This window comes from Oryzias latipes, chromosome 23 (genome assembly GCF_053564925.1).
Source record: "Oryzias latipes strain Hd-rR chromosome 23, Olatipes_Hd-rR_3.1".
NCBI lineage: Eukaryota > Metazoa > Chordata > Actinopteri > Beloniformes > Adrianichthyidae > Oryzias > Oryzias latipes.
This window is the reverse complement of record NC_136259.1, coordinates 6353360-6589547: the sequence shown is the minus strand read 5'-3', so window position 1 is coordinate 6589547 and position 236188 is coordinate 6353360. Positions and strand designations below refer to the sequence as shown.

The 236188-nt window shown below is 40.7% G+C and overlaps 4 protein-coding genes and 3 long non-coding RNA genes across 13 annotated transcripts; 5 read left to right on the top strand and 2 right to left on the bottom strand.

The window, feature by feature from the left end:
- Positions 1-18827: 18827 nt before the first annotated feature.
- Positions 18828-186447, bottom strand: gpr85 (G protein-coupled receptor 85). 5 transcript variants are annotated; one of them, XR_013653444.1, is made up of 6 exons: positions 186276-186432; positions 183183-185264; positions 148464-148558; positions 113287-113362; positions 20689-21674; positions 18828-19317 (listed from the first exon to the last, which is right to left on the bottom strand). XR_013653444.1 is itself a non-coding variant. In XM_004082893.5 (2 exons), the coding sequence occupies exon 2, from the start codon at positions 185101-185103 to the stop codon at positions 183970-183972; it is 1134 nt and encodes a 377-aa protein (XP_004082941.1). In that variant the 5' UTR covers positions 185104-185264; positions 186276-186447; the 3' UTR covers positions 182116-183969. The 5 variants fall into 5 exon arrangements, 2 of the variants coding, with proteins under 2 accessions (XP_004082941.1, XP_011489216.1); XR_013653445.1 differs by lacking the exon at positions 148464-148558; XR_013653443.1 differs by lacking the exons at positions 18828-19317; positions 20689-21674; positions 113287-113362 and having other exon boundaries at positions 146582-148558.
- On the top strand, positions 36521-43099 carry ifrd1 (interferon-related developmental regulator 1). 2 transcript variants are annotated; one of them, XM_023952416.1, is made up of 12 exons: positions 36521-36772; positions 38688-38792; positions 38877-38958; positions 39832-39956; positions 40028-40185; positions 40260-40310; positions 40390-40568; positions 40657-40765; positions 41358-41492; positions 42172-42300; positions 42399-42494; positions 42579-43099. In XM_023952416.1, the coding sequence occupies exons 1-12, from the start codon at positions 36742-36744 to the stop codon at positions 42663-42665; spliced, it is 1287 nt and encodes a 428-aa protein (XP_023808184.1). In that variant the 5' UTR covers positions 36521-36741; the 3' UTR covers positions 42666-43099. The 2 variants fall into 2 exon arrangements, with proteins under 2 accessions (XP_023808184.1, XP_078797634.1); XM_078941508.1 differs by lacking the exon at positions 36521-36772 and adding an exon at positions 37168-37547.
- On the bottom strand, positions 63293-75090 carry LOC144989306 (uncharacterized). The gene is made up of 2 exons (XM_078941509.1): positions 73212-75090; positions 63293-70504 (listed from the first exon to the last, which is right to left on the bottom strand). Exon 2 carries the CDS (start codon positions 65076-65078, stop codon positions 64074-64076), a length of 1005 nt encoding a protein of 334 aa, XP_078797635.1. The 5' UTR covers positions 65079-70504; positions 73212-75090; the 3' UTR covers positions 63293-64073.
- Positions 83277-105850, top strand: tmem168a (transmembrane protein 168a). 2 transcript variants are annotated; one of them, XM_023952443.2, is made up of 6 exons: positions 83277-83415; positions 84165-85113; positions 85892-86167; positions 92885-93027; positions 97430-97707; positions 104287-105850. In XM_023952443.2, the coding sequence occupies exons 2-6, from the start codon at positions 84277-84279 to the stop codon at positions 104835-104837; spliced, it is 2085 nt and encodes a 694-aa protein (XP_023808211.1). In that variant the 5' UTR covers positions 83277-83415; positions 84165-84276; the 3' UTR covers positions 104838-105850. The 2 variants fall into 2 exon arrangements, with proteins under 2 accessions (XP_023808211.1, XP_078797633.1); XM_078941507.1 differs by having other exon boundaries at positions 83401-83753.
- LOC144989308 (uncharacterized) lies at positions 161314-163805 on the top strand. The gene is made up of 2 exons (XR_013653446.1): positions 161314-161580; positions 161860-163805. It is a non-coding gene; the product is annotated as an uncharacterized LOC144989308 (long non-coding RNA).
- Positions 186448-186495: 48 nt separating the features above from the next.
- Positions 186496-189499, top strand: LOC144989310 (uncharacterized). The gene is made up of 2 exons (XR_013653448.1): positions 186496-186618; positions 186726-189499. It is a non-coding gene; the product is annotated as an uncharacterized LOC144989310 (long non-coding RNA).
- A 12296-nt stretch (positions 189500-201795) lies between these two features.
- On the top strand, positions 201796-205307 carry LOC144989311 (uncharacterized). The gene is made up of 2 exons (XR_013653449.1): positions 201796-203374; positions 203489-205307. It is a non-coding gene; the product is annotated as an uncharacterized LOC144989311 (long non-coding RNA).
- Positions 205308-236188: the final 30881 nt, after the last annotated feature.

Below are 236188 nucleotides of genomic sequence, written 5' to 3'. Positions count from 1 at the left end.
TTTGTGTCATTTCGGCACATCTCAGATTTATTTCCTGTCCTCACCGCCTGTCATATTGAGTCAGATAGTAAGACTGCATAGAGTAGGGCTGATTTACTTTGGCTCGGCGAATGGGGCAAAAACGACACCAGCTTATCTCAAGAGGCCTCTGCCTATCGGCTCTTCTCAGCACTCTTCAGCTTTGATTTAATTCACACCAGGAAGTGTGGGTCAGATGGGGGGAAAAAACATATGCTTCCCTCAGCTCATACGCAGCAGGCTGTCTCCTCACCTCCAGCAGAAAAAAAGACCTCTAAAAATAGTGTTGAAATCAGGCTGTGACTTTCTTGAAGAAACATGTGCGCGAAGTGCTGTTTATAGGAAGCAAAATGCCTGACTGTAGGTTTTAATTTTGAAATAGCACCTTTAGTTTTTATTATGGCGTTTGTTAATGATATGAGTCCTACAGTACCTTCTATTACTGTTCAAATAATTAAGGAAATCTGGCGATGGATACATCACCTTGGACTTTAGGTTGGTTTTTCCTTTTGATGGACTAAAATGAAAAACATAAAATGCATATCAGAAGTTATATTGTCTGTTATTTTTCCAAGATTTTGTCCTCAACAAGTAGGCTTGAAAGGGAGCGCCACAGGGGCTGACCAACTTTTTACAATTTGTACTAAAGTAGCAAGGCTTTTGAGGGGAGTATTGGAGAAATCAATGAATGAAGTTTTGCCACCTCTGAAGCATATACAAACAAAAACCTTACCAAAGCTAGGTAATAGTTTTGGTAAGATCAATAGCGTTTCCCAACCCTGGTCGTAGAGGAAAATTGCCCCGCATTTTGAAACACACCTATCTTTGATGTCTGTCATCATCAGGCTTCTGCAGACCTTGATGATGAATAGAACCAGGTGTGGTCAAGCAGGGCAACATGGAAAACGTGTAGGACGGTGTTCCCAGAGTACCAAGGTTGGGAAACACTGACCCAGAGTTTAGAGAAGTGGTCAACAGAGCCAAAGCCACCACTTTGCATGCCAATAGACCTGGGCTGGGCTGTATTCAAATTGTATTCAAACACACGCTGCTCTGCCATGACCTTAATGCTTGGACACACCTTATCCAGGCAATCAGCCATAAGTAGGGTACGGATATCGGGAAAACATGCAGACATACCGCCTTTCAGGCCTGGATTTGCCCACCTCTTCCACAAATGTTTCTACTTTCTTATTGACCTGTGTCTCGGTTAGTTGGATTCTCAAGTCCTGAGCATCAAACAAAAATACAGATCATTTAACGGTCGATGTTATCACAGATATAAATACACAAATGAATACTTACCTTGCCATACTGGAACATTTAGCATTCAGGACATAGATTTCTGATTTGTTGATTATAACCCATTCCTCATACACAGCGAACTTATGTACTTGTCTATAATTTGGAAAGTTGTAGGATTTTAGGACACTCAATTTTTATTTTTATAACTATTATTCTGGGGTATTTCACAGTACAGTACACATGCTTACAGGTCATACAGTTGCAACCATTGGGCTATTTGCATGCTTGCTGTTTTTTCTTTGTGTACACGCTTGTTTTCTTAATAACAGCCTATGTCATCACAGATACAGACACTAATGAATACTTGTGCTGCCATACTGGTACAATTAGTGGTAAGGATGTAGTTTTCCAGTTTTTGAATGGTAACCCAGGCATCATACATTGCGATCGTCTTCAACTTGGAGGAATATGTCATATCAGGACACTCAAAGTTGTGGTATCTTGACAAAATTCCTCTAAGGATGAAACAAATTGTGTTTGTTCTGTTTCTCTTTTGTGCACTCACTAGTTTCTTGGTCAAATGGACGTAGATATCAAGTGACGGAATACTGGGAAACTTACTGACGTTTACTACCCATTTCCCAATTGCATATGGATCTGGAAGCTGTTTCCCATTGTTAGAGTTAGTTTGTAAAAGTAAAATTCTCTGTCTTTGTTGGCTGACGCCCTAACATAGCTTGACCCACTGTAGCCATCCGCCATAGTTCCATTGCCAAGCGGGATCCGCAACCCTTTTTTGTTTCCAAAGAAATGGTCTCTACTGAGGAGTCTTTGGTTGATGCTCCTATTTGTCTTTGGACAAATCAAACTCCATCTTTATTTTTTTCTTTGTTTAAAACAAAGATGTAGGACTGAAACCATGTATCAACTACAGAAGTTTAAATCAAATGCCTGTCAAAGATTGGAACCCAACCCACACTCATCTCTTTAGGATTCAAACTGTTATGAGCAGTGTAGAGCAGGGGGGGCGTGGCTGACCTTTTCCCTGATACCTCTTTACATTGCACACCTGATCCTCATCTCATCACTGTCTTTAAAAGCCCGAGCCTTTAACTTTCCCTCCCTCACTCCCTGCCAGATGATTGCAATTCAGTTATTCCATGTATCTGTCCAGTGGCTCCCTGATTCAGCTGCCTGTCTGATTTTGTTTTTTTGTCTTGTGAGGAAAAAACTTTTAACCTGTCCTCGACATCAGACTCTCCTTTGGGATCCTACCACACACCATAACACACAACAACGCTTCATTGGTCCCTTCCACATTTAAAGGTGGTTAACCTGGTGGCAGTGTGACTCCGTCTCTACACTTAACCTGCTTTTAGATTCCAGAGTCAACCCTGTTATGAAGCCAGCCCTGGGGTGAATTCAGACTGGACACATTTTGGTTTACTTAAAGTGAAGAGTTTGTTTCCTGCAATAATCCAGAACAAATTTTCAGTCTGAATGCACCCAAGTGGAACCTGGACACTCATTAAATGGGGTTGGATGAATGCAGGTTCATTAACAACTTTTAACGTGATACACATTGCTTCGCAAACTGTTTTCCTGATAATCTATATGTCATAAACCCCTATCAGCATAACTTCATAGCCATTGCCTTCTTAGTAACCGCCTTGCAGCATAACTGCTGTACCAAAGTAAAGTGTTGTACCTGACATTGATACAGACGTTCAAAATTGTCATCAGCGAAATCTAAAGTTTGAATAAGTCAACTATCCTGACAAAGATCACAACGCATAGGACTTCCATTGTTCTGTCTCTTGTTGCTTTGCCCCGCCCTCATAATCCCTGACCAATGAGAGATGAGATCTTTAGTCACGCGGTTTTGTTTGCAAGCTTTGGTTTGAAACAGAAATGTTGAAAAGCAGTCTGAATACGGACCAAATGCAAGGTTCAGTACTCGATCCAGACCAAATTAAGCGGACTCGGTCCGTACCAAAGGACTTTTGCCCACCTAAGTACACCTATAGTGCTTGGATCATTTTTTTGCTTCATTGAGAAATGTTTTATTTCACTGGAAACATTTTAATAGGATTACTGTTTGGTGCTGCACATCTGTGATCTGCTCAGGCAGACATGCTGTCACCTGCAGGAACTCAGAGTAAATGACTTAAAACGACAGTTGTTCTTCCTTCAACTTCTTTTATTGAGTTTAATTGCTTCTCTGATAAACACAAAACAGTTACTACATAATAATAAAAGCTCCTGTGACATGTTGGAAAAGAAAAATAAATAAATGAAAATAAATCCTATTTGAGTGGTGGTGCTTTTTAACTTTAAAAGAAAAAAGGAGACTTTTTTATGGATCAACACAAAACTTTGCAAATACTTTTGGGATTGGATAAAAGATAAATTGAAAAAATGGAGAGCAACTTTGTTTTAAGATGGAAATGTCTAGAGATTTGGGTTTCAAAAATCTTAATCCATTAATGGCCAGGAGTGAACATTTTCTCCACAATGATTCAGGCTTTTAAATAATGTAAAGTCCCACTTGACATAGTTTTGTTTTTTATCAATATGCATGTGTCTCTATATATGTGTTTTTTTGTATTTTATTTGCACTTTAACTGACATTTCAAGCATTTGCTACCTTTTTATTTTCCGTTCTAGTTAGATTAGTGTTATAATTCTTCATTCTATCAGTCAATACTCTGTGTTTTCCCCCTCTATTTTCTTTTGATTATGAGCTAAGAATATATTTCTCAAAACCCTATTTTGCTAAAGAAACATAAAAAAAGATGGATTTTAATTTGTGGAATGCAGGAATATATGCGCGGTACAGACAATGCTAATCATTGCGTTTTATCAATTTTAATTATTTAAAGCGCAAATAAATGGTGTTAAATAAGCACCAACTAAAGTTTTATGACCTTGAAATTTTCAATATGTTTTATCTAAATGTAAGAAAGGCCGAAAAAAGAGGTTTTGTAATCTTTTTAGTAGAGAAATTGGAGAAAGATTTCACAATGAAGGGGAAACCAGCAAATGAACTGGTTCCAGGACAGTTTGTGGTACTGCCCTGGTGATTTGGGCACTGTTCCTGCGTGACTGAAGATAATGCATCTAATAATGCCATCTGAGGGACCTGCCATTACCCTGCAAAGAGGGTGGGGTAAATTTAATAGTCATTCAATTTGTTGTGAGTGACAGTCGAGGCACCTGTAGTTTGCAGAGGACTGTGTCTGAGGTTTATATGTGGTTTCTCTTTTTAGTTGGGTTGTACACTGCTTACTCTTTACAGGCGGCTTTGGTGAGAGGTGAAGCGGTCAAGATTAGCAGATGGCAGCTTCTTTCCCGCATTGCTCACCCATGTGTCGATGTGTCCTTGGGCAAGACACTGAACCCCATATTGCTCCTGGTGGTCATAGGTTGGCGCCGCTGTTCAGGCATTTACCCAGGCTTCTGCAAGCTTGGAGCCAACATCGCATCTTTAGATGTTTACTCTGTGTTCACTGTTCACTTCTGTGTTTTTTACCTGACAAAACTTAAAAAGACACTGCCCTTCATCACGGTTGCTGTTGGGTCAGGTCAGGGACTGAGGAGGGGTTGGACTTGTGGACAGCCCAGACTGTGCATGGAGGTGAGCCTGACTACATCTAGCCGGGATCTCTTAACCTACTGCACAAGCTCAGGCCCCTTGCCTGAGCTTGTGCAGTAGGTTAAGAGGTGAGGTGAGGTTCCAAGCCCAAAAAGCCAAGTTGGTTGGACCAGTTAGGCACCTGCTTTTATCTGCCACCCAAACCACTTTTTTTTTTTTTGCATTCCTGCAGTGGTGTGCCCACGTGGGAGTGATCCCATGTCATCTCTTCAAGGCTGGACCCAAATTCGGGTGACATGACGGAATCATGACAGTTCACAATATATCCACTAGGGTGACTCATGCTCACAACTAAAGTCAGGCCCATGTAACTCTGACATAACTCCTACCCGAACAACATATTATGACTACTGGTTAATTTTATAACTACAAAACAATTAAATGGTCATCATAAATTGATATTTTTTAAATATATTCAGTGTAGTTGACTTGTTCTTAGTCAAACAGAATCAGTTATAACAAAGTGCATCAAGTTATTATTATTATTACAGGTTTGTCACCCAAAGAAGGATGGCATTTGAAAGGTATGCAGGAAAATTGCAGCTAAAATGACTACAGTCCACATGCAAAGACTGTGAAATATTATATTCATTTCCAAAAGTTCTGTTTCATAGACTCTAAACTAAGGAACGATAAAACTCCAAGCAGGTCAATTTTCGGTTTACAGTGACAGGAGGCCGTCAGACCTCGTCATAAAAGACGAGGGCACTGACCCCCCCCAACAGTGTTGCACACTCAGAGTACGGTATTACACTATACAACCACCTGGACCCCAAACACCCACGGGCAAAAACATGACACACAAACACATTTATGGTGGACACATGGCTGTCTTAAACATCTCTTATTGCATGTTTGATAAATGCTGTTGGTTTCTTACAACAATGAAACTTTAAAAAAAAAATCTGTTGAATATTTTTATTCCAATTTAAATTTATTATAAATAAATTCATATTTATATTGCCTTATGTGTTTACAAAGAAATGATTAAACCAAAACAGCATAATTCCTCTGGTCACCACCAGTTTAAACTGAAAACCAATTCAAGAAACCAAATATGGTCTTGTGGGTTTTTAGCTGACAATTTTAAACAATCTTGTCTGATGTTAGTTTGCCTCATTTTGAGAGGATTTTGTGTTAGAAAGGAGCTCAGAGTTAATCGTGAACCTTTTACGTTGGTATTGTGTTCCTTAGAGGTTCAAAGCCAAAATGAAAAGCCAATTTCTCCTAGTCAGAATCAGTGTGACTCAAACTGATTCAAAGTGTTTCGATACATCAAAGAGCGGTGACGTTCCCAGTGTTAAAGATGCACTCAGATTTAATTTGTAGTTTTTGGTGTTTTTAACAATTTTCTGATAATGGAGGACAAATATTAAGAAAATTAAGCCTAAACTTGCATTTCTTAGTATGTCTTAATACAAATCATTGTAATGCAGGGGCAGACACACAAAAAAAGCAATTTGAAAAAGATCATAGTTGTGATGTAGAAAATAGGCTGGGTGAGCCTCCACCTCTCTGCTCCACCTCATTCTGATGCATCCACTTGTACATGACTAGATCCATGTACTTCTTTGTTTTCCTCGTCTGAGCTGGCATCTGGCTCAGAACTGTACGTCTGGATAGCTCCAATATTGAGTTGGTGTTGAAAGGGGCTGTAAGCTAGCGGGATAGCATGTGAACAGGTGGATCATGGGAAGTGGGGGTAGGCCTAACCTGCGCCACAACTAAGGGGGAGTTCCTAATGAACTACTGCCACTCTGCAAAAACTATGACCTAGATAAAAACACGTGTTTGGGATTTTGCCTAAAAACAGCATAATCATAGTTAAAAGACTACCAACGCTTTGAAAATAGACTAGAAGATGACCGGAGTTGGTATTTAAAGAGTTAAAATCGATCCAAAAAATTCTACTTCTGACTAACAGTGACTTTTTTACAGTAACTAGTCACTTTTGCAGTAGAGTACCGTAATTTCTCTGACTATAAGGCGCTCTGAAATATAAGTGGCACTTGTTTTGTTGTTGTTTTTTTCTTGCCCTGTCCAACAGCTGGGCAAACAGATGAGAGCTGAAGGCCTCTTGTGTTGGACATATTTTACTTTAACAACAGCGGTTTTGTATCTTCTGACAAACCAGAGGTATGTCTGAATAAACCCCTTTTGTAATTGAGGCCAAACTTTATTCATTTTAATCATGTTTGAAAATCTTTGGTGTTGGACCGGACGGAAATGGAAAGGAGGAAAGAAGAGAAAGGGATATTAGAGAGGGGGGGGATAGGAGGGTGATTATGGGAAGGGGGGGAATAAAACCATGAAGCAGCGAAAAGCAAAAAGTTTCTGGATGGTTATACTCATTACAGTGAGGTTTAGATGTAATACAAGTCTATGAGAGCGGGGCCTGTCCACACACTCACTCAAATGTTATAAACATACCTGTTGGCTTAAAAAATGTTCACATGTCAACATGTACACAATACAAATATTGTTCACACACGCATACTTATGCCTTCAAACCAACTAGTGTGAAATATTTCATTCAGTCACGCAAATTCTTAGGTGAGCTAACACCTGTGCTCGAGTGAGTGTTCATGTTCTTTTAAAATGGATGATGGAATGTGAAAAGAAGGAGGGAGGGTGCCCAGCCATCCCCACAACCGCCCCCCCCCTGGGTGATCACATCCGCCACCCAGGCCAGGGCCAGCAGGACCGCCACGGGGGCCCCCAGAGCCAGAGAGCAGGGAGGCATGGGGGGACAGAGAGTGCTGCTCCGACTCAACCAGGAAAGCAGCACTTTTGAGAGAAGTTTATTTTGTAAACTACGGAAACAAGAATGGACATTTCATCTTGAAAAGGCAAATCGTGTCATCCTATATCAGAAAAAGGAGTGCATGGTACTCATGGTACTTATTTAAAGATGGAAAGAGAAGCTCTTAGCTATATGTTCTGTTCTGGCTCATGTTAAATGGTCCCTACATTCGTTTTGGTCTGTGGGTGATGGTGTGAGGAGCCGTCTGTGCCGTGTTCATCGCAACACCTAACGCCCTCTAATCCGCATAAGGAGGGGGTGCGTCGTGTTCGGGGTCTGAGGTGAGCTGATAATTTATGCTTTTCTGTTCCCATCGGATCCACGGCTGCCAAAAGAAAGGTGTGATTATCCTGACTAAATGTTTACACGGTCTAATAAGGCAGGGAGCGGGTCATGACACATGCGAGAATATTTACTGCGATCAGCAGGACGAGCTGGAGATTATATAAACTACCTGCTGCAGCTTAAGTCAAAAATAAGCGTCTGGGTTCGCTCTGGTAAAAGGGAAAAACACAAGCTTGTATCAACACACAAATATAGCTCTGCTTGCATTAGTTAGGTAACTATTCTGGGTGTGATCACAGCGAATGTGTGGCGGGTCTGGTGTGAAGAAGCAGAGGTGAGAACATGTTTTTTGGCATCAGTTGTTCAAATGAATGCAAGATTGCAAGCAATCTGGGATCTGAAATCATGAAAATGCATGACTAGTGTGTAAAATTACCTTTGACCTGCAGCTTTAGGATCAGATTTGAGGATCGCGCTTGGATTTTATGTATATCTGAATTAGTTTTGCTTTGTGGATATCCTTAGATTCTGATTGTAGTCTCAAAAATTGGAAAAACTTTATTGGAGAGTTTGTGTTGTTCATGAGTCAAGTTTCTCCCAGGAGAACTAGAGGAAGTGGTCGGAGAGAGAATGCCTGGACATCTTTTCTTAAACTGCTGACCCCAGATAAGTGGAAGAATATCATATAAGGACTGGATAGAGTGACCCCCTTCCCTTCATGATCCAAACAGGGAGTATCTGCTGGTTCCAAGACACCAAAATCCCATAGACTTCTATAGAGAAATTAACAGCTATTACTCAGTCACTCTATTTGTCAGAATAACTATTCTTGCTCTGATACAATTTTTTTAACATCTTCTTGCTATTCCAAAATTTTTCCCCATGATGTTTTTACTTTATTGCAAGTTATTTGTGTTATACACTGACCAATCATATGCCTTAATAAAAGCATTTGGTGCCTTCTGGTCCCCACCTTAAGCATTCAAAATGTTTGATTGACAGATCCTTTTAAGCCTGCTTTCAGTGGTAAGAGTGGGGCCTTCCAACAACCTCACACCTGATTGGGGTTGCCATAGAAACGACTCAGACCAATCACTGCTTACTGACTCCAACATCTGAATCTCAAAGAAAATGGCAACTGAACTGACTTAATTTGGTTCGAGCCGGAAATTAGACATTTTTTTCGGGTGACGTCACACTCGCTTGGTCCAGTTCTCGTATACAGTCAATGGTTGAAGCATAGCCAGGATCCTGACTACAGCACCCATAATGCTCCAACAATCCATCGAGCTGTGCATTTTTGCAGTTTACCAAACTTTGTTTCACGTCAGTGACCACAATTCACAAATGTAAGGCATCAGTATCCCTTGTACTATTCTATGGGGTCCAGATGACCCGATCCTTACATTGACGCGTTCTCCCTACAATGACAAAGGTGGATAAAGGTGAAGAGGATTTCATGTAATCCATGGACACCAGTGAAGATCACAAATCATTGAAGAAAGAAGGTTTAGCGCAATGTCTTGTGGGGTCCAGATGACCCAACTCCCAACGTTAAAGTGCCTAGGATAGCACAAGGGCTACAAGGTAAATATAAAATATAAGGCAAATATAAGCCAGATATAAGGCGCAATGTTGATTTTTTGAGAAAATTACTTTACGTTTGCCTTGTGGTTGGCTGGATGGCTCAGTTGGCTGCATGTAGAATTGGCACATGGGAAACAATGGGGTTTATTCAGTGGAGTCCAAGACCCTTCACACTACTGCCTAATTATGTAGCCCAAGTCTGGGTCACCCTTTGCCAGTCCCTAGCCCGGGTAAAATACAGGGTTGTATCAGGAAGGGCAACGAGAATCTCTGCCAAACCACCTGTGGAGATCAGTGAAAGCTGAAGAGAAGGGAGATGCCAAAGGCTGAACAATGTTTCCAAATGGTCCAAAAAATAAGGTATTTGTTGTGAGCGAATACCGTTTCAGGTGGTTTGGTCTGCTCAGTGAGAGAAGAAATCCAAACAATAAATGACAACATCTCGTTGCTAGCCTGGGAACACTTCAAGATTCCCGCAGAAGACCCCTGTGATCTAACCTCAGAGGGGTAGAAGAAGATGGATGGATGGACTGATAACATTTTTTCCTTTTTTTTTGTCAATTATATATTAATTTATTTCCTAATATTAACATTTTTAGTTTAATATTTTACTAAATGTCTTCATTTCATTAACAGTGTTTATTTTCAATGTTCTAACCTACAACCAAATGTAGCATGAATATCACACACTTTATTTTCTAATAAAAAAGTGTTTTTCTTTATCATTATTAGCATTTTTGTCTTGTCTGGATGGGCCAGTTATAAACAGAATTAGCTCCTCTTTTACTGTAATTTGTCAAGGAGCTAACCTCAGGTCAACAAAGGAGTTAATTTAATTCAAGTCGTGATCAAAATCTTGCATTTCCTTCATTATCCTGATATTATTATGGTGAGCTCATATCGCAGCAGAGACTATATGATAGATTACGAGAAGAAGATATGAATTATGGAGAAAACTGGTATGAATTGGTTCATCGCAGGTTATTTTGGACAGTTGTTGTGTGTGTTTGAGCCACAAAAAGTGGTCTTTGGCTCATCGGCGAAACCAGAAACAGGAAGGGGTGATCAGAGGAGATAAGACAACCGAATTAGAAATCGCTGCAGGACATGAAAGAACAATTTACTGATGTGGAACCACAGGGAAGCCTGGCTAAATGTTGGTGCGAGTAAATCCTAATGCTGCTGATGAGTAAAATATTACACACAATAATAACTTGACTTCTTTTATTGTATGTCACTACTTTAAAGTTCCCCTTTGTGTTCCACCAAGTCATTGTTTCAGACGGAATTCTTTATTTTTATGACCTCATATCAACACACCCAAAAATTTGCCGCCAAGCAGGCCCACAAAACAGTCCTTAGTACATTTTGTTAGAATAAACTGCACTGATTTCAAAGGTGAAAGTAAAAGCAAATTTAAAAAATGCCTTTCAACCCTTTAACACCACAGATGTCGCCGGTGACAGCAAAATGCAAAGCTCTGTGAACTTATTTATTCAAGTTTTGAAGTTCCTACCATTATCTTGCATTTCTGTGTCCTACATCCTCCAGTTCCTGACACATTAGAGCAGGGGTCCCCAAATCCAGACCTCGAGGGGCCGGTGTCCAGCTGGTTTTCCAGAAACCCTGCCTTATTTGCTGCTGATCACCTTGATCAGGTGTGTTTAGCCAATAAGGAGCTTCAATGGCAGGTTGGTTGGAAAACATGTGGAACACCGGCCCTCAAGGCCTGGATTTGGGGACCCCTGCATTAGAGTGCAAAGAAACCTGATTTACTTCTTCACCTAGTGGTTACATGTTGAATTGACCTGACTGTTGTTGTTAAACCAGCTTCAAACAGGAAGTATTAGCCCATACCATAGGTCCTGTGGCCATCCCATAATAATTTGAAAACTTCCTTTGGATGTCCCTGATTGTGTGTTTTGGTTTCGTTAGTGGATTTTGACTTTTTTTTTTTAGCCCCATGTTAGGAGTGATTAGAAACAGAATAGTTAGAAACGCCCTTTACATTTTATTATACTAACTTTTACCTTTTATCACATTAATGGCTTAACCTCGATTCACTATGTATTATCATCTCAAAATTATATTAAACTCCAAACAGAGCACAACCAAGACTATTGTCTCGCAAACATTCCTTTAACATCCTCCTTTTTCATCTTTGTGTGTTCTGGTGTATGCGTTCTGGCAAATGTCTGTGATAACCTCAGAGAGATCTGACACTTTAGGTGCTCTGACCTTCGAGCATCTAGCCTGCAACAGTCTGTGGGTGGGTTTTTCACACCATGATCCATCGAATCAGGTTCTGAATATGAAAATGCAAGGTATATATGCCAGGCCTTTTTCTGAACCCTTTAGTTCAGACTTTGAATGCACCTTGTTCATCCGTCTGTAACCCTGCATACAAATCTGCGGTCTTTGTGCGGAGTAAATCTACAAAAGCTAAGTTTTGTCTCTGAGTCATTATTCATTATTTCTGTGTGTAAGAAACTGACGGGGTTACGAACTAATACAATACAGTCCTTTCTAGAAAATCCAGTTTCTTCACACCCCATAAGAAATTTTGTCCCCATTTAGTTTTTAATGGTTGCCCCCATAGTGATGTCATCATTTTTGGGGGCGGTCGTTCACGATGTCAAATTTAGCAAATTTTGGTGACTTTTTGAGTTTGTTGCTCGGTCAGATTTTGAATCACACATTAAGAAAGAAGAATTGCTAAGATAAAATGATCCTAGCCATCTTTGACAGTTGTAGGTTGGAATAAAACACATCTACTGACTTTTATGTGGTGGTAGATTAAGTTGTGTGAATTTGTGTTCAGTTTATTTATTTATTTTTTTTGAACGAATGATCACAAACATGAAAAGACTCTTTTCTTGTGTTTAATCCTAGGTAACAGCACACAGGAATCTTCTTACAGCACAGGTTTCTGTAGGCCAGGGTTGAAAGCCTAAATTATCGGTGTGAGTGTGTCAGAACGCACAGATGAAAGCCAGTGGATGGAAGGTCTGCGGCTCCCGTCACAGCAGGAGTCGCACGCTGCTTTACCCTGATAATGGCCCTAAAAGTGAGTTGCACGGTTTCGTGAACTGCAGCTCAATTTAGAGATATCAGCCTTAGAAAAAAAAATAGAAAGAAAAGAGAAAGGCAGCATGGTGAGAGACCTTCTCAGAAATGCAGAAACTAAAGAATCTAAGCTTTTGTTTTCATTTGAGGTCTTGTTAAAACCAAAGCAAGCCTGCTTTTTGACGTAACAATAATCAGGTGCATGTCAGTAAATGGTGTCGGGGAGCTGGTGAATGACAGTTTTAGAGAAAAGAAACAGCAGGATTAAGCGAGTTTATTATTGATCACCTCCTGAAGTGAGCTTTAAATCCAGAATAATTCACCACGCTGCCAATCTCATCGTCACAAAGTGCAAACACAGTAAGAAAAAGCACACTTTTGTGTATTTCGTCATGTTACCAAGGAGATTCGGCACAATCAGCGCCTTCATGGGTGCCTCACATGTCACAAAAAACGCAGTTGCCTCTCCCCTTATCTCCTCCTGTCATGACTGGTGTGACAGACAGAGAAGAGTCCCAGAGGAGACGCCTTTCTCCTTCAGCCGTCACAAACGATGGCATAACCTTTTAAAGGCTTCGCTTTCTGCCTTTTTTTGCACTGTGACTTCAGGGATTGTGCTGCCTCTATTGTGAACAAAAACTGATATGCAGAAATCTAATAGGAACTTCAGATGCTGTTCATTTCCAGAGAAACTGCTTTGATTATTACTATCATCTATTTAATAATAGTTGGACTCATACATGTATATTTAAAGGGGTTTTCTTTTATATTTTATGAATGAAAGGGCATAATAGTTCAGCGATATCACCTGAAAAGGAGTTAGATGTTAGGATTTTGGCACTACTTCTTGTTTTAGCTTTTATTTTGACCTCAGAACTTTGTTTACGCACTCCTTATATGTCTAGTTTTACCTCAACAATGAACTGCATTGCTTTTACCTGTGTGTTCCATATTTAAGCCGCAGTGTCTTTCTGCTATGCTGCCTGATTAGAGGATTACGGCTCTCTACCTGCTCTCTGGCAGCTCTCGGCAGCTGTCCTGCGACTCTCCCTCTGGAGACTCTCTGGCAACTTTCTGCCGAGTCTCCAAAGACTCTCTAGCAACTCTCTGACAGCTTTCTGGTGGCTCTTCAGTGACTCTTCAGTAACTCTCGGTGACTCTCCAGTAACTTCCTGGCGACACTTTACCGGGTCTCCAGTAACTTCCTGGCAACTCGACCAACTCTCCAGCTTCTCTAGGTGACTCTCTGATGGCTTTATGACGGCTCTCAAGCAACTCTTTGACGGCTGTCTGGCGGATCTTCTGCAACTCTCCAGTGGCTCTCTGGCGACTCTCCGACAGCTTTCTGATGGCTCTCTAACGCTCTGGTGAGTCTGTAGCGACTCTCCAGTAACTTCCTGGCAATTTTGGCGGATCCCCGGCAACTCTCCAGTGGCTCTCTGGTGACTCTGTGGCGACTCCCTTGCATGTTTTCAGCGGTTCTCTTGCAACTCTGTGGCGGCTCGGTGATGCCACACTTGATTTACCTACTGGATTCTCCTTGTCAGCCTCTGATGCTTTTGAACCTGTCTGTCATTAACCTGTCTTCTCTTGTTTTCCCAGAGCACCCTGATAACCATTTCATCCAGACTTCCTGTCTGGTCTCCCACTTTTTGTTCGTCACACTTGAGTACGAAGTTTAACTTTACATGAAGACTCAGGATTTGCTGATTTGTGAAATTCTTCTACAGAAATAATTTATTTTATTCTTGTAGCTTCTTCTGCATTGGTTAAAATGAAATACAATCTACTATTTCTTCATTTATTTATTTGTTTGGCCAACAGGAGAAACAAAGAAATTGTTTTTTTCTTAAAATACACCCAACAGTTGTAAACCCTTTTATAGTCCAAAAATAAATAAATCTAACTAGAAGTAAAAAGTTTCTAAAATCAGACAATGGTTTTCTGTTAGACACAGAAGTCTTAAAGGAGGATCACTTTAAGCTGTAGATTTCCTCATCAACCAGGCTAAAGAAGGTGGTGTAATCACATGCAATGCAGAATAAATCTCAGTGGTAACTAAACTGGGAATAGTTAAAACTGCTTGTGTTGAACCGAGTGAAGGAATAGTGAGTCCAGAATCTTGGCTAATCCTGGTTTATTAGCTTTGTGTCAAATTGTCTGGTCAAATTCACGAAAACATGAACATGCAGTAAAATTAATTTGGAAATTCTCCGTGGATCCTCCTCTAAATTTGTAGCTGAATTTCATGTCACATAAATATACCAACGCTGAAGGACTGTCTTTCTTTATATTTGTCGTAAATTTGTGACCGATAGAATCAAATAAGATTCCTTATCAGCTGATTCTCCTGTTCCATCTGTTTTCGATAAAAAAAAATGTCAAAATTGTTTGTTTGTAGCAAAGTGGAAAATAGGGGTGTGTATCTTTTCCTATCACATGATTCGATACACATCTCCATACACAGATGGTCCATGAATCAATTCGTTAAAGATTCAACTAGCTTTGTGACGATGCGATACCGTCCTATTTTTTTAACTAAATGGATTTAATCTAGATTTTTGTTATTCACTTGGAATTTAAAGTTACAAACAGAGGCGGAGCTACGGGGGGCAAGGGGGGCAGCTGCCCCTAGCAAAAAATCCTAACCCCCCAATTTACACAACCAAATTTTCAGTCAAGTTTAGTATAATACAAAATTCTTTAAGCATTGCAATAATAACAAAAGCAGTCAATCTTGAGCCCCTCAAACTATTTGCGTCAATAATGAATCCCTTCGAAATACGTAGTTTGGATCCTTTCATGTATAATGGCCTTCCAATCTGCTGTTCTCATCTGAAACCCCGTCCAAAGCCCTCTGCCCTCCTCCCGCCCCCCCATGTAAAATGTTCTAGCTCCGCCTCTGACTATAAATGAAAACATTTTTTAACAGTGAAACTATTTTTATTTTTAAAAAAAAGTCTTTGAGATAACAGCTTCAAACATCTGGACCTAGCATTTTGGGACTTTTAGGTGTATTTTTCTTTATGGTTAATAAAGTGTGTCTCATGTTGATTTAGTCAGCTACTGTTTGCAGTGCTGTGAAAAAAGAGTGTTATTATATGTTTAGTGAACAATTTCACACATCCCTCATAGTGTGGTTCGCCTCCAGCTAATTGTAACTGACCCGACTTGGCGGAAGCTAGCTTGTGATTGGACGTTTTTTTGGTTACATCAATTGTACATAAAAAGGAAAAGACAGTAGAGACACAACAGGAAGAGAAACGGACAGTATGTAAACCAATTATTTACTTCCCAGTCTGTCATGGTTTGGGTTTCTTTCTATTGGTTTTTGCTTTCCGTCTTGTTTTAGTCATGCTTGAGTTCTGTTTCCTGTTTTTATTTTGACAGGTTTCCTGTTTTGTCATGTTCTTGAGTTTTACTTCCTTGGTCCCGATCTGCCCTGATCATGTTCACCTGTGTCTTGTCAGTCCTGTCTGTATATAAGTCTTGTCTCTGCCTTCCTCTTGTGCTGGTCCATTAATGTCTTTATCGTCTCATCCCTCCTACCATGTCTTCATGTTTTGCCCACAGTGAGTTTAGTTTTGTTTTCCTGCTCTGCAGCGCTTTTTGTTAGTTTAAATCCCTTGCCATGGAACCGTGTGCCTCCCATCGCTGGGTTTTGGGTCCTTCATGCTCCCCAGCCCTTCCTACCTGACAGTCTTTTTTATACAATTTTATCAACATAATCTTGTTTGTATGTGTCGATTTTATTTTTTTATACCTAACTGTATCCTTCATTTCTAGTGGGAAACAATGGAATTATTTGTTACACATCAGAGAAACAGTTTTTTTTTCATCATGTACTTAAAGGATTCTACAGGAGATACTAGCAACATGAGGCAAACCTTCCATGAATTGAAATTCGACTAGCGACCATCGCAGACTTTTTGCTTAACTTCTATTAGCACTCCAATGATTTTTTATCTATTTTTAAAGCATTCCCAGTGGTCTTTTAATTATGATTTTTCAATTTTTAGGAAAAATCCAAAAACGTGCCGTTTTCCAGAACATAGTTTCTGTGGAGTGCCAGGAGTTTTTTAGAAATTTGCCTCTTGGTTGTGGGCACAGTAAGGCCGCTCACACTTCCCGTCATCCTTCTGTTTACACTCTCCCACTAGCTTACAGCTCCTCACAACCTCAGGCTATCATTAGCGGTGCAACAATAAATGCGAACAATACTGGAGCTATCCAGTTTGGAGTCCAGCTCAGACGAGGAAAACAAAGACGTACATGGATCTAGGCATCTACAAGTGGATGCATCAGAATGGAACAGAGCAGGGAGCACGTAGCCTGCCTAGCGTGTGTATTCTTTACATCACAAGAACCTTTCAAACTGTATTTTCTTTCTAAATCCCCAGTATTTGAATAAAAGAATACTCTAAAATGCAATTTTTTAAGCCTGATTGTCTTTAAAAATGTCATCCATCTTGAAATAAATGCCACTGAACACGGTAAAAATACCAAAAACCACAATTTCCATCGGAGCGGGTCTTAAACGCCTTCATGCCGTGTGTCACAAATTTGCAAAGTATAGTTTAATCCAGGAATCCATTAAATTTAGCATAACTTTTAACAGAAAAAAATATTTGAAAAACAATTCTAATCCTCCTCAATCCCACTGACATGCCTTCTTTTGAAGAAGCAGAGAATGAGGACTTTGGGGTGAGGCTGTCTATCACCCAAGCTGAAGTCACTGAGGTGGTCAACGAACTCCTCTGTGGCAAGGCTCTGGAAGTGGATGAAGTCTGCCCTGAGTTCCTCAAGTCTCTGGATGCTGTGGGAGTGTCCTGGCTGACACGTCTCTGCAGCATCGTGCGGCAGTCGGGAACTGTACCACTGAACTGGCAGACAAGGGTGGTGGTTGCCCCCTTTAAGAAGGGGGACCGGAGGGTGTGTTCCAACCACTGGGGAATTACACTCCTCAGCCTCCCTGGGAAAGTCTATGCCAGGGTACTGGAGAGGAGAGTCCGTTCGATAGTCGAACCTCAGATCCAGGAACAACAGTGTGGTTTCCGTCCTGGTCGTGGAACAGTTGACCAGCTCTACACCCTCTTTAGGGTGCTGGAGGGTTTGTGGGAGTTCGCTCATCCAGTCCATATGTGTTTTGTGGATTTGGAGAAGGCGTTCGACTGCGTCCCCCGTGGTATCCTGTGGAGGATGCTCTGGGAGCACGGGGTCCGGGGAGCCTTACTGAGGGCTGTCCGGTTTCTGTATGACCGGAGTAGGAGCTTGGTTTGCATAGCTGGCAGTAAGTCAGACCTGTTCCCAGTGCACGTTGGACTCCTGCAGGGCTGCCCCTTATCACCAGTTCTGTTAATAGTTTTTATGAACAGAATTTGCTAGGTGCAGCCAGGGGCCCGAGGGGGTCTGGTTTGGGGACCACAGGATTTCCTCTCTGCTCTTTGCAGATGATGATGTCCTGTTGACGTCATCGAGCCCGAACCTCCAGCGTGCATTGGGGCGGTTTGCGGCAGAGTGTGAAGTGGCTGGGATGAGGGTCAGCAGTCCCGGGGAAGACCCAGGACACGTTGGAGAGACTGTCTGTTGGCTGGCCTGGGAATGTCTCGGGGTCCCCCCAGAGGAGCTGGAGGAAGTGGGTGGGGTGAGGGAAGTCTGGGCATCTCTTCTGAGACCGCTGCCCCCGCAACCCCGTCCTGGATAAGCGGAGAAAGATGGATGGATGGACAATTCTAATCAAATCCCCGGCATGCCAGTAATTAAAGAAATAAACATTTTTAGGAAACGTAACACTTAAAATATAGAGGGGAGTTTTGTTAGAAGTATCAAGTAACATTAATTTCTTTCAAAACACCCTTCTTTACCCCAGATAAACAGGGTATTTTTAGCCCTCAGCTTGTAATGGTAATTCTCCTTTACACTGCAGCTGCATAATGTGAAGAGATTTGACATCCAGACACACGTTCTCCTGCCCCGGAGCGTTGTCATGACGCTTTTGAAGATCCACGGCTGTTAGTTCACATGCATGCGCCAAGACACACACAAAAAAAAAAAAAAACTGATCCGTGTATCTTTGATCTCTACACTCGCTGCATACATTACTGTGGTGGAGCTGCTGCACCTCAGAGGTGAAGAAGGGTTGGAAAATGAGGAATTCTCACCCCAAGACACAATTTAAGACATTTTATTTAAAAAAATAAGTAATTTAATCTCTTTCATTTTACATTATTCACATTATTTTTTTAAACTTTAGTTTTAGATTTTCATATTTACTTACAGACTAAAATAAAGTTTGTTTTGTTTAGTTAGACTGAAATCATCACAAAAATAGAAGCAAAATTACCCAGAAATAAACATTATTCAAGTTTTTAAAGATCTGTAAACAACACGTTTTTCCAAATTAAATTAAGAGGCTCAGACAGAGACAAGGGGGCCAGACGTAGAGAGCTTCTGGAGACTAAGCACCATCAGGGTTAACGGACTGGCGAAGAATGATGAAGCTGGATCTCCTTTTGTAGCAGGTGGCTTGATGAGAAGAGTAGTCACAGCTGAGGTGAAAGAGCAGCAGAGCTGGAGGGGGAGGAGTCTGACAGGCCACCATGACACAAACGTCATCATCCAATCAGCAATATCCCAGAATACCTACCTTTTCCAGATTCTGTAAAATAAGATAAAAAGGTTTCAGAAACAAATGTAATTTCCAGAAATCCGAACAAAATGTTAAAAACGTCAACACAAGAAGAAAAGTCCTACACCCTCACTGTGGTCACTGTCCATTGTGTTTAGTTTTTGTGATCATTATAGCCCGTCGCCTGCAGCATGCCTGTAAAAGTTGCATGAACATTTTCGCTCTACAACCTCACTGAGCGATCTATGACCTTGATAATTTGTGCGGGTCACCGGCGTGACCATTTTTTTGCCCTCAAAAGACAGTGAGAACTAAGGCATTTGATCAATTCAGGACAGGAAAAAAAAAGCAGAAACCATATTTTAACACAAAAAAAACTCGACATGTTAAATGTAAGACATTAAACTCCTTGTTTTTATGGTGTTCCACTAGAGTGTCCTGCTTTTCCTTTTTTCCCGTCTCTCTGGGACACACACAGCCCCACTAGCCTTGCAGCTAAAGTGAGCACAGTAGTAATAATTCACAGTCCCAGTATGAGCACTGGCTGAACCGCCGTCTGTGCTCATTTGAATACAGCCCACAGTCGTTACACCTCCTCTTTGTCTCCATCATTATCCCCACTAGATTCACTTGACCTCACCATCCCCTCTTCCGTGACCGTCTCTACTTTTTCCAGACTCTTATTTAGACGTGTTCTCCACATGACTCTTTAACGTTTTAAAGCACAAATCGATCTCCCTCCTTCCCTGCTCCCCCACCATTTTTGTTTTTTTTAACCACACTGTTTACAGGTTTAGAGCTCTGAGCTTAGCAAGCTCTTATTTACTTATCTTTGTTTGTCGCCCCACGGCAGCGACGTGAGAGCGCAGATTGAGAGCAGAACAAGGGCCGTGTCAGTGTAAATCAGCGGCCATCCTGTCAAGATTCCTGGATAGACACTGTCTGAATGCCAGATGAATAGGAATAGACTAACATATAGAAGACATGCAGCCTCCCTGCTTTTGTTCTCTGCCATTTTCTGTCAGCCTGGCAGTTTGTACTGGGCAGGATATCATGGAAATTTACATCCATCACATTTCCTCTCACATTTACACTATTTTCCACACTATGAAGCCTTCTTTTTTAATTGATTTTAAACTACAGTATGCCTTATAATCCAGAGCGTCTTATACATGGGTTAAATCTGGTTGTGTTTACTGATGTCAAAGCGGTTTAGAGAGGTTCATGGGTAACGTGTAGCACTGTCGAATTGTGTTTTTTTTTAAGTGGTATTAACAAGGTTAGGGGTTAGCGTAGCCACGGTAACATTTGTTTTAGTGGTATCAGTCTGTTTTTTTTAACCCTTGTGCTATCCAATAGGGTTAAAATGACCCCACCCTTACATGGATGTGTTATTCTTACCATGACAAAGGTGGATAAAGGTGGAAAGATTTCATGTAATCCATGGACACCAGTGAAGATCACAAATCATCGAAGAAAATAGTTTCAGCGCATTGTCTTGTGGGGTCTAGATGACCCAACTCCCAATGTGCCTAGGATAGCACAATGGTTAAACGTTACAAACAAGGTATGATGTCATTGAAAACACAAAATGAAAGTAACAGAAAAGTATCAAACTCACTTATTAGGGAATTCAAAGTTAACAGCAAATTCTTTCTCATTTTGTCTTTGTTTGGGTTGTCCAGGCCTGAGTCGATAGTGATTTAGAGACATGCACTGCCTAATGGGGGGTTGACCAGTAATGGTGCTGCAGGTTTTTGGGTCGTACAGGCCCATGAAGGGTCGTTGAGGCCACATCTTACAAGGAGTGCATAGGTGTGTCTTTCAGTTCCCTTGGGGCTTGTGTGGCCACCTTAAGGGGCATCATAGGAATGGAATACCATTGTTGTGTATTTATAAGGCTAATGTGAGTTGCTTGCCCTCATGACACACATGTGATGCTGTTGTACAGGTTCCTTACGCCACACTCCAGTTGTTAGTATGGTGTATGTACTCTGTACTGACCAAATGTTGTGCACATGGGGTGTGCAGGTGATACGTAAGTGCCCATAGGACGCCCGTAGGAATGCACACACAAAATACACTCATTTATAACAGTCAGGTTGTGGGCAAAGTCCACAGGATTTGGGGGGTTAAAGAAAAATTGAAAAATCTGACGTGCCTGCCTCTCTTCACCCTTGCATGCTTTCGCTATTTGCTGTCGCCTGCCTGTAGAAAAGAATGTGCACGAACGTTTTCACTCTGCAGGTTCACGGAGTGGTCTGCAACCTTGATATTTAGTGTGGGTCACCTGTACAGGTTTGCCCATTTTTCCCCTGCAGACAGCCCATATCCACGCCAACGGGCAGTTGTGATCAAGGCTGATGAGGTCATCCAGGTTGCAGCACCTGAGAAGGAAAGAAACTGAATCAAAGCTAACATCTAATATCTGATGGTAAAGACTTCAAAAATGATTGAAATAGAAAAAAAGAGTGTCCGAGTGCTCCAGGAAGTTAGCTGGGAAACTCCAAGCTGTTGTAATCTGTCTAGAGAGGCCCCAGTTCTCTTTTCAGACTTCTCCTTTCAGTGCTGAGGGTAAATGCAGCAAACGGCTGAGCTGAGCAGTCTCCACCTTTCAGCCAGAGACACTTACAGGAGAGATTCAAAGGACCGGCATGTGTGAATGGGTTTGTAAGCAGCGAAAGGTTGCAGAGATGCAGGCAGACATTCTTCAGCGTTGCCTAGCAACCACCCAGACACGGAGAGATGGTGGGGGAGTGCAGTGCTGCTTTTGACATCTAATGTACTCGGAGAGGAGTTTGCAAAGAAGGCCCAGTCCTACAACATTTCTTGTCTTTATATTTTCTTATTACATGAAAACAGAATTTCAGAATTTCAAACCCACAATTTTCATCAGAGACCCTTGGTGTTTCTACCAAGTTTTTGTAGCACCTTTCTGATGATGGAGGACTTATAAAAAGAAAATTAAGCTTAGGGTTAGTATTTTTTTCATTCAAATAATTGTGAATCTGGAGCAGACGAAAAAATCCTGTTAATAAAAAATCGTATTTGTGACGTAGAAACTACAATGGACAAGCTCCCTTCCCCCCTCACCTTTTTCTCATTTGATCTGGTATCTGGTTCTTTGTTGCACCGGTAATGTTAGGTTGCAGGTGTTTCTAATGAACTCCTGTCGCTCTGTAGAAACTATGTCCTAGAAAACGATTTTATTGATTTTTTTCGCTCAGAACGAAAGATTAAAAAAAAAAAAAATATGATTGGTATTTTTGACTTCTGCTTGCCTTTCTCAATAGCTCAAAACAGATTTTCTCGATATACAGTATAATACCTCATTTTTTCTCGATTGTGCACAGGCTAACTCGTCTTTCATCCTTGCTAATGTTTTCTTTTCTGTAGGTCATCACCCTCTGAGCGCTGCAGGACAGCAATCAGGAAGAATCTTTTTCTCTCCGCGTGTCTGAAAGCCTTGGATAAACACTTCCCTCCGGGCGCCCTGATACACTTTTGCCTGCAGCTAGATCACTACATTGGTGGCAAATAGAAGATAAAATACGTGGAAATAGGAATTTGCAGAGTAGGAACTCAGGAGGAAGCATCCTAGAGGAGAGGGGAGTGATGGTGGGCAGCAGCTGGAGATGATGACAGCTCCCAGGTTGGGTCTGTGCTCCAATTCCCCTGAATACTCCCTCTTATGTTCAGTTGCTTCTTTACCAAAGCAGATGGACATTTATTACTTCTGATATCTAGATATCCAGTCAGAGAACCATATCAACAGCTGTCACTGATGTTTGCACTCTGGGCTTTTAATTTTATGGTAATGTTTCTTTGAGCAAAACTGCAGAGTAAATGGTGCTGATGAAGGGTCTATATCAAATATTATCCATGTCAATTATTGTTTTGAAGTTAGGTCATGACAACTAGACTTAAAATCTTCATGAGCCATCCAACTGCAGGTATGTGGATGGATTTCGCATTGGACTGAACCCTGGTTGGTGGATGAGTGGCGAAATGTTTCAATTTTAGGTCCAGTTGCGATGCCTCAACTTAAAGACATCGTAACCTGGATGAATGAGAACCTTCATCAACATATCAGTTATTGTTGCCTTGGAAAGTTTATTTATTTCAACAAGTCAAACAAACAAACCCTGGTCTGCCTAAAAAACTAGGGTGATATTGGCTTGCAACTGAACCCTGGTATCCTTTGAAGACAGTGTGAATCTAAACTGTGCAGCAAACCCAAATGCAACCAAAAATCTATTAGGAGTTTGAAGAAAAATCAAGATACAGGAAACTCCTGTAAGAGTGATGTAGGTTTTTGGGTTGTCCGGGCCTGTCCATCGTAACCCTTCTGCTATCCTAGGCACTTTACCATTGGGAGTTGGGTCATCTAGACCCACTGGACAGTGCGTTAAACCATTTTTCTTCAATGATTTGTGATCATCACTGGTGTCCATGGATTACATGAAATCCTCTCCACCTTTATCCACCTTTGACATGGTAAGAATAACACGTCAATGTAAGGGTGGGGTCATCTAAGATACCACAAGGGTTAAGGGAAGTCCATGAGCCTCAAGGGAACTTGAAGCTCATGCCACCTCATTAATGCCCTAATGCCGCACTATAGACGTTTGGAAGGCGTGGTAGATTCAACCTCAGCAAAACTTGACGACAGGCTCATAATGGAATTGGCCATAAGCCAATTGTGCACGTCTTGGGGCAGCGTGGAGGAAATATCACCATTAGACACTTCAAATATCGCCTTCGAAGGCTTCTCCATCATCATGCAGGTCTGTACACCCGGCAACATAGATGTTCTCCATAATATACATGTAGTTGTACAGAACAGACCAGATCAGCCCAGGTTTCTGGCCGTATGGGATAATATCAGTTATCCATTGGATTGCTCTAGTCCAGGCCTGGTTTACCAACCACAATCCATTAGAAGCTGTATTTGCCTCCTCATCCACCACTTTAAAACCCTTGAAAGGAGTTTTTTGCAGCAAAATTCAGGTAACAGCAATCCATGGTGCAGGTGTGTGTCAATTTGTCATTAGGGATCCATTTTGACAAAGGATTGTTGGGTTTTGATTGTTTCAGTTGGACCCAGATGTGAATGGCATATTTCACATTGTTGTATCAGGTTTACTTGTGTATCCCTTGTGCCATCTTAGATGACCCCACCCTTGCATTGACGTGTTCTTCCTACCATGACAAAGGTGGATAAAGGTGGAAAGATTTCATGTAATCCATGGACACCAGTGAAGATCACAAATCATTGAAGAAAAAGGTCCAGCGGACTGTCTAGTGGGTCTGGATGACCCAACTCCCAATGTTACAGTGCCTAGGATAGCACAAGGGTTTTAAAGTTTCATCACAAATGGGCAAAGTTTGGAAAAATGTAATCAAGCAAGGGGCAAATTTCTGATTATAGCTCCACAATGATTGAATGGCTTTTTTGGACATTTTGGTCTACCTTTAAAATCCAATATAGAACTTTATAGTTACTCGGCTTACTCCACATTTATTTTCCTTTTTTTTCTTCCAGGCAAGACGTAATTTTTATTGTTTTTTAATTTTTTGAATGTATTGTCTAGTGTAGAGTTTAATATTTACAAAAAAATCAAAAATACTAAAAATGAGCTAAGCTAAAATAAAAGCAACAAACTCCTGAAGGATCTGAACACCATTACAAAATAGTTGATATACCTGAACAATTTTTTGGCTTTCTCAACATTTTATTCCAAGCTCCAAGTGGTGTTTTTCTGAGGTTAAAATTATACCTTTACTTAAACATAATTGAGCTTCAAAGTCACTGCTTTCCTCTGTGTTTGTTTACACGCCAATGCCGAATAAGACCTGCTTCAGCTCTTGTGTTCCCACATGGGACTCGTGTCAAAAATAAGTGGAACAATCCAAATATGTAGGCTGCTGTTGTTTGTTTTGAGAGGGTTCTTTTTATACCTTAACCGTGCTGAGAAAAGAATATAAATCTTAGCGGGAGAGGAGTGAAAATAGAAAAGAATGCTTGTATTTCTACCCAATTGTTAACTTTGTTTATATCGATTTTTTTTTTTTTTTTTTATGTTATTTTCTTTGGGCTACAAAAAGGAAGACCCTGTGAAGGAAAGGAAGAGGTGGTGTCAAAGATACGGCGGCCCTGAAGTGCTGATCACATCAACAAATCACTCAACACAAAGTCATATTAAAGATCACAACGACAATTAAAAGGCAAAATAAATACTAAAAAAAACAACAACCATATTTTAGAAATCAATACAAGAGTCCAGAAAACAAAAAAATGCAATTCCCAAAGAAATGAAACAAAATAAAAAGGAAACAAAAGTAATATCAAGATTTTAAAATGAAATGTTGAAAAATAGTCTATTATAAGTATCCAGAAACTAGGTATTACGGGACATCGCTGACTAGATTATGAGGTCTGTTCACCTTTTCAACCACAACTTGTTTGGGACGAAGTGCCTTAAAACAATAATGTAGACATTACTGTTGACTTGAACATAGCTGCTCCAAGAGCAACTAATGTGACGCTATCTTCGCATCGCCCTCGGCAACACGACTTTGTGCAACAACTTACAATGAAAAGTCTCTGTGAACATGTGGAAATGTGCATTTTGGGCTTTAGCCTTCACAATTCTCTCCTTCACGCGTAGCTATGAACATTTTTAAGACCATTTTTAGGCTCCATGTACGCGGCCATTGAGTGCACATTGAAAGTTACGCAAGGTTGAACTTTGACCAAGCAGGGACTCCTGCGTCCTTTTCAAAAAACATTAAAATGATCATCAAAGAGATATTAATAATTGCGGTTTGTGTCTGGCTGGAGTTATATGAAACAGAGTCTGCCATATATCGGAATAGAGATGTGAAAAAAAGCCTGGAGAAAGATTCACAAGATTTCCACAGTTATGACATTTCGCACCAAGCATCTTCCAATTCCAGTTGGCTGAAATGCTAGTAAACGGTTGCAGAAGAAAAAGCCGAAGTAGCCCCTCCCTGCTTGTCTAGTGTGAACACCATATCCTAAACGTGTAGGTGAACGCGGTTTCAGCACGTTCTCCACATGCTTGGTATGAACGTAGCACAACCCAGCCATTGTGAACATTTAGTGATTGCTCAATCAACTCTTTACCACAGTTCAGGCAAAACATCCTTCTGCTTTCCTTATTCTTTAAGACTCAATCATCATCATCCAATCAGTGACATCCCACAATTCCTTCCTTTTTCAGTTTCTTATTTTGTTTTATTACATTTTGATTGAAGACTAAATCCATTGTGCCATTCCCGAGAGGATGGCACAATGGTGGGATGGTGAGAGGTTTGTCTGCTTTAATTTTCTTTTTGGCGTCCCAAAGATTAGATTTTATTGTCTAGAACATTTGCTGTTAAACCAAACACCTAAAATGCAACGTTATGCATGACCTCATCCAAAGTTTCAGGCCTATGCTGTGTCAGAGAGTTTATAATAGATTGGCTGAACTTATTTGTAGCAACAACCAGTGGACCTTTTCCGTTCCCCCTCACACAACTTAAGAAAAAAGGAATGTAGAGGAAATTCCAATAATAAAGGAGGGACTTTTCTGAGGAAACAGAAGTGCAGCGGATGACTCACAACTGGCTGCTTTTTGTGAGTGAGGATCTTTTGGTCTACGGTACATCTTCTGCCAAAACTTCTAGATCATGTGTGCATAAAACCAGCCAAAATCTTTAATAGCAGTTCTTTGGCTGTTTTTCTTTTTTTTCCATAATTGAAAAACTATTTTTTCCAAGTTCCAAACAGGAAGTACCTGCTTGCTCCAAGAAGCCAAAATCCCATAGATGTCTATAGAAAAATAATCAGCTATTATTCATTCTATTTGTCCAAATAACCATTCTTGTTCTGCGACATTTCTTGCTAATCCTTATTTTAATGATTTTTTTTTTTTTTCTGTAGTGGAAGTTATTTAAGTTATAAACTGACCAATCATATGCCTAAGTAAAAGTATGTGGTCTCACATTGAACGCTTGAAGTGTTTGATTGACAGATTCTTCGGAGACCAACCTTTCTATGGCAACCAAAACGTTAACTCAGACCAATCGCTACTTATTATTTTTTCCTGATGATTTTTTTCGTCGTATCACAAAAAAATGGCGACTGAATTGACTATATTGTATTGGAGCCTGAAGCCAGTCATTTATTTTCGATCATGTCACATTCACTCCCTCATACAGTCAACGGGACCCAAAGACTTTCTTCATGTCAATTCATCCTCAGATAAAGAGATACAAAATAGAATCAATTAAAATATGTTTAACTTAACACAAAATAAGTATAAAGAGAGAAAAAAACATTAACATCAAAACAACATGTGTTCTTTTTGATAAATACATACATGAAATCCCTTTTATGGTCACAATTAAAAAGAAGAAGCAATCCTTCATTGGGGTTTCAATTCATGCATCTAATCAAATATGTCCAGTTTCAAAACTGATTCCTGTGACAGTAAATGACTGACTTCCAAGCTAATTGGAAAATTGCTACAAAAAATAGTCTGTGAGTGAGAGGCTGTCTGCTTGAGGAGTGATAAGGTTTGAAATTAAGATGAAAAGATGCAGCAGAGTACAGGTTTAGTTGTTTTTCCCTGACCTTCCAGCCAACCCCATTATCTATTCTCTTTTGTTGCATCTGATCAATCAAGATCCATATTTCTGAATCTAGCGAGGGGGCAGCTCATCCCTGTAAAAACCCAGAACAAAGGTGTTTTCCCAATTCTCTCTGGAGCTTTTTTCTTTAAGGTTAATGGATTGAAATGAAATCACTCCATTGGGGCTTCTTAAACAAACACGATAATGGATAAAATGGGTACAAAGCTGTCAAAGCAAATCGTCTGATGAAATTCTGATTGTTTCCAAAAGAAGGAAGATGAAATATTATGGGCTTGAGTGACAAAACTGTCATTGTTTGGTAGGTCAGATATTCCCAGAGCAGTACAGCGGCAGCTTATAGCTTAGTCACATGCACGAATCGACCTGTACGGGTGTGGTGGGTTCTTGGGCTGTCTGGACCCATAGAGGGTCGTAGACAGGTGCGGCGGCATCGTAAGGGGAATGCAGGTGTGTCTAAAGGCCCGTACACACCGGGACGAATATTCGCCAGGCGTTATTCGCCAGCGTTTTTCGCCACGTCTTTTGTGTTCACACCCAGGCGATTTTCGCTGACGGTGAGCCGAGCGAACATGCAATTTCATTCCCTGACATTAGATGGCGCTTAATGTAAACAGAAATACTCCTGTACACAAGGTGGCGCTGCGCAACTTTACGATTCTTAAAGTCGCTTTTCACTCAGAAGAAGAGAGCAAGTATTTACGCGCTTGTCAGAATCAAACAAAGAAAACACGAATATTTCAAGCATTAGTAGCTCCAACTGGTACTTGGTAAGGGGATATTTAAGAATGTCCATCATTATTTCTTCGCGGCAGTGTAGACGCTACTTGGCGTCTAACTTCTTCGCTGGTATGTGTGCTCAGCAAGGCAGTTTTGTGTTTGAGCGCCCCCAAGTTGTGTTTTACTGTAACTTCAGAAGCTCCAGACACGTGTGCAAAAGCGCCATTCTCATTGGTCGAAAAAACGAACCCGAGGCGTTTTTTTTTTTGACGCTTTGGCGCTTGGCGTTTTTTCGCCTCGGTGTGCACACTCACATTGGTGCCCTTTGTTTAGTCACGAGGCGTTAAACGTCGGCGAAAATCGCCGGCGAAATTCGTCCCGGTGTGAACAGGCCTTTAAGGCTCCTACGGCCACCTTACGAAACGTGGTAAAAATGGAACATACAAATGTTGTGCGTGTGGTAAATGTATCATAAAATATTTGTTGTGATGATGTAAGTTGTACGCACTTATCTTCTTCAGGTGATGCTGTCGTACAGTGCCTTCTATGTTACGGCCACAAATACAACTGCCACCGCACGCTCTGCAACATCTTCATAATTTCGTGGCCGTCAATCATTACAAAATTGGGCGACAGCCAGGTGGCAATAGAGTAATACCAGCCGGACTGCAGGCTGCAGCTCTGATTAAACGATGTGTAAATGTCTCCAGATGGTGGCCGTCCGTGTCATCTGCCACCGGCTACCTGATAGCCCGGGAGTACATTAAAAATGTGAAAAATGCAGCCTCTGACTGGTGTGAACTTTGAGAGAAAAATCCTCCAGTCACGGTAAAATTTGAAATTTTCCTTAACACCTTCCCGCCTACCTGCCTACGGGGGGGGGGGGGGGGGGGGGGGGGGGTTGCTATACCTGTATATGTATAAAACATTTGTCTGACATAGTGGCCAACACTAAAGAGGAACTAATTATAATCGATAAAAACAAAAAAAGTTTGTTTGTTTCGTCAGTTACGTCAGTGGAACATGTCACCACTTCACCATGACGATCCAGTAATGTTGGAATGCAGTGTTGTTTACCTACCGGCATATCCCTTCAGGGCTGTCCACAGTGGATGCCCTTCCTGACACAACCCTGTATTTTGTCCAAGCTTGCGACCAGCACAGACAGACCCAGAATTGGGCACCTTTATGGCTACATGGTTAGCCAGTCTCACAAAGGTCTTGCTCAAGGACCTCGACTTAGCTCACGGCGCCTCCTCGGAAACAAACCCTAGTTTCCCATATGCCAGTCCTACACGCAGCCAATTGAGCCATCCAGACACAAATGTTGGAATGCATTAAACAGGGCACACTTATATAGTGTATTACTACCTTAATAGAAGGCTCAAAGTGCTTTACAACCACAGTCCAAGTTACCCTTCCTATAACAACCAAACCGATCAGAGGTCCACCCCTCTACCTCTGAACCTTGGCTGCAGAGGTGATTGAAATGTCATCACAGCAAAATTTACGGTTCTGCACACTTTAACTAAACATGCTTTGGACTGTTTTTAAAAGTTGACTTGATGCAAAATGTGACGCAGTAATAAGGTATTTGTTGCATGAGAGGACAGATGGCCCTCTTATTCCTATATGTTAAATAAAAACTTTCTCCAAAGCTTTAGTCCGTTTGCCTAATTTTATTTGTCATTTGTTTCAGACTAAAGTCATAAACTGACAAAATGACGGTTAGTATAGACAAAACTGCTGCACAATCATATCTGCTCAGCTCCTTAAATTGCGTTTTCATCAGGTACTGACCTGATATCATTTCTGAACTCACCTTCTTTTGCTCCGGGCTTTACCCAGTCTGCCTCACCACATAGCTCCAGGCGATGTCATTTATGAATTATTTAGATACAGCAGCGTTGCCCGTAAAAATGAATATTTAGGCATTTTCTATTATCCGCTGTCATCCCTCTATCAGTCCAACGGTTGTGAAATCATTTGTATTCCTGTGACTGGTTAGGGCTTGTGCCCACTGATCCATCAGGCCAAGCCTGCTGTCTCAGTTTGGCTATTTCACCTCTCACTTTACTGGTATTCCTCCCTTCTCAAACATTTGTAGCCTAAACAGTTTCCCAGTTTCTCCAAAATAACATCTGCTTGTTTCACTATTTAACATCCCTAAAGAAGACAGAGAGTCACTTTTTTCACACAAATGCTTCATTGCTATTTGATTTGCACACTCCAACACATTAAGGGTTTAAGCAGCTCAGCAGTGAGCATCCACTCAATAAATTATGTATCAAAAAAGAAAAAGAAAAACATGTTCCAGCCAAATACTGCAGTGAAAGCAGTCTGTTCTTTGAATTTTAAACAGTATGGCTCCCCCTTGTGCCAAAACTTGTTAAAAGAAGAAGCACAGTTTTTTCAATGTTTCAACCTATCTGATCAGAACTGGATTAAAAAAACTATGTAAAACTATAAAATGAATTAACTGAGTAGGGGTGGGATTATATAAACTCGCTTCTTCCCGCTCTTTTTCAAGCAATAAATCAAGCTCTACTTGACTTTAGTTAATGATCACTGTATTTAATTAAAGATATGTGATTGAAGTGTCTTTTTTTTTTGTTTTACTTTAACTTTTCTTTAATCCATGCATTTTATCATTTCTGTAATGAGTTTGATAAATCTGTGTAAATTCTTTCTTGCTTTGACTACAATGCTTGAAATCAGAAAGAAAATCGAGTTTTAAACAGCAGGGCCCCTTTTTCTCTAAAGACCGTGTCACACAGCTACTTTGCGTGTTTTGCGTATATTGCACAGATGAAAATTGATCATAGGTAAATTATACGTGGAAAAAGTGAGAAACGTTTACGTAAAATTGTAACAGGTGTATCATGAGTGAACCCCGTTAAACCATGGAAGAAGTAAAGGTTAATGGCCGACGAAGTGTGCGCTATTACTTTTTAACGCACGCCGTGGAAGCCTTTGCGTCGGACGGTTGCTTCCGCGAAGTGCGTTAAAACGTAATAATGCAGACTTCGAAGGCCATTAACTCGCTTATACAATGGTCACTTACAAAAGCAATACATATTAACCAGTCTTTAGTCCTTAATTCTTGTTTTTTTCCGATTTGGATCGCTTTTCTCACAAAAAGCGGACTATCGCATCACGTAACAAATAGTCCACATCGCGCCACACCACCGCTGCAGTCAAAATTCTGCGATATATACTGTATATGCTGATCTTTCCGATGGGTTGAATAAAGCATCAGTTCAGAGAGAAAGTTCACCTCTTACCGCTTGTTTTTGTCCAAATGATGAAGCAAAAGGTTGGTTTAACCCTTGTGCTATCCTAGGCACTTTAACATTGGGAGTTGGGTCATCTAGACCCACTAGACAGTGCGCTGAACCATTTTTCTTCAATGATTTGTGATCTTCACTGGTGTCCATGGATTACATGAAATCTTTCCACCTTAATCCACCTTTGTCATGGTAGGGAGAACACGTCAATGTAAGGGTGGGGTCATCTAAGATAGCACAAGGGTTAAGGAAGCCGGCGCAGTGATACAAAACATTTAAGCTAGGTGACCGGAACTTCTTTTTTCACCGTGCAGTTATCATGTTTTAACGCACACCCAGCAGCCAATCAGAATTGAGTATACACCCGGACCATGGTATAAATACTAATAAACCATGCAAATACCACATAGAAAAACGTAGAACATGAACTGTGCGGGATTATTATTAATAACTGTTTATATGCAATTCCTGAATTGTGCGTCAATTACGTAATTTTAACGTGATATGTGCGGTGCGTAGGTGATGTAAACCTTATACATTACTGCACATGCGTGAAAAGTCTGTTGGACATATTTGGAACGGTCGTGGAAAGCCACGAATTTGCGCACACATCTCGCAAAAATCACGCTCAATTGCACAAGATTTATGTAATAATTGCGTACAAAGCTACGTAAAATCTGTGTAAACTGCGTAATTCTCAACCGACCGAAATTTTTGAACAGCTGAAAACCGAATTTACATAAAAACTCGTCGACCGAAACCCTCGACGGACATCTGCGCACATTAATGAATGACGAACACAAGAAACACGACATAAATTAACCCTTGTGCTATCCTAGGCACTTTACCATTGGGAGTTGGGTCATCTAGACCCACTAGACAGTGCGCTGAACCTTTTTTCTTCAATGATTTGTGATCTTCACTGGTGTCCATGGATTACATGAAATCTTTCCACCTTTATCCACCTTTGTCATGATAGGGAGAACACGTCAATGTAAGGGTGGGGTCATCTAAGATAGCACAAGGGTTAAGCATCTATCACTAAAGACAGAAAATTATTACGAGGAAAATGCACAAAATGGATGTAGTGGCTGTGTTACCTACAAATACTTTAATCCTACCGCATTAGACTGTAGCTTCATCTCAATCATTACAAACACCTCTAAGCAGTTTTGCTTAAATGTTTCGAAGCTAGGCTATTCATCAGTGTGGCACCATTTTGCTGTCATGTATGAAATGTGAGCATTCCTATATTGGAGGATATAAATAAAGAAAATTAAGTTCAAAATTACATTTCTGAGTATTTCTATAATCAAATTGTTGTGAATAAGAAGCAGACAAATAAATGCAGTCTGAAAAAGATCGTATTTGTGATGTAGAAAATGCGCGAGGCGGGCCACAAGCTCCCTGCTCCTCTCCATTCTGATGCTTCCACTTGTAAACGACTAGATCCGTATACATCTTTGTTTTCCTCTTCCAAGCTGACAACTGGCTGATGTTGTATTTGCCTGCACTGCAGTAGTCCTTTAGAGGTTAGGGAAGGATTTTGTACATTTCCTTAGTGTGCCTTGCTCTCTAAAGGGCAGGCAGACTGAAGAAAAACACAGTAAAATACAAATGTCAAGGCAGTAAAAAACAAATCCACTCGAGGTGATTCCAAACATCCCGCTCAGTTTCAAGAAACACCTACGTTTCATTTAACCATAGCACTGGAAGAGTTGGTTTTACAAATGCTGAGTCTTTCCTGAAGGTGTTTTTTTATTATTTTTCTGCTGTATGGTCCTGTGTACCGCAGTTATAATGATACAGTGTGTGTATTTTGAATGCAAAGGACAATTAAAATGTCTTATGTCTTGAGTTGGGTCATCTAGACCCACTAGACAGTGCGCTGAACCTTTTTTCTTTAATGATTTGTGATCTTCACTGGTGTCCATGGATTACATGAAATGTAACTTGTGTATTATTTTGTGTTGGATTTTTTTGGGTAATTTTTACCTTTGAATTGTATAAAGAACCTGTGCCCATTTTGAACTTCACAGTTGTTTTTTGGACCAGATTGCTGCCTGTATGTTAAAAAAATTGCACCTTTTTAAGCAATTTAAAAGGGTTCTGTTAGCAATTTGTCGAGGGAATTCCTTCTATAAACAAGTGACCTATTTGAGGTGACCAAATAAACACAATTTTAAAAGTTCCCATTCATTTATTTGATCTCTCTGTGCCGTTTTGTTTCGTTGCGCTCATCACCCCCAGCGCAGAATTTGACGTTTTTAGGTCTGAGCTGGGAAAAACATTGCTGACAGCCGGACCGTGGGAATTACAAAGGGAAAGCTGCAGCTGTTAAATGTTCAGCTTGTGTACCAAAAAGCTACTTTTGCCATAAAAAAAAGAAAAAGACTTCAACAACAATGCTGCCACAGGCAAAGATTTTCAAAAGTACATTACTGCAAAACTCCTTTCTAATGGGGTAAATGAAATTTAAAAAATAAATTCAAAGCACATGGAGAGAAAAATGTACTGCTGTAGGGGTATCAGTGTGGCACAACATAGGCATGCTGTTTGCATAATATGGGCAGGAATGAAATTACTCGGCCTTTATATTTTCTCCACAAGTCAATATAACCCTTAGGTGTTTGGCGCTAATGGGGATTTAACAAGAGGAACAAGAAAATCTAGAAATTAAAGCATTTTTCTGATCATTGAGGACATATATAAAGAAAAGTAAGCTCAAAATTGGATTATTTCTTTATTTAAAGTGTAGTGAATCAGGAGCAGACGACATAAGATGTTGAAAAAAGATCGTATTGTGACGTAAAATCAAATACGATCTTTTTCAAACGTATTTGTTACGTAACAAAAGATCGTATTTCTTACACAGAAAATACGCTGAGTGGGCAACAAGCTTGCCAGATTGCTTTCCATTTTTGTTGCACGGTTGATGTTCGGTTAGGAGTTTGAGGGGTCGTACGCTAGCGGGGGAGAGTGTAAACAGAGAACTCTCAGATATGGGTAACGGGAGGGGGTCAGGTGTGTGTGGGCCAACAGTTCCACCTACAACTCAGAGGAGAATTTCTAATGAACTACTGCCACATTGCAGAAACTATGTCCTAAAAAAGACAGTTTGGGGGGATTTATGCTGATTATGGCATAATTATAATTAAAAGACCATTGGCAATGCTTTAAAAATCTCATTGGAGTGCAAAACAGTAACTGAAAAATGTGAGGATTGCATTTCCAGAACATTTTTCCATGGGTTCATAAAGTTGGTGCAGGTTGGTGGCCCTTCATCACCCCCTTGTTTGCAACCAGCGCCCAGTAGAGCCTAATGTATATCATAAAAATAAAAAATACAAGGTTTCGAATCGGCTTCTATTTTCATTTTTGCTTAAAAAAAAAAAAAGAATCAGCCGAAACTCTACAAACACGTTGAAAAGAAATTCTCGAAAATGTTTAAAAGTCTGCATTATAGTGGCATTAACTTAGAACAAAACTTTAGTGAATAATGACTTCATGTAACTTGACATTTCAAATTAGTTCCCCCCTATTGTATTTACTGCTCTCCATCTCAAAACACTAAAGGAACCCGTCATAACAGTGGATTATATAAAAGCATGTGAAATGATCATGAAATGATCTCTGCAGTGTAACACGATCTTACGATGACAATGTATGTAAAGTTTATCTGAGGAACCTCAGGAACGCATCACGTTTGGACTCTTTATCGCAGATTAAATAATCTCAAAACATTCCCAAGCACTTATTATGGTTAAAAACAAAAATCCAATCAAATCATTACTTTCATTTCTCTTGCATTACTCAAACCAGCATGTTTGAGTAATCCAAGTTGTAGGCATGTCCTGATCTTCTCTCTTAAATAATCCTAAAAAATCAAATCAAAGCAAAAAACAACACAAAGAAATTACATAATTATGATAAAATGTAAAAAGAATATATTTATATAAATATATATATTTATATATGTGTGTGTGTGTGTGTGTGTGTGGGTGTGTTTGTGTGTGTGGGTGTGTGCGTGTGTGTGTGTATATATATATAAATAAACTAAAATTTGGCAAAAAGCAGTCGGCAAAAAGAAAAAATGACTATAAAAAAACAATTATTCCAAGCAATGAAAAAATGAAAATAAAAATAACATTCATGCTAAAAAAAGACAACAAAAAAAAGATTTCAATAGAACCTATATAAGTATACACCATTTAGTTATTATAAGTTATTTTCTTGGTTTGAAAACCACCGCAATGAAAAAAATAACTCTAATGGAAATGACAGATATATTTTAAATGAGGATTTGTATAAGTTAAAAAAGATGTCTGCCGGTTTTACAGCAGTTAAGTTAATTTCCTATGAAATCTTCTATATTGTGCAATTGTTTTAGAAAACAGGGTTTAAATATTGCCAAGATCAAGCGAAGTAGATAACACGCAGTTTACTTTAAGCATTTCTGGTCCTTTATCACCACAACCATGAACGGGCTGAACTCTGCTACTACGTCACCTGTTCTTCCTGTTCTAGGATTGGTCAAAGATGCCGGGAAACCGCCTCCTCATCCATGGTGCCGGTATAAAAGCCGGGAGCCGTTCTCTCGCCACGGAGCGCTGGTGTATGAGAGGAAAATGTATCGTCTCGGCCAACTGTTTATTTCCAAGATCGCTTTCGATTGCTTTTTATCTACCGTGCCGCGGGAACATTTTCACTTTACTAGACAATACAATAAAAGCTGGTCGTGTATTGGCTGATTTTTGATCACATTTAATTTAAATCTGCACAGAAAATGCCAAGGACCAAGAAGAAGAAAAGCAAGGGTAAGTTGCCGCTTGGCCGCAAGCTTCGGCCTGGATGCTAAGGGGTTAGCTTGCTTGTGGTTATTGTAGTCCGTTTATAATAGTCAACCTATTGAGTTCGGGTAGAAGTGTCTATATGAGAACTACAAATGTTGGGTATTGGCCTACGTGACTACGCCAACAGTTAACAAAGAATAACTAATAATATTACCGCCCAAATATAGAAACGTTTGACATTTTATGTTTTAAGGCCAAATTTTTTTGTTTAATGATCGTATCTTTATTTAAAAGAAACTGTTGGCTAATAGCATTAGCCACTCCCCACCGAACATGTGGTTGCTAGGTTAGAATGTTATGTAAAGATGCACATACAAATATAAATATTTATACGTAGCAGCGTTTTTAAATGCCCAGTTGCCAAATGTGACCTATTTAAGAAGTCTGTCGTAGTCCGTTTGTGGTCGACTAGTTAGCTTGACGTCAATTTGAGGCTTGGCACACTTTGTTCTCACCGGCGTTCGTCGTGTCGACCGGTATTTTCCGACTTCCAACGACTATGTGAAGCGGATTTTTCTAAACTGCTCACCTCTTTGGGGATTGTACTATTACGGGTAGCAACAGTAAGCGGACATTTTGGACCCGTGTGATGATGAGCGGGAAGCCAGAGAGGCGGCGCCCGCTTCAGAATTCAGCTGTCGTGCAGGAAGGACGGTCCACGTCAACACTCGTCGAACACTCTGTACACACCGACACGCAGCGCTTTCACTCGATGAAATGACTTCGTGTAAAATGAATTGTGGGTAGAAGCTTTTGTCCTTGTGTCAGAATGCCAAAATAAGTTAATTTTAGTTACAGCGTTGTAAAAACAGGGTTATACCGGTGTCTTCTGCGGGGGGAACTTAGGTTAGCTAAGTGAAGTCACACGCTTTAGCTCACTTTTGCTTAGTTAAATAAAGTTGCTTCTTTTAAAGTTACTCAACTTTAAACACAGTAACGTCACCGTCATCCTGCGGCTTAAATAAAACCATTATTTTAATTTTCGCCCCTTTGAAGCCAGGGGTCTGTCGGAATGCACCATTTAGGAGCCTGGTGGGGTAAATGACCCGGAAGTTACCAAAAAGTAAATGATTGTGGAATTCGGGAAACTTAATAAATAAATAAAGAACTGACGTTACTACTTAGATTTTCTCTTCTAGGTTATGTCACCCCAGAATGTCTAAATCAGAAGGAGGAAAAAAAATTATATCCCAAAATTCTTTATATTCACAACACTGATAACGCAGTAATAGCTTACTATCATAGTACTAGTTCACTTATAAAGTCAAATTTGTCATTTTGCTGCTGTGGTCAAGAAAAAACAGAAGAGGAAAGTAGAATGGAAATGTTTTGTTTCTTTTTGAGAAGTTGCCTCCCCCTATTTGTTTGGCTCTGTGGTTGCTCCCACAAACAAAAAAAGCTGCTCTTACTTCATCATTTTAAAGGTTAATCATGCTTCAGGTGGTTTTTTAACGTCAATTATTTAATAATAGTAACACCAATAAATTCAAGTTTTAAAACTTTTACAACCAAGTGGTTTTTTGTTGTTGTTGTGACGTTGACCTGACTTGTTTGTGTCACAAACCACTTAATGGTGCTGACCTGAGGAAAAAAAAATAAAAACACAAGCAAACCCTGCTTTTGGTGACACGTGTCGTGTCGGGCAGTTCCTGTTAGCACAGCTGACGTGACATGAGATCAAGCTGACAGCGTTCTCATGCCCTCCTGATGATAAAAGTTGTCTGCAGGCTAAGCCGTGTAAAGGGCGCCCAGCTGATTAGATAAGTGCGGGATTCTCTGCTGTACCTGCGTGGTGTTGGGGGTTACGTAATGCTAACAACATTCTAAAGAACTGGGTTTCTTGCTAACCGTGTGTTGTTGTTTTTTACGTTGTGTTTAGGGGGACAGCATGGAGCTGTACAGCCTTTCAGTGATGAGGACGCCTCCATTGAAACTCTGAGTCACTGCAGCAGCTTCAGTGATTCCACCAGTGTAGCAGATGAAGGTCCGTTTGTTTGCGTTTCTTAATGTGGTGTATCTCATGGCACTGTCAACAAACTGCTTTAATTTAATTTTTTTTTTTTCTTAGGTGGAGATGGAAGTGAAGACACAGCCCAGGAGGATTTTCAGTATAAACTGAAGGGCTTTATCGACAGCACTGTGGACAAAAGGTTCTAGCTTGTTCTGACCAGTTTGGTTTTTTTAAAGCATCATCTTTTAGATACATTATTAGGCCGCAGCGTCAATGAATGGTCTAGTTTCAAACTTGTGTCACACATAAGGCGCTTTACGAGACCAAACGGCCAAAGATGAGTCCGTCACAGTAATTCTAGAACACGCTACACATTTGCAACGTTGTAAGCGTTAATATTTTCACCATAGCTGTAACTCATAACCTTGTTTGAATCGCATCAAAAAACAGACGGACTGCTAAAACAAAGGTTACTGTGGCTACGCTACCTCCCTACATTGTTAGTGACGCGTAAAAAAAAAACAGTCCACTGAGCCACGTCAGCATATTTGTTTGGAACTCGTAAAATTAACAGACAGAGCGCGGTGTACTTCTGAAAAATACTTCTAAATCTGTAAACGCAATCGGAATTATATCCATAAGGCTATATATCTATATACATACGGAGCTTTGGATCATAAGACGCGCTGTGGTTGTTATTTTTTTTAAATTGAGGCTTTTAAGGGCGCCTTATAACACAGAAAATATGGAATTTTTGCTGTTTTTAATTAAAGGAAAACGTGTCGTATTCTAGTTTCTGCAGTTTCGGCAGTAATTAATCCGACATTTTACTCTGAATTGTTGACGGGAGACTTGAACATTTTCGTCAAACTGTATTTTTTGTTGTCTGCTCCTGATTCACGATGATTTAAGTAGTAATGAAATACTCTGAAATTCCATCTTAAGTAATTTTTTTAAGTCCTTCAATATGAAAAAAAAACAACAAAATCATATTGAAAACCTAATTTTCATCAGAGTGGCTCTATATAATATCTTCTACATGTTTTAAAAACAAAACTGTCCCTGCTTTCAGTGCAAAGACCAGACAGGGCGCTCTGGACGGGCTGAAGACCGCCATGGCCACGCGGATCCTCTACGAGTTCATCTCGGAGAGAAGGATGACCATCACAGACAGCATCGAGCGCTGCCTCAAAAAAGGTACATCGTCCCAACTTCCTCTTCCTAAAAGCTGCGTGGCGTTTACCCCCCTGGATTTGGATCCGTTTTAGGCAAAGGGGAGGAGCAAAGAGCGGCGGCCTCTCTGGCTTGTCTGCTCTGCATCCAGCTGGGTTCAGGAATAGAGAGCGAGGAGGTGTTCAAGACCCTGAAGCCCATCTTCAAGAACATCCTGGTAGACGGATCAGCTAACATTCAAGCCAGACAAGCGGTGAGTCCATCTTAGAACCAAATAATGAATTTTTGTAGGGTTGTTTCAGCCTCTAAGGAGCTTTTATTTTGTAGGTGGCGACGAGTCTGGGTCTTTGTACGCTGGTTGCAGAGGACGATGTGTTGGTGAGCCATCTCTCGTTGTCTCTTCACGAGCGACAAGTTGTCGGTCAAACCCTTTGCGATCCTCCTGCTCTGGTTTCAGGACGTGCAGGCCACCATGGAGTGTTTTGAGAACCTGTTCACCCGATCCTACGCCAGAGCAGATGGTACCTGTCCTTCGATCAACCCACAGACGAGCCAGCTCCACACCAACGCTCTGCTGTCCTGGGCTCTGCTGCTCACCATCTGCTCTGCTAACCAGCTCAAGGAGATCTTGCGCAAGTAAGAGGCCGACTGTCTGCTCACAACTTTGCTTCTGCTAAACCATTTTTCACAATAGATGTTTGTTTTTTTTCGTCTTTTCACACAGACACCTCCCCAAACTGCCCAAGCTGCTTGAGAGTGAAGATGTCAACATGAGGATTGTTGCCGGGGAGACCATTGCTCTGCTCTTCGAGTTAGCTCGAGACACGGAGCCTGTAAGCCTCGTTCACTGTTTTCATTTTTGCAAATCTGTTTTTTTTTTCTTACTGTAAACTTTCGCCCTTGCTACAAAAACTCACCAAGACGTGTCAAAGAATTGAGAGAAACCGTAAAAAAATAAATGTCGCCAACCTTTGGGGCTCAAGAGTAGTTCAACATCCACCGAGAAAGCCAAAGGAAGTTTTGGAAATATTTTGGGATGGCCACAGGGCCTACATACAGGCCATCTGGGTATTTGGTTATTAGGAAGTGAATGCATGAATTCATGCATGAACAGTATACGATACTCTATGACTACACTAAGAATGTGGGCGTGTTTCACAAAAAACCTCAGTTGCCAAGAAAATCCCAAAAATGGCTTTTGTCAATTCTTCTAAAAATGACATGGACCTGTTTGACCTCCAGGCGAGAAAAACAGAACATGGTTGCCATGGAGATGGAGTGTTTTTATGAATTTGTCACGTGCAGCTGTGATCAGGGTGGCAGAGAGGGGGGGGTCAAAAGGGGGCGGGGAGTGCAGTGTTGGAATTTCAACTGTCCTCTCATGTTAGCTATTTAATTTTTGTTTTTTTAAATTTCTTCTTGTAGGAGTTTGAGTTTGAAGAATGGGATCAGCTGTGCATCAAGCTGAGCGCCTTGGCCACGGACTGCAACAAGCACCGAGCCAAGAACGACAAGAGGAAGCAGCGCTCGGTGTTCCGGGACGTCCTCAAAGCCGTGGAGGCGAGTGTCCCGTTCAGCACAGAGGGGTAACCCCTAAACACCAGAGTCACGTGGACCTGTACAGGCGCTGCCGGGGTTTGGGTGGAGGGCAGCCCATCCTAAGGCGAGCGCAGCGGTGTCTGGCAGTTCTTCCAGGCTTGAACGTAAGGGGTGTCATAAAAATGGGACGTACCATTGTAGTGCGTGTGGGGGGAAATCGACGTCATAACAGTAAGTTATGACAGGTGTGACAACTGGCTCCTTACTGACTGCAGGCACATGCTGCACACATGAGCGCGTGTTATTTAGATAAGATATGCCTTTATTGACACTGTCCACTTGGACAATTAAATTGAAGCAGTTGCCATTTACAGTGCAAATACAAAATTGAACAAAGTATAATATAAAAATATCAGTATGTACAATAATTACAAGGTATGCAAATATGAAATGTGCAAATATAAAAATGCCCGTAATTATGTGCAGAGTGATATGCACAGGTATAAACATGTCAGAGGTGCAATAAACTGCACTGAGGGAGGGAAGCGATTGACAGTTAACACGGGATAAGTACTTAGGAGAAATATTGAGGAATCACCGCTTACATCTCTGGTGTGTTTTTTTTTTTTTTTAGAAGGTTATCCTCCATTTTCCAACTTAAAGCTGCGCGGAACTGGAATCTGATCAGATGTCGTTTCAGGACGGAGACTTTCAGTCCGAAACGATTCGCTTTGGGACGGAACGCATGAGCATCGACAGCTGGGTCAGGAAGAGGACGTACGACGCTTTCCGAGAGTTCGTAGGGTCTGGAATGAACTATCACCTACAGGTACTTCTGCCCCGACTACAGCTTGTTTTGGTTTTAAACCCACAACTAGATCTGAGCTGAAAGTTTCACAAATCTTTTTTTTTTTTTTCTCCATTTAGGCAAATGAATTCATCAGGGACGTGTTTGAACTGGGACCTCCGATACTGGTTGACTCGGCAACAATGAAGGCGATGAAAATTTCCCGCTTTGAGAGAGTAAGCGTGCGTCAAAACTTCTAAACTCTAAATTTAGAAAGGACAAAAAAATCTTCATGTTTTTTTTGTTTTTATCGTGTGCAGCATCTTCACAACTCGGCTGCGTTCAAGGCTCGGACAAAGGCCAGGAGCAAGTTCAGGGACAAGAGGGTGGACGTGGGAGAATTCTGAGCTTTCATTTGTTGTGCTTTTTGTTTCCTCCTCTGTTTTCTAGATAAGTAGTCATATTTGGAGTTTTTTAAAATTCTAAATGAAACAGCTCTGGTGTTTTAAAGTAGCCACAAAAATAACGTTTGTATTGAAACAGCAGCAAATGTTGAATAATCCCAACAGGTTGTAGTCAGAGAAAAGAATACTGTGTATCTACAGAAATTGTAAATATTTGTAAAGTCGTCTTTTGACCATTTTGTGGCTTCTTTTTTTTTGTGTCGTAATTTATGAAATATTTCTATCAAAACGTATAAAGTTAGTTTTTTTTTTTTTTTCCCCCTCCCTTGTTTTTGGTGTCGACGGCCAAACCGTCCTTATAATTTGCATTAACTGTGGGAATTAGGCCTATGTAGTTAAATGTCTGTCTGTTAAAATAAAAACAGAAGAAAAACTAAGTTTGTATTTTTTCAATGTTTGTTTTAGTTTATTTTAAGCAATGGAATAGGAAGCTATTTTTAGTTTTCTGTGTTTGTTGAAAGGTTTTTCTGGGAAATGTTTCTTAACTCCGTACCTCTGTTCATTAAAAAAAAAAAAACGGTTGAAGTTGTGCTAAAAGCGACCTATTTTTTTTCTTCTTTTGCAATTAAGAGCAATTTCAGAAACCGTTTCCTGTTTTTGCGAACAACTGAGCAACTTTGCACAATTTTTCCTCAGTGTTAAATCTTTAAATGCATCTATTACCTACAGATATGCATCTACATATATTTATACAGAAAAATGCTGATTTAGCAGTTTAATTTCACACATTTATAAATTAGATTCAGACAGAATTTCACAGAACCAATATGATTGTGATTCACACACATATATAGATATATAAATTACTGTTTCCACATCAGCTATTGTTTACAAAAATCAATATTTACAAAAGTTTAAAGCCTAATATATAATAGTTTACTCTAAAAGCTTAAGAAAAGCACAATATAGGACCTTTAATATTACATTTTCTGTAAGAAAATTAAAAAAATAAACTTACAATTATTTATGAATTGACCTTTTATAGAAGCAGGTTTTCTGAGCAAAACAACACAATTACTTTATTTACAGATTTTTTTATGCATTTGTAATATAGATGCATATTTTAAACCCTTGTGCTATCTTAGATGACCCCACCCTTACTTTGACGTGTTCTCCCTACCATGACAAAGGTGGAAAGATTTCATGTAATCCATGGACACCAATGAAGATCAAAAATCATTGAAGAAAAAAAGTTCAGCACACTGTCTAGTGGGTCTAGATGACCCAACTCCCAACGTTAAAGTGCCTTGGATAGCACAAAGGTTACGAGACTTTTTTTTATGTAACTTGGTGATTATCGTTTCCTGTTGAATCCAGTGAATTCTTGTTTTGGTGTTTGATTGTGGTTTTCAGATTGTCGATCCCTCAGTTGGCTGCTTTAGATGAGGCTTGTCATTTGATTAGTTTCGAAATTTAAGGCAGAAATGCAGAGAATGTTAATAGTTTTGCATGTGTACAGAAGATAATGATCAAATGAGTGGATTTCAGTGCATTCAGTAATTAGCTTCCTTTAGCTACACGCTTCCACTAACATGGGCAATTCAGTTTGTGTTTTGTTGTTAGTTGATTGAATCAAACTGATGAATTAGCCTTTGGGTTAATTCTGGCGCATTGCAGTGATGATTTTAATGTGCACTGTCCCTGTTAAATAAACGAATAAATAAATAAAAAAAGTAGATCCTACGGTGGCCCAAAAGTACAAGACACATCAACAAATTTTTTTATCAACCCAAAAACAAATGGAAAATCATAGTGACAAGTAGAAAAGCAAAACAAATAATGATTGAAAATGACTTTGTAATTGTTAGATTTTAACCCCAACCACAATCAAGTCACTAGAATGCAGGGCTCTCTTAATTTGGAATTTTTTAATGCATATGTTTTATACCATCATACTTCTAACACTGTTTGTGGTGGAAATAACTTTCATAACAGCTCATGAAAAGAAATACTCAAAAATGAAATTTTAAGCATAATTTTCTTTATATGTGTTCTCCATCAGAAAAATGCCACAAGAACATTTTAAAAATAAATAAGTTGACTTTAAAACTTCTCTTATCAGGGTTTGAGATTTTAAGCAGCTTTTATTAGTTTAGAATCCACAATGACTTAAACTGCTTAAACTGGTTGACGTGACGATATAATTGGATGTGCAGATTCAGTGTCATTTTGTTCTGCCTCTCACCAAGGTGATGCTCTGTCCCCACTGCTGTTCTGCATAGGTCTCAACCCCCTCAGTCAAATAATCACCAAGACTGGCTATGGATACCGACTCAGAAATGGGGCCAACATCAGTCACCTCCTCTAGATGGATGACATCAGGCTATATGTTAAGAACGAGCGTGATATTGACTCCCTGATCCACACCACCAGGATCTACAGTACTGACATTGGGATGTCATTCGGGCTCGAGAAATGTAGCCGGATGGTGACAAAGAGAGGCAAGGTAGTCCACACAGGAGGGGTCTCACTCCCAGAAGGAACAATAGCAGACATTTAGGACAGTTACAAGTACATTAGAATTCCACAGGCAAATGGCAACCTGGAGCAGGCAACAAGGAAAGCTGCAACAGCTAAATACCTCCAACGAGTAAGGCAAGTCCTGAGAAGCCAGCTCAATGGCAAAAATAAGACCCGGGCAATAAACAGCTACGCACTGCCAGTTATCAGATACACTGCAGGAATAATAAGATGGCCAAAGGAAGAGATACAGACCACGGATGTTAAGACATGAAAGCTCCTCACCATGCATGGAGGGTTCCATCCCAAATCCAGCACCCTGAGACTGTATGCTAGCCGCAAGGAAAGAGGCCGAGGACTAGTGAGCGTAGAAGCCACTATCCAGGATGAAACATCCAAGATGCATGAGTACATCAAGCTCAAAGCCCCAACTCACAGTGTCTTCAGTGAATGTCTCAGACAATGGAGAGCAAAGGATACAGTGATGGAGGACAGATCCTCATGGGAAGACAAACCACTGCATGGGATGTACCATCGGACCATAACTGAAGTGGCTGATATCAAGAAGTCCTACCAATGGCTAGAAAGGGCTGGCCTACAGGACAGCACTGAAGCACTCATCCTGGCAGCTCAGGAACAAGCCCTGAGCACCAGAGCGATAGAGGCTCAGATCTACCACACCAGACAAGACCCAAGGTGTAGGCTGTGTAAAGAGGCGCCTGAAACAATCCAGCACATAACTGCAGGGAAGATGCTGGCAGGTAAAGCTTACATGGAGCGCCACAGTCAAGTGGCTGCTATAATATAGAGCAACATGTGTGCAGAATATGAACTGGAAACCCCAAGGTCAAAATGGGAAACACCTCCGAAGGTGGTAGAGAATGAGAGGGCAAAGATCCTGTGGGACTTCCAGATCCAGACTGATAGGATGGTAATGGCGAACCAACCAGACATTGTAGTGGTGGATAAAGAACAGAGGAAAGCCGTTGTGGTGGATGTGGCAGTGCCAAGCGATGGGAACATCAGGAAGAAGGAACATGAGAAACTGGAGAAATACCAGGGACTCAGAGAAGAACTGGAGAAAGCCTGGAAAGTGAAGGTGACAGTGGTGCCTGTGGTAATTGGAGCACTCGGGGTGTACCATAACCGTCCGGCCTGGAACTTCCGCTCGGGGTCCTTCGGGGTCCTGGAACTAATGCTGACGTCACATTATGTGATTGGTTGTACATTGATCCGATGATGTGTCAGATAGTGATTGGTCTGGACAAATTACGATACTACCATAGAAGAAAATATTATGAAGTCTGTTGTAAACAAACGTGCCTTTATTATTGTTATAATTATTATTAAATGCATGTTCGCCTATAGTTTTTAAAACGCTTGTGCTATCTTAGATGACCCCACCCTTAAATTGACGTGTTCTCCCTACCATGACAAAGGTGGATAAAGGTGGAAAGATTTCATGTAATCCATGGACACCAGTGAAGATCAAAAATCATTGAAGAAGAAAGGTTCAGCGCACTGTTTAGTGGGTCTAGATGACCCAACTCCCAAAGTTAAAGTGCCTAGGATAGCACAAAGGTTACTCCGTGCACCCAGTGCTTTATTATTGGCAGAACGGACCCGGAAGAACAACATTTAGCCGTGCTGACAACATTTTCAGCCACGGCTGAACTTAAACTGGAATAACAAGCGGACTGTGGCAAAATCTCTTTATAAAAATTATAAAGAATATTGTCAGACACAATTTATTGATTGAAAATGACTTTAAGGTACAAAAGGGAACGTGAAATGAAAATTTGTAGAGCCTGAGCAGATCTCGATGCTACGTAGTTTGTCCAAGTGGGGTTGCCGTAGTGTGACGTTCCCCTCAGTCGAAAAGACCCTGAACGGAAGTTCTAGGCTGAACGGTTATGGTACCTACAGGGGCAGGAACCACAAGCTGGAGGAGTGGCTACAACAGATACCTGGAAAGACCTCAGACCTCTCAGTCCAGAAAAGCGCAGTGCTAGGAACAGCTCAGTTACTGCAGGATCCTCAAGCTCCCAGGCCTCTGGTAGAGGACCCGAGCTTGGAGGAGAAACCTTGGAAGCGTGAGAGGAGCGTTTTTATATCTTTATGTATACACACACGCACACCCAAGCATACACACACACACACACACAGGTTTTAATTTCTTTTTATTTACGGTAAATGCCAAAATAGTTAGATTTTCTTGAATTGTTTCATAAATTTGGCACTATAAGATGATTTATAAGATAATTCTTATAGAATAACACACATTATTTAGGGTGCCATGAGTGGATTTTGTGGTAAAAGTATGAACAAAGTAGCAATTCAGTTAATAAAAAAAATAAAAATAAACTATCTATCTATCTATCTATCTATCTATCTATCTATCTATCTATCTATCTATCTATCACATACATTATAAGGACTTCAATTTAGAAAGAAGCAAAATTATGAAGGTTTTAAGAGTTTTTGAAAAAATGCTCTGATAAATCTCAGACTTAAGTTTTAGAAGTAAAAAAACAAACCACCCATTTGTTCGTGCATGTTTGCACACCATTCTTTGTTAAAGAATAAAAGTCCTGGTTTTTTTGGCTATCCGGGTGAATGTTTTACAATTCGCCAGCAGGGGGCAGTCGTTCCCCATTATTTTTGCCTGCACTGCATCAGTCCTGGACGTGACTCCTCTGAGGAGTTTGCCTCCACTGGTGCTACACTCAACAACAAATGTAAAAAAAAACATCCTTTACATAATATAAATGATAAAATTAGCTGAAAATGTTTCTTAATATCCCCATTTTGCACATTATTTTTGCTCTTTTTGACCTGATTTATTTAGATAACCCTGCATTTTTTTCTCTTCCAGAAGGATGTAGATGTTCCAAAGTGAGGGTTTACGGCTGACTGCACTGATTTGTGACTTAATTCTTTGCATCTCATTCATCTCGCAGCAAAACGAGATCCCGCCTAGTGCCACAGTGCAAAGCTGACACCATATGGAAAGTGGTTGTAGATTTGAAACAGAGTCAAGCGGTACACATTAGTCGTGCTGGGAGCAGATGCATTGTTGCTCCCACACTGTGTGACTCATAGCTATTGTATACTTACACATAAATGGGAATGGAGCACCGGTGCACATGCACACACTCAAAAAACAACAACACATTGTTCTGCTTTAAATGTCCTCCTCCTCTCCTAGCAACTCACACACACATACATAGTCATCCTCCACTGTGGCTCACCAACCCTCCTTTTCCCCCCGTGTGGCAGTGACAAGCGCAGACCCCCATCAGGGATGACAACTGTTTGCCGGATGATGCCACAGTGGATGCCGTCCAGTTGTAATTCACAGAAGTGCCAACCGTTTGAAAATTGATCATTAAGAAGAAATTCATAATTGCGGTTCATGCTCAGATGGGATTATATGACAAGTCAGTCATATATTGGAGTAGAAATGAAAAGAAAAAACCTGGAGCAAGATTTGTGAGATTTGCACCAGTTCCACATTTCACACCAATCCTCTTCCAAGTGTGGGTGGCAAACCTATGCTAGTAAACAGTAAACAAAGAAAAATGAAGAAAAAAAGAAGCCCCTCCCTGTTTTTTAGTGGGAACACCATTGGCTAAACATGCCTGATGTGTACATAGCTTCAGGCACGGCGAGAAGGTCCAGCAGCAGTGCGTTTTGGGAGTCAAGGAGCAATGTTCCCAGAGTTCAAATATAGTGTGTCATGAAGTGTAAATGGAAAAACCTGAAATCAACTGATAGGTACTTTACGCAGTCCTCAGGATTTGGGGGGAGTTAAACAAAATACATCTGTGTCTCGCCTACTTCACCCATACTTACCCTTGCTTACGTTCTCAGGACAACCTGTTGCCCTCATTATGCCCGAAGAAAAAAGTGCGTTCACATTTTTTGCTGTATGAGTTTACCGAGCGATCTATGTCCTTGATATTTTGTAAAGGCCTCCTGGCTGCACCACACACTGTATGTTTGCCTGTTTTTCACCTGCAGACAGCCCACATCCTCCCATAACCCTTGTGCTATCCTAGGCACTTTACCATTGGGAGTTGGGTCATCTAGACCCACTAGACAGTGCGCTAAACCTTTTTTCTTCAATGATTTGTGATCTTCACTGGTGTCCATGGATTACATGAAATCTTTCCACCTTTATCCACCTTTGTCATGGTAGGGAGAACACGTCAATGTAAGGGTGGGGTCATCTAAAATAGCACAAGGGTTAAACCAGACATCTAAGGCCTTAGACGGATTTGACATACAGATTGATGCACATAGTTATTTTACATTGATCCACACGTCTTAGAAGAGAGAAGAAAGAATGACAGTTGTACGCCCATACCTATTCTAAGTCTGATGCTCATTTAAGATTTTGGTTTGGTCCAGCATGCTGGCGGTGAGGCCTTAGTCACAATCGTATATGAGAACTGGACTAGTGTGATGTCACCCAATGAAATAAAGTCAAGGCATTGCAGTCACCGTTTCTTTCAAGATACGGTCGTCGCTAAGTGATTTGTCCCTGTCGGTCAGAGTTCACATTTCTATGGCAACCGCTCTTGCTAGTCAGGAGTAAGCATATTACAAGGCCACACCCCTAAAAGAGGCTTGGGGGAATCTGTCAATCAAACATTTCAAACGTTCGAAGCGAGATTACATACTTTTATTGAGGGATCTGATTGGTCAACTTGGACTACAGAAAAGCATATCAATGTTAAAAAAAAGGTATCTGAGCAAGAATGGTTATTCTGACAGGTATAATAACTGAGTAAAATCTGTTTATTTCTCAATAAAAGCTTATGGGATTTTGGCTTCTTGGGACTAGCGGATACTTCCTGTTTGGAACGCCAGGGGGTGGGTCAGTCAAACTCTCCTATACAGTCACAATTACCCTTACGGGTGAATATGGGTTGTCTCAGGCAAAACATAGGAAAATCTGCACGGCTCACCCAGGTAGCCTGCAGGAAATATTAAAGTCGTAGACAAAGATGTTCTTTTTTGTCTCCGGACATGCTTCTGAACATAGCGAACACCAAAATGCACCGTGAGGGCACCGTACCACAGCAATTTACATTATCCTTATAAATTTACGATACACCTACCACATGCATGACAATACTAACCCATTTTTATCCATTGAGGTGGGCGCAAGCCTCAACAAAACTGCGAGACACACCTGCGGTCAACTTAAGGAATGAAGTACATTTTTGCATTAAATCCTTCAGTAAAAACATTGTTTATCTTATAGCTTGTTTTGATTTTGTTAAACTCAATCCTCTTCCGAATGAAGTACTCAAACGTAACGACAAGCTTTTTGCGCGTCTGTGCTAAGTCATCGAAGAAGTGATATTTAAAGAAGAAAAGGAAAGAAAAAGACTGTAATTGACATTGATTTTACTCTACCCTGAAAAGCAGCTCTTTCCTGTCCCTATATATACTTTTTCATTTCGCCAGGTGAGGGGGGGGGCTCAGTCTGTGAGTCAGTTGCTTGATAATGAAACCCTGCTTGATTCAAGTCGGTTGAGTTTTTCTCTTTATGTTTGAATGGGGACCTCCAACATGCAGAGACGACTGCAAAAGCGAATCCACGAAGTCATCGATTGATGCGTCCCTTCAGCGGTCGAGTCTTCGTTCTCGCAGCTCACAGTAGATCAGAGACGACCTCGCAGTCTATGGGAGATTTCATGAACGCACTCGACAAAAATGCATATTTCTCACCCCTCACAGATGTTAAGACAGCCCCCTCCCCGACACACATCCACAGACACTCTCACATCACACTAGTGTTTCACTTTGTGGAGGCTGTTGCCAAGGCTCAGAATGAGCGAGTTGATTGGTCGCCTGTGCTCATCACTGCAGGAGCTCACCAGTTGGATTGGCTGGCTCCATAAAGGAAGATTTTTCAAGATGTTTTTTCTAATGTGCTCTTTTCTAACCACAGGATCACTCTCTTTTTCCCCCCTCACTGCTTCCTCTCTTTAATTTGCTGTAGGGTTTTTCTGCTTTCTTTCCAGCAGGGAAGACACTCAAAAAGGTAAATAGAAAGCATAGGTGGGGGAGGTTTTTACCAGAACAGATTTGTCTGCATCATAATGCAGAATTATATCCGATTAAATGTTTTTTTAAATTGCCATGCAGCACACAAACATCCGACAGTCGCAACACATAATTATTCCCACACAGATATTTTCGGGGGCTTTATATCTGTTGATGAGCGGTGAGGACGAGATACGTCCTCAGCCCTGGGGGTTGATAAATGTGTGTTTGTGCGCCTCGCCCTGTGGCTGCACGCGGCCGTGCTCGTGTGTCAGCGCCTGGACGTATGTGCTGAATTAAATAAGGTCGCTCAGAGCGAGCCTGCCTGCTCTCACATCCAGGCAATATGGATGTTTATTTCCCTGCCACACGTGTTGACAAAAAGACATTTATATAGGTTTATTTTTACTCATGAAGATGATACACTACAATTTTGACCCTACATATCAGGACAGATGGTCAATTGATTTCTTTTTTATCATTTAAAGTTTTTCTCAGTCGCTTTAGTACAATTCTCAGATCAGAATAAAATTCCCAAAACTATTTGTTATTATCTTCACATCATGATGTCACTTGTGCACATAATATGAGAAGTTTCTCACTTCTTTGAACAAGTTGCAATTTCTTTTGGTACATCCATGCAAATGATTATGTACAATTCTCTGCTCTTTGCTACATTATCAATTGTTTATGTCATGTTGATCAAAATGTATTATACAGTTCACTGTGCAATAGTCTTACTCCTCAGAACACCCAGTCATTAGTTCATCGTTTAAGTCATTACAGTTTGTCTCAGTCGCTCTCAGATCAGAATTGAAGTTTGCAAATACGTGTGTGCATTTCTCAAAACAATTTGTACAAACAGCAAAACACTATGGATTTCTTGCAAAAGCCTGTAACTTGCTCAAAATCTTTAATTCATCTCTCAAAACTAAGTCTTTATGTCATTGAACATCAGTGCCATCAGAATGTCAAGTCCTTGTGTCATTGTCTACGAACAAGACAGTCAAATTACTTAGTCATATTGTCAGTATAACTGTATACTTTAAAGGCAGGTTCTGATGGAAACTATGGCTAAAGTTTTGATGACAGTTATTGTAAAATGTAAGTTACACCTTTTTTGTTTGATTGCAAGACACTGGACAAGATTCACATTTACACTTTTATTGTTCATATTGTAATTTGTTGACAGATCATGTCACACCAACATAGAAAAAACCCACTGCAAACAGTAACACAAAGGGAAAAAAAAGATAGGACAATATTCTGTCCAACAGTACAGGCAGTGCAGTAGGAATTGGTGTGGTCTTCCTACACCTCTTGTCGTTCCTGTATGTTAGGCCACAAATTCTCATCCACATCACAGCGAATATCCTCTCTTGCAATGCAGCGAAATATGTTTGTCACATTATGACAACGTGGTCAACCATTTTGCAGTTAATGACTTATACGATGAACTAATGACTAGGTTGACCAAGTTGACATTATGTGACAAACATATTTCGCTGCATTGCAAGAGAGGATTTCTTTTTTTCCCTTTGTTACTTGATTGACATGACAACTACAAACACATGGGTCTAGTTCAACAATGTAATAATAAAGTAATTGTCAAATTCACTTTAAAACCTGCTTTTCATAATAATCTGTGTACTTCAGTACATAAATATGAACATTTCTGAGCATGATTTTATACTTTGTTGTGTATACAAAAAGCTAGACATTTTTGTTTCAAAAGGAGCTCACATGCTGAAAAAGCGTGGGCACCCCTGGCTTAGACCATCGGCATTGTGAACCACACGAAGGTGAACTATATTTAGTGGGTGGACCCTCAGAATTGCCAGAACACATTGGGATTAACGCTGCTCATGGAATGACCATATGTGGCTCGGAAACCTGTGAATGTGGAGTGTAGGTGAGTCATGTGAGTCCTTGCTGTGCAGTCAGATGTGGGTGAATTTCCAGCTCCCCTGTGATGTTTCCTTCAGTGAATCATGGTGCTCTTTGGCCGGAGGACTCCCACAAATAGAACAGTAGTAACACTTGAATGGATTTCACCCCCACCTTCTGCCACCAAAACTGGTCGCCATCCAGGAAATTACTTCATGCTTGTGTATTTAATAGACTATTAGAGGCAGGTTGCAAAACGGAGCAAATTTACCTTTGACTCATATGTTAATAAGTCAAAATATACACTTAATATTACATAGTTTCAATCATCGTGACATCACCCATTGAAAATGACTTGTTTCCGGTTCAAAGCAAATTAAGTCAATTCAGTTGCTATTTTTTCACTATAGGTATGTTGCCATGTTGGGACCAGAAATCGCTGGTAATCAGTGATTGGTCTGAGTCAACATTTCTATGGTAACTACTACTATGGTAACCCTACCACTGTAAGCAGGCTACACGAAATCTGTTAACCCTTGTGCTATCCTACCCCACCCTTACATTGACGCGTTCTCCCTACCATGACAAAGGTGGATAAAGGTGGAAAGATTTCATGTAATCCATGGACACCAGTGAAGATCACAAATCATTGTGTGATGATTGTGTGATGGTAGGGATAACACATCAATGTAAGGGTGGGGTCAAAGGGTTAAAGACCCCTTCCAATGAAAAATAGCATTTTAAAAATGTTCTTGTGGCATTTTTGTGATGATGGAGGACATTTTTAAAGAAACTTTAGCTTAAAATTGCATTCCTGAGTATTGTTTTGTTTAAATCACCGTGAGTCAGGAGCAGGCAAAAACATGCAGCGGGACAAAAGCTTGTAAGTGTTATGTAGACGTTAACACGGAAAAGCACAAGCTCCGTGCTCTGCTTCATTCTGATGCATTCACTTGTAGTTGAATAGATCCATGTATATCTTTGTTTTCTGTCTGAGCTAGAATCTGGCTCAAAACTATACATCTGGTAGGCTCTGATGTTGCTTGCTGTTTTTGCTGCGCCGGTAATGGAGCATCCCTTTGAAGACAAAAGGATGATGGGAAATGAAAGCAGGAGTACTACGCACCAACAGTCCCGCCTACAACTCATAGGTGAATTTCTAATAAACTACTGCCGCTCTGCAGAAACTATGTCCTAGAAAATGACACAGGTTTCTTTTTATTTTGGCTAAAAACAGCATCATCATGATTAAAAGACCACTAGGAAGGCTTTGAAAATATGTCAAAATTAATTTAGCATCACCGGGAACAGAAAAAACCCACCGAAGAACATCTTTTTTTCTAATAGTTGGGAATAAATTCAGGCATGAAGCGGTTAAACATCATTATTCCAAGCACTAACCATTGATTCACTCTAGTAAAGTGACCTTGTGTGACTGAATAACCTGTTGGTTGTTACAAAACACCCACTCACCGTGGAGAGGAATACCAAACTTTGTTTTTTTCCTTCTTTCCGTACTAAAATATCATAATTACAGTCATAAATCTGAGAAATTTCAATAAAACAGACATTGCTCTTCACCGCCTTTCAGCCGGCTGCCTCTTTAATCGTCTAATCTAGTAATAGGTGAGCAGCAAAGCACAAAGCAGGCAAGAACCAATTATTTTCGGTTAGCTGCACAGCATATATCTGTCACTCCTTTAACTTGACATTCAGGGCAAAAAATGTATTTTTTTCTTCTTTACAAGAAGCTGTGCATGCATTGCGCTTTATTTATAGGCGGCTGTGTTCTTTTTTCCGTCTGAGCTGTCAGCCGTCGCATGTTTACGGTGCCTCCTTGTTTAACGCTCCGGTGACAGGAAGCAGGGTTTAATAACAGTAAACATTTTACGTCTCCTTTTTAAGCGCCATTGTCAGGTAGGGGGTGTGTGTGCAGTGGTGGGGGAGAGGGTAATAAAGCTCTTGAATGTTCAAATTGCACATTTTAATGTATGTTGGGGGGGAAAAAAGGGAACATTTCAACGCCCTGGGTTTATGCATGCAAAGCGACAATAAATCCACCCGTGGTTATGAATAAGGCGGCACAATAGGTTAGAAACACATTCCTACAATCAAAGTTTGAACAGGCTTCGTTATAGTTTGTTTCCTATGGGCTCATGAATATTTTTCTGCACAAACATCTAGGTTTTAAAGCTGTTTGTGAAAATATCATGGCTGTGTAAAAGATTTAAAGTCCCACTCCGATCATCTACTGATCTATTTTCAAAGTTTTAATTGTGATTATACCGTCAGTCGAAAAACCTTTGTAATTTTAAGAACATAGTTTCTGCTGAGCGGCAGTGTTTCATTAGAAATTCACCTCTGAGTTGTGGGCGGGACTGTAGGCGGGGATCATCTCTGTCCCCCCTTCTCGTCCCCATTGCTGTGTAGCTATGCAAACTTCCACGTCCCTTTTCCACACTTCTTACCAGAGGAGTGACTATTGAGCACGCATTGAATGTTATACCAGGTTGAACTTTGACCAATAAGGGACTAAACATTTGGTAGTGACGTATGGATGGCGTTCCTGTAACCCTTGTGCTATCCTAGGCACTTTATAAGATGAAGTTGGGTCATCTAGACCCACTAGACAGTACGCTGAACCTTTTTTCTTCAATGATTTGTGATCTTCACTGGTGTCCATGGATTACATGAAATCTTTCCACCTTTATCCACCTTTGTCATGGTAGGGAGAACACGTCAATGTAAGGATGGGGTCATACGATAGCACAAGGGTTACAGTAAATTCATGGACGTGCCAACCATTTGAAAATCGATCACAAAGAAAAAATAGATAATTTCGCAAATATATCCAAATACATTTGTGAAAGATTTGCACCGCTTCAGCATTTCGCACCAAGCATCTTGTGGACATGCGCTAGCATTGATTAGCGACATTTCTGTATGAACACCATAGGGCTAAATGCGATTCACATCAGGAATTCGCCTCTAAGTTATGGGGGGACTGTTAGTGCAGAGCAACCCCGCCCCCTTTCTCCTTCCTGTTGCTGAGAGCTCTCTGTTTCCAGCCTCTCCTGCTAGCGTCCCCAACTTAACATTACCAGTGCAACAGTTTTGAGCCGGATGGCATCTCAGACGAGGAAAGACGTACATGATTCTAGTCGTCTACAAGTAGATGCATTGGAATTGAGTGGAGGAGGGACCTTGCAGCCCCGCCCACTGTAGTTTCTATGTCACATATAGGATATTTTTCAAATGGCAGTTTTTCATTTTAGTAATGCGATTTAAGCTTAATTTTCTGCATATATGTCCTCCATCATCAGAAAAATGTCACAAAAGCATGTTAAAAACACCAAAAACATCATTTTTTTATTTTTTCAATATGTCATTGTTTACTAGACTTAACAGAGAAAACAAAAGATTGTCTTTGACTAACACCTGCCCAAACTAAACTGAGCTCTTGGGGAAAAAATGTATTTAGAAGAAAGAGAGTTTTTAATAACACTGATGTGCCATCACATATTTATGTTGCCGAAGAAGGAAAATATCAAAGAAAATTGGATTAAATAATCCTCTTGAGCCTAGAAAGACTTTGCTAGATGCTGTGTAGAGACTCTCTGAGCTGCACAGCATCACATTTGTCACTATAAGCTTCCATGGCACCAATCAATACCTAATAGAAATACACATCTCCCTCTGTGTTTCACTGTACATCTGACAAGAATCCAGTCTGTTCGATGGCAACAATCAATGAAAAACCATCTACCAGCATGACAACGACATCTTCTTGTGTCAAACTTTAAATTTAAGATTAGGAGGAGGAGAAATACGTTTGTAATTGCTTGACGGTAGAGGATCATGTTCATCCTCAAAGGACGAATGAAAGCCATCACACAGTTTAAGGAAAGCTTTGGTCAATAAGTCTTCAGGTTTAAATGTTATCCTGGGTGAAGGTCGATGACTTCGATCGGAACAGTATATGTGCTTGTTCTGACAATTTGGATGCTTTTCAATTTCTCTTCTTTCTTTTTGGTTTTTCTTTTGTTTTTGTTTGTTGTTTTTTTTTACTTTTTTCTTTAGTGTTTCACACTCAAATGCCAATTCTGAATTGCTTCCCTACCACAATTGCTCCAACTGTAGGGGTATTTGAAGCCTTTTTTTTAACCCTTGTGCTATCCTAGGCACTTTAACGTTGGGAGTTGGGTCATCTAGACCCACTAGACAGTGCTCTGAACCTTTTTTCTTCAATGATTTGTAATCTTCACTGGTGTCCATGGATTACATGAAATCTTTCCACCTTTACCCACCTTTGTCATGGTAGGAAGAACACGTCAATGTAAGGGTGGGTTCATCTAAGACAGCACAAGGGTTAAGGAGGAGCCGTAGCGACTCTGGGCTTCTATCCCTCCGCTGGTACGTTGACACGCATCATGCTTGTTACACGGAGCAGAAACGCATTTCTTCAGGTGGGTCTGCTCTGAAGCAGAGGTTTATACTTAAAAGTATGTATTGAGATTTGTTTTTGCATGAATTTTCAAAGTAAAAAAAACTGATGTTATGTAATTTCCGAGCATTGGCAGCTACGTGCTAACGTAAAAGACCGGTGACTATTGATGATGTCATCAAACGGTTGTGACTTCCAGATTTGAAGATACTTTTTTTCCATATCTCTTTGCTTGGACGGATACATGTAGGGATAGGGAAAAGTTGAAGAGGTAGGGAAGCAATTTGGATTCGGCCAAAGTTTCTTTACCCCATTTCGTGGGAATTCTCTTGTAGCAGTGCCACATAAAATTAGGATTGTCATTTTCTGTTGGGATAATAGACGGTAAACGCCTTCCATTCCAAAGCCACCAACATTAATGGTCCAGAATTTCATTTTCTTTATCATGTGAGCACACTATGGTTTCATTATTATGCATTTGTGTTTTGACTGTTTGTGTTGTAAATGATTGTTTTTTTAACTACAAATATGGCGGCCAATAGACTTCCTGCGGTGACTTCCTGTCTCTCAGGTGTGTGGCGGATTACAGGTAAATTAGAGCGCAAGGAGGGAATGGAAGCCAAGAGAGGAGGAAAGAGCGAAACAAACTTTCTGTGTGACGCTATCACTGCCACTTGAGGAATGGATTGAAAAACAACGGATGTTTCTCTCGATACAAGTTGAAGGATATACTGGAACTTTCTGCCACTCTTCAAAATGTCTTTCCTTTTTTTGGAAAGTGTTACGATATCAGAATCAACGAATCTGGTAAGAAGCCGTTGTCCATCAGGACGCGGACGGTGCGCCACAGGCCCTACAAAATCTTTGAGACTGCTTTGTCTTGAGAGACTAAAGACGCCAAAGAAGCTTTAAAGAACTGAGTGTAAATAATATAAAGACTAGGTGTATTTGGATGGTGGTTTATACTAAGGGTGATGTTGTTTATACATGTGTGTATTTTAAAAATAACAAAGTGACTGGGAAACATCATTGTGTCGTGTGGGAGGTTTTTTTTTGTATAATAAGAGAAAAAGAAATTTTCTTTGTAAGTACTGTTATTTAATGCTGAGTGTTACACTCCGACTAATTTATCATCTTCAAAGATTGTTAGTGCAACAACTTCGGTAGGTTTCTTTTAACATGTCCTTCTCCATAGGACTGTTTTACCTCTTTACACCGGAGCTTTAGCTCTAGTGTTGATATTCTTTTCAGAAGCATAACTTTTCAACTGTTAACGCAAATAATGTCATTTGAGCGGATTCTGAAGCAGAGAAAAAGTAGTCAATGCAAGACTTCACCATAGTAAAGTGATTATGCAGTAAACGTAAATTAACTGATAGGGCAAGCACAGTTGCTTTTCTGAATTACATTATTGCGTAATGTTGTTCAAAGAAATACCAAAAGAATGTAGGGTCAAGTGCATTTCGTAAGCTTTGCAGTTGGATGCATCATTAAAAAGTCATGTTTTAAAGTAGCAACAAAATTAAATGGTAGCAATTGTTTTGTAGTAATTACACTCTCGTGTACACACTGAAATTCCTCAATCATTTTCAAAGAGTCAAGATTAGGACTTTGGATCAAATCGTTGCATTTGAAAATGTGCCAACTTGGCTAAAACTTTCACAGTCTCACTGTTTCATGGCTTTTTTTCAGTATAATTTTGCATGCTTTTTTTGTTGTTCTGCACCCCGATTGGCTGTTGAACTTGTCAATCAATCTCATCTGTGTTGCATCTCCTGTACATGATGCCTTCAGTTTGTCAGATCTACCTAAATCTTTGATCGCGTTAAGATCTTTTTATTTATCCAGTATCCAGCTATGTATTCTGCCAGTTTCAACTCCAAACAAAGAGGGGTTGCAGTTTTGATTAATAAAAATGTTACATTTACTCATAAGGATACAGTTACTGACCCAGAAGGCAGATTTGTAATCATTAATATATCCATTCAGAACAAGGACTTTTGTATAGCGAGTGTATACGGTCCTAATTTTGACGACTCTTCCTTCTTTCACAGATTCTTCACCTCACTCTCAGTTCACTCTGACTCCACAATCATTATAGGAGGAGACGTCAACCTTGTTTTGGACCCTGAACTTGACAGACTCAGCACAGCAGCAAACCAGCGTACATGGCAGTCTGCAAGTATTCTAAAGCAGTACATGAATGATCTGGGTCTCTGCGACGCTTGGCGCTCATGTCATCCAAGCACTAAGGGGTTCACATTTTTTTCTCCAGTTCACCATTCACAATCTCGTTTAGATTATTTATTAGTCAGTAACTCCCTTTTGAAAGAAATTAAAAGTTCCAACATTCATCCAATTATTATCAGTGACCATGCACCAGTTTCTGTTACTATTTCAAGGGAAGTACCCAGACCCTCGGGTTCAACCTGGAGGTTTAATACGTCTCTGTTAAAAGACCAGGAATTTATTGAATTCTTTAAAAAAGAGTGGGCAACCTTCTTAGAATTCAACGATACTTCTGAAATATCACCAAGTATTCTTTGGGAAGCAGCAAAAGCAGTCATGAGAGGGAAAATCATCTCTTATTCAACGCATAAAAAACGCAAGGAGAAAGCAGATTTATTAGAATTAGGAAATAAAATAAAAACTCTGGAGACTACTTATGCTGCTTCTGCACAGGAACACATACTGGGGGACCTGAAAAATTTAAAGCTGCAGTTAAATGACATCATCAATAAACAAACACAATTCCAGATACAAAGGCTTCGACTGGAAAGATATGAAAACTCAAATAAATCTGGCAAATTTCTAGCTAATCAGCTTAAAATTAATAAAGAAAAATCAACAATCACTTCTATTATGGACCAAACAGGGAATGTCACCCATGACCCGGTAAAAATTAATAATGCGTTTAAAGACTTTTATCAAAACTTATACACTCCACAGATCAATCCATCAGAACAAAGCATCAACTCATTTCTCAACAATATAAACCTGCCCAAGTTAAACGAAGATCAAATCACAAATTTAGACTCTCCGCTCTCGTTGTCTGAGCTTCATGAAGCTCTGTTACTTATGCCTAATGGTAAAGCACCAGGGCCTGACGGCTTTCCTGCAGAGTTTTATAAGGAATTCTGGGAACAACTGGCACCAACGTTTTATAAAACGGTAAAATTTATCAATGAAAGCCAATCTCTACCACCTAACATGAACTCTGCCAACATTATCCTTCTTCTAAAACCAGACAAAGACCCCACGAGTCCTTCAAGCTATCGCCCCATTTCTTTAATTAATGCAGATGTAAAAATTATCTGCAAAGCACTAGCACAGAGAATAGATAAAGTCACTCCTCACATAATTGACTTTGATCAAACTGGATTCATCAAAGGCAGACACTCGGATGACAATGTCCGCAGACTCGTTAACATAATAGACTTTGCCACCATCAAAAACCAGGAAATGACTATACTATCACTGGATGCTGAAAAAGCCTTTGATAGAGTAAATTGGAAGTTCCTCATTGCTGCCCTCCATAAGTTTGGGTTTGGAGAATCATTCATCAATTGGATCAAAATATTATATCACAACCCCAATGCATCAGTTAGAACTAATAAACAGACTTCCAACAGGTTTTTTCTTGGAAGAGGAACTAGACAGGGTTGCCCACTCTCCCCCTCTCTTTTTGCAATATTTATCGAGCCTCTAGCTGCAGCAATAAGACAGAATGAGAGTATTAAAGGAATTAAAACCAAACACAGCCATCATAAAATTAGTCTCTATGCAGATGACATATTACTGTTTTTAAGTAATATACATTCTGTAAATGAAACGGCAACAATCATTAATGAATTCTCTTCTATATCAGACTATTCCATTAATTGGAATAAATCTGTTTTATTACCACTGAACAGTAATGCGGAGCAAGGACTCACAATACCAGTTAAATCAGGCAATATAAAATATCTAGGTATTTATTTTTCCCCCAAAATATCAGAACTGGTGCTGCTAAACTACACCCCATTACTGAAAAACATACAGGACGATCTAACACGCTGGACCAACCTGCCTTTGTCCCTTATGGGCAAGGTAGCCACGGTTAAAATGAAAATCTTACCCAAAGTTAATTATCTCTTCTCAATGATTCCCACACAACCGCCATTAAAATGGTTCAAAACATTAGACTCATCCATATCAAGCTTTCTATGGAACAATAAACCTGCAAGAATTAGTCTAAAAACTTTAAAATCTGCAAAAAGCTGTGGAGGATTAGAATTACCTAACTTCCACAAATACTTTCTTGCAAATAGATTACAATACATCTTAAAATGGTTAAAAAATAATCCAGAAACCAACTCATGGTTAGACTTGGAACAGGCGTTATGTGGAAAGATTAACCTGTCAGATCTTCCATTTATTAGTCAAATAGTTAAAAAACAGGATTGTTTCAAAAGTATTAATATAAATGCCACTTTAACAGCCTGGTGGGAATTTCTCAAAATATCAAAATCATCAATTCAACCGTGCAAAATGACACCCATCTGGAACAACCCAGACATCCTCATAAACAAAAAAATTATCCACTTCCCAGCTTGGCAAGCAGGGGGCATAAAACAACTAGAGCACATAATTATTGATAGAAGATTCATAACTCCCCAGGAACTTCAAGACAAACATGGAATATATAACTTCTTGGAATATCAGCAACTTAAATCAATTATTACTAAAAAGTTTAAATACAGAGACAACGATTTAAAGCTACCAGATGTAGTTACCACTCTGATCAATTTCTCAATGAATAAAACTCTCTCCAAAATATACAAACTTTTATGTAATTTAGATAACAATATTTCACTTCCGACAACAAAATGGGATGCGGATTTGAGCATCAGCACAGATGAAAGTTTTTGGTCAGAACTTTGTCTAAACACCTTTAAAATGACAAAAAATCCAAATCTGCAGCTAATCCATTTCAAAACTCTTCACAGAATTTACTACACTGGACAGAGGATGTTCAAGATGGGTCTCAGTAACTCAGACATTTGTCAGCACTGTGACAGTAATCTACCCGACAATTACATGCATGCACAATGGTTCTGCACGCCTGTCCAGGCTCTCTGGCAGCAGGTATGTGCCGATCTATCAGTCTGGCTTAAGGTTTCAATCACAGCTTCACCGTCACTTTGTGTGCTTGGTGACATGAGTGCCATCGATGTAGAAGGAGGATTAGGCTCTATAATTTTCATAACTCTTTGCATTGCTAAAAAAAACTATTTTAATAAATTGGAAAAGCAAAAAAAATATAAATATAAGTCAACACAGAAATCTGCTGCTTGATCATATCAGCTTGGAAAAAATGTCAGCCCAAAGTTCAAGTAACTTTGAAAGAATTCGGTCTCTCTGGTCTCCCATAGCTGACTCCGTGACTTAGGGGGTGGGGGGGGCATGGTCGTCGCTGCTCCTTGCCCTTCTGCCGTGGGCCGGGGTGGGGGTCGGGGCCTCCGGTGCCTGGCCGGGGGTGGTGGGGGCTCCGTTGGTCGGGGGGTCGGGTCCGGCGCCTGGGTGGGGCGGCCTGGGGCGCTGCGTGGTCCTCTGGGCTTGGGTGTGGGGGTGCGTGGTGGGGGGGTGGGGTGGTGGTCTGGCTTGGCTTGGGGGGGTGGTCCCTTTGCCTGTGCTGGGGGGGGTTGGCGGGGGGCGCTGCTCGGGGGGGGGGGGGGGGGGGGGCCCAGCGGCGCTGGATGGGCTTCCCGTCTACACCTGGGGCTGGGATCGGCCCTTCCCTGGCTCTGGGGCGGGACGGGACAACCCTCTTGGGGCCCCCGGTCGCTCTGGGTGTCATCCGCTTCGGCTGCGGGGTCTGGGGGTGGGGTGGGGGTCTTGTCGGCCCTGTCCTGTGGGGGGGCATTCTGGGGGAGGGGGGGGGCCACTATTGGTACGGGGCAGGGGGGGTTGACGGGTCGGGGTCTCCGCTGAGGCCATCGGCGGTTTCCCCGGCCGGTTGGCTGCCTCGGTCCCGTCGAGGCCTGACCAGAGCTCTTCTAGGGCCGGCGTTTGGGGGTGGGGGCCTGGGCTTGCTCCGGGGGGGGCCGGCGCTTTCTGGCTCCCCTCTCTCTGTGTGGGGGTGGTGGTGCTGGGCCTGGGGTGTCTGCGCCTCCGGGGGTGGGGCCCCGGGGCTGGGTGGGCCTGGCCCCCTTGCTGGGGGGGGGGGCGGGGGACGGCTGTTTGACCACCGGGGGACAGTCTATCATCTGTCCCCAACTTACCCCCTTCCTCATATAACCTCATAATAGGGTGAGGGGGTGGGGGGCTTAGCCTGCGATGAGCCTTGGGGGGGGGGTTTACTAGGCAGTGACCCCCCTCCTGTGGTTGCCGTATGGAGTGCCCCCCCCCTCTTTCGGTTTTATTTGCACCTTAGACATGTAGGGCCCTTGGTAGGGGGGGTGCTTGGACATCACTGCCAGTAAGCAGCGGATGTCCTCCTAGCACCCTACCCGCCAATTTTAACCGCACCTTAGACATTTAGGGCCCCTTGGTGGGGAGGGTGAGGGGACGTCACTGTGAGTAATCAGGAGACGTCCCCTTAGTGCCCTACCAGCCAATTTTAACCGCACCCCCCTTAGTACACACACCCCTCCCCCCTCAATATATACATCCCAACATAAACACACACACATGCACACACACACTCTCTCAAACACACATACACGCACACACATTTTGCAAGGAAGGTGGGACCTAGGACCATCTGTCCCCTGCCTCTTCCCTGGTTGGGGGTACGGGCCCCTTTGCAACGGCGGCTGTGTCCCCGGGGTGCCGGCTTCCTGGGCCCGGCGGTGCTCTCTCCGCGCGGTGGGGGGGTTCACATTACATCTGAGCCGGGGGTGTTCGTGTCCCTGGGGGGTGGGTTCTGGTCCTTGCTCCTGAGTGCTGGGCCCCGCCAAATTTCCAACTGTGGCAGAGCCTGGTCGGGCCATATTTACAACACCCCTTGTGGGCCCTCTTTTTTCCCCGGGGTTCCCCCCTTCTGGGCGGGGGCGGCGGGCCCCTGCCTCGCTCCTCCCTGGACCAACCGTGGGCCGGGCGGATGGCTGCCTGGAGTGCGGAGTGGGTCTCCCTTGGGGGGTCCTGGCTCGTACCTGGGGTTGGGGCGGGGGGATGCCCGGAACTCCTGGGTGGTGGTGGGGTGCTCGTCTGGGGCTGTGGGCGTCCTTCTCCGGTGGGGCCCTGCGTTGGGTTCTCCCGGCGCGGCGGGGGGGCTGCTCTCCTGGTTGGGCTGGGGCGGCGCCCTCTTTCCCTCCGTGCCTCCCTGCTCTCTGGCTCTGGGGGCCTTGCGGCGGCCCTGCTGGCCCTGGCCTGGGTGGCGGGTTTGGTCGCCCGGGCGGCGGTTGTTCCCTGCCGGTTCCCGTGTGGCGTTGGGGGGATTCCGGCTGCCGCTGCTGGTGCGGTGGGGGTCTTGGGGTGGGGATGGCTGGGCACTCTCCCTCCTTCTTTTTACGTTCCACCATCCATTTTAGAAGAACACAAACACTCACCTGAGCACAGGTGTTAGCTCAACAGACTGAATGACTGAAATATTTCACACTAGTTGGTTTTAAGGCATAAGTATGCGTGTGAACACTATCTGTTTTGTGTACATGTCGACAGGTGGACATTTTTGCAACTAACAGGTGTGTTTATAACATTTGAGTGTGTGTGTGGACAGGCTCCGCCTTTTTTTTTGTTTTTTTTTACATTTGAACCTTACCATAATGATTAACAACCAGTAAACTTGTTGCTTTATGCTGCTTCATGGTCTTATCCCCCTTCCCCTCCTATTATCACCCCCTACCCCCCCTCTCTCTAACGTCCCTCTCTCTTCTTCCCCTCTTTCCTTTTCCGTCCGGTCCAACACCAAAGATTTTCAGACATGTTTGAAATTAATAAAGTTTGGCCTCAATTACAAAAGGGGTTTATTCAGACATACCTTTGGTTTGTCTGAAGATTAATAACCCCTCTTGTTAAAGTAAAGTATGTCCAACCCAAGAGGCCCTCAGCTCTCATCTGTCTGCCTAGCTGTTGGACAGGACAAGTTGAAGAAAAAATAAAAAAAATAAAAAAAATAAAAAATAAAAAGATCTTTTTATTTATTTTCTATTTTTTTAGTGCTGGACTTATTTTTCTATGAAGGTTTGAACTTTGAGAGTTGAGGAGAGAAAAGTGTGAAAATCTTCATGTCTGTCGGAGATAAGTGTGCAGCCTTAAAACCTCTATAATCCTACATTGCTGATTTTATCTATTGCAGGTTATTTTTGTAACCTAACTGCCGCAATAAATGGGGAAACACTGTGATGAAAGTGTTAAAAAGTTTTTTTCTTCCTTATCACAGTCTTACTTGTTTAAACTCATATTCATTTGGGTGTCAATCCTGTGTCGTCCTCTGATGTGCCTTTTAATGATCTCCTCTCTGGAAATCCTCCTGCCTCATAACTCTGTCTGTTTCAATTTGAAATATTTCTAGTTTTAATTGGACGGGAAAATTTGTTTCTGCCCGGTTAAGAACTGATGACGAGCTTTTCTCAAAGGAGGGTTTGATCTTCTTCTCTGCCTTTTGGCTGCTTCCTTTAGGGGTCGCGACTCATCCGCCTCTGCCCTCTGCACCTTCAAATTCACGCCAACCAGCCTCCTTCCTGTTTTACAAACATAATCACTGTTCCTTCTCTCAAACCCTCTTCATCTGGTTCCTTGCATTCATCTCCTAAACATCTAACACGACGTCTCCCTCTCATGGATTCTTTCCCGATCTCATCCATAGTCATCATTCCCAAAGAGAACCTCAACAACTTCATCTCTGCCTCCTGTCTCTGTGGCCGAATCTGAATTCTTCACCCATGGCTCCTCCCTACCCCGACATTTAGCCCTCCTAAAGGAGAGTTATGCAAAAAAAGTGTCTTCAAATTCTGATGAGACTTCCGCTGGATGACGTAAAAAGTTATTTTCATTTTCATGTCTAGTTATGTGCTCGAGAGCACACCCACATGAAGAAATGCCTTTCTTCACCCTCGCCTAGAGGGATACAGAGCCCTCCGCTGCTTAGGTTTCCCCTTCAAATCGGGAATTCCGATTCAGCCTTTTTTTTTTTTAGTCTCTAAACCAGGCATTTTCAAAGTCCGGCCTGTATGTAAATTTCTATTGGCCCGGAGGCGCTTGTCATAAAATCCATAACACTTTCACAAACTGTGTGTATGGTTTCTTGAATATGTAACATTCATTCATCATTCATTCATCTTCTTTACTGTTTTTTCCCTTTCGGGGTCATGGGGTTGCCGGAGCCTATCCTGGCCACTTGGGTGTAGGCAAGGGATGCCCTGGACTGGTCGCCAGTCTGTCGCAGGGTAGAATATCTTCAATCACACATCCATTCACTCTCACACTCACAGCTATGGACAATTTAGAGTTGCCAATCAACCTATGAAGCATGTTTTTGGGATGGTGGGAGGAAGCCGGAGACCCCGGAGAAAACCCACGCATGCACGGAGAGAACATGCAAACTCCCCACAGAAAGGTCCCACGTTGATGTGTTTTTATGTCCCCTAGCCGGGACTTGAACTGGGGGCCTTCTTGCTGTGAGGCAAGAGCGCTAACCACTGCGCCACCATGCAGCCCAATATGTAGACCAATATGTAACATTTTATATGAATATGTCAACGGAAGTTTTTTTTTTTTTTTCAGACAGACGTTTCAATATTTATTCAACCTGCATTTAAAAAAACTGTTTCGGTTGATCTAAGGCTTTCTGTAAGTCTGTTCCAGACCTGTGAAGCATATAAGCTAAATGTAGCTTGTTCCTGTCTGGTTTTGACTCTAGGAAGTGACAAAACGCCAAATCCAGAGGACCTGGTTTAACGTTCAAAATGCGTTTCATGGCCGTGCGTTTGTACATAGAGCCAGAAAAGTCTTGGACCTTGTGTGAACACGAAGGTTTGGACACGGAACCCCAAAATACATGTTTACATAGACTTTTCATTGGAAGTGGCTGCTTGAATGTGCGTTGCAACATATCAGGTTTGTGGTTCTTTTATGTATTTCGCCCTCGAGAGAAAGACATGTCCAGGAAACTTACAAAAGCAAGTAAAAGTCATCTTTTAATCAAGTCATGATAGAAGAACAATGGAAAGCACAGCTTAAAAATTCTTTGTTTGTGGTAAAAATTTGATTTTTTTGTTTTCAAAGTAAATCTTTTTCCCCCCATTTTTTTGTTGTGTTGGTCTTGCCTCACTGTTTCATCAGTCCATCTACATTAGTTATGGAACTTCCTGGACAGATCTGTGGTATCAGTCGGTGCCCAGCTTGATGTCGGAGATATCATCTTCAGCTCTTCTCATGCAAGGAAGATGATGAAATCCCTGATATCGCTTTCAAGTTCCTCTTCATTAATCTGCCATTCTTCCACTGGAGCGAAGAGCAGATGAGCTACAAAAAAAGAAAAGATTTCTAGGAAGCCTTCCGGACCACTTCAGTCATTTTCCTGAAGGACAGAGTGTCGGGCATTGAGGCAGAAATCTGCCCACACTGTCTACTGATTTTGACTCTTTTGAACCAAAAAACAGTGGAAAATGTTATATATTTTAAAATGAGATGTCTTTTATTTTCAGAAAATCTGCTTGTGAGTAGATATACTGTACAGTACTCACAAGAAGTTGTTGAGAATTGTAAATAAGGATATTATTTACAAGAATTATTTTCCTATCTGTTTTGAATTTTAATGAAATATGTAAAAGTTCAAATTGACATAACTTTTAATAAATGATCATCAATATTAGGTTTAGTAGTTTGATAATTATTACTCCAAAAATTAAGACAATAATAAAGACAGCCCTTAATAACGAAATTGACCATGTCGATAACGGGCATTTCCACCATTTGCTGGAATGACATGTTGACAGTGACGTCTTACACTCCTCACTAACCTCATGATGCTGTTCTGAGGCAATCTACAAGTGCTACATGCAGGTCACTTTGGGGTGGGGTACGATCCTGCAGTCTCTCCTTCAGGTGGTCTCAGATGTGCTCTATGGGGTTCAGGGTCAATGCTGGTCAAACCATAAGAGGCACTCCACTTCCTGAAGTCACTTCTGAAACCATGTGGTGGAGCTTTATCATCCACAAAAGGAAAGTTGAGGGTTTGTTGGTGGAATTGGGGGACGATGATGGTTCTATGATGTCTTTGAGGTAAGAACCAAATGGGTTTTCCACTGACTGGTGATGCCTGTCCAGAATGTTGCACCTCCTCAACCAAACCAAACCCTGAGGACCATGTTTACCAGGGTGTGTCGCTCACCTTGGCTCCTCCAGCAATGCTGACGATCATATCTGTGCAAGGTGACCCGACATTCATCAGTGAATAGGATGGTGAACCATTGCTGCCTTGTCCAGGTCACATGGTCTTGTGTCCACTGCAAACGTTCACAACAGTGTCTTGGTGTCAGTGGATCTACCTGTAACGGTCGTCTGGCATTTAAGTCAAAGTGGTGGAGATGGAGATTTCATTCTGAGTGCATCTGTCCTTAGTTACTGATAACGGTTGTGGTCAGTCACAAACCCTGCCAGTAGTTCTGTTTCGATGCAAGTTTGCGGATGATACTTTGAGACAAGTTCATCTGACTACCTACTGCCAACCGGAAGGTGCGCTATGTCTACGTAGTGTCCATTAATCAACATTGTGTGTTCATGGCTGTTTGAATGATGAACTTGGAATGATTTATTGTCAAAATCCGCTTTTTGATTTTATTGATTTATTTCAAGCAGTGTAGTCAAAGATTTGATTTGATTTTATTGATTTATTTCAAGCATTGTAGTCAAAGATTTGATTTGATTTTCATATCCAAATTATGTTAAAAATTGATGCCACATGGAAAAGGTTTTTCTTTTGGGTAATTTTGGTTTTGCCCCCAATTAATGATCACATTACACAGTGCAAAATGACACCACTAGGGAGAAAACACTAAATGATGTGTGTCTCTTACCTCATTAGAATTGGCTCCCTATTCTGGAAATCTGTGTAGTGAAGCAAACAGTGTTTCCACTGAATTTTTCAAAATACAACTGACGTATTGTAAAAATACAAATAAATGTAAGAGTAGAAAAGAAGAACTATTTCATCAGGATGATTTTGTAAAGAAAAAATGACAAATAAACCCTCAAAAATAGAATTCTTGTCTTGTCTTAGACTTCTTCCTGGTTTAACTTTCTCATCCTCACGCAAAAAAACAATCTCCCAAAAATAATTAATCAGGCCGCCAAACCAACACAACAGTCCCCTCTCAGTGAACCTGTACAGCCGATCAGTGATCAGGATGTGGGTGGTGCAGTCTACAATTTTTAGAATTTTTTTTTACTTTAATTTTGAATCTTTTGAGCTATTTTAGTAATTTATTTTTAATTTAATTTTAATGTGTTCTGCCGTGTTGAAAGAGGAATTTCTGTTCATTGAACTGACAGAGTTTATCAAACAGTCCAAGGAGACGATTTACATTTAATTTGTTTTATAAAATAATTCTGAAAACAATGAATTTCTTATTTTCTTTTTCCAATAAACTTTTTTTAATCGTTTTTACAGTGGTACCAACAATTTGTTTGTGTGCAAACATTATTTATATTCTTTGCCATTTTTCTCCTGTAACCAGATAAATCTTTTTTTTTCTGTGAATAAACTGGATCTTTCTGTGTATCAGATCTCCTCTGAATTCATTCAACTTTCAGCATCTTCTGCAAATATGCTTTCAGTTGATAATAGATGAGGATGACATAAAGACGAGGTGAAACACGTTCAAATGAGAGGTTTGTCGATGCGCAAAAATGCAAGCTTTTCTCCATAAACAGGTGCAGTGTTTCCATGGCGATGAGGCTAGTCAGTGCAGAGGTAGATTTTTTTTAATGCCAATCCATGTCTGAGCTGTTGAATAAAAGAAAAACACAATTAAAAATGTGTTAAAAAAAACATGGAGGTTGAGGTCAACTCGGCTCTTTTCAATTTAATTTCAGACTAACTGAAATTTTGTCAAAGAAAAAGATTTTCAAGACTGTTTCAGAATTTCCTTTGAAAGCCTGTTCCGTTATCTCCCATGTTTTTTTTTTAACTTCCTAACCCAGCTCTAGGAAACAAAGTTCTATGAAGAACACCTGAAAATGAAGCTGTTTCAAATAAAGTTTAGTTTTGTGCAACTGACTGTGTTTCCCTTGCAATGCGTGTCGAGCCAGTTTTCATTGTCTCTGTTGGGTCTCTAGTTTGCCCCCCTCCTCCCCCTGGCTTCTGGAGGAGTGGTTTTTTTCACCCCCGTGTCGAGTAGTTCATCCAAAACTTTGGCAATGAGGTCCCATGCCCTCTCCTTCTCATGGAGCCCTTGTAAAATGCATGTGTCATTTTGTGTCATATGTTATGTTTTTGTGTTTCCAAAGTTTAACTTTTGTTGTCCAAAGCAAGAATGTTATCCGTGGTGTTAAAGAGCGTTATTGCATTGACACATAACCTTAAATAGAAAATACATTTCATAAAGGTTTTTTTTGAAAGTACAACACAAGTTTTTCTATTTTGAACCAGAACCTGCTTTCAATTTGTCCGTCAGTCGCAACATAGTGACTCGTAAACAAACTGAAAATGGAACTCCTGCATGAAGCTTATGTTGCACAGCGGAGAGACGGACATCAGATGCAGAAATGGAGGCAATGTAAGCATTCTGATAAAATAATCAGTGTTCTGTAATTTGTGTCAACATAACAGAGACACAAAAAAAGGCGCAGCACAACTCAATGGAGACGCACCTCAGATGGACCGGTGTAATTCAGCCTTAAAGGTTGGTCCATCTCCGTTGCGTCTCCGTTGCACCTCTATTGCGGTGTGTCTGTTGCATTGCACTGATGCAAAAAATAGACCATGACTCTATGACAGTTTTTGTAAAAGAATCAGTTGATTGTGACACCAAAAAGGTGGCTTTTTGTTTCAGCGTTGCAGCAATAAGGAACATTACTGTATTCGTTATGGTGCAAAGTTGCTGTTCTTTGCAACAGATTCAGTTGAATTAGATCGATTGCATAAGCATGTCGCTGCTGCAGAGTGTTGCTTATCAGCACAAGGCTGCTTTTCACTGTTACAGAATTTGCTGGAATGAGGGTAATTGCGTCAACAGTGTAACACTTGTGCTATCCTGGGCACTTTGGCATTGGGAGTTGGGTCAAATAGACCCCACAATGATTTGTGATCTTCACTAGTTTCCATGGATTACATGAAATCCTCTCCACCTTTATCCACCTTTGTCATGGTAGGGAGAACACGTCAATGGTCATCTTAACTCCATAGGATAGAACAAGGGGTTAAGAGTAAGAATGTAAACACTGGCGCTAAAGCCAGAGGTCTTCCTAGACTGAGTCTATTGAGTTCAATAATATGCCTCAGACTAACAAAAAAGTGTCAACCTGATCCTAATTACAAGCAGAAGTTTAGGCCGAATAATTTTTAATGATGCTTTTAATTAGAACTGTTAAAACAAACTCGGTTTTCAGCAACTCAATGGATCAGCTTGTAATTTATTGGCAAATTCCAGAGTTGTTTACAAATGGTGGCAACTAATTAAATGAAGTGGATGGCAGCACTTTTTACTGGCTCCATCTGTGATTGGGATGGACCTCGTATTCGGTGGCCAAAGATGAGAGGACTCTTTGTTACAACAGTTTATGCAGACTCGGTGCATAAAGGCTTTTGTCAACAAATAATTATTTCATCCTTGGCATGTTTGTTCTCTCTTTGGCTATGGGAGTCTGTTCTTTTTATGCAAATATTTGATTCTTATTGAAAAACTTCTGACTTTTAATTAAATGTATCTGTCAATTTTTCAGTTAGGATTTTAAAAGAGGTTAAGTAAGGACACAAAAACATATTTTATCATTTCAACTGTTACTGACTCCTTTATGTATTAATATTACACTCTTCGCACCAGAGCTTTAGCACTAGTGTTTGCATTCTTTTGACTAGAATAAGCCTTTAACCATTTTCACAAATTACTTAATTAAAGCGGATTCTGAAGCATAGAAAAGCAGCTTTTGGGCTGATATGCGACATGAACTGTTTATGCAATCGACGTAAATTCGCTCTGATCTGGTTTGCGCTGCCATAAGACACTTCAAAATAGTGGCGTTTTTACGAAAGTAATACAAATCAGCTCACCCTGATGTTGAGAAATGGGGTTTTGCGCCAGTTTGCAACACTTGACAGTAGTGAAGTATCAATCAGCTGACTTTGAAGCAGAAAAAAGCAGCCGTTATGCAACACTTCCCGTTAGTAATGTGTTGCATATCAGTGCAAAGCAGATATGAAGAGTCACTTTCCTCTGCTTTGGAATCAGCTGATTCACGTTGATCAAAGAGTTACGGAAGGCCAAAGGGGGATTTTTATTTTACTAGCTTTTAAACTGACTTACTTACTGTTTCTCATATTCAAGATGGTTGCAGTGTGCTCATATAAACATGTGACATTTAACCCCGAATAAACCCTTAATGTAAGTATATTTTGAAGGTAATTGTCATGTCAATCAGGCGTCTCCATAGACAGGCGGTCCTGAGCTGTTATTGCTGCTTTAATGATGCATGAAAGTGTTTGACTTACTCACCTTGACTTTGCGTGAGGATGTGGGTATGATAGAGCTGCGGCGAAGACGGCGTGAGAGATAGAGCAAATCATTTGAAATGCAAGTGAGAAGAAGTGACACAGAAATGTCAAGAGTGGCACCATGAAGGGGAGAGAGGCTGATTGAAAAAGGCAGAGGGATGATGCGTGATGCAAGTCGATTCTGTGAAGCCGCAGCTGAGAAGTGAATCACCCGCTCCGGCACAGACGGCGTCTTAAGCCTCGCACTTTTACGAGTTCTGGAAAACAAGTGGGCGCGCACAAAATCAACAATGTGCTCCGTCTCAGGCAGTAAGCGCTCGATGTTTGGCTGTTTGTTTTGGAGATCCCGTTTTATGTTTGTGCGATTTGGTCAGACAAGTAGTAGTCGTGTTCACCAGCCGGCCTGAACGCCACATCAGACTCTGTTTGAGCTGGTGGATTCAAACTTGAGTCAATCATTGCTCAGTTATCAGACTTCAATCAGGCAAAAATGGCATTTGCTGTGAAGCTCTGTCTATTGGTGAGGAGATAGAGAGCAAAACTCAGTCACGTGTATTTCATATTCCACTACAGGTGGAAAAACCCATTTATTAAGATGTTCTACAACAATAGAAGCGCTTTAAAAATAAATAAATGTTATTCTAGCTATATTAGAGCTTTTAGTTTTAGAAGGAAAAGCCTTCTACATAACCATTCTAATGTTACCATCTTCTTCTTCCACTTTCGGCTTCTCCCATCAGGGGTCGCCACAGCGAACAAGTCGCATGGTAAATTTGGCAATGTTTTACGCCGGATGCCCTTCCTGACGCAACCTTCTCTAACCGGGCTTGGAACCGGCAGAGGTAGAGAAGGGAACAGGGAGCAGCCTGGAGTCGAACCCGGGTTTCACGGACGGAGGGCGCCGCAAACCAGCACGAGCTAAACTGGCTCATTCTAATGTTACCATCTACTTTAAGAAATCATGTGCGACATTTTGGTAAAGCTTCCCTATTTTGTCAGTAATGTGTACATTTTTTAACAGGAATCCTTAATTGTATAAGAGAACTGAACTGAAGTCAATTGAGTCGCCTTTTTTCACGACACGGATGTTGCCATGTTGGAGGCAGATGACATACTTTTTTGAAATGTTGAATAACTTTTCCGGTTTCTAGTGGAGAAACTGTGGACAATGCGTGATTGAAATATTTTACCTATCCCAAGTACCAGCATTGACTGTATACGAGAACTGGACTGGGTTAGTGTGATGTCACCCAAAAACGGCTCACTCCAACGAAATGAAGAAAATTCAGTCACCATTTATTTAAGATATGGATACAGATGTTGGAACCAGAAATCGTCAGTAAACGGTGTGGTCTGAGTCCACATTTCCATGACAACCACTAATCCACCAATTAGGAGTGATCTTGTTGGAGGGCCACACCCTTCCCACTTGAAAGCCAGCTACACGAAATATGTGGATCAAATGCTTTGAACGTTTGACGTGAGATCCCATACTTTTATTGAGGCATCTGATTGGTCAGTTTATCACTTGAATAACTTCACTACAGCAAAAAATGTTTTAGAAAAAAGAGGATTATCAAGAACAAGTTATAAAAAGGGATCAGAGCAAGAATGGCCAGTCTGACCAACATAATTACTGAGTAAAAGCTGTTTATTTCTCTATAGAACTCTTTGGGATTTTGGCCTCTTGGAACTAGCAGCTACTTCCTGAGAGGGTCACTCAGTCCAGTTCTTTTATGCAGTTAATGCTTAGCAACAGAGGCACCAATTGACCCCTCCCACATCTTACACTACTTGAACGCTCTAAGATACATGAAGATTTTTCATTTTTTCACGTGGCTTTAACCGTTGTGTCCCTAATACTTGCAGGTAACCAAGATGGCGCCGAGGATGGTCGCCCTGGTGCTAGTGTGCTCTGCGTTATTGTTATTGTTCGTAAATCGTGTGTCAGCGTGCTCTTACACCCGTGAAGAGCTTCTTACCATCAGAACTTCAACTCCGTCAGATTTACTACCGGTTTTTTTGGCAGCTGCGGCAGATTTAGTCCACTTTTTAAGAGCAAAAGTGAGACGCCGGAGGAGAGGGAAGCGCGCGGGAGTGCTCGTGCGTCTCCGGAGAAGGGGCGCACGTTCGCCCTTACCTGGAATCTTCCTCTCCAACGTTCGCTCACTCAGCAACAAAATGGATGAACTGGCACTGCTGATGCGTCGGAACAGGGACTTTTCTTCCTCTTGTGCCCTGTGCTTCACGGAGACGTGGCTCAATGAGCAGATCCCGGACTGCGCGCTTCATTTGGAGGGATTCCAGCTTCTCCGCGCGGACAGACATCGGGACTTCTCGGGAGGAAAGTCCAGAGGTGGAGGTGTCTGCTTTTACATCAACAACGCCTGGTGTTCGGATGTGACTGTAATCTCCACGCACTGTTCTCCTTCGGTGGAATACATCTTCACTAACTGCAAACCATTCTACTCCCCACGCGAGTTTGCTTCATTCATTCTGGCCGCTGTTTACATCCCGCCGAGCGCGGACGTGCATGAGGCCCAGCGCGCGCTCGCGGAGCAGATTCTCTGTGTGGAACGAACTTTTCCGGACTCTTTAATCATTATCCTCGGGGATTTTAATAAAGGGAATCTGAGCAAGGAGCTCCCTAGATACAGACAGTTTGTCAAATGCCCAACAAGAGAGCAGAACACGCTGGATCACTGCTACACAACAGTCAGCGGGGCTTACAGAGCCGTGGCCCGCGCGGCTCTGGGCTTCTCGGACCACGGCCTGATTCACCTCATCCCCGCATACAGACAAAAGCTGAAGCTCTCCAAACCAACAGTGAGGACTTCCAAGATGTGGACCAGCGAGGCTGTGGAGGAGCTTCGCACGTGTCTGGACACAACGGACTGGGATGTGTTTAGAGCTGCCACAGACAGTTTGGATGATTACACAGACACTGTGACGTCATACATCCAGTTTTGTGAGGACAGCATCATCCCAACAAAAACCAGGGTTACTTATAACAATGATAAACCCTGGTTCACACCCAGACTGAGACAGCTGAGGAAGGAGAAAGAAGCAGCCTACAGAGCAAAAGATAAAGAGAGCTATAAGGCTGCTAAGTACCAGTTCTCAAAGGAGGTGGAACAGGCGAGAGCTCGGTACAATAAACGCCTGGAAGACCAATTCTCTGTCAACGACGTCACCTCTGTTTGGAGAGGGCTTAGGCAAATCACGAACTACAAGCCCAGAGCCCAACATGCTGCTGACGACCTACAACTGGCTGAGAGGCTTAACACCTTTTATGCCAGGTTTGAGGTCCCACAACCCTCCTCCTCCCCCCTCACTGAACAGGTTTCCTCAACAACTCTGGTGCCACTTTCCTCCCCCACCACTATCACTGAGGACAGTATGACCCCCCCAGACCACCTCTCCCCCACCACTGTCCTCTCAGTGACAGAAGAGGAGGTGCTTAAGCTTTTCCGGAAGCAAAACCCACGGAAGGCTCCGGGTCCGGACGGCATCTCGCCTGCCACCCTGAAACACTGCGCAGGCGAACTGGCAGCGGTCTTCACAGACATTTTCAACACCTCCCTGGAGGCCTGCCACGTCCCAGCCTGCTTCAAACTGTCCACCATCATCCCTGTCCCCAAGAAGCCCCGCATAACTGGCCTCAATGACTACAGGCCTGTGGCACTTACGTCTGTAGTCATGAAGTCATTCGAGCGTCTGGTCCTCCCCCACCTCAAATCCTTCACCTCCCCCCTCCTGGACCCTCTGCAGTTCGCCTACAGAGCCAACAGGTCTGTAGACGACGCTATCAACCTGGCCCTCCACTTCATCCTGCAGCATCTGGACTCCCCGGGAACCTATGCTAGGATCCTGTTTGTGGACTTCAGCTCTGCGTTCAATACCATCCTCCCCTCTCTGCTCCAGGAAAAGCTCCTCCAGCTCAACGTGCCTGACTCCACCTGTAGGTGGATTACTGACTTCCTCATGGACCGGAGGCAGTGTGTGCGGCTGGAGAAGAATGTCTCCACCACCCAATCTATCAGCACAGGAACTCCACAGGGCTGTGTACTTTCCCCTCTACTCTTCTCCCTGTACACTAACTGCTGCACCTCCAGCCATGACTCTGTCAAACTGATCAAGTTTGCAGATGACACCACCCTCATCGGACTCATCTCTAATGATGATGAGTCTGCCTATAGGAGGGAGGTGGACCGGCTGGTGTCGTGGTGCAGCATCAACAACCTGGAGCTGAACACCCAGAAGACAGTGGAGATGATAGTGGACTTCAGGAAAGTCACAGCCCCCTCACCCCCTCTCACCCTGTCAGACTCTCCCATCACCCTAGTGGACTCTGTGCGTTTCCTCGGCACCACCATCACGCAGGACCTCAAGTGGGAGCCATCCATTTGCTCTCTCCTCAAAAAGGCCCAGCAGAGGATGTATTTCCTGCGGCAATTGAAGAAAGCCAGGCTGCCGGCCCAGATGATGGTGCAGTTCTACACGGCCATCATTGAGTCCATCCTCACCTCCTCCATCACCGTGTGGTACACTAGTGCCACAACCAGGGACATTAACAGACTACAGCGTATTGTGCGCTCAGCAGAGAAGGTGATCGGCTGCAGCCTCCCATCTGTCCAGGAACTATATGTCTCCAGAACCCGGGGACGTGCAGGCCGGATAGCTGCCGACCCTTCCCACCCTGGACATTCCCTACTGAAACTACTCCCTTCAGGCAGGAGGCTAAGGTCCATCAGGACCAGAACCTCCAGACACAAGAACAGTTTCTTTCCCTCTGCAGTCAGACTCTTAAACGCCCTGTAACCCCCCCCCTAAATTTCACGTCAATGTCCAACCAGTCACCAGCCCACTACCTGCACCTTGAACATTCTCAGTTGCACTGTTTTGACACTCCTTGCACTACTGACTCTATTTATATTTTTTGTTATGTCCATTGTGTAAAAATTTTGTTGCTTACTGTTCTTCTGTTTTATGTTGCACATTTGCACCGAAACAAATTCCTATTCTGTGTAGCTACACAGAATATGGCAATAAAAACCTCTTGAATCTTGAACTGTACCACACAGATTTTGCCTAAATCAATATTTACTTGCTAAAGGAATATATTTGTGTTACAGGCATCTAACGATGATCAATAAATGACAGCACACTGACAGGTCTAAAGATTTCTTCTCATTTCTCTTCCAAAACTAAAGATAATTGAGTGAGGATCAACATTTTTGTTGCTGTGTCCCATATTTTCTGCAAATGAATCGTGTTGTGTTGTGCTGATTCCTGATTAATGGACTCTCACAATCCTCTTTCAGGTTGAAACGGGTGAGTTTTGGCACGCAGACTGGAAAAAACAGATGCCGATTTGTTAAACCTGAGAAAACACAGCAGGACTCCTGAATTCCCTTCCTCTTCTCTGGCTAACTTTCCTCGACTAACCTGCTTCATTGTGATGTAGGAGCAGGGAAAACCTGGTGACAGCATTTCGGTCCAGTTTTCCAAAGGGGACAGCGAATGGACCAATCCAGGCCAATTACGTCGAGACAAGCAAATTAAAGTTAATCAGACAGAGATAGAAGTCAAATCCCTCATTTGCAAAACTGTGTTTAATGAACAAAGCCTTTATCGTTCCGCTGTCGAGATCATGAAAATCCCTTCTGTGGAGGTGTAGGCTAAAAAGAGTGCGCCGTTTTTATTTATTTATTTATTTTTTCAAAGTGGCAAAACACATTCATTATGTGAAACGTAATTTTTTCTCCCTGTTGGCACAATTAATGAATCAGACTTTTCATCGTCACAGCTCAGTGGGACTGAGCAGGTTGGGTTATTAAAAAGCCATTGCCGCTTCACTTGGTGATCTCAGGCAAAGGGCTAAATTAGGTTGGTAATGTTTGACTGCGCTCAACTGGTAGTTATATTATAAGTGTATGTTCTCCCCGATGAAAAATACCTCAACGGTTTTCAGGTTAAAGTCACTATCAAACAGAATATTGGAGAACCTGGCCCCATTGGATCGTCTTCTTTTTTTTTATTTTAATAATTTGTTCCAAAGGTTGTATTATAACCCTTGTGCTATCTTAGATGACCCCACCCTCACACTGACGTGTTCTGCCTACCATGACAAAGGTGGATAAAGGTGGAAAGATTTCATGTAATCCATGGACACCAGTGAAAGATCACAAATCATTGAAGAAAAAAGGTTCAGCGCACTGTCTAGTGGGTCTAGATGACCCAACTCCCAATGGTAAAGTGCCTAGGATAGCACAAGGGTTAAACCATCCTTTACCTTTGACTGGAGCATGAAATGCCGTCTTCCATCTCCGCCTCCCTTCTGGTGCTTCGTGTCTGTGCTGTCGACGAGCAATGAAGCAGTGTTAGCAGGTTGAATTGAACCCAGAGAACTGACAGTGGATGAGCCCTAGTGCCCGTCTGATAAAGATGTTTTTTTCCTTTCACCTGAACGAGATATTGAACACGCTATTAGCATTCTGCATTCACGCTGGACTGTCGCTACCCGAGACTAGGGCACGTACCTACAGTTAGAAGAGGCTGGGTGCGAAATGTTGCAAATCCTGTGAATCTTCCCTTTTCTTTTTCTTTCACAGCCCTATTCCAATAAATAAAAGAACTTGTTGTATCATTCAGTCCAGGCACAAACCGCAATCATTAATTTCTCTGCCATGATTAATTTTCAAAAAGTTGGGACTTCCTTGAATTACAGGGGGCGCCATCCATCAGCACTACCAAATCCGAGTCCCTGATTGCTGCAAAGTTTAACCAGCTTAACTGTCGATGTGCGATCAATGGCTGCTTGTTTTGTACGTAGATCCCGACAACGGACTTGAGAATTTGTGTCATGACACGTGAACGTGCGAGTTTTGAACGCGAAACCCCGAAACATAAACTTTTCATCGGAAGTGGCTGAGAGTATGTGCCGGTGAAAACAAAAATACCAGGTGATAAGTCAAGGATAACTGTTGTAATGTGAAGCACTTTGTGTTTTCTAGGAAAAGTGCTGTAGGATTGAAGTTTGATGTGATTGACGACCACTGATGTAGCACAATAATGGCATCAGCAAAATCATTTAATGACAGAGAGAAATTAAAACTGCACAAGGAAATAAGTATTACAAAAATAAGAATATTTGTGCAGATTTAGAGTACTCCACTACATGGTCTTTTTAAGTATTGACATTTTTTTTCCTTTTTCATATTTCTTCTCAAATATCAGATGGTACAGGAAGTTCCTTCAAGCTCCTTTAAGACATTTCATCTTGAATCCCTCTGACCTTCGTGTGCTCAGTCATGGTTGTTGATTCAGGGTGAAAATGCTTGTTAAACCAGCTGAGAGAAATGTCAAATTTGCTGTGAATGTTGGTTAGATGAGGCAATCACTTCTATTTAAAATATGTTTTTCCAGTTTAGCATGCATTCCTATATTTAGTTTTCCTTTGCGTTCTTGACAGAGAGAGCACAGTTATGACGATCCAGGAGTAAATTTCCTGATCAGAACATTTCAGCTTAAAGTAAACCTTTTAGCATTTCAGAACATTAAAGTTTTAGAGAACAAATGTTTTTTTTTGTTTTGTTTAAATAGCTTTCAGAAACAGGAGACTGGACTTGTTATGAAGATGCTTATAATATAATTGATCATTTTCCCATATCATTTATAAATTATGACAGTAGGTTTTTGTACTAACTCCTTGGGGAGACATGAATCTTGTATTGTAATGGTAAACTGCTCCAGTTTTAAACTTTATTAATCCCTATGAAGGATTTTTTTTAATCTAGCAAAAGTAGTCCCTTTCTAAGAAAAAAAAAAGGACAAACAAAGCATATCGTCACAGTGTATCAGGATGACCCAGATGCAAGACTAGGCTACAAGGTTGAGGGAAGATCAGAGTTCTTATAATAACAGAAAAACACCACACTAGGTGGGGAAGAACTTCACAAATGTAACAGGATTCAAAAACACCATGACTCAGGTAAGAAACCCAGGACGAACAGACTGAACACAAGCAACACTCTGACACTGAGAGAAGAAATGGACACGCGTAACCCTTGTGCTATCCTATGACCCCACCCTTACACTGACGTGTTCTGCCTACCATGACAAAGGTGGATAAAGGTGGAAAGATTTCATGTAATCCATGGACATCAGTGAAGATCACAAATCAGTGAAGAAAAAAAGTTCAGAGCACTGTCTAGTGGGTCTAGATGACCCAACTCCCAATGTTAAAGTGCCTTGGATAGCACAAGGGTTTAATAGAGCTCAAACAAATAAGTGCGGCACTCATGGAGAGCCACAGGTAAGGGGGCGGAGCCTTCCAGGAGAACTTACAGCTGACCTGCACACAAGACACAACCGGTAAAACAAAACAGAGCGGAAGATTGCGACCCATAAAATACAAGAAACAAGCGACATGTTACTGTAAAATATCATGTTTCCTATCAGCTAGTGACTTTTTAGTTTATGACAAATTTTCAAAATAAAAGTATGGCAAAACTCCATGTCACAAATCAGCAAATTATTTCAATTATTTACTTCAATTGAATTAATTGTGTTTTATTATTCACTATCAACATCATATAAAGTGGTTAATTTAAGCTAATTTATATATTATTATTCCTGTTTAAAACGTAGTATTTGAGTATAAATATAAATTTTCTACTGTAGACCACATGTCTAAAGAAGTTTATCTGAAGTATACTTCAGATAAACTGGAACATTTCTAGTTTGCAATAGACTATATCACATGTGTCAAACTCAAGGCCCGCGGGTCATTCCCAACCCGCCATGTCATTTTATCCGGCCTGCGAGATCATTTTATATCATTTTTAGTTTCCGGCCGGCGAAATCTAGCTCTTGTAACATATTCACTACAAATCCCATAATGCAGCAGAACACGTACGCTAGCCCTGAAGATGCCTGAAGAAGACGAACTTTAACATCAGACAGGTGTCGTGTCGCTGATGAGCTCTTGCAGTCCTTACTGAGAATCTCCACAACACAGGACCTCACAGCAAACACAAACCAACAAAAAATGATGCCAGGCGTCCAGCTCTGACAAAATGACACAAGGACAAAGAAAACAGAAGGAGATTTATTGATGAAAAGCACAGATTTTATTCATATTTCAAGGTTTTGTTTATGTTTTGCAACATTTTCCTCGTTTGAATGTGTCTAATTTTGACAGGATATATTTCTATGGAAAGAAATATTTTGGTATATTTAAATTTAAGTTCATTTTCTTTACATATAAAATGACATAAGAGTAAAGTGATGACAAAAAATGTTTTTCTTAATGTGTACTTTTCTTCTAACTTGTATAATCTTGACAAGACATATTTTTATGGAAAGATAAATATAAGTTATTTAAGGTTAAGGTTAAATTGTTCTGGAATACTATTTCATGTCTATATTTATATGTATATTTGTGTAAAAAAAGTTATTTATTGAAATGTTTAGTTTTAGTGTGTTCAATAAAAGTTTATCCTGTTCGGTTTTGGATTTTTTTTATTTGAAATGGTTTATTTCAAGCAATTAAGTAGAAATAATACACAACAGCAATATAATCATCAGTTATACATTCATACAGTAACTAATCAAACTTAGGATAATTAGACATATTAATAAATATTGCTTGAAAGGGAGTGGAAGGAAGCCCTTTGGCCCTTTGAGCAATCGAGTTTGACACCCCTAGGTTATATAGATGGTATATAAAAGTAAATTTAAAGTATACAGCTTTTCTTTTAGCATAAACTAAATATACTTGTTGTATACTTGTTGTATGTTTATTTGTTTTATTTTCAAGCTCATTGTTGTGCTACTATTTTGACTTATAATCAAAATTGCCAAGATTAAATAAAGCCTTATATCATTTTTTTTATCAAAAAAGAATATATATATATATATATATATATATATATATATATATATATATATATATATATATATATATATATATATATATATATATATATATATATATATATATATATATATATATATATATAGTGTCTCGTGTTCCTTAACTAACAATTCACATTTACGTACATAGTGATCTTTAAAAACCAATTTAACTGCTTTACATTTTCTTTTGCATTGAACACGCAAAAGCGAGAGCAGGACTGTTTTGACCCTCACGGGATGCTATAAATCGAATGCGGAAGTGTACTAGAGGACTTCAACAACATGTAAGCAATATTTAATAGATATATCGTGTTTAAGGTTGTATTGCGACTGTTTCTACTCTAAAAACTGCTATAATTTTATTCTTTTTTTACTCTTACTTCATAAAAACTGTTTTTTAAACTTGATAGTTCGGGGGTAAGTTAGCAAACTTGGTTGGTTAGAATGCCACATCGGCGCTTTGACAGTTAACGTCACTCCAACCGGAGAAAAATCAGCCTTTTGTGCTGAACTTTTGGTTTTAAAAAAAAGTGCAGAAATCCGATTTTTATCTGTGATTCTTTCCGGCTTTAAATAAATCGGACAAACGACAAATAACACGAAGAAATCATACAAAAAAAAGGTAGATTTGCGACAAAAAACTTTTCCCCTCTCTACTTTACTACAAAAGCCTTAAGTAACTCTACCTATGTCAGTCTCATGATTCTGCAGCAAACGTAGTGTCAATAAGTGTTTGGCAGAAACAAAACAAAAAAGAGAACACTAAGTTTTTAACCCTTGTGCTATCCTAGGCACTTTAACATTGGGAGGTGGGTCATCTAGACCCACTAGACAGTGCTCTGAACCTTTTTCTTCAATGATTTGTGATCTTCACTGATGTCCATGAAATCTTTCCACCTTTATCCACCTTTGTCATGGTAGGGAGAACACGTCAATGTAAGGGTGGGGTCATCTAAGATAGCACAAGGGTTATCCTGACTAAACGCTGTTTTTATTTTTGAAAACCTATGTTTTCAACCCCATTTCCCCACAGGGGTTGACTATGAAGAAATCCTGTCCTCCAGCTGATTGACAGGATGACAGGAAGTTGGTGAGCGCTCCCAAGGCTTAATCTGTGTTTGGAAAAGGTGGATTTCAAGTCAGCCATGGATCGGGAGGAGGAGGAAGAAGATCTGACGGTAAAAAGGAGCCAGAGGGAGACGGATGTGTTTACATCCGTGTGTTGCCTGGGCTGCCTGTCCCGCGTCAACCTCCTGGTGGCGGTGTGCGTGGGCATGTACGTCCGCTGGGAGGTGACCGACGAGCCCACGATCCTGGTCATCTTCATCCTCGGCCTGTTTGTGCTGGGCATCGCCAGCATCCTCCACTACTACTTTGCCATGGAGAAGGCCAGCCTCAGCTTGTTCCACTTGTGGTTCGGCTTCCTGCTGGGACTCCTGTGCTTCCTCAACAGCCCCACATTGAGCTCCAACGTCAAGGAACTGGTGGCCAACTATCTCCTCGTAGCCAGTGCCGCCATGAAGGCGGTGTGGGCCGTAACCGAGCGCATCTGCGGCACTTTCTACCACAAACCCACCTTGCTGACGACAGTGGAGTGGCTGGAGCTCCTGGGGTTTGCCATCGCCAGTACCACCCTGCTTCTTCACAAGTCGGTGGCCATAATAGGCCTGGTTGTGGCTCTGGGGGCTCTAATAGTAGACTTGAGGATGAAATCCCTCCTATCTTTGCTCAATTTGATTGCCTTTACCTTGATGACCTCGCTTGTGTTTTTTCCCGCTTTGGGCATTCCGGCGAACCCGTTTGCCTTAAGCTGCTTCTTGAGCCGGCTGCTGTGTGAGCCCGTGTTGGATCTGTACTTCAACGGGCTGGGGCCGGCCGATCGCTGGATGCCGGTGTTTTCGCTGGGGAGAGTGTGGAGGAGGCTGTCCCTGCTCCCTCTGTGCCTGACCGAGCTGGCCTTCTTCGTCTTTGCTGCCTTGAAGGTACCAAATGTTCTCTGAAAACGAGGGGCCTGCAACTTTCAACACATAAAGAGCAACTCTGATGAAAATGGTGTTTTTAACATCTTCTTGCTGCATTTTTCTGATGATGGAGGACATAAATCACTGTCATATATCATTGCAACTACAGCATTTTTTTGTTAATTAAGTGTATAATAAAACACCGGACAGAGACTTTTGGCAAATACAAATGTTTAAGTCATTACAACAATCTGAATTGCACATACATTAAATATAGAACACGTATATTAGTGACGGCATAATAAAATAATAATACAAAGTAAACAGTAACTAGTGCAACATTTAAAAAAAAGCTACAATAACATAACAAAAATGGAACAAAAAAATAGCATCACAAACATATATATTTTAAAATAAAGGCAGTAATAAAATAACAACATCACTAGCCAAAAAAAAAAACAAAAGTTAACAAAAGCAACACTGTAATAAAGTTAAGTTTAAGGTTTTAAGTCCCATTCGTTGTTACGCACTTAGGTATGTGAACCATTTCGTGGTTTAAATACAAAAATTTAAAGAACACAAGAAAAAATCCTGGTGTTGTGTGCAAATATTTGGCTCTGTAAGGAATCTCTCCGCTGCCCAATGAAGCAGGGAAGGGAGGGGCAAAAGGTGCGAGCAGCAGCTGGTGGTGCAGCTTCAGGTTGCAGACCCCCCCCCCTTCCGTCTTAAAAGATGAAAAGTCGTCGATGGGTATTTTAAAAATAAAAGCCTCTGTTGTTTTCCCATTTCCACTTCACAGCTCGGGCGCTTGGAGCTGTGGTATCTGGTCATTCCGGGCTTCTGCATCTTTGGCCTTTTCTGGGCCATCTGCCACGTCATTTTGCTGATAACCGTTTGGGGCTTCCACACCAAGCTGAGCGAGTGCCAGAAGGCTTGGCGGGCCCACCGCGCCAGGAGCCAAAGTCTGGAGCAAGTCATGGCGTCCCGAGGCATCCGGCACTTCTGCCTGATCTCTGAGCGCCTGGTGTTCTTCAGCCTCCTGTCTACGGTCATCCTGGGGGGCGTGTCCTGGCAGGTAAGAGTCTGCGTTCCTGCTTTTCTTTTTCTTTTATTTGCGGTGACACTTTTTGAAAAAAAAAAAACTTTATTAATATTTCACAGAAAAAGCAAAACGAGAGAAAAAAAGTCACAATGTAGCTGCTACGCCTCCACTGAGCACTATTGTGCAGGCGACAAAAAATGTAAAGAACAAAAAATCAAAGCTGCGAGCTTCATTGTACTTCACCCTCGCCCCACCCCACCCCACCCCCACCCACCCACCACCTTCAGCGAAATAAAGTCAACATTTTACACTTCACCGTCATTCTGCTTCTGAATCGACACGGGCGGCGGCGCGCAGTCCGGAGCTCGCCACTAAAGCGGATGCACTCCCACTCTCGTCAAATGAATGTAATTACCTTAATATCCCCCCTCCCCATCTACTCGCATGAAGAGCAGCAATAACTCACTTAAGATTATTAGAGGCTTGCCTCGCGAGAGTCGGGCCGGAGTCTTCATTTATTTCTCACGCTTTCTAGAGTCAGGATGCAAACTGGGCTGAGAAGGAAGGCAGCATGTTTTTGGGTATCTGATGAATAAACCCACAAATGTTTCAGGAAGTCTTATTTTTGGGCTAATATTATTATTGAGGGTTATTGGTTGGTCCCAGCCAAGCCCTAAAAATATATACCTTTAGAACACCTATTGAAATTTAAGTTACAATGTTTAAGCTAATTTACAAAAGCAATGCAAATTTTCGGGTATGTTTCTAGCATTGACTGACCCCTCCCCCTTTGCCTCCGAGAGCCTCCATCGACTGTCCAAGTGCTTTGGGATGTGGGAGGGGTCAACAGGTGCCCCTGGTGCTAGTCATTAACGCCCACTGGTTCCATGAAGTTCCATAGACGTCTTTAGAGAAATGATTTAATTATTACTCATTAATTTTTAGGTGTGTGCGGAAAAATCGATTCGGCGATATATCCCGATATTTCATTTGGCGATACTTGTATCGATTTTAAAATGCTGTCAGGACGATCTTTCTTTAACTATTTATGAGCGACTCTTGTTTTCCACTTAAACCCCAGACCACTAGTTGGCAGCAGCACCCACTGAGCAGCTCTACGCCACACAAAACTACAAGATTTCAGCGAGAAGCAGCTTGTTTTATTGTTATTTTATTGTTTTATTGTTATGCACTACTCAGTTTTTACTTGGGATGGGAACCGAACTGAAACTCTGTGCAACGCTGCTGCCAGTATCATATAAAAAAGCAGATTGTGGTGCTTTGTAGCGGCTCGGATAAGAACGATGTGAAGCGCTGCAGTATCGTATCGTGAAACCTGTATCAGGGTACATATCGTTTTGCCAGACTCTTGCCAATACACTCCCCTAGTAGTTATATTTGTCAGAACAACAAATTTAGCTCTACTTCATGTTTTTAACTTGTTCTTGCTCCTTTTTTCCTAGTTTTTTCCTTAGCGCCAGTTTTTAAAGTTGTAAACTGACCGATCAGATGCCTCTGTAAAACTATTTGGTCCTTTGATTCTCATATAGTTGGTAGTTCTTAAGATTACTATTAGTCGGGTGAAGGTAGTTTCTTTTGTTCGAATATTTTGAAGGAAGGAATGAAACCAAACAAACAAACTAGCATAAATGAAGTTTTGGGGGTTTGGGTTCCATTCCAGTAAAGTTTGCTAACCTTATATAAGGTCTTCCATCAATTAATTATACTTCCTATCACCAGTTCTTAAGACCTACAAAAAAAATCCGATTTCATTAATATTTTATCTTGAAAGTGAGGCTTCAGACTTCAAGACTCTTTTGTACCTGTTTAAAAAAAATCCTTGAAGTGATGAAGGAGCAGAGCATTGATTTCATAAGACCGACAAAAGTGTTCCCTCTAATTTTTGGAAGTCAGCTTTTGATTGCATTACCATTTAGTGAAGAGACCCCCCTGAAAAAAAGACACGGCTTAACGTTTCAGTTTATTGTAAAGGAAATGTTACCTTTATTGTCAGAAGTTGATGGTAAATCTAGATTTTTTTTCTCCTTTTTTTGTGTGGTTTTCTGTAGAAACTAATATAGTGACGCATGATAGTGCTCTTTTCAGGTCATGTGTTTAAAGGCAGTGTCCCAAAGCTACTAAGTACATTTTGTTCATATTGTGCGGATGAAAATTATTCATACGTAAATCTAAGTGGAAATAAAAGGGAGAAGTTGTGATCTTTATGTGAAATTTTCACAGATGCATCACGAATAAACCATGTTAAACCTCAAAAGTAAGAATAAACCACATAAAGAACACGTAAATCAATGTAGAACATGTAATGTGTGTTTTAGTGCGGTTTATATGCAATTCATTAGTGATTCGTGGGTCAATTTCACAATTTAACGTGATATGTGCGCCGTAAACGCAGAATAAAAGTTATATATAAGTGGTACATACGTGAAGCGGCGTGGAAAGCCACAAATTCCAGCACATGTGTGAGATTTACTTGGTAGTAAGCTACCTCAAATACACGTAAACTGCATGATTCTCAAGCGACCTGAAAACTTTGAACAGCTCAAAACCAAATTCACATAAAGACCCGTCGGCCAAAAACCTCGACGGACATCTGCGGACATTGGCGAATGACGGAGCGCAAGAAACGCAGAATTATCACTGTGAAGAATAGTTAGAAACTGCCTTTAACTTTTATTACACTAATGGTTAAACTTAATTCACTGAGCATGTATTGTCATCTCAAAATTATATTACATTTGAAGAAAGCACAGCCAAACTATTGTTCTAACAGTTTCTTCCCATACTCCCTCTTTTCTGTGCATGTTTTCTGCTGAGCAGGCCTCAGACTTATCTTCACTTTAGCCTTGGAGCTTCTCTCCAGCAGTAACCTGTGGGCGTGATTTTCACACGAGGTCCATCGGACGATCTTCTGAATATGCAAATGCAGGGTTTTTATACCAAAGCCCATCCCTGAGCTCGTTGGTTCGGACTTTGAATGTACCATGTTCATCTGTCTGTCCCCTTCGTGTTTGTGCGAAGTAAAACCTCCACAAAAGCTAAGTAACTGTCTCTGAGTCCTTATTCATTATTTCTGTGTGTAAGAAACTGACGGGGTAACGAACCTAAAAATATTCCTATTTTACAGTCCTTTCTAGAAAATCCAGTTTCTTCACAATCACGAAAGACCGAAAGTTCGTACGTGGAAAATACGCAAATGTACGTAGTGGCTCTGTGACTTAGCTTTAAGATCTAGTGTGTCATATTGTTCAAAAAACTTAGAAAATGGCTTCAAAATATAGCAACTCGTGAAAATTATAGCAGGATAAATTCTATTACGTTCAATTGTTTTCGTTACCACCACTGTACTGTTTATCTATGTTGTATACATGTCCTTTTTGTGTCCATTGGATGGGTGATTATCTGCACACGAGTAAAGCTGCTCTCAAGGACATGCTTTAGTATTTATTTATTTATCAGGTCACTGTGACATTGGAAGCACCATGACAATCATCAAGGGATCAGCCAGTTGTGCCTCTGTTCTACGTTTATTGAAGGCGATCTCTTCACTGTTTGTTTTGATAAAGAATTAGACCAAAATACAATATAAAATGCATAAAATGAAACATCACTTTTTCACTTCAAATGTGTCAGGTTGGGAGGGCTGGTAGGCATGAAGGACCCAAAATGCAGAGACGGGAGGCACACGGTTCCAGGGCAAGGGGTTTATTAAACTAACAAAAAGTGCTGCAGAGCAGGGAAACGAAACTAAACGTACTGTGGCCCAAACATGAAAAGATGCCAGAAGACGGTCAGGGAAGAGACGGTAATGGACCAGCACAAGAGGACGGCAGAGACAAGACGTAAATACAAAACAGGACTGACAAGACACAGGTGAACATGATCAGGAGAGATTGGGACCGGGGAAGTAAAACTCGAAAGCATGACAAAACAGGAAACTTTCCAAAATAAGACAGGAAACAGAACTCAAACATGAGAGAAACAAATGGGAGAGCAACAACCAATACAAAGAAACCCAAACCATGACGAACGCATCTGTTTCAATTAACAAAAACTGGTTTTAGAAGTTGAAATAGCTTTTCTTTTTAAAGAGATTTTTCAAATTTTGCAAAAGCTCTTTTAAAAAAAAAGGCCATGAAGTGATTTATTTATGACTATACTTACAAAATACACCATAAAAAAGGATTTTTGGTTTCAGAGTGAAGGTGTAAAAATTATACGCGCATTTTAACTAAACTAAAAAAATAAATTGAACAAATAAAATTATTGCTAAAGAGTTATTAAATATGTTGCATTGTTAGAACATCATTATTACTCGTACCCAAACAGAGATATTGGTCTATTAAAGAGATAATAACATTTTAGTTTGAAAAGAGGGTGGGTCTGTTGTTTCTTTTTCCCGTTTTGCTGGATTTGTTACCAAATTGTTTCGATTCATTGTTTTTTTCTTTTTTACACACATTTAAAAGACTTCAATTTTTTCCAAAGAAGTTGTAAAATCCCCCCCAAAATGTCTCTTATTTGACACAGAATTTAAAACAATTTTGTTTTTCTGCATTTCTTGCCAAATTGTTTTCGATTAAGTTTTGTTTTATCAGTTTTGCATCATATGCTAAAGACTTAATACTTTCCAAATCAGTTGTAAAATCTAAAAAAAAAAAGTCTCGTATTTCATACGAAAAATAAAGTAAAAACAAAATCCAAACGGTTCAAAACAAAAATCGTTTTAGAATTCTTTATAGAATTTAAAAAGAACTACCGGTACAACAATCTATTCATCCATCCATCTTCTTTAAAAAGTTAAGACGAACGTGTTACTAGTTTTTACTTTGTAAAGAAGCTTTAGACGTAAAAATTAGGGCTGGATGTCACCAATAATTTCGAGAATCGATTCAATCCGATTCAATTCACCAGAGCTTGGATTGATTTGATACATGAGTCTTTCTATCCACTCAATTCAATTCAATTTTGAATTTACACAGTTTACACAGTTAGACATATTTGTATAGAAATACATTAATAATCTCTTTATGTTTGGAAGATATTCATATTAATCGTATACAGGTCACATACTGTTAATATTATGAGTAAAATAATAAACCAATAAAATGTAACTGTATAAGTTACTGTAACTGTATAGTATACAGCTCCAAGAACAGGGAATCAAACCAAGAATCTCTTTAAGTGAATCTTAACCCACATTCATAAAAAGAAAAAAATCTCTACAGTTCATCTGAAGGAGAAGTTCATTACGTTCTTCAGGCCTTTCCCACTGGGGAGAAATTTTCATCCATCATCCGTTAATACATTTTTTAATAACTCCCTCCCACACATCTGCAGATGCGATGATTGTCGGCTCTGCAACTTTCATATACAAATCTACAAATCCACCGAGATTAATCACCTACAACCGAGAAAATCCCTCCGTATTAAAGCAGCTGCTACGTTTCACTCAAGCCCTTCTGGTCCGGCCTTAAAAAATAAAAAAAAATCTCCACAAATCTGTTGTGTCATTTAATCCTGACAGTAGAAATCCAATAATTACATGATGTTACTTCATCTTGATTTGGGGCATAAGTAATGAACTGTGACTACCCTATTTAGGGAGAACTAACTGGTGCTTAGTGAAGAGGGAAACACTTTGGAATAAACTCAGCACCAGTTCCTATAACAGGGATTTTGACCAGGGCTTGTGTGATTTTTAGTTACTGCATTGATTTTCTGTAGTGCATGTTACCCTCTGGTTAATCTCTTACGACATGGCCTGCATGGTTAGCATGGCATGTTTTATTTTGCGGTTCATGAACAGGGTGGTGAGATGAACCCTCCCGTCTGAGGGCGTCTGATGAAGAAGAAGTTCAACTCCGAGCCATGCAGAAAGATGAAGGATCTCTAGAAGATTTGAGACTTTAAAAGCCTTAGTCTCATGCACCTGCATGGGGGTTGATCTGTGTAGGTGTTGCCAGTTTTTGGGTTGTCCGGCCGTTTGAGGGTCATAGAGAGGAGTAGCTGCATCTCAGGAGGAACGGAGGTGTGTTTTGCCAAGTCACAGCCATATTTTGTGCGTTGCACATGTAAAAAAATTGGTCATATGTGAATATACTTGGAAAAAGTGTGAAAAGTTGTGGTCTTGTGTGAAATTATCACAGATGTATCACAAATGAACCACGTTAAAACCACAGAAGGAGAAATAAACCAAGCAAAGAACACGTAAATCAACGTAGAACATGAACCGTGCGTGATTACTGTGCTGTTTATTTTCAATTCATTAGTTATTCGTGCATCAATTACGTAATTTGAACATATGTGCAACGTATACGAGATATAAAAGTTATAGATCGGTGGTACTTGTTTGAAAAGTCCATTATACATAAGTGGAACGATCATGGCTAGACACAAAATCTTTTATGCATCTTGCAAAAATCAGTCGCAATTGTGCAAGATTTATGCAATACTTGCGTAGAAACTACGTAAAATATGCGTAAACTGCGTAATATTTAACCGACTAAAATATTTTTTAACAGCTCAAATCTGATTTTATGTGAAGACCCATCAGCTGAACACCTCAACGGACATCGGCGCACATCGACAAATGTCTAACGCAAGAAACACTTATGAGTTAATTAAATCATAAAAGACCAAAATTGTATTTGTGGAAAATGCGCAAAATGTACGTAGTGGCTGTGCGACACAGCCTTAAGGACTTTTAGACATGTTTTTCTTTTTTTGCAGGCTTCCAACGGTCTCTTCCTCAGTGCTCTGCTTATTGTGCTGCCGCTGGAGTCTCTGGCTCACAGTTTGTTCCACGAACTGGGCCGCTGCCTCGGAGGAACTTGTGTCGGCTACGCTCTGGTCATACCTACCTCTTACTCCAGGTACAGGTGGTGCTATTTCTTTTTTTGTTTTTTTTTAGTATGTTCTACCTTTTTGACTGGTACTTCTTTATGTACAACAGTAGGCCTGCACAATATACCGCAAATTTATCGTTATCGCAATATCCAGCTCTGCAATATGCATATCGCAAAAGACGGCGAATATCGCAATAAATCGCAAACCCAAAATGTGTTAAAACAATCTTCTAGCAGCTTGAAGCATTTAACGAATCAAATAAATCCCTTTATGCTTTGACCAATCAGATGGACGCCTTCCCATTGTTGACCAATCAGATGGAGGCCTATTATGTTAGATGTTTGTCCCCCATGTCGATGAGGGTCAATTGGAGTATAATTTTTAAACTGTTGCAATGAAATGGGAATGATGTTTTTGTTTATTTTTCTATTTGTTTATTTGCCGCAAATTTATCGTTATCGCAATATTGATCACTAATATCGCATATCGCAAGTTTTCCTCATATCGTGCAGCCTTATACAACAGTATTATGTAGACTTTGTTGTTCTAACATCATGGCCCAAAAAAACACTATTTATATTATTTAATGAACAGCATGTGTGTGATTTTACCTGTTAATTTGTATTGGGATTATCTGAAAGTTCTGTAGTTGCGGTCGTGTTAGTCAGTGGACCTCTTCAGAGTGAGTTTTTACCCAAATAAGGAGGGTGGGTGGGACAAATAAGTGGTTGTAGACATCAGTAGACTGGTTCTATAATGTTTTAGGTCATTGAAAAGACTCTGTTCAACAACAAAGGAAAGTTAAAGGGGGTCTCGCGCGTTGACTATGGACAGCGGGGCACGGTGGGATCAAAGTGATGCAAAGGTTCTGATAAAACGTAGTTGTTTTCGGGTTGAAATCCATACTCTAGTGGTAATCTTAGGAACTGCAACTTGTGGTACTTGCCGGTTTGTTTCAAACCTGAAAATAGAAGGTTGGAACGTGACCAGTTAGGTTGCTCTTCAGCAGGGAAATTAAGCAAGTCATTGAAAAGGCCAACCCTGGTTGGAGTGTACTTTTTCTTAAAAAACAATCTAAAAATCTAGCCAGAATACATTTTTCATAAATATAAAACCCATCTTCACAGGTATAAAGTTATTGTAACCAGACTTTGTGTTTTTTTTAGGGGAATTGAAGGATTCACTTAATTTTGCGTAGCTAGCCATAAAGTGGTGGGTTGGTCACTTGAGTTACTTTTGCTTTCAAAGTAGCTTCAAACAGGAAGTCAAAATGTTTCCAGTCGGGCTTGATTGTCGTGCCTCTGATCATGTTGGAAGAGATGGTGTCATTATATTGTCTGAATGGTGATGGTCTCTTTTTATTACAGTCGATTATAACACGTTTTTATTTCTTATCGCAGGTCACTTTTAAAGAAATCTGACATTTTTTGTTGTTTGGGAATGGTCAAGAATTGAAATGATTTTCCTCCTCACTGTTCTGTGTTGAGCCTTCCAGCTGGTTGCTGGTTCAGCTTTCAGAAGGCATGACATTCCTACTAGTGTTTAACTCTCCAGGTGGTTTTGGATTCAAGTCCACGTCCCGCTGAAGTTGCGGACACTCTGTATGCAAGACTGTGTCTGCAGGTTCCTTTGGGAGGACTTGAGTGCATGATGGGAATGCAGTAATGTATAATCAGCTGATGATGGCCAAAGATCATGTTTTCACAATCAAGACATCCCTTCTGGGAGATGAGAGAAACTGGGGACTCTGTTGAGACTAAAAGTAGAGCCAGAAAGAATAATAAAAAAAAACAGCCAATACAGAGTGAGAGATGAACTTGTTAATATTGAGAAAAGATGGAGTTGGAGGTAAGTAGGGACAGACGGGGGTGTTTTAGAAAAAAATGAGGGAGTGGTGGAGCTCTGTGAGAGCTGTGGTAAAGGACTGAATTTTTTCTTTCTTTCTTTTTGAGATGAAAGGGAGTGTGTCACAGAGAGAGATGTGGGGAGAATCTCAAGCTGCAAGCAGTGGCTCCCATCGGCACCATGCGATCTGAGAAGATTAAACGGCTTTAGGGGAATAGTAAGACTGTCAGGTCCAGCATCGTTTTTTTCTGACCAAGTGCATCTCACAGCGCAGACTCTGCAGATTTTGTTGATGCCACTTCATGGGAAGAATTTTGTGTTAATAAGGCAGCTGTGGGGCAGAGGTAGAGCGGCCCCCCTTTGAATAAAACATCACAGGTTTGATTCCCGCCTCACTTGCTGTATGTTATCTCAGCTGCCCAGTCAGGGGGGAGTTTATTTAACTACATGCTGTCTGGCATGTCTTTTTTCTTTAGGGAGAAATAAAAATAGGTGTAAAGGAGAATAAAAAGAGGTATCTGCATTTTAGCATTCAAGAATTTGACTTTTTGACATATTGTAAATCTTCGATAGTTTACGGGAGCAACATGAAGCACCAATGTGTTACGCTGTATAAATATTAACTGTTGCATAATAGTGCAAACTCGATTTTCTCTGTGAAAAAATTCAGCTGATTTACTTGAACATTTTAGTGCTTTAAAGTGTAATAAATAATAACGCGCTCTTTGAACAACCGTAACTTTTGGACACTATTTTAAAAATAATTCCAGTAGGGACCGACGTTTGCAACTTAGCTTTATGTCAATATGCAACACATTACTAGCTTAATAACGGCACACAGCCGCTTTTCATCTCATCAGAATACAGTGTTCCCCCGCATATTCGGGTTTCACGATTCACGGTTTCACGTACCCACACATTTTTTTTTTCAGTCACATGACTCCTCCGGTTCATCACAAAAGCTCAGACAACCCAAGACGGTCGTATGAAACTTTTTCCAAGGAGGGGAGCGGAGATAAAGATCACGCCGGCCCGTCTGCTTCTCCGCCGGCTGCTAAAGAATATTTCACAGCGAGCAACATCTGGCTCCAACACCTCCCGAACTTTGTGCCCCTGCATAAAGAAAAGGCATCAGCTAACTCAGAAGTGCCCATGATACGCTTAGGAAGATTAATGCAGAATTATCATTCGGATGAACAAATGATGGATGAAACCGGCCACTTCTGGAAGAAGATGCGCTCTCCCACCTAAGTGGTGAAGGAGGAAGTACGGGCTCCTGGCTTTGAGGCACAGAGTGACTCTCCTAATGTGCCTTATAAAGTACACTACTGTAATTGCTCAATAATCTCCGTATTCACGGGTGTCTCTGGTCCTTAACCCCTGCAAATACGGGGGGAATGCTGTTCGCACTTTTATACACTTCACTGCTACTCAGAATCTGCTGGAATCATGTTAATTGCATAAACAATTGAGGAGTTATGGTAGTCGAAAGAATGTCAACACTGGAGCTAAAGCTTTGGTGTTTTAAGGGCTAAAGTTAATTTAGGCACTATGGTTATAGGAGAGGAGGAACAAATTACTTATGCACAAGATCTGAATCAAAGGTACTTGAACCTTTGATCGTGTATTTCTTTACTAATAAGAACTGACTTTCATCTATCTTAACCACAGACCTTTTTCAGTTGAAATCTTCATCGTCTCAATAGGTAGTTTTAAAACATTTCCTGCATAATAAGTCTTTGTGTGAATTCACATTCTTGAATTTGTCACATTTGAATGAAGAAACAGCCTCGGCTGTATCCCTAAACTAAAGCAAATGTGACCAAAAAAAATTCTGTACAGTAAATAATATTTTTTCATCGTCTTGGAAACTCTGCAAAGTTAATTATTGGTGCTTATAAAGATGTTTGTGTTGCAAAAAATGTAGATTTTTAACATCATGATATAGCCTTCTGAGACATAAAAAACACAACAGGATATAATTCAAGGTTATCTCTTATCCAAATAACTCGGTTAACAATAGTGCATCTAAACCAGAACAAAAAATCAATATGGCTGCATGGAACTGTGAATGGTCTTGACTTATATTTGTACCTCATCATCTGTTTATTTAGATGCTGAAGCCAAAAATCCCATTTTTCCTACATGTTTTTTTCTCTCTCTCTAATAAATAACATCAGGATTCCTGCCTCAGTTCTTGTTATTCTCTGATCCTTTACACCTTTTTTTTTGTCACCGCCTTTCATTTAGATTCTGCTGTCACTCCTGACGTTGATATCCTTTTTCTTTTTTTTTTAGAATATCATTCTCCCCTTTCTTCCTCCTTCTGTCTCCTCATCTTTTATCTTCTCGTACCCTTCTTTTTCTTTTCTTTTTTTCTATCTTTATCGTGTGGGTGACGGCTCCTCCACCCTTCAATCTATCATCGTCCCTCAAACCAAAAGCGGAATAACATAAAAGAACCTCCAAGCCATTCATCTTTCACTTGTTTTCCGGTCCTAATATCTCTTCTATCCCTGCCTACAACAAGCCAACTAATCTATATTATTATATTGACTGTTTATTATCTGTCTTTTTGACCAGTTCTGGGGGCCAGCCATCGCCTTTACCCCCCCAATACGTGCAGGAAATGAATCTCCGCTCTACGGGAATGCTCAACAACGTCCAGCGACTCTTCTCGCACCACATGATCCAGACTTTTGGCTGCGACTACTCGACCAGTGGCGTTACTCTGGAGTCGGTGCAAAACAAGCTGCGCACTTTCCTAGAGCTTCGGACAGCGGACGGACCGCGGCACGACACCTATCTGATTTTCTACAGCGGACACACAAACAAAAACTCTGGAGCCTGGGCTCTAGCAGGTGAGAGTGAAACACCACAACCCCTTTGTGTTAAAAGTCAGCCTACACCGTGTAATCTATTGTTTTTTCACTCAAAAGATTTGCTAATTTTCTAAAGTATGGCGTTTTTTGGAATATGAATTGATATCATAAGTTGCAGTGGCTAAAAAAATACACAATAAAGACGAAAAAATTATATGTAAGTTGCACTTTAAGAAGACATTAAACAAAATTCGGGAACAAGATTGAACATTTCATTTTGAAACGTGTATCATAATAACAAAATAGATGACAATAGACTGAATATTTGCCCACTTTGCTAACATAACTGTATTTACATTAATAAAAACTAAGAGGATTCTATGTATGTACATACTATGTATAAATGTTAAGATAACCATAGTATAAAGTACATGCTAACAAGTATACTACGCTTTTTATATTACTTTATATCACTAAATGCATCAAATTCTTCATCCTTTGTGTCACTTTTGAATAATTCTGCCAGACTGAGCGACTGTTCTTCTTCTGCGTTGCTCTCAGTATGAAATACTGCTTTTTATTTTAAACAAATATCACGTTTAAGTCTCAATCCCAGCCAAACTATGCAAAAAACTGCGACTTATACTCAGAAGAATAGACAAAAACCACAATATTTTGTGACTGCCAGTTTCTCTTTTAATTAAACCTTTTTGCTAACTGATCGTCTATGAAGTAATAGTCGGCAGTGGGGTAAATAATTACTTTTTAGATACAGGTGTACCTTCAAGCCATCCTAATATCAAGAGGGCCCACAAATGTGTGTAATTGTATCTAAAACAATTTTTAAAAAATCAAACGGGGGTCTCAGTTATCATGGGATTCAGTTAATGGAATAAAACTGCGAATTAAAGTAAAAAAAAAAATGAATGAGAACAGTAAAAATGAAGTAATTTAACACTTCAGACGAGATGCGACCCCCAAGACTTACAGTATAATGGTAGCTTCCAGTAGAAAATAGTGACTGTTTTTAGTCTTAACCCCAAAAACAAACTGTCAAGGACGGAGTGGATGAGTGATGATTTAAGGTTGTTTTGATGTTACGGGTCAAAGGTTGGTGCAGTCATGGTGTCAATCATGAGCTCCTCTAAAGAAGTCAGATTTGAGGTCGTTTCTCTCACTGCAATAAGATGACACATGAAACCAGAGTTTTTCTGAAGGATATAAACTGCTATTTTTTTATATTTTTATATGTATATATACATATTTTAACCTGTGAAGAACCTTGTGTCATTGTGCAGAACAAAACTTAAAAACAAAAAAACAACAACCAGTGAAGAATGCTTCATTTCACGATCAACAAAACGCAAATGTACACAGAACTGAAAAAAGTCTCTGTTGGAGTTTAGATCTAAGTTATCCAAATGTTGATCTTACTTTGTCGGCATCAGATATTAGTTGTTTAAATATATTTGCAGTCATCACATCGAACGCGAGCGAGTTGTGCGTTAAATTTGCTTCTGCCGCTTCCTTTTTGGCTGTTTGCCGATAGTATCAGAAAGTTGCGTCCAGCAAAGTTAACCTTTTTGTCGGGGGCTCATTGCTACGTTACTGAAGGCATGGTGCATGAATAGCTTGGGTGAGGGATAGCATGTCTGGGTTTACGCGATCATTCAGAGAGGCTTCTGAGTTCTGATGAGATCGATAACCCTTTCAGGGGGAATTCCATCTCTCTGTGGTCCAGTTAACATCTTCCCGTCCGACATAATTCCATATACCAAAATATTTAGAATAAAGGTTGTCTTCCTTTTGTTTCAAAACAAATTTAAACAAAGGTCGTAAAGCTTGCGACAAGCACAAAATATAGCAATAAGCTTTTTTTTTCCATGTTAATCATAGTTTTTATGCATTGTTAACGTCAACTTGTCACCACCAAAACCAAGTTCCTGATTGGCTGATGGAAATAATTGCCAAAGTTCAGTTGTTTAGTCTTCCAACGTATGACATTTTGGTCTTTTGTGACGCATGCGTGTTACACGTTCGTCGATGTGCGCAAATGTCCTTCGAGGGTTTCGGCCGATAGGTCTTTACATGAATTCAGTTTTGAGCTGTTCAGAATTTTTGGTCTGTTGAGAAATTACGCAGTTTTTACATAGAACATACACAATTATTACATAAATCTTACGCAGTTGTGCATTATTTTTGCGAGATGCATCCGCAAATTTGTAGCTTTCCATGACCGTTCCACGTATGTCTAATAGACTTTTCCCCCCTATATGCCACCGATGTATAACTTTTATATCGCGTTAAACATATCACACATCACGTTAAAATTCCGCAACTGATGCACGAATGTTGTGCCAGGTTCGGCTTCTACTTTGATTTACGTGTCTTTTGAGTTGTTTATTCTTACTTCTTCTGTGGTTTTAACGTGGTTCATTTGTGATACATGTGTGTAGATTTCACGTAAAGACCTCAACTTTTCTGACTTTTTCCACGTATATTCGCATATGACCAATTTTTATCCGTGCAATATGTGCAAAACGTACGCAGTGGCTGTGTGACAAAGCCTTTAAATTGACAAAACATTAAAACCGGCTACCCCTGACACGCAAATTGTATTTGGTGTGAACTCAGTATTAGGACATTCTTTGAGGCTTTGCACACCAAGGCACTTAGATCGCTAATATTGACATTTGAAAACAAGCCATTAAGTCAATGTTAAACAGCCTTTTCTTCTGTGGCATCTCTTGTAAAGCATAAAGTCTTTAGCAGTTTCCTTTTCATTGTGGCTCATGCCAAGCTCTTTTCAGGAGGTGATACAGGAGAAGAAGGTATCAAATGTCAAACATGTCTAGCAATTGCACTACACCAAACCAATCCAGTTCAAGCCAAGCAAGGCAGTTATAATGCTCAAGGCGCTACAAACAATACATTTAAAGGATTGAGGGCGGGTAGGACCTCTGATAAGTCTGCAACGATGCTTTCCACTTAAGAAAAGACAATCACAGTAGGTTATAACCATGTCAGCTTCAGTTTCTCTGCATGGAGATTGCTTTCTGTAACACAGAAGAAGAAAAAAAATCCCTCCTGAAACATAATTACCTTCCTGAGAAAGCGGGTAGCTTTCAGGCTTTGGATAATTGTGCATGTTTTGGAGAAAGTGAGATTGTTTTGGCAGAAATCCAGATTGGACGTGATTTCAGGTTAGGTATTTAGACCATTGACTGTGAAAGCAATGGACAGCTCAAGCCCTCCCTTCTCGTTTTCCCACGAGAAGTCACTTTGACTATGACTCAGAGTGACTCAGACCAATGACCGTCATTTCTTGGATATAAATGACCGGCATCGCTTCTCATTTTTCGTATAATTTTACGAAGCAGTAGTTTATTTTCATTAACAGACATTCAGTCCAAAGCTTTAGTTTGTTTCTTTTTTGTGAGGGTTGCTTTGGGAGCAAAGAAGGTGGATTGGCTACAGAACTCCTTAACCCGTGTGCTATCTTAGATGACCTCACCCTTACATTGACGTGTTCTCCCTACCATGACAAAGGTGGATAAAGGTGGAAAGATTTCATGGAATCCATGGACACCAGTGAGGTTCACAAATCATTGAAGAAAAAAGGTTCAGAGCACTGTCTAGTGGGTCTAGATGACCCAACTCCCAATGTTAAAGTGCCTAGCAGGGCTCCAGACTGCGAGCAATTGGTCGCATTTTGCGACCAAAATTTGAGAGTGTGCGACTGACTTTTACATCCAGTCGCACATGTGCGACCAGTAAATTTGCCTCCCCCACCCTTCGTATTTTTTTATACATTAAACGTGGAAGGGGCACGTCAATGATCAATGAAGTAATCAATGAGACGCGAGCGCACACGCACGCAGGCAGACACACACACTCGCGGACATACTCATGAAACGCGAGCACGTACACTCTCGCGTGATACCTGTCTGTGAGGCGGCCACTGCGTGTGAGAAGAATAGGGAAAGCCACTGAGTGGCTAAAATGCGTGTAGGGGGAGGGGCCTAGAGATAATCGAGTGCACGTAAACATCTGTGGGAAGGAAACGGAGATGATATTTTGCGGCCCCCGCCTTAATATGAAGGTTTAATGTTACTGCAGCCCGCCAGTTTGTATGAATGACACTTTTTCATTGTCGTGCGCGGAGCTGACCAACCAATCACAGTGGGGTAAATGACTCTTGGGGGGCGTGACAATGACAGGGTTTGAAAGCAGGACACCTGACAGCCCCCTCCCTCCCCGGACCACATTAAGGAGTTCCTTACTTTCCTTTAGAACGTATTTATTCGCTCGTAATACATGCAGTCCGTGCTGAACTTTTCTCTGGGCCGCACAGAACCGGAGGAAGGTTTAGGTTTTGGTTACGGTTACGGCGGAGCATCAAACGGTTATGCACGGCCGTTACGGCAGCACACCGCTCCCGTCCCGCGGGAGTCTGGTCAGCTGAGGAGAATAAATGTCCCACACGTACATGCGTGACAGCTAACGGGGCTTGAACTTTAAACCCGCTCGAGCAAAAACAACATTAGTTTTAGACTCACTGAAAATACGTGGGGAAAATGCAACGATAGACGTGTTTGAGATGAACCGGCACCTCGCCTGGATCGTTGGGGAGGCCAGGCCGGGGGGGGCTGTGAGATGAAAGCGAATCTGCAGCAAGACTGAAGGAGAACAGGAAGTTGGAGTTGTCCTTAACATTCAATTTAGTTTTAATATTCTTCTCCCCCTTAGTATGATCTGTGTTATTATATATGTTATGATTATTTTAATTTTTTGTGATGTATGTAGCCTTTTTTAATGAATTGGTACTTTAAATTATTTTAATTAATCCCTCCACTACAAAAACCATCAGGACACATGTCCCATAATGCATTGTTTTGTAGTCTGTAGGGCAGCTTTCAGTCAGTTCAGTTTCCAGCTGTGTTCGGGTAGGTTTGCCCCTTGCTCCCACCCCTTTCTCGCGATATTTTTGTGATGATTGACAGTTGATGTTGGAGCAAAAACAAAAATATATGTCACACACCAGGTGATCTGCACAGCGTTGAGTTCACCTGGGTGATCTCAAACACGGTTATTGTGCATCTTGGTTGCACCTATTTGGTGTCACAAAGATAAATTTCCATCCGTTTTCTTTACTTTTTGTACTGTCATGACAGCGATGCTTTTGTCAGTTTACCTTCTTGTTGCATCTTCAAAAGTGCAGAATAAAATGTGACACTGAATTTGAAACAGCACATTGTAATTTCTGCATCTATTATTAAAGTATTTATTAGTAATACAGTGGAAATTAGTAGATTTGGTTAGCATGTTGATTTACGGTATGCGCCCCTAAATATTCTGGTTGTGCCCCTAAAATTTTCAGTTAGGGGCCACTGTGCTCCTAGTGAAAAAAGTTAGTCTGGAGCCCTGCCTAGGATAGCACAAGGGTTACATGAGGAAGTATTTTCATTGGCCAAGAGTCTGCTGAGAAAACATCTAGGTTGAGAATGGCATTTGTGTGTTTTCCAACTTCTAAAATAAAAGTACAGGATGAAGAACAAGTTCAATCTGTTGGAAGGATCATGGTGATGTATGGTAGCCTTAGTGATTAAACTGTGATTTTTCCCAGAAAATAACATTTGTATCAATTAAGCGAATCGTCTATCATGAATAAACTCATGTGCAGTGGGATTGGTGCAGACGATTACCATGGCTTTTCTCAAGATTTGTCTCCAAAAGTAAAGAAATGCATCGACAGAAGGCAAAAGCTCCGTATTCTGTTGTATCGCAATGTCAGTGTTGCTTAACAATACAATGACAACAATTAACAAAATTACCAAAATTGCATAAAACGATAAATAATTTGATAAGGGGGAAATTACATGAAAACATTACAGAAATCAGAGTTGTTTATAAGCCAGGGAAAAGAAAGCTCTATATATCCAATAGTAGACTATTCCATGACTTTAGCATAGTAATATAATAAACTCCTTTAATGGAAGTTTTTTTGAGTCATAATTCACAGTAACATGCAATTCTCAATTTACAATTTAAAATGCAATTCAGGCCTGGAATACAAAAATATATTTTGCAATTTAGCATTCAATATAAAAATTTACAATTCAATATGACAATGAAACAAAAATTTAAATAAAAACAAATCAATTGCATTGTAAATTGAAAAAATTGTTTCTGATGTCATAATTTAAATGACAATGCATTTTACAATTTCACAATTCAATGACCTTTCGTTTTAAAAATGTTTTGCAATGTACTATAAAATATTAACAAATGAGATTTTAACACATGATTTGCCTTAAATTAATGTTAAAGTAACTTAAAATCTATTGCATTGTAATAAACCATATTGTTTTTGAGTCAAAATGCAAATGAATTTGCAGAGCAGCGTAATGAATTACATAAATCACGCATGTAACACGAAAGATAGAAATTTCAAATGTGGGAAATGGGCAACATGTATGTAGTGACTGTGTGACACAGCCGTTAGATGTCATCGGCCAAAAAGGTTAAAGCTTGATTGGACGGAGATTAAATTGTTTTTGTTTTTTTTAAATGAAACTTTGACCTTTTCTTCCTTCCCGTCTTCCCGTCCCTCTCCAGAAGGTCAGGCTTTCCACCTGGCCCAGTTAATCGAAATCTGGAAGGAGAAGAACGCCGACCATTGCTCCCGACTCATCATCGTCTTGGACACGGAAAACTCCCTTCCGTGGGTTAAGGAAGTCCGCAGGATGGAGGGCGTCTACGTGGCGGTGCAGGGGGCTGAGTTTCCCCACTCCAGGGTCGACCCGGAGGCCGGAGACGCCCCCTTGCTTGGCGACTTCACTGCCGAATGGGTGGAGTTCAACTGCAACTCGACCGGCGACACCCAGTGGTCGGAGAAGGGAAGAACAGTGGTGGCCTCGTACGGCGTGTCCAAACGATGGAGCGATTACTCCCTTCACCTTCCGACCGGAAGTGACGTCGCCAAGCATTGGAAGACCCATTTCCCGAAGGCCACATACCCTTTGGTGCACCTGTCAAACTGGTGCTGCGGCCTCAACCTGTTCTTGGTGTGCAGTGTGTGCCTGCGCTGCTTCAGGAGGTGTAAGCTCGCCTGGTTTCCTCCAGCGGTATTGGATATCGGGCAGGGCATTAAGCTGGTGCAGTCATAGACGATGAAACCAAAATGTTACGTGTTTGTTACCGGGTACAAGAAGATTCTGAGAAAAAGGTCCTATTTTTTTGTTTTTGTTTCTTTTACTTTTATTTTCACAGATTTTACATTGTTTTTACATTAATAAGTCATCATAATTTAAAATAATTGTTTTGTTTTGTTTATAAAGGGATCTAGGACGTGGAAAGAGGGTCGCACAACTCTTAAGTTACTGAGAAAAAGCAATAAATAATCAAAACCTAAGATATAACATATTTTAGTATTGAGTTTCAAAATTCCTTGGTATTTGCACTTTTTTTTTTAGCCTTTAATAAAACTAGTTGATGAAAAAATGTGTGTTTCGACTGATTACAAAAGTCTAACTTTTCAGCTAAAACATGCAGAAATGTCGCATCTTAGAGGTGGGCGCTTCCATTTTCTCCACTTTTTGGTGTAGACTGTGAAGATGCTTCAGACGTTTTTGGGCTTCAGGACTTTGTTTAGTACAACTGAAGCACAATCAAGCCTAAAAAAAAATCTATTTTACAGAGTAAAGAAAACAAAGGCATTCCTGGGAACAACATGTGAGTAGATTCAGTTTTAATGTTTTCCAAGAAAAGGTAAATATTACAAATGTTTTTGCCTTTTGTACTGCTCATATAAGGCATTTGACCTTTGAACCATAATGCCTTTATTTCTATGTTTTCTTGCTCCTTGCCTCTTGGCGCCATCACCTTTAGTTCTTTCTTGTCTTCTTTCTGCAACATGAATTCAGATTTGGAAAGGTCTTCATCGCAGCTAACCTTTTATTTTATTTTTTAGAAAAACTGATATTACTGACCAAATCCACATTCTGTGTCATCTTGTTCATTTAAGCTAAGAAAGTCATTTTGGTTTGCAGAAAAGTCAGTTCTTCTTAGCTGCATTTTGATGCTGCATTGTAAGAAGCCTTTTCACCAAAGTATTTTTATAGGTATATACATTTGTATGTGCCCAAATAATCCTTTAATTAATAAAGTTACAAAACAACAATGTGTTTTGCATTCCAGAATATTCTTTTAAAGCAGGCGTGTCCAAAGTCCGGCCAGTGGGCTCCGGAAATAAAATTGATCATAGGCGGCCTCCAGCACTTTCTAAGAACTGTGTGTACAATTTCTTGATTATAATTGGGTAAATGATGTTAAAAACTGTGCCTACTTGACCTTTAGAGCCTTAAGGGCCGAACGAAACGAAAACTTTTTTTTGGTTCTATGATCAAATCTACAATTCCTTTAAATAAAATACCTATTTGTGTTATTTTCTGTTCACAAAATTTAATCTAATAGTAAATGATATATATTTTATATGAACAAAGATTAAAAGTTGACGGGGGAAAAAATCCAGAATTTTTAATTCTGGTCCTCAATATGAAAATCATAGTTATTTTGGTTCAAATGTCTTTAAATGTATTTTTGCCCTAGATAAAAAAAAAAAAAAAAGTATCCAATTGCAAAGAAAAATGTCATCACAAACTTCATTTGCAGCTTATTATTATTGAAGCATGTAGACCCAAAGGTTGAGTCTTGGATATTATCCCCTCACTAATGCTACAGTCCAAAATACAACTGCCACCGCGTGATGGCGAGGCATCAGACACCCCCGATTCTTTGTAAATCCTTATAGGCGTGGTCATGAATGTAGACGTCAGCCAGGAGTGGGTGACGCCGGTGAGAAATCGGGCTTTGATTGGGCGATTTTTGTCTCAGAACGGCGGCCGTCCGTATCAAGTGTACCAAGCATATGTAAAAAGCAGGCCACGCTGCACCACTGGCCATTGCCAACTCAGATTGTGAGCTCGCATTATATTAGTGTTAATTTACAGAATTTTAGACAATATGCCTCCCAAAAAAAAGGCAAAGCCCTAGAAAGCCTAGGTCCAAGCGGTCCAGCCACAGCAGGAGTCTTCATCGGATGAAGGGCATCAATGGGGCATCAATGCCGTCTCCCCATTAATATGCAGGACCCACGGTGGACGGGATCGAAGGCAGCCTGAAATCAGCCGATCATCAGATGATTTACTCACTGGACATCTATCGCACGCCTCCAAAAGTGTCGGGATGGCCACTGACCCATGTCAAAAAATTGTCCGGTTGTTGTAAAATTCGAACTTTTTCTTAAAACTATAGCGGCCGCCGTGCTGCGTCGTAAAATGTGACTGCCGCCTCCCGAAAACAAATGCCAGCGGTAGCCACCTGTTGATACTTGACTGTAGTCTGAATTTGGCCCCCTTTGCAAAAAGCTTAGACACCCTTGGGTTAAAGCTTCACTGTAAAAGAAGAAGCCAGTTTTATGGAGTCTCTAGCGTTTTAATTTCAAAGTTTCAATTTTAACTTATTGTTTTTAAAGTTAACCCTAATTTTATATAGGGGTGGGGCTTTGAGCCGGAAAATGGTGACAGAATTCCCGCTACACAACAGTGAGTGTTGTTGCCACCGTCCATCTCATCCCTCCTCTGATGTGGCAAAATCTTTTTTTTTTCCACTCAAGTTTGTAGTGTTTTCTATCATTTAAAATTTTTATTTCAAATATTCCTTTTTAAAAATTTTTTACATTTCTTTTAAGTTTACAATCTGTTACTTTTCAGTTTAAACTGTTTTCACTTTTTTGGGGGGTTTTCCATTCACTTTAAATTCCCACTCCGATCATCTTTTGATCTGTTGTGAAATCATTACCAATGGTCTTTTGATTAGGATGATACAGTTTTTAGCCAAAATCCAAAGACCTGTGTTGTTTTCTTGGACATTATTTCTGCAGAGCAACAGTAGTTCCAATATAAAATCGCCTCTGAGTTGCGGAGGGGACCGATGACACGGAGCAACCCCGACCCGCCTTTTCCCTCAAAGTTGCTGAAAGCTCAAAGCAAGGAACTCGTGGCCCTCCCATCATGTTTTCTATGGAACAAATACGGTCTTTGTCAAATGGCATTTCTTCATCTGCTCCTGATTCCCAACGATTTGAATAAGGAAATACTCAGAAATGCAATCTGAAGTTACATTTTCTTTCTATATGTCCTCCATCAACAGAAAATACCACAAAAACATGTTAAAACACCATTTATATCAGAGTGGGACTTAAAGTTGATCCTGATTTGATCCCATGCAGTTCTGTAAAAACCGCATTTCTGCCACCTTTTGGCTGCACGGTGGCGCAGTGGTTAGCGCTCTTGCCTCACAGCAAGAAGGCCCCTGGTTCAAGTCCCGGCTGGGGGACATGAAAAACAGAACATCAATGGGGGACCTTTCTGTGTGGACTTTGCATGGTCTCCCCGTGTATGCGTGGGTTCTCTCCGGGGTCTCCGGCTTCCTCCCACCATCCAAAAACATGCTTCATAGGTTAATTGGCAACTCTAAATTGACCCTTGGTGTGAGTGCGGGAGCGAATGGGTGTGTGAGTGAGGACATTCTACCCTGCAACAAACTGGCGACTTGTTCAGGGTGTCCCCCCTGCCTTCGCCCACAAGTGGCTGGGATAGGCTCCGGCAGCCCGTGACCCCGAAAGGGATAAAACGGTATAGAAAATGAATGAATGCCATCTTTTTAGTTGCTATCAACATTGAAGAAGCTGTTCTAGTAAATAAAAGCAGACAATTTATGAGAACTGTGATCTCTGGGCTTTCGCCTCTGTTAGCCTCAGTGAACGGTTGGATGACTTCAAGACTTTGTTGGATTCTTAATTTGTCTTTTAAAGCTGTGCTTTGGCCAGCGTCATGCTTCAGGGCTGCTTGCACAGCGCAAGCTTTGGGGACTCTCTTAAAAGAGAATTTATTAGCATTCACATTATGAGAGGAGCTTGGGGGCAGGGTGCCGTAAACTGCAGCCCCCCCCCCAAGAACAACCTCTCGGAGACCTGAATCTTCAGGCATTTTCTTTTTTTTTTCTATTCAATGACAACAAATGTTGCACAAATGATTATGTTTGATAAATGTGGGTGCATATGCTTGTCTCAAAGATTAAGCCATGCAAGTACGTAAGTACACACGGCCGGTACAGTGAAACTGCGAATGGCTCATTAATATTCTACTAAGACAGAAGATTATTGTTCAGTGGTTAACTCAAGCGAGGCCTTCTTGTTTGTGCTGTAACTCCTGGTGGGTTTGTTTGTCCCCCCATCAGGGAAACCTCACAGGTTTTTTTGCAAGTCCAATTATCCCCAAAAACGTGAAATTATATGCAAAGTCAGTTCTTTAGTCTCCTAACATAGTAGTAAAAATTAATTTTCATTCTTATTAATTGTTGTTAAACTACTTTTAAACAACGTATTTGGACACAACAACAGTCTCAAGTTTCGTTTCAAGTCTTTGAGGTCAAGTCTCAAGTCAAGTTTCAAGTCCTTGAGGTTGAGTCTCAAGTCTTTGAGGTCAAGTTTCAAGTCTTTGAGGTCAAGTTTCAAGTCTTTGAGGTCAAGTCTCAAGTCAAGTTTCAAGTCTTTGAGGTCAAGTTTCAAGTCTTTGAGGTCAAGTCTCAAGTCTTGATCCCATAGGATAGCACAAGGGTTACCACCGTCAGTTCATGGAACAAAATAGGTGGCTGGTTACTCATACAGGTCAGTTCTTAATTCGAAACACTTACTGTATAAACACTTACCGTTTGTTTCAAAAACCTACATTGATCTAAGTTTTTGTATGAGATAAAACTAATATACTAAAGTGTGGATGTTTTTTTAAGTGCATTATCCTATGTAAAACAGCTTTAAATTGCAAAGTTTTGAAATAAAGCTAACAACAAATTTCTGCTTCTTACTTCCCAGTATGTCATTTTAATTTTAATTTATCTTTTACAATTATAGCAACATACAACAGCAACAAAAAGACACTTCTGTCATGGTGCCTCTGTCAGACTCCTCCCCCCTCCCTCCTCTGCTCCTTCCGGACGTGACCAGCTGACTCCACTCAATCTAATCAGCAGCTGCTTCTTAAGGAGATCTATCGCCAGTATTCAACGCCAGTTCGTTGTTCCTACACGGTGCATAGTCTGGTCTAGTTTTTCGATCTAGTTTCATGTCTTTTGCTTTCACTAATCTCGCTACGCCTCGCCCACAGGGTCACTCGTCCTCGGGTACCCACCTGGTCTCCACGGTCAGCTCTCATTCCATGTCTAGCCGCCTGCAACTGCCTCGCCGCTCTGGAAATCTTCCTCCCGAATCCCTTAAACCACGCCGAACCTTCAAGCCAAGGATTCAAGCTCATTCCCTCGGATTCATTCATTCAAGCCCACAAACATTACCAACCTTCAATTAAATCTTTCACATATAGCCCATGCTGTATTTGTAAGCGTCACATATACTTGAAAAAAAGCATTTAAATGGTGGCTTTTGGTGCACTTTGATTCATTCCTTTGGCCTACAAGCTACAGTTAAAAGCTAAGGTCAGGGCTTCATGTATGGAGGATGAATCATTTAGAAGAACATTAGATTACGAGCCGGATTCATCTCTTAAACTGGATTAGGTAATAAATCAGTCAGCCGCCTCTGAGGCCCATGTGGATTAGCTGAGTCAGACACCACAGCTCGCGCTCACTAACACACACACACACACACACACACACACACACACACACACACACACACACACTGGCATAGATACATGCAGAAACATCAATTCCCTGCTTCTCTGCTCTGTTCGTTTTTCGCCATAGCTGGGTTTTGGGATGGAAATAGTGCTGTTATTTTGGAGCCACCTTGTAATAATTCTGTGTGGGGTGTTTTTTATTTCTTCAATTAATTACAGAAAATTAATCAACTGAAGAAGCACATAAATAAAAACGCAACATTTAAAACAGGGTGTCAACTTAAGGACTTTCAAATTTCTGACCTTGCATACAAAGAAAATACACCTCTTGTCCAGTTGAAGTTGCGTGTGTTCATAGATACTGGAACAGCTTCTGTGGTCAGAGACATGGGTAGGCTTGGGTGAAGCAAAACTTGACTATACTAACTACGGGGGTGCTAGTAACCATCACCTGAAACTAACTGTCTCATACATGAGACGTACAGGCGTCCTGGACGTCTCCCTGGGGAGGTGTTCCGGAAAAGTCCCAATTGGCAAAGTAGGTGTGGGGGACTTCACAGCATTGAGTGCACTCCTTCCTAAAACTTCCACTTTACCTAAAACAATAAAAAAAAGAAGTGTCTTTGCAAGACAAAAGACCTGTTTGATCATATTGTAGAAGCGTTAATGTCTCCTAAGGCAGTCGTCCCCAACCTTTTTAACACTACGGAACACTATGATGTCAGACAAGGCACTTTAACATTGGGAGTTGGGTCATCTAGACCCACTAGACAGTGCGTTATACCTTTTTTCTTCAATGATTTGTGAACCTCACTGGTGTCCATGCATCACATGAAATCGTTCCACCTTTGTCATGGTAGGGAGAACACGTCAATATAAGGGTGGGGTCATCTAAGATAGCACAAGGGTTAATATGATGGGGGATAACAGACACTGGAGAAGCTGCCCTGCCGCTGGGGTGTGTTCATCTTATCACATGTAGCTCATCTTATCTGACCGAACACACAACTTTTTATTGTTTTGTTATTGTAGCATTTTCAGCATGTCTGGTTCTCGCTGCCCCACGAAGTAAAAGTTTTGTTAGCAGAAAAATGTTATCTTACAACAAAAGTAGATTATGAAATTCAAGCAGAAATGGGAAAAGATTATGAATTGAAGTTACTCTAGGCAAGGATTTATGAGCAGAGGCAGGAGTGGGGTCAGGCCATGAAGACCTCGAAGCATCGGTTATTACACACATGGCGCTTTGTGAAGTGAAGGTCAAGATTACAAGCGTATAAAGGATTTAAGTGTATTTTCTGTGGGCCGCTTTGTTCCATTGTTGTCTTGGCCCCATTTTCACCTAAACCCTGCGATGCTGTTTTACGAAACCAGCTTGGATTACCACGCTCAGCAATCCGGATTTGTATTTTTCACATCTGAATTATTCTTAAACTCTTTGGAAATCTATCTGAGCAGCTGGTTATTAACAGCAGTCAGATATATTTAGTATGAGGGAGATGATTCAGAGGTGCCGGATTTAATTAAAAGCGTAAATGGGGGGCTAACAAGACTGTCAGCGGTCTGCGTGGGATCGGCGATTCGGTAATTAAGTGTGTTGTCACAGTCGGGTTGAGGCGGGACGGGACGGGACTTTGCAGAGCTGTTGAAACTGATGAGCCTCTCTGTTCTCACCGCACATCTGGAGGACCAGATGTCTTCTCGAGTCAGCCAAGGTTAAACCCTGTAGGATCGTTGCACTGACATACCTCTGCAAAACACAAACTCTTTTTAGCCTCGTGAAAACATCTATGAGGACTTTCTTGCCTCGTTTTTCCTTTCTTTTTTTATAAATAGCAGTTTAATTCATTTTCTATGTTTCTTAGTGAGAAGTACACATTTTTTAATAAATAAATCCTCCTTTATGAAAGCATAAAACTGTTTCAGATACCAAATACAAAACAATATACTGCAAATGTACAACAAACAGACATATTTGGAAAGTTTCCAAATGTTTTTTGCATTATCTGTGTGGTTACATTTTCTATGTAAAAAAGAAAATCAATTTTAAAGAAATGTATATTTAAAAGAAAGATATCACAAATGTCATTATTTTATTTTTCATTGGTCTATTAGATCTTATGACTTCCAGGTAACCATCAAATCCACAGTTTTAGAACTGAGTATGTTCCAAAAAACTGCATGTCTCCTATTTGACCAGTTTAGTCCAGCTGTATGGTTTGGACATATTACAGGATGTAGACCTTTGATGGATCTCAAAAGTGGAAACAGCCAGGGAGCTGGGTCACATGACCAAACACTCAGATCATCTCAATATTTAATGTACATTCAGAATGCCATTAATGAATAGACGACCCAGAAACAACTTCAGTACGGGTAAGTAAGAATTCAATTATTTATTGAAGGATGATGGTGGTAAACTGGACAGAGCGATGGATGAAACAACAACCCCATCTCTCTGCTGGAAGAACTGGAGACTGAAATATGAGAGTTTACTGAGAGTAAACGTAGAAGGACTAAGTTGGGTGAATCCAGTTCTTACTTGGTGATCCTGAATAAAACATGTGAACAGGATACTGGCAGACTGAGGACAGCGTCTCTCCCAAAGAAGGTGGCAGGAGGAGAAGAACGGCGTGTAGGTGCAAAATGTTGAAGTGGTGCAAATCTCGCAATTCTTTCTCCAGGACTTTTTTTTTCACAGTTCTATTCCGATATATGGAAGACTCTGTGTCAAATATTCTGGCTGGATACAAATCGCAGTTATTAATTTCTCCTGCATGATCAATTTTGAAACAGTTGGAACTCTTGTGTTATGAAAAAGATGCTAACAAATTATAGTCCCTGGTTGGTCCTATCCACTGTCAGGAGACAAGTCACCAGACTGTTGCAGAGTCCAAAAGGAAGGAATAAAATTAGGCTTTACCTGGAGAACAATCGTAAATGTATTCTTGGCCGCAGGCTTGGGTTGAGGTGTGGTTGAAGACAAGTTGGTAATGGGGCTGAAATGGGAAAGATAATAGAAATGTCAACATAGTGGACTTGACTTAAACTTACAGGCTGGAACAAACAAACAAAAAACAACAAAAAAACACTACAAACTGGCTCTGAAAGGAAGATACCAAGGGCATCATATACAGGCGGAACTGTGTCCGTAGCCCAAGATGACCTGATGGTGGAGCCCCACCTCCAAAGGTTTATATAAACTTGAGCTGAGAAAAAATATCAAAATCCAAAATACAGTTTATAAGAGCAGAAACAAAGTTGTATATCAGTACACTTTGATATCAGTGTTCCCTTGTTTATCGTGGGTGTTATGCTCTAAAAAATAACCTGCGATAGGTGAAATTGAAACTCTTGTTTAAACTCTCAAAGTCCGAATCTTCACAGAAAAATAAGTCCAGTTTGATCGTGATTGAATATTTATGTAAATTTTGCAAACTAAATCTCTTTTGTGCAGGAGACCCAGGACCAATCAGATTGATTGACATTCCTCTGCAGCCAATCAGGATCCTCTGCAGCCAAACAGGATGCAGAAAAAGGCCATTTAAATTGCACTAGAGAAAATCAGTGAAAATGTGAGACAGCGAAAGGTAAACCGCGATACAGACAAACTTCTGCTACGAATTTATGAAGCAAGCTAATTCATTTTAGAGGCTATAAAATCAAGTTAATAACTGATACAATTTTGTGTGATCCAGATGTTCATCTATAACCGAATCCCAATAACAATTACTATAAAAATTTATTTCCATAAAAATCACATTTTTCAATATGTGCAACCAATTAATTTGCATTATAATTGTTTTATTTTAAAAATGCAATTTAAAGAAAATAAATAATAATAATAAAATAACAGTATTATCTCCATATTTAGGTCTAGCACTAGCACCATATAATGTAGAAATACCCATTTCATGGCATGCCACCTCTACCAGTCATAAAATAAATGTACCTGTATTTTCAGGGAGGATGCTTTGTAACCACACAAGAACTTCAATAAAGGACACTCCTGCATAGAGTTTAAAACTACACAAACCAAACTGAAGTACAGAAGCAGCTTCTCTGCAGATTTGGGTGGATTTGGGGAACAGATGAAGACAGAGCCGTTGTGTGCGGCACCTGAACAAAAAAATCTATTAAACAGAATAAGTCATAGAGAATTCATTCAAGACGAGCGCCCTGCGGCGTTTCTCTGTAGACTCCCATGGTGCCTCCAAATTGTCTGTAGATGATGCAGTGCTGGTGCTAGGTGGGCTACTGGATGACAGAGCTGGAACTAGAATATTTTTCATGGGGGCGGGACAGGGGGTGTAAAACTTTTGAAGGGTGGTAAGGGCTGACGGCTATTCTTCTGTGCAAAGGTTTACGTTGTGTTGTTTTTTCTGCCAAGCTCTGATTTAATGTCCGTAGAGGTGGCCGCATGACCCTCAAGAGAACTGGAAGACACACCTGCGCTTCCCTTGAGGTATGGCCGCTTCTTCTCAACGACCCATGCACCAGTAGGGGCCAACCTCTTCATGACGGCTGTATGTCACTAAGGATGTATCCAGACTGTACAAATTTGGTACACTTAACCCTTGTGCTATCTTAGGCACTTTAACATTGGGAGTTGGGTCATCTAGACCCACTAGACAGTGCGCTGAACCTTTTTTCTTCAATGATTTGTGATCTTCACTGGTGTCCATGGATTACATGAACTCCTTCCACCTTTATCCACCTTCGTCATGGTAGGGAGAACACGTCAATGTAAGGGTGGGGTCATCTAAGATAGCACAAAGGGTTAAAGTGAACCAGAGTTCATTTCCCCTGATGAACAAATTTACAGTCTGAAAACTGGTCCAAGCCACACTGCATGCAGTTCATTCTGAATTCATGCCACGACTTTACTCCAGAGGCAAAGAGAAAAACCAGTAGAAAAATCAGACGTTTTTATATATATATATAATAGTGGGATCCTTTAGTGAAAAGAGCCAAACCAGAATCATACCCTAAGCTAGACAAGATATCTTGGCATTTATCAGTGACTTTGCATTTGTCCATGAAATCCTGGTCTTCAGAATTTCCATACTGAAGTGCAAGCAAGGCCATGCACTCATTTTCTCCTCTTTTCTGTGTGTGTGTGTGTGTGTGTGTTTGTGTGTGTAGCCAGAGGAACTCCAGGAGGGGTTGGCGGGAGCCTCTTTGATTGCAGCCCCTCTGCTGGCTCTTGCTGTCAGCCAGCCAGGCTGCAAAAGAAAAGAGAAGACACAAAAACTCGAGGAATGGGGGTGGGGGGGTGGGTTGACCATGAACGGATAAGCATACGAAAGAACAGCTTGCATGCCTTTAGCTTTTATGTCAAAATGAATATGAAAATACTGCATTGCTGTGTGTGAATAAGTGGAAACTAGTAGTCATAAAATATAGTAAGAACCTTACGATCTGCAGATTGAGACACCAAAAAAAAATGTAATGATCACATCATTGAATGTTGTTGGTTTGTCAACAACAGCAAATGCCAAAAACACATAAACAGGACAAAAAGAATGAAAATAGTACAAAATTCAGTAAGAAATTTGAACTCTGAGCGCCACATTGCCCAAATCGCGGCATGATGCCCAAATGAGTGTGTCTGCACATTGACTAACCATTGAAACTGGAAAGCACTGATGCACGAATCGTCTTTGGTGTGCACACAGCTTAAGATGGTCTGAATGAAGCCGATAGCTCGGGTTTTTTTGGCAAAAGTGAACCCTGAAGCAGTTCAGCAACAGCAAGAATGCAGACAGAGAACTGAGCCATTATAGATAGCAAAGCAAAAAAAATTACCAGGATGCATAAATCCCCCAAAAAGGTGAAGCCACTCATTATATACATAAGAAGCCTTTTTTTTATGGTCGATCCTCATTTTAGCCACTTTTAGCTGCTAATCAGACATTTACATCAAAAATGGCTGAAAAGTTTTGTTTAAAAGAAGCCATTTTAGATCTTTTCTAGTCATTTAGGATGAATTTAAGTGAAATTTCTTCAAATTGGTGAAGCAGCACAGGTTCACAAGTCTGTCATTCTCTACAAATTAAGATACTCTTCAACAACTATGACCCACATTAAAGCCTCCAAAATAAAATGTGTCAGTTCCCAAATGCTTAAGGAATGTTGCAACATGCAGTGATGCAAGGCAGCTGCAATGTAAAACATGTCACTTGCAGCACTGCTTTTTTTAATTTCTAAAGCAAAACAATTAATTCGTAGCTTTTATCATTTTAATGTATTCTCTTTGCGCTTTTTTCTAATGCCAAAGGTATCCCAGCATTCCTAAAAACCAGGCCACAGGAGGGAAGCTGATACAGAGGAGGGCTTTTTGTAATGGGGGAAGTCTCACATCAAAATCAAAACAAAGAAACCTGGACATATTTTCTGCAGAGAGGCAGTGGTTCAATAGAAATTCTCCTATGAGTTGTGGATGGGACTGATGACACGGAGTAACCCCAACCCCCCTTCCCCTCTAAGTTGCTGAGAGCTCAAAGCAAGGAGCTTTTTGGCCCTCCCATCATATTTTCTATGTAACAAATACGATCTTATTCAAAAAGCATTTTCTAGTCTGACCCTGGTTCACCATGATTCGAATAATAAAACACACAGGAATGGGATTTTACACCGAATTTTCTTTATAAATGGCAACAATCATCAGAGAAATGCTACAAGAACATGTTAAATCACCAAAAAACACCATTTTCATTGGAGTGGGTTTTTAACGTAGAAGGAAACCAATTTTTCCCAATGGTTATATTCCTCCAAATTCTTGTTTCTACCACACAAGGAAGTGTTTAGGAATTTAAATTTGTTCATTTTTACTCAGATTTGAATAGAAACAATAGACACGTCATGAGGGAAATTAGCAAAAGCAGCTTTTTATTTTAATTAAGCTGCCAATCGTTCCATGCAGGAAAGGCTTGTTTCTTGTTAAAGAATCGACCGGGTTGTTGGAAGGAAAATTGTCTCAATATTTACAACTTTTCTTAATCAAAACAAAGAGCTTATATTAAATCTTCCAAAAGCAGCATTTGTTAGATAGCTAAGAATGTGCTGATAGCCTCTAGTGTTATCTGTTTTTTGCATTCGTACATATTTTTTTTAACTGTTTTTGTTTTGTTTATTAATCTACATCCAGACTCTTTCTTTTTTTTACTATTGATTCTCCTCTAGCTAGATGTTCTATGACCTCTCAGATGATCAAGTTTGGGTTAAACAAATGGACCAAAGTGGGATTTCAAAATAAAACAAACTGTATTTTCAAAAATGGCCTCTTTTTTTGTCTGTGATTCCTTCGAAAGTGTCCTTCAGCTTTTATGTTTTTGAGAAAAAGTCGACAGAAATCCTCTTTAGGTTTGGTTTGCAGGGAGGATAATGCTCTGCAGGTTGTTTACTAGCTTTGTTGGATTAGAAATAATAATAACAGGCCAAGATATTTACCTTGAATTATTAAATTTGAACATTTTTATAGCACTTGAGTATTTCTTCCACCTGCTGGGATCCTTCAGGTATCCTATCCTACATGTTTCATGTGGTCATAGATTGAAAACTTATGCCATGTCCTCATATTTACCAGCTCATGAATGTAAAATATGCACGTCCACAATGATTTGTTGTCAGAAAGTAAACAAACAAAATAACAAAGACTTAAAGGTTTGTTTCAAAAGGTTTTCTTTGCCCACATGAATATATTTTGGTATTGATAACATCTGTTCTGGAAACATTGTATGTCTCACAAAATAAGAGATTCTTGCAACCATTTAATTCTAAATGTTGTCCCAAAAAGAGTAATGTTGTTGTTCGCCTTCTGGCTTATCCCTTTGGGGGTCACCACAGGGTGCTGGATGCCCTTTCTGATACAACCCTGTATTTTATTCAGGCTGGGGACCAGCACAGGGAGACCCTGACTTGGCCCCCCTTGTGGCTAATTAATCAGGCAGTTATCATTATTTTGTAAGTTTGTAGGTTACTTCAGACAACCTATGAATATATACATATATATAGATATTAAAAAGTAAAAGAGATACACATATGTATATAAATCTCATCCAGATACAAATGTGAATTATGCCATTAAAATTACACTATATCATAAATGGACATATGTATGCTCATACATACATTAACTGACACATTGAATCCATTAAATGTGAAGTTTAAAAAAAAACAAACGGTATAATTAGGTGCTTGAAAATGAGTGTATTGTTTACACCTCAGGGCAAATAAAATTGCCTAAACATAGACAAAGTTCTATTTTTTCAAACGTGTAAATTTTTGTTATTTCATGTCAAATTTGAGCCTGAAATGGGTTGAGTTCAAAAATGGGGGCGCGGTTGTTCAATTAGCAGCAGGTGAGAGTGGAATATTCCACTTCAATACCCGGCCTGTTCCATTTCGGAAATGGATTTTCTATTCCCTTGAAGTGGCTCAAGATAAACCAGTGAGTCTCTTTTTCCTTTTTAACTCCTTAACCCTTGTGCTATCTTAGGCCCTTTAACATTGGGAGTTGGGTCATCTAGACCCACTACACTGCGCTGAACCTTTTTTCTTCAATGATTTGTGATCTTCACTGGTGTCCATGGATTACATGAAATCTATCCACCTTTGTCATGGTAGGGAGAACACGTCAAAGTGAGGGTGGGGTCATATAAGATAGCACAAGGGTTAATGCAGGACTTATTGCCAGCTGTAAAAAAAGAATCACTTGTGTTTTTGCTTACAAGTATCTTCTTAATTAAAGTAATTTTGGAGCCAAAGTTGTTTGATGCATATTTGAGTCAATAGTTGTCAAGAGGTTAATTTGTTTAATTCCCTCCCCACTGAAAGACCATTAAGTCTCCCAAGGGTACACGTGCCCCATTTTAAGAAAACTATCACTGAACCCAGGTAAAACGTTCCTCTTTCTGAGGAAATTTCCTAGATTAGTAACCAAATATTTTTGTATCCTTATTTGTGTTTTTTGTGTTTTTTTTTTTTTAAGCTTTCAGGCAGTTATAAAGACACTCCAACAAGAATGAGGACCCCAAAAATAATCTTTTGGATCTCAACTGACAATTCAGAGAAGAATCAGAACTGACGGAATCCTGCAGAGACTTCTGAGGAGAGCCTGGAGAGACACAGGTAGGCTGATAGCAACATACATCATTTGGCATCCACTAAATCTGACTTTTAGTGTCATCTGAAGACCCTACCTTTATCCAGCAGTAGCTGGGATAGGCTCCAGCAACTTTGTGACCCCCAAAAGGGATTAAACGGGTTTGGACGATAGATGAATGAACTGGATCATTCTATTGCCTCTGTCTTATAGCAGCAATTATCTGATAAAGAGAAATCAGATTATCATTTGATGATTTTTATACTGGCATCTATCCGATTTATTTTGTCATATTTTTATATTTTGTACATTGGTTAACATATTACTTTTATAAAGAACTTTTTAAAGCAGAGCCGGTTAGGTTCGGACAGATTCTCCATTTTATGGTACAAGCACCAAATTTGGAATGGATGTACCCAAGCATCCCGTCTTTTAGAAAAGCATGTTAGCCACAAGAAAAATCCAACATGGTGACCATTTGCAGATATTGCGGCCATACACTAAATATTTATTAAAGTTTTTGATTTCTATTTGCCCCAGGCTCAAAGATATGAGCTATTCATGCACAAAATGCAATCCTTAAATGTAAGGGGTACCTACAGAATCCTATCTATATATTTAATGTATATTACGGTAAAATTTGGTTCTTGTACCAAAGCTCTATTATATACCAAATCACTATATATATATATATATATATATATATATATATATATATATATATATATACACACACACACACATACATACATACCCCCCCCCCACACACACACACACACACACACATTAAAACAAACGCTGTCGTCATGGAAGCATATGATCCAAAACAGAGAAGCTGTTCTCAGTAGAAAAGAGTTAAAGCTGGAGCTGGAGGATTTGACTGTGCAGTCCTGGACTGGTGAGCATAAAGCTGGTGAGCAGAGCAGGAGATGGATGATACAGTGAAAGCAAATTCAAAAAGTTAATAACCATAACTCAGCACTTTATCTGTTATGGTTAGCCTTACGAGGCTTAAATGCATGCTCCTCAGTACAGAAAAACCTGTGTGTGTACTTTAATCCACTAATAAAATCATTTATTCTTGACTAAAATTTCAACTTCATGAGGCATTTTCTGGCAGAAACCTCCTCCTACAGTGAGCTCCTCGCTATCACACTTACCAATTCTCTCGTTGTGGCAATGAATCATCTGGAGAGACTTGCTGATTAATGGCGTCCTAATAACATTATTATGTTAGCATGCATGCAGTTACACAGTCTGTCAACAACAAACAAAGAAATCACTGATCAGGAGCTCTAGCAAAAAGTAGACAGTACTATCAAACAGTCAGAATGAGAACCAGGAATTGCTCGTGATGTGGTTGTGTTTTTTGATAGGAGCCTCAATGGATTTGTATATGTCTTAAGCCTTAGTCCAAAGCACCTATATGAGGTTTGACTCGTATGGATGCTGCAGGTTTTTGGATAGTCAAGGCCTATAGGGGGTCGTAAAGAGGAGTGGCGGCACCTTAACCCTTGTGCTATCTTAGATGACCCCACCCTTACATTGACGTGTTTTCCCTACCATGACAAAGGTGGATAAAGGTGGAAAGATTTCATGTAATCCATGGACACCAGTGATGATCAAATCATTGAAGAAAAAAAGGTTCAGAGCACTGTCTAGTGGGTCTAGATGACCCAACTCCCAATGTTAAAGTGCCTAGGATAGCACAAGGGTTAAAGGGAGCACAGGTGGGTCGTGCGCCACCACCTTGATGCCCAGTTCTACTTTAGAGCGATTAACCATCGAATTGCACTGATTGTATCGCAATCGTGCAGTCTAGTTCATACCAAAGGCTGGTTTCACTGGTCTGTCTGTGTTGCGTCTTGTTGCGAATGTTCATTAATCAATCAGAATGTTTACATCGCCTCCGTCACGTCTGCATCTCACATCTGTCCCTGCTTTACGCAGGAGTTCTATCTCCAGTCCGTTGACGTGTCCATGCTGCAGCAAAAAGCTGGAGAAACGAGAAACACGGGTTTCACTTTCAAAATTGATTAGTATTTTTAGAGTAATACTTTATCAAATGTTATTTTACACTCAATGTGACATGTCCACGCGATAAATCAAGTTAACACTGCAAAGAAGTCAGCCGATGGGTCTGTCCTTTTCGTGCATCTACCCCTGGTGTATATAACTTGTGTTGCGTAGACGGCGCACATCATTTTAAACACTTAAAAATTATGTAATTGACACGTGAATTTTGGACCAGATTTGGATTTTAAACTGATTTGTGTTCTTTGTGTGGTTTATCCACACTTCTTTTATGGTTTTAAACATGGTTCATTTGTTATACATCTGTGAAAGTCTTACAGGTTTGCCCATTTTTCGCCAACAGAGAGCCCATGTCCAGTTTTGACTAAGGTTTTATTTTGAAATCTGTTTTAGAATTGTCATTACAAAAACACCTGTAACTTTGATTACATTTCAATGTAAAAAGCTGCATATATATTTGTTGTTTGTAAAAATGTCACATCATATTTTCAAAGTTACACTATGCGTTTTTATTTAAAGTTTAAAAAAAGGCTCTTAAAACATTTCTTGGATTTTCACAATACAATATATTACTATTTTCTTCTCAGATTTGTTTTGTTGTGTAAATTTAGAATGACAAAAAAAAGTTGTAGTCCAAAAAGTGCTATCAAACATACATAAGGGTTTGTAAAGAAGCTTTTATTTTTACGGCATTTTTTATTAGAAAGCAGAAAGGGGTGTAAGAAATCAAACAGGACTCATCTTGAAATTGTTTTCCAGCACCTTGGGCGTCAGTACAGATAAATGGAAAACAAAGATCTTTAGATTCATGACAGAAACGATGCCTTTGAGCGTCTTTAAGAATAGAGGAGACTGCACTTTTATTGTGAAGGCTAGAGAGTTCTGTAGAAAACCTTACATGACAAATCTAGAGTGGATGCTTCTAACATTCAGGCTTTTTGCACATATTTGTTCCACGCGGATCTAGTTTTTCTACAGGCAATCACATTTGTTGACTGTTTTTTGTTTTAAAAAAAGAAAGAATGAAATTAATGAAAGTCAGCCCCTTGACCTGCACAAAGAGGATTGGCGTCTTTATATATTTATCAACAGCATTTATTAGCAGCTGAGAGACTGGAGTTGCAACATCAGGGAAAGAGTTTTATTACCCGTGAGTCTTTTGTGTGTCTGGGTGTCCGCTGCAAAGCAAAGAGAAAGCTTTCTATTGATTGTCTCCAGGAGGGGAAAGTGATTTGGAGGGTCGCAAACAAAGACTACTTTCTCCAAGCCGGGCGCTAATGGCGTGAAGGAAACCGCTTGGAAGCTAACATCAGTTGGTCTGTTTTGTTTGTCCTTTTTGGTCAAACCATGGTCTGTGCATCCATCCGCGCACACTGACAGAATAAACACCTATTCTGTGCACGTTTGCTCAGGTGAACTGTGTACGAATTTCTTGCCTTGTAGCACATCACACAGAATTATCTGACTGAATAACTTAAGCTCTCGCTGCGTTAATTAAAACACCCTGCAGTGATGGGGCAGCCACGGCGAGACTGTATTTAATTTCCGTGCAGACGCTTTGTCGCCGCAAATGATGTTCTGAGAACTACACATGTCAAAATATCTAGAGTGGATTGGATGCAGAGCTTTTTTCTAAAATTTGTGAATTAGCTTTAAATGTCAGAAATAATAATAATAGATTTTAGCCCTGGAGGTAGCACTGCAGACTCAATTTTTAATGACAGTCTGCCCAAAAGTATTTCAGTGCTATTTCTTTAAAAATAATAAAACTTAAAGTAAAAATTAAAATCCGGATATGATTTTACTGAAAAATAAAGAAAGGATGAGAGGTTCTGCCGGTTTGGCATCCTTCCCAGCAGTGCCTGCATCAGTGAATAAGGTGCTAAGTTGGCCTGCAAGCATCACTATGTGTTGGATGCCGTTGCAGGTTTCACGCCGTTGCACCTGAAACCTACAGCGATTGGTGGCGCTGAACGTGGGGAAACACCAAATTGGTCCATTACCCCGACTGGGGACTGTGATTGAAAATTACATTCCGCCATTTGGGATCAGTTCAGCTGGAGCCCCGGTTGGGAAACCTGGTCGTTTCTATAGAGGCGATTGTTTGCTGTGATCAGGCCCCACGCCGCCATCATGTTCGCAAAGTCATTTATTCGTATGGAATAGGCGGGTTGTCCTCGAAATCCATGTTCATGACAGAGTGATAGAAGGCTGTGGAAGGACCTTTTCCACCTTTAGCGATCCACAAAACCGCTAATTTATTAGCTATCAATGACTGACCGCCATTTTTCTTTTCTCATGTAGTCTCTTCAAAGAGCTAGTCTAAGGAAAATCGTCTTTGTCTTTGTATCATGTTTTTGTGGCATTTTTCCGATTATGGGGGACAAATGTAAAGAAAATGAAACTTAAAAAGGATATTTCTGAGTATTTCTTTATTCAAGTCATTGCAAATCCGTAGCAGACGCAAAAATGCAGTTAAAAAAAGACTGTATTTGTAAAACATAGGCTGGGTGAGGAAAAGGTCCCTGCTCCACTTTGCAATAGAGAGGGGAAGAGGGGCGGGGTTGCTCCATGCCAACAACTCAAAGATGAACTTCTAGTAAACTACTGCCACTCTGCAGAAACCATGTCCCAGGAAACTACAAGATTTTGGCTAAAACCAGCATAATCATAATTAAAAGACCATTTAACGAAAAATAAATTAGATCTGAGTGGGTCTTCAACAGCAATGGCTAAATAGTTGGCGCAATGTGTGTCTGGATATCATATTCGTGCAGGTTTGAACGAGATGCATGAAACTTTTTTGCATCCCGAGGATGAAGGAACCCGAGGATGAAGGAAACCATGCCGATTCGTGAAAGCCTCCACGCAAACCCTGTAATATGCCCCATGAGGATGTTTTTCTGTCCAAACTCTCATTGACATTTCCTCTGAGGTGGCTCATTCTCCTAATTCTGTTTGAGAAATCACAACCTGTCGGGCCGTCTTACATAAAGGGCTTTTAAAATAGTGAAATGCATCCTCTCATTAAAACCCTGACACCCTTCTTTCTGCGTCCAAACTTGAAGTACGGCCACATTGATTTTCTAAAAGAGCTTGCTTATGGGGCGAGTACACTTCCTCGCGGCCGCATAGTGCTTTTTGATGGAGGTGTACATTAAAATGGGTGATTAAGCAGAAACTGACTGTCCTCCCATCTGAAATATATGTTGAGGAGCTACAGTATATGCTGCGTAAGCACCTATCGCAGCATTGTCATCACCATCCATTCCACCGTTCCAACAAAACGGTGCCTTACACTGCACTTCACTGTGTGTCTTCGCACTGAAGACAATTTAAGGACAATTTGAAGACAATTTAAAGAGGAAAAGTGTAAAAATATACCCGCATTTTCCAAAAGCTAAACACGAGATAAACACATAGATGTACATTATTTGCATTTCTTTTAAATAGATTTATAAATTAGGGATTACTTTTTATATTCGGGACCAAATTTTGCTAATAAAATAAAAACACAAAGAACACCTATTTGAATTAAAACTGTCTTGTAAAATAACAACTAATGTTTGAATGACGACTTGTCGTATTTCAGGCAGATACTCGCTGCAGTGTTTTACAGGTAACTACCCTAGGGCGGTTCAGTCAATTAACTCACCTGCTCAGCATCCTATTTAAGCCCAGGTGCGCAGCTGTTCATTCTCTTTCTTACCTTCAGCGCTCATTCTTCGCCCCTCCCTCCTCCCCAGCTTCCACCTGTGGGCTCCGTAAAAGGGTTTTTTTTTAACCCGAAAGTTTTATGGAAATTTCTCATGGAATTGAACGGAGCCTTAGGCCAAACGAAAAGATGTGAATGCCAACTTAAAGAATGTGGAAAATTAAGTATGTCAAATAAATATTTCCTACTGCAAGAGTTGTCTGACTGAAATAATTTTAATCAAGTTTTAAGCAGACTAAAAGGTTATTTTTCATATGACAATAAAGTCATATTGACTATTGGTGTCTTAGCTTTACCTAAAAGAGAAAAATATTTATTTATTAAGCTAAAACATTTCCACAAAAAAAATCATCTAACAGGCAAATAATTAGTTGTTTATTTTTTTTTTTTTTGTCATGTCTTTTCATTGAGAGACCTGAGGATTTACAATATTTTCTAACAATTTGGCACTCCACATTAGTCCACACTGTTGAGGTTTGATAAAATTAAAAGTTTGAATCACACTTTTTTGTATCAAAATAAGGTTAGTTTTTTAGTTGGAGTGTCTAGTTTTGTTTAGACCCTAATACACACTTTAAAATTTATTTTTTAAATCAATTCACAGCCAACTGCAGAGGTTGTAGACCGACACATAAGCAACAGTATCATCAACAAACGTTTAACCTTGAAGCCATTCCTGCTCCTAAAAAGTCTTTTGGATTGGACTATACTTTATACTGTATCTATGTCGTTAAAAAAATTACTCATAAGGACAAACCATGTTTTTCAAACTATGGTAAACTACAGAGTCTCCGCTTGATGGAATGTTGGAGCATTATGGGGATTGTAGTCAGCAGCCTGGTGGAGTTGGTGGAGATGTAGTGAGCTAAAATCATGAGAATGTTGTTTTTTGTATTTTATGTGTTCCAACTGAACAACATGGAGTGTTATTGTCAATAAAGTTTGACTTCTCAGTTTTGTTGAACTTTCTGCAAATTGAAAAGTGGGAAACATGAAGAACAACAAAGTTTAATAGAGAAACCTCTCATCAGCTCTGCCTCTTGACAACCTCTAGGCATTCTGGGTAGTGTATTCATACCACATTATCTGACGATTTTGTTTAATTTAATGCACCTTTTCATCTGGTGTGCCAAAAAATAAGGTATTCTTTACAGTATTTCCAGTGTGTACATTTCCCACTTTGTCTAAATAGTACGCGTCATTCATTTGGCACAACCTCCAACATGCAAAACAACAAAGTTTTTTTATATCTTGCCTCAAAACAATGAACATTGTAGACACTTCCTGGGCGTTATATTGAACACTTCTAGAGTTTATATCCCCCCAACAGTCACACTCTGGATTCATCTACACATCGCTACTGACCTGCGTTTGTGTTACATGAAACTTGATTTCAGTTTGAAAGTGCAATCTCCCACTCGATCCTGGAGAGAGGCGCAATCAGGCAAACGTGACGACGCTGGCGTGGGCGCTACACAATCAGCTTGGTCATGCTTTTGATCTGATTCATCTTCCTCTGTGGGTTACTCACACTCCCTTCCATTCTGGGGGTTGCTGTTCCTCACCTACTCGCTCACTGTCTCGTGATTCCTATTCGTTACCCATCTGTTTCAGGAAAAAAAAATAAAGGCTTCTATCACTATTTTTAAGGATATTTCTCACACCAGAAGCTGGTGATACTTTTTTTTTTTTTTTTAACTCAATCCTATTTCAGGTCACATGGTTGCTGGGGCCTATCCTAGCTACTCTTGGGCAAAAGTAGGTTACAGCTTGGACAAGCCACCAGTCCATTGCAGGTCGACTCACTTACACACATGCACACCTAGTGACAATTTTAGAGTCACCATGATGCATGTTTTTGGAGTATGGAGTGAACCGTAGCGCCCAGAGAAAATCCAAACAGGAAGAACCCAGCTGGGACTCGAACTATGGCCTTTTCTGTTGTGAGACGAGAGCGCCAACCACTGTCCCACCATGTGCATCCTGAGCAGCAACTAACTCAACAAAATTGGGAATATATTTCATGGCAGACTGTGTTTGTAAGCGCCAGAAATTGCATTGGCAGAATTAGCAAAACCTAAAAAATAAATGACAAAACTGTAATTACATTGAGTCAATGCTGACGGTGTGCGTGTGTGTGTGTGTGTATGATTGAGGCTGTCCTGGGCCATAGAGAAAGGGATTGCCTATTTGCTGCATCACTGGTTTAGCAGTCGCAGATGTGGGTTGGGGGCTCAGCGTCCAAACTTTTTCGGGAACAATGAATGGATTTTTGACAAAGTGCTTGGACAAACTAGGAGCAAATAGACATCCTGATGGAGAGCTTGTTTACAAATGGGACGAAGGAATGTTACCTTTTTTTAACGGTAAAAGAAAAACTTTAAGGGTCACGAGTCCTTCAAGCTATCGCCCCATTTCTTTAATTAATGCAGATGTAAAAATTATCTGCAAAGCACTAGCACAGAGAATAGAAAAAGTCACTCCTCACATAATTGACTTTGATCAAACTGGATTCATCAAAGGCAGACACTCGGATGACAATGTCCGCAGACTCGTTAACATAATAGACTTTGCCACCATCAAAAACCAGGAAATGACTATACTATCACTGGATGCTGAAAAAGCCTTTGATAGAGTAAACTGGAAGTTCCTCATTGCTGCCCTCCATAAGTTTGGGTTTGGAGAATCATTCATCAATTGGATCAAAATATTATATCACAACCCCAATGCATCAGTTAGAACTAATAAACAGACTTCCAACAGGTTTTTTCTTGGAAGAGGAACTAGACAGGGTTGCCCACTCTCCCCCTCTCTTTTTGCAATATTTATCGAGCCTCTAGCTGCAGCAATAAGACAGAATGAGAGTATTAAAGGAATTAAAACCAAACACAGCCATCATAAAATTAGTCTCTATGCAGATGACATATTACTGTTTTTAAGTAATATACATTCTGTAAATGAAACAGCAACAATCATTAATGAATTCTCTTCTATATCAGACTATTCCATTAATTGGAATAAATCTGTTTTATTACCACTGAACAGTAATGCGGAGCAAGGACTCACAATACCAGTTAAAACAGGAAATATCAAATATCTAGGTATTTATTTTTCCCCCAAAATATCAGAACTGGTGCAGCTAAACTACACCCCATTACTGAAAAACATACAGGACGATCTAACACGCTGGACCAACCTGCCTTTGTCCCTTATGGGCAAGGTAGCCACGGTAAAAATGAAAATCTTACCCAAAGTTAATTATCTCTTCTCAATGATTCCCACACAACCGCCATTAAAATGGTTCAAAACATTAGACTCATCCATATCAAGCTTTCTATGGAACAATAAACCTGCAAGAATTAGTCTAAAAACTTTAAAATCTGCAAAAAGCTGTGGAGGATTAGAATTACCTAACTTCCACAATTACTTTCTTGCAAATAGATTACAATATATCTTAAAATGGTTAAAAAATAATCCAGAAACTAACTCATGGTTAGACTTGGAACAGGCGTTATGTGGAAAGATCAACCTGTCAGATCTTCCATTTATTAGCCAAATAGTTAAAAAACAGGATTGTTTCAAAAGTATTAATATAAATGCCACTTTAACAGCCTGGTGGGAATTTCTCAAAATATCAAAATCATCAATTCAACCGTGCAAAATGACACCCATCTGGAACAACCCAGACATCCTCATAAACAAAAAAATTATCCACTTCCCAGCTTGGCAAGCAGGGGGCATAAAACAACTAGAGCACATAATTATTGATAGAAGATTCATAACTCCCCAGGAACTTCAAGACAAACATGGAATATATAACTTCTTGGAATATCAGCAACTTAAATCAATTATTACTAAAAAGTTTAAATACAGAGACAACGATTTAAAGCTACCAGATGTAGTTACCACTCTGATCAATTTCTCAATGAATAAAACTCTCTCCAAAATATACAAACTTTTATGCAATTTAGATAACAATATTTCACTTCCGACAACAAAATGGGATGCGGATTTAAGCATCAGCACAGATGAAAGTTTTTGGTCAGAACTTTGTCTAAACACCTTTAAAATGACAAAAAGTCCAAATCTGCAGCTAATCCATTTCAAAACTCTTCACAGAATTTACTACACTGGACAGAGGATGTTCAAGATGGGTCTCTCAGCACTGTGACAGTAATCTACCCGACAATTACATGCATGCACTATGGTTCTGCACGCCTGTCCAGGCTCTCTGGCGGCAGGTATGTGCCGATCTATCAGTCTGGCTTAAGGTTTCAATCACAGCTTCACCGTCACTTTGTGTGCTTGGTGACATGAGTGCCATCGATGTAGAAGGAGGATTAGCATCTATCATTTACATAACTCTTTGCATTGCTAAAAAAACTATTTTAATAAATTGGAAAAGCAAAAAAAATATAAATATAAGTCAACACAGAAATCTGCTGCTTGATCATATCAGCTTGGAAAAAATGTCAGCCCAAAGTTCAAGTAACTTCGAAAGAATTCGGTCTCTCTGGTCTCCCATAGCTAACTCCGTGACTTAGGGGGTGGGGGGGGCCTGGTCGTCGCTGCTCCTTGCCCTTCTGCCGTGGGCCGGGTTGGGGGTCGGGGCCTCCGGTGCCTGGCGGGGGTTGTTGGGGGCTCCGTTGGTCGGGGGATCGGGTCCGGCGCCTGGGTGGGGCGGGCTGGGGCGCTGCGTGGTCCTTTGGGCTTGGGTGTGGGGGTGCGTGGTGGGGGGGTGGGGTGGTGGTCTGGCCTGGCTTGGGGGGGTGGTCCCTTTGCCTGTACTGGGGGGGGTCGGCGGGGGGCGCTGCTCAGGGGGGGGGGCCCAGCGGCACTGGATGGGCTTCCCATCTACGCCTGGGGCTGGGATCGGCCCTTCCCTGGCTCTGGGGCGGGACGGGACAACCCTCTTGGGGCCCCCGGTCGCTCTGGGTGCCCTCCGCTTCGGCTGCGGGGTCTGGGGGGGGGGGGGGGGTCTTGTCGGCCCTGACCTGTGGGGGGGCATTCTGGGGGAGGGGGGGGGGGGGTCCACTATTGGTACGGGGCAGGGGGGGTTGACGGGTCGGGGTCTCCGCTGAGGCCATCGGCGGTTTCCCCGGCCGGTTGGCTGCCTCGGTCCCGTCGAGGCCTGACCAGAGCTCTTCTAGGGCCGGCGTTTGGGGGTGGGGGCCTGGGCTTTCTCCGGGGGGGGCCGGCGCTTTCTGGCTCCTCTCTCTCTGTGTGGGGGGGGGGTGGTGCTGGGCCTGGGGTGTCGGCGCCTCCGGGGGTGGGGCCCCTGGGCTGGGTGGGCCTGGCCCCCTTGCTGGGGGGGGGGGGGGGCGGGGGACAGCTGTTTGACCACCGGGGGACAGTTTATCAGCTGTCCCCAACTTACCCCCTTCCTCATATAACCTCATAATAGGGTGAGGGGGTGGGGGGCTTAGCCTGCGATGAGCCTTGGGGGGGGGTTTACTAGGCAGTGGCCCCCCTCCTATGGTTGCCGTATGGAGTGGGCCCCCCCTCTTTCGGTTTTATTTGCACCTTAGACATGTAGGGCCCTTGGTAGGGGGGGTGCTTGGACATCACTGCCAGCAAGCAGCGGATGTCCTCCTAGCACCCTACCCGCCAATTTTAACCGCACCTTAGACATTTAGGGCCCCTTGGTGGGGAGGGTGAGGGGACGTCAATCAGGAGATGTCCCCTTAGTGCCCTACCCGCCAATTTTAACTGCACCCCCCTTAGTACACACACCCCTCCCCCCTCAATATATACATCCCAACATAAACACACACACATGCACACACACACCATCTCAAACACACATACACTCACACACAATTTGCAAGGAAGGTGGGACCTGGGTCCATCTGTCCCCTGCCTCTTCCCTGGTGGGGGGTGCGGGCCCCCCTTTGCAACGGCGGCCGTGTCCCCGGGGTGCCGGCTTCCTGGGCCCGGCAGTGCTCTCTCCGCGCGGTGGGGGAGTTCACATTACATCTGAGCCGGGGGTGTCTGGTCCCTGGGGGGTGGGTTCTGGTCCTTGCTACTGAGTGCTGGGCCCCGCCAAATTTCCAACTGTGGCCGAGCCTGGTCGGGCCATATTTATAACACCCCTTGTGGGCCCTCTTTTTTTCCCCGGGGTTCCCCCCTCCTGGGCGGGGGCGGCGGGCCCCCTGCCTCGCTCCTCCCTGGACCAACCGTGGGCCGGGCGGATGGTTGCCTGGAGTGCGGAGCGGGTCTCCCTTGGGGGGTCCTGGCTCGTACCTGGGGTTGGGGCGGGGGGATGCCCGGAACTCCTGGGTGGTGGTGGGGTGCTCGTTTGGGGCTGTGGGCGTCCTTCTCCGGTGGGGCTCTGCGTTGGGTTCTCCCGGCGCGGCGGGGGGGCTGCTCTCCTGGTTGGGCTGGGGCGGCGCTCTCTTTCCCTCCGTGCTTCCCTGGCCTCTGGCTCTGGGGGCCTTGCGGCGGCCCTGCTGGCCCTGGCCTGGGTGGCGGGCTTGGTCGCCCGGGCGGCGGTTGTTCCCTGCCGGTTCCCGTGTGGCGTTGGGGGGATTCCGGCTGCCGCTGCTGCTGCAGTGGGGGTCTTGGGGTGGGGATGGCTGGGCACTCTCCCTCCTTCTTTTCACGTTCCACCATCCATTTTAGAAGAACATAAAACCTCACCTGAGCACTGGTGTTAGCTCACCTTTGCACTAATAGCTTGCATGACTGAATGACTGAAATATTTCACACTAGTTGGTTTTAAGGCATAAGTATGCGTGTGAACACTATCTGTTTTGTGTACATGTCGACAGGTGGACATTTTTGCAGCTAGCAGATGTGTTGATAACATTTGAGTGTGTGTGTGGACAGGCCCCGCCCTTTTTGTACTGCATTTGAACCTTACCATAATGATTAACAACCAGTAAACTTGTTGCTGTATGCTGCTTCATGGTCTTATCCCCCTTCCCCTCCTATTATCACCCCCTACCCCCCCCTCTCTCTAGCGTCCCTCTCTCTTCTTCCCCTCTTTCCTTTTCCGTCCGGTCCAACACCAAAGTTTTTCAGACATGATTGAAATTAATAAAGTTTGGCCTCAATTACAAAAGGGGTTTATTCAGACATACCTTTGGTTTGTCAGAAGATTAATAACCCCTCTTGTTAAAGCAAAATATGTCCAACACAAGAGGCCCTCAGCTCTCGTCTGTCTGCCCAGCTGTTGGACAGGACAAGTAAAAAAAAAAAAAAAACTTTAATTGACGAATGAGAAATACGGGCTGAACGGCCTGAGGAGGAGTGCGGGTACAAGTTTATCTCTCTGGAAAGCAGCCAGCCTTCATCCAGGCTACAGCTGCAGAAAATCTCATACAGACGACTTTATCATTTCTGCCCAGTGACCTTTCTGGCATCTTTTTTTTTGTTTTTGTTCTCCTGCTCCTGGAAGCACACACTCCCAACTATACATCCTTTTCTAGAGTGTCTGCCAGCCCCACCAAGCTCCATTTCTTTTTTTTATCCCTTATTACGTAGCCTCTCCTCCTCATCCACCCGCCCATCCTCCAGCCAATAGAACTTTTTGGGAGCAGGAATGGCTTCAAGGTTAAACTGTGAGTTGAGGCGGCTGACGCCCCTGCCGCCAGGCTCTTTTGGCCGCAGCGCTAATCACCTTTCATCCCTGAACACCAGGCTGCAGGTGTTAAATGGAACTCAACACATCCCTGCAATGAATGAAACTCTGTTTTATTTATTTCCTTTCTCTTTGATCCTACATTAGGTAACAGGATATTGGTAGCCGCACTGGCAGATCTAGTACACTTTGCAAAAGCCTTCATTAAAATCAAAATGCTGCAATACTGAGAGATTCTTCTAGCAAGATCTAGACTTTATTCTGCTGGTTGGCAGCAGCAACGTTTCTCTGTTGGTCGTTTCTTATACCGACTCTTTTGTTGAAATTGGACGTCCTACTCTTATTCTACTCTTTAAAACCTGCCCCCCCCCCCCCCCCATCTCTGTTTCTGTACCCCCAGTTAATCTTTTTCACCACACAACTGATTTTTTCTGCCACTTTTGCAGAAAGTTCTTCCTCTTCCTCCCAATTATTGGACATATTCAACACAAGATCATTTCGTATCTTTTTCCTTATGTTGCGCATTCCTGTAGTTTTTACTTCCTGGACTTGTCTCAAATTGGATTTTTTTTTTTTGTTCAGCTTCCAAGACGAATTGAAATGCGTCAAACAGGGCAGGGATATAACCTTCAACATTTATTACAATGTAAATATTTAGTTCAAAATAAAAGTAAACATTTAAATAACATGAATCAACTCAAAACATCTATATTTATTCTCTGGATGTTGCCAAAATGATCTCGATACATGAACATTCTGAACTCTGACCTCAATGATTTTAAAGTAGTTCTTCTATCTCAACATGGGAAATGTGACACTTACGTCTTTCTGTGACCCAGTTTGATGGCTTGTTGTGCATATTGGAAAAATATCATAACGTTCAGGAAGGGAGCAATCAGATTTCCCTTGTATTGGTTTTGGATTCCACCTGTTGATCACATCCCTGATTGGCGACGCGTCCTCTTTGCCAAAGTTCAGGTATTTGAATTCTGATAACATCCCAACGCCCATAATGCACTGCTGCCAGGCTGCGTCACCCAACACTCAAAGCGCACCGCAGGACCTCTGACCAGTCCTGTTCGTAGACTTAATATTAAACACTGGATGCCCAGCTCGCCAATTGCATCTAGTTTCACCGTAGTGAGGGATTTTAGTTTCATAAAGTCCTTTTATAGGTTTTTATACATTTTATATAAACTTATATTTTTATTTAAAAAATTCTATAGTGGTTTATGGCTTTTGAATTACTTGCTTTTCATTCACCTTTTACTTTTTAATTATTTGTTAAATGTTTTGGAGCTGGGCTGAGAGCTTGGAGCTGGGGAGACAGACAGGCAAACATAGGTTTGTACGGCCAAAACATCCAAAGAGCTGAGGGTCAACTCAGATCAGCTTTGCAGAAACTGGTCTCCAAAGCCTTGTATAGGCCTTCTCCATCTTCAAATAAACCTCTTTAATTTAACCTCTTGGATTGTGCTTCTCCTGTGACTTACAAAGAACTCGGAGAGACATTCTAGGACACCGTTGTACCTTCTTTGCACCCTCTAGGGAGGCTCCGAGGAGTTCCACGTAGTTTCTCCTGTAATCTCCACCCAGTGAGACATTCTTGGAGCTCCTCCCCACAAAGACATCCTAGAGTCATGTGGACCAGATGCCTGAGCCCTTTGACTGGCTCCTCTTAATGTGGAAGAGCAGGGGCTCTACTCTGAGCTCCGAGCTCCTCACCTTATCGCCCTGGTAGCTCCCAGCAACTCTGTGAAAGGAGCTCGTTTTGGCCAATTGGACCTCGTTCTTTCAGTCATAAGTGAGTTTTGGAATAAACTGCGCGACCGGTAAATTGAGAACTTCACTTTCAGACTCGGCTCCCTCTCCATCACGATGGACCACGATCTTCTCTCACTCACAAACAAATTCCCCCCAAACAGTTCTCAGCATAACCCTTGTGCTATCTTAGATGAGCCCACCCTCACTTTGACGTGTTCTCCCTACCATGACAAAGGTGGATAAAGGTGGAAAGATTTCTTGTAATCCATGGACACCAGTGAAGATCACAAATCATTGAAGAAAAAAGGTTCAGCGCACTGTCTAGTGGGTCTAGATGACCCAACTCCCAATAGTAAAGTGCCTAGGGTAGCACAAGGGTTAAACTGTAATTTAATTCCTCTATCACAGGAGAAGTCACCGTAAATAATAAACAGTCTTTGACATACCATAACTCCTCAACCGTTCACGCAATCAATGCGAATCTGCTGATTCTGACGTGGAGAAAAGCTTCGACTTATGCAACCAATTACGAACATAGTGTTGGATAACCCTGCAAAGCTGTTTTTTTCTACAGCTGGTTTACGTTGATTGCATGAATACTTCCCTACTGTAAAGTCTTGCACATCAGCACAAAGCTGCTTTCCTCCGCTTCAGAATCCTCTAGAATTGCATTATTTGCGTTAACATTTGAAGAGTTACAGTAGTTGAAAGACTGTAAACACTGGAGCTAAAACGCTGACGTTGAAGGTTAGCATTCAAACAAAAACAGAAGTCTCCCGTATTTGTCAGTAGTCTACGAGGTGCTTGGTTTCATGAGTGATCAGACCAGCAGCTCTTTTCCGTTCACCTTTGCCATCACACAGATGGCGCCGGAAAATCCCACCTGGAACACGTGAGTCTGTGACTGTTGATGTTTACCCAGTGCTGCCCCCTACTGGACCCTGTGTGTTTTTGACACCTCTGTCTCCCATCTCTGTTTTTAAAAATCCTTCCTGCTTTAATTCCAAGGATAATGTTTTTCTCTAAGGGGATCGGCAATTAGTCATAGATGTTCAAATGGGCCAGAATGAGGGCTCTTGACTTCAGGACAGCAGGTTTAGTGGGATCCTCACAGGACTAAGCAGTGAGGATGGGGGAAACTTTCTAAAACTTTTCAGAGATATACACATCTCCATTATGTCTAATCCTCCTTTCACGTTCTTCATCGGAGGCAGCCATCAACCATCTTTGTCAGAGGTGGGAGTAGATCAATCTACTCGACGTGGGGGGGGCGTGGGATAACCTTGAGACCGACACACACAGTTATGCTCGGCGAGAAGGCCACGCAGTCGGCCGAGGACACGGAGGCTTGAGTTATGGCCCCGGTAGGGAGGAAGCGGATGAGACAGGGTGGAAATGAGTTACACGCTTCCACTCCGCCGACCACCCCTCTTTCCCATGCATGCTCGTTTTCATCTCTAAATGACTGTTTTGGCTCTCAGCACTAAATCAGAATGTGAGCGTGGAGGATTTTTGAAATCCAAGATTTTTTTCCTGTGCTTTTAAAGTCCCACTCCGATCATCTTTGGATCTATTTTCAAAGCGTTCTCGGTGGTCTTTTGACTATGATAATGCTGTTTTTAGCTAATATAAAAAACTGTAGTTTTCTAGGACATAGTTTCTGCAGAGCGGCAGTAGTTCATTAGAAATTTGCCTCTGAGTTGTGGGTGATATTGATGCCACTGGGCAAACCCTACCCCCCTTCCCCTCCCCGTATGTGAGATACGGGAGCTTGTGGCCCACCCAGTGTTTTAACTGTGTCACTAATATGATCTTTTTAAAACTGAAAATTTTCCTCTCAAATATGCAATTTTAAGCTTAATGTTCTTTGTATATGTCCTCCATCATCAGATAAATGCAACATGTTAAATGGCGTATACCACTGTTGGAATAATATATGTAAGTTATCTCATATATCATACCTAGCTATATGGGAGATATAATCATGTTTGCAGAAGTGTGTGTGTCCAACTCTGTTTCACAGGAAGGGGGAGGTAAAACTCTTGGGGGGGGGGGGGGGGGGGGACGCCCTATCTATGCATCTTCCCAGTTTTCTGCATGAGAACTACATGTTATCTGTGTCTAGACCTGAATCGAAGGACGCTCTGTGTTAGTTATCCGTGAGAAAAGGCTTTGCAGGTCCAAAGATGATGTGGGAAGACAAAGAAAAGACAGATATGTTGCAATTAATGTTTTCTGATCGCGCTGCAGCTGTGCTTTTTCTGTTTCCCCCTCCCTTTAGAGTTCAGTGCATGTGTAATTTAGGGAAGATCCAACAAACTTAATAAAAGAGGAGGCGACAGAATATGCGCCAGAGCGGAGTTGTTGCTGGGTATCATCTGTCTGTTCTCCTCATAGAAAGGTACCTTTGGTCTGTTGTCTTTCTTTCCTTATTTTGTTATTCTGATGTTGCAGGTTGTTTTAACCCAACAACCATGCTATCCTTAAGCCTTTCAGAGTAAACTCTTTCCATGGATATGATAATACATTACCTTTGGCACACCAAAAAACAATTTTATTATGAAATATGGTATTTTCGCAGCTCATTTTCCCACCTCGATCTTTGAGGCGCCACCTTTCTGTTCCTTGTGGGTGCCGCCCATTTAATAAGTCAAGATCTCAACTTCAGATCTCAATCTAGAGCCGATGCCAGCCCACAAAAACAAACAACATCCAAACTTTTGCAAAGATGGATGTGCATGTGTGCGCATAAAAGGAAACCGTTTAGCCGACACTACTAGCGCTGTGGAGAAAGTGGGTGTGAGCGTAGCGCAGACTCCTCCTGGAAGGGGCTGTTCTTCACTTCATACGTCACAATGTGAGAACCCACTCGTTCTTGTGGATTGTGAGGGGCTGGTGCTCAGAGCGCAGATTTTTAGAGGAACACCCAGAAATGCTTGAATGGATCAAAATACCGCTATGGGGTTGTTTTTTGTAAGGTATAAACATTATAATACACTTGAAAGCTTAAAGAGTTGATTTTGCATCATATATACCCTTTAAAAACAGCAAAAACAACATTTTTAACACAGTGGGTCTTTAAAGTTAGTTTGACTTTCATTTTTACAAGTTTACTTTTGGCAACAGTATTAAACAGTGGTCAAAAAGCTACAAAAATAAAAGAATAAAAAATAAAACCAAAAAATACAACACATAAAAAAACAGCGGCCAAATATGATCTCAAGGGTCCTCCTGGGGTTAAATAAGCTGAGGTGGTGACTTAACATTGAAAAGAATTGATGGTGTGTGGCGCTGGTGTAAAAGTTAACTGATAAAGAGGAACTCTTTAACCCTTTAACACAGGGGTCGGGAACCTTTTTGGCCAAGAGAGCCATAAATGCCACATATTTTGAAATGTAATTTCGAAAGAGCCATACAATAATGTAGTGTCCCTTCCCCACACTGAGGCACGGAGACTTAACCTCTTTTAAAGTTCTTTATTCCGATTACTGCAGACCGCAACAAACGCCCTTCAATTAATTCAGCAACTCCTGAATCTCTCCCGCCGTGATGAGAGCGCTTCTCCCAACTTTATATTCCCCTGCTCCCGCTGCAGCCCTCCCATTTCCCTTATTCGGCCCATAGCTGAACTCCATTGGTCCAAACTACCTAACAACAGGCTGAGCGACAGAACTGAGAGCCAATCAGATCTCTGCTTGACGCGTTCAATGAACTCCAGAACTTTTAACGCGACCCAACAGCCACCCAGTCCAACTCAGTCCGCGACAATTTGTTTAAAACTAAATATACAAGTGAATGTGTGCATTTGATTTAATTTCAACATTTTTTAAGTACAATAAGTCTGTGGATTCTTTTTAATAACATTGTTATTCTGTTGCTAATAAATGATGAGTATTTCTCGTGGTAGTTTTGCTGATGGTCTAGTCTGGTTGATACGTGGTGAGTTTCTGCTTCGTTCAGGCGTTGAGACTTTAAACGTCATCGTAGGTCTGAATGTTCTGTAATTGTGACAAAGACTGCTCACATGCAGACGGGGAGCCAAACACACACTCACACGCTGCAGGAGTGACGGGCAGCGGGTTTTACGTTTTTACAATCCCTGCGCGATTCACCTGCTGCCTGTCCCCACAACACCTCAGCCCCACCCTCTGCTTTCTCCCTCACACATCCCATCCCCGCATCTGCGCGCTCTTTCTCAGAGACGGGAGCGCGCAGTTTTAGGCACGGCAATTCACAGGTTTCTGGCTGCTACAAACTCTGTGAAATAATAGATAATAGTAACTGATAGCGCTGGCGCAGATTTCTCTCTCTAAGCACTGCTACTACTGCGCGCCTCTGGCATCGCATCGCGCCCGAGAAGGACTGGTCTAATGAAAAAAAAAAACTATAATTAAAGATTTGTCTGCGAGCCACATGTGACCATCAAAAGAGCCATATATGGCTCGCGAGCCATAGGTTCCCGACCCCTGCTTTAACAGAAGAGATGTTGTCGGCGACACTTAAGTAATATGGCTTTTCACCGATATGCATATCAGTGCAAAACACACAGAAACTTTCTGAATAAATCAAGTTAAACCTTAAATAGGATATACAATTTTACTCTACATAAAAAATATTCTGTCAAAATTATACAAATATGAACATGCTGCAGACCAAAACAAACAAAGCCTGGAAAAATTAATAATTAAAGACAACAAATCAATATCAATGATAACATAAATATAATTTTTAGGTCTTATCAAACATTAAAAACCAAATTGTATAACTCATCACTGGGATTACTCCAAAAATATTTGGCATTTTCCTAATTTTGTGCAACACCGGGAGTAAAAATCCTCTACAAACCTCAATAAATTCATAAAGAAATTATATATTGTTTAATCATTATGTCAAAAACCACCAGAGTTCCTCGTGTCATACAAAATGAAGTAATAAAGGATTTGGATCAAAGGTGGCTCTACATTTGACAGCCAATCTTCTTTTGACAATTTTTCCTTTTTTGTTTTTTTCAGATTTTGTCTGCTCTACTGAGTCTAAGTATTCCATCTCAAGTTTATGGTGCAGAATTTCTGACTTTTTATGAAAGCTCATTAGAAACATGAATATGAACGTGCTTATAGGCTGCCCTCACATCGTGAAGATTCAGAGGGAATGCTAAATAAGGTAATTAGGCTTGGCAAAGGGCTGCTGAGTGCAATCATTTCACAAGAGAGCTCATATTTTAAAATAGCTAAATTAGCAGATAATGAGTCTCACACACTTGGCAGCTGTCATTTGCAAAAATATGCAACTGGTTTGTAAATAAATAACATTTCTGCCTCTTTTTTCTGCTTTATTTTTTTTTCCTCCACTGGACTGAAATGAATGTTTGCTAGTGGCTCGACATTAACGGGCTTGCAGGATTCGCGGGTGCCTTGCGTCATCAGATTTGAGCGGCCTCCTTTCACTCAACTTTTATGAGTCACGGACAAAAACGGACAGATGCACCTTCAGAGGCGATGTGGGGTGACGGAGGAGAAACTGTCCTGAGTCATTCTCCCTCGCCAAAGAGTTGATGGGCGTTTAAAAAAAAAACTTTGTTGAAAAGAGAGCGTCAATCACCGGACAAAAAGTGACATGCAGACTGGTCGCCACGGCAACTCTCCATCAGAAATTCCTCCTGGAGCAGCAGTTGTGATCCTGTGTGATTAAGCATGTGTTTTAGTCATCGTGAGCTCTCTGCTTAACATGAGGAGGAGGGAAATGGGGAAAAAAAATAAATAAGGCGAGGTGTGGAGTGAAAACAGTGTGCATGAACTCCAAGATATTCCTTTTTTTTTTTTTTTGGACTTGATTAGGAAAAAATGTGAAGAAGAAGCAGAATATTTTACTTCAGTCCAATAGAAATGGAGGTACGTGGGAAAAATGAAAAGCAAAGTAATGAAAGAAAAACACGACAAGCCCTGCAGCTGCACAACGATTTAATAGACAGTCTGACCCTTGCAAGCAAATAGGAAAGTGCAGTTCAAACAGAAAGCTTTGTGTATTACCTCATATACTCAAGGTACTTTGAATATTATGTTCTGCTGAATTGCTGAGTTGTTGCATTCAGGCAAGCAAAAAAAAAGAAATAAAGAAAATATGTGTCCATAAAAATGGCTAGAAAGCTTTTAGCAAAAGAAGTGGCATTAATAGCCCATTGTGAAAAGTCTTTTCTGCAGAGGTTAGAGGTCAAAAAAGGAGTAAATCATGCCTGCATTTTCATTCAAACCGCTCTCTCAGTTTTTATTTCCCTTCCTCTTTGGCTGAGCTACAAGTCTTATAGTCTCACTAATAAAATGTGTTTATTCAGACCATGATTTTTCTCTTTTTTTAATACTGTGCGGTAAAAAAAACACAGCCACAACACGGCGTGCAACTTCGCCCACATCTACTATAAATGAAGCGTACTGAGACGTTGCAGTGTGCTGCTTCCCAGGCGGGATGCAGCAGCGGCTACCTTCATGTTTAAGCATCTGTAAAGTAGCCCATGGTGTTCACATTGCACAAGCAGGGAGAGGCTTCTTCGTCTTTTATTTTTTTACTGTTCACTAGCGCATGTCTGCCACCTGGCTAGGTGCGAAATATCACAGTGGTACAAATCTTGTAAATCTTGCTCCCGGCCTTTTGTCGGGCACAAACAGCAATTCTTAATTTCTCCTCCATGGTCAGTTTTCAAATGCTATGCACTTCTGAGAATCCATACGTCCACTATGAAATCAGAGTCCCTGATTGGTCAAAGCTCGACCAGGTTTAACTTTCAATGGCCATGCGATTTCTACGTAGGGCTCGAAAACGGTCGTAAAAGCTAGTGTAGCTACATGTGAATGGCAGAGTTTTTAACGCAAAAACCCGAAATGCGCAGTTACCCGTTTGTTCGTAGACTTTTCATTGGAAGTGGACGCTTGAACGTGTGTTGCCGTGGGCGATGTGAACGTACCATTAGAAACACTGAGCAAAAGAGTTAGCTGGGGGCTTAGCAGCAGATTCTGGGCATTGCTGTGCAATATTTTAAGAGTTCAAATATCTAAACTAATCAGGAACTCAGCTTTGGTTCATGATGTGTTGATGACATTATTAATGGGTGATGGGTGGAATCCAAATCCAACAAGGAGGGGAATCCGAGCACTCTGCCGCTAAACTTTATGACATTTTTGTTATTTCTATTGAGACAATAATAAAAACTCCCTCTGTTTGTATTCTTGTATTCTTATTTTCATGTTTTTCCTCCTTGGACTAATGCAGGACAGCAAGTTGTCCAATTGGTTCACAGAGAGACAGAAGTACAGTTATTCAGACGCAGCTATTGCTGTAGATGGTAACCCTAACATATGTATGTTGGTATAATATCTATCTATCTATATATACATATAAAAAAACCTGAGACATTACTTTCCTCTGCCAAACACACTTTCATCTCCTGGCAGGTCTTGCCTCCTCCTCTATCATTCATCCTAGTTTGTTCTCTCCGTCCCTGGCACCCATCAGTCCCTCTCTCCCGCTTCTTCACAGCCAGAAGGCCTGTGTTCGATAATAACATATCAATCTCTAATGTACTCCAGTCATGACTCATCCACAGATGGCTTGGAAAAGTCCACTTTTTCTCCACCTCCTGTGACCCAGTTACCGATGAAGAAAGGTCCGAGGCGGTTTGACTGTCGTTTTCTTGGAGCGCGGCGGTGAAGTGAAGTGATTTAGATTCTGGGGACCATCGCGCCAGCGTTGCAGGCAATTTTTCAACTCTAATTTAAACTTGTAACAGCAGATATGATCAAATGTAATGCCCTGAATAACTAACAAGATATTCCCAAGGACTTATTTTTTTGTTATAGTCGCCAATTTCCATTTGCATCCATGACTAAATGTATACATTCATTAGAACTAAAATTATTAGTTTCTTTTAGGGGAAAAAATAATTTTTCTTGTTTTCATACTTCCCTTTTCTAGTCCTTCGTATCTACCCTCAGTCTTGTTCATTTGCACATTTTGAATTTTAAAGCCTTTGCTGCCCTGTGCCAGTCTTATCTTACATCTCTCAGACAAGAAGTGAAAGTTTCTGTCATTGCTCTCTAGACATTACTTTCATCTATAGCCCTCAAACCTGCTTTGAGTTGGAAAAAAAGATTTTTAGAAAAAGGGTTCTAAAAAAGAAAGTAAGGCATTTTAGGGTTCAGTCTGGGGAACTCTGATCCAACATACAAGGGACACTAAAAATGTTCCCGAAAAAAAAAAAAATAGGCGAACATCTTAAGTTACTTTTGACCTACTTTGAAGTTTCCGTACCTGGCTGTCACAGGGACTGTTGGCAGTTTGTCTTGACATCTTGCAGAGAATCCCAAGATCTGCAGCAATTAGCGATGACATTGTTTAGAATCATTGTGTTTTTTTTAGGTGTCAGAAGACTCTACACACATACGAAAGCAGATCTAGCGGAGCCACAGTCAAACAGACCTATTCACACAATGATGTAATACCTGAAGGAGAGTTTGGGAGAGGAGGCAAAAGTTGTCCTTTTGGCCTCAAAGTGGAAGCAGCATCACGTTGCAATCCAACCTTAAAGGAGAAAGACGTGAAGCAGATTGACAGTCCCATGCAGGAGGGATCTGGTTCAAAACAGACGCTCGCCTCTACGCGGGCGGGAAATATAGGTCAAGATCACATTTACGCTGTTGTGTTTCTTCTCCAAGCGTTCCAAATAATGACTCCCACTCTCCCATCACGACTGCTTTGTAGCCAAGGGGATGAATCAGGCAGGGAAAAAAAAAGAAAAACAAATTATTTTTTTAACTCAAAATAAGACAAAAAAAGTTTAGACGATGAAGTATCGGAAAAAGGCTTGATGGGTGGTGTTTAAATCATAAAAAAACTGCTTTGCTCGATTTAACCCTACACATCAAAGAATTAAAAGAAAAGTAAAATGTTTTTCCAATTAAAATGTTTTTAAAACCCTTTGATTAAATCCTTACAAAAAGTTGCAGTATTTTGTAAGATATAAATAGTATCAATTACGACGATGATTTAGATGATTTAGTACGTTTTTGTTTAAAACGATGTTAGTTTAAAGGCCGTGTCACACAGCCACTGCCTACATTTTGCGCATGTTGCTCAGATGAAAATTGGTCACACATGGAAAAAGTGAGAAAAGTTGTGGTCCTTACATGACATTTTGATAGATGTATCATGAATGAACCCTGTTTAAACCACGGAAAAAGTACACGTAAATGGACACGTAAATCAACGTAGAGCATGAACCGCGCATGATTATTGCACTGTTTCTATGCAATTCATTGGGAATTAGTTTGTAAATGGTGTAATTTTAACGAGATATGTGAGCAGTGTACGCAATATAAAAGTGATGCATCAATTGTACATGCGTGAAAGGTCCATTAAGCTACGTTCACATTGAACGCGATTCGCAAGACATAGGCGGCCACTTTCAATGTAAAGTGATTTGGGCGGCGTGACCAGAATTCAAATATTTAAACTTTGAAGAGGTTCCTGCAGCTTGACCAATCAGGGATTCGACTTTGGGCATGTGACGTTTTCAGTGTTTCGATCAGCGGGTAGAATACACATCCAATATGGATTTTAATTTATTGTTGCTTTTGAACGTTTCAAGTCATTTCAGTAAGCATTGTGGACTTTCTTTCTTTAACTGAGGGGTAACAACAATTTTGTCCACCACCGTATATGGACTTATGTGGAACAGTAGTGGAAAGCCACAAATTTTCTGTATGCAGCTCGCAAAAATCCTGCATTCATCCCTTCATTTTCTATTCCGTTTTTTCCCTTTCGGGGTCACGGGGCTGCTGGAGCCTATCCCGGCCACTTGTGGGCGAAGGCAGGGGACACCCTGGGCAGGTCGCCAGTCTGTCGCAGGGTAGAATGTCCACAATCACACACCCATTCACACTCACACCTAGGGACAATTCAGAGTTGCCAATTAACCTATGAAGTGCAAAATGTACACGATAATTGCGTAAACTGATAAAATATGCGTTTTATCAGCATAATTTTCAACCAACCAAAAATTTGAACAGTTAGAAACCATATTTTAAGTTAAGACCCGTTGACAGACATCTGTGCACAACGATGAATGATGAGCATATATGATGCATGTATCTCAAAACACTAAAATTTCATACTTGAAAAATGCCACTTGAAAATTAGTGGCTGTCTGACAGGGCTTGAAAAAATTAACATTAATGTTTAAGAAAAAAAGCACCTTATGTACCCACCGTACTAAATTTGATTCACATATTTTTAACTCAGTGTAAATGCTTTTTAAAGCATTACCTATTAAAAAATGTTGTTTCCTTTGAGCAAGTAGTCATTTAAAAAAATGACAAACGATAGATAATAGATGAGTTATTCTCACCATAAAGTTTTAAAAATTTGCTAAACACAAAAGTGTCATGGAGGTAGCCATTTTGAAATGAGCAGGAAAGGCCCTTCTACTGCCCCTAGTGGACTGAAAATCCACTGCAAGGAAGAAAACATATGACAATGGGTTTTTAAGGAGATATTTGATCATGCTAATGAGATAGTCTCTTAAATATGATACAAATAATATTTCTATAAAATTGCATATTTTTTCTAAAATTTTCAAACAGATTTATCTTTCCACTCAGCTTGCTTGCAAGCAGCCCAGTACCAGATGCAGAATGGAAGAAGGGAGCAAATGAGGAGGTGTGAGGAGAAAGATAGATGGAGGCAGGGGAGGTCATGCTGCAGTCTGCTGGCTCCTTTCCGAGGGCAGCGTAGCTTCCAGGGAACAAACAAAACTCTGATCTCTGATAAATCCAATGCAGTTTTCTGTCTGTGCAAGGCTTCAAAAGAGGTGACAGACAGAGAGGAGGGAGCAAAAAAGAAGCAGGGATGGGGGTTTCTGTTGCTGTGCAGAAGCCCCTGACCTGCAGGAAGCCATGTGAAGCCACGTGTGACGTTCATAACACGGAGGGCAGGATCACCTCCAGGTTTTCTCACATCGTCAGGTCTTTTTTTACTTCTTGTTTTCCTTTGTCCTACCTCAATCCGTTTGTCTGTCTGGGCTCCTTTTCTTTTTTTACGCTTAAATGAACACCTCTCTTGTCCCTGTATTAGTTTAACATGCATGAGCAGCCACACGGTCACGGCTCCACGTTCGACCACTTTTCCACTAAACGTGTTCGCCCGCTCTCTGGCTCCTTTCTCCCCTTTTATGCACCGTCTTGTTAAAAATTTGTTGTTTTTCCTATTCCAAGACACTAATAAAGAAAGAACCACCACTGCCACCAGCGGACATTAATAATTTACAGAACTGCCAATGCGGCAAGAGAATGGAAATTAAACAGTTTTTTTTTTGTTGCTTGTTCTGGAGCTATATAGCAGGAAGCTTAAAGCGTGTGCTGTGCGGAGGGGGAGGTTAAAATATTTACACTACAGTCACATGGGTTTGTGAACCACACTTTTTTGGCAATATAGTTAAAGTCCCATTTCGATAAACTATTTTAAAGGCCTTCCCAGTGGTCTTTTAATTATGTTGTTTTAAAATTAAAATAAGAAACAGCTGTTTTCTAGGACATAGTTTCTGCAGAGCGGCAGGAGTTTATTAGAAATTTGCCTCTGAGTTGTGAGCGGAAACGTTGGTGCAAAGAAACTGCGCCCCCCACTTCCTGCTGCTGAAAGCTCTTTGTTTACACTCTCTTCAAGTAGCCTACACCCCCAACCCAACATTATCGGTGCAACAAAAATGGCGAACAAACACGTACATGGATCTAGTCGGCTACAAGCTGAATGGAGCAGAGCAGGGAGCTTGTGACCCCGCCCAGTTTATTTTCTGCAGGATAACAATTGAAAAATTATTCTCATCTCAATTTTAGTCTGTGCGATGCACGTATGGCACAAGTCATTATAAACGGCTATTAATAGTCACCTTAAATGTTCACGCACATGCTAAAAATAGTATTATAGCAGCTTGAAGTATTTAACAAATCAAATACAGCCTTTTACACATTATGTTAGATTCAAACTAGATTTATTTCAAACAGGGATAGCAACACATGTTAAACAATACAAAAGTATCATTACATTCATCATCTTTAATGCTTAGAAGAAAAAAAAAGTCTACCTTGGACTGAACTCCAAAAAATACATGCTTGAATAAGGGATAGGCAGAAGCCAATGCTTATTTAAGCCTATGCCTTTATCTACTTATCCACAATATCCCACATATTAATATGTTCTCTGATTCCACAATCAACATTTCACAGTCAATAATTGAATATTTTATAGTTTTTAATCATCCATCTTATAATTTAAGAACAGTTTTTCTTTGAGTTTGACAGTAAATTGTTTAACGTCCGTGCATTGTTTGACCAATCAGACGGAGCCTTCTATGTAGATATGGGTCATTTTTAATTTAACCCCCTAAGTACTCAGATTCATTTTACCTTAAAATGAAATGTAAAACTTTCCTGATGTTTTTCTGTTGAGATACGTTTACACCATCTTCAGCAACGCGGTGATCCAGGGACCATTTTTAATGAAAAGTCTATGGTAAATTGGAGTTTCGGGTTTCTGTATTGAAAACTCTTGTGTTGAAGTGAAGAAATTGACGTTTTTACGACCGATTTTGGGCTCCATGGCAATGCATATAAAATGCATTGGGGATGGCGTCCCTTTCAATTCACGGAACTGACAACCGTTTGAAAATTGATCATGGAGGAGAAATAAATATTTGCGGTTTGTGCCCGGCTAGAAGTATACAATCTAAATATCGGCTTAAAGCTGTGAAAGATTTGCAACGTTTGTGCAACTTTGAGGAAACCCCTCCCTGCTTGTCCAGTATGAACACCATGGGCTAAATGTGCGTTCAAGAATGCAAGTTTTGTGTCACATGCCCGATGTTTCTATAGCTTTATACTGATGTGGTAAAGCTAATGTAAGCTAGCCGGTGACATTCATATTTTGGACAAATCATACATTTTGTGGTATGAGCACCAAATTTGGCATGGATGTACCTTAACATCTCATCGTTAGCCACAAGAAAAATCCAAAAATGGTCGCCTTTGTAAAGACTGCGCCCATTCATTCAATTGTTGCAAAAATATTCAATGTCTGTTATCCTCAGTCTCATCACTATGGGCTGTCAATGAACAAAACACAGCCTTTAAACTTGAAGGGGAACTACAAAATACTATGATATATTTTATGTATATTATATATATTTTTAAATCTTGGATTTTCTCATGGCTAACATTCTTTTCTGAAAGAAGGGATCCCAGAGTACATCCTTGCCAAAATTGGTACTTGCACCAAAAAATGCATGATAACTTTAATAACTAGCTTAACAAAAAATTCGTTGTTTTATGTTTTGCAATTGTGATCTCTTATATGACATATAGCAAGTTTTCCTCTTACCAAGCAGCCCTAACAACACAATCTTTTTCAAACAGCAGTTTTTTCATCTGCTCCTGATTCACAAAGATTTGAATAAAGAAATACTAAAAAATGCAATTTTGAACCTGATTTTTTTTAATATATGTCCTCCATCAGCAGAAAAATCCCACAAGAATGTGTCAAATAATATTACGAACAATACTGGAAGATCAAATGAGCTTGTGAATGGAAGAAGTGCAGATGAGTGGCGTGTTTCCTCTAAGCTGTTTTCCTGTGAAGCTTTAAAAGACCTTTTGAAGCTTCAAAAGGCCTTGTGTTCACCCCTTTCCCTTTACAATGGGGTGGCACATGCCCGCAGGCAGAGTCACCGTGCTTCCAGCATAAGAAGGGATGGAGGATCGAGTTTGACGGCTTGGAGAAAAGGGGTCCTGCTCGCAACAAGCAGAGGAAGACAGCACCACGACAGGGTGGAGGTAGGGGTAGAATCCAGGTATCCCTCACCTTTTCTCTTTCGTCCAGTCTACTGAGGGAAAAATCTTCTGCTGAGAAGCAATGCAGCTCCAGCACCGTCAGCAAAACCAGTCAAGAGCAAATCCCTGCAGGGAGAAAAAAAAAACAGGGACTTCTTGGGTTGTTGCTGTATATCTGGTTTCACCTCACCATCATCTCCCATCAAACCCCCACCCCTCGCTTAAACAATGAAAATAAACACAGCAGTTTCGATGCATTACAAAGCACAAAACGCGGGGTAATTTGTCAGAATCGAGTTGACCAGATGGCATTTACTGTGAACGTGTTGATCAGAGTTAATTTGAGCCCGGTAAGTGTTCATGGCAGATTGCCTCCACAGGAAGAGCTGAATTAATCACATGCGGGGAATTCACACCTCCCGACTGTGTCAACCACTTCCTGTCTTTAGACAAATCTGAATGGAAGCAAGACAGACACCCCACCTCCCTCCAGCCAGGCGTGGCATGCTATACAAATTGACACGTCCACGTATTTGAAAGAGTCGATGATGGAACACTGATGGTATTTTGAGCCAACCTGGCACTTTTGATTTACGCTGACAAGACAGTGCAAACCTGTGACCTCCAGGTGTGAATTTGATGTTCAAAGGTTGATTTTGTCACTTGCGGTTGTGGTAGACTAATAAGGAGCAAATCAATCTATTTACATGAACTCAAACATGTTAGCCAAGAGACGTAGTCTTCCCCAGGGCCTCTGCCCAGTGGGACATGCCCAGAACATCTCCCCAGGGAGGCATCCTGGAGGCATCCAGACCAGATGCCCACACGACCTTAACTGGATCCTCTTGATGTGGAGGAGCAGAGGCTCTACTCCAAGGTCTCTGCGAGTGATTGGGCTTCTTCTCCTATCTCTAAGGGCCCGTCCAACCCCCCTATGGTGGAAGCTCATTTCAGTAGCTTGTATTAAATAATAACCTTGTTATTTTGGTCCTGGCCCAGACCTCATGACCATTGGGGAATACTGGAACGAAGATTGACCGGTAAAACGCACTGGAACAGCGACCGCATGACGGTGGACCCCTTGCCAATCCATCTGTCAATCTACCACTCCAATCTTCCCTTAGTTGTAAACAAGAACTCAAGATACTTAAACTCCTCCACCTGGGGCAGGAGTACTCCACCCACCCAGAGAGGAGAAACTACCAAGAACCATGGCCTCAGACTTTGCAGTGCTGACCCTCAACCCAGCCGCTTCTCGAAGCCAACAGGACAACATCATCTGCAAAGAACAGAGAAGAAATCTTGTGGTCCCCAAACCAGACCTCCTAAAAATTCTGTCCATAAAGATTAGAAACAGAACCGGTGATAAAGGCTAGCCCTGCCAGAGTCCAACATGCACTGGAAACAGGTCCGTACTAGTTTATATTTACTACAATTACCCACTTGGCTCAAATATAAAAAAACTTAGGAATGTCCACAACTTTGTGATATGTTTTATATTTTAGGCATTGGTTTCATGATAATGTTTGTTTATTGAGTGTGTATGCTCCGTGACAGATGGGGGAACTGTTCAGGGTATACTCCGCCTTTGCCAAACAATAGCTAGGATAGGCTCCAGCACAACTCCTAAAGGGATTAAGCGGGTTTGGAAGATAAATGAATGATTTAAAGATTACTCAGCTAGTACTATAAAAAAAGAGTCAAATTTACAGTTTTAGGATTTTCTGGGGAGGTTTATATCTCTTATCTGGCTTGGCTATGAAGACTCGCATTCATCCAGGTTGGTTCCATTGTAGTAGGTTTAGGGGATGTCATCTGGACTCGTTTGAGGACAGTGAAGTACGAATTCTAGCCAGAGAAAAAGGATGGTTTGAGCGAGGGAGTGAAAGAAGCCATCTTTGTCAAGAAGGACAAACCTTCTCTTAATAAGAAGGTTTATTCTTCCATCCATCTACGGCAGTGTTTTGAAACCTAAACAAACAAAACCAGTTCCACCTGGGTCGTTAATAGCTTAAAGGAATGACCAGTTTGGGGAGGGAGTCACTGGCTCCCCAACCCCCAGCTGAGGACAAAGGACTCTTAACGACCCGAAACCATGTAGGCTAAGTTGACAATACCATCCAGTTTCAGGTCTGACTCCTCCACCATGAGCGCATATATACCAGCTCTTTGAACAGCTAATTCAGAATTGACAAAGCCTCTTGATGAGAGGTGAAACGTCTTCTAACTTTAAAACCTTATCTGGCTTGCCAATATGAAAAAAATAATGATATTTTTCATAACTATGTGTTTGACAGGTGTAAAGCATTAACCAAAAGCTTAGAAAAAGTCAACATATTCTCAATTTTCTTTCATAACTGTTGTTTTTGCAGCCTGATGCCACAAAGTAGGCGTTTTACAATTCATTTTAACAATTTTGAAACGATTTTATAATGGTATAGGCCAATTTAATTACCAACTTGCCTCAGACAGATCGATCTGGTTGGATCATAGGTGATCAAAATAGATTAATTGATTAAGTAGATTAATCATTAAACCCCTAACAATCACCAGAGAGGGACATTTTGGTAAATGTCTATGTTAGAAATTTCCAGTAAATGTTATTGTGTAAAGTTTAGTTTGGTTGCTTTCCAGTGCCACGCATGGGAACACATTAGTGCAGACAACCTCTCCCCATTTCTTTCTTGTTCCTTTCAGCTGAGGTAGTTTCATTCAACATCCTGAGACTCATCTATAAAAATTTGCTCTTAAGAAATATATGTTTCAAATCACAACAGCAAAACAATGGAAGACAAACCCCATGTTGTGTGATGTGGAGCTGCTGAGACACGAGATGAAGATGTCTGCTAAAGGGAAGCGGAAAAGACAGGGTTAAAGCAGATAATGTGGCACAAGCACAGTCATTATGTTTTAAAAAGACAGCTCAGTATTCAGTGTGTTCACCGAGTAAGCTGTTTGTAGGCTGACTTCAAACACTTAATATTTCATCTGATTTAAATGGCTCTCTCCAGTTATTTTAATTGAGCCGTGTCAGCCAAAAAGAAAAAACCTTCTGTATAATTACGTTTTTTTGTGCTCTATTAAAGCCAAACTGTTAACTTTTCTGCTCTCTTTCACTTTGCGTAGCATTCTGGGTGATGCCTGCTTCTTTTTCTCCCTTCCCTCAGGTTTTTTGGCCTTGCCCTCTGTTGTCAGTTGTGCAGACAAAAATACAGACTTGGCTTCATTTCATAATTCATTTTGAGGAAAGCAGGTATCTGGCCTTTTGTTCACCCCCTTCCCTTTACAATGGGGTGGCAGCTGCCCACAGGCAGAGTCACAGTGCCTCTATCATCTCACTCTCGCACACCAACACACGCCGCACCGCATGCCTTCTCATAAAAATGCCGGCGTGGACTCCTATGTTTGAATATGAGAGGAGGCACGATTCTACAGAGGTAGCTCTTTTTCTTCCAGTGGAGGTCATAACGATTGAAAAACATGTTTACATAAGACGTGCGCCTACAGTCTGGAGGAATATTGTGTGCAGCGAGACTGTGATTAGCATTGTGAACATGTCCAAGAATTAAATCATGAGTTTGAGGAAATTCTGTATCTATTCAGGTGGGTCTCCCTAAGTTCGAACATCAACAGGAAGTTGAATCATTACAAGAAGTCTTAAGCCTCAGTCACATGCACCTGTTTGGGGTCGGCAGGTTTTCGGGTTGCCCGGACACCATGGAGGGTCCTTAAAATCACCGGCCACATCTTAGCGTCAGAAGTCAGAGCTTCTACACCTCTGGTCATCAGCGGAAACTGTCTCCCCTGTTCTAAACACACTACATCTCCCAGAAACCCCAGCACACAGTTTCTGGATGCCACAGACCTGACTCTCATGTGCAATCACTCACAGTATTAACCACATCACTGAGCCTCACTCAGCGCGAAGTATTGTTTGTACCACTCTGCCTGCATTATCAAGCGTTATATCTGGCCCTGATCTTCTGACCCTGTTTTGTCTGCCGCCTGCCCCGAATCTCGCCTGGATCCTGACTACTGCAGTCTCTTCTCTGATGCTCCCATTCTCGTTATTGACCCCCGGCTGACCCTGATTTAGTTTTGTAGACTTTTAGCTGAGCTAAGAAACCTGCTGCAGTTGGAACCAGCCATCTGCCTGCTTTGTGACACTTAGACTACAGTCACAGTCTCTCAGCAGGGGGCCGCGGAGGTTTTAATAAAAAGTTACAATTTTACAGAAAATGGCCGATTTTTTTTTTTTTTTTTTCACATCGGTCAGTGGCCGTCCTGGCCCATTTGGAGGTCGGGTGGTGGCAGTACAGCAGTTACAGGTGGGTCTCCAAGGTCCCCCAAAATCATCTGATGATCGGCTGATTTCAGACTGCTACCCTCCTGCCCTTTGTCCCACTCCCACCGTCCAATGTTTAGAAATCGTGCAACAGAGGATTTTATTGGTTGGGTTCTGGAAAATTGTCATGTTTGTTGTCTTGCCCACTGCCCCAGACTGGTCAAAGCCTAGGAATCTAATCAAACAAATCTTTATATTTCATTTTACATACTTCATAACACAAAGTACTAGAAAACATTTAGTGTATTGAATTCTATTAGTGATACCATGATGTCAACTGTGAAATCTTCACAATATTCAAATTTTAGGACTTTTGGGCTGAATCCGAATTGCTTCCCTACTCCTCTGGCTCCTCCCTATTGCTACAGCTGTAGGGGCATTTGAAGCCATAGGGCTGTCAAATTGTTTTGACTTAGGGCTTGCTATCTCTCCGCCAGTGGATAGAAACGATTGATTGACGCGGGTGTGCTCTGAGGCATTGACTTTACATTTCAATGTATGCATTGAGTTTTTGTTTTCGCATGACTTTTTAAAGCTAGAAAACTGATGTTACGTATTTTCTGAGTGCTGGCAGCTACGCGGTAAAGTGGATGACCGGCGACTATTGATAATATCATTGAACGGTAGTAAAGACCGAATTTGAAGACAATATTTTTTCCATGTCTCCCCACTTAGAGGGATAAATGGAGGGAAACGGAGAAGCCAGAGGGAAGCAATTCCGATTTAGAATTTCAATAAGCCAGATATAAAAGAAAAATAAGACAAATAAAACATTAAAATAAAACAATTTTTTTTTGGCCAAAAAGTCTTTTAGTTGTGCAACATGGCAGACTTAAAGCCAGCAAAAAGTGTAATTGGAACATTTTCATTTTCCTTTTCTCCTATCAAATGACAGTGGCTCTTCCATGCAGAGCTGCACATTTTCCATCGCTGGTGGGATTAAAGACTCCAATATCACATCAAAATGTCCCTAAACCAGCCTGACAGTGAGATCTTAGCACCCTGCTGGGATGTTTTTGTCTTTGAAGGAAGAAATGAGGCTGGGTAGAGGCTTGGCGCTGACAACAAACCTAACAACCTGAAAAAAAACAAAAAACAGTGTGATATTCTAGGCGAGCTTCTCCAAATCTATTTGAACACCCACTCACACACCTTCAGGCTAGCTCATCCATAGCCAGATCAGGTCCTGAGCTCAATCCATTACCTGCTGCTTGGAATGGATGGTGGCAGATTCCCTGTGTTGATGATGCCAACACTGAAGAGAAAGTGAGGGTGGTGGGGACACGGAGAGTTGGAGGCATAAACAAAAGATGAACCTAGGTGTAGCAAATCGCAGCAAGAAGACCCTTGCGGAGCGAAAAAGGCTGGAAGTGAGACAGCAACAAAACGGATAAATCAATTGTGCAACCCTGGAAGACAACAGGTACATTAGAGAAACAACAGAAGTGATTGGAATCTGATTTTTTTTTTTTACATGTACAATGTCGAATAAGGTGCAAATGTGTTTTATACAGATACATTGCGTTTAGAATCTTTGATAACTTAAAATGAAAGAATTTTACCAAAAAAATCCTTTGACATTTGAGATGTCGCCAGTGATGCTTAAAAAAAAGACGCTCTTTGACATACTATAACTCTTCCACTGTTTACTTGATCAACATAATGTGTGACATATTACTAACGTAAAGTATTGCATAACAGCATGAAGCTGTCTCTGCTTCAGAATCCATTGGAATTGTGTTAATTGCATTAACGGTTGAGGAATGACGCTACAGAACACCAGGCATGTGACGCAGCGTGTTTCTTTCACAACTCTAATCCATTATGGGAAAGACTTGATGTCGTAGAATTCCATGATTCATTTTCATTCAGTTGGCACTTCCGTGAACTAAAAAGGACGCCGTCTATACATCACTACCTAATCCAAGTTCCTCATTGGTCGAAATTCAACTGCTTTAACTTTCAATGTGCGTTTAATGGACGCATATTTTTTACGTTGAGCGTACGAGAACCGAGAACGTCTTAAAGGGCCTATATCAGTGGTCCCCAAATCCAGGCCTTGAGGACCCCTGACCTCTAGCCGCTCCCAATCAAAGAAAACGAGTGGGTCCTCACATTGTGACGTTTGAAAGTGAGGAAACCCCCCTCCAGGAGTGGACTAAACACAGACACGCTGCTGTGGCCGGCTCTCGGTTGACGTCATGAAAACCTGTGCCTCTAATCAAGTCATCGAATTACTTGCGAAAACTCATAATTCACTAAAAGTTGTCTATGGATATCCTTTACTCTATAGGGCTTCAGGAAAGCATGATGTAGGCCCCTTTAAAAAATGTGCGTAAAAAATTAATAGGAGAGTTTTGAGCGTACGTTTAAGCACTGTTACATTGGAAGTGGACACGTGTTGCCAAGGGTGGTGTGAACTGAGCTTTAGGGCAATAGCAAGAATGTCAAGATTGGTGTAAAAGTGTTACACAGTGACATATCCTCTGACCATCTGAAATTATTCTTTGTTGAGCAAAATCAGTCACATACCGAGTGGCGATAGCTCCCACACAGCTGCACAGGCGCTCCGGCGTTCCCCACCTTTCATCCATTTGGCCATGTGTCTGCTTATTATAGGAAGAAGTGACTCGCCGCTGAGCAAAGTAGATGGATTTCAAATGTAAACCAAAATAAAGGGGAAACCACAGCTGCAATTGACTTGATAGAGGCTTCCCCTGTCCACCTTCCTGAGGGGGAACTTCTTAAGAACAAGACAAATGCCAGCATTAGCTCGAAGTGACACAAAAGTCTTACAGCGAGGCAAGAGGAAGATGGGAATTCTTTCTTTTTTGGTCCTTCTCTCACTCTTTTCCCTCTCTTCGAGCTGCCATCCTCTGCCTCTTTTTCCTCTCTGAGCTCACAGATCCCTTCCCCTCGACTGCCCATGTCACATGGAATTATGGCCACACTCACCAGTGGATGTTTTTGTCGCAGAAAGACGCCGGGGAAAAACCCTCATTGACAGAGCACAGAAGCTCTGATTATTTTCATGGCATATTTTTGGATATATTCTTAGTGAAACTAAAAGAAACAGATTTTGTGTAAAAAGCTACAGTTTTAACCATATTTAAAAAAAAAAAATCTTTTATACCTTAATTTTACAAAAAAATGCCCAACTCAATGGTAAAACACTACAAACAAACAAAATCAGTATAAAGAGTTATTACATAAGGCAATTGCATTATATAACATTTCATTGCATAAGCATCTTTATAACTTATTTTTTTCTTTCAGTGGCTGAGAAAATTGAGGTTGCCTTTGTTGTACATTTCCCCTGATATGTTCTGGTCGGCCTGTGAAGGGCGTAGAGGATTTTCCTAAAGACCCATTGTTTAACACACTCCGGTGGGACATCATATTTTTTAAAGCATGGTGCTTGCTGAAAAAGATAGAGTCCAATTCTCCTTTTTTGTTGCATTTTCTCTGTGGGTGCCTTGAATGGAATCACAGGTGTGGCGTCCAGCTCAATGTCGGGATTTGTTTGGCTTCAGAAGTCGTTAGTTGCAGTTGTTTAAATTGCTCTGCTTTTGTCATTTGTATTTTTGTGCCTTTGAAGCTCTGATTGTGTTCTTTCAGTTAATTGCTTGCACCTGGTCCTCGTTAACTCCTGCACCTGACCCCCGTTTGATCCTTTCCTCAGTCAGTAAAAGGTGACTTGATCATGTTTTTAGTTAAGTTTAGTCCTGTGGGGTATTAAAAAAAGAAAGTTATGTGAGTTACCACGGGAAGTTTATGGCTAAGGAAGCGGATAACCTAAGCTTTTGGTTCCAAAAACAGAGGTATGTTTCAGGGTATGCTTAGTTCCCATAGCAACTCATGCTCTGAACATAACCTGGTCTGGAGCAGATTAAGTTGAGGTTAGTTAGTTTTCAGAAATGTGAAGGAGCATGACGTGTCAATTTGAAGATGATTTAGTGGATGAAGAAGCTCAGATAATACTTTTTCCACCGTGAGAGGGTGATAAGACTACATATTGATGTTGTAAAGGTAAACTTTTTTACATTGATGTAATTTAATCATTTGCTTCAGTTAAGATAAATCTTTTTTATGAGTTCAGTCAACTTAAAAATAACACGTAGTTATCAGTTATTTTACTTTAATTCAAATTAACTCCATTAAGTAGGTGTAACTTTGGTGCTACTGTTAGAAGTTTGAAGTTAGTCATGATAACTACATGCATGTCACGCATCCTCCCACATGGGATCATAACGTGATGTAGACACTGTTAACAATAATCAAAGAACATATGCCCGTAAAAGAAGCATTTAAACATGGCGAGGATAAGTAGAAATCATTCTAATGTGCCAAGAACCAAAACGAAACACAAATAAGTGCACAGAACACAAATGGCGAGCTGAAGAGTCAGCCGCCCTGGTGCTTGGGCCACGTCAGCTTATGTGTCCGTGCCTCCAGCGCAGAGGGGCGGGGCCGACGCTGTAGATGGAGTGACAGGCCAACCAGGACGACGAGGCAATGACGTCCAACCTAGAAGAAAGGAGATGGGCCGATCGCCTCCCAGATACAACCGCGTTCAATTAACATAGCTAATAATCCAAAGCAAGAAGAAAGCTCATCCACCCCCGAAAGACTCGGCACGTAACAGCATCATTCATTTTCATGTTATAAAAATGAAAATATCTGCGGCCTCAAATTTATACGTATGAAAGTTCAAAAAATACAATAAATTAAGATGGAAAAAATTGGAGTAAAATGACATGAATGACATTTAACTTAATGACATTTAGTTAAATAAATATGTAAGTTTGAGTTGTATAAACAATTATTGAGTTGGATAGACAAGAAATTAGGTTGAATAAATTTAACTCAATTACTTGCGACCAATTAAATTAATTAATTTAAATTGGATAAGTTGGATGTGTGTGTATGTATGTGTGTGTGTATATATATATATATATATATATATATATATATATATATATATATGGCTATACCACACTTCTACCCTGAGCTTGGGTACACAGCTCCAACAAACACAGATACGCTGCTGCGAGGCAGCAACTTACCTGAAAGAAAATCATGACTAGAATGAACACTAGGCAACCCCGACACCAATCACAGAAACCAATGAACCTGTTTACACCTCAACAAGAGTGATCTTTCAGATGCTTGAATATCAGAGCAACCATGGGAGAAAACAATACCCACCACGGAAGTAACGGTTAAAGGCCAAAATTAAGGCAACTCGGAGGGATGTGAGTAAGCTGACAGAGGCTCAAAGAGGTACAATGAGAAAGCAAGTACCTAAGAAATACAGCCAGATGCCCATACCTGAAGCAATGGAAACTGCCAAACAAAGGCTCCTAGCATTGAGCAATCGCCTTAAAAGGTACACGAGACCATGAAGCCAGACGAATAAACAGGCTTTTCACAACTCAGCCTGCAAAAGTGTATGCTCAGTGGCAGGGTCAAAACAACCGATCAGACCAACCAAGGCTAGAAACTGAACAGTACTGGAAAAATATTTGGGGGAAAGAGACATAACAGCAAAGCCCATTGGCTTATCTCTTTGAGTAAGGAACATAGGAACCTCCCTGAACAGAATCCAGAAATCATAACAGTGGGAGACATCCAATAAAGAGTCTCAGGTATGAAGAACTGGACAGCACCGGGCTCTGACATGATACATGCCTACTGGCTAAAGAAGCTTACCGCACTCCACAAGCGCCTGGCAGCACAAATGAACCAGCTGCTAAGAGAAAGGCTAGCCGGTGACAACCTCCAAAGGGTAAGGCAAGTCCTGAAAAGCCAGCTCAAGTGGCAAGAATGAGACCCGGGCAATAAACAGCTACCCACTGCCAGTTATCAGATACCCTGCAGGAATAATAAGATGGCCAAAGGAAGAGATACAGACCACGGATGTTAAGACATGAAAGCTCCTCACCATGCATGGAGGGTTCCATCCCAAATCCAGCACCCTGAGACTGTATGCTAGCCGCAAGGAAGGAGGCCGAGGACTAGAGAGCGTAGAAGCCACTATCCTGGATGAAACATCCAAGATGCATGAGTACATCAAGCTCAAGGCCCCAACTGACAGTGTGCTCAGTGAATATCTCAGGCAATGGAGAGAAGAGAATGCAGTGCTGGAGGACAGATCCTCATGGGAGGACAAACCACTGCATGGGCTGTACCACCGGACCATAACTGAAGTAGCTGATATCAAGAAGTCCTACCAATGGCTAGAAAGGGCTGGCCTACAGGACAGCACTGAAGCACTCATCCTGGCAGCTCAGGAACAAGCCCTGAGCACCAGAGCCATAGAGACTCAGATCTATCTCACCAGACAAGACCCAAGGTGTAGGCTGTGCAAAGAGGCACCTGAAAAAATCCAGCACATAACTGCAGGGTGTAAGATGCTGGCAGGTAAAGCATACATGGAGCGCCACAGTCAAGTGGCTGCTATAATATAGAGCAACATGTGTGCAGAATATGAACTGGAAACCCCAAGGTCAAAATGGGAAACACCTCCGAAGGTGGTAGAGAATGAGAGGGCAAAGATCCTGTGGGACTTCCAGATCCAGACTGATAGGATGGTAATGGCGAACCAACCAGACATTGTAGTGGTGGATAAAGAACAGAGGAAAACCGTTGTGGTGGATGGGGCAGTGCCAAGCGATGGGAACATGAGGAAGAAGGAACATGACAAACTGGAGAAATACCAGGCACTCAGAGAAGAACTGGAGAAAGCATGGAAAGTGAAGGTGATAGTGGTGCCAGTGGTAATTGGAGCACTTGGGGCAGTAACCCCCAAACTGGAGGAGTGGCTACAGCAGATCCCTGGAAAGACCTCAGTCCTCTCAGTCCAGAAGAGCGCAGTTCTAGGAACTGCTCAAGCTCCCAGGCTTCTGCTAGAGGACCCGACCTTGGAGGAGAAACCACCCGCGGAAGGGTGAGAGGGGCATTTTTTATATATGTGTGGTTACAATCTATTTATCTTTTGTACCATGACATCAGATGTGCTCTGTAGTATACAGCTTCAAAATATCACATATATTTTTAATTTACCTTTTTTTTCTTTGGACAAATGTAAAAACAACACATAGTACACGTATTCTGGTATAACGCTTATATTGTGTTGGGGTCAAAATTGACCCATTTACAAGGGTGAAAATGGGTTAATTTTGACCCGTACACAACATAAGGGTTAAGCTATGTATCTGCTAGATTAAATCCGATTTCAGTGTCTCTTTGCTGATGGGAAGCTGCAGAAATATATGCGAACAAAACCATTTTCACTGGAGAGAAAATCTCTCTCTTCTGCACAGGACGTTACAAATGTGCCATGAAAGCCAGCCAAGGTGGTCAGAAATTATTCCAATCAGCTCGTAGACTGGATCAGGCTTGTGCGCGATTTCTGACTAATTAGCATCAACTTCCATCATCCAGACCTGGGAAGATGAGAAGCCCACATGCACCCGGACGGGTCATTGGAACTTGGGTTGGCGAAACTGGTTTTATTAAACTTTCTTCAAGTTTGCTGAGTTTTGTTGTTTTTAGGTTTGTAACGTTTGGTTTTACGAATTGACAGTTTTTTTGCTTTTTTTTACCTATAAGTATTTGTTTGTTTGTTTTTTTTGTTTATCAATTTTAAATCCATTGAACTTAATTGTTTCAACTTAATAAAGTTCATTTTTTAAGCCTTACTTTCTTGTCCTAATGGCAAAAGTAATTTTTCTGTTTTCTTTCCCAAGTCATCAACGAAAATGTATCTTTCTGTTTTATTAACTATATAGAAATGTTCATCCCACCTACAAAATTCAAAACATCCTAAATGTTTTTGTAAGATGACAGATATATAACTTTACATGATTACTGTCTCCAGTGTAAAGCTACAGTAACAAGTCTGAATATTTAAAAAAAATAAAACATATAGGGCAAGCCTGTAGCGTGTACAAGCCAATTCAATTACTACAAGCCATTGTGTAATAGAAAAAGAATCAACCATGCAAGGGGGATACTTTAGGATGACTCTGCTGCTTCTTGTCTACATCATCTAATTTAGAAAGACACACACAGCTATTGATTGGTGTATTTATTTATTTATTTTTTGAATGCCAGTAGGGCAAAACCTGTTTGGGTGCACTTCTGCAGTTTGCATTCTGGCAGAGGCCAAATATAATGCTGTGGGAGGCCATGCATAAGCATTCACGGATATGCACAGTTACGTTCGCTCACAGATGTGCACATGGTGCAGATTGGTCCCCTTTTTTTTCCTTCTGGCATTTCAGCTAAATAGGCTAATAGGCTAAATCCTTTAGCTTAGCCATAAGAATGCAGGCGGGAAAATTGATTTATGCGTTTTCACAGTTCCATCTCTTTTTAGTGTGTGTGTTGAATAACCGGGTCAAAGAACCAACACTGATAGCAAAGATGGTGAAAAACAGTATTAGCAGGGTTGTGTTTTGCCTCTTCTCGCCTGCCTTCAGTACGACTGCAAACGCTGTGGACACAAGAGTCTTATCTAACGCTGCCTTGCTGTCAGGGAGAGTGGTTTATTTCAGGCTTTATCTTGAGCAGAGGCTGGGCCCGAGCCGTGGGTTTGAAGGCAAGCTGGTGCTCTAGGAGATAAGGCTGACAGGGATACTGTAACCTGCGTGTCTGTGGTCAGGGTGGGAATGGATGGAGCTCGCTCGGCAATCGAACAGCTTCCTGCTCACTCTCAAGGGGATGGAGTCCGGATCACACAGCTTTGAAGGATTGCTTTAAAGTCTGCGTGAAGGCACAGCTTGATGGAAAAGGCAAAGTAAAGGTCTTTGTTTTGGTTACCTGGAAATGGGCTGCAAAATCTATTTTTTGAATGCTGTTGGGAAGCGATTTATAGACCTCCTATTTGCACACAAACTTTTAGCGAAAATGATTTCTCAAAGGCTGAATTTCACGACTAAGTATTAGAGGCACCTCAAAAGAAAAAATAAATAAACGAATATATGACAATAAAGTCGTAAAGAAGTCCCACCTTCTTTGCAGCCAATCATAATGTTGCCTTTTAATTAATTAATGGTTGTCTATCTCTGCATTTTAGTGGCTTCGCCGTCTCTCCTCCACTGCCATCTCCACCTGGAGGCTTCTAATCACCATAAGCGTCTAGGCTCTAAAGCCTATACATGTATCATACAGGTTCATCTCAAACACGCAAGACGTCATCAGCACAGAGCCTAACCCCTAAGAACTATGGACTTATTTCATGCACATTTTGCTGTAAGACCATTGAATCTTTTCTGACTATTTTTCTGAAATATATGTTTATACATAATTCTAACCTGATTAGTCTTAATTTGGTGTTTTTATGGACAAGAAACAAAACTGCAAAAACAGAAAATGATTCAGGTGAGGATAATATAGAAAACAAGTTGTTTAGGTAATGTGAAATCCTTTTGGGTAACTATAATGAAATGTATCCCCAGCAAAAGAGATAAACCAAAACTACTTTTGATGCTATTGAAGTAGGTTTGCGTGGAGCTGCGTCTTTCCCAGCTTTTCAAATCAGTGTCACCTGTCTTTATGTCTTTATGGCTAAATTACCTTTTCAAAAATGGGTTTTTCCTACCCTCCCTGCCCCCAACCTACAAACAGGATGGAAAATTTGCTTTTCAACATGTGATAAATATGATTTTTCTAAGAACCTTTGTTCGAAAGGTTGTTACTTCTGATTTCATGTCAAGCACGATGGCCCGAAGGTGATGATTTGTGTTTGATGTGCAGCCATAAGTGCTGCACACCTGGCAGTCTTGAGTGTGGCAAACATGTGAATCTGTCGGAAATGGGTTATGCAACGGATTGACGGCTGAAAGTGCAGCAGCGGATGAAAAAAAAATGCTAAGGATCAAGGATCTCACAAACTCTCAGTCAAAGCCTACACTTGTGTTTTTTATTTAAAAAATCTTGCAGAAAAATGGACCGAATTTCCTTCCAACCATGCCAACAAAAAACGACATGACACAGCTTAAATATTTCACAATAAAGCAGTTCCTGGTGGCTGTGCAACCTTTTAAATAAAGTTAAAATGTAAAGATTGCAAATATACAGTATATTCATCAAACAACCAACGAACAGAAGTCTAACATTGAAATTAATTAAAGCCGCAAGCATCGCTGTATGGCACGCAGGTGCTGCTGCCCACTGTGTCTCATAGCCACTACGGACATTTTGCACATTTTACATGTATGAAATTTTGGTCTTTCTTGATAAATGCGTGAAATACGTAATTGATCATTGTTTCTTGCGTTCGTCATTCACCGATGTGTGCGCATGTCCATTGAGAGTTTTGGCTGTCGGGTTTTTAGGGGAATTCTGTTTTGAGCCACTCAGAATTTTTGATCGGTTGAGAACTATGCAAATTAACGCAGTTCCTACTCCATTACGCAATTGTGCGTGAGTTTTGTTGAGACCAATTTACAAATTTGTGAATTTTCACGCATCCATCACTGATGTATAACTTTTTATATTACATATACGGCGCACATTTCACATTAATTGGCACAGACATTTTGGGCCTGAAGTGGCTTTTATGTTGATTTATGTGTTCTCTGTGTGGTTCATTTGTACTTCTTCCGTGGTTTTAACGTGGTTCAGTGGTGATGCATCTGTGAAAATTTCACCCAAAGACTATTCACATATGTCCCCTTTTCATCTGTGCAATAGGTGTCATGGTTTGAGTTTCTTTGCCGTAGTTTGTGGCTTCCATTTTGTTTCTGTCAAGTTTGAGTTCTGTTTCCTGTTTTATTTTGAAGGTTTCCTACTTGTCTTTGGTTTTGAGTTTTACTTCCCTGGTCCCAATCTCTCCTGATTGTTTTCACCTGTGTCTTGTTAGTCCTGTTTGTATTTAAGTCTTGTCTCTGCCTTCCTCTGTGCTGGTCTATCCCTGACTGTCTTCTCCCATGTCTGCCTGCCTGGTTACCCCAATGTTTTTGTTTGGTTTCCCTGCTCAGTGGGGCTTTTTGTTTGGAAATAAACCCCTTTGCCTTGGAACCTTGTGCCAGCCCGTCCCTGCATTTTGGGTCCTTCATCAACCCTTGTACCTGACAATAAGTGCAAAATGTACACGTGGCTGTATGACATCATGGCCTTCAGTTGAGGAGAGATTCGCTCAAAGGGATTTTCAAAGCTAGAGAAAACTAACAACTGGATCCAGATCATCAGCCTTCAAGGGTTCTGCTCATCAAATAACAGGAAATATCAATCCAATAATTATTTTAAATGTTGGATTTATTTTAAAATAGTTCTGCGTCCTTAAAGTGCCCTGCCCTGGAACTAAATAGTCGCTCACACAATTCAGCCTGAGTCCTGGCCAGGGTAACCACTTGGGAAGTCGACATCTCCCATTGTTCACACTCTGCGATTGCTTTCGTCGTACCTCGGAGAACATTTGTGTATTTCTTTTTTGCGCTGACGTGGTGGTGTTATTTTGGTTCAGAGGACTCAATTATGCATGGGCTTTATTTTCAGCGGTTGCTCGACGAGTTCAAGCAAGGACAGGGCCGGAAAGCACGCTATGAAACGACAGTAATGATGCATCAATGAACCACTTTGGAGACACGATGCCTGAAAAACCAGTCCAGCAGTCGACAATGTGTGCAGCGCTTCTTTAATTAATCTTGAATGATCTAGAGTGCAATCGTCTGCCTTATTGAAGCCCTGCATCTACGAGCTTCATTCCACACTTGAGGGGCTTTATTGTCCTTTCAACCACACAGTGAAATGAAATGACGTGTCTCCAGGACGTACACAAATACAATAAAGACTAAAAAAGGGGATTACACAGAGCTGAGACGGTAGTTTGTTTCATGCTACATTCACAAAAACAACTGCATATCGGCTGAATCTTCAAGATTTTATGGCGCCGCCCGATTTCTTGACAATTGAGACAGGGCGGTGGCCGAGCAGCTCTGATTGGACGATGTCTGTTTGAGAGCGGGCCATTCTGCTCGTCACTGGACTGACCTCGAAATGTGACCGGGCGACCGCTGACTGATGTCTCCTTATAGAGAAAAATAATTCTGTTGCTAAAAATTTTAACTTTTTCTTAAGTCCTCCAAGTCCTCCACACAGCATGTGAAAATGCGCCTCCCTATTACAAAGGAGGCTGCATGGCCAATTTGCTGAAAAACTTGGATTTAGGTCACTGGGGCGGGGACATTTTGGGATATGTGACCAAAGCATTAGCCACATAAATGCGCACAATGTTGTATAGACAAAAGACAGAGAGGAATTTAAAGACACATTCCTACGAAAACAGGGTTTTTAACAATTTCTTGTGGCATTTGTCTGATGATGCAGGACATATATAAAGAAAAATAAACTCAAAATTGCATGTATTAAGTATTTCTTTATTCAAATCAATGTGAATCAGAAGCAGATGAAAAAATGCGGTTTTAAAAAGATTGTATTTAAAAAAAACAATTTTTTGTTAAAATGTTTTCGTTTTCTAATTTTTTAGTTCCTGTGAGGCTCATGATGAAAATAACAGACCACTGGGTTTGACAGTAGATCAAATCATGTCTTTGGGACTGGGACTTTAGGACAAGACAAAACCAATTATCAAAGAATACTCTGCTATATTGTTCAATTTTTAGGATTTAGTGTAGAGGTTGGCATTCTCGCCTTCCAAACCAGAGGGCCCTGGTTTCAATCCCAACTTTAAACCTTTCTGTGAGGACTTTCCATGTTCTCCCTGTGAATGTGTGGGTTTCCTCTGGTTTCTCCCCACAGTCCAAACACATGCTTCATAGGTCAATTGGTCATTCTAAACTGCACTCATGTGATTTTATGGCCCTGCAACAGACTGGCAACCTGTCCAGGGTGAACCCCACTTTCGCCCACCAGTAGCTGGGATAGCCTTAAGCAACCCAGTGACCTCAAAATGGGTAAAAAGGATGGAAATTATTACAAAAATGTCCCAATTAAAAAGTATAGTATGTGGCACAATTCAACAACAACCACGGCTAAAGAATACTTTTGGATTCCTGAACTGATTCAGCCACAAATGGATCTGTTTGTTTAAAATCTTCGACTATGTTCTAGCTTCTTTTCATCACCTGTCATACGAGTACTTGAGGTGATGCGGTTTTGTGCTCCTTTGACATCAGATTACAGAGGATTGCTACAATTTCAGTGATGCCACAGGCTACTCTTGAGTACTTTATTTATTTTTTTTACATTTGAGAGTTCCCCAGTTAAATTATGTCATTGGAAATTAATGTCTTTCTCCCAAAATCTGACTTCTTTATCTTATGTTCCCAAAGAAAATGACAAGCTGATCTGCAGTTTCAATAATGCGTGGTGCTTTGAAGATAAAAATATTTTAGATTTCAGGGGAAGAAGAAAAAAAGATGATATGCCCACAACTGATTTTTCAATTGTTGCTTAGCAACAACAAGAGCTAAGACTAATGTGTCCTTTTTCTGCAGCTCAACAACAAAGGTGGATGTTTTGCTCAAGTAAAAAGTCACTAATCATATCTTCACCTTCAGACTCCAACTAATTATTTTTCTTATTAAAGATGACGCATAATTTTTCTATAGGTTTATTTAATTCAAATTGGGGGTTAAAAAAAAAAGCTTTTATTTTTGTAATTCAGTTTCCAGGGATGGGCAACTCCAGGCCTCGAGGGCCGGTGTGTCTGCGTGATTTCCAGATATCACAGCCGCATTAATGACTGATTACCTAGTTCAGGTGTGTCCAGCCAATTAGAACATGCCAGAGCAGGATATGTTGGACAAACATACAGTAGTGCGGCCCTCGAGGCCTGGAGTTGCCCATCCCGTAATTCCCAAGCTCTCCCTTTATTGACCAATCATTTGGGAGGGTATTTGCAAAGAGAAAGACTGCGTCTGTCATTTGTTCCTCAACATTTTTTCATTTCTATTTTTTCAGCAGACTCCTGGCCATTGACTTTAAAAGCAGCTCTGTGGTAAATTCAGCCTCGTAACATGATGTATAAGCAAAGCCGTCCTCTGTGAAGCAGCATTGACTAACATTCCCACAGCTATGTCTCTAATTGGGAAACATAAACTGCATCCACTGCTATGCTGTATTTATTGGAAACAAGAAGCAACTTGGCATTTTCACAAACACACTTCATGAGCAACTCCATAAATTAAAAAGTTCTGATGTTGCCCTTTATCATAAAAGCAGTAGCGTGTTACAAACAAACAAGTTCCTGGGGTAGTGTGAACGCACATAATACAGACTCATCTTTGACTCTTGTCTCGCTCAATGCACTTATGAATGATGTTTTTGATAATCCAGGTACACCATATTGGGTGTAAAATATGGTGTATTTTACTTGCTTCTATTGCCTAATGAAAAATAAATTATCAGAAAAATAAAATTTTTGACACACTGAATAATTTAGTTTTTTTACATTGAGGCAAATGTTTTTTTGTTTTGTTTCTGGTAAGTACTTACTTTTACTATCCAGTAATTTAGTTACTAAATCACTAGCTTTTAGGATAAAGTAATAAATATGACTTTTTAAAAAGTGAGGTTCCACCATAGCTTTTCCTGCAGGACCCTCCAGTATTATAATGCATTTGTAATCCTCCATGTCAGCAAACAATGAGAACAGAGCAATGGATGTGAGTCGGTAATCATATCAGTGACACATTACAGCCCTCAACTGAAGAGCAAACGGCTGGAACTGATTATGTTAACTCTAATTTTCCCTGCAGTATTTTATGTGATGTTTCCTTACTTTACCAGTATGAACTTATTTGATTTGTCTTTGAAATTGTAATAATCACATCTCTCTTTTATTTTTTATTTTTTTATTTATTTTTTTCTGCGCTAAATTCTAGTAATTGATAGTCGTGTCGCTTCTGACTTAACAAACCAAATGAAATTTTTAAAATGTGTTGTTTAGATATAGCTATTATTTAGATTGTATTGCTTTGACATAAAAAAGAACCGTATTTTGCGAGTCAGCTGCTCCCCTCTGTTGTCACCCACTCATGGCCTTTCTGCCTGCTGCTCACGCTGGTATTACCCAATCCTAATTGAAATAAATTGCAGCGACTTATCAAAACTTCTGATCTAATTATGTCAGGAGAATCTCCTGAGGCTTGGGAACTGTTGAGGGGCGCCCATAGAGAAAGCTCAGTCAACTGCCATGAGAGAGCTGATTAGAATCGAATAAACAAAATGTTAAAATTGGGCTTAATTTATGAAAAGAAAGTGTATCTGATGACTGACATTCATTAAAAATAGTGTTAAATTAAAATATTGTGAAATTCTGTCTTGTATTAGCTTTATTCACCAATCTTTGAAAGATCTAAAAGGAGCAAAAAAAACCAACAACCAAAAACTGGCTTTTATGTATTTTGAAGTAAATAACCGGCTTTGATCTGAGTCAAAAGGCTTTTGCTGCTTGGCATTGAAAACATTTCCTGTGATCTGTGGTACCAAATGAAATAAAAAAGCTGTTAATGCAGCGTTTGAAAGTAGGAGGGGCTTTTAAAAGGTTAGGAGACTTGAGCCTTCTTAACGTTTAAACACAATAGTTTATTTGTAAGATTCATAAATTTGGCCTTAGATGTTAAAGACATCTACTAGTCCTTGAACATATTTTTTCCTTCTTCTTTAGAAAACTAGGAAGCTGTAATTGAGGTTCAAAGTGTTCTTTTGATACATTTTAAAACTGGAAGTCCTGCTAATAAATTAGACAAATTAAACTAAAATCAAAAACAGCAAAAACATGTATGAGTTCACTCCCTTTGTTAATAATAATTAAAAAAACTTCTGCAGGAAAACATTTTAAACATTGCAGTTATAATACTTTTAACTTGACGGGTAAACATCTCTTCCTGCTTCTTATGAGGCATTTGGGGCAATGAGGCAACAGCAAACACCTCTCTCTGACCTTCTTCTGCTTCTCCGGGGTAAACAAAAGTGTTCCCAGGGTGAGATTTTTGCCAAATAGCCAAACCACCTCAACCTCTGTGTGTCAAAGAGTAGATTTGTGGGATTTCTCATTGATGGCCAAAGGACTGTACCAAACTTTTAGGGTGAAACCTGGTACAGGATTCAGATTTTGGTCGCTTGTACCAGTGATCTTAACTGTTCCTTCACAACATGTTGACTAAGGGCCTTAAGGCTGTGTCACATAGCCACTACGCACATTTTGCACGGATGAAATTCGTCATACGTGAATATACATGGAAAAAGTGAGAAAAGTTGTGGTCTACACGAGAACATTTCACAGATGTATCACGAATGAACCACGTTAAAACCAAAAATTTACAAATGAATCACTCAGAGTGTAGAACATGAACCGTGGGTGATTATTGCAATGTTAATATGCAATTCGTTAGCGATTTGTGCATCGATTTTATAATTTGAACGTGATATGTGCGTTGGACATGTGATATAAAAGTTATACATTGGTGGTGCATGCGTGAAAAGTCTGTTATACATACGTGGAACGGTCACAAAATTGCTTTTTGCAGAAATCATGCACAATTGCATAAGATTTACGTAATAGTTGCATATAAACTACAGTAAATACGCACAAACTGCGTATTTCTCCACCAAACCAAATTCAAGGAAAGACCCGTCAGCTGACACCATCGATGGACATCAGCGCACGTTGACGATTGATGAACGAAGCAAACACTTATTGAATTATCACGCATGTATCACAATAGTAGAAAAGTCCAAAATGTACATAGTGGCTGTGTGACATGGCCTTTAGGTGAGATGATCGGATCATTTCAAAGTATCGCCGTTGACTAATCACAATGGCCTGCAACTGATGCCTTGGTCACAACTGCCCTTACGGGTGGATACGAGCTGTCTGAAGGTGATAAATGGAAAAACTTTGCACAGGGATGGCCCGCAAACATGTTTTAAGATCATAGCTGATACAAATAGCAAAGACAGCTCGTACAGGGTGAAAATGTTCATGCAAATTTTTTCTATGAACATTTCCCCATGCCTGCAGCATTTGCATGCGGTCACCAAGGAAACAGTCCGTGCCCTTACAAACAACTAGTGTGTCGTAAGGGCACATAACTGCGTGTAACTTACATTACACTCACAAATACTTCATGATACACTTACCACACACACAACAGCAGTACATTCCATTTCATGATGTCCCTTTAAGGTGGCCACGCAAGCCTCAAAAAAAAACTGCAAGACACACCTGCGTTCACCTTAACCCTTGTGCTATCTTGTGGGGTCCAAATGACCCCACCCTTACACTGACGTGAATAAAGGTGAAGAGGATTTCATGCAATCCATGGTCACCAGTGAATATTATCGAAGAAAATAAGGTCAGCGTACTGGCACGTGAACGTTGGGAGATGCAGTCTGGACAACCCAAAAACCCACAGCACCCGCATGGGTTCACCCCTACAGAAGGCTTGAGTCTACATTACTGCACTACTTAGGATGCTCTCAAACTGTCAGCTTTGATTCACACCAGAGTTCGTTTGCTCGGATAGTGTGAAAGCTCAACTGAACTATGGCGCAGATCAATGAAGCGAACCCCGGTACGCTTGAGAGCAAGAATCCTGTTTCACTTGACGATGAACAAAAATGTGGAAGTGTCCTAAAGGGAGTAAAAAGCACAAGAGCGATGTGCAATTAGCAATTAAAAAGCTAAAAATATTGGGAGAATATTTAAGAGGCAGAAGCTTTAAATGCTGTGGGATTATCAAAGAATGAATTGGCCTTGCAGTTTTCATCTTTGTGGGTTTTTTTCCTCATCTTTTGCAGGAAAAAGTGCCTCCAAGTCAGCAGTATTTACAAGTATGTTAATTCCTTCCACTTAGGTCTTCATAAGCAAACAAGGTAGGGGTGTACGAACTATGAGTCTTCTTCCCCCGTTTAAACAAAATCCACTGATAAACTGGACTATTCCAGAGGGAAAGAGCGGTTTTTGACGCGCTGTAATTCTTAAGACATTAGCACAATCAAGGGGAATTAGCTGATTCTGAAGCAAAAAAAAAATTAGCTTTTTAGTACATTGGCTTTGCACGTTGCTAGCGTGAAGTGTTGCATAACGGCACAAAGCCGCTTTTCTCAGCAACAGATTTCGCTGATTTACATTGACTAAGCATATCGCTACTATAAAGTGTTGCATATCAGCTCAAAGTCTGCTTTTCTCCGCTGCAGAATTACGTTGATTACATCAACGCTTGAAGATTTACGGTAGAAAGCAAGCTTTGATGTTAGAGGGTTGAACCTTTTGTTCTGGATTCCAAAATACATTGCAATTTACCTACTTATATTATTCTTTACATAAAGTATCCTATTTTTATCTTCCACAAATGACTCAAATTGCTTTATTTTTATGCCAGATACATCCTTTGTTTTGGTCACATGTTACCCTGTAGAGAAAATATGTTTTTATAGCATTTCTTAGTTCATGGCGGTACAAAGCTGTAAGACTGTAAAACCAATGGACATCCTGAAAGCAGCTGCTATGGCCAAAGTCTCAAAGATCAACAACTAGAACAGAGAACCTTAGGCAAAATTTCCTACCAAAAACTTCCAATTTGAATGCTACATGTAAGAAATTTGCATGTTTGCTTACCAACATCGTGGCCCAGTCAATAACAGTGGGATGCCTACCTACACTAACTCGCCTCTGCATGTGTCATGTAAGCCAGCATACCACAAGTACTCGCTGCATTTTTATTGAAGTTGCGGCCTTCCTGGTGTTTCATAATAGATGAAGTGTCCGGGATTGTTTTGTTGTCTGAGCAGCCGAGGAGAGAGCTGCTGTGATTACAAACAGAAGCTTCAACTGCGCTGGGCTTTGAGGAGCGTTATGCATCATGCTCAAGAGGAACATCGATGAGCTCTCTGCATCTTTGCTCAAGGGTTCTTTTGTTTTGTTTTTCCTGTGTGTGTATGTGTGTATCAAGGCCATTTCTTTGCATTCTAAATAAAACAACTATAACAAGCTCGGAGAAATGCACTAGAGATTAATGAGTAACAGCAACTAATCATGATGACACTACCGCAAATCGTGGGTTTACGGATGCAAAATATGTACATATGACATAAAAAATAAATCAGACATTGTGCTAGAAAACACTCTGATCGTCTTTTGATCTTTCATAAAAGTGCTCCCAGTGGCGTTTTATTAATATTGTGCCGTTTTTAGCCTAAATTTAAAAAAAAAAATCATTTTCTAGGGCACAGGTTCTGCCAGGGGTGGAGCTAGAACATTTTATATGGTGGGAGTGGCGCAGAAGACTTTGGAAGGGTAGCAACCCATTACAATAAAAGGATCAAAAATACATACTTCTAACAGTTTTATTAGTATTATTAATAATTTGTAAGTATTATTTTTGTATTTCATTTAAAAATGTTACTTCTGTTATTTTTGCAATGTTTAAAAAGCTTGTTTTGATTACTTTTTAATCTTTGACAGTAAAAAATCAAATAAATAAAAATCAAATAATTAAATAAAAGTCAAATTAAATAAAAATAAAAATTGGGGGGCAAGTGTTTTGCCCCCTGTAGCTCCGCCCCTGGTCTCTGCAAATTACTTTATTAAAAATTCGTCATGACTTGTGGGCGGGACCACTGGTGCAGAGCAATCTCACTCAACTTCCCTCCCTGCTACTGAGAGCTCTCTGTTTACACTGTCTCCCGCTAGCTTGCAGCCCCTCACACCCCCAACCTAGTGCAATTTCTACGTGACAAATACGATTTTTTTCAAATGAAATTTTTTTTCCCTCACAATTTGAGTAAAGAAATGCTCAGAAATGCAATTTTGCACTTCATTTTTTCTTTACACAGTGCTGCACGCTGGTGCAGTGATTAACGCTCTCACCTTACAGTGAGAAGGCTCTGGTTCGAATCCTGGTAGGGACCTTTCTGTGTGGAGGTTGCATGGTCTCCCTATGCTTGCATGGGTTTTCTCCAGGCACTCTGGGTTCCTACCATAGTCCAAAAAACATGCTTGATAGGTTATTTGTTTACTCTGAAGTGTCCCTGGGTGTGCATATGTTTGTGTGAGTGATGTGTGCATTATGAGAGACTGGCAACTTGTCCAGGGTGTGCCCCACCTTTATCCATCAGTAGCCGGGACGGGCTCCGGCAACCCTGTGACCCCAAAATAGAAAAAGTGGGTTAAGAAAATGGATGGATGGATTTTCTTTATATATTTCCTCCATCACCAGAAATATACCACCAAAGCATGTTAAAAACACCCAAAACACTGCTGTCATTGGAGTGGTTCTTATTATTTATTTATTTTTGTCACCTGTTTTAACGTGGAAGCTGCACAGGAAACCGAATAAGCCACATTATCCAGCAGAAGCTTTCAGAACAAGGTCCTGCAGAAGCTGACGTTTCCACAGCAACCTAAATAGCCACTGGCCTTATTTACAAGAAAACGCCTGGAAGAAATGCCACTGCAAAATAAACACTGCAATTAGCCAATTCCTCCAGAGCCGCAGTGGTTAAAAATAAATAAATCTTAAATTATAAATAGTCATAAATAGTCGGGTATCATCAATCAAGACTGCCATCAGCTCTGTCGACAAATGAAGATGGATGTCACAAATGTGTTGGTATCATCACACTGGCGTTTTCTCCACAACTGCACACAGTCTTAAATTTGCAATCCCAGGTTAGAAATTACCCCTCGTCACCCAGCCCAGTTTCAACCAATCAGAGCACAGATGGATGCAGACACATCCATCCATTACCTGTCGGTTATGGAAATAATGGTGAATCAGCTACATTCATTTTCCTCCTCTCCTCGTTTGCCTCTAGATGGAAGAACGACTTCTTCTCTCTCTTGTTTGATTCTCTTGATGTTTCAGTATCATAAACGGCACAGACAGGGCCAGAGGAGGAGGAGGAGGAGGAGGAGGAGGAGGAGGAAGAAGAAGAAGAGTAGGCAACAGGGCTTTTTTTTTTTAACTGAGTCTTAGCAAGCACGTTGGGCCTGACTCACGAGAATGAGATGTTTCCAAAAATAAATTAAGGAGTTGGGGGTGGGGTGGGGGGGACAGAATGTGCTGAACACGCTGGAACACAAGAAAACGAGTGGATTAACTTCCTCCCTACACCCTCCCCATTTTTCCAAAAGCCCTCAGATTCATCACAAAGCATGCCAAACTAGTGGGAACAAATCGTCTGGATAATCAGCCCATAAACACTCTTCCTTTTTTGCCACGATGCAGAAATGAGGAAAAAAAAATAATTAACCCCCCCCCCCCCCCCCATGAGGAAGAGTTAAAGCACAAACGGCTAAACTAAAAAAACGTTAGCATCCACACTTTGCCAGTCAGAGCCATAAAGTTTTTGTTTCTTTAGAAAACCTGTAAAAATAAAGTGCTTTGAAAATGTGTTAGCTTCCACTTCCTGCTAGCAACACATAATACTCAGAAAGCTTTTATAATCTAGAAAGCAGATGTTTGCCATTTTGTAGTGCTGTACAAATCTACAATTCAAAAATTAAGTGCCCTAGAAATTTCCCAGACGTCTTTGCAAAAACCCTGTGTGCATCGATGCTCACCGCATTGTCAAATATAGACTATAATGCATTGCATTTATAAAAAAGATTGCATAAAATGTATGTTGTTGTTTTTTTAGTAAACCTGTAAAATAAAGTGCTGTAAAAATGTGTTAGCTTCCACTTCCGGCCAGCAACACGTAATACTCTTTCTATAATCCAGAAAGCAGATTCTAAATATTTTAGCATTCTAGCACAGAAAATGTTTTTTTATAGATAGAACAAAGATAACACTAAAACTGCAGAAAAAAATTAATAAAAACTGCATTTATTCTTTGACTGTGACCCAAATTTTTCCTTAGTTGCCTAAAAACAGGTCAACCATTCACATTTTGTCATATATCTGTGAGTTGCGCCTTGGCATGAGGCTTCTCTTAGCAGATTGGCAGTGAGAAAAGAATGCTGTTTGTCGTGTGATAACATCACCAAATCTAAAGTACTGGATAAAAACACACACACTCACGGGTCAAATTCATTACCCCACAGGTAATGAGCACAAAAGATGACGATGATAACGCTGACGGTTTGACATCGATCTTCCATCAGCAGCCAAACAGCACAGCAGGCTATCATGGGACCCTTTAATCTAGCATGAAAGACACGGGTAATCCTTGTTGGAGGGGGGATTACTACCAACCAGTACTCTCTCTTTGCATATTCTGGTGTGCAAGCGCTTAAGTGCTAACCCACCAATCATGTTCTGTCTTGGCTCCATCGCTCATGCTATGTCTTAGCAACAACAGGAGCGTGTTTACTCTTGACTTCCACCAAAACCAAGAGGATTTAGCCGCACAGAAGCGAAACCTTTCTCGTCCTACATCTTGATTTGCTCTCCTCACAATACTCAGCTGCTGTTTCCCTCTTGAAGCGGGCATTTGTGCTGAAAGCACCGCGCTAACACAGCTGCATTGCATTGTGCGGCGCATACCCATCAAAGCGGAAAGCATTTGTGGACATTTTTCTCCCATCTGTGTGCAGTCATGATTATCACTCTGGCAGGAAAAACATGAAACATAAAACATCCTTGTCTGGAGCTTGTTTTTTCCCCCAGCATCTGCTTTTAAGATGAAACAGCAGAGCAGCATTAACGATATGTTATATGGCAGATTTTAAAAGTTTCCCGATGTTTTTGAGTGTTTTATTTTGGTATCTAAAGATGAACCTCAAAGATGCTGTTACTTTTCATATATATCTTCTTTCTCTTTCGGCTTGTCCCATCAGGGGTCGCCACAGCGAAACAACCTCCCTGTCGAGGAGGAGTCGCATGGTTAACTTGCCAATGTTTTACGCCGGATGCCCTTCCTGACGCAACCCTCTCAATGTATCCGGGCTTGGGACCGGCACAGAAGCAGAGAAGGGAAATTTATATATATATATATATATATATATATATATATATATATATATATATATAAAATTTTGTCCCTGACCCACCCAACATACAAAAAAGACAGTCAGCTTTAATAAAATAAAATATGCTGTTATTTTGATGAGATTCCATCCACAAAGACTTTTGAGGTTAAACTGTTGAGCTTAATTTAAGAGTGTAAAAATGATTAAATATCTGAATGATGCTACATCCAAGCACCACCTTCCCTCAACACACACACACACACACACACACACACACACACACAGACACACACACATATATAATGTAGTTTTCATACTACATAAAAAATCTTGAGATGCCGTCATTCCCTATACGGTCACACTCTAAAAATATTTAAATTTGTGACTGAAAAAATTCTTTATGTTAGCTGTTATCCAGGTTCGAGGGCAAAGCTCGAGGGCAAATTTGAACTAAGTATAAAAAAAATAAATAAAAAACTTTTAAGATTGCAGCTATTTTTTCAACTACTCTGATCATTTTGATGGAACAGAACATTAACAAGCGTTAACCACACAAATAAAGACCCACGCTAATAAAAATCATGTTTTGGGAGTTTTTAACATGTTCTTGTAGCATTTTTTCTGATGGTGGAGGAGATATATTAATAAAATTCAGCTTAAAATTGCATTTTTGAGTATTTTTTTATTCAAAAAACGATTTCATTGAAAAAGATCTGGTTTTGTGACATAGAAAAGCTCAATGTACGTCTTCGTTTTTTCGCGTCCAAGCTGACATCTGTCTCTAAACCGTACGGCTGAACAGCTCTAATATTGCTAGTCATTTTTTTTTTAACGGGGTATATAGAGGGCTGTAGGCTAGCCGGTGAGCATGTAAACAGATCGCTCAGTTGTGGGTGACGGGAAGGGGGCTGGGATTGCTCTGCACCAACGGTCCCAACCACAACTCAGAGATGAATTACGAATAACTAATGCCGCTCTGCAGAAACTATGTCCTAGAAAACGTCACTGTTTTGTCTGTTTTGGCAAAAAGGGCCTAATGAAATCTAAAAACACATTTACAATAGATCATAAAATGTTTGGAGTGAAACTTTAAAGTAACTAGTCGACAAATTGTTCTGCGTTTGTCATAAATGATAAATTGAAGTAGTTGAGGTAAAAGAAACATATAATTTATATTAGCATTGTAAAAATGGTCACAATTGATTTCTTTTTCAATTTGGTCAAGCTAACCACACAGTTTGATTCAGTTTCAATCAATACCTTCTCAAAACCCCATCCTTAAAATGCCCATGCCGCTGAATGGCTGCCTCTATTTCCCTTAAAAATGCATAGATCGTAAAGAGGAATTTATTGAAGGGTCTGTTGTTTTTGATAGCTCCTTAACGCCCGACAAGGACGGGTATCAATCTTTTTATTGGAGCATTTTTACAAGCACGCGTTGCAACGCATTAAAAACACGTAAGGCATTTAGAGCTCATTGAACAGCTAAGATTGAGGCAAAAACCCATCAATCTGAATCCATATCACTTCCTGGTTAAAAAATATTGGAAAGAAGCTACAAAAATTTAAAATACTATGAATATTTTCTAGATTTTATTTGTACACATGCCGTTAATGAATGACTAATTCCTTGACATTAAGTTAAACCTTTTTAAAGACTCGCTCTAAGCAGACTTTCCCATTTGAATCTTTCCTTCAATGATAAAAGAATAGAAAAAAAAAATGTGCTTCAATTATGCAGAACGAAACCTTTGAAGCTTTGCAGTTCAATCATTTAAATATTTAAAGCTAGGAATTCTGTACATTTGCATTAGGGACTGCAGAGGTTTGAAAGAAAGACATGAAAACTGGGTTGTAAAGTGGAGACTTATAAATCTACATGGAAAAAAAAGGGAGGGGGGGGGGAGTTTAGCATTTGTATTCAGGGGCCTGCGCTGTCTGGAATAACTTGTCAGACAATTATTGTCTCAACATTTGCAACCGTTAGTCTCCGTCGCCCACTTACACAACATACACACCTTCCCCTACTTTTTGTTTAAAGGTCATGTCGTACAGCCACTGCGTACATTTTGCTCATTCTCCACGTACGAAACGTTGGACTTTAGTGATACATGCATGATATACGGAATTCGTATTTCTTGCGTAAATGTCAGTCGAGGGTTTCAGCCGACTAATGGGAATTATGCAGGTAATGTGTATTGTATGTAGTTTATACGCAGTTATCACATTAATCTTACGCAATTGTGGGTGATTTTTTTTACAAGATTCGTACGCAAATTCGTGGTTTTTCACAACCGCTACACTTGTGCCCACGTGTGTCTAACAAACTTTTCACACATGTACCACCAATATATAACTTTTATATCGCTTATACGGCGCACATACTGTATCACGTTAAAAATCCCTGGTGAATTGAATATAAACAGGACAATATTGAAGCACGGTTCACGTATTGTAAGGCTTATACGTAGATTCACGTGTTCTTTGCATGGTTTATTCGTACTTCTTCTGTGGTTTTTACGTGGTTCAGCCGTGAAACATCAGTGAAAATTTCACAGAAAGACCACAACTTTTCTCAATTTTTTAACATATGAACAATTTTCATCCGTGCAATATGCGCAAAATGTAACACGGCCTTAAGGACCTGCCAGCAGTTGAAGATTTATATAAAATTTGCAATATAGAATGTAGCCAACCAGGACCCAGCAAGCTGTAAAAAAAAAAATTGGAGATGTGTCGCACTTCATGAGGCAAATGGTGGTCACACCAGATACTGACTGGTTGTCTGAGTCCTCTGACCCCCTCAATAAAATAAAACTGAAGATTTCAGAGTGGCCTTTTCTTGTGGCCAGTCTAAGGCACACCTGTGCAATAATCATGCTGTCTAATCAGCATCTTGATATGGCACACCTGTGAGGTGGGATGGATTGTCTTGAGAAGGAGAAGTGCTCACTATCACAGATTTAGACAGATTTGTGAACACAATTTCAGAGAACTGGCTATTTTGTGTATGTGAAAATGTTTCACATTTTTGAGTTCATACCATAAAAAATGGGAGCAATAACAAAAGTGTTGCGTTTATATTTTTGGTCAGTGTATATATATACAGCGAGCAACCACTGTTTGATGATAGAGGACATTCAGAACCAAACACACAGAAGTGTTCTTGTTAGCTTTAAGAACAAAAAAAGTGAATTTGCAGACAAATTTGCTTGGCCATAACAACATGACGACCCAAATCAAGATCAAATTGCTGGTAAAGTCTTATATTAAAAATATTTTCAAACTACTGATGCTGTTTAAAAGAATGCAGATACATCATGTTTTTGGGTAAATGATGTGAAAAATAGATGCTGCCGAAACAACTGTCATCTATTAAAAAAAATATGTTAATATTTATCTGGACTGTCAACAACACACCAGCAAAGTCACAAAAACAGAACATGTTGAAGATTTCTGACCATCGCCGGGTAAAAAAAAGATGATACCTCTTTGCTCCTCTGTTTCCACTTTAATTGATCCTCATGATGGAGCAACAGAAAACCAACCAACTGCCCACAACCATCATCAGCTTAAATCCTGCACCACAAACGTCTGTCTCCCAAAACCAAAACGAAGTGACGAGAGAATTAATCCAGCAAAACCATCCTTCCTTCTAAGCAGCAAAACACACAGCAATGTGATGAAAGTAAGATTGTTCCAAACTCACTCCACTTCATTTCGCCAAAATCTTTTCATATTAAAGAACTCCTCCGCTTATTTATGGTTTTGCCTTTGGTGCACCACAAGAATATTTATAAGGGGGAGGCAGAAGATTTTGGAAAGGTGGCTAATAATATTGGATGGTCATTACAAATGAAAAGCATTTCAATTTTATTATTGTTACTGTTATCAATATTAAAACAGACGTTCTTTTAGCTGAGGTGGTATTATTAATGCTTAAAGAAGCTTGTAATGACGATTTCTTCATCTTTGTCAACAATGATACTATAATTTTGCACTTAAAAAATCGGGAGGGGGCACCTAACCTCCTCTGGCTTCCCCCCACAGAGCCACCCTGTTGCACCACCAGAAAAACTCAGTTGAAGAGGGGATTCTTCCCCTCTTTTTGCAAAAGAAATGTCAGTCAGTGGATGGAGCTTCCTGAAATTGCAGAGAACAATCAACACATTGATGATTTTGTTGTTTTTTCAAATCTAATTGTATCTCAAATCAAAAGCACATCACCATAAAGTTATGAACACATTAAATATTTAATTGTAAGCTGCTATTAAAAGCATGCTCAAAAATGATATATTTTTGCTGAGATCAAAGGGTAAGTAGCATATTTTCTAAACCGCCCGCTTTCCACTGACATCTTCCCCCACAAGCAGACTGATTTTTTTTCTTCTTTTTTTTTATTTTTTGCGAGAGGGGGAGGCAATCAAACCAGCACACGAGAAAATGGGCCAAAGCACCAAAGTGACACCATTTGCATATGATGTATGGGGATAAAATATACAGCAGGAAGATGCTCAGACACGTCAAGGGCTTAAGCACCACGATTTCAATAGCAGTTCACAGAAAACAAACAAAAACAAGAGAGATGTTGCTCAATATTTTTCTCCTTTATGATTCACAGAATACAAATTTACTCCAAAATCTATTATCGCAAGTCTTTGTGGAATGATCAGTGTTTCCAATTTGAAGCTAAATTGTAATAATCGGAGCGCTAACAAATGCTTCTCTCTCTTCAAAAGAAAAACTGTATGCAGTCTACGAACCCTCAAAGATGTCATGCTTGGTGTATTTTGAGGGAAAAGAGCCTCACTTTTACAGATTTTACACAAAATGTAGCACACAAAAATATTTTAGCTCAACCTTTTCAGTAAATTTGAAACTCCTTACAACTAACACCATTCAATAAAACAGACAACACATAAAAAATTGGAAGATTATAAACCGGAAGGAAAAAAATAGTAAAATAAGATTCTCCTATGGGCATCTGATGAGGCAAAAATAAATAAATAAAAGCTCATTTGCTATTATTTTGGAGTTTCTCAATTAAATGTTTTTCAGCGTGACTTTAAAAAAATGCAAACTATGCCATCTGTGGCTCACAGACTTTTTATTAGTTTAGATTTTTTTTTCTTTTCAATTTGTGGGATTCCTCTCTGAGAAAACCAGCAAATGTATGGGCAAAAGTCACCAAAATAAGATGATTAAACCAAAGGTAATCGAAGTGTGGAAAAAGTAGCGCAAAGATCAAACAAATGTATCAAGGAATCATGCAAAGGAAAATTTGAAGGTTTTGTCTTTAAGCATTAAATTTTTATGTCAATGTAAAGAATATTTCAGCTATTTTCCTGCACTAAATAGGAAGAGTTTTTTTTAATGACTTCCAGTATGGCTTTGAAAATACTTCTCTAAGAGATATTTTGTACTTTCACCCATTTCACCTCTTTTCTTGAAAGATTTATTTTGAAAACCAACTTATTTTTTCTCAGTTGTATACTAAAAGTTTCATTTTTACAATATATTATTATTTTTCTCCTGGACCCCTTCTACAGAATATCGAAGATGCCTCTTTCTGCATGAAATGCTTCTCCAAACGCTGGATTGAATGGAAATATTGTAGTATTGTTTTTTTTCTAATGTGATAACTTAAGTAAAGCACCATGTAGCGGACAACCTGTAAAAATCACTGTATTTTCAGCTTTATTCGGCGCACATAAAAGCCCTAATTTCCTTTAAAAAATACAGACAGTTTGCCTTATAATCCAGAGTGCCATATATATATATATATATATATATATATATATATATATATATATATATATATATATATATATATATATAAATTAATTCTTGTTGACAAGGCTAAACGTTAAAGGTATCGTGAAATATGCTAACATGGCTAACGTGTAGCAGCATTGGAATGTTTTTTTTTTTACGAGTTGCTAACAAAGTTGGAAGGTAAAGGTATTAAAAATATGCTATTGCAGCTAACATAGCTGTGTCACACGTTTTAGTGTGTTACTAACAAGGTTGGAAGTTAGCGTAGTCACAGAATGCTTTTTAGCAGTATCAGTTAGCTTGTTTACGTGTTGAAAACAAGGTTGAGAGTTAAAGGTATTGAAAATACGCTAACGAAGCTAACATGTAATGGGTTAAAAACAAGTTTTAGTGTTACTGTGACCGCAGTTAATAAAGTTTGACTAACTGATGAACTTATCTCTGACTCTTTTTTTCTCACCTAATGCCATTTATATACGATATACGTTCGAAAATAGACCATTTATTGAAGTTGCGCCATATAGTGCCAAAAATGCAATATATTGAAAATGGTTTAAAATCATACATCATATATTTTTTTTCACTTTATCCCTTCAAGTGAAACAAATTTTGCAACCATTTCCATTGATGTAGCCATACTCTTCGCCCAGTAACATGGATAAAAGAATCATATTTTTCCTTCTTTTTTTTGTTTCAAAATTGGAACTTTTTATTTTCAAAAAAAGCAACAGATTACACAGTTAACTTTCAGCAAATGCAATCCTAACTGAAACTGTACTCACATTCGGGACTTCAAAAATAAAATGAAAAGACTCACATACTTGCACACAATCTATCTAAAATATACAAAAATGAATGCATAATAAATATTAAAATGGCCACAAGAGAAAAAGGTCATTGAAAAGAATCGGTAGAGAGCTAATGTGGGGAAATTAGAAACAAGAGGTGTGCCTTACATGTCTTTTTTCCTCATTTTCCTGTTTTTTTTTTACTTGTTTTTTTTTTGTTGGTTTTTTTACAAATTGTGCAAGATTCCATACTAAGGCTCTGGTCTTGAAGTGACTGTTGTCTGGTCCACACATACACACATTCTCACCGCAATACACACATTTGTGCACACACAATCACGCTCCCTGTGCTCTGCGCACTCTGTGGGTTGTAGCAAACCATTGCAGAATAAAAATGGGGCTTCTCAGTGTATGGCCTGTGATGCTCATGGGAGCTGACCAGCTTTTTACAAAAAAAAAAAAAAAAAAATTGAACATGCACTTCACGCTGATGTAAAAAAAAAAACTTTTAGGAGTGACTGAGGAGTTAAAAAACAACAACCAAGAAACGTGACAATTTCATAACCATTAAGGCAAGAACACCCGGAGTGGCATCAGAAAATACTGTCATAAGATGAAAGTGTTTAGGTACATGGATCTAATGAAACAGTTAACTACTTCTTCAATGTCTTTTTTTGTTGTTTTTTTCCAGCACAAATTTGTTATAAAAACCTTTTTTTTTCCTAAGCCACACATAACTTCCATGTTTTTCTTCGCCTTCTTTTTTTTCTGTAAAACGTGTTAAGAAAGTAACAGATAATAGGGACATATGGATAGTAAAACTACAAGAAATCATTTCTAGTTTTAACCCCCCCCCCATACACACACATTTGCAAAGCCCCGCCCCGGGTTTTCAAGCCCCGCCCCATCGCCCCTCCCCCACCCCAGATAAATGAAAAAGATATCACTTACATTAAAACAATTATATCCTCTTGTGATGGTGTATCCCAACAGTCAAGTTTTTGCTCTACTTACAAGCGATTGTGTAGTCCATTGCAAATTAAAGCATTCATTGTTTCGGAGTTTTTTTGTTGTTGTTGTTTTCCTTGGGAGGGAATAAGAAAAACGTCGTCCTTTGCAATGCAGCTGGCAACAAACAAAAGCATCTTTACATCTTCACTTTTAGTGCAACTATTAAAATGTAAAATATCTCCAGTGATTCCTTGAGAGGTATCGTTTCTTTGTTCTTGTATTTTTTCAAATATTTTTTCTCCTTTTCATGTTTTTTTTTTGCATCAAACACATCACAGAGTAAACGCATCTTCAAAGAAAAACAGACAAAACAAAAAAGAAGGAAAAAATTCCAGATCAAAGAGGTTTTCTTCTTCTTCGTTCCGTTGTTGTTTTTTCTCTCCATTTTTTCGCTTGTTTACGTTGGCTTCCACAGGTATGTTTACTAGAACATAAACACAGTAGGGGAGTGGGGCAAGATGAGGAAAAAAATGTTTTCAAAAAAAAATTCCGAATTCTCAGCTTAGCCTCCACTTTTGGCAGACTTTTCACATCCGATCCCCTCCGGCAGAGCCACGTGATTGGCTGGCCACGCAATCGGAGAAGAAAGGGACAGGAGAAGGAGGAGGAGCAGAGAGAGAAATGGAGGAGACAGAAAGAAAGAGTGCCTGTACAACGGGAGCGAGCCCCTATCAAGATCAATCAGCGTAATAAAGACAAAGAGGGAATGACGGGGTGGGAAAAACTATCATATAACGCAGTAGGGTTCCCGTGGTAACCTGGATTTTCTGCAGTAAAGGAGCGTGGTGCTGAAACAGCGCCGGAGCTCCCTATTGGAGAAGATGCAGATGAAAGGGTTGACCCCCGCCTGGGCAAAGCTCATCCACACGGCTGCTGTTAGGTAACCCCCGGGGACCACGGGCCCCCTGGCAAACACCCGCCAGTAGCAGGCCACCAAGTAGGGCCCCCAAAGCGCCAAGAAAAAAAAGGTCATGATGTAGAACATCCTACTAATCCTCTTCTCTGTTTTGAACTCATCCAGTACGAGTAGACGGCGGCGGCCCGCTGCGTTGCTGTTCTGCCGAATGCCCAGCAAGGTTGGCGGGGTAGGGCCCCGACCGAATCCAGCCAGCCAGTTGGCCGCTGCCTGCCCACTAGCGCCCGGACCGTGGAAGGTCCAGTTCTGGCTGACGGCGGGCACAAACTGGACGGGCTTCATCTTTCGCCGGTCGTGGACGAAGAAGATGAGTTTGAGGTAAACCAGCTGTGTGGCTAGGAGGATGAGCGCCAGCAAGAGCATGAAGCCCAAAGAATCGTTGGCCCGGAAGGAGCGGTGCTGAAACGTGCACTGGTCCTCCTCCCGGATGAAGGAGTACGTCCCCACGTCCAGGACCGGCGGGAACGCCATCGCCACCGACAGCGTCCACACCATGCAGATGACAGCCAAGCACGTCCAGAAGGTGAGCCTTTTGGTGTAGAAGCGGTGATGCGCGATGGCCAGGTAGCGGGTGACGCTGACGCAGAACAGCATGAAGGCGGTGTGGAAACAGGAGAGCACGCCCAGAAAAGCGATCACCTTGCAGGTCAGCGTGCCGTACGTCCACGCCGATCCATTTTTCACCGAGGTAAAGACGAACGGGAAGCAGATAGCCGAGCGCAGGATGTCGGAGGCGCACAGGTCCAGCAGGAAATAGTAGGGCGCTCGGTGCAAGCTCTTGTCTTTGACCAGCAGGATGGAGATCAGTAGGTTTCCTACCACGCCGACGCCGATGATGAAACCCAGAGAGGTCAGTTTGAGGAACGTGGCGAGAGGAGAGACATTCTGCAAGATGGTGTGGTCCCCTGCATGGCTATAGTTCGCCATAGATGGAGGAGGGATCATAAAGATAGCGGATTAGTTTCAGCCGAGTATCATGATCTGGAGATGGCAGGGGGGAGGCGTTAGATCCATTTGGCGGTGTGCTTTGAAGAGGTTTCCGGGCTCAACCTCTCCTTTCTAAGGCATCCTTTGTTCCTTTGTCTCATCGCCCCTAAAAGAAATCCCTGCAAAAAGAAAAGACAAAAAGAAGGAAAGAGAGAGAAAAAAGCAATCATCCTTCTATCAGCATTCAAACCCGGCAAAAACAACAAACAATCTTGGATAAAAATGAAAACATAGAGAGTGGATCCACACATGATCCGTGCATGAAAATGCTGCGAGACATTGATCCGGTCAATTTTTTTTCCTTTTATGGTGCCTGGGAATCTCTTAACAAAAGAGATGGCAACCCATACAAAAAAAAAAAAAGCTTTTTACCGACTTCCAGAAGCTGGAATGAACCATTTTCATCTTTTTTGTAATTATTTTGTAAGAAGAAATGCAGGCTGAATTATGTTGATCACACCCTGCAGAACAGAGGAATGCAGGCAGAATAGGAGTTGCCTACCTCAAAATCGTGAAAAATCCAGCTAAAATCATACATTTGTATTTATTTTTGTTATTTATTATTTAAAGATAATTGGATTACTAACAAGCAGTGCTCTCATTACAGCCTCTACTAATCCAGCCTCCATTTTCCACATCATCTTTCCTAATTACGCACAGTTAAGGCAACACTGGTACATTTGGTGACACTTGCTTATAATATAAGATGAATCAATCGAATTAGATAAGCAATCAAAACAAATCGGATGCCGAAATATGATTGTTTTTTTTTATGACTATAAATGTTGGGATTTCTCTTGACAAAGGCGAGCGTCTACTTACTCTTTAAAAAACGCCTCCTCTGCGTGTTTTACGCGCGTCTGAATCCCGCAGACTCCGGGAGGGGGGGCAACAACAAAAGGGAAAAATAGAGGCCAATATGATAAAAAGAAAAAAAAGACAATATGAAGACTAATAAAAATAATGATGATAACATTGATGCCCATCCTCGGCATCCATGTCAGCTTGGAGCGGATAAAAACATCCAAGTCTCCGCGAGGAAATCGCTGCCAGTGCCACCACATAAGACAAGGCCAAAAAATAAAAAAAGATAGAAAAAAGGAGGAATAAAAGATCAATCCAACCCCTACCTGTTGATAATCCCTTTCCGTGTCCCTCCCGGTAGTTATTTACATGGCACGAATTGGGTTTTTGCTGTTTTAAAAAAGCTCGATTTGGTGTCTGCCCCCCCCCTCCTCTGCTTTTTTTTTTCCTCCTCTACGGTGAATATCCTACAGTAAACGGAGCGCAGTGCGCATGCGCACTGCATCATCCCCCCCCCCCCCTCTCTCTTTCTCCTCCCGTTTCTATTTGGGATCCAAGACGCGTCTTGTCTCTTGTTGCAGCAGCAGCAGCAGTGATGTCTCTCCAACGGTAACATCTGCTCGACAGGGCCGCGTGCTGGCCGGTAACGCGTTACTTTAGACCGCGCATGTAAGGCAACTGGCTTGTGACGCGCCGCCTGTGGGACTAGAAAACTGTGACCACTTTTTTTTTTTTTAAACGTCAATAAATTATGGCTGCATTGTTTTTACATCTAGGTTCTCGGGAAAAAAAAGAAGAAGAAAAAACAGGGCGCCTTGTCCGCATCCGCGCGACGTGGAGAGACTCCCCCCTATGGTGCAGATACATGATTGACAGGCACTTTGCGCTCTGCTGTTGATTCTGCGCGGTCAGCAGGTTCGATTCATAGGAGCTCATTCTCCAACGTGCACAAGGAGCTGCCGTGATGTCACGATCAGCATGTGCCACTTCTGAACAGCTACACACACATGGCTCTGGATGAAGGAAGGGATCCATAATATTAATAATAATTGATACTTTATTTATCCCACAATGGGGAAGTTCTTCTCCGCATTTTGACCCATCCCCCTGGGAGAGTGGTGAGCTGCAGGCTAGCCTGCGACAGCTGGCTGAGTTGAGCGGGAATTGATCCACCAACCCTTTGGTTGTTGGACGACCTGCTCTACCGCCTCAGCTAAACATCCATCCACCCATCTATCCTTCCATACACCCACCCACTTATCTGTCCACCCATCTATCAATCATTCATCCATCTATCAATCCACATATTCATACATTCATTCAACCCAACAACTTACTCACCCATCCATCCTATATTTATACATCCATCGATAAATCCATCCACCCACCAATTTTAACAAAATGTCTAAAATATTATCCATCTGTTCTCAAATAAATATAATTAATCTCAAAGTTACATGTTTCTTTTTGCAAATTTAGGTATGGAACTCTCTTAATTTGGTTAATTTTGTGTGTGTGGGTATAAAGTTCCACGTTACTTAAAATGCCATTATTTAGAAATCACCCCAGGATAGTTTCCTAAACATGAGTTTATTCTAAAATGAATCTGATTTATGCAACGTTGGAGTTCCACAAATTTACCAAGTTAAAAAAGGGGGCAGAGAGTAAATAATCTGCTTTTGAGAGGGTGTTCATGTCAATTAAAAGTCAATTATTCCATTTATATTACATTAAATTGCTGATGATTTAACAAATTAAATTACTTTTGAGTACTGTGTTAACAAGTATCCTGAATAATAAATATATATATATTTTTTTCAACTTTACGACACAGCCTTTAAGTTAAAAATAGATGGTTTATATGTAGCTGATGTTCGTGATGCTACAATTGTGGTGTTTTCTTGTCTATCAGGTACCCTGATTTCTCCATTGTTTTGGACAAATATGACAATGATAAGTCTAATATTATGAACGTGTTCGCTTTCTTGCAAGATTCCACAACCTTTTTAACACAGCAAGGCACTTTTCCTTCTTATAATCAAAGAAAATAGTCAAACAGTTCAACCCCCCCCCCCCCCCCCCATAAATTCCAACCCAAAAAGCTTTTAGTTTGACACATTTTTTAAAATATCATTTTTGTAAACTCTAGCTTATCACATTTGGCCTGTTTTATTTTTGTAATATAAAAAAAAATGAAGAAATTATCTAGCTAAAGTGGCTAAGTGCGCACGCAGAGGAAATTACAGAAAATAGCACGTGCTGTTTTGAGGGTAAGAATGTTTATTTTTCATAAAGCCTAGGTCGTTTTTGCAGTAGTTCCTTTTAACTTGTTGACAACACAGATAAAGCAGTCACAGTGTTCACTTAAAGCGTGTAAGTATTCAACATGTCTTGCTTATTTGAAGGAAAGACTCCAAAACAACAGCGTTTTGGTCAGCAGTTTGAACGTTCATCAACTTCCGGGTTCGTCGTCTCCCCTCCGGCAGCATGTGCTTGTTCCCAGCATATCCCTGCGCTTTAGGTCTGGTAAGGCACATTTTCTTCTCATCTAACGCAGCGCGAGCTCTTCACCGGGAGGTCCGCCATACACTGAGGGGGGGTTTAAAACGTGACACAGCCCTTCTCATCGCGTCACAGAAGCCCGTTCCTCCTCCGGGAGTACCAGCCCAGGCACGCGCAGAAGCCCACCACGGTCAGGACCGTGCCCAGCAACAGGGCTAAGCCGTCGCCCGCGTCGTATGCCTCCGCTGGAGGGATGAGGAAGAGAAGCACGAGCCAGAAAATCCCAACTCCGTTCAGGGGTCCGGTTTTGGTCGCCATGTTGGGTTGTTTTCCGTGCTTCTGCTGTCAACTTTAAGAGAGCTAAGCGCATGCGTCAAAAAGTCACATGATAGAAGCCGAGGCTGGACTTCCTCTGATTGGTTGAATCAATTGCAGCGCAGTTTTTTTTAAATTCTTTATTGAACTTTAAACAAACATATACACATAGTTACAACAGAAAGAAATAAAAAAGAATAAAATAAAAAATTGTAGTTTACAATAACAGGGATTGTCATACAACATGTAATCTTCAATGAAAATAGACAGTTTTATTGCATTTTTGTTTTTTATAAATTTCTGAGATTTAAAATATAAACCGATATCTTTATGAAATGTATTGAATAATGGTTTGTTTTTTTGAAAATCTGCTCTTATGAATAAAAAATTTCCTAGATATTAATAAAGTATTTAATGTCAAATCAAAAAGATTATCACCAGAAACTACTACAAATAATATGATGTGCTTTTGTAATTGAATAGAAATAGGAAAGGGAAACTTTGAGGAGCACCAAGAAAAAAAATCCCCCCAAAAACTGTTAACATATATACATTCAAAAAACATGATCAAGTGTATCTATATTTATGTCACAGAAAGAACAGTTATTTTCTGGAAAACCAAAACGTATGTGTAATAGTTCCTTGCATGGATAGACCGCATTCATTATTTTAAAATGGATTTCTTTGTATTTTGAAAAAATTGGATATTTAATAAACTGAGATCTTAACTTGCTTATTTCTTCTTTTGTGTAATGCTGTGACATAGAATGATTTTTGTAAGATGTTGGAAACAGTTCTCTAACAAACAAATATTATATAATTGAGTTTGGAAGTTTTGAGTTAACCGGTCGACCATCAAACAACAGAGATGGAAGCTGAACTTGAACATTTTGAAGCAGACTGGTGGACATTTGGATCAAAGTCTGAGGGATTGCTTTCATCACATTGTTGTATTGTTTTCTATCAGTCAATTTAAACTTACTGGAAAAAGTTTCAAATGAGACAGTGTTTCCATTATCATTAATAATGACCAAATACCGTTATCAATCCAATTTTTGTAAACTGTGGATTTGTTCCTACATAAAATATACCCACAGTTCCATATGGGAGTGTTGTGTGGACTAAAGTTGTGTTTGAATATGAGTTTCCAATACAGTCACACCTGCTGATGGTAAGTAGAAAGTTCAATAGGACGTTTTCTGTGGTCAAAATCCCATTTTAGAAGGAATTCAAACCCCCTAGATGAGAGAAAATGTTTGAAGGAACATGAAATCAAATATTTCTTTCATTTTGCAGAAAAGATCTAAGCCAATTAATTGTAATCATACCATCCAAACTTTCAAAGTCTATGGCTTTAAGTCCACCTTCACTGTAATCCTGAGTTATTGTTCCTTTTTTTATGTAATGAGTTTTGTTTTTCCAGATGAAGTTCAAATTGGCCTGGTTTATTGCTTTCCTTGCAGATTTAAGAATTGGGAGTGAATATGCTGGATAAATGAATCTGGATAAACATTCTAATTTAGTGAGAAACACTCTGTGAATAGAAATAGAATAGAAATGTCACGCTGTGACCACATGTTTAAATTGACTTGACACTTTTCCAAGGTTTTCCATAAGTTCATTTGCTCCATCTTTGGAAATATGAACGCCAAGATATTTCACAACACTCATAACAGGTATGTTATTAATAACTGACTGATCAAAATGGTGAACTGGCAACAATTCACACTTGCTGAGATTTAGTTTTAAACCAGATGCTTTAGAGAAAAAAATCCACGGTCTGGATGATCTCCGGTATTTTAAGACTGTCCTTCATGAATATGGCCGTGTCGTCTGCCAGTTGAGTAATGGCTAACTGTTCTCCCAGGACATTGAGTTTACAGAGACCAGAGGTTTTGATTTCTGTTGCTGTTATAAAAAGGAACAGTGAAATTGGACAGCCTTGTTTAATTCCTTTGTTAATTTAGAATCTGGGGGAAATGCCATTTGGTAAAATAACTACACTGTTTGTATCGTTATAGATTGTTTTAACAAAACGTATGATATAGGTCCAAATCCAAATAATTCTAAAGTATGAAACATGAATTTGGGTTCAACCGTGTCAAAGGCTTTAAAGAAATCTAAAAATAACATGAAGCCATCATCTTCAATTAACTGATTATAGTCAATGAAATCAAGAACTAACCGGATATTATTGTGAATTGATCGTTCTTTTAAAAACCCTGATTGTGTGTGTGAGATGATCTGATTCAGTCCTGTTTTTAATCTAGATGCATAAATGTTGGTTAGAATTTTAGAATCACTATTGAGGAGGGATATTGGTCTCAAATGATCAATTAGTCCGGCGTCTTTCCCAGGTTTAGGAATCTGCTTCATGGTGGTTGGAAGGATCTTCAACTCAGAAATTTCTGCAGCGCAGTTTGAGGAGACAACAATCGCTTCTCGACATATCGACAATTATTTTAATGAGAGGATAACTAAATCTGTCATGTGTTTAATTAATAAATTGGTTTATTTACTGTATTTCTTGTAGTCATATTAAAATAGATACTTTATTTCTAATGTTATTTATGTAAAAAATTGGTACTAATGATATATTGGCAAACTAATATTGTGTTAAACTTAAAAACATAAAATTGTACAAAACTGCTCCTGCTTTTTAATTGGACTAGATTTAAGATCCACTCTGAAAATTGTGTTTTTAACAGGTTTTTGTGGCATTTTTCTGATGATGGAGGTCATATATCAAGAAAATGAATCTTAAACTGGCATTAGTAAGTATTTCTTTATCCAAATTGTTGTAAATTAGGAGCAGACAAAAAAATGCACTTTGAAAAACATTGGATATGTGACGTAGAAAATACAATGGGCGGGGCCAGAAGCTCCCTGCTTCGCTCCATTCTGATGCATCCACTTGTAGACTACTAGATCCATGAACGTATTTGTTTTCCTCGTCTGAGCTGGAATCTGGTTCAAATGAACAGCCGCTCTGCAGAGACTATGTCCAAGAAAACAGCAGGTTTCTTTCTGATAAAAAAAAACATAACTTGCATAAAATAAATGTCATAAAAGACCCCTGGGAACGCTCTGAAAGTACATCAAAAGATGATCGGAGTGGCTCTTTAAATAGACAATCAACATCTATAACTATAAATATGGAAAAAGACTGACAGTGTAAAAAGCAGGAGAACAAATCACACAACATTGCACAAAGCATACACGAAAAAATCCATCGACTTAAGCTATGTTCACACCGCCCTCGGCAACGCATGTTTAAACAACCCCTTTCAATAAAAAACCCATGTCCACTCATGGAAATGCGTATATTGGGCTTCCACGCTTAAAGCTCGTGTTCATGCATAGCTATGCAAGTTGCTATGGCTGTTTTCAGGCATGTGTTGAAAGTTGAACCAATCAGGGACTCAGATTTGGTAGTGACGCATGGATGGCGTCCTGCTGGAATTATATGGAACCAATGTATTCATATATCAGAATAGAGCTGTGAAGCAAAAAAAAAAAATAGCCTGGAGCAAGATTCACCAGATTTACACCGCTTTGAAATTTTCTTCCAGCTGTAGGTGGCAGACAGGCACTATTATGTCTGCCAGTTCAGTGTGAACAAGGGCTAAATGTGCGTTTAGCGTGTTCTTGAACGGGTGTCACATACCCGGTTTGAACATAGCTTGAGTTTGCACAATTATTAGAAGACGTAGTCCCCTGATTCCTTCAACTTGGAATACCATAAAAGATTTCAAGGACAAATGGAGCAGAATTGTTTTATTCTTTGTATATTATCCACAATGACGGATTTAACCATAGCTGCTTGATAAAAGAAAACAAAAACAATACACTGGGATAGTTCTGGGTTTTGTGAAAGAAAAAAAATGAAAAAAGCTGTGAATCCTGGGCCTTGCCATGACCAAACACAGCAGCATCTTGCTGCAGGATACAAACTGTTTGCCTTGTAAAGCTGTGGGGAGGAGTGCAGTGTCTGGATCTCTCTGCATGCTTTCCCGGGCCGCACTGCCTGTAATTAAATTAGCTATCACAAGCCGAAGTAGAATATTGACCTTGTGAGGCTGACATACCTCTGTACCTGGTTGATCAGAGGCAGCAGATGAATGGGCACACAGCGTCTTTGCACGCTGTCCTGGCTCACACACTCCCCAGCTCTCTCCTGCTGTCTATCTGGCATGTTGTCTCAAACAAACATAAAAGCTTTTGATGTGAGTCCTAAGCGATCTTTTCTTTTGTGCCAAACTCAAGAGCTTTTTTTTAAGCCCTTCAAAGACTTTGACTCTCAGAACATGTAGGTTGTAATTCTGATATTTACCTTTTGATTTGGGATAAACATGTGACAAAAGTCTATTTCAAAAAAGGTTTACTTAGTGGACCTGTGAGAATTGGGACCTTGGGACCACCAACATTTATTTTTTTTTCACATTAAAAGAAAAAGAGGCCCTCTACCCCACAGAAAAGTGGGATTTGTAGTTCTGCTAGCAGTTCATGCTAACTCGCAAAAAAAAAGTTTGTGCTTAAAAAAAAAGTAATGATAAAAATCAGCATTTTCAAAGCACGCCTATAGATAAAATTCAACTACAGTAATTGAGTGGAAATCACACCTTAAAAAATAAAAAATGCATTTGTACCCCTGCTAGCAGTGAATGCTAACAATCGGAAATATTTGCGCTATTTTTACAAATGTACAAATCTGCGTTTTCAAAGCATAGATAAAATGCTGGCTGTAGTATGTGAGTGGACATCACTGCTTAAATATAAATTAAAAATGAAAAAGCGTATTTTTACTTTTGCTAGCAAGGAATGCTATCTAGCAAAAATGTTTGCACTCTACCAACGTATTCATATGCATTTTTAAAGCATAGCAGGACGTCCTTGGATAAAATCCTAAGAATACTATGTGAATGATAAAAAACAAAAATTTAAGCTAACAAACAAAAGTATTTGCGCTAAAGATAAACCTGCGTTTTTTACTATGCGAGTGAGTCTTATTAAAAAAAAGAAAATGGATTTTAATTACTGCAGCAGTAAAAATATACATGTAAAAATGTGTACGTCGACCATAATACATATTTTTTCTATGGCTTGATTTAAGCATTAACGTTTAGGATTTTTGTATGCTTTATTATGTGGTTACAATTTTTTATTTAGACGTTAATTACATGTTACTGGAACTTTTAATGCAATTTTTTTGAAATATATTTTCTTTATCATGACTGACGTCCTTTGTTTCTTATTTGTGATGACTGTTGTGCTGTTAACCACCTCCAAATGTTCACAACTGAAAGGCCATTCCAACATTTTTACTTCTCTAGTTTTCTAACTTATCCTCGATTGCTTTGCGCCACAATGGACGCGAACACTTCTCTCTTCTCAAAACAACACAATACTTCTGTCTTACAAGATTAATTATGTTCAGGAATCGGTTTCTCTGAAAACACAGAAAAAAATGACCTTTTAAATCAATTGCTGCTTTTGTGGTGGCTCAGCACGCCATCCATAATGAATTGTACTGTGAAGAAAATGACAAATGGATTATCTCGTGGCTTTTGTGCTAGCATTTGAGACGTGAAAATGTTTGGGGGTTTTTAAAAGAAAAAAAGAAAAAAAAAGCTTTAATCGACACTGGAAAGAGATGAGGACACAGCTTTGGACCAAATTGACTCTCACGCTTGTTAAGAGACGTGGGATGAACTGAAATACGCCAGAAACCTGCAGGAAAATGAACGACCCCGGTAATTATCCATTCATGTTGGAAGTTGAGAGGGAGTGTGAGGGCGGATGCTTGACAATCACGCTTCTGTGTTTTACACTGACAGTTGTGTGATGCCTCAAAGGGCAATGAATCCAGACTCACAATGTCTTTTGTCTTTTGCAGACAATGAAAACTTGCTGGAAGACTTTCACAGCTGAATATGAAATTGTTTGAACTGTAAAACTGAAGGAATATCCCCTTTATTCAATACAACTTTGTAATGCTTAGCCAAAGGTCATGGTACTGATAGATATGCTAATGATAATTCTCTAGATATTGTAAATACGTTTGACCCACTTAGATGAAAATGGTGTTTTAACATGTTCTTGTGGCTATTTTCTGATGATGGAGGATAAAATTAAGCTCAAAGAGCATTTCTGAGTATTTCTTTATTCAAATCGTTGTGAATCAAGAGCCACCCCCCACCTCCTTGCTGTCGTCCCATTGCCACCGTGCGATTGTACAATCAGGGCTGTTGACATTGGCTGGGGGCCTGGTGGTGAGCCCACGTCAATCTGGCGATCCCGTCCACCGTGGAATTAATGCTACACAAAACTCATCATGGCGTTGATGGCACCAGAGCGACTGCGAGACCTTCGTCTTGATGAATTGCTGTTGATGTTGAGAAAATGAAAATATGTGCCGTTTTTTATTGGTACTTATAGCAGCTGGTGGCACCTGATATGGACGGCCTCTGTCCTGAGACGTTTACACATCGTCCAACCAGAGCTACTGCCGTTCGGTGATCCGGCTGCCACGACCTTGTGGCCACCAAGCTGTCACCCGGTTTGGCGTCATCCCCGCTTGACAGACTAACGCCTGACAGCCGTCATCTGCATTCATTGAGCGCTTAAAGATTCTGCTGATGCCGATGTATTTGTGGTCGAAACGGAAAATGACGTTCATAAAAAGCGTACAATTGTCAACGATTTAACCTGTAGTGCCATTGGTGGCAATGACAGTTCTTGATGTAAGGACAAATGAAATATCAACTCTTTAATTGATTAAAGAAGCTATTATGTGATCGGAAAGGTCACCGGCGACGCCTAAATCAGTATTTTTCAATCTTTTTTGAGCCAAGGCCCACTTTATCCTTGACAAATATCCCACGGCACACCAGCATCCAAAAATTAAAAAAGGAGAACTCTATAGTCTGTATTGATGTACAGTCAATGTACAATGTTTTTTCTAAAAAATGTAATAGTATGCAATTTAGTTATTGGTCCTGAAGCTAAAAGAGAGAAACAAGTCAAGTCAAGTCAAGTAACTTTATTTGTCAAGATCTACAATGTTGACACATACATAGAAATTGAAATTGCGTTTTCTCTTCATCTTCAGTTAAACGGGGAGACACCTTCAAATTGCACAATAAACAAACTATAAATAGAACAGGCCTAAATATAAATAGTATAAAAAAATAAAGTAAAAAAAAAAAATGAGGAGAGAATAAAGTGACTAGAGAATAAAGTGACTGAAGTACATTTGCTTAAATTTTTAATGGCACTAGAGGACTGGTGGAAGGTGCACAGTGCTGATGAGGTAGGTGACGTATGTGTGTCAGGGATCAGCAGAGCAGGAGGGCAACAGGGCAGCAGGAGGGGAGGGGGGCAGGGCTGGGAGAGAGTTCAGCTTCCTGACAGCCTGGAGGAGAAAACTGTCTCTGAGTCTGCTGGTCCTGGCCTGAAGACTGCGTAGTCTTCTCCCAGATGGAAGCAGACTGAAGGAGCTGTGGGATGGATGGGTGGGGTCAACTGCAATGCAGAGGGCTTTTCGGGTCAGGCGGGTGTTGTAGATGTCCTGGAGGGAGGGGAAGGGGTCACCGATGATCCTCTCAGCTGCCCTCACGATGCGTTGGAGGGACTTCCGGCAGGACGCGTTGCAGGCGCCATACCACACCGTGATGCAGCTGGTGAGGATGCTCTCCACAGCACCTCTGTAGAACGTGTGCATGATGGGGGGAGGGACTTTTGCTCCCTTGAGTTTACGGAGGAAGTAGAGATGCTGCTGTGATTTCCCAGCTAGTGATGCGATGTTCTCGGACCAGGAGAGGTTTTCTGTGATGTGCACACCCAGGAACTTGGTGCTGCTCACTCTTTCCACCATAGTGTTGTTGATGGTCAGAGGAGCATGCTGAGTGTGCACTCTCCTGAAATCGACCACCATCTCCTTCGTCTTCTCCACGTTCAAGAGGAGATTATGGTCTCTGCACCAACCAGCCAGGTGGTTCACCTCACTCCTGTAGTTTGTCTCATCTCCGCTCCTGATGAGACCCACCACTGTGGTGTCGTCGGCAAACTTAACGTAAATGTTGGAGCTGTGTGTCGGAGCGCAGTCGTGGGTCAGCAGGGTAAAGAGGAGGGGGCTCAGCACACATCCTTGGGGAGCCCCCGTGTTCATCACGATAGGACTGGATGTGTTGCTGCCGACTCGCACTGCTTGTGGTCTCCCCGTCAGGAAGTCTAGCAGCCAGTTGCACAGAGGTGTGTTGAGCCCCAGCTGAGCCAGTTTGTGGGTGAGCTGCTGGGGGATGATGGTGTTGAATGCTGAGCTGAAGTCAATGAACAGCATTCGGACATATGAGTCCTTATTCTCCAGGTGAGTGAGTGCGGAGTGAAGAGCAGTTGAGATGGCGTCCTCTGTTGAACGGTTGGACCGATAGGCAAACTGAAATGGGTCCAGGGAGGGGGGCAGGGCAGACTTGATGTGCCGCATGACCAGCCGTTCGAAGCTCTTCATGATGATGGGGGTCAGAGCAACCGGACGGTAGTCATTAAGGCAGGAGGGAGATGGCTTTTTTGGGACGGGTATGATGGTGGTCGCTTTGAAACATGTGGGGATGACAGCCTGACTCAGAGAGATGTTGAAGATGTCTGTGAAGACATCAGCCAGCTCACCCGCACAGTCTCTCAGCACCCGACCAGGGATGTTGTCTGGTCCTGGGGCTTTCCGTGGATTGATCCTGCTGAGGAATCTCCTCACGCTGTCTGAAGACAGCGACAACACCTGGTCACCAGGAGAGGGTGGAGTTTTCTGGGCCGTTGTGCTGTTCGCTGCCTCAAAGCGAGCGTAGAAGGAGTTTAGATCGTTCAGCAGGGAGATGGAGCTGTCACATGTCTGTGGGGAAGGTTTGTAGTCTGTGATGGTCCGAAGTCCACGCCACAGGCTCTGGGTGTCTCTGCTGTCGCTGAATTGATGGGCGATCCTCCTGGAATATTGTCTCTTGGCTTCTCTGATGCCGCGGGTCAGGTTGGCCCTAGCTGTCCTCAAGGCCACCTCGTCTCCAGCTCTGAAGGCAGCATTACGGACCTTCAGGAGTCTGTAGACCTCTCCTGTTAGCCACGGCTTCTGATTTGCCCGGACTGTGATGGACTTAGTTACTGTGACATCATCAACACACTTGGCGATGTAGGCAGTAACAGTCTCTGAGTACTCCTGGAGGTCTGTGGTGTTGTTGTTTGTTGCGGCCTGCTTGAACATGTTCCAGTCTGTGGAGCTGAAACAGTCCTGGAGAGCTTCTGAGGACCCCTCTGGCCACACCTGTATGCTTTTCCTAACCGGTCTGGCCACTTTTCCTAGGGGTCTGTGTGCAGGCATTAGCATCACAGTGATATGGTCTGAAGATCCAAGGTGGGGGAGGGGGAGGGCTTTGTAGGCTCCTCTCTGTGAGGTGTAAACACAGTCCAGTATATTGTCTCCACGTGTTGGAAAGTTAATGTGTTGATAAAGTTTTGGGAACACACTTTTGGGGTCTGCGTGATTAAAATCCCCAGCCATGATGAGAAATGCATCTGGGTGTGCAGTCTGCTGCTCGCTGATCTGTAGGTGCAGGTCATGCAGTGCCTCCTTCCTGCTGTCATTGTTGGCACTGGGGGTGAAATATACTGCAACAAGCAGTATTGCAGTATATTCCCTCGGAAGGTAGAACGGTCGACACTTTATGATCATAAACTCCAGCAGATCTGAGCATTGTGTGGCAACCACAACAGCGTCGCGGCAATAAGTGTTGTTGATGTAAACACAGAGACCGCCGCCTCGCTTTTTCCCCGCGAGCAGCCTGTCCGCTCGGTAGCATGTTAGCTGGTCGAGTTGAATAGCATTGTCCGTGATGCTGTTATTCAGCCAAGTTTCAGTGAAAACAAAAACACAGCAGTCCTTAGCCCACCTCCGAGTGGAGCGCAGTAGACGAATGTGGTCCAGCTTGTTGTCCAGAGAGCGAACATTTGCCAGAATGATGGAGGAGATGGCTGGCTTGAACGGGTTAGCCGCTAGCCTAGCTCGAATGCCACCGCGTTTACCCCTCTTCTGTTTCCTCGCCCGCCGCTTGTGGCGCGTCCAGTGCGAGGGAGGTGCAGTCGTGGGGGACGGTGATTGTTCAGGCCTCCGGAGCAGACCCGCGTCCCGCAGTGCATTGAGGTCCGCGACGTTTAGCTGCAAATTCGTAGTTTGCTTGATGTAGAGCAGAAACTCACGGTTGTATGTCCGGGTAGCTCCCAACAGTTTTTGAAGTAAAAAGAACTTCCATTAAGCCATTCAGAAACAGTCAGAAACCTGGGTGTAATGTTCGACTTTAACCTAACTTTTATCCCACATCTAAAACATCTGGTTAAAACTGTTTTTTATCATCTTAGAAATCTGGCTAGGGTCCGCCCACTACTCTCTCTCCCCCCTCCAGCCAATGCCTTCATTCTTCAAGCGCCAGCTTGATAGCCAGAAGTTCCCGATTCCCGACATCATAATTCTGCTCAGCGAGAGAGAGCTTATAGGAAAAAAAGGCACAGGGCTTAAGTTTGCCGCAGTGATCCTCACGTTGGGAGAGAAAGGCGCCTACGCCGGAGTCAGAGGCGTCAACCTCGACTATGAATTGTTTATGCACATCCAGTTGAATGAGAATGGGGGCTGAGACGAAAAGTTCCTTTAGTATGGTGAAAGCTTGATTAGCGGCAGAATTCCAAACATAGGGTTTGTTGATGGATGTGAGTTGGGTGAGAGGCAAAGCAATGCTACTGTAGTTTCGAATAAAACGTCTATAGAAGTTTGGGAATCCCAGGAATTGTTGGAGTTTTTTGCGTGTAACGGGAACCTCCCAGTTGGTGACAGCCTCAATCTTGGATGGGTCATGTTTAATGCTACCTAGTGCTGTGTTGAAGGCCGTTTTCCACTCGTCGCCGTTCCGAATGCGGACCAGGTGGTAGGCGTTGCGGAGGTCGAGTTTGGTGAAGATACGTGCCTCCTAAACAGAATCAAAAACGGAGTTAATCAAGGGAAGAGAATATTTGTCCTTGACAGTGATCTGATTAAGTTCCCGATAGTCGATACAGGGTCTTAGCGTTTTGTCCTTCTTTTCAACAAAGAAGAACCCTGCACCGACCAGGGAGGACGACGGACGAATGTAACCAGAGGACAAGGCCTCTTGAATATATTGCTCCATAGCAGACCTTTCGGGACCCGACAGATTAAACAGTTTACCCTTGGGAAGGGTGGAGCCACTAAGTAGCTCGATGGAGCAATCGTAAGGCGCTGGCTTTAGTTTTACAAAATACCGACTTGAGATCATGATAGCATGAGGGGACTTTAGAAAGATCGACAGCAATCACCTCTTCCGAAGAGGGAGCGACGGAAGAAGGAATAGCAGAGTGTAAGCAATTAGCCATGCAATAAGTGCTCCAGTTGGTAATGCGAAGGGCGGACCAATCAATGTGGGGATTGTGAAGATGTAACCAAGAAAGCCCCAGGATAATAGGAGTCTAAGGCGACTGCGTGATGAAAAACGTGATGTATTCCAGATGAATTCCTGAAGTAAGGACCAAGACAGGTTTGGTGCGGTGAGTGATGCGGGAAAGTTGTTTGCCGCCCAGACCGGACGCGGTGATGGGATTGCTAAGGGTCTCAATGGGAAGCGAAAACTGTTTAACTAGGTGCTGGTCGATTAAACTATGCTCAGCACCGGAATCAACGAGGGCCCTACAATCATGAATGAGGCCGCTATGAGAAATTTTGACGGGTACGAACAGAAAGTCTTTTTCTTGAGTGTTTGAAGTGTTTTCCCCCCGTGGCCCGTCATCTAACGGGGGGCTCGGTGGTTTAAACGAAGCGAGCATTGCGAGACTAAATGACCAGATTGACCGCAATAAAAGCATAACCCCTCATCGCATTGCGTTTTTGTCTTTTTTCGGCGGTTAGTTTGGAATGACCAATTTGCATGGGTTATTCAGTGAAACTGCCAGGAGGTTCGTGACTAGGCTGATGGGCAACATAAACCGTTGGAGAACAGCTGGGTGTATTAGAGTTTTGCTTACGTTGCTGATGGCTTCTTTCTGCTTGTCGTTCTCGGAGTCGAACATCAGACCGAAGGGCTGCAGAGACGAGTTCTTCAAAATGGTTAGCTTCAGGATGTGAGCAAAGGTGATCTTTTATATTATCGTTCAGAGATTGCTAGAATCTCGTCGGACGGCTTCCTCTTGTTTGCGGGGTTGGTCGAAAACCAGACGAAATTCACCAATAAAACGGTCAAAAGGTAAGTGGGATATGGGATGGGCAGCTAGGAATGCTTGGGCCCACTGGAGCGCTTTATTACGTAATGCATTGACAACGAGAGTGATTTTGCTGTGGTGCGTTTGATAATACCTTGGTGCTTGTTGATAGATGAGTTGGCACTGTAGTAAAAATCTGCCGCAGGCTTCGACTTCCCCGTAGAAAGGTTCCGGTTGGAGGCGGAAGTTTTCCGATGACGTGGCGGAAGTGATGGGGGGATTGTTGCCGGAAGACGGTGGCGGGGTAGGCGCTGTGGGGTTAGAAATTTGTCCGGTTAGTTCTAGAAGAGTTTGAGTTATACCATCAAGGTGACTGAAGAGATCCTGTTGGGCCGAAGACATCTGAGAGAGAGCGTCCGCTTGACGGCCGAGAAGAATTCCTTGATGCAATATGGTGTAGCTGAGTCCTTCCGGCTCAGCTGGGTTGGGGGGTTTGGCCAGTTCGTTCTGTCATGATTCGTCTAGCGTGACAGACCCAGATGCTGGAACCCGGAAGAAACTGAGGAGGCGAGAGGTAAGTAAGATTTAATAATAGGTAAGTGGTATTAGTTAGTAGCTTTGCCAGGATGAGTCCGAGGCCTGAGTTTGAGTCTTCAGCTTGAAGGTTCGGTGTGGCTGGAGGGATAAGGCAGGGGAATTTCTAGAGCGGTGAGGCAGGAGACCGGCGGCTTGACGCGTGACCAAGGCTGACCATGGAAACCAGGTAAGAAAGAACCCGTGGACGAGTTACCCTGTGGGCGAGGCGAGGGAGAATTGGCGAGAGCAAAAAGACTAGGAACGAGAGAATAAACTTGACCAGACTAAGCACCTTTCAAATCAGCAATGTACAGATATTTAACAAAGTCACTATACTCAGCTTAAGAATCCACTGGAATTACATTGATTGCGTAAAGCCTTCACTACTGTAAAGTGTTGCATATCGACGCAAGGCTACCATTCTTCAGAATCCGAATCATGAGCATGTAAATACTGGAGCTAAAGGGTTCAAGTACACGAAAGGAGCTTTAAAACTGAATTATTTTTCAAGTATTTAAACACATTTTTCCCCTAATTTTATATACAAATTTTTTAACATTTTATATATATATATATATATATATAAAATATATATATTTATTTTTTGCACTATATTAACAAACTGACGCGTCCTAAACCTGAAATAACCGTTACCATCACTTCCTCGGTTACATGTCTTTTGGTTTAAAATCTTTCTGAGCTCATTTGAATGAAGCTAAATCACATGGAGGTTTTTATGTCTGAAGCGAGTTTACATCCCTGTAAATTGCTGAAATCCCTTTAAAGATCAGAGTAATGAGAGCTGTGGGAAGGATGCATAATAACAAGCAGAAAGCAGCTGTCTAAGCATGAGGCAGATGTGGTTTTGTTTCTCTTTAAGCTAATTTTAGGCAAAGGTGACAGCCAGAACAGCTTGTACTTATCTGCTTCAACCAACTGCTGCTTGAACGAAGCCCAGTGGCAAACAGAACGGAAATCATCCGGCCTTCAACTGCAATCTGAGTTTTTGGACCTCCATATTACGCTCTTGTTTTGGTGTGTCGGCAAAAAAAACCCACTTTCTTTAGTAAATAGATTAAAAAAAGTTCAAAGGAAATAAATTAAATGTATTTAACAATTTAAGAAATCTAAATATTTAACAATGTCAATACAGGCACCCAAAAATTTTTGTGTACGATTACTTGTGACCACATAAAAATTGCTGTAAAACGTAAAAAACAACAAAACAATTGACAACAATTTCACCTGAAAAAATTTGCATAAATATATTTGATTCCTAATAAATGGGCTTGTGGTAAAGATCACAACAGCAATGTTTTTCAACTTATCTTGAGAAAAATTAACTTAATGTTAATTGATAAAATGAATATTATTTTTTTAGGGTAGCGTTCGTTATTTAAAAAAAGAAAATACGTTTTTTAATACCTTATTTTGATAAAATATTCTGAAATAAAACTTAATATCTTTTTATTTTGAGAAGACCAATTTTGAATTTTGTTTAAAGATAATAACTTAATATCTTTTTCAATCAAAAAAATGTTCGTCGAGACTTAATATTTCATTGGCACAAGAACATAAATTATTTTTTAAGATAATGATATAAGATTTCTTTATTGCACAAAAAAAATATTTTTTTAAGCTTATGACTTGATATGTCGTTATCCTGAGAAAACCATTGGCCAATCACCGTGTCCCTGTGACCAAGGTTTAACAAAAAGACCAATGATTGGCAGCAAAGCATGCTGGGAAACGTGACGTACTGCTATTGTTGTTATGCTACGAGCTAAAGGTAAGTGCTTTAGGCGAAGCAGCCAGCTTAATATGATATTTTTCAGATTTTCATCGAGACAATAACAGATTGACCATTCTTGCTTTTATTTTTACCCCTATTGAATGCTCACAGAGACACGGAAGTAGCGGCAGGAAGTGGCTTTTGCAGCAAGATGACGGAGGGCGTACCAGATCATGTGAACGTGAATACGATGGATGCTTTTGTGCTTTTTAGAATAAATAAATCTGTTCTCTAAACATCCTCCGTGTCTTCAATGCAATGTAATGAGATACACACAGACAGAAATGTGAAGGTATCTGCTGTAAATCTTGTTTCCCTTTCGGCTTTTCCCAGCAGGGGTCGCCACAGCGAATGAGTCGCACGGTAAACTTGGCAATGTTTCACGCCGGATGCCCTTCCTGACGCAACCCTCTCAAAGCAACCGGGCTTAGGACCGGCACAGAAGTAGAGAAGGGAACAGGGAGCAGCCCGGAGTCGAACCCTGGTTTCACGGACGGAAGGCGCTGCAAACCAGCACGAGCTAAACAAATCTATGACGTAAATTAATAACAGGATATGATCGGCTAGTCAGTTAGCATGTAGCCTAATAGCCTTCGAATGTAAAGCGACTGATTGCTAAAGTTAATAAAAGACAAGTCCTGAATATTATTATTCCTATTCGACCCTAAACTACAATATCAGCTGTCTGTCTGTCAACCGAGCAGCCAGTTGCCCAAATGCCGGCATACATCAAAGTGCTCTGCGGTGGCGCTAGTAGTAGCCTAGCAGGAGCTATCGTATGACAAAGCAGCCTAGTTATCATAAATCTTTTGATATTTTTCTTATATTCATTGAGACGGTATTAAAGTGATCATTTTTGTTTTTCATGTTCCTTTTTTGAACGAATATGGGTCACAGAGACACGGAAGTTACAGCTGAAAGCGGCTTTTGCCGGCGTACAGAGAGCATATCCGCGTGAATGACTTATGACGTGAATAATTATTGCGTTCGAATGGATTAATTATTGCGTTCGAACAACATAATTATTGCGTTCGCACAGGTTAATCATTTCGAGGGAACGGGATAGTATTTTGAGGGAACGCAATTGTATCTTGTGGGAACGGAATAGTATTTCGTGCGAACGAGATAATAATCTGTGGGAACAAGATATTAATCTGTGGGAACAAGATATATTTTTATATCTTAAAGTCAGGACACGGGCTCAGTATTTACATGAGGCAGAAGGTCACAAATTTATTCTTGAAATTGGACTTTTTTACAGCAGTTATTAGGTAAAAAATAGATTGATTTGATTATTTAATTACAGGTCACGAATAACTAATCACACAAAAAAGTAGGTCTGGGAATCACTGGGTACCTCACGATACGATACGATTTGCGATACATTGCTCACGATAACGATACTATCACGATATGGCGATATTGTGATTAGCGATATATCTCATCTCTAACAACTCACGATATATCAAACTTTAAGAAAGAAGAACTTGAAAACCGTTTTTTGGAAAATATTTCCCCATTTATTTTTTAAACACCATGACAATAAACAACTTGTGTCCTATTTGGTGTAATGAATAACAGATTTTTGTGTAACATTGCTGAAATCAGTAATACCCTGTCTTTGACAAGCAATGACAATTTTTATTTGGAAATATTTGTAAAATTTGGTTTAAACAATAGTGAACATGAACAGCAGCCAATATTCAGTACAAAATTGCTGTAAACAGGTTAAAAAATGAATAATTCAAGTAGCTGACATTGGTATTAACTTTTGAAAAACAAAGCCATAGCCATTGCTTAATTTAAAAAAAATAGCTGTGAATCAGATATTAATTCTGTGAACACATTATAGTGTCTTTGTTAAAAATAAATGACACCATTTAGTGCAAATGTGTTGTAAACAAAAATAAAATTCTCCCAGAAAAAAAAATCAAGTAGCTAGGAACTTTCCTTTAAGTTATTTAAGACATAAACTGCTTCCAACTAAATGACCAGGGATAAGATACATGAAGAACTTAAAGTGCATCCAAAATTAAACATCTTTGTGAACAAAACGTTTGTGGAAAAGCTGCATGTGATGCACGTTTATATGTTCATGTTTTTCTTGAGAACCACAGGCTTTTTAGCGTCAAGACGCCGCTCGTCTACCGCTGGAGAGGAGGAGGGGGAGGGTCTAACGGCAGGGATGCCTCTCTTTGTCTTTGCAAGGATCATTTTTTCAGTATTTCCAGGAGGGAATGTCAAAGCGTGGCTTAATGCATTCAGTAAAAACTGAAATCCCTCGTTCTCCACCTCGCTGCAGGGACGGAGACCGTTTTCCGTTTGTTATTGCCGCTGCAATAACAGAAGACGGCAGTAGCTTAGTCTGGAAAAAGGTATCCGCGCCGGGCTGTGTCGGCTTCAGGCCAGCAACAACCACGACTTTCTCACACAACTCCGGGGATGCAGCTTCAATGCTGCCGGCGCGTCTTTTAGGTTGCTGCTCTCGCTTCTCCTAGTTTTTCCCCTCCGCGATCTTTTTTTGAATGTGTATTCTTCTTCGTCCGGCCGCAACAGACAATCTCGCAACGAGCGCCCCCTATCGACCCTCCGAAGAATTGTCTTACCAAAGGATGGTTAATATGTTTTACAGGGTGTTTAAACGTAAATTAAAGGTCGACACTTGATGAAGGCGTCTCGAGAATCAATCGCGGGATTAAATATCGCGATATATCACCATATCGATATTTTGGCACACCCCTACAAAAAAGTAATGACAGCACTAAACTTAAAATCTTATTTACAGAAAACAAATGTTATCTTAAAATAGCTAATCAACATGTTGTTCACGAAATAAATGCACAATCATTATCTCTAAATTAAAGAAACATTTTTTTCTTAAAATAAAGGCTTAAAATCATCATTTGTTTTCATGGTTAAATGACTTACAGCTTCTTTCTTTTTTTTCAAAACATAAAAAGTTGTTTTTCGACATAATGGTACACATTTTTCCACAACAGTTTATTGCAGATGTTAACCGAAATGGCAAGAACAGGATCAGTGCTAATTAATGAAGCTATCATGCGCTCAGATGGTGTAAACCTCCTGACCACACTGGGTAGACACCTGAAATTATTTTTTTTTGTTTTGTTTTCTTGCAAGACATTACCTGAAAATGTGTTTTCTTAAAAAAGCAAGTGGAAAAAAAATATTGACCGTTCTCGTCTTCCGTAGGATGTAGGCCTTTAGGACGGTGCACATTTAGCAAATTTTATCCTGTTAACTTTTATTTCTAATTAGAACAACCAAATTAGAAAATATTGTTAAAAAATCTTATATATAAACTGGTTATGATATCGATGTCACTGCCCTTAATAGACAATCTTAGTCTATGGCTCAACTTTGTGCCAAAATGTCACAAATTTTCATTGGTGCTGACATGTTCAAATTTGATCAGATTAATAGGAAAGTTGTATTTTTTTTTAGGTGTGTTCCAGTAAAAGCTCAAAAGCAAAATGTCATTCCAGCGGAGCTGCATAGAGCTAGTCGATGAGTATTCATAACCGGGCTTGTGTGCAAGAGTCGTCTTCTTCCATGAGATTTGGAGTAAAAGTCATAACAGAAGAATAGAGGAAAATGTCGTTGGCCATCTGTTAAAAACATGACGAAAAGGAAAAAACGGATAGATTGCGACCAACAACATTAATTTCATGTCGTTAGATTGCTGATAATCCCAGAAATGTCTTGTTGTTTCAGAGTTTTATCGGATGATAGAAGCACAGCAATGTTTGCCCGAGGGGATCAAGCTCTCCTCAGCTGCAAAGTAAAGCGCAGCCGGTGTCAAATATGACCGGCGGCGGAGTTCGTCACTGTTATTCATAGCGTGTATGTGTTCACTCGGGAGATTGATAGCTCATCACATTTGCTGTCATGGTGTAAATGTCACCTCTCTAGCTAGCAATGATGAATGTAATTTCCCCTCCGGTTGATTATGAGAATGTTTGAATGTATATTCATGCTAAGCCGAAAGAAAGGGTGTTTAAAAGACAAAAAATGATTGTTTTTATATTCAGGAAGCTAAACTGAAGCCTTCTTTTAGTGTCTCAATCTAAAGGCGATGTTACACTCCCGCTATACGCACATTTAGTGCATACTGCACAGATGAAAATGGGTCATGCATGAATATACCTGCCTGATCATTGCGCTGTTTATGTGCAATTTACTAGTGATTCGTTCTTCAATTATGTAGTTTGAACGTTATGTGCAGTATAAAAGTTATGCATGGTACATGTGTGAAAAGTCTGTTAGACATAAGTGACATTTCTGTATGCATCTCACACAATTCACACACAATTGCGTAAGACTTGCGAAATAGCTGCGTATAGACTACATACAATATGCATAAACTGCGAAATTCTCAACTGACCCAAAGATTTTGAACAGCTCAACTATAAAGATTGGTCAGCTGAAACCATCGACAGACATCTGCGCACACCAACGAACGACTAGCGCAAGAAACACTGACAGATTATCATGCGTGTTTGATGAAAGGGCGAAGTTTTCTGCGGGGAAAAAAACGCAAAATCTATGTACCGGCTGTTGATATTTCTGCTGCTAACTATGTTTTTAGCACAAAACACTATAAAATGTCTTTTTTTGAAGTTAATGTTTTTTAGATTATTTCTGAGGTTAAATAAACGGACCGATTTCATTTTCTTTTTTCCCCCTCTTCTCTTGGACTTCATTCTGGCTCTTATCAAAATTTCATGATGAACTAAGCTAATTGCATGCTGGCTCCAATTTAACATTTTGATCATCCAATTCAAAATGTATCAACACGTCGGTATTAACCAGCTATTTACTATGTTTCCCCTTGTTCTAAACTGTGACTTAAATGTATTCCTTGTGACAAACTGCATCCCTTCAATTCCATCCAGTTATGATCTGAGTAAAGGTTGGCTTGTAGATGGTATGAAGAGTTAAATCAATATCTCTTAAGGGTTGTCACAGCTATTCCATCTTCTAACACTTCCAGCAGCTTCTCAAGTAGCACCTTTGTTGCATTATGTAATATCATGACTCTGCAAGGTGAGCAGATACGTGCATCTGTTTAGTTTATTTTTTTACTTTTTTTTAATGAGATGCTTTGGGACAATATAATGCAATGGTTGCAGGAATGAACAGAACACTGTCTCCAAATATTTTATTTACAAGTCATAATAATTCGGACTTTCTCGGAGTGCTGCCCTCCAGGCTGGAGAACGCTTCAGGATGTCGGTTCCATTTACTTATGAAGTTGTACGAGTGCATTTTGTGCAATTGAGCCGTCACCGGCTGTCAGTCACAGGAAATTAACGAGTTTGCTGATTGTACTGCTAGTAATTACAGAGTGCAGCTGGAGCAGTGCTGTGTCAAGCCCAGGAGGCTTTTTAAGCTTACGTCTGTCCTTTTCTCACCAAAACAAAAACAAAAAAAAGGAAAAGAAAAGCCTCTAAGAAGCTGTAGTGCATGTCTGCATGTCTGTCAATTCCTGACCTTCAACAGAACACTTAAGCATCACCCAATTAGTCTTTTTGATGATTTAATATACTATACTATACTATACTATACTATACTATACTATACTATACTATGCTATACATACGTACGTTCGTACGTACATACGTACAATAAATATAAAATTTTGTATTTCTTCTCTGCTCAGGAGGATCATAAATCAAATGCTGAATTTAAATAAAAACCAGAGGAGGAGTTAATAATCCAAACAGGAAGTAAGAAGTATGTTAGAATTGTAGTTTTATCAGGTAGAGTTGTAGTTAAAAACAGAAAAAGGGCAGAAATATGAAGTTTGTCCTCCAAAGAGGCACCAGACAGGGATGTCCACTGCCGCCCTCTCTTTTTGCTTAATTTAAAGAACCTTTAGCGGCAGCTATGAGACAAAATATTGGCATTGAAGGAATTAAAACAAAAACATCCATCATAGAATTAGTCTTTATGCAGATGATGTATTACTCTTCCTCCAAAATTCACAATCTTCATCCTCCAGAGTAGTAGCAGTTACTGACACATTTTTATCCTTATCTGAGTACTCCATTAAATGGAATAAATCAGTGCTATCATCACTCAATTGTAATTTACAGCCAACTTTAAATATACAACTAGAATCAGGAAATAAAAAATACTTAGGTGTCACTTACTCCTCCAATCTATCAGACTTAGTGCAATTAAATTATATACCGTTGCTTAAAAATATTCAGGAATATCTAATGCGACGTGTTAACTTGCCCATATCACGCACAGGCAGAATAGCTTCAGTTATTAATAAAAATGTTACCCAAAATCAACTACTTATTTTTTATGATTCCAATACAACCACCTGCAAATTGGTTTAAACATTAGATACATCCATATCCAAGGTTTTATGGAAAAATAAACCACCAAGAATCATCTTAAAAACCTTGAAAAATGTTAAATCCCTTGGTGGGTTAGAATTTTCTCACTTTTACATTACTTCCTTGCTCACAGATTACAATATATTTTAAAATGGCATTAAAACAATCTAGCAGATCACTCATGGATAGATGTAGAACAGTCACTATGTGATTAGATTAAACTATCAGATCTTCAGTATCATTAATCTTATTAGCAGCTCCATCAAGTGGTACATTTGCTTTAAAAGGATCAATCAATATCAGAACCACATTAACAGCCTGGTGGGATTTCCTTAAGATGAATAACTCTTCTCTCACACCGAGCAAACTGACACCCATTTGAAACAACGGCGAGGCGGAGTGAGCTCCAATCGGTGAACAATCAGGAGTGAGCTTGTTGGAAGTCTAACATTTCGAATGTTTGACGTGAGACCACATACTTTTGTTGAGGCATCTGATTGGTCAGTTTATAACTTAAATGACTTGCACTACAGAAAATATATTTAAAAAAAAAAGGTAGGATTAGCAAAAGGTATCAGAGCAAGAATGGTTATTCTGATAAATACAATGAATGGGTAAATCTATTCATTTCTCATCAGACGTCTATGGGATTTTGGCTTCTTGGAGCCAGCGAGTACTTCCTTCACCTCCTTGGAAGCGGAGTAGAAATGGGTAAACACCCTTCCAGTGTGGCCCGTTTCATAACATCATATAGGCATAATGGAACTTCTCCACAAAAGAGACTCAAGTTTATGGGTGGGAACAGAACCTATATAACCTACCTAACCCAATGCAATAAAGTTGCAGTGGGGCATAAAAGTTCTATTACTAATCCAAATAAGCGTTTTAATAATAAAAAGTTATGAACCCTGGTGTTCAATCACACTTTTGGGGTCTGCAAAATTTATTATTCAGTCCACTTTTTTCCTAACCTGCAAACTCAAGTAGCAGCATAGCAACAGTAACCAGGCTCAGCAGGATTTATAATCTCTCCACATGCTGAAGTGTTGTTGCACACAGCTGTTATGAGATGGACACTGTGTCCATGCAGCGGGCAGAGACACTCGCTGCATTGCTTTGTCCAGGTTGTTGGCGGACATACAAATGAGACGTCTGAAGCTCTTTGAGGTCTCACTCCAAACTGCAACAGACTCCAGCAAAGTTATTTAATTGAAAAGATGCGTTATTGTCGTATAAGGTACGACTGGGTCAATAAATATGGAAATTGGAAGTTGTAGAAAAATAATTTAAACTTTAACCAAATGGAAAAAAGCCTTGAATAGTTTTAAGGCAAACAAAAAAAAGATTGGGGTCACTTCTTTAGTAAAGATTGACCTCTCTTTACTGATGAACTGATCTGTCCCTTACTCCACATATAAAGGCCAGGGTCACCCACACTTGTTTAGTTATGTACATGTGGGTCCATGGGGGTCACATGTGCTCGTTAGAAAATGGTGATTGGTAATGTTGGAGACTTAAGGAGGCCGTGTTGTGCTGTTCACAGGCTGTGTGATCTCCATCATTAAAGCCTTCACACCAGAATTGATTTTTTTGCATTAAAAACCTTAAACATATTGCTCCTCGCTCCCCTCACCCTGTCAACATAAGCTGTAGCTGTTTTAAATGACATCCCGCTTATGGTGAAGTCGGATCTCTTCGAATTAGGTCATTCGACCAACAGGACTTCACAATAAATGCTACGTTCATACGGACATGTGACACAGGTTCTGAATGTGGGTTTTTGAATGCATGTTCACACTGGAGAAGCAGGGAAGGGCTTCAGTTCAATTCCAATTTATTTATATCGCCCAATGTTACAAAAATAGTCGTCTCTGGGACCTCGGACCATCTGTCCCCAACCCCATCCCTGGAGGGGGGGTACTCTAACTGTATTTTTTTCAATTTTAAAAGCGTCTTCTAATCATAATTATGCAGTTTTTAGCTAAAATATAAATGACTGTCGTTAAAAAAAAAAAAAAAAAATTTCAGAACAGCAGGATCTCATTAGAAAATGGCTTTTGGGTTGTGGGCAGCACTGTTGACGTGGAAGTTAGCCTAACTGATTTCCCAGCATTCCTTTGTTCACACTCTCCCGCTAGTGACAAGCACCTCACAAGCCCAAGATAACATTAGCGTAGCAAAAATCTCAGCCAGCAATTCACAATTTAGAGATGGATGGCAGTTCAGATGAGGAAAATGAAGACATTAATGCATCTGTGTGTCTGCAAGTGGATGATTTAGGATTGGAGCGGAGAAAGCGAGCTTCTGACCCGCCCGCAGCAGTAGCTGCGTCAGAAGTCCGAGCTTTTTCAAACATCTGGTTTTCATCTGCTCCTGATCCATCTCAATTTGAATAAGGAAATACTCAGAAATACAGTTTTATTATTAAATTATTTTAGACATGTCCTCCATTTTGACAGAAAAATGCTTCAACATGTTAAAAACACCATTTTCATTGAAAAGGGTCTTTAAATCCTACAAAGAGAATGTAAATTTAAATCGTACAAACAAAATACTCATTTGTGGCTATGAAATAGTTTCTTCATGCTAACAAAATACAATTTCCTGGATACAAAACAGTTAAATTATTTGAACAAATTAGTACTCTGTGTAAACAAAATGATTTAATCTTATGAACAAACTACTAATTTGTGGCTAGGAAATGGTTTATCCCTGTGAACAGCACAGCATACACATTTACAAATTTCACCAGGTCTGAAGCTTCTCTGAACAACCCCTCTGTGGTTTTTCAGTATCTTCTCAGTCTAAATTTTTACTGACATAAAATGTCCTTCAGAGCAAAACACAAGTTAAAACAACATTATTGAGGTAGGTGGGGAGGGGGCAGTTGCTGCAAAAGTAAACGCAGAAAAACGAAAATTGAGTTTCGATCGTTAGACAATGTTTTTCAGCAGACCTTTGTTAATACTAATAAGCTAAGAAAAAACCTGAATGTGATCCTTTAAAAATATAATTCATTCAGTGTTAATGTTTCTGTACAAAAGAGTATTCAGAATGTAATTTGTACCCAACTAAATATTGATTATTATTGTTATTTTCCCTCTAAGGTCTCCTTTATATATATATATATATATATATATATTTTTTTTTTTTTTTTTGCGCCAGACTTGAGGAAGAGGATCCTGTGGAACATTATGTGCCAGCGGCTGTTCACTTTCCACTCTACCTATAGGACACTTAGCTTCTACACTCTCAAACACACCAACTGGAGCTCCAGATATCAACCCCAGTAGTGTTCTTGAGACCCACGGCGCCAACACGCACCCAAGCGTGTGCACACCGCCACACAAAGGTAATTTGCTGAGCAGGACGCAACCTTGAAAAAGCTTCTGGTCCCAGGGGAATTTCTCCTGAATGGCTTGTTTGCAAGAGCAAAACAACGGCTCATTCACTCCACCGTTTCATCCAGCCTTTCATCTCTCCCTTTTTTTTCTGGAGAAAGAATAGAAAACCTTGACACCCGAACCCCCCCGCTTCAACAGAGAGATGGTTTCCAGGAAATGAAGGAGATTCAACAACGGTTTAACAAACTAATGAGTCGATAAAGGAAAGGAGAGAATTACATTTTTATTTTTTGAAAATTCCAAGGCTTTTGTAGTTCAATACCAACCTTAAATAATTTATGGCTCTATATTTTTAATTCACAGCAAAATAAAGGCCTTTAAGATTAGACAAAAACAGATAGAGAAAAGTCAACCCTAAAATATAAACACAACATTTCTAGTTCAAAGCTACATTCACTTTAGACTCTGAAACAAGCGTTCAAGCAACCACTTCTAATGAAAAGTGTATGGAAACGCGCTTATTCAAGATTCAAAGGGTTTATTATCATATGCACAGTAAAGAAACGGGTTTCCCTGCACAACGAAATTCTTTCTCTGCTGTCTGCTCCGAATGCCAAAAAGTATAGAGGAAACTGAAACAATTCACACACAACATACACACAAAAACACAAGATGTCGAGTGACAATTCTAAAAGTGCAAATGTGCAAAAAGTGATAACAACAGTAGGGAACAATGAGGATGTGCAAAGGTGCAGTTTGTTGTTTCAGACTCCTATCAGCTGTTAAGGAGTCTGATGGCAGAGGGAAAGAAAGTCTGGTGGTCCTGCACTTCACACTCCTGTTCCTCCATCCTGAGGGGAGGAGAGTGAACAGACCTCGTTGCGGGTGGGTGGGGTTCTTGACGATGGAGGCAGCTCTCCTGCAGACCCTGCGTTTGTATATGCTCTGCAGCGAGGGAAGAGGAGTCCTGATGATCTTGGACGCAGTCTTCACCGCTCTCTGCAGGCGTTTGCGGTCCATGGCGGTAGAGCTGCCGTACCACACTGTGATGCAGCTGGTCAGAATGGACTCAACCATGCAGCTGTAGAAGTTGCTGAGGATCTTTGGGGACATGCCGAACCTCCTCAGCCTCCTCAGAAAGTACAGCCGCTGATGAGCTTTCTTCACCAGCTGTGACGTGTTCAGTGTCCAGGTGAGGTGGACCCCCAGATACTTGAAGCTGCTCACCCTCTCCACTTCCAGATCCTGGATAAGAAGCGGCTGATGAGGGTTCCTTCTCTCCTTCCTCATGTCCACTATCATCTCCTTCGTCTTGTCTGTGTCTAGGGTGAGTTTGTTGTCCTCACACCATGTCACCAGACTGGCCACCTCCCTCCTGTAGGCTGCTTCGTCCCCGCCAGTGATGCGTCCTCTCACAGCGGTGTCGTCAGCGAACTTCAGGATGATGTTGTCCTAATGAGAGGCCACACAGTCGTGGGTGAACAGGGTGTAGAGGATGGGGCTGAGAACACAGCCCTGTGGTGTGCCAATGTTTGTGATGATGCTGGCTGAAGTCCTGTTCCCTATTCTGACAGACTGAGGCCTGCCAGTCAGAAAGTCCAGGAGCCAGTATTATATGTGCCTTACGGACTTCGTTGAAAAACTCTCACGTTCATGCCGGTCATGCATGTTTTTAAGTCGGTTTTTTAGGCTCCACATACAAAACGAGCAGCCACATGTCAAAAGTTAAACCATTTCAACTTTGACCAATCAGGGACTTGGATTTGGTAGTGGCATCCGGGTAGCGTTGTAAGTACTATCATCTACTAGTTAAGGAAAATACTGTACCACAGCAAGGATGGGCTATTTTTTTCCCAGAAACCCATATCTGTTTTTTTTTCCAACAGAATTGCTTCCCAGCATCTCAGTTACTGGTAAGTTTTTGGTCATACTTCATCTAAAAGTTCACTTTGGTAATTTTTCAGGGGTCTCGAGTATAAAAGACTAAATTAAAAATTCAGATATATAACCTTGCAGAGAAAAAAGAAATTAATGGTGGAGATGAAGAGTACGCCCACCTGTACCAATATCATCCCTCTATTTATACCCCTAAGCTTCTTCATCTCTAAAAGTCATGTAAGGTTATCTCCACATAGGTAGAAAAGAAAAATGCTGTAATGAAGCTCAAGCACTGAGCAGAGTAATACGAGCTGAAAAAGTAAAATAAGTCCTCAAATGATGGCAAATCAGAACTGAGTTTGACACTTTTCGTGTTTTAAAGAATGACTTTATGGTTATACAACGCCACATTTTAAAGAAAGCATTTGTATATGTATGCTTCCCACATTTTACAGCCTCACTTTCTCCCCACTGTCACATTGTCTTAGTAGCACATCCAGATATGATTCACTCGCATTGGGCCACTGCACACAGCCTCTCAACCTATCTCTGATATGTTCATCTCACTCTGCTCTTATTTTCTCCCTCTCTGTTGCCTGCTAGGTTCTGTCCTTGGCTCAACCTGCCCCCAAAACGAGTATACATTTGCATGCATTAGCGCTCTCCTGTGGCTTGCCTGCTACCCACTGAGCCGTCGAGCCTGATTAATGATCCGGGCGAGGCCCTTCGCACAGCAGCCGAGAAGACCGCCCGCCTGAGCGCACATCAAACATCAAAACAAAGACAAAATAAGAAGAATTACTCGCTACTACCAGAGTTAAAGCATCCATATGAATATAAACCATAATGAAATGCGTAGCTTTTTATGTAACCACAAGTCTAAACACTCCTGACATGCAGACCGAGGTTCATGAGGTTTATAAGGCCGGCTGTAACAACCATTGTATTTATAGTTAATTATATGGCAATGAGATGAGTAATCCATTAAGTATGAATGAACAAATGTGCAGAGAAGGTTAGCTCCAACATCTTGCCCAAGGTAGTAGTTTAGGGCCCTAGAAATTTCCCAGAAGTCTCTGCGAAAAACCAGCGTGGATCGATGCTCCCTAGATTGGTGAACATAGACCATAATGCATTGGGTTTGAACATTTTTTGTGGGGGAAAAAAAGTATATTAATGTATTTTTTATATCCATCCACATTTTTAGCCGTGGATTCATAAACAGTCTTTGTAAAATGTTCGTATTTATTTTGTTTTTACTCCGTAAAATCGGTGATGTCATTTTTGCCATTTAAAAAAAGAAATAAGGAGTGAGGATGGTGTCTGAATTGCTTTTCAATTCCAGGGCATTAGATAGTGCCGCACTATAGTTTTGTAGTAGTTATGGATTAGGGTGGGAATCCGGACATAGCCTTTCAAAAAACAGCTAAAGCTAATTGGCTACACAACTGCTAAGATTAGCATTTGTCTGATGAGAAATGTGGAGTCAACAATCCTACAAATACTTTACTAGTAAATAGTTTGGTTTAAAAGGGTTAAGTTTAAAAAAAATTAAAAGGTCTATTGGTCAAAAATTATTTACAATAAATCGTGCTAGAAGCTTTTTACTTTTTGTGTTTCTTAGTGCTTATAAAATAGTAAATTTTCATATAATAACACTATCTTAAAATTATTATACAATTACACAGCCTTAGAATAATACCTGAGAAAACCCTTAGGAAATATTTTACAACACCAGATTTGTGCCATAGTTTCAGGATGCTGAAGCTTACAGGAACAGAATGCAAACTGCCTTTTCATGCGTGTTTCTGTGTTTTTCACGCACGCATGTTTGCATGACTGAGTCAATCTGACAAAAAAAATAAAATGATAAAAAACGATGTTCATTCAGAACATCTGCACGGGTTGCTGTTCAGATGAACCATTTGACATTGTTTCATGCTGCGTTGGAAAAGGGAAGGAAGGGAGCTGATTGAGTGCAAAGCTTAGAGTCGCCCTTTACAGCGGACACTGGTGGAGCTTTTATCGAGTTGATGTAAAGGGCTACATCATTTGGTGAAGGCAAGACAAGTCTAAAGAAGGAAACAGATTTGAAAATAGTAAAGGACATTTAATAGAAAGTTAGTTAACCATATTTTCTGCACTATTGGGTCCACCGGACTATAAGGCGCATCGTCAATGGTTGTTTTTCAGCTTATCCCATCAGGGGTCGCCACAGCGAATCAGCTTTCACTGATCCGCACAGGTGGTTTGGCAGAGAGTTTTTCTGCCGAATCCCCTTTTTTTGACACAACACTGTAAGTTCAAGGCAAATGGAGACCCAGATAGATTGTCTGAGTCCATAGAGGTTCACAGAGAGCAGTGAGCACAAGTGTGCACCTTAATGGAAGTCATGAAAATAGAACATGTCATTGTTGTGCTTAAGTGTTTTGGGAGGTATGATGAAAAATTGAAAATGAAAAATGAAACTACACTTAGGATTTGATTAAACTTGATTCTGCAAAAAATCTGCATCATCTGCAAAGAGGGACACACAAGTTAAATCAGTTCTTTCCAGTCTCTTTGCTTATAACTCTGGTTCCCACTAGTCATCTGGAACAAATATGTATATTTTCTGCTTGAGGTTCTGAGCGTTTATTTATTTAACTCATGTAAAAGTGGGTGAGAACGTGCAGAAATAGAACGTCAGAAGTTTTAAATTTGCAAACATGCTTGTCAAGACAGGGCCTCCTCTGACCAGAGCCAATGAAAACTGAGGTTAGTTTGATTCGACGTGGTAGATCTGAAAACAGTTGACCTTAAGCTCTGATGCTGTTCACTTAATTACAACTTAATGACCCATTCAAGTGTGTTTTCAACATGTTCTTGTGGCATTTTTCTGATGATAGAGGACATTTATAAAGAAAACAAAGCTTTAAAATGTTTCTTCATTCAAATAGTTGTAAATCTGGAGCAGACAAAGAAATGCAGTTTGATAAATATCGTGTTCCTGACAAATAAAATACACTGGACGGGCCTCAAACTTGCTCCGATTCATTCTGATGCATCCACTTGTAGACGATTAGATTTGTGCTTGTCTTCATTTTCCTCGTCTGAGCTGGCATCTGGCTGAAACCTGAACAGCGGACTTGCTCCAATATTGCTGACCATTTTTGTGGCACAGGTAACATTAGTTTGGAGGGTGTGAGGGGTGTAAGCTACCAAAAGAGTGTAAACAGAGTAGTGAAAATGCTCTCTAAAAGTTTATTACATCAGAGGAGGGATGACACAGGTGGCGACAACAACAGACACTATGCTGAAGAGGAAGTGACGTCATCATAACCTCTGTCACTCGACGTCAATCATGTCCCAGTAGCTAATGGGGTCAAAGCCCCACCCCTATGTAAAATGAAACTTAAAAGAAACGGTAAAATGAGGACGAAAAGTGAAGAAATTAAAGTTGAAATTATCAAACAGCAGCTCTCACAAATTAACGATATTTTTCATTTGGTAATAGTTTTAGGTATATACTATTTTTCTAATTCAAATATAAAATTTACTCTCTTTTTTTTTTCAAATTATCAAAATTTCCTTGAAGTTCACACTATTTAAAACAATTCCCATTTTTAATTTTCAAACATAGGGCAGGAAAAATCTTGTTTTGCTCTGACTAAACTTTGATAAAACAAACGGAGCACAGGAAAATCGTTTTGTGTTTGGTTATTATTTTGCAAAGCACAAACATGACCCTTCCTGCAGACGATGGTCAAAATGTCTTGTCAGAAATACTGTGTCTTCCTACACCTTGGAAATATGAAGTAAGGCTGTATGGATGTTGCAAACCGTTGTCACGGTGATGGGAATGTAAGGAGTAGACTCTAAAACGGCTTTGGCAAACGCTTCGTTTTGTCGTGTAAGGGCACGACAAAAGTGTTCATTTACACCCAGATGGGTTTCATAACAACCTCTTACGCATAAGACTCTTTTTTTAGTTTTTTCTCCGGTGATTTAGAGTAACAGTAATGATCCACTGTGATCTCGCTTCATCTTTCATTTTATTCTACATCAAAAGCAGATTTGATCCAATCTTAATTGGAAAGAGACATCACACAAGGCGGCGCGCTTTTATCATTTTCTTCTTATCAGGTGAGGCTAAAATGAAAGTGTTTGTGCGGAATAAAAAGGGAGCCCGCCTGAAGCTCAGAGATGAGCCTTCAAAGGACGTCGTGGCTCAAGTCAAAAGTTGCTGCCGCGTGCAGTTTTTTCCTGCCGAAGATCATGTTTAGATGGGAATGTTTCAGACTGACAAGACAACAAGACGGAAAAGCAGTGGAACTTGGGAAGAAAAGAAAAATAGGGAGGAAGAAAAATGTTTCACTGTTACAATAAGTGGTTAGGGTCGGGGTGCAGTGTGACAGTGTGCACGTGGGGGTGGAGATGCATGCTCGCTGCCAAAGTGAACCATGTGTTTATTTGGGGAACCCGATCCCCCCCAGCCAGACCAGGAGAGACGGGACAGGAGACCCCCAGCGTCGGGCCCTACGCACCCTCGGGGGGTGGTGGCGCCAACCTTACTTGTGAGCCGCATTAGCGTATTTGCTATACCTGTGACTCTCAATTTGTAACACAGATTTGCAAAAACAGACTGACACTGCTAAAACAAATGTTACTATAACTAAGCTAGCTCCCAACCTGATTATTGACACGTAAAATAAAACAAAAAAAAAAGCACAGTCTGACACCGCTACATGTCTTGTTTGCAACTCATACAAATAAACATTTTGATAGAGCGCCGTGTACCTCTCAAAATCACTTGGACATTAATAAACATAGCCATAATTACCGCATTTTCCGGACTATAAGTCGCTGCGGAGTATAAGTCGCACCAGCCCAAAAATGCATTATAAAGTAGAAAAAAACACAGATAAGTCGCACTGGACTATAAGTCGCATTTTGACAGGAAATTTATTTGACAAAATCTGAGACCAACATATAATAACTTTCATAACCTCATATGACACAATCATAGCAGAATGTTTATCTCATAATTTCACAGAATTTCTTTCTCATACTTATTTATTTATTCCTTTCATGAAGCATCATTGGCCAACTAATACTCTGTTTTAATCCTGTTTTTGTAGAAACAGTTTTCATTTTTATTGCATTTCTGAATCTATGAAATCATTGGAAAATAGAATATGTTTTTATCCTTCAAGATCTTACAGTAAAAAAAGGTTTGCTGATTCTCTGAGTCACTTAACATCCTCTTAACACTTAACATACCTCATACATCAAATTGACCCAGGAACATCATCTCTTTTCCTCACATATGAACATAACAGGAGGGTTAACAATGTATTTATTTCAATTTATTTTTAATATAAGTCGCTGCAAAGTATAAGTCGCACCACCTGCCAAACTATGAAAAAAGGGCGACTTATAGTCCGAAAACTATGCTAATCCAAATATACTTTTTTTAAACGAATTGGAGCTTTTACGTTTGCTATCGACAACACGCGCTCAAGTGGCCATTTCTAATAGAAAGTCTTCGTAAATGCGTCTAAATAAACATTTCTGGCTTTCAAAACTCATGATCACGCGTAGCTGCGCGCTTTCAGGCTCTATGTACAAAAAGTGCGGCCATTGAATGCGTGTCCCAAGTTAACCCTTGTGCTATCTTAGATGACCCCCCCCTTACATTGACGTGTTCTTCCTACCATGACAAAGGTGGATAAAGGTGGAAAGATTTCATGTAATCCATGGACACCAGTGAAGATCACAAATCATTGAACAAAAAAGGTTCAGAGCACTGTCTAGTGGGTCTAGATGACCCCACTCCCAATGTTAAATTGCCTAGGATAGCACAAGGGTTAAACTAGGTTGAACTTCAAAATGTGAAATCACCGCATTCTCTTCTAAATGTAGGTGGCAGATATGTTCTAGTAGACTGTAGGATAGAAAAAGGAATGCGCGTTTAGTGCCTTCCGTATTTCGGGACAGGTGGGACCGTGGCTTTATGGTGTGGACAACATGGTGTTTGTCCTCCATCACGAGAAATATTTGCCAAGAACATGTTAAAAACACAATTTTCATCAAAGTGGTTCTTTTACAGACGCCAGCAGAGAAATGTTTGAAATCCAAGCATCTCTTTTTAAGTGATTCAATGCTCAGACAGTCGCTATGGCAACACAGCAGTCCCAGCTCAAGAAGCTTTCAGCCTTCGCCCCTCTTGCTCTTCTCACCGACGAGATAGAGAGGCGCCCGCCGACGCCAGGCGATTGTGATCCACTCCCTCAGATGGAGTGTTGACAGTCAGCCTCCAAAGCTTCTCTTTCATTCCCCCAAATTTGTCTACACAGGCTTCCCCCCTTTGACACAAATGCGCACGTCAGGTTCTTCTCATTATTAAAATAGTTGTTTACCTAGCCGGATGCACGGGGAGATGGAAGGAGAAAGTTCACGGACAGTTCTGACTGGCTGAGGCTGCAGCGTTGGAGAAGCTGTGTGTGTGTGTGTGTGTGGGGGGGGGGGGGGGGGGGGGGGGTTAGAAAAAGGAAGGAAAGGCAGTTTTTCATATCAGCTGACAGAAGCCGGCTGAGGTGCTGCTTGCTTTTTCTTCTTGCCATTCAATTGCAAATCAATTGCTCTAAAAAGCAGTGTGGAAAGCTGGACTTAGCGAGCCCCCACGCAACACGCCGCGGCGTGCACGCTAACACACACCTCTCAACCCCTTCCTTACTTTCCACTGTACCGCTACACACTGCACAGCCCTCTCAACGCTCCGCAGCCGAGCAGCTACTGAACCGGAACAGAGGTGTCTCCCCTTACTATGTGCTTGTTAGCAGAAAGAAGGATGAAGACAAGAAGTTATAGCGAGGAACAGAAGGTGTCTCTTAACTTTTTTTTTATGTGGATGGAGACTGTGAACATGTGAAGGGGCTGCTGCTACCTTCAGACCCTTTTTTTAGTTTAAAATAGTTCTTATTAGGAGAAAAAGAACTCTGTCCTTTCTTTTCTTTACTTAGCCTTGGTGCCTTTTCTCTCTTACACAGGATAACTTAACATTTGTTGCCGTGGTAACGATGGTGTTTAATTGACAGCCTGCTCTGTTTAAACCCTTTTTAGAAAATTAAAAGTCAGAATAAAACAGGAAACCAAAAATGGGACAAATAGATTCCTCAAGAAAACAATTAGCTTATAAATAAAAATTGATGATAACGACACTGATTATGTCACGTACTTTTCAAGGGCCAATCAAATGAACTTTTTTGAATACATGTACAGGATGATGGCAGACGAAGTGTGCATTATCAGAAATTAACGTACTTCGTGGAAGCCTGGAATGGTTCTGATGGTTGCTTCTGCGAAGTGCGTTGATTTCCGAGAATGATAACTTCGTCTCCCCTTAACCTGCTATTTTTTTACCTACAAAAAAAAAATAATAATAATTATATATATAATTATTTTTATTTATCTTTTAAACATTTATATTTAAATCAGATTTTAGTACTTTATTCTTGTTTTTTTTTCAGTTTAGATAGCTTTTTTCACAAAAAGCAGACTATTTGGTACGTGGTGAAGTTGAGTGCCGGTGTTCTGCCGACCTCAACTGCCAAGGAAAGCGATATACATGCTGATCGTCACGATGGGTTAAATGAAGCAACAGTTCAGAGAAAGGTTCACCTCTTTTTGTCCAGATGATGAAGCTAAAGTTTGTTTTAAAGAAGCCAGCGCAGTGATATAGAACATGCAGGCTATGTGACCGGAACTTATTTTCATGCGTGCGTTATCACTGTGCATTATCACTTTTTAATCCACACCCAGCAGCCAATCAGAATCAAGTGTTCACCTGGACCATGATATAAACATAGATCATGTTAATTCCTCACGAAAAACAACCCCAAAGCGGTATCTAGGTTGACGTCATGAAATGGGCGACACCCACACGAAGCGAAAGGCGGAGCCTCAGAGATCGAGTCGTCTTACTTCCAGGTGGGAAACTGGGAAAATAATTCAAAAAATCCTTCTTTAGTGTGCCAAAAGTAATATATTATCATATATATGGATATAGTTTACTCTGAAAGGCTGGAGGATAGCATCATATAGACCATTTAAACTGTAAATTCTAATGCTGAGCTAAATAATCCAATTTTTTCACATTAGCCTTAAACTACAGTATGAAAGTCCCTCTACAGGTTACTCATAAGTAATCTGCATTGATGTGTTTGGAGGAAGAAATTCTTAAACAATTTACTTTAAAGAAAAATCATGTTAAAGATTAAGTTAAAAAAAAGTAACAAACAAAATGAAAAAAAAAAATTCACTACAGTATTTATTCACTTTTTTCTAAAAGGATTCCATTCTGGTTTTATACAGATTTCATAAAGTTGTATATCCACTGACAGAAGAAATCAAATTGAAAGGAATTTGATTTGCAGAAAAAAGTTTGTTTTTCTCCCATCTTTTTATCATCATATATTAATGTATTTTCTGTGAAATGAAAGTAAAGTGGAGCAATCTCTCCACCAAAGATGAGGTAACATATCACAGGCAGAAAATGTCCTCTTACATCGCCTCTGGAGCTAAATACATTGTTAGCGGCGCCCAAGTTGTACACTCAATATGTGTGTGTGTGTGTGTGTGTGTGTGTGTGTGTGTGTGTGTGTGAAGCAGCGCAAACATCTGTGTGCTGTGTGAGTGATCTCCCACTGGGAGTCCCATAGAGAGAACATTAATCAGACCTCGGAGAGCGTGGCTCAGACGGTGCATTCGGCACGATGGTCATGGCTGTGAGTGTGTCTGATGCTAGGTTGGAGAGCCATGTTCAAATTACTGCTGTTGATGGGAAAGGTCTCCCCAGAAGGAGAAACACACACAGCAAGCTAAGAAAGAAAAAGAAAAATATGGAGCACGGTTTTTTTTCTTTTTTCCACATATTTGAATCTACCTGGACGAACTGTTATCATTACCAAAAAAATGTCGGCCGTGGTTTGGCATCATCATCTCTACTGTTGGAAGAGTCTTGGTGCAAAATGTCAAAGCCATGCAAATCGGACGCAACTTCCTCCAGTTTTTTCCTCTCACATCTTAATTCTGAAAAAACTTGGTGTATAATTCCGGCTCCACACAAACCGCAGTTATTAATTTCTCCTCCATGATTGATTTTCAAACGGTTGGAACTTCTTTGATTTAAAGGGGACAGCATCCATACGTCACTACCAAGTCAGAAACCCTGAGTGGTCAAAGTTCAACTGGTTCAACTTGCAACAATCATTCAATGACCAGGTGTTTTTTTACATAGAGCCCGAAAACGGCCGTAAAAACTTGTGTAGCTACGTGTGAACATGAGTTTTAAAAGCAGAAGCCCTTTTTTTTCATTTTTCACAGATTTATGCTCATCTGGACGAGCTGTTGTCATTACCAAAAAGTTTTTTATGGTTTGGCATCGTCATCTCCGCTTGACGCTACGTTCATGAAGACTCTAGTTTTCTTGGTTCTCCTGGAGTAAAAAGGCAACTAGGGAGCAGGATGGGTGTGTTTTTCTTTCTTATACATCACATTTTGTTTTCATCTTTTCATTCTTTTCCTCCAATTATTTGTTATTTGCTTGGTTCACCTTGGTATACCCAGTTATGCTACATTCAAGAGCCAACTTCCAGTGAAAGATTTATGTTACGCTTTCATATACACGTCTCGGGCTTCCACGTTCACAGGTAGGATAAACAAGTCTCCACAATCGTTTTAGGGCACTACTTACAAACGCCAGTTAAACTTGGTTGAACGCTGACCAATCAGGGTTTGGTAGTGACGTACGGATAGCCCAAAACATGGGCGCACCAACCGCCTGATAAATAATCGTGGAGGAGGTTGCGGTTTGTGCCCGGTTGGAATTTTATGACACTATGTTTTTTATTTATTAGAATAGATCCAGGAAAGAAAAAGTGGAGGAAGATTCACAAGATTTGGACCGCTACATTTCGCCCCAAGCCTCTTTCAGCTGCGGGTACACGTGCTTGTATCGGGTAGCGACAGCCCAGTGTGAACACCATGTGCTAAAAGCACGCACGCCCGGTGTGTACGCAGCATGAGTGTTTTGCAGGGCGAGGTCCGTGTGCTGCTTCTCCAGGTGAGGCCTGCTTAGCCAATCCTGCTGCTGTTGGTATTATTTTATTTTGGTTTTCTATTTTGTCTGTTTAATAATGTAAATAAGTGGCGTTTCTTGGTGTGATTTGCACTTCAGGGCCTGTATGTAAGCTAGAGCGTGTCTAAACAGATACTGTAGCTCTCAGCAATGGGGAGGGGAAGGGGGGCGGGGTTGCTCCCTGCAACTCAAAGGTGAATTTGGAATCAACTTCTGCCGCTCTGCAGAAACTATGTCCTAAAAAAAGACTTCTTTTTTTTTTAAATTTTGGCTAAAGACAGCATAATCCTGATTAAAAGACCACTGAGAACGCTTTGAAAATAGATCAAAGGATGATCGATAGAGGGTCTCATCTCCATTCAGAGTCAAAGAACGCAAAACATCTTCACTACATATCTGAACTCTTCTTGCAACAACAGACCACACAGAGAGGGGAAGGCACGCATGAATGATGGACGAACCTTTTATTAAAGCCATAAACCACAGGTGGACCACTAAGAAAAAGACCAGAGAGGCATAAATCCTCCACTGCAGACTTTCATGCTAATAAAATACAAATGGCGGCGTCTGTAATCGAATGTGCCCTCCAGAAATCCTCTTCTGGTATTAAAGGTTTTTCCTTTCCATTAGCAGCTGCTTGTTTTTGTTAATTTTTTTTTTCTTCTTCTGCTGTCGTGTTTTGGAAGCCTAATGATAAGGAAGTGATGCACATTCAGTATTTGTTCATTTTCAGTGGGATTTGTTGTTGTTGTATCTTAAATGTAATGCACCTCTGGGCTACCGTACGTACGTGTCTCAAAAACGCACAGCAGAGAGCTTTACTTCTTCTTCTGCACGTTTAGTGATGGAACTGTTCTAACTTTAGAAAATCTCAGAGTGAAGCAACATCGACACAGGTGAAAAATCTCATTCCTGACCATTTGCTTTGAAAGTATTTTTACTTTGGGTTCTGTTTTCAGTTCCAGGCCGGGACTGATTTTTCCTTACAGACAGCCTGTTTCCACCTGTGAGGACAGCTGTGACCGAGGCTCAGTGGGGCTTTGTTTCATTTAGATTAAGGCTTTGGTAACTCAGGGCTGCTAGTTCCTGGTGTTGGAGATCTACCACCCTGACTGTTTTCCAGATCTCCAAGTCCTGCTAGCTGCTGATTGGCTCAATCAGATGTCTCCACATTCTGATTGGATGAACACATCTGGTCCAGGTAACCAGCAGGAAGAAGTGCAGGGAGACCTGGAAAACAGGCAGGGTGGGAGATCTGGATGAGCAGGAACTAGCAGCCCTGCTGTAGACAGAACAAACCTCAACCTTGATAATGTTTCAAGTCATTGTTCTTTCTTTGTGTGAATTGCTCTTAGTCTGGCCCATCCCTTAGCATCAATAGGCCCAGGCTAGGGCTATCAAATGGGGAATATTTTTTGGGCACGCAAACCCCTCCACCGCAATAAGGTGGCAATTCAAGGAGGGGGGATTAATTTTTTTTATTTTTTTTATTTTTTTTTGCTTTTAAATTTACTTTAAAGAATTAGGGGTTTTAGAATTTTGGGGGATTTTTTGGACAGAGGGAGAAACCAGAGCACCTGGAGAAAACCCTGGTTAGACTCGAGTGTCAGGCATTAAGGGGGGGGGGGGGGGGGGGTAACTTTCCACAACACAATTGTTTCCACAACACAAAAATAGAACTGTGTTGTCATCTTTTTTTAATCAAACAAAACAAAAAGTAAAACAAAAATTAAGTAAAGAAAACCTAGCTTAGACTTAAAGGGTGTTGTGGAAAGTTACCTTTAATGAAGTGCTAATTTTATTTTATTTTATTTTTAACTTTTATTCAAAGTATTAGGGGATTAGGGTTTGGGGGGATTTGTTTTGGACAGAGGGAGAAACCAGAGCCCCTGGAGAAAACCCTGTTTAGTCTCGAGTGTCAGGCATTAAGGGGGGGGGGGTACTTTCCACAAGACAATTGCCTGACCTCGAGAAAAATAGAACTGTGCTGTCACTAATATAATCTTTTTTTAATGAAACAAAACCAAAAGTGAAACAAAAATGATGTAAAGAAAACCTAGCTTAGACTCAAAAGGGTGCTGTGGAAAGTTTACATTGACCAGGGCGGGGCAAATTACAGCGTCCCATTAAACTATTTAATCTGGCCCACCAAATTGGAATAAATTGTATTGATGAACCTCATCAATGCTTTATTTTCCCTTTTATTCTGGTGTCTCCTCATAGATGGTGCACTACAAATATATAATGATCTTTGTTACGATGAAGAAAGATATTCCGCATTCATAGTGTTGTCTTATTGGTGGGTTTTTTTTGGTTGGACAGTCATTTTTCCGATGATTCCGACACTACATGAATGCAGCATTTCTATAAAGGAGGGGGATCTACCTCATTGGCGCTAAGATGAGAACAAAAGCTACAGTTTTCAAATCAAAACTCTTTAATGTTGCGTTTTAGAAATAAAATTTTGAATCAAATTAAAGCAATGTTTTCATACAGATTCCATGTTATGTCTTTCTCTTCTGGGGTCAATTACCAAAACACCCTATGCATTTGCCCCTGGGTCTGTGCCTTTTGTCACATTTTAGAACCCTTAGTGGACCACAGGAGAACAACGTTTGCCTGACTTAGATTTTAACATAACTGGGCGTAACTATGTTCTAAGCAGAGAACAAATAATAGGAGAAAAAGATGAAAGCAAAAGTTGACCTATAAGAAAATCCCCCACACCCATCCTGCTCCATCTGTGACATTTCACTCCAGTAGAACGGAGAAAACAGGAGCCCTCTGATAACAAAACACACTTGTGTACGCTGGTGTGTGCCAACAATATGCTGCTCCTCAATATGTTGCTCTCTTTGTGTAATCCTTACTTCCCATGATATAGGGTAGAGGCAAACACAAACACGTGTCCTAGAAATAAACCTCTTTTTACACCATCTTTAGCATTTCACACACTGATATCTCACACACCCACAAGCCCAAAGGCACGGTTGTGGGCGAGAACACGTGTGACTACAAAGCTTAATGAACACACACACACTTTGGACAAAAACAACACATGACACAGTTTACCTTTGCGACAGACTCTCTGAATCACCCACAAATCTGTCCCTTCTGTCCAAACGTCTTAGCCTCACAATCCTGTTTTGCTTCAAAGAACAAGGAACAAAGTTACTAGATCACGGCGCCCCCCCAAAAATATTTTTATATAACAGATGGTTGGGGGGGATCTGAACAAATGCTTTATGTCATGTTGCCTACTTTTTGTTTTAACAAAAGAGATGAACTGAAAGTGCTTGCGAATCTTCACTCCTTAAATAGACCAAGAGTGTGTCATAACTGTTTATGAGAACTGGACTGACCCCTCCTCCATCGCATTCCAAGCCTTTTTAAAGAAATACATAAATAAATGTGTAAATAAAGAACTTCAAGTTCACTAGAACTATTAGTGTTTATACAGTCAATGGGTTAAACCAAATCGGATGGCAGTCCAGAATCCATAAACTAGTAAACTATGGTTTTCTCGCCAGCAATACTTACGACTTTGTGACCTTAACATCGGCTATGTCCGAATCCCCCCCTTACTCCCTAACTAGTAAGAAAAGTATATAGTGTAGAACGATCTAGCGCCCTGATTTTAAAAGTAATTCGGACACTAAGCGCACATTTCTTTTTTTTTTACGGCAAAAACATATGAAATGTGAACTCCCAGGTTGTGTCCAAATTCTTTCACTACAGGGGCGGAGCCAGAAGATTTATATGCCTGGGGTGTAAGGGGGGCAAAAATCTTTAATAGGGTGGCACACAGTAACAGCAGAGTGGATGGCCATTACAAAAGAAAGATAGGTATGTCAACCTGTTTTATTGTTTTTATTAGCCTGAAAGAGCTCGTCTTGATGACTTTTTTAAATACTTGTCTATAATGGTACTAAAATTAACTGAAAATGGGGGGGCAAAGCTTTTTGCTGGGGGGGCAGCTGCCCCCCTGTGGTTCCGCCCTTCCTTCACTGCTCACTACTTTAGGTTCTGTTACACAACATATTAGTGCATTTACACGGATGAAAATTGGTCATACGTGAATTTACGTGAGAAAAGTTGTGGTCTTGACATGACATTTTTACAGATGTATCATGTATGACCCACGTTAAAACCACAGAAGAAGTACGAATAAACCGCGCAAAGAGCAAATCAACATAGAACATGAACCATTGGTGATTATTGCGCTCTTTGTACGCAATTTTTTTGTTATTTATCTGTCAATTAAGTAATTTTAACGTCTTTTTACCGTATACGTGATACAAAAGTTGTACATCAGTGTTACATGCGTGAAAAGTCCGTTTGACATAAGTGGATATACGTGGAATGGATGTGGAAATACACAAATTTGTGTTTGCATCTGCAAAAATCACGCACAATTTCATAAGATTGACATAATAATTGTGTATAAACTACGTAAAATAAGCGTAAACGGTGTAACTCTCAACAAACTAAGAATTTGAAACAATTCAACACCGGTTGGCCGAAACTCTTGACGGTCATCTGCGCACATCAACAAACGCAAGAAACACATATGAATAATTTATATCATTCATGTATCACGAAATTTCATACGTGGAAAATATGCTAAATGTATCTATTAGCTGTGTGACACGGCCTTAAAGTGAACTATATAGTGCGTTAGCCATATTGTAATGCTGCATTCTGAATCTACAATGCCAAAGTCAAGTGCCCTAGATATTTCCCAGAAGTCCCTGCAAAAAATACAGTGTGTATCGATGCACAGTACGAACGTAGCCCCAGAAAAACTACCGTAAAAAAGATGACATTACAATTATTACTGAACAACATTTCGTACATGAACCTTTTTTTTGGGTATCAATAAATAAATGAATTATTTTTCATTTAAAGCTAAGATGCCAAAGGCCCCTTTTTGACTCATAATGTCTCCTTGTGTTAGTGGGTGAGCTATGAATCATTCTGAAACACAAAACCTGTTTATCCTCACAAACCTTTTCTTGTTGTATTTTTCATTGTTTCATTTTTTTTTAAGTAAAGCTTATAAGGCGAAAATAAAAAAAATAAAAATAACCCACTCAGTTAGGAAAACTAAAATTAAAAGCAATTTTTTAAATAATGTCCTTTATCTGCTCATCTTCCTCCCCAATCGTTTCTTGCGCCTCGTCTTTATGATGCAGAAAAAGCCAAACAGACATCAGCAGAGATGACAAACCGCTCTGTCCTTTCTGTACGACACTATTGTAAGTGGGAAGGGTTGTGATGAGTGCTGCAATGTCACATTTATTGCGTAATGAGTGAATACAAAAATTTTCATGAAACCTAAAGCCTGTTGTTCATAAAGGTGGGAGAAAAATGCTAATTGTAGCAACATATTCCTTGGCTTTATTCTGAGCAATCAAAGATCATTCATACAAGAAAGATGGTTAGTAAAATCATTTTTTTCAAAAAACCTTCTTTGTGACTTTGTGATTTGTCACAAAGAAGACATGGTAACTCCTTTTGTTTTGGGTATTTTAAGCTGCTGATGTCCAGAAAAATTGTACTGTAATAGACCGACAGGGGACAACACAACATATTGCAAAGTTAGCATTTACCCATTGAAATTTCTAAGTGTGTCTGCTGTCCTTCTTGGACTAGTACTGCAGTTTGCAGGGCTTTACCCCTTAACACTAGCTCAAGCGATGTTCCATCCACCACCATTTACGCAAGGCGCATCATGGAAGTGGATTACGAAGGGAGGAAGTGGTGAAGTGTTTTCGCAATCGACGTAAATCTGCTGATTCTGTTTCAGAAATAAGCTGCTTTTTGTTCCAAGTCAGAATCAGCAGCTTTACGTTGATGGCGAAAACACTTCACTTCATGAAATGAAGGGATTTTGTGTTTAAAAAATGCTTTAGTTTTTCACATTTTTATGCAATCTTTTTGTTCAACCTATGGAATAAAAGCTGAAAGTCTGCACTTCAATGGCATCTGAGTTGTTTTATTCACTGTGGTAATGTACAGAAACAAAATTAAAAAAGATGTGTCTCTGTCCAAATATTCATGGTCCTGACTAGGGCTGCACGATATGAAGAAAACTCGCGATATGCGATATTAGTAATTAATATTGCGATAACGATATAATTTGCGGTATATAAACAATTAGCAAAACAACCAAATATATTATTCCCATTCCATTACAACAGCTTAAAAATTATACTACAAATGACCCTTGTTGACATAGGAGGCAAACACACAACATAATAGGGCGCCATCCGATTAGTAAACAACGTGAAGGGGTCCATCTGATTGGTCAACTGCAGTAAGGGATTCTTTCAATCCATTAAACACTTCAAGCTGCCATAAGATTGTTTGGCCACATCTAATGTAACCATTTATTGCAAATTTGCTGTCTTTTGCGATATGCATATTGCACAGCTTGAAATTGCGATAACGATACATTTGCGGTATATTGTGCAGGCCTAGTCCTGACTGTAGCTCATTTCACACAAGGCAGGCAGTGGTAGAGTGGAAGGCCGTGAGTTCAAACCAACTGCCGAGTCACACCAAAATTTCTAAAAGTGGGATCCAGTGGCTCCCTGCTTGCCACTCAGCATTATGGGGTTGGATAGGGGGGTTAAACTACTGAATGGTTCCCGAGCGCTGGAACCATTTACTCATATTGGGGTGTTTTTTGCCCAATCTGGCAACGTTGGAGACAGGTAAACGCTGTGCTTTCATGAACTTGGTGAGTAAATTAAAGCTCTTTATTGCATATGTTAAAGAAAAACTGAGACAAAAGTATCAAAAGTTTAAATCTTATCACGCAAGCATCAATACTTCACCTTGGTATCAATACCATCGATAGTCAGGTCGATACGCCCACCCCCAGCAGCTGTCTCTGCCCACTTAGGTGCGTGACAGCTAACGAAACTTTAACTTTTTTCATCTTCTCGTTTTTTACTTCTAAATTTCTATTTTGCTAAACAGAAACCTGCTACTCATTTGCTCATTTTTAGCTTAGCTTAACTGCTATACATGATTGTTTGTCTTGCTGCAGTTTGTGGTGACTATTTCCATCTGACACACAGACAAAATATCGTTGCATACCCCACATCCACACCACCTTAACAATTCTTCCAATATTTGAAAGAGTCTTAGGCTAAAAAGAAGAGGTGATGGTAGAGTACCCTGAGGAACTCCAGTGCTGCTTTTCGGACGTAAAACTCTTGTTTCCTCAATTTTGGTCCATTTGTAGACCCTTTCTGATACATACACCAGTTTTTTCCCCCCCAGTTTCCCTCATCTTACTCTACCACCTTCTAGCAGCTGGAAGGAGAAGTGCAGAGACGATTTTTGGTAAAGATATGGAGTTAAGTCGAAGCTGTCTGAAGTTCAAGGGGATTATTTTCTTAGAAATTCCAAGAAATGTAAATGATGTCATATATATATATTTAGGCTGAACAATGAACACATTTGATATCCTAAGAGGATATCTGAGTCTGTCTTCATCTGAAAAGCCTCAAAGGGGGCGGCTGAATCCCTGCTTAATGACATTCATGCATATTGAGATTGAAAATGAGAAACTTCTCTAGACTTAATCTTAAAAAAGTGACAGTACTCTTATCAAGTACTCATAGTTTTCATAATGCACCTTTGGTGGATTTTAATTATAGATGGACTACAAGCTTTATTTTGTTTCTCAACAAGGATGTTTTACAGGAAAAGTCTGCGATCAAGCGGCGTAGCAGGAGACATACAGATATCAGTACATGACTGTTTTTTTCGGAGAATAATTAGCATTTTTTTTGCATTAATTGACCACAGGTGGAGACTTAGAATCATGAGCAAGTTATTTGTTATTTTTTAAAACATACATAGGCTAATTTATCTGTTCTTTCCCACTAAAGAGCACTAGAGAGCGCTGTCTGTGTCAAATTACCCAGATTTTACACTGGTCCATCTGAGTTGCATCTCCGTTGTGTCGTGTGGAGTGTCATGTCTCACAACCATCAGTTGGTTTGCATTGCTTCTATTGTGTCTCCCATTCACCCCCCCCCCCCCCTCCCACTAGCCCCTCAGAGGAGTGGTTTGTCCTGCCACCCCCATGAGGGGTGGAGGTAGAGGAAGGAGGAAAGGTGGAAGGTTGAAGGAGCAGAGAACAGACAGGGGGGAGTCTGCAACAGCAGAGTGAGGAGGAGGAAGAATTAAGAAAAACAAACAATTCCTGAACACGAGAGACTGTGGATGATGCTGTCTGTCAGGTCCCCAATCTGTCAGCAGCGGTCCCCTCAGGCCACACAACACAGTCCTGCCTCGTTTTGTTCTGTCTTCCGCTCACATAATCTGTCCTCACGCACCCTCTTGTCCCCGGCAGTGCACTTCACTGCAAAGCGATTTTGCCACAGGGAGGAAATGGGGAAAAACAGAGGATTTTTGTTCCTCTCTGAAGGAGGCCACAGTGTTTACGTAAGACGGAGCAGCGTACATTTGGACGCCCCGAAGGTCGCAGGGTTTGACTGAGATAATAATCCATGTTGTTTACAGCATTTCTTTGGTTTCAGCTAAAAGCTCTGGAGATGATTCTGTTCTCGAAGTGAAACAACACTGCCATCTGCTGGACATTGTGTGAAAATGCATTTTTTTTATTTAATTGTGCTATCCTGTGACCCACCCAGTGACTTATATCGCTAGAGGAGACATCACGTGATTCTTCATGGGAGGAGAGCACCGCCATCTTGGTGAGGTCAAGTCACAGCTGCAGTGCATGCATGTGAACACATCTTTTGCAAAATGCCAGTTCATTGTGCGGGTTTCAACTGCCAAAATCGGATAAATGAGTCCAAGGAGGAAGGCATAACATTTCACAGGTAAGGCTATATTTTTTCTTTTAATGCTGTAGGGGCTTCATTAATAGTACACATGTTGACATGCATGATGCTGCAGGGCTATTATCAACACTCTGCATGATGTACATATAATTTGCTGTCGACATAAATGTGAACTTTATTGTGGTAAACCTATATACAGTATACTAAGACTAGGCTATTATAGTAAAATAGATTTATGCATTTCTGACTCAGTGACTAAACTTTTCTTGCAGGTTTCCAATGGATTCAGACTTGTGCTATCCTAGGCACTGTAACATTGGGAGTTGGGTCATCTAGACCCACTAGACAGTGCGCTGAACCTTTTTTCATCAATGATTTGTGATCTTCACTGGTGTCCATGGATTACATGAAATCATTCCACCTTTATCCACCTTTGTGATGGTAGGAAGAACACGTCAATGTGAGGGTGGGGTCATCTAAGATAGCACAAGGGTTAAGGAAAAAGTGGGCCTTTGCAATAAAAAGAGCTAACCCAGATGGATCACTGTAGTTACCAACTAGCAAAACAGTCTGTCTATGTTCAAAATATTTTGTGGAAACAGATTTCGATAAGACTGGCCAGACTGTTCGCTTGAAACCGGGCACCATACCATCTGTGTTACACCAAACTCACATGAATCAGTAAGGTAAATCTATTGTTTTTCTTTGGGTTTTTTTGGGTAAATTTATTGTTGACTTTTGGATTTATTGTTGAGTTATTATTAATTTATTATTGATTTATTATTATTATTTTTGATTTATTATTATTATTGTTTATTATTATTATTGACTTATTGTTGGGCTTTTCTAAATGATTTAAATTACATATCAAAGAGGTCTAAAACTTCTAAATTTTTAGAAATTATTCTTTAAAATTCTTTGTAATGTTTTTTTTGTAACAAGTCCTGCAACTATGTATGTTTCATTAAAGTTTGTGCTTTTAAGGCTGATGGTTTCTCTTATTTAACAATAACAAATTATATATATATATTATTCAAAAGCTACTTAGATGGCACTAAAGGCTATAGAAAGCATTGTCATGTGGGCACTCACGATCTCACCAAGATGGCGGTGCGCTACGCCACCGTTGGCCAGGCTTCCCAAGCGGGCGTGTCCCCTCTAGCGATATAACTCATTGACCCCACCCTTGCATTGACGTGTTCTCCCTACCATGACAAAGGTGGAAAGATTTCATGTAATCCATGGACACCAGTGAAGATCACAAATCATTGAAGAAAAAAGGTTCAGAGCACTGTCTAGTGGGTCTAGATGACCCATTTTTTTTACCTAAACCGCCTCAAAAAGCGATGTCAGCTCTCGGCAGTCCTTGAACTCATCAGTTTGTTTGCCAATCACATCAGCTGTTTTATCCAAATTTTGACCTAAAGTTTTCCAAAAACAGGTTGAGTGGAGCTTTGCCTGTTTTATTTAGACATTTCCTGCGTTGTTAAGACTTGCTTTGTTTTCTGATTTTTATTTAGTCTCTAAATCTTTTGTTGTAAAACCTAAAACATTTGAATTCAATGTTTAGGATTTTCGCAGTTACAAAAATGACAAACTGTAGCACTCGGGGTTGAGATTTTTGGACAGTTCATTATGAAATTTTCATGTAATATAATCAAAATATATAACTTTGAATAACAGAAGCTGGGTTGTACTAAAAAGACAGATGTCAAGCATTGCATCGAAAAGTAGTTTAAATAACTGAGCAAATTATAAAGTAGATAGAAGCTCCAAAAGGGTTTCCTGCCTTATAGATGGTGGAATGCTGGTGCGACTTTGTTAGACAGTGTCTCATTATAGATCTGACCTCCCTTATCCTCACATAGGCACGTACGCAGGGAATAAATACCAGCTGTGACACACTCCTGGTTTTTTTTTTTTTTTCTTGGTCTTGTCGTTGGCATTCCTGTGCTGCGTATCCTTCCCTGAACTCTCATAAATCAACGCTGACGCCGAACCTTAACCTCATTCTGACCCTGAGATGAAATCTCAACCTGCTGGAGTAAAGAAATAGAAAAAAAAAAAAACGTCATCCAAGTGCTTGGGTCCTTACCAACACGCAAGTGTTGTGGGTTCTCAGACATCACTAATAGAATCCTGTGGACGCCGTGGAATGTGAGAGGACAAATAAGAAGGGCATGTACACATGGTGGAGGCACCATGCCGTCACAAGATCCAGGGATTCAGTTCTCCACGCAGAGACCGCCATCTGGCCTGAAGTCAACTCA

What these genes read in the sequence shown, in the direction of transcription:
- ifrd1 (XM_023952416.1), top strand. Translation starts at nt 36,742, where the DNA reads ATGCCAAGGACCAAGAAGAAGAAAAGCAAGG. An exon ending in CGAGCGCTGCCTCAAAAAAG is followed by an intron (nt 39,957 to 40,027) that starts GTACATCGTCCC and finishes GATCCGTTTTAG; the next exon opens with GCAAAGGGGAGGAGCAAAGA. An exon ending in TAGCTCGAGACACGGAGCCT is followed by an intron (nt 40,766 to 41,357) that starts GTAAGCCTCGTT and finishes TTCTTCTTGTAG; the next exon opens with GAGTTTGAGTTTGAAGAATG.
- LOC144989306 (XM_078941509.1), bottom strand. Translation starts at nt 65,078, where the DNA reads ATGGTGGAACGTAAAAAGAAGGAGGGAGAGTGCCCAGCCATCCCCACC.
- tmem168a (XM_023952443.2), top strand. Translation starts at nt 84,277, where the DNA reads ATGGATCGGGAGGAGGAGGAAGAAGATCTGACGGTAAAAAGGAGCCAG. An exon ending in TCGTCTTTGCTGCCTTGAAG is followed by an intron (nt 85,114 to 85,891) that starts GTACCAAATGTT and finishes TCCACTTCACAG; the next exon opens with CTCGGGCGCTTGGAGCTGTG. An exon ending in TGGGGGGCGTGTCCTGGCAG is followed by an intron (nt 86,168 to 92,884) that starts GTAAGAGTCTGC and finishes CTTTTTTTGCAG; the next exon opens with GCTTCCAACGGTCTCTTCCT.
- gpr85 (XM_004082893.5), bottom strand. Translation starts at nt 185,103, where the DNA reads ATGATCCCTCCTCCATCTATGGCGAACTATAGCCATGCAGGGGACCAC.